Source organism: Pituophis catenifer, unplaced genomic scaffold (assembly GCF_029215685.1).
Source record: "Pituophis catenifer annectens isolate HBS135680 unplaced genomic scaffold, rPitCat1.0.hap2 SCAF_7, whole genome shotgun sequence".
NCBI classification, from domain to species: Eukaryota; Metazoa; Chordata; class Lepidosauria; order Squamata; family Colubridae; genus Pituophis; species Pituophis catenifer.
Window position 1 is genome coordinate 67,979,372 of NW_027256887.1, and position 243,174 is coordinate 68,222,545.

The window sequence follows — 243,174 nt, forward strand, 5'->3', positions numbered from 1 at the left end:
GAGAAAAAAGACAGGGCCATCAGATTTTATTCATGACACCAACTATCAGAATATATACTGTGTTTCCCCGAAAATAAGACCCTGTCTTATATTTTTTTGAACCCCGAAATAAGCGCTTTGCCTTATTTTCGAGGAGGTCTTATTTTGGGGCATGTGGAGCAAGACGGAGCTCCTCTTGCCATCTTACCTGATTTCCAGCTCTGTCTCCCTAACCCTAACCAGAGGAAATGGCGGGGACTGGCTGCGCATACATTTAAATACTTTTGGGAAGGGTTTATTTTCGGGGATGTGTGTTATTTTAGCGCATGCGCTCAAAAGCCCGAATGGGCTTATTTGGGGAGGTCTTGTTTTAGGGAAAACAGGATAGTCTAAGAGAATTTTAAGAGGAGCCTCAATTGCTCTCTCTTGGATCATTTATTTTGAATGTACTGTTGCATTTTTATCAGTAAAAAACACTTATGTCTTAACTGTATCACAAATAGCAGTGGTGTGACTGTTCAATTTTCCAGGTTGCACACGTTTCTTCCCTATTAATGGGGCAACCAGTTAACAAAATAAAACAAGAGCTGGTAGTGAAATAAGCTTACATACTTCTACAAAATCAGATGGTAAACAGATGATTGAAGTGGATGGTGCTTGATTTCCTATTTCATTTTATGATTCTGAGTTCATTTTTAAAAAGAATTTATTGTCACAAGCTGTACAAAGTTCCTATTTCAATAATAATCTCTTATTTTAAAGATATGTAATTCTTCATCTCTGAATTGCATTTGATTTCCATCTAAGAAACTGCTAGACTTTCATTTCCTGGGAGAAAGAAATAATCTGATCAGTCTTTTCCTTGTTATTTTTTTTATGCTACAAAGTGAAACTTTTTTTTAAAGAAAAATCACCTGTGATATCAGTTGCACATGCCGGTTTATTGCATTCACTGTAATAATGTTTATATTCCAGAGTGATAATGCACATTGACTTCAAAATAGCCAAGCTGTTATGCAGCTCCATTTGACTGAAGACAAATGTTGCAATAACTCAGGCATGTCGGGAACATTTATAAATGGCCATTTCAGTCATGAAGATAAATATGATCAGAGAGCTGCTATCATTCTGCTTTTCAGAAGGTCTCATCCTTTGACTCCAATAAAAAATATGGATGGGAAAAATGCGTGGTTCACTAAGGCAATTTAAATGTCAACCTAAGAATGTGTTATGTTGCTTTTTCTGTCTTTTACACACACACACACACACACACACACACACACACACACACACACACACAGAGTATATCAGAGTCTTACGTACTTTTTAATAGAAGTAAATTCATTTTTTTAATGCTGGTTTATTCTTTAAGGTCATAGCAATAAAAGGCATACACATGTAACATACATAAATAAATCTACATGTAGTGAATTAATAATAGGCCAGTGGCTGCATTTAAATATATCAGTTTACTGTACTAGGAATAAGCCAGGGGTGGGCTGCTGGGGGTTCGCAGGGGTTCAGGAGAACCTCTAGCTAAGATTCTAAGAGAACCCCCAAATCCCACTCCTAGCTGGCCCCGCCCACCATGCCCCTCCCAGGAGTCCCCACATGGCCTGTTTTGGATGCAGGTAAGTGCAGGGCGTGCGTGGAGGCTCGGGGAGGGCAAAAACACCCTCGCCGTAGTGCAGGAGGCTGACTAGGCCATGCCCACCATGGCCACGGCCACCCAGCAACCAGGCAGAGAACCCCTTGCTAAATTTTTTGAAGCCCACCTGTGGAATAAGCCAAGGGCATTTTACATTCTCTCCTCTACTGCAGGCGTTGAGGAATTAGGAGTTTTAAGGAATTGTAGTTGTTCAAACCAAGAGCCTGTAGCTTCTGTGAAACAAGCCTTATTCAAACTACCTTGGTGGGCAACCACACACGTGGAATGTGGCTGTGATAGAATCCGTATTTTGACCTGGAAAGAGGAGATATTTAAGGAAGGAAACGCCATTGCAGAAGAATTCCAGTGAGGGGAAGATGTGAAAAAGTCTTACTCTATCTTAAATACATTAGAAATACATTCTAGGGAGAATTTGGTAGGCTTTCAAAATTAAGTTAGCCAATCAAATATTTTCCACAAATGCGCAGAAGCATTTTGATGATGTCGGGGTTGGTGGGCGGAGCCTCCCGCCGGTTTTACTACCAGTTCTATAGAACCGGTGCGAACCGGGGGCAACCCACCACTGCTTCAGACAGCTTGAGAATTTGCTTACTTCCTAAAATAAGGGTCACATCAATGATGCCCTTGACGTGATGTCCCACTGCCTGGAGGCCGTGCGGATCTGGATGGGGAGGAACAGACTCAGACTCAACCCCTCCAAGACTGAGTGGCTGTGGCTTCCAACGGCCCGATATGGTCAGCTAACACTATAGCTGGCTATTGGGGATGAGATCTTACCCCCTTCAGAGAGGGCTCGCAACTTGGGCGTCCTCCTGTACTCACGGCTGTCTTTGGATGATCATATGACGGCCGTGGCCAGGGGGGCCTTTTATCAGGTTCGCCTGATCTCCCAGTTGCGTCCATTTCTGGATCGGGATGCCATGCGCACAGTCACTCATGCCCTCGTCACTTCCCATCTGGACTATTGTAATGCTCTCTACAAGGGGCTCCCCTTGAGGAGCACCCGGAGGCTCCAGCTGGTTCAGAATGCAGCCACATGAGTAATAATGGGGGCGACTCGTTCCCATGTAACACCCCTCTTGCGTGAGCTGCACTGGCTCCCGGTGGTCTTCCGGGTGCGTTTCAAGGTGTTGATTACCACCTTTAAAGCACTCCATGGCTTAGGACCTGGTTATCTATAGGATCACATTCTGCCACCGATTGCCTCCCACCGACCAGTACGCTCCCACAGAGAGAGCCTCCTCAGGGTGCCGTCGGCCAAACAATGTAGGCTGGCGACTCCCAGGGGGAGAGCCTTCTCCTATGGAATGAATTGCACCCAGACATACGAAGGATCCCCGACCTCCGCGCCTTCCGTCGTGTTCTGAAGACCCTATTATTCCAGCAAGCCAGTCTGACGGGATAAAGGATTTTAATTGGGTCTGATAGGGGTTTTAAATAACGATTTTAGCTGGGTGTTTTAAATTTGGCCAGTGATTGAATTATTTTAATAAGTTTTTTAATTTTTTGTCTTGTATACTGTTTTTACCATGGCTGTTTACTACCCTGAGTCCTTCGGGAGAAGGGCGGTATATAAATATAATAAAAGTAAAATAAAGTAAAGTAAATTTGGCTATGGCTCTTACAAAGTGTGTAAAGGCCTTAAGTTTAGTACTTTACTGCAGAGGAGAATGAATGTAAAAAGACAGGTTGGATGCAGGAGTGAAATCTTACCTTCCTTACCGATTCAGAAGTGCACGCATGCACTTCCATTCTCTGCATGCGCAGAGGGTAAAAAACATTACTTCCTGGTTAAAACCAGGAAGTAACGACAACCGGGTGGGTGGGCCGAGCCTCACGCTGCCATCGCTACTGGTTCTCTGAACCACCTGCCACAATCCTACCAGATCGCCCGATCCGGTCCGAACCAGGAGCATTTCAACCCTGGTTGGATCCTTTTCTCATTCTTAGAAACATTTATAGTGAAAGTTAATAACTGGTGTGCAAGCTTTATTGTACATAAAAGAATCATTGTACAAAATGAGGCATCAAAGCTTTGGAATAAATTCCAAGATTTGAGAAACTACACAAAAGACGTTAACAACAACAACAAAAAGATGCTTCTTTTTGTAGACATCTTTTAATGATGCCATGGTATAAATAATTGTGATACTTAGCACTGCGGATCATTCTTTATTATTTGATGCAAATGCCAGATACCAAGCATTTTTATTTGTAGCCTTCATTGCACCCATGTTTGCAATGAAGACCACAAATAAAAATTCTTGGTATCTGGCATTTGCATCAAATAATAAAGAATGATCCGCAGCGCTGAATATCATGGCAAAAGTTTTCCAAAGGGATGGTAATGGTCCTGTATGGCTAGCTATGAGATATCTAAGGTGGTTGCTGAAATTGTCATAATCCTTCCATTTTGATGATATCAACTCAGAAGGAGAACTCACCACTCAGAGTCTCTCTTGTATAGATAGGGGCCCTGTGGCCCTACAATTCCACAATGGGCAGTCATCATATACTAAAGAAGTATATCCTAAACTCTAGAATACAGCATAATACAGTAGAGCAGCAGTGATTGATCTCCCACTAACATTCCTGATTATCTCAAGCTTTCTTCTTTTCATCATATACAGCACTCTAGAGTGGAGAGTCATTTTGCAGTCCCTATGGCTAAAAGGTTTAAAGTCATTTATTTAATGATAATTTATTAAACAAACACAATTGGCTGGGTCCATAAAACATATTAACCCAAAGCCAAAGAAACCACACTATGATACTATGACTGTCAACTTGCAAAGCTTTCAAGTTGCCATGAGCAGGAGGGAGGGAGAACTGAAGTGAATTCCACACATTCTTTCTGACCGCAATCAGAAGGAGGGCGTTAGGTTTCACAGCCAGCCAAAGTGGTTAATTGGAGAATGTGATTTATGACATGGCCAGAGAGGAGGGGAGAGACAGGGTCATAGGGGAACGTAAATCTACGTAGGATCAGTCCTAACTGCATCCGAGTATTGCTGGAATGGTGCTCCTAATAAATGAATATATTTCCTTTGAAGTTTGGATCATGGCTCATGAATTAATTAGGGCATCTTTCGGAAACTTGACAATGACATTGTGGTTAACGTGTAAGTCAGCAGTCCTTGCCAAAAAAAAAAAAAAAACCCTACAAGTTGCCCAAAGATTGGAGTATTGAAGGAGAATGGGAGTCGAAGAAGGTTTGGAGGTTTATTGGCTGAGCAAAACACATTTTCTTTCACTTCTTTGTTTTAATTGAAATTTCTTAGAAAAATAATCAGAATGGCTTTCTGATGCATTTGCACAGGAACAATTCATAAGTGATTTATATTTGTGTTGGCGACTCATTACTTAGCTTCCTTTTATTAATACTATATATAGATATGTTGTTTGCCTCCTACTACAAGCTTTCTACTGCATTCAAACAGGAAAACATCAAAATCTTCAAATGCTAAATTATATTTAAATTTTTGTTAGGTATGGTAGTTCTGATATGTAGGAAAACATTCTCCATAACAAGAGATACAGGGATAAATATTAATGACCCCTGCTCCACATTTCTGCTTGGAAATGGTGCAGGTTTCAGAAGCCCAACTTGATTTCAGATGCTTTTTATCTGGTGTATCAATAACACACCTACTGCAGTGGGCAGATTAACATTTGGTTACACCACCTGAAAATAGTTGAAAGAAACACTGACGTTTAAATGCATTTATCAATATGCAAAAGGCAATTGAGTAGTTGCAGAGAAGATCAAATCAGGGCAAGATTGCCGTGATGCGAAGGGAACACCAAATAACATTGTCTGCGATGCCACCACCCCCACTTGTCCTAGTGCTCTTAACATCTGTGGAGTTGTTAAACATCATAAATAGAATGACTATGTCTAGAAAGCAAAATAGAGTAAGTGGGAATGACGTAAGGCTTAAGGAAGCAGTAGTTGGATATATTGTCTGTTTTGATAGTTAGGAGGAAAATCAGCTGAAGATGTTTTATAGATGGCATGCTGTATATCATTGACAAGACTTGCAAAGATACACCCAAACAATAGCGCAACATGTTGGAAATGTAAGAAATCCCAAGGAACATATTACCATCTATGGTGGACATGCCCAGCAGCAAAAAACACATGTATTTTTAATGCACCCATAATGCATGTAAGAGAGAACTTCAACAATTGCATGATTGTGGCTGCCTTCTTGATTATTTTGGCTATTTTTTGCAGATATCCCTGCAACAGGGTGCTAATTAGCAGGTTCTTACAGGTTCTGGAGAACCGGTAGCAGAAATTTTAAGTAGTTCAGAGAACCGGCAAATACCACCTCTGGCTGGCCCCAGAATGGGATGGGAATGGAAGTTTTGCAATTCCCCCAAGAGTGGGGAGGGAATGGGGATTTTGCAGTATCCTCCCCCTGCCACACCCACCAAGCCACACCCACAGAACCGGTAGTAAAATAATTTGAATTCCACCTCTGCCCTGCAACTATCCTTGGCAGCAGGATTTTAATCTCTTTTGCATCAGCATTGTTTCATTTTACACCAAGCAACTACTCGGAATCACTCAGGGTTTCTCATTTATTACATACTCAGTTCAGCACACCCAAGAGATACCTTCAACAGTAGGATAGCCTCATTCCACCGTGTTTTCATTAGCCTCCAACTGATACTCTGCAGGAGAGGATGATGATGTGCTTTTATAAAAAGCTATTGTTTCTTAACTGCTGAAAATAAAGGAAGTCATACCATGAAAAATTGTGTGGGTTTTCCCTTGAAACAGGTGGTTACATTTATGACATCCCTCAATGGGCAACAAAGAGATCTTTGCAATTAAAAAATAAGGGTTTTCCCCATTTCATGTCAGTGCTCACAGTGAATTGTACAGATGTGTTTGACGAGATTGGATACTCAAATGCCTGCTTTGTAAACTGGGTTGCAAACTCTCAACCCTCAGCCAGTTTTCATCACATCAATTCTGTACCAGTTGCACCCCAGAGAGGGGAGTAAAGTCCTTCTTATTGGAATACAATTATCAGCTGCACAGAAACATAACTAATAATGTCATATAGCCACCTTGAGAATATTATACAGTTATGTACATTATTTTGAAGTGAGGAAGTTAAGTTTGGAATAGTATTAAGTACTAAAGCAAAATGATAATAATCTCGTGACTGATCACCTATTATAGGCAGCAAACCTAGATGCACCATTGAAGAAAATAGCAAGTATATGTTGTTAAGTTTTATCACATTAAATTGGGATGTCCAGCCCAAAGTTTGTGAATAAAGAGCAAAATGAAAACTAAACAAATGTTATTTCAAGAGAAGCACAAATACATATACTCAGATATCAAGATATAACAAATGTTTTCAAATAAAACATGCATAATTGACTAAGTATCTGATTTAACTGATTTAGATTAAGCAGACACAATATTGTCTGTCTCTTTACTTCTGGAGAGCAAAAGCATGAATGGGTAGGCTATGAGTGAATTATAGTCCCATTGATAAGGACAAATAGGAAGTATAGTGTTCATTGTAGAGTCTGTTTCAATTAAAATATAACTGCTTAAAATAAAATAATAAAATAAAATATAAACTAAATGTAACTTTCAATTGCCCATTGGTCATTTATGGAGTAGGAGTGATAGTCAAATACTATTTTTTCCTCCACAATTTAGATGCTTTTAATAAATAGGGACCATCTTTGGTGGGAAGGTAACAACATTAAGTGCGCCTTTGATGTTTAGTCATGCCGACCACATGACCGTGGAGACGTCTCCGGACAGCGCTGGCTCTTCAGCTTTGAAACGGAGATGAGTACCGCCCCCTAGAGTTGGGAACAATTAGCATATATGTGTGAGGGGAATCTTTACCGTTACCTTAATAAATGTCATGTAATAATACAAAGTAATTATATTTAAACAGGAAGCTCCCCAACCTGCTGGCTAAGAATTCTAGGGTTTGCAGCCCAACACATTAGGAGTAACCAGGTTGTTATGTTTAGTCAATTGCTGTTTGCAAATAGAGCATCTGTTAAACAACTACACAAATATATGGGAAATATATTGTTAAGATGCTGGCTTGTAGATTGGAAGGTTGATCCAAGTACTAACAGGATGATTCTTGCCCCAGCTCCTGCCAACCTAGCAATTTGAAAGCATGAAAATGCAAATAGATAAATAAGTACCACTTTGGTGGGAAGGTAACAGAGTTCCTATCCACAGTGTGCATAGCCATGCCGGCTACATGATCACAGAAGCATGTTCTGAAAATGGTGGCATCTTTGGCTGGGAAATGGAGATGAGCACTATCCCTCAAGTCAAACATGACTGGACAGGAGAAACCTTTACCTTTTACTTATATTTTTGCTATCTAACATATAAATACTCATGTTCTTTCTTAGGGAGAGAGAGTAACCCACCAAACAACCTCTGTTTTTTATGCAGAAGGTTCTTAACACCATTAATGCCAGGTGATGAGGGCCATCTCCTGGGACTCTTAGTCAGATCAACCTGCATTAGATTAAATAGCTACTGAAGAGCATTGAAATCATGTTCAGCTGATTCAGTATTTAAAGCAGGGGTCTCCAACCTTGGCAACTTTAAGCCTGATGGACTTCAACAATTTGTTCAGCCAAATTATTTAATTCGTTTTTATTCTATTTTAAATTTTTGTATTTATGTGTTTTATCCTGTGGCTGTTCACCGCCTTGAGTCCTTTGGGAATAGGGCAGTATAGAAATTTAAATAAATAAATGAATGAATGAATAAAAACTCCCAGAATTCCTCAGCCAGCAAAGCAAAACTGGCTGGGGAATTCTGGGAGTTGAAGTCCTCCAGGCTTAAAGTTGCCAAAGTTGGAGACCCCTGCTTTAAAGGATATACGGTATTGTTTAGTACAATGTAAACTTGGTTTTGTTCATTCATTTTGCGGATTCATCTACCTGTATTCTTTACAGAAGATCCAATTAGTCAATGAGATTTATTTCAAAGTAGAAATAAATCTATGCAGTCCAGGTTTGCATAGGACTGCAATATTAATCCTCAATTCTCCAGTCACTTGCCCCTTCACCAAACATCACAGGATTCCTTTTATAGCTTCAGGTTTGATATAGAATACATTTTTGCAATGTATTATGCATTTTGCTCTTTTGATAAAATACTGATCAATCAAAACAACTGATGAGTGTTATAAGACTTATTTTTTTGTTCACGCAGGGACCAATTTCAGGTATAGAAATCGGTACAGAACCAATTTCAGCAAGGTGCAATATATATGAAAACTACTTGGAGTAGACCAATGTCAGCCTTGTTTTTGGTAATGGAAAATGTTCTTCTCAAAGAGCCTGGCAGTATGAATTTTTGATTCACTACATGGGCCATGACAGGATAGTATCAACTTGGTGGATAGTAATTACCTCACTGTTATAAGAGAGTGTGAATGTGAGTGTACCTGTTGTTGCTCTTGCATGTCTACATATATGTGTATCAGTCTTTTTCAAACTGGTATTGTTCAGATATGTTGGATAATTATTCACAAAATTTAACTCAATTTGGAAATTGCAGTCTGGATAAATTTGGAAAGGCTAATATACACACACTCACAAACATGGCTGGGAATTTATAAGGTGCCCTAAGCCTTTGGAGTGTAGATTTGTTTCAGACAACTTTTTATAAACAAGATTGTCCATCCCCTTCCATCCCCCAATAATTTAGCTGTGTCAAAGAAAATTCAGACATTTACTCATACCATCTAGTTTTCCCCATTCTCAGGATAATCCTGAGCATTATTCTGACAAACACTTGATCAAGGCCCACTTAATCAGAGCAGGAATTCTACTCCCTTTTCAGTCACCGTAAATAAGACAGACGAGAACTGTAAAGAAAAGAATTCAATTTATTCTCCCCATAGTATATTTGTCTCCTGTCCGGTGGAACAGCTTTGTGGATAAAAATCACTCTGTTGCATCATAAATAGTCCTCTAGTTGCTTACCTAGTTGTGCATCTCATAATTAAAAAATAAAAACGAAATTGCAAACTACCATAACTCAACATTTTGCAGTGCCATTTATCAAACAGATTTTTTTTTCACTTTCATTGTAATCAGTCATGCGTATTGGCTTAAAACAATTTCTAGTCCATAATTTACTCATTTTGTCACAATCTGCGAACTCAGGAGAGAGGGAGAGGGAGGGCGGGAGGGAGGGAGAGAGAGAGAGAGAGAGAGAGAGAGAGAGAGAGAGAGAGAGAGAGAGAGAGAGAGAGAGAGAGAGAGAGAATAGCTACCATCAGAGATTTATCATTTGGGGGGGAATCACATCTTTTATCACACTTCAGTAGAATATTAATGTGATAATAAAAACTAAACATTACAAACAAACGTATGAATAAGCAAGGTATTAAATAGAAAGGCATTGGCTTATGAACATCTTATGAAATTCTGCAGGATAGATAAAAGGAATCTTTTGTTACATAATTCATTGAATTCATTTCTTCAGGCCATTCATAATTATGTCTTCTAGGTTAGGCATGCTTCACCTATAATTCAGAAGAACTGCTTTGGACTTCACAGAAACACAGCAGCTGTCATTCGTTCAAGAATTACATTCATTAAAGAGATCCCTTCCAGCCCTATGATTCTATCAGTGGTGGGATTCAAGTAATTTAACAACCGGTTCTCTGCCCTAATGATTTCTTCCAACAACCAGTTTGCCAAACTGCTCAGAAAGTTAACAACCGGTTCTCCCGAAGTGGTGCGAACTGGCTGAATCCCACCACTGGATTCTATGCTTCTAAAGCAGCCACATCTCATGTAAGCAACCTGAGAACCTAGGAAATCTACTGTGTAATGAATCAAAGATTTTGTAATTGTGCTTGCACATGATTCAAAGCCATTCTTCTGAAACATTTTTGAAACATATATAGAGTACTATCTTCAGGAGAAGAAGCAGTGTGCCTCTGCATTATTAGTTGCGTGGTATAAACATGGGAGAATGCTATTACTCCCATGTCCTGCTGGGAGCATGACAGAAATGTTGCATATGTTGCCTCTTCTTCTTTATAAGATTGTCCTAAATGAGATGGTGGAATTCCACCATCTCTGCAATTCCAAAGAACTATGGGAGACATGCTAGCAGATTTCATATTTCCCCGAAGGATGCTAAGTTTATTTTGAGCAACACACCTACAATTTACACGATCAGGTATGCGTGAAAGTCATGGACATCATCTGCTGATTGCTCCTCCTTGTTATCACAACCTCTTCGCCTGCTTACTTTTGAGAAGGTGATATGAGAAGGGGATGACAAACACTTCCTACAAGCACATGAAAGAATGAACTGCTGCAGGCATGCTGCCCGGGCCACTTCACCTCTGTCTTCAGTTTCAAACTGTCACCAGATCCCTCTCCCTCTGCTCCTGTATTACATTCAGCTTTTGAAACATCTTCCTTTCTCAAAAATGCTGTGCTTTTTTGACCTGCTGGTCGGCTGCTGAAACAAACATCTCAAATCCTCATGAGCGTGCAAAGCTACTTGTGTGGCTTTTCGAGTCCCGGTTCCTTTTACAACAGAATTAAAATTGAACATTTGTCTGAGCTGATAAGTTAGTACAATCTTAGGTTGCTCTGCCAACTATTGGGTGGTGGCTGCAATTTTAGGACGATAAAACCGTTAATCATTAAAGCCGTTGGACCTTTTTCAGACTTTTGCTTGAGCTATGCCTGGAAGTCTGAAAAATGTCAGGGTAGTTTAATGAATAGCAAAAATGCTGTACTTTCATGAAGCACATCTTCCCAATCATTTTTCAAAGCCTTATCAGCGATATTGAATAATTTATACTACATTTCAGTGAGCCATATGGATGAAGGATTACAGTCCAAAATTTAAGTCAGGATTATGTAGATTAATATATAGGAGTAACTTCCCTGCTTTCTTACAGTTTCTTAAAGTTTCTCCAGTCAGATTGTCATTAAAATCATGTCATATCAGACTGGTTTTGATCTAGTGTGACCATATGAATGGACAGGCCAAAGCCTTTGAGATATTGCAGAGATTTATGGGCCATCTTGTTTCAAGTTGGAAAAAGTCTTGGGCAAGACAAGTAGCTGTCTTGCAGTTGAGTAAAGTTACCTGTGAAATAAGAGCGAGTTTCCAATCTGGACTGGAATGATGTCATTGGAAAAGGAATCTGTCTCTCTATTTAATATTTTTGCCACAGAAATATCTGGATTCTTCTCTCCAAAAAATAACAAAGGCAATCACAGCTTTATAGATTTGCCATAGGTTTTAAGTTTGCTACAAAACACAATAGAATCTGGAAAGAGTTGTTTGTTGTATTTCTGAAATCCACTAAGTTTTATGTATCTCTCAGTCTCATCTTCCACATAAATACTACAAATGGAAAACATTCATCTTTAGATCAGGAAGTTAAGCTGGATTTTCAAAATCATTACTGTGTTCATTTGGATATGTTGAGCTACATGTTAACAATAGTAATATTAGAGTTATCGTCCAATTAAATCAATCTCAATTGATTAACCGCATGCTTTTAATTGGTTGATTAAATTTTATTTATTTGCATATAAATCAATAGTTCTGAAGCAAAATACTTCTTCAAATGTTTTGGATGATGCATGTAGGCACTGCTTAAAAGCACGAGAAGGTAATTTTTCCTAAGATGCTGGCCATCTATTGTTTAGAGAGGAACCTTTATTTAAAATTATCAAGTTTAAAATTTTGCTATCCAATTAATTGGGAACACCTTTCAATGAATGGGTTAAAATTGTTTGACCAGTCTAACTGTGATGACTCCCCTGGACACTTCCCCAGATACCTCTCCAGATGTCAGCTTGGAGGAAGATGAACCAGTTGCAGGAGGCACGTCTGGAGGGGAGTTGGTTAATGGCTCCAAGCAGCCACCTGAGAGGGATTTGGCTGAAGCACAGCTGCAGCAGGACAGCCCTGAGGCTTCAGGTGGAGAAAGCATGCAGCTGCAGCCAATCAGTGATGAAGAGGAACTGCCTTCTGCACCTGATCCAAGAACTTGTAGGGCAGGAAAAGAAAAGATCACCCAGACTACTCACGAAGGGAAAGCCTCATCCTTCTTGATGGGTTGCACCAGATGCTGGCTATCTAGTACAGCAGACAGATGGAAGTGATGCTGGGAACAACATGTTCATTTGTTGTTGTGATTCTTGCCTTGCTTGGATTGACAATGTGCCTTGACTTGCATCGTGCTTTATGAACTCTAGACTTTGATTGCTTCATGAACCCTCTTGTATTGTGGATTTAATTTTGCCTTGTGAGTTTATTTTGACTGGGAGACTTTCAAGTGCCTTGTGGCCTCATTGGCCATTGCTTGTAGACTAGCATTGGTTTGCTTATGGTTGGACTTAATTGGGGCAGTTCTGGGTTTTTGGTGAACGGAATTGCAGGGGAATATTAATAAACCTACTAAATCACAGTTACGTGTATGTGTGTGTATGAGCAGGAGAACACATTAACCAACTACTTAAGAGAACTGGGATTCTAAATAATATTACTACAGCTATTTATATAAAAAAAGTCATCATTATTACACATCTTGAAATCAAAGAAGTAGGATTGCAGAAATAATTTTAACATGACCAGCAAAGTAGAATTTTGAATATACTTCTCTCTATACAATATACATTTCATTCAGTCACAGACTTTCAATATTTGTGTGTGTGTGTGTGTGTACGTGTACATACTTATATGTAAAAATCAGTGTTTCTTCTTCTTCTTCCCAATGATAAAAAATAACATCATAATATCACTTTCTTTAAAAATAATTATTGTTGAGGTTTGGAACTGAGATAAAGTTGCATTACTGCAGGATTTTTTTTTTCTCCTGTTATTCTAGAATATAGGTAACCACCTAAAAGAAGATTAGGTATTATTTAATATCGCAGTCTATGCAATGAGCCTTTTAAAATTTTGCTATAATTCAGAACATGATAGACTTTTACAGGAAAAGCACCCCTAAATTGCAGATTATTCTTTGCTATGGTATGAAGTTTAGGATTGGGGTGTCATTTAAATCTGTGGGGCGTAAGGGGCCCATTCTTCCCCTTTCCCCTTTCGTGGAATGATCTTTTCCAAAGACTCAAACTGAGGAATGATGGATACAAACAGCAGTGCATAGATCTGAGAAATCCTGTATAGGTACTGTGTCATTCTATTGCTCAGATATGTTATGAAGCAAAGGAAGTGATGAAGTTTAATTGAATAGGAAAAACGCCAAAGATTTTTTTGTGCTCTGACCAGTCTCAGATCCTCTGGGGGAAAAAAATCTTAAGTCTCATTCATAGGAAAAAATGCTACTGTAATTTTGTTACATCGAAACGATCAGTTGGATCCCTAAGAATATTCTGTCTCTGAAAGGTTTGTGTCTAACCATCCGATGATGCCCCCTCGCATGTGATCATTTCATCAGAATGAATTGCCTATCGGACTAGGATTTCCTCTAAGGATAACTGGGAGTCACAAATAACTTTAAATAGTCTCTGGCTTCATTGTCCCCTTTAGGAGACAAGAGAGTGAGTCATACCATCACTTTCCAGGACATTTCTTTCCTTCTCCTATTGATATTTGGGGTGCACAAGTGTGACATTTTAATGGTCTAAATCAGTGGTGGGCTTCTACCTGTTCGTCCCGGTTCGGGCGAACCCATAGTGGCAGGGGCGGGAAGCTCCACCCACCCACTCGGACGTCATCACGGATGCTCTGCGCATGCGCAGAAGCACCCGCGCCCATGAGCGCCTGCTCACAGTTCCGAACCAGCAGCAAAGGTAAGTGGAACCCACTACTGGTCTAAATGTTCTGAGACCCAAATGCATGTATCTTTATACGCCTTGCAAAGCAGAGAATCAGAAATCCATAAATCTATGGTAGCCCCCGAGCCCTACTGCCCATTGCAACATTTCCAATTTTATGAGCACATTTATCCCCCCCCCCCCAAATAATAAAATAATATTATGGCAGAGGAAAACTCCGGCAATAAGAACACAAGAAACTTTTTTTCTTTTTTTTTTCTTTTTTTGCCTAAACAGCATTGCATTTCAGCTTTTAATGAGGAATCTATTTTGTAAGCATAAATAATCTAAAGGCTCGGATTTATTAAGAATGCAAAAAAAAGAGAAAAAAGAATTAAAAAAATAAATCAGGGCAAAAGGAACATTTCCACCCCAAAACAGTGTAGCACTTACTTGTCACATCTAGAGCTATTGTCACTGCAATTTTCTTACCCTGCAAACAAGGCTGTCCTTTCTTACCAACCATTTAAATAATAAATTTCCAACTATGCTGCTCGCAGCATTACTAAAAAAAAGAGAGAGAAAAATATTAACTTACAAAATAACCAATTCTTCATACATAATTATGACAAATAAAAAAAATCTTAAATTAAACAGCTTTCTTTCTTTCTCTGGGTATCCACATTTCATTCCGGTTTCAGGTAGCTTGGCACTGAGTAATTGAACATTAAAAAATCAAGTTTGTAGACTTCATAGAGCTGTGTCTGGTGCTCTGAACTGATGTTCTGGAAGAACTCTGCAGTCATTTCATCAGTAGTTCTTGTAGACTTTGCATAAGTGGGGAACTTGAGATAGTTTCCTACTCCTGCTAGTTGAAGGATGTAATTGGAATCCTCCTCAAGAGTCTCGTACTTCCCTATGAGGTCGTAATGGATGTGACAAGGATGGCACAGAGAAAAGACAGTTTGCCAGTGTTCATTGAATGGCTCTTCTCTTTGAGTTTGCGGGTCTATGAGATAAGCCACAAACTCTTCAAATTTTACATCATCACCTTTCTGCAGAGCCTCCTGTGTCGCATTTTTCCTTTGGCGCTTCACGATTTTGGTACCATATCTCTTGTGAAAGGAGGTGTTATATTTTTGGGTGAATTTGTTTCTGTAGGCCGACACCAATCTCTCAAAAGGCTCACGGACAAACAAGAATTTCATGTAGTTTTTCAAGCGATGGTTGATCTCTGGGATGCTGTACTGGTTGAGTGTTTTCAAGTTGGATGAGACATGGGCTTCATTTGCTGGTATCTCCATTGGATCGGTGTATTTTCCTCTCCCAGTCAACACCATCATGACTCTTTTCCAGTTGGTACAGGCCACTTTGGGGACATAGCAATAAATCAGTTCATGATCTTCATCAACCACTAAATGTTTGAGATCATTAGGTGTCAGCACACGGCGTTTCTTATTGGACATGCTGTTGGCTCGGCATGTATCTGTCACTTGATCCCTCCGGATTTGATGAAGGATTGCCGTGCTGGATAATTCCAACTGTATAAATAAAACATAAATAAAGACAACTTAGCACTGTTTGGAAATATTTCTTTCATCTCGTTATTGATACCTTCTGCTTATCCTTGTTGCTAAAACCCACCAAAGTGGTACACTACAGATCTCAAAGATATCCTAAGCAGAAATTGCTTCTAATTCTGTGTTAGAGCTGCTTCTAATTCTCTTCTTTACACATTCTTCTGCTGTTTTATTGATACACAAAACTTCCTTTACCACTTTGAAATAAAACAGTTATTAAAAACGTACTTTCCTGGAAAACTAGTGGCTTGTTCATTAATGTAATAAAATCACCCACCTCCCACCCCAGTGACAGCAGATCACACGAGCCATTTAAAGGGCTCCATCCCACTCCGGGTTCCCCAGGCCTGCTGGCAGAATCAGGTCTTCAGCGCCTTCCGGAAAAGAATTAGAGTGGGGGCCATTCTAATCTCTGGGGGAAGGATGTTCCAGAGAGAGGGAGCCACCACAGAGAAGGCCCTTCTTCTGGGTCCCACCAACTGTATCTCCCTTGGGGATGGGACCCGCAGCATTCCTTGCCTCCCCGCTCTGATGGGTTTCCTTCCCCTGCCGCGCCCACCAAGCCATGCCCACAGAACCGGTAGTAAAAAAATTTTTGACTTCACCACTGACCTAAAGCCATAATTACAGGTGAAGCTGCAGATGGAAGCAAACACATTTTATTGGCTCCTAAGGACAATGCAGTCATAACCTGGTCCTGAAAGTATTTCAATCTACCGTTATGAAACAAGGCAATATAAATCTTTCTCTTATTCTAAAAAGACTACTTCCTGCAACTCTAGTCAAACTCATTTTGAAAGGAGATCAAAACTTGGTGTGACCTTTGCTGCTGAGAACAGAAGGAGGACTCGGGTTTCCAAACACTTTTGAAAATGAACACAGTATGTGCTCCTGCTGTTGATAGGTATCTCAGCCTAAGATTAATTGTTTTGTCTTCCTCGTTGGCAGTGACCTTGGCATGTGAAATAAACTTTGTGGAAATGCACCAAAGGAATTTTAAAATATGCTTCCCAGAAGTAGTTTTTTTTATTTAGTTTTGCTATGTATCAGTGCTGGCTTCTGAGACTCACAGCATCAAATAGGGCAAGCATCAGTTGGCTTTTAACATACTTTTTGCTTATCACTTTCTTTGTTTCTAGATGGATATATTTATTAAGGATGTTTGTAGTTCCAAATTGAATAAATTTTCTTTTTTAGAATAGGTTAAATTATAGGATAGGAATACATTATTTTTCCTATTTTAGCCCTCTAATCCTTGACACTGCAAGTTTTCTGGGTAGATTATTTAGTTACTTAAGATATTGCAGCAAAAAAAGAACAATCCTGCAATACAATGGGACATAGCGCATGGATGTTCCAATCTATTAAAAAAAGCCATTATAACAATATGATGTCAAAGGCAGTGGTGAAATTCAATTTTTTTTATTACTGGTTCTGTGGGCATGGCTTGGTGGGTATGGTGTGGCTTGGTGGCTGTGGCTTGGTGGGCATGGCAGGGGAAGATACTACAAAATCTCCATTCCCACCCCACTCCAGGGGAAGGATATTGCAAAATCTCCATTCCCACCCCACTCCAGGGGAAGGATATTGCAAAATCTCCATTCCCACCCCACTCCAGGGGAAGGATACTGCAAAATTCCCATTCCCTCCCCCCTCCTGGGGGAAGGATATTGCAAAAACTCCATTCCCATGCCACTCTGGGGCCAGCCAGAGGTGGTATTTGCTGGTTCTCCGAACTACTCAAAATTTCCGCTACCGGTTCTCCAGAACCCGTCAGAACCTGCTGGATTTCACCTCTGGTCAAAGGATGTCAAAAATCATTGAGCAAAAGTCCTACAGTTTAAGCATTAATATCCCAAATTTTTTTTCAATGTAGCCAGGAATATTTATTGTAAAAATTATGCTAACCCAATTAAGTTCCATTATATTGACCAACAGAGTGTTAAGCCATGAATTACTGAACAATGGGATTGGTTCCCACAACTAACTATTCTTAACTTACAAAAACAATAATTTAATTGCAAATTACACTATTTGTGCAAAATCATGACAGATAGGACATCACGTACCATCCCTTGATGCCACTTGTGGACATCCATGCAGGGATTATAATTGTTAAGTGTTGCATTCATCTAACATGCTGAGTTTACTATAATGTCGTAACTCAGACATTACTGAGAAGTGACCCATTAAATATACTTGACTTTCCTTTTAGGAGACATATTGATATTATCAATATCCCCCCGAGACTAGAATGGCACTGAAGACCTGGTTCTGCCAGTGGGCCTGGGGAACCCAGAGAGGGATGGAGCCCATTAAATGGCTCGTGTGATCTGCTGTTGCCGGGACAGGGGTTGGGAGGTGGAGGGCAGTGGTGGGTTGCCCCTGGTTCGGACCGGTTCTATAGAACCGGTAGTAAAACCGGCAGGAAGCTTCGCCCACTGACCGGGATGTCATCAGAAGCTTCTACGCATGCGCAGAAGAGCGCGTGCAGGCACGATGTGAACCGGTAGTAAAGGTAAGTAGAACCCACCCTGGGGGGTGATTTTGTTATATTGTACTACTGTATATTAATTTATTTGATTCTTTTTGTTAGTTTTTATTGTTTTAAATGTGGTTTTATATTCTGTAAGCCGCCTTGAGTCGCCATGGGCGAATAGGCGGTAATATAAATTAATTAATTAATTAAATAAATAAATTCTAATATCCAGAATGCATTCTCATAAGAAACAATTTTTTTTACATTTGCATTAGAATTGGCTGCATCCATTAAAATAGGTATTACTCCCACCCCACCCCATTATTTAAAAGCACGGAGCTCAAATACCCCAAGAGCCACAGTGGCACAGTAGTTAGAGCGCAGTAGTGCAGGCTACTTCTGCTGACTGCCGGCTGACTGCAATTTGGCAGTTCAAATCTCACCAGGCTCAAGATTGACTCAGCTTTCCATCCTTCCAAGGTGGGTAAAAGGAGGACACAGATTGTTGGGGGCAATATGCTGACTATGTAAACTGCTTAGAGAGGGCTGTAAAGCACTGTGAAGCGGTATATAAGTCTAAGTGCTATTGCTATTTTCTGATCTGGACTACGTAAAGGGCTGATTATAACCTATCTTCCTTTTCCCCCTTCATCCCTTCATTTCAAAAGTTCTTCTTATTTGCCATGAATGAATGAACACACAAACATTCCATAAACATTCCAAGACCATTAATAGGCTTCATAATTTACACAATCAAAATCTAATTGCAGCAGGAATGTCGCTATTAAATCTTAACAATAGCAATCAATGTCTTTCCTATTTTTCCTTAATTAATACTCACATCGCATTATGCTATTTTATTCCTTTGCTCTGAAAATTAAACTTTCATTTAAAATAAAGCGCCATGTAAATTCCATCAAGGTCCTGGGATCATATTTTCATGATTTGTAGACCCCACCCCCACCCTCCAGTGTTTACATTTTGTTCCTGCTGAGGTGTCTGTGTAACCTTGAGCTTGTTGTTGCCATATGTGACTGCCATTCCTAATGTGCATAAGAGACAACTGACCTAATATGCCCTTTATCCAAAGTCTTAATGACAACAAATTAAGAGTCACTTTGAAGCATATCTGCTTTTTTGGCTGCTGTCATACCTAGAGACCCTCACACAATTAAAAAAACAAACAAACCCAGACTTAATTGCAAATTAACCTTCTAGCTAGCAGATCTTTTGATTGAAACTGCACTGCAACAATGGTAATTTTTGAAGATACGAATTTGCATCAATATGCTTAAGGGTTTTTTGGCAAGCATTTTGAAACTAATGTTTAATAATCATTGTTTTGTATATACCCACTGTTTTTTAATCTTCTTGTATGCCACTCAGAGTCATCTTTTTGCAAGATAGATGGCCATATAGATTTGATAAATCCATAAATAGATCAGTATTCTCAATATCTTCAATAGCTAGAAACAGATGTTTCTTCTCAGCACTTTTATGACATAATCCACATAATCCCATTTCACCACTACGAAATGCTCCCGGTTCGGATTGGATCGCCTGATCTGGTAGCGATGGCGGCGGGTGGTTCGGAGAACCGGTAGCAAAAATCCCTCCCCACCCCCATGCCCAGCTGAGCCGCGCAATCATCAGAGGCTTTTTATTTTATTTTTAAAAGCATTTTTTCTACAACTTCTTCAGCCGAAAAAATGCTTTTAAAAGTAAAAACAAAGCCTCTGCCGATCAGGCAAGTCAGCTGGGATCGTCAGAGGCTTTTAAAAGCATTTTTTTACAACCTCTTTAGCTGAAGAGGTGTAGAAAAAATGGTTTTAAAAATATTTTTTTAAAAAAAGTTGGCCACGCCCACTTAGTCACATTACCCACCCCACCACCAAGCCACGCCCACAGAACCGGTAGTAACAAATTTTACATTTCACCACTGATCCACTATCAGTAGCAAGAAGGCAGGTGTGATACATGTACAGGTAGTCCTTGACTTACAACCACAATTAAGGCCAAAATTTCTGTAACTAAACGAGAAATTTGCCCCATTTTACAACCTTTCTTGCCACAGCTGTTAAGTGAATCACTGCAGTTGTTAAGTTAGTAACATTGTTGTTAAGTGAATCTGGCTTCCCCAGTGACTTGGCTTGTCAGAAGCTCACAAAAGGTGACTTACATAACACCCAGAACACTGCAAACATCATAAATATGAATCAGTTGCTAAGCCTCTGAATTTTGATAATGTGACTGTGTGGATGCTGCAATGGTTGTAAGTATGAGAAATGGTCATAAATCACTTTTTTCAGTGCCGTTGTAACTAAATGAACGGCTATAAACAAGGACTATCTGTACGGAATCTTACTGTGTGGCTTTATTAAAACAATATGATAGTTATTTAGCAGTTTCCAAAAACTTCAGCACTGAAGTGACATGCCAGCTCTTACCTAAAAAAGTCTGAGATCCCATGAAAATATGCAAATCAGAAGAGATAATCCTTGATTTCCCCCACATTTTAAGATACAGAAATAGTTCTTTTATTCCAAAGTTTGGATGATCCAAACCAGAGGTCCCCAACCTTTCGGACCTCAGGGACCACTAAATTCATAATTTTAAATCCTGTGGACACTAATATGATCCGCCTAATGACCGGCTGGATGGGCGTGGCTAGGTGGTCATGTGACTGAGAGGGCGTGGCCAACTTGGTGTCACTCACATCGAGGGGCACCTCGCCAGCCTCTACTCGCCCCTCCCCTCTCCTCCCAGTCACTCCTTGCTTCCCCACCCAGGCTCCTTAGGGCCCCAACATGAAGCAGTTGTTGGAGCTAAGCAGCCACTACGAGAAAGTGCTGGCAAAACAGCTCAGTTCAAATTGGATCTGACTGAGAAGGAGGCTCAGCAGAAGCACCTCACTGAGGACTAGGAGCATAGGCTTTCCAAGCAGAGGGAAGACCTGTGGGAGTGCAAGGCCAGGAACCAGCACCTGGAGGTTCAGCGGGCTGAGATGGTCAGCCAGTTCCAGGCCATGATGCAGTCCCACTGGAACAAGGCCCTCCGGCTCTTCGCCACCAGCGGTGCTTCCCTCCAGCCTTCACCCAAAGCCCTGTACCAGGAGGCTGAAGCAGACCCCAAGTCGGAATTTCTGGCCCCCTCCAACCCACACAAAAAGACCCCAAAGGGGGAGACTCTCTGCAGCAACACAAATTGCACGTGTCTGTCCCAGGGGCTGTAGTTTGAGGACCCCTGTGCAATATAAGTGCAATATAAAAAATGCAAATAATTTTTCTTTGGACCACCAAAATTTTCTCGCGGACCACCAGTGGTCCATGGACCACCAGTTGGTGACAGCTGATCCAAGCTGGCTTGAAAGCTTCATTTATATCTGAGCAGATTGCATAGGTAGGGCTTTTTCAAAACTTTGGAGACCCAAACTGATCAGGAACATTTTCTTCCTATACCACAACTTCCTTTCACTGTATCTGTGAATTTATTTTTTGTTCAGAGATGTCAATAGCCCAATTATTGGGATCGTTTATGTAATCAGCATGGAAAGAAGTAAAAAAAAAAATTAAGGTGGTAGCTAACCACTGTTCAAAGCCTTGTCCCCTTTGATGTGTATGACATTAATAAACAAAAGGATGAAGCTTTGATTGTGTGGTCATAGCCACCAAGTTAACTTTTTTGGTGCTTCTCCCATGTCTGAAATAAGCTTTTCTATTACCTTTTAACTGATCGTTTTTGCTACCTTGAATGCATTGCTCCATCTGATAAATCTCAAATATTAAACAATTGTGCTGAAATTAGGAATAGGAAACAAAGCACAGTGGCCCCAATTTTTATGAACATCATAGATTGGAAAGGCTAGAAGTAAGTGTTGCAGGTCCCAATTCAAAATACAGCCCGAGGTACTAACTAAAAAAAGAAAAATAGAAGTTGTAGGCAATTCATTTCATGTCACATTTAACTAAGACATATCTGAAGGAGTGGGGAAACATTATTTGTTTAAAACTCCTGTAAATCATAGCTTGCTATTTTTTTCTGAATAAAAGGAAAATCCTTTCATTTTTACCTTCAGTGGGTTCTTGCTATATTTCTTGCAAGTACTATACATATTTTCTTTACTTTCTTCTTAGTTTTCCTCCCTTTCATTATTTGCTCCTACAGTAATTTTACTTCATTTGCTGACAGACATTGTCTGCCTTGCATTATAATCCTTTCATCAGTTTTGAACATCTGCCAAGTCCTCGCTGTTTCATTCTGTTGATGTATTTGAAGATGCTAATTTCACTTTGGATGGCTTTGCATCCTATCCCAACTCATTGCATAAAACCCTCCAGCAAGTCCAGAAATCAAGGCATCTTTGCTAGGGTTGTACATGCAAGATCCTCCTCTTTGTCTCCCTGCCTTCAAGGGACAATCAGATAAGGTGGTCCTGATACCCCCAGTGGTCTATGACCTCCAAATGTGATCCCATTGTGCCTTCTCAAGCATCACTTATAGAATATAATTTTTTTATTGGCCAAGTGTGATTGGACACACAAGGAATTTGTCTTGGTGCATACGCTCTCGGTGTACATAAAAGAAAAGATACGTTCATCAAGGATCATAAGGTACAACACTTAATGATAATCATAGGATACATTAAGCAGTCAAGAAACAATATCAATATACATTGTAAGGATACAAGCAACAAAGTTACAGTCATACAGTCATAAGTGGAAGGAGATGGGTGGTGGAAATGATGAGAAAATTATGTGTTCACTTACCCTCTGGGTAAGTTCTTTCATGGAAAGCAATACATTGGTTTTCAACTGTATGTCAGTCAAATTATAATGAGTATAATTTCCTTGGGAGGAGAGAGAAATAATGTAGGTGCAACACACTTTGTGCATGATTCAACAGTTCAAATGATCAAATGGATTTGTATTTTTCATTTCAGGTAAAAAAACCCCACCTAATAGTTAAATATAATCCCAAATGTTATATATATATAACATTTTAACATTTAACATTTTAACTAACTTATTTTAACATGACGTGGGAAAACACCCAAGATTTTAATTTTTTGCAGAAGGAAAGGTTCTCCTGGGCTTCTTAAAATATATCACCAATGAAGATGGTGAAGATGGGAGCAGCAGGCTGGTTCAGTGACATTCCAAAAACAAAATATTTTGTTGCTGCATCCTGGGAAGGATTGTCTTAGGTATTGGAGAGAAGTAATTTACCTTGTTAAATTGAATGAAATCTGGTGAAGAAAAATAGAGGAGAATGTTTTGGCCTGGTAGAAAGCAATGCTCACATCTTTTGCCAGCATTTAGTTTGACTGGAAACGAATCTGTCAGTTCACTATTAAGTCAGAGTCATTCATAAAGGAAGAATATGCAATGAATTTTAGGATAAATATTGAGGAGTCTAAACCAAGCATGGAAAATCCACACATAGCTTTCCAAAATCTTTGGTGTAGCTCCAAGAACTCCCCCCCGCTATTAAATTAATTTAGTATAATAAAATGGTGAAATTAATTGATGTATATAATCGTATTAACTGTCAGTAACAATTTAAGATGAATTAAATTTTAATCACATCAAATTCTATTGTCTTCCACCATCCACTTTTTTGTAGTGTCCCTCCCCCCCACAAGCACATGTGTGGCTAATTGGAAGCCAAACACCCCATCCTGAGCTTCACAAAAGTATTCTATTCTTCAGAGTATCTACTCATCATTTCTACTTTGGTAAGGGTTAACCTCCTAGTGAACCCATATTCAAGGGATGGATATGCTAATTTAGAGTTGTTGTATTTTCTCCAACTTGCCATACCAAATTTTATTTGCTTCGCCTTGAAAAAAAGATAATAGTCATCAGCTGGAATGGAGAAGTGCAATAGATCTCTTAAAATACTGAAATAATGTCTCATAGATGAAGATCAAGGCTTCACTTCTACTCTTTAAGCCTGTAGGACAGGGGTGTCAAAATCAAGGTCCATGGGCCACATCCAGCCTGCAGGGTGCCTAGATCTGGCCCCCGACACGAGTGATGTTTAGCTGGCCATGCCCACCCTGGCCACAGCCATCCGGCCCCCTAAGGTCAAACACAACCCTGCTGCGGCCCTCAATGAAATCAAGTTTGACACCCTGCTGTAGGACATAAGCTAATGGATTGACTAAAGGTTTTAAGTTATGGGAAGACAACTTCCAAATAGATATTGGGGTGGGAAGGACTATTAATAAGAGTAATTCAAGAAGCAAATGGCCCACAGAAGTGGTGAACGCTATTTGTAGATGTATTCAGGATAAAGGTGAACATTCATTTGTTGAGGTAGCTTTGAACTGGATCAGTGGTGGGTTCCACTTACCAGTTTGCAATCATGATTGCGCGCATGCAGCACTTCTGCGCATGCACAGAACCTTCTGTGTGTGCGCAGACTGTCCGTGATGACGTCTGGGCCAGAGGTGGGTTTCAACAGGTTCTGACCAGTTCTGGATTGAGTAGTTGGGAGAACTGGTAAATACCACCTCTGACTGGTCCCACCTCCATCTATTCTCTGCCTCCCAAGTCCCAGCTGATTGGGAGGAAATGGGGATTTTGTAGTTAGCTTCCCCTGGAGTGGGTGGGAATGGAGATTTTACAGTATCCTTCCCCTGGAGTGGGGTGAGAATGGAGATTTTACAGTATCCTTCCCCTGCCACATCCACCAAGCCACACCCACAGAACCAGTAGTAAAAATTTTTAAAATCCACCATTGGTCTGGGCAGGTGGGCGGAGCCTCCTGCCACCATCGCTACCGGCTCGCGCGAACCAGGGCAAACTGGTAGAAACCCACCACTGATCTGGATGCCTGGAAGACGGAGATGGTAAAATGCTCTTCCATGTTTCCCCCATTTGTCTGACTATAAAATAGCAGCCTTGGCAGCTTTCCTTTCTGTGCAGGTGATATTAACATTTTGAGGTCAAACCTCCCTTCTGTTGCTTTTCAGTGATTATGACCTTTGAAAGATACTGCTTAGATTCTTTGGCATGCTGTCATTACAGCCATCTGGAAGAGGTTTTCTGTCCTGTGTTTTTATTTTTACCCCTTTGTCTTTGTTTTCTTTTGTGTCTTGAGAGGAGCTCATTTTCCTCTGTTCAACCAGCAACAACAATAACACGAAACCGAAAAGCTAAATGAAAGCTACATGTGTGTAACAGATGATAGATGAGCTTTCCACTACCAGGAAGTCATCTTTCAAATGCATGAAAGGGGAAAAAGAATAGTCAGATATATCCTCACAAGATAGAATTGTTTACAATCATGCACAAGGCTTTCCCATTAAAAAAAAAAATTAACCTCCACCCAACCCCAAACAATCAGCCCTCTTGTTTGTGATGTGTCCAATAATTATAATGGCACTTTTTTAATATTTACGTTTGTTTACAGTGACATACATCGAAAAGGCATGTTAACATTTTGAACCATCTTTTGGAATTAGAAGCTATTTTCAGATCTACTTTAAAAGCTTGATATTTAAAATTATGGAGCTCATTAGAAGTACTTTTCAACAAAATGTCAGCTGGATGTGACAGCTTCTTTATGTGGCTTTTTAAAGCTGTTCTGGAAACTTTTGAGAGCACCTGAATAAAACCAGTAAAATGGTGGCTGTGGTTTATGAAGACATCCAATAGATCATTGACTGCAACATTCCTACATCCTCTAACAATCAATTGGCCAGGCCAGGCTAAACAGCCTCCACCCTCCACCTCCCATTTCCCTGTATTAGCTGATTTGCACAAATGGATCAGAACCTAAAAATGGATGCATTTGTGCATGGCAGTGATAGCACAAGTAGTTTGTGTGTGAGAGGAAATAAACAGGACTTGAATGCAGTTACTGCATTGTAAACTATAGATACTGTGCTAAGTGGAACTGGGATTCCACACAATCAACATGTAAGAAAAATGCAAAATGAAAATAGGTGGATATGGAAAGAGATACTATTTTTAATATTGATATAAGTATTTTTATTTATTTTATTTTATTTTATTTATTTGATTTGTATACCGCCCTACTCCCGAAGGACTCAGGGCGGTGAACAGCCAACAATAAAATACATAAATACACAAAATTTAAAAACCCGATAAAATCAAATTAAACTTTTTGGCCCAGACAAATTAAAATACCCCAATAATTTAAAAACAGATTAAAATTTACATATTTAAAAAGGGAAGAGATCAGGCCAAGCCCGCTTGATGGAATAAAAAGGTCTTCACAGCACGGCGGAAGGAGCGCAGATCCGGGATCCTCCGTATCTCCGGGGGGAGCTCATTCCAGATGGTAGGTGCCCCCACAGAGAAGGCTCTCCCCCCCTTAATATCGATATAAGTATTAGAAAGATAGATAAGTTGACATACTAGAATATGATGGTCAGAAATTATTATACAACACCAGCACTGTTCAAAATAGTATATATGTTACTCTGTTTTTGACTTTTGTTTTATGGTAAGTGGAATGCCAGGACAATTACATTGTATTCAATATATTTATATGTAAACAATAAAAATATATCTTAAAAAAATATGGTTATTAAGATATATAAAACAAGGATTTCATTGGCTTGGAAATCCACTAATCCCTAGCCCACAGTACTCAGAAATTTCTATTGAACATTCCTAATGACAGTTGTTACGATGGTATGTTAAAATTATAAGAACAGTAGTAATATCAAAATTTTAGAAGATAATCTTTTTTATGTTCTTATCTGAGATTCTGCAAAAATTTCCTTTCTTCCTTCCATCCACATTGCATAAAATTCAAGTAATGGTCCCTCTGATTAGCTGATCGTAATGTCAAACCATAAACTCTTCTACAATACGTAGACCCAAATCATCACATTATGGTTTACACTCTGATGTGAAATTCCAATCATTTTGTCTGTACCAACAGCCACAAACTCTACAGCTTCCTTCTATAAATACTGTCAAGAAAGTCCCCCAAATGAGAAACAGCATAGAAATCTGATTATTTTTTTTTTGTTTGGTTTTGGCGTTTTCTTTCTTTCTTTCTTTTTTTCTTTATTCATATACAAACTTCTCAGTTGTCCTTTAAGGGAAGCATAAACTGAGAATGCTTATTCCATTTGAGCTTTTAACCTGACAAAAGAGAGCAAAGCAAATATTTACACACAGTACTAAGGCCAAGACACTAATAACTGAAACTTGCCTCAAGAGTCTACAGATTAAAATAACACAGCTCCCACTGTCCTACTTTAAACCTGATGCAAAACATCTGCTCCTGCTTAGGTTTCTGTCATTTCTGTTTTCTTACCTAAACCTGTAAAGAGAAGGCGGGGCCAGATATGACTGGATATAAATTAATATAGAATGGAATGGAATGGAATGGAATGGAATAGAATAGAATAGAATAGAATAGAATAGAATAGAATAGAATAGAATAGAATAGAATAGAATAGAATAGAATAGAATAGAATAGAATAGAACAGAATTCTTTATTGGCCAATTCCACACAAGGAATTTGTCTTGGTGCATATGCTCTCGAAGTACATAAAAGAAAAGATACGTTCATCAAGAATCATAAGGTACAACACTTAATAAACATAGGGTACAAATAAGCAATCAGGAAAGAATATAAATATAAATCGTAAGGATACAAGCAACAAAGTTACAGTCATACAGTCATAAATGGAAGGAGATGGGTGGTGGGAACAATGAAAAGATTAATAGTAGTGCAGACTTAGTAACTAGTTTGACAGTGTTGAGGGAATTATTTGTTTAGTAGAGTGATGGCGTTCGGGAAAAAACTGTCCTTATGTCTAGTTGTTCTGGTGTGCAGTGCTCTATAGCGTTGTTTTGAGGGTAGGAGTTGAAACAGTTTATGCCCAGGATGTGAGGGGTCTGTAAATATTTTCACAGCCCTCTTTTTGACTCGTGCAGTATACAGGTCCTCAATGGAAGGCAGGTTGGTAGAATTGTTGCTAGATTCTTAAAATTCTTGCTAGAAGTAGACAATCGAGAAGGTGGCAGCATTGAAGCTTCCGGCCTAATAGGCTTCCAAAGCTGACACAATCCTTATTGTGCCCAACTGAATATTCAGAAAGAAACCCAACAGACTGAAAGTTCAGGCAAATAAGAAGAGCCGTTCTTTGAAATTCTCTCTTAGCCTGTCTTTTTTATTGCCCTTGTGCCTTAAGAAATGTAAATTATTGATTGTACTAGAAAGCCCAAAGGGAAAAATGGGGAGGGGGGAGAAGAGATTGAAAGAGACAGAGAAAACAGGCATTCTAGGAAAGAGAACAGTGTATAAATCAAGATATATTTTTTTTGTCTTTGAGCTTCAAATCCTGTCTAAGCTAAAAAAAACTTCAGAATCATTTGATTGTCCCAGTGAAGGAAAGACACCATCAGATGTCCACCTGTTCCATACAAAGAAACTGAGCCAGCTGGCAGCTTAGGTTGATGAGTCTGAAATCCTCAGCCCTATTCTGAGGTTACAAGCTACTTCCAAGTGGGGAGGGAAGCAAGTGCAAGGTACTGGAAAATAGTAGAGGCCTGCAGATATTTCTTTGCATCATCTTCTGTCTGCCCAGAAGAGTCAGTGCTGCCAGACTTGTATTATGGTTTGTTGACGTGGATTGTCCTAAGCAAGTTGTTTTTACAGAAATTTAAACAAACTTATTTTGAGACATATGTAAAATGCATCTGTTTGTAATAATTCTTAAGAGTTTTAATTTATAAACAGAAGTATATGGGAACCTGCAGGTTGTTCGGTAAATCTAACTTTCTCTACGCTGAGAATCACAGCGTAGAGAAAATCTAAAGAATCTGTAAAGAATAAATCTATTCTTTACAGATAGATTTAATATTCTTCTATCTGCACTTCTTCAAGGAGGTATAATAAAATCCTTGTAGCTGAGGACATTTACCCTTGTAAAGTTAGCCTTCAAGAAGGTTGAACTCATCTCTCATGTACTAATGCATTTTATAAAGACATTAGGTCAATCTTCATTGTACCACTAATAGATAAGTTTTCTGGAAAGCCAAATACATTTTACGTGAATCATCTCCTTTGGGATTTAAAACCATTCATTATGTATAAATAGCTAATTTTTGGGTTGCTGTGAATAAAGTAAGATATAATGGATTAAATACTTAATTACTTGGTTTTAAATATTGTGGTTTGATGCACCTTAACTATCAATGTTTTAGATTTATTATCTAGATAACAACTATATTAACATAGTAATAGATGAGTGAATATTGTATATGTGATTTATTTTGCTAGACCTTAGTATATTATTGAATTTATTTGCTTCACTCTGTTTTTGTTCTTTTAAATTTTGCTGGTCATTGACTGAATAAATATTGATTGAATTATAATTTATGGTGAATAATAATGCAACATTGAATGGCATACATAAAAGGTATATATGATTATATTATCTCCCCTGCCACAAATTATGTGTACTTCCCACACGGACAATAGGTTAGGAATTATAGCATTATGTTATTGGCATAATTATTAAATAATTATGGCATTATCTTTCATTGACTAGATCAGGGGTTTGCAACCTTAAACATTCAGAGAGCCACTTGGACTCATTTCCCACAGAAAAGAAAGCATCGGGAGCCACAAAACCTTTCCCATGCCTGACTATTTCTTGAGTGGTCACAAAACTAGCATATGTAATTGAAATTAAACGTTCTGTTTTCTTCTGAAACATTTCTTTTCTTGGATTTATCCATGGCTGGCCTACCAGTGGTTGAAAAGCTCAATAAATCGCATGCCGGCCGGTATCGCACATTGATGATTGTGACACATATTTTGAGTGACAGGGAGCCACAGCAGAGGGGTGAAAGAGCCACATGTGGCTCCAGAGCCGCAGGTTGCTGATCCCTGGGACTAGATTATACTTCATGAGTCATACAGAAGGTAATTGGTAGGCAAAGGAGAAGAATCTAAATAGTGGGATCAAACAACAGCAAAAACAAAATACATGTGTGACTTATAGCAATAATTAATACCAGTCATAGGTACTAACACAATGGAGTTAATCCCAGTTTTACTGGTGTACTTCCTCTCTTGAGGTTTTTAAGAGATTGGACAGCCCCTTCTCAAGGATGTTCTAATTGGTTTTCCTACACATTGAAAAGGGTTGGACTAGATGATCTCTAAGGTACCTTCCAAACCCATAATTCTATGATTCTGAAACCAGTTGCATTGTGAATCCCAGCACTTTAATTATATTGCCTAGAATAAATAGGTGTGGGAGTAGGTGAGTGGCACTGCACTTGTAGACAATTCAATAATTAATTGAATTAGTTGAGATAGATAGCCACACCAACCACACAAGTTGAGATAGGTAGCCACTCAAACCAAAAAAGATTTGTGTGGCTATCTATATTAAGAGCACAACTCTGTGTGGCTCACAACAACAATAAAACTACAAAACCCCAGTGTATTCGTTTTGCTCAAACACCAAATATGTTTGCACATACTTGCCCTATATGTCAATGTTTTTGTGAAACGAACATTTACTCTTCACATTTGAAGCCTCTTCTCATACCTCTGTTTATGGCTGGCTATGCAACAAGTAATTTTTGTCACACAAAAAAATTCAGTGGGCTTCTGTACGCTGCATGCCAGAAATACAAAATCCTTCGGAAACAAATTAAAAACAAGTGTCGTGTGTACTATCCCCTGAAGTGAAGACTGTAAAATTAAACAGGGTTCTGTTGGCGGGATACCATCCTGGGCACTGAACGGGGAGATAACACAAGACTCTTGTGTTGTTTCTCTTGGAAAAATACCACAGGAAGGAAGACAAGGAGAGCTTAGTTTCTGCAGCTGAGCTATAATGTACCCAAAGGAGCAAGATTAGAGGCCTAGAGTTAATTATGAAAAACAGTGTTTTCATAGGAATGCACTTTCAGACACCCAAATTACCATGTATATTTAACCAAGGCAAATACCTGTGTTGGGAGAGGGAATGAAGAACATAAGGGCTGTTGTATAGAATCAAGCCAACAATCCTTTGGAGCAGGCAACCCAGTGAAAATAGCAGGAACATGGGAAGAATCTGGGAGAGGCAGGCAGGGATGGGTCTCATGCTGTTTGCTGGGAACGTTGAAGCAACTGTGGATGGGGGCAATCATTCTCACTGAAGACATTTTTGGGGGGACATCTATTTTTTCTTCTTCTCTTTCTGACACCATCCTTTCTTTTCTGCTCCCATCAAACAGAGCAGAGCAGAGCTCACAGAGAAATGCTAGATTCCTTTGTCCGGTGGTCTGAATTGCAAAACTTGCAAAATTCAGCAAAATCTTTAGGTCAAAAGTTGGCGGCTCTCCCTGTTTTGAAGTATAATTTGAAACAGGGGCCACAGGTATTTGTCCCCCAGCCCTGCAACTCTGGAAACTATTTATTTATTTATTTATTTATTTATTTATTTATTTATTTATTTATTTATTTATTTATTTATTTATTTATTTAATTAATTAAATTTCTATACCGCCCTTCTCCCGAAGGACTCAGGGCGGTGAACAGCCACAAGATAAAACACATAAATACAAAAATTTAAAATAGATTAAAAACGAATTAAATAATTTGGCTGAATTTAAAATACCCCATAATTTAAAACAAATTAAAATTTATATTTAAAATTTATATTTAAAAGGGGAGAAGATTTAGGCCAGGCCAGCTTGATGAAATAAAAAAGTCTTAAGCGCGTGACGGAAGGTATGCAGATCCGGGATCCTCCTATCTCCGGGGGGAGCTTGTTCCAGATCGTAGGTGCCCCCACAGAGAAGGCTCTCCCCCTAGGGGCCGCCAGTCGACATTGTTTGGCCGACGGCACCCGGAGGAGCCCCTCTCTATGGGAGCGTACTGTCCAGTGGGAGGCTATTGGTGGTAGCAGGCGGTCCCGTAGATAACCAGGTCCTAAGCCATGGAGCACTTTAAAGGTGATAACCAGAACCTTGAAGCGCACTCGGAAGACCACCAGGAGCCAGTGCAGCTCGCGCAGGAGAGGTGTTACATGGGAACTACCAAAAAATAGGTGTTGATAGAAAGATATCACAAAGCTGGCTAGAAGAATTTCTTTTCTTTCATTTTTATATGATTGGATTTTTATTTATTGTCACATAGCTGAACATTTAAAAGCATTCTGGGTATCACATGCTACAGAGAGACAAGCTAAGTGCTACGTAACACATCAGTTCTTCTTTTGCAGTTTTAAGATTCAATTACATTAGTAAAAATGTCCAGAATAATCAATGCTGAAACATTAAGTTATGTTAACACCAGTGGTGGGTTGCTCCCAGTTCTGTCCGGTTCTATAGAACCAGTAGTAAAACCGGTGGGAGGCTCCACCCACCTGCCAAGAGGTCACCATGGGTGATCTGTGCATGTGCAGAAGCGTGCGTGCTCCCGCTGCGAACCGGTAGTAAAGGTAAGTAGAACCCACCCCTGGTTAACACCACTTCTTAAGTGGAACTCTGGTTACACAATTATGTTTGAATTCCTTCTGGACATAAGGCCAGAAATGTATAGACGGTTCCTCATCATTAATTCCCATTGCCTGTATTCCTTTACATTATGGTTTTCCACCCTAAAATGCAATGATACGAACTCTACATGTCTGTCTGATGTAGTAGACATATTACTATCCATTTATCATATGCTCCGTATTTTCCCCAGTTAAGAATTTGACACTTCTGGCACAAATCTATTATGAGCTAGCAGGAGCAATTCTTTTCAGTTAATGTGAATTTGCTCTGCACGTAAAATGCATGCATACAATTTATTTTAACCTGTTAGAAATCCATAGGGCACATTACAAACCCTATCTTATATTTCCTAGACACTTTTGACAAAAAGAACACCCTCCTTTTCCATAGCAAAAATATTCTCCCACCCTGCTGCCTGCCTGCCTCTCAAATTTATATGGCCACCCATGCAGAGGTGGAATTCAATTTTTTTTACTACCAGTTCTATGGGCGTGACTTGGTGGGCATGGCGTGGCTTGGTGGGCATGGCAGGGGAAGGATATTGCAAAATCTCCATTCCTACCCACTCTGGGGCCAGCCAGAGGTGGTATTTGCCAACTCAAAATTTCCGCTACCGGTTCTCCAGAACCTGTCAGGACCTGCTGAATAGCATCCCTGCACCCATGTTATACATGTTCCCAGATTTGGCTTATGGTCACTCATTCACACACTCACAGTCCTTGTCAACAGCTGGAAAATAGTTAGGATGCTCATCGATACCTACCTCCATCTCAACTAGGCTGGCACTTGGGACTAGCCAGAGGGATGGAAGTGGAAGCAGCCAAGTCTGGATCCAAAGACAACTCAAAGAGGAAGAATGTTCCATAAGGCAGAGAAGGCCCACCTCCTAGGATCTGCCAAGTGTAAATCCCTAGCAGATGGGACCCGCAGCAGGCCTTCTCTGCCAGATCGAATGGACTGGACTTGAGCAGTCATGATTACTAACAAATTTAGTAAAGGTGATGGAATTGGCGGAGATGGTAAAGCTGACTGTTTTAATTAAAGAAAATTTATCTAATTTTGTTTCTCCTTGGAAACTGCTTCTGGATGTTTTGGTCGAAACTGAAGGAAATAAAACTTAGATTTTGGATTTTGATGATTAGAATGATTTTCTTGTAAGAGAAGCAGCTTGAAATGTTGAGAAATGTAAAGTAAAAGGTTGATGTTGTAATTCATACATACACACACACATCCTCTTGCTGAAAAAAGTTGGAAGTCATCAAGTCTCTTTTTCTTTATTTCCTAACTCTTGTTTCTTTTTGCATTTTTATCATGATAAACTTTAATAACTTTCTTTAAAAAACAATTGCTAACCAATTTGATGAAATTTAAAAGGAAAAAAATGATTTCGGAGCCATTAAATTTAAAATCCTGAGGGGATAAATTGGTTCTCTATATTGGCTTTGAAACCATTTCAAGAACAAAAATTCAAAGACTATGTATTTTTATTTCACGAATGAAGGCAAATATTGTTATTCATTGAAGTATTATTAAATCTAGCAAATTAAATTATTAGGTAAGCATTAATACGAGTCAGTGTAGGCTTCAGGATTATTTATTGTTTTGGCCAAAAACACACAGAATTACAGCATCCGATTTTTCTTAGTAGGATAGCAGCTTTAGCTGAGCCACATTAACTGGTGTTGAAATATGTGTTTATCCTCAAGAGAGTTTCAGCCAATAACTGAAAAATGCTGTGCAGATGATCTCGTTCTCTTTTCACATCCAAAGTAGACAGATGAAAAGTTGTTATCCTTCAGTTAGCCAAAAATATTGCTTCCAGAGAGTGACTTAACTGCACATTATAGCATATTGTCTACACTCTTCTGACACTTGAACATGTGTTCATTTTTATTAAAAAAAAACCCACTCTAATCCGCTGATGCATGGAAGAAGTTTCAAATACTTGGCTTAGCTAATAATGAAGCCCCAGGAGCCACCTCTCAGGCAGCAAGTGAACAAAGAACGTTCAAAGGAAATCTGGGATATCTGGGAGAGGCCAATTTACATGCAGAAGGAGAGGCCAATTTTGCAAGCATCTTTTCTAATAACACTGACCAGGAAGTCCACAGAGTGTATTTCTAAAATGGTGGGTGGAAGCTTGCCACAAACAAAATGAGTAGACCTTCAGTCTGTTATCTTATTTTTCTACTATTCTTCTACCATTGTTTTTGAGTTTTACTCTCTACCAGTTCTCTCTATGTAAAAGCAAAAGGCTGTATGTTACTGTCTTATTCTACTGTGCTAAAAAGTGTTGGATGTCAACGTTTTTCTTCCTTTTATCCCTTTTCCCTTTTCCTCCCTTACTTTCCCATTCTTTTAATTTTTCTTTGTATTTTATATTTTGATAAACTAATACAAAAAAGTTAGATTTAGAATATTTTTGAGATGTGATGCAACGCCCAGAAAAATACGGCATACTTCACTTAATCCTCCAAGGAAAGATTGAAGGCAAACGAGGTCCAGGAAGAAGAACATCGTGGCTTCAAAATCTAAGGGACTGGTTTGGACAAAACTCAACAGCACTTTTTCGTGGGGCTGTTGATAAAAATAGGATAGCCAACATGATTGCCAATGTCCAATGACAGATGTGGCACAAGAAGAATTTTAAAAAAATTCAGAATGGTAAAGTGATACTCCAGATGTTTTGGGATTGCACCCAAGGTGCCTATTACTATTAGTGCTATCTTGTTTTGATATTTGACACAAAATAGTAAGGATTCCTGCCCTCCAAGCATCTTGGATATCTACTTGATGCTGCCTAGAATTCTAACAGAGTGCCCGGCTGTGGAAGACTGATTTGGCTGTCATGATATAAAGAAGATGCTGAGACTCTAGAAAGAGTGCAGAGAAGAGCAAGAAAGATGATTAGGGGAACTGAAGGCTAAAACATCTGAAGAGCAGTTGCAGGAATTGGGTATGTCTAGTTTGATAAAAAGAAGGACTAGGGGTGACATGATAGCAGGGTTCCAATATTTAAGGAGCTGCCATAAAGAAGAGGGAGTCGAGCTATTCTCCAAAGGTAGGACAACAAGCAATGGGTGGAAACTAATCAAGGAGAAACTTGAACTAAGGAGAAATCTCCTGACAGAACAATTAATCAGTGGAACAATTTGCCTCCAGAAGTTGTGAATGCTCCAACACTGGAGGCTTTTAAGGAGAAACTGGACAACCATTTGACTGAAATGGTATAAGGTTTCCTGCTTGAGCAGAGGGTTGGACTAGAAGACCTCTAAGGTCCCTTACAACTCTGTTATTCTGTTCTGTTTCTCAAACAATTGAGAAATCTATTGCATATTAGCAGGGGTCTTGGTCTAGTTTCTGCTAGCATCTTCTCTAAAGTTTATGGCACGGAGGACCTCCCAGATAAAGTCTTCGTGTGAAATAACAAATCTGAACTATGAAGTATAAATGTCACTTGTAAGTAAATGTTGTTACTGCAGGCAATTTCTGAAATATCTGCCTTTAGTATACAGTGAAAAATCAAATTTCTGAACCTCAATTGAATTGACTTCATGTGCAATTTACCATGTTGTATTGCAATTTTTTACATTTGCATCATCACAAAAACAACATGATTCAAATGGGGAGATTTTGCACCAACATAATGCCATCTCTTTGATTTATCAGACTTTCAAGAAAATAGTTGTTATTCTTCTCCCTAGCTAGTCCGTTAAAAAGAGACTTCACTATTCTATTTTTATTTCATTCTATGATTGTTATGCAGTAGATAATGGGATAATTGTCTTACAAATATAAAATAAGAGTACTGTACAGAAACAGCATGACCTAATTGAGGACCCAGTTTGTGGGGGCAATAAGTTGACTTTGTATAAATATATACAAAAGTATGAAGGCTATTGCTTAACGCACTGTAAGCCACCCTGAGTCTCCGGAGAAGGGCGGCATATAAATCAAATTTAAAAAACAAAAAACAAAAACTGAATTGTGTTTCTTCAGTAACTATCACTATGTGTGTATTAATCACTAGATGGCAGCATGAAACACAAAACTTTGATGGCTTATGCAATTTCCTATTATCCAAAGCAGTAAATGAAAGACAAAACTATATTAAGAGGTCCAGAAAAAAATTAACAAAGCAAAATTTGCTCTTTTGTCATCTATCAAAGTGATAATTGCACTTTTGCAGCAAAAGTATCAATATCACATTTCTAGTGATGCTTATTTATGGAAGAGGTAATAAAAAATAAAGCACATACCATATATTGAAATTTTCCCCTATTATTTACCCCAATGACCAGCAAAAAAAAAGTGGGGGGTTTGCCACTAATGTTGATTCTATTGCCACTGAACTAAAGTATTATTGTGAATAAGAACTAGGCTGGTACGATATCTGTTCTGTGATGATCCTGTTGCCATAACAATGAACACTAGATGCAGAGATTCCTGGATTTCATTTACAGTGAGGTACTTGGTATGGAAAGCATTTCTCTGTATTTTTGCAGCTGTTATTGTTCATTTGCACTTTGACTTATTTTGCTTTTCAACTATCTCTCTGCAGTCAAGGCTTCAGTCCATCCAATTGATATTCAGCACAACTACTAAATAAACAGCAGTATATGATGGGCTCCCAGGAAAAAAACAAACTCAGAGACTAGGTGATATTACACAGGATATTCAGCCTTAACTACAACTCTTAATATTACATAGAAGTAATTTACCTGAAGTGAAAAGGAAAAAAAAATAATGACAGTATAAACTCTAAGACGTAATGTCAAGTTCTTAATCTCTAGCCTTTTTACTGTGAAGTCACAGATCAATAAAGCAAAGACAATTATTTATTCATTGTTTCACATTGTTTGGGTTCAGTTTTTTTCAAATCTAGAAAACAGTTGAATAATGCATTGTTAGTTATAGCCCTTATCAAAGTTCACAATGGAGTTAAAGGAAAGTCTGATCTTTAGCTGGATGCCCCTGATGGATTTGCTGGTGCCATTAACAAGTAATTTTAGCTTTTTGCACTAAAAATCACTGCTAGGTATTAGGAATGCCTATGAAATTCTTTGAAAAAGTGTGGCCTATGTAGTTAGTTCTCCATTAGTAAACAAGGTACAATTCTAGTAGCTCCATCCACTTGAACAGTATTTCTCAACCATGGTAACTTTAAAATACATGAACTTCAATTATGCTGCAAGCATAATTATTATACAATGTACCCCCCCCCAAAAAAAACAATTAGAATCACAAACGGCAAAAAAATCAACAAAGGCAATAAACAGATCTGATTAACCAGATCTGATTAAGTGATTGTTGTGTGTTGAGAAATATAATTGATACTGAACAGATTGCAATGCTGATATAGCAACTGCACCTGAAAGCAGACAGCATTCTAGGACCGGAAGCCCTTACAGAAAAGGCTTTATGGTCACATATTGTAAGAATATATGTGGGACTGGAAGTTCAACTTTTTCCATTCACTTTGTGGTCTCTAGGAAAGTCCCCCTTCCATTGCTACAGTTGTTAGCTCAGACACAGAAGGTTCCATTTATGCTACCAAGAACTTCCTTTCTAGGACTACTAGCAACCATAAAAGCAGACTGAAATTGCATTAGAATGAGTGTGGTATTAAACCAAACCATAATCATTAGAGTTAGTATTTTATTGTTGTGCTCTCTGGTCTAAAGACCTCAATAAAAAAAACTTTTGGTTTTTTTTTAAAAAAAACTATTGGTTTTGTGGGCGTGGCTTGGTAGGTGTGGTGTGGCTTGCTGGGCATGGCAGGGGAAAATCTTCATTCCCACCCCACTCCAGAGGAAGGATACTGCAAAATCTCCATTCCCACCCCACTCCTGGGGGAAGGATATTGCAAAATCTTCATTCCTACTCACTCTGGGGCCAGCCAGAGGTGGTATTTGCCGGTTCTCCGAATGACTCAAAATTTCTGCTACCGGTACTCCAGAAGCTGTCAGAACCTGCTGAATAGCACCCCTGTAGTAATGGCTCTTAGTGCTACATACATGAATTTCCTACAGAGTTGGCCTGGATCCAGGCATTAGGATTTACTGTTTTATCCAAAATGGATAACCACAGAGGGTCTTGCCAATCTAGTTCCTCACCATGAAAATCAAACACAGTACATGGTAATTCAGGCTGCTTGTATTAGTTTTGACGTGTGCAGAAATGGACAGGCTGACACTAGAACTCAAAAACAAGAATGAGACAGAATACTATAAAATCTGGAATAAAGTGTATTATTGGTTGGAAAGGAGAAAAGGAGTTGGAACAAAAAAGATTTAGGGATTGTAGAATTAATACTTGATAGTATTAATAAATGTAAATAGTAAACAGATAGTAAATAGATAGTAAATGAAGACAAGGGATATGTATACAAGAACAAAGTAGCAATGTGTGTTAAATAGTAATTATATTTGTTGTTATGTAAAGAATATGTAGAGATATGTTAAGACCAGGATGGTCACACTGTGTCCAATGTTATTAATGTTTTTTAAATAAAAAACTTTTTAAAAAAACAGTACATGGTAATTCAGGTAATTAGTTCTATCACAGATTTGCATGGTTATGACACTTACTGTCATAAGCTTGTAACTCAGATAGACAACCAGTCCTTGCAGGCAAGCAGGGGTAACAATAGAGCTGGATAACTATCAGCATTGCCTGAGGCTCTATACGATGTAAAGGCCTCTTTTTCTTAGTGCGGTGCCCTTACTTCTTGTCCTCATTTAAAAAGCTGTCACAGACTTTTCACAAAGAACTCTTGTCATTCCGTGTCAGTGACTGCAACTGTCTTTACTTGGAAGAATAGCAGCAGTTAAGATGAATATTTTGCCAAGACTTCTGTTTTTGTTTCAAATGATTCCGGTGCTTAAAAGTGATAAACAATTGAAAGTTTGGCAGTCTGGTGTGAATAAGTTTGTCTGGAACGAGAAGAAGCCGAGAGTGAAACTGAAAATTATGCAAGATGTTCCAGAAAGAGGAGGCCTTAAACTCCCAAACCTACAGTTATATTATGATGCTGCAGCTTTAACTTTAACAAGTGATTGGTTTGGAAGTAAAAAGACTGGAATACTAAACGCAGAAAGTTTTGATCTCGAATTTGGATGGCATGCTTATTTATTTTATGATGACAAAGTAGATAAAGTATTTAAAAGCCATATACTTAGAGACTCCTTGATGAGAGTTTGGAAGAAGCACCGACTCAAATGGGATTACAAAATACCGCTATGGTTGGATCTTGGTCATACTTTGTGGAATACAAATATAATGTCACTCGGGGGGTTTTTATATAAAGAGGTTCTTTTTACAGATGCGGGCAGATGGCAGCTGAAGACATTACAGACACTGTTGGATGAAGGACTTAATCTAACTTGGTTACAATATAATCAATTACAATTGAGATGGAAAGAGGACCAAAAAACTGGTATTATGTTGCATGAGGAAGAATTGGTTAGACACATAAAAGAGAAAGGTCCAATGCATATTAAAAGGCTTTATAATGTTTTGCTAGAAAGGGACTCAGAAACCGAATTAGTTAAAGATTGTATGATTAAGTGGGCACAAAATTTTGAAGAACCAGTGATGTTGGAAACATGGGAAAAAATTTGGGTTCAGAACGTTAAATTTACACAGTCGCAGAATTTGAGGGAAAATTTCTATAAAATGTTTTATAGATGGCATTTAGATCCCAAAAAGTTGTCATGTATGTACCCTAATGTTCAGCCAAAATGTTGGAGATGCGAATGTTTGGATGCTACGTATTATCATGTTTGGTGGACCTGTAGGAAAGTTAAGGCTTTTTGGATAAAAATTTGGTGGGTCATGCAGAATGTTTTGAAGAAAAAAATTCAGTTTTCTCCACAACTGTTTTTATTGGGTATAGTTAAGGGTTTTACATTGGGTGAAACAAAATTGATATTGTATATGATAACAGCAGCAAGACTGTTGATAGGTAAATACTGGAAGAATGAAGCTTTGCCCACTATCGAGGAATGGACTGTGAAGATGGCCAGTTTTGCAGAGATGGCGAAGATCTCAGCGTATTTAAAAGATTGTTCACAAGAGACTTATGAATGGGAATGGAAAAGGTGGATAGAATATGTTCAGAACAAATATCAAACTAGAAAGTATCAAATAGCTTTTATTTGAAAATAATGTATTAGAAATATTTTAATGCAAAGGGATAAAGAGGAAAAATTTTATAGGGGGAGGGACGGGTTCAGGCTTATATATTAGTGTCATTAGTTATGAGTAAGTAATAGGGAAGTCTGGGGGGGGGAGGGTTAGGGAGGGTTAGGGAGGATGGGAAGTTTGGGGCGGGAGGTGGGGGGTGAAAAAGGGGGTGAAAATGTAATTGTAAAACTTTTGCAATAAAAAAAAAAAAAAAAAAAAAAAAGACCAGGATGGTCACACTGTGTCCAATGTTATTAATGTTTTTTAAATAAAAAACTTTTTAAAAAAACAGTACATGGTAATTCAGGTAATTAGTTCTATCACAGATTTGCATGGTTATGACACTTACTGTCATAAGCTTGTAACTCAGATAGACAACCAGTCCTTGCAGGCAAGCAGGGGTAACAATAGAGCTGGATAACTATCAGCATTGCCTGAGGCTCTATACGATGTAAAGGCCTCTTTTTCTTAGTGCGGTGCCCTTACTTCTTGTCCTCATTTAAAAAGCTGTCACAGACTTTTCACAAAGAACTCTTGTCATTCCGTGTCAGTGACATAATACTTGGTAACGAAGTGCGCTCTTTTTAAAAATATTCCCCTGAGCTTCATTTCTGTCATAATCTCAATGGCCTCATTTTTATCCTCTTATCATCAGAAGGAGGCAACATCTGATGCCAAGCTATTCTTTCAGCGGAGATAGTATTTGCTGGTTTACATGTACAAATGACCAGCCAAGTCTATTTTTTTGTCCCATCAGTTTTGCATCAATTAATTCATAAGATTGTTTCAGCATGAAATTGCGGTTTTGGAAAATAGCATTAATAAAACATTTTAAAACGAGTACAAGTTTTTGCAAACAACCCCTTTGGCATACATTTAACCCTAAAATATGACTTTTTATATTTATTTTAGCCTGAAACTCCCATTTGGAGGATGCTTTTGGTACTATAAAATTTGAAGAAGCATAAATATAGATAATTGGATCCCAGTTTGTCCAGAAAAGTTTAACAAAATATATCAAGTCTCTTTGGAGTTTTGACTTACAATGATTCAAAGTTTTCATAGTAGCAAAAGGAAACTTGTTTCATTTTGAGAACCTTTTTTCAACTTCCCAGTTTGGTTTCAGATTTTCTGATGGATTTGCAACCAAATACTAACCAGATCCAACTATGCTCGTCTTTACCAGATCAGTAAATTGGCTTGATGCTATCACTTTAAACAAGCAGAGCAAACAACATTTGCAGGGATTCTTACCATCAGCTTTATCAATTTACTGGGGGGCGGGGGGCGGGGGGAAACCTGGTTACCTTCATACCAACTGGATAACTAATAGTGAGCTAATCTTCAGATGTCCCTGTATACCTCTAATACAGGCAAATGGGCTTGCTAAGTTTTCCATTCACATCATAACATAACGTGATTCTCCATAAGTGATCATCTTTATGCTCTGAAATGTTTTACTTAATTTCTATAAATCAACAATGTAATAAATCAGATGTATATAAGAGCAGGCCCATCTTCATTTTTCTTCCTAACTGACCCCCAAAAGTAAGACTGATACAAACCTACTTTGCAAGATTTTTTAAAAGTTTTTACTTGATAAATGCAGTAGTGAAAGGGGAAATCCCATTTTAAAATGTTAGAAAGACTAATAGTCAAACCTCAACCAGTAGGTCCAGGAGTGGGCAATCTACATCCAGAAAAATCAAGCAGTCAATCAGGAACAAGAATAGTCTCCCTTTGGATGGGCATTTAAAAAGAGCAAGGGACAGCTGCCAATGTATAGAAATTGGATTGGGGAGCAGTTATTAATCCTGAAAGTTTAGGAGTGAAAATGAGATGAGGAATAGGATTTATTCTTTACTTTAAGGATTGTGATCATCAATTTCAACAATTTCATCAGGCCTTGTTCTTTCTGTGTACAGTGTATGTGCCTTCAAGTCAGTGTTGATTCCTGGCAGCTGCCTGGGCAGGTCTCTGAAGTTTTCTTGGCAAGATGTTGAAAGAGGTTTGCCCTTGCATCCTTCCCAGGACTGAGACAAAGTGACTGGCTCAAATCACCCAGTTGGCTTTGTGCCCAAGGCAGGACTAGAACTCATGGTCTCCTGGTTTCTCACCCACTGCCTTAATTGCTACCCCCATATAATCTTTCTTCTTTTGTTTCTTCAATTGCTTCTTGTTCTTTAGTTGTACATAATAAAAGACTTGAACTTTTACATAATCAGTGAACGAGAGAAAGAAAACTATTTACTAGCACATGCTTGTCTCTACTTGATTAAACGGGACTTTACTTCCTCCTCAGTACCCTCTGGAGAGGATCTTTTGGGATAAAAATCTATAGGCTTTCCAGGGTGTCTCATTTTGGACTAGGATACAGTAAGAGTTTAGGAGGAAAAGTTAGAGACCCCTCTAAGGTTATGCATGTATAACCATTGCAAATGCACGTTTCAAGTACTTTGAATGTTCTCATGCTATGTAAAGATACAGTTTTCTTTCCATATTTAATACGTTCTATTGAAAACACATACTTATTCTGTTCTACTCCTGCACAACACTTTCAAGTGAGTTTTTGTTGACAGGTAGTTCTTTTTTTAAAAAAAGTTTTTTAAAGACAGATAGTTCTTGACTTATGAGTTTAGTGAACATTTGAAGTTATGACAGCCTCCGCCCCCCCCCCAAGCTGTTTATAACATATTTCCAGCGGTCTAATACCGTCATAACCCCTAGGTTTACATGAATGCATTTCAGGTGTATAGCAAGTGGCTCACCAGTTGCAGTGCTCCAATCACATGACTGCAATTTATGACTTTTTTTTTTGTTCTTTTTGGCCTTTTTGATTAGTTCCCAGTAGAAAATACCTGTAGGAATACATGGATTTGCTTAACAATGATGGCACCTGCTTAACGATCACTTCAGTAAACGTCATAAATTGAGTCTGGTCACATTGTTGCCATGACTTATGACAAAAATTCTTGGCTCCATTATGATTGTAAGTTGAGACCTACCCGTATTTTGCACAGAATATTACAAGGGAATATTACATATCTGGGAAGGCTGCAAGTGTACAAAACATGAGGGTGTAACCATGTCATCTGGCAAATATAGCACAATGATATCTAAATGGAACTTATTAAATATGAAACTGAATAGCCGAGGAACTATTCTGAAAGAAACACACAATTATATATGCTTACAGGAGGGAGGGAAATATATATTATTGACTTTATTGTTGTATAACAGTGAGATAAGGATGGTTTTATTTTAAGAATAACTGCCAGTTGTCAGGATAGCTGCAGCTTTAAAATATAGTCAACTGCCTTAAAATGCAATATTATCAACTCTACATTTTGTTTGACAAATAGAATAGCAATAGGGATTTTTCAGCATAACCAAGGAAGTTGAATGAGATGTTACCATTTTTAAATAAAATTACAGTGAAGGCTTTTTAGAAAGCACTTGCATCCTACACAGACTTCCTGTGGTTTGGTATGTACCTTAGAAACAACTTTGTCAAACATAAACAATCATTTCCCACTACTTTTTAGTACTATACAATAGCATTTTGAAAAAATAGGCACAAACTTTTCCCAGCATACAAAGATGCTTTTTAGAGGAACTGTAGAAGAAACAAAGGTGGCTCTGAAATATTATTTTAAAAGTGTTAAACCATTATGACTACTTTTAATGCTCTTCTCTATAAGAGAAGTTGCTAGCCTCGAGTTTTTGCTAAATTTTACTAAAACGTCAACAGTTCAACAAGCCTTCTTTTGTATTCCATATCCAGGGGCTCAAGCTAGGTAAAATGGGTCACAAGCTGAACCAAAATATGCTGGCTGAGCTACTGCATGACTGTAACTTCAAACTGTTACTTCAAACAGAAGAGTTAGGTTGCAGACAAAGTTCTTTAATAAAGTATTGAGATAAACATAATAGGAAACATTAAGGGGAACTGAGAATTTGGCTTGAGTTTTAAGGGTGAATCTCAGCCCAATATCTAAAGCTGTACTTATAATAAATAGAAAGCAACCTTATATTCTGTCAGACCTTTGTATTCATTTACCCATTAAAAGTAGAGTGTAATGGTATACCGGGAACAGAAAGTCCTAGGTTCAGAGGGAACCCACTTGAAAATTTTGAGGTGATCATTAATTCATATTCCAGTAACTTCATATGTTTGCTTGTTATGAAGATGTGACAAAGGGGAACACTCCCATTTGCTGCTTTAAGCTTTTAAAGGAAAGGGGATATGAATGTAGTAATAAATAAGTGAGAAATATTATCTACTGAATGGTGATCAAGATTTCCTGCTCTCGGGCTTTCATGTTGTCTGCTACCTTAGTTAGCCAAAATATGGTACAGCGAGTTAATTATATTGCTTCAAATAACCCAGCCGTTAGTAGCGAACAAGGAGCTAACTTTTTTCCTTTCCTTAAAATCATTTATTTATTATCTTCTGGTTCCACTTGGATTTTCCCTTCAGCATTTCTTTATCGGCTGCAAACATGAAAAGCTGTAAAGCAGTTTAGTTCTTTTCTTAAAATACAGTTAACAACTTATTAAAAGAAACAGTTTATGTGTAAAACACATAAACAACAAACATACTTAGGAACAGAAAAACAATATTAAAATTAAATGTTGAAAAAGAATTTTAAATGCTTCTACAAATCATACCTTCTTGTACTCTCCACAAATTTGCTAGATATGGTCTCACACACTTCTTTACAGTGATTGGAATATAGTGCCCACAGGGCACATTTTAAATCTGTATAATCTCCCCAGACCTTTTAGTGGGACTTGCATATTTTGCAATCACAGCTTTTCTATCCTGAGAGAGGAAGATTTGTGATACGATGAGGTGTAGTATCGTCTCCGCATAAAAATGCCAACAAATGTTTTCCCTGTTTTGCCTGCTCTTTTATAGTTGTTCTAAGTAATATCTTGTTATTGGTATTGTGTTCCACAATTGAAGCAATAGGAAGCTGTTTCATGCAAACAGGGGCATCATTTAGAAATATTGGGAGAAACTGTCGGAAACAAGGGCACTGAAGAGGATGTTCTCCAAGTTAAATTTGAGACTATCTTGAAGGCCTCTTGTAAAATGTTTTAACCTCCAATAGCCTCGATTTATGAGCATTCCAGATATATGGGCATATTTTTGCAGTTATCCCAAGAGGCTGCCTATGTTATTAGGCAGGCTCATTTGGACAGAAGGACAAAGGTGGAAATCTTCCATCTCGTTTTAGATCTGTTTGAAAAGCTAAAGCAAATTACAGCAGACAGTTCTAATATATTTTCATTTTTCCTTGACAATAGTGAGGATAAGAAATTCCCTCCCATCCAAAAATTAGTACATTTAAATTCTGTTGATTTTAAAGAAAAGGAAACTTCACATAAATCAAAGTTTTTTTAAAAAAATATGCTTGAATGATGGCTTTCCTAAATATAAATTGGGATTCTCAGGAAACCAGATCTAACATTCCACAGAGTATAAGCACATAGTGGCCAAGCATATTCCATGCAACCAGGATGAGTAACCCATGTCCATAGGAAAACAACTGGCCTTTGATTTTAATTTCACGGAGCTCTAAGTCTAAATTCAAAACTCTTTTATACATGAACAGTTTGAAAAGAACACTGCATCACTTCCATCCACAGCATGTTTCATGAAGAGAAGGAAAAGAGGGAAACGGGGGGAGCGGGAGGGGGAGAGTGAGTCATCAGTTTTGATCCTACCAATGGCTTCTTTTTTTGCCAAAGATTTGCATTCCCAAGAACATTATTCTTGAGTCCTTCGACAAAAAGGAAAAAAAGTCTCCCTAGTTCTTCAGTGTAGTAACACTTTATTAGAATTTTCATTTGAGGAAGAAGTAGAGTCAGAAATCTGCAAAGGAGGAATGGAACATTCTGGAGTTTTCCAGAGCTTTCCATCTTGAGAACAGAATGTTTGATACATTTCCACTCTGCTTTCCTGTATATAGGATTGGGCTTTGGTGGATTTCGGTGGAAAGAGAGATGAAAGCATACTTAAAAATAGGGTGCAATGATTATACAACCATTTGTTCTAGGACCAAACTGTTTACTGCGATTTCAGCTTTGCCTGAGCATTTTAAAGATAATTGAGCATCTTTATTCCCATCCCCATACTAAGAAGTACCCTAGGTATTCGATATAGAGAAATGTAACCAGTAACACTGGAATAAAAGGGGCTAAAATCTTGCCTCCATATCATAAACAAGTCTCCGGAACCCAGTCTGTAAAACAGGAGTTTCAGGTATTTTTGGAGTGTAGTCGTTTTAGTGACTTCCCTAAGAAATTGGTCCCTTTCTGCACCAGGCACCTGCACCCCCATTTGAGGTAGCAAATATGTTTGGAAATATTTACTTGTCTAAGAAATAAAAAAAAGGCAAAAGCCTGGCCCTTTTAAAGCCTTCCACCTTTCATGGAATGACAGAGCACAGCAAAAGCGAGCTCTTCTTGCAGGAATAAAACGTTACAGTCCCTTCACATAGTTTTGCAGGAAGACTTTGCTTATTTGGAGCTTTCCACGGTGCTGAAACTGTTAGGCTGTCTTATCTCATATTGCCCCTTCATATTATCAAGACAGAACAGGACCATGATACATCATTATGAGTATTGCCTGTCATCCTTCTTATTGCCTACTACATAAGTATCTCTGTGGTTTGAAGTATTCATCTTCAGGTAACACAGAAAACATTGAAAATTGAATATACTGGAGGGACACCAAATTGGGAAAAGCTGTCATAGAGTTTCACATTCTGAGGCAGATGAGCAATGGTAGGAATTTGTCTCTGTTAGATGATTTACATATCGAGGACAGTACTGTTTATTTTCCATGGTGATGACTCTTTCAGGCATTAGTTTTTCTTATTAACGGATACCTGACATTTTTCATAAGAGATGTTGGGGACTGAACCTGAGACCTTTGCAGGAAAAGCTGTAATCAATAGAATAGAATAGAATAGAATAGAATAGAATAGAATAGAATAGAATAGAATAGAATAGAATAGAATAGAATAGAATAGAATAGAATAGAATAGAATAGAATAGAATAGAATAGAATTCTTTATTGGCCAAGTATGATTGGACACACAAGGAATTTGTCTTGGTGCATAGGCTCTCAGTGTACATAAAAGAAAAGATACATTCATCAAGAATCATAAGATACAACACTTAATGATAGTCATAGGGAAACAGTCAATATAAATCGTAAAGATGCCAGCAACAAGATTACAGTCATACAGACATAAGTGGGAGGAGATGGGTGATAGGAACGATGAGAAGATTAATAGTAATGCAGACTTAGTAACTAGTTTGACAGTGTTGAGGGAATTATTTGTTTAGCAGAGTAATGGCGTTCGGGAAAAAACTGTTCTTGTGTCTAGGTGTTCTGGTGTGCAGTGCTCTATAGCATTGTTTTGAGGGTAGGAGTTGAAACAGCTTATGTCCAGGATGCGAGAGGTCTGTAAATATTTCCACATCCCTCTTTTTGACTCGTGCAGTATACAGGTCCTCAATGGAAGGCAGGTTGGTCGCAATTGTTTTTTCTGCAGTTCTAATTATCCTCTAAAGTCTGTGTCTGTCTTGTTGGGTTGCAGAACCAAGCCAGACAGTTATAGAGGTGCAGATGACAGACTCAATAATTCCTCTGTAGAACTGTATCAGCAGCTCCTTGGGCAGTTTGAACTTTCTGAATTGATGCAGAAAGAACATTCTGTTGTGTATTAGGTATAATATTAGTAAAATCTGTATGCTCATTTTATAAAACAACAACAACAACAACAGACAAACAAAATGTATGTAAGAGATGAAGGCTGAAGCTTTTCTGGACTTTCCTCCATCTAAATCCCCATCCACAGTAACTACTAAACCTCATTTTGGCGTGGGTAAAACGTAAAAGTAATTATGCATAATCATTATCCTCACAAGCAGCAGGACCAATAGCCACTTTATGGAAATGCTAAGTAAAATCTCCCTCAAGCTGGGCTTAGCTTCTAGTGACTATTTCAGGTCCATTTTGTTTTCATGTCAGTAATACGGAAGATGTTTGATGTTTTCTCTTTTATTTCTCAGTTTAGTCTACTGCCTTTGGGGGTTTTGTGGTCTCTCTTTTAGGTATTAAACCCAATTTTGCTTAAATAACTCAAGTGTTACATTTAGGAAAATAGGCACAATTTATATGAAGAAAAAAGTGCAGGTAGTCCTCAACTTACAACCACAATTGAACCCAATTGAACCCCATTGGTAAGCAAGGCACATTTAAGCACATTTTGCCCCATTTTATGAGGGCAAACAACTTTTTTTTTGTCACAGTTGTTAAGAGAATCACTGCAATTGTTAAATGACTCACATGGTCATTAACTGAATCCAGCTTTCCCAATGGACTTTGCTTATCAGAAGCCAGCTGGAAAGGTTACAAATGATGATCACATGACCACAGGATACTGCAACTGTCATAAATACATGCCAGTTGCCAAGCATTTGAATTTTGTTCATAGGACTATGGGGATGCTGCAACAGTTGTAAGGGTGAAAAATGATCATAAGTCACTTGTGGTTGTTTTTAAACTGAAACAGAGAAGTCCAATGTTATGAATTTCCAAGTCATAACCAAACTGACTCTCAGAGACAAAGCATATACTTAATTTCAACACTGCAATTAATAGAATAATAATTCTGGATGTTATTTTACCTATCACAATGGACCTCTAACTTCAGTCTTCTGTTTGTATCCTACCAATTGAGAATACAGTAAGAATTCAGTTTACAATCCTATACATCACTGTCTTCAATGACTCTTATAATCCACTGCTGTCTTGAGATGGCTACATGTCAGAGTCCATCATCTCTTGAAGCATGAGAGCCAGATGCTGAAAACACAAAATGTTCTTAGAAAGGGTAAATACATATAGAGGTTGACTTGTTGCATACAAAATGGCTTTCAGCCAAAGCCAATATGGAATGAGTGAAATGCAAGAACGCCATATACTGTATAAATTGACCTTAAGTTTAAGGATAGGGCTTCTCTCCCTTTGCCTTCTTAACAGCTTGCTCAAGAGCTAACTGACAGCCTTTGACTTCTTGAAACAAGATTGCATTGTATAATTCACTGCCCTTAATCACTCAAACTTCCCTAGTTTATATAAAATACCCCAGAAACTTGTCATGCTTTAGAGATACAAATATGATAGTGCTTCAATACGAGATTCATCATCATCATTTAATGACCCCCATAATCCCTTGCGGAGTGGAGTCTGGGCAACTGAATAGAGCTAGCAAAGCGTTTTAATGCCCGGATGCCCTTCCTGTCACCAATGCGGAGCTTTGTTCAACAGATATATTCTCATTGTGCCCAGAGAGAGAAATATCTGTCTCTACCTAGGATCCTCCATGAAACCTCTTTGTCATGTTAAGAGGTCAACCATGTTTTAGATTCAAGCTCAGAAGAGTTCAATGCAGGGGTGAAATCCAGCAGGTTCTAACAGGTTCTGGAGAACCAGTAGCGGAAATTTTGAGTAATTCAGAGAACCAGCAAATGCCACCTCTGGCTGGCCCCAGAGTGGAGTGGGAATGGAGATTTTGCAATATCCTTCCCCCAGGAGTGGGGAGAGAATGGGGATTTTGCAGTATCCTTCCCTTGCCATGCCCACCAAGCCACACCACGCCCACAAGCCACGCCCACAGAACCGGTAGTAAAAAAAAATTGAATTTCACCAGTGGTTCAATATATTTGAAGAGTTCAATAGAATCCCTTGAACTTAGGCAAATAAGTATAGGAATCTAACACCAGTATAAATTGATATTGTATGCTTAATAAAAATATTGAATTCTCTCTTTAATAAATAAACCAATGGGGATGTGCAAAATTAACTCCAGGATATTCTGTGTGCTTCCAGACCACTCCAAATGTCTTCTGGAACCCATTATGAAGCCTGGTGTTCAGAGGTTTCCAGGAGTATATCCTCTGAACCAAAATAGGTTCAAGGTGCTTGGAACATAACATTCCCAAACAGGCATGGTTTTAAGATAAGATCATCCCAGGGACATCTCAAATTACTTCTTGTTTAGAAGACATACTTCCAAAAATGCCCAGATTGTCCTTCCTGAGAATAGCCAGCCACAAGGGAAATGAAATATTTCAGAGGTTTTTTTGGAACAGACTCTTCCCAGATTGACTAATTTTGCTCATTCATATGAACAAATATTCAAAAGCACTTTTATACACCTATAAAAAGGAAAGTAGTAAACAATTTAAAAAATCCGTTTTTTGTCAAATAAATAAAAAACGATCGTTCAATTGTCATTAAAGGTAAGCAAAGCTACAATTGACATGGTCCTCTTTCACATTTAAAGTTGCAAATTCCTCAGAAGACTCAAATTGTTCAGTAGGAAGTCCAAGACACCGTAGGTAAACATTGTGGAAATGATATATTTGTATACTGATCCCTCCAATGTGAGACACACATCTAGATTCCCTTTAAGACATGCCTGTTACTGTCTTGGGAACGGGAATGTGCTTATTGGACCCACTCTCTCATTCATCTGATTGTATTGAGGTTTCTGAAATCTGCAGTAATCATATTGGCACCATGCAGAATTTTAAATCTGTAATGAGAAACCTAAAGAAATAATAGAGGCATTCCTGAAGGATTGTGAGGATTGAAGAAATGCTTTCTGCATTAAAGTATTTCCAAACTAATAAGAAAACAGAACATATATGTATGTATATATGTAAACTTGCAAGATTCCTTTTTCTCACCATGTACATGTAAACATCTGAACTAGACTGTGTTGTTTCTCTATCATATAATATATGTGGGTATGTGGATATACAGTATGTATAATATTTGTTTGTTTGTCTGTTTGTTTGTCATGTTTATGTAGTATATATTGGAGCTGGTGACCCTTTGAGAGCTGTATGGAATGAAATTTCATTTTAATGTATGCTGATTAGGGTACATTTAATGTGACAATAAAGTTATTCTAAGTCTAAGTCCGTGTATATCAAGGTTTTTCACTTCCCAAAGTAAAGATATAAAATATAGATATAAAACATACAAAGAGTTGAAATTTAGTAAGTAGAAATATGCATAATGAATCCCATTATTAGAATATGATGAGAGTGGCATCTGGTCTTAAATACTGGGAATAACCTAGGTTCTGGGCTCACAAGAGATTCTAATGCATCGTATTTAATTTATCTATGAAATTTGCTACTACCTCACTAATTGCTTATAAAAAGATACATCTGGAGATTAGATGTATATATAACATCTGTCGAGGTAAATAAATGGAAACCCCATATATATAGACATGGAATTCCTGAAATAAATATAAGATAACAATGATGGCGATGATATGATGATGGCAATAATAGCTGTGATTCAAGACAAATAAGAACTAATGTTATCTCTAATAGATCTTGTTCTATGTTCTTTATCCTTTCAAATATCCCAGATGTACTGATATAATATGACCTTGGATTATACTAACTGGCATCTGGAAGCTGTTGCTACAAGTCCTGGGAATTTATACCTGAAGTGATGCCAGAAGACTTAGGAACGAACTGTATCATAGTATAACTTCCTTTCTCTCAAGTTAAATAGCAAGTGACTGGTCTGTTGCCAAAGGCACTAAATTTTGATGCTGATATAAAGACTAAACTATGCTCTAATGGCATCTGTGATAGATGACTAAAGGCCAATTCACAAGGCCATTTTGCTGCTTTTTTGCGATCAGTATGCCTAAGAAGATAGTGTGAATTTTCTGTAAGTGGCAAGAGAATTGATGGGCAAGTTATATTTGGCCTTCAAACATCATTCCTTGAAATGCAAGCCGACTGGAGATATAACACAGTGTTCTACAGCTGTCAAAACTGAGCTTCAACATAATCTCATGAAATAAAAAAGGAGATAAAGCCCCTTCAGTCTTTCCTGGAGTTCAAGGTTGATGGCATCTGCCTTAAAGGCAAAATAATAACAGGCTAAGATGAATTAATTGGATTCATTTTTTATTTTTTAATTTTATTTTTATATGCCGCCCTTCTCTGGAGACTCAGGGCGGCTTACAATGCATTAAGCAATAGCCTTCATACTTTTGTATATTTTATACAAAGTCAGCTTATTGCCCCCACAAACCGGGTCCTCATTTTACCCACCTTAGAAAGGATGGAAGGCAAAAGAAAAGATCTGAGTTGGAAATGGAAATAAAGAATAAAGAACAGTTACTTATTAAAAACCCATCAGATGAAAGAATACGAAGTGCTATAAAACTTTTGAAAGATCAATTTCAAATGCTTATGGCGGAACAAGTTGCAACAAGCCTACAATACGCGAAGCATAACACATTTTGCAACGCTAATAAACCGGGCAGATGGTTGGCTTACACATTGAGGAAAAAACAAAGTGCACGGATTATCGATCGTATTGATATTGGAGGGAAAGAAATCTTTCAACAAAAATTAATTAAAGAAGCTTTTGTGGACTATTATACTAAATTATATGCCAAAGAAGAGGTGCAGAATGGACTTATAGAAAAATATTTAAATGATAAGAGAGTTACAAAAATTACCGATCAACAAAAGGAAAGAATGAATTATCCTATAACAGAGGAGGAGATAACAGCAGCAATTAAACAGCTAAAAACAGCTAAAGCTCCTGGCACGGATGGTTTGACTGCAGTGTATTATAAAACTTTACAAGCTGAAATGGTGGGACAACTTAGAGATTTATTTTGCAATATTCAACAAGGGGGTAAAATACCCCCATCTTGGACAACTGCTTATATATCTTTGATACCAAAAGAACAAGTTGGTCCTAAAAAACCAGAGAATTATAGACCAATATCTCTTTTGAATACAGACTATAAAATTTATGCGAAGGTATTAGCCAACAGGTTGATGCCAGTAATCCAAAAGGTGATTCATGAGGACCAAGCGGGATTTATTGAGGGTAGATATATGAAGGACAATGTAAGGCAAGTAATAGACTTATTGGAATATCTTGATAAGAATAAACAGATTCCTGCAGTGCTGGTTTTTTTGGATGCAGAGAAGGCCTTTGATAGAGTGGATTGGAATTTTCTACTAAAGACTTTAAAAAAGATGGGCTTTGGGGACCAATTTATACAGGCGATCTCAGCAATTTATCAAGAGCAAAAAGCACAGATTATTATTAATGGAAGTTTGACGACAGAGTTTAAAATTGAAAAAGGAACAAGACAGGGATGTCCGTTGTCCCCACTTTTATTTATTTTAACATTGGAAGTCTTGCTAAATACAATACGGGACTCTAAAATTTTGAAAGGCATAATGATAAGGCAAGAGGATTATAGAATAAAGGCATTTGCAGATGATCTGGTTGTTACCCTATCACAACCAATGGAATCAACAATCCTGATGAACGACATTATACAAGACTATGGTAGAGTTTCAGGTTTTAGACTGAATTCAAAAAAGACTAAAATGATAGTTAAAAATATGACACAAGATCGTAAACATGAGCTTGAAAGGAGGGCAGGTTTTGAAATTGTACCTAAGGTAAAATATCTTGGAGTTCAGGTTGCAGAATCAAACATGAAATTGTTTCAAAATAATTATGAGGTGTTGTGGCGAGAGGTTCAGAAGGATATGGAGACTTGGAAAAAGCTGCAACTGTCTCTACTTGGAAGAATAGCAGCAGTTAAGATGAACATTTTGCCAAGATTTCTGTTTTTGTTTCAAATGATTCCGGTGCTTAAAAGTGATAAACAACTGAAAGTTTGGCAGTCTGGTGTGAATAAGTTTGTCTGGAACGAGAAGAAGCCGAGAGTGAAATTGAAAATTATGCAAGATGTTCCAGAAAGAGGAGGTCTTAAACTCCCAAACCTACAGTTATATTATGATGCAGCAGCTTTAACTTTAACAAGTGATTGGTTTGGAAGTAAAAAGACTGGAATATTGAAAGCAGAAAGTTTTGACCTTGAACTTGGATGGCATGCCTACTTATTCTACGATGACAAAGTTGATAAAGTATTTAAAAGTCATATACTTAGAGACTCTTTGATGAGAGTTTGGAAGAAGCACCGACTCAAATGGGATTACAAAATACCGCTATGGCTGGATCTTGGTCATATTTTGTGGAATACAAATATAATGTCACTCGGGGGGTTTTTATACAAAGAGGTTCTTTTTACAGATGCGGGCAGATGGCAGCTGAAGACATTACAGACACTGTTGGATGAAGGGCTTAATCTAACTTGGTTACAATATAATCAATTACAATTGAGATGGAAAGAGGACCAAAAAACTGGTATTATGTTGCATGAGGAAGAATTGGTTAGACATATAAGAGAGAAAGGTCCAATGCATATCAAAAGGCTTTATAATGTTTTGCTAGAAAGAGATTCAGAAACTGAATTAGTTAAAGACTGTATGATTAAGTGGGCACAGAATTTTGAAGAACCAGTGATGCTGGAAACATGGGAAAAAATTTGGGTTCAGAATGTTAAATTTACACAGTCGCAAAACCTGAGAGAAAATTTTTATAAAATGTTTTATAGATGGCATTTAGATCCCAAAAAGTTGTCATGTATGTACCCTAATGTTCAGCCAAAATGTTGGAGATGTGAATGTTTAGATGCCACGTATTATCATGTTTGGTGGACCTGTAGGAAAGTTAAGGCTTTTTGGATAAAAATTTGGTGGGTCATGCAGAATGTTTTGAGGAAAAAAATTCAATTTTCTCCACAGTTGTTTTTATTGGGTATAGTTAAGGGTTTTACACGGGGCGAGATAAAACTGATATTGTATATGATAACAGCAGCAAGATTGTTGATAGGTAAATATTGGAAGAATGAAGCTTTACCCACTATCGAGGAATGGATTTTGAAGATGGCTAGTTTTGCTGAGATGGCGAAGATTTCAGCATATTTAAAAGACTGTTCACAAGAGACTTATGAATGGGAATGGAAAAGGTGGATAGAATATGTTCAGAACAAATACCAAACTAGAAAGTATCAAATAGCTTTTATTTGAAAATAATGTATTAGAAATATTTTAATGTATTAGAAATATTTTAATGTAAAGAGATAAAGAGGAAAAATTATACAGGGGGAGGGATGGGTTTAAGCTTGTTTACTAGTGTTACTAGTTATGAGTATATAATAGGGAAGTCTGGGGGGGGAGGGTTAGGGAGGGTTAGGGAGGGTTTGGGGAGGGAGGTGGGGGGGTGAAAAAAGGGGTGAAAATCTAATTGTAAAACTTTTGCAATAAAAAAAAAAAGAAAAAAAAGAAAGGATGGAAGGCTGAGTCGACCTTGAGCCTGGTGAGAATTGAACTCGCAGTAATTGCAGGCAGCTGGATGTTAAATGCTGCCTTAGTAGGAGGCATTAGCCTCCTACGCCACTCAGGCTCATAGCCTCCATATGATTATTTTTAATAGGATAATTTAACAACCTTCCAATTGTTGCTAGTTGAAAGACTCGCTTAGCAATATATGGACCAATTCCCATTCTGGGAATGGCAGGGGAAGGATACTGCAAAATCTCCATTCCCACCCCACTCCAGGGGAAGGATACTGCAAAAAACCCATTCCCTCCCACTCCTGGAAGAAGGATATTGCAAAATCCCCATTCCCTTCCCGCAATACAAGGGCTGCATGAAAGGGGAATATGACAAAAAATGTATTATGGGGAATTGTACAGGATCACATAGATAGTGGTTTGTGCACGGATGCGTTTGTGTTTGACTTATTTTGCACTGGACTATTAGATTTATTATATTCTATTGTAGAATTGTGGAATGTCAAGGAAAAAACCTTGTGGAATTGGTCCAGTAGTAAAAAAATTTGGATTTCACCACTGGAATAGCATCTATCTTTTCCAATCTTTATTAATAGCATAGCTAAAAGCCATAATTTCTCCCTAGATTACTCTTCTTGGAATGGCTGCTCCCCCCCCCACTCCCGCCTCCAAATGCCTCTCCTTCTCCCAGTCCTGTTAAAGAATAGATAGCAATTCCACCATTTCAGATATCTGTAAAATATATTGACAATATATTTTATAGCTAGGCAAATAGGTTGACCTGAAATAGAACCTTCCCCTAATTTCAATGTCCCACTCATTTCTATCACTTTTTAAAAAATAATAAGATAAAGGCAGGCAGCAAAATTTTTGAAACTGAAAACCCCCTAAAGCAATAACAATTCTATTGAATTCAGTTAAATGTGTACCATATAAATGCCCTGTGAATCCAAATTTCAGAATTCTCCAGGAAGCAGATTAAAGATCATGCAGAATTCTGAGATGCTAGAGCAGGGGTGTCAAACTCAATTTCATTGAGGGCCGCATCAGGGCTGTGGTTGACCTTGGGGCGCCGGGTGGGCGTGGCTGACTGGGTGGGCGTGGCCAGCTTGACGCCACTCCCAAAACTGCTGGCATGTTTCCTCTTTGCACTGGGTAGACCGGGCCGAAGCCCCACTGGCCCAATGTTTCCTCTTCGCATTGAATAGACTGGGCCAAAGTCGCATTGGGTAGACCGAGCCGAAGCGATGTGGGCCGGCCCCTTACATTTTCCAGGACAGCCCCATGGGCCGGATTAGACCACATCGCGAGCCACATCCAGCCCGTGGACCTTGAGTTTGACACCTCTGTGCTAGAGGATATCAAATCGGAAAACTGCATTTGCCTAGTATGTTCTACATGAAAGCAATTTATCTGAAGGAAGTATCAATAATAATCTTAAGAGATCTCTTATATTTGTTTGTGTCTGTCCAAAGATTGGCAATCTTCAACTAAAACCACCCTGATTTAATGGTCTCCACGATTATTATGATGATCTTTCTTTTCTCCCTTAAGGTTTTGTTTTACACTCCTTTACATTCTACAAGTTAATTATTTTATAATTTAGTCATCAAGGCTGAAGAAGACCAGTTTGATTGGGGATGATGTGATAAAATATCTGGAAGGTTCTAAGTCTGGGATGCAATTTATATGGATTTCTACTCAATTGAAGGGATAAATGTCACAGCGCAAAATTTTCCTCTTATAACATGTGAATTTGATTAACTTCAACACACAAATGCATTGACATTAAAATTATAAAACATATGAAACATTAATACAAATGAATATACGCATCTTGCTTTTTAGCCAAAAGATTTTATTTTTCTTATCTTTAGATTGCCAGATTCATCATTCTAGACTTTACCTAATATTTTACCATTCAGAAAATTTAGAAATTACAAAGGAGCCTACTCTATTATAATGCTGAACTCTTCTAGGCTTGTCCAGGCCTGTAAACTGGTGTGAATACACAGAAACTCTTCTGTTAAAGTCAAGATGAGAACTGCTTTGTTTCTCCCTGGCAGAGCAAGCAAAAGCAGGCATTTGCTGAACATTATATCAATGCAAAGATCTATGCTTTTTTTTTTAAAAAAAATTGATTTTAAAAAAATATTCGGAATATCAGAAGCAGGCACATGAACAGTGGTGCCATAATTACATTCCTGTAACCTGTAATCCTGTGTAGGTGAACACAGGGATACTAATAATACCTCCATTCCCAGTTTTATAAAAGAAATTGATATTCAAGCTCCCTCTTACTCAAAAACCTTGCCAGAGACTCCAGAGAATTGGAGAATTACGTCTATGCAGGCCCTCTGGAGAAGAGTCATAGCTCAGCAATGGAATACACTCAGTCAAGCAAAAATGCCAGAGTCAGACTCCTGCTGACTGTTTGACCCTGGACAACTGACATCTTATCAACTGACTAGTTGATAAGATGTCAGTTAGAAGTAGGCAGTCTACGATCCACTTGTAACTTCCAAGGATCTCTCCTCATATGTGATTCAAAAGCACCATTTCTTTTCTGAGATAATTTTTTTCTGCGAGAATTTTTTTTTTTTGGCAAGTAGGATGTGAAAATTGAAAATATATTATTACCTATATTTTCTTGGATTTCCCCCCTTATTTTATTCATTTTCCCCAACCCAGCCCACTGTTTTTGAATATGACATTGACACAATTATCACAGTTCCAAACCAAGCCATCAAAAGAAGAGGCCACGCTGTGAGTAGAATGGGTCTCTTTCCTGGAGTCTCAGCTTGGCACGTGATGAACAATAGAGTCAAAGCGTTTTTAGCCAACATTAGCTAAAAACATTAGCGTTTTTAGCCAAACAATGTCGACTGACGGCCCCCAGGGGGAGAGCCTTTTCTGTGGGGGCACCTACCATCTGGAACGGGCTTCCCCCGGAGTTACGAAACATCCAAGACTTACGCATTTTCCGCCGAGCCCTGAAAACATTTCTATTCCAACAAACTGGTCTGGCCTAACTCTCCCTTTTTAATTGGCTTTTAAACTGTCTTTTAAATTGGGTTTTAAACCTCTTTAGATACATTTGGATGTTTTTTAATCTTTGAGCCTAAATTACTTAATCTGTTTCTTAATAGTTTTTAACTTCTATATGTATTTGTATTTATTATGGCTGTTCACCGCCCTGAGTCCTTCGGGAGTAGGGCGGTATACAAATATGAAAAATAAAATAAAATAAATAAATTACTGGCTTCTGCTAGCCAGCTGGCTACATGGACTCAGAACGCTCCACCCTCCTGTTCCTGGTTGCTCCCAGCTGACTCCAGCAAGTACTCTTGCTGCAGCCCGGTTGCTCCCTGGCCAGCTCCAGCAAGTACTTTTTTGGCCCGGCTCCAGCAAGCACTCCAGTGGTGGGTTGCTACCGGTTCACCCTGGATTGGGTAGATCCATAGCGATGGCGGCGGAAGGCTCCCCCCACCTGCCCGGACACTTCTGTGCGTGCACAGAAGCATCGAGCATGCACATGAGCGAACCGGTAGCAAACTAAATTGAAACCCACTACTAAAGCACTCTTCTAGCCAGGTTGCTCTCTGGCTGGCTCCAGCAAGTACTCTTCAGGCCTGGATGGCTTCTGAACTGACTGCAGCTGGCTTGCCTTCCTGGCTCCTCTCCAGCATGAGTCCCATCACTCGACACCCATCTGTGGCCCCATGCGTCCCCCTCCCCCTACTCTTGTTGGCAACTCCAAAACAGTGCATTGTGGCCACTTTGAATGGTGCGCTGTTTCGGACGTTGACAACACTCAATGGCAGATGAAGTTCTCACACTCCTACCCTCTATGTTTGCCCCTACCCTTGCTATAGGTCTGACTCAATCAATATAAGCAATTTCTAGAAATGTTTCCATCTACCCCATGCCAGGTCATAATTCCAAAAGGCTTTTAAACAGGAATTCTTAAAGAGGCAAAAATGAAAGTAGGAGATTTATTAGAGACAGTTGGAATATATACTATTCCTCTCTCATTCTGCTGCCAGTGTCTTACAATGACTTATGTAAGGGACCTGACTAAAGGAATATTTGGAGACAAATCAACATAATAGATTAAATATTCTGAGTACTGAAATAAATCCAAGGCAGAAAGGAACTACTCCAATACTTATTCCCCCCCCCCCACACACTTTGCTGTCTTATACTTTTGTGCCATATTTTTCTTTGGAGAGAGCAAAACTGCAAACTGAGGAAGGTCTCACTTTATGTTCTATGCAGCCAACTGCTTGAAAGGACCACACATATTCTGGCATTCCTGAGCCTTTAAATGATAATGTCCCTCCAGCAACAGAGAGATTTACTATAAAAACTTAACAGTGCTGTGACAAGGTTAAGCTCTTCCTACCTGATCAAGGAGCATTCAGTCTACCAGGGAGGGTTTGCTGGGGATAGTGCTTTATATATATATGAAGGAATAATCTCTCACTCAAGTTACTACTGAATCATGATTGTCCACAGCTACCGCTTGCTTTCAGACTCCAGTCATGTCCCTTGTTTCATTTAAGCTGCCTTTCTTAATTCTCCTGTGAGTCTCAAAACTATGCATTAAGTTTACATTTCTAGCAAAAAAAAAAAAAAAAACCAAAACAAAACCCTGAATCTTAGGGAGTTTGAAATGGAGGTCTCCATTGGTAGCTTTGGCCTTTCTGTTCTCCAACTGAAAATACTTCCTCATCTAAAACTCTTCCAAGAAAAGAACCATCTACTCACCAGAAAGGAGGATTTTTACTACAATTCATGCCATGTGAATATGGTCTCTCTTTCTTTGGCCCTTAACAGAAGCCATACCTTACCATTCTCCAACACACATTGGATCTGTTTTTCTGAGATCTAACTAACATGGTCTGGACTGCTTGACCTTATTACTTTACAGAACAGTATTTGCTGTTCTGTAAAGTTTTCTGTCGCGTTGCAACATCTTTTTTCTTTTAGGTTGCTCCTGCTGTTTGTTGCATGGTATTTTTCTCTCTCATGATATCAATTTGTTTGTTATTACTGTTATTAATTTTATCGGTTCTATTCTTGTTCCTAGAGTTTTCTCTGTTCTTCTGATTCTGTCCCATTACCGTCCACCCACCCTCAACCTTTTTAAAAATGCCGGTTTGGTGTTGCCTAACAATTGAACTGAGTTTTCCACCTAAAGTTGGGAGGAGTTTGTACTATGAGCTTTTAGCATTTATGCCAGGGAAATTCAGATTCTAAACTTTTAATGTCTGATATCTTAATGTTTAATTCTGTTATAGTATTGTAAGCCATCCAGAGTGATTTGGTAGAGGGATGGGTGTCATACAAGTTTAATAAATAAAATAAATATATAGCCCCCTTTTCCATATAGTCTACCGTATTTTCCAGCGTATAAGATGACTTTTTAACACATGAAAATCTTCTCAAAAGTCGGGGTCATCTTATATGCCGGGTGTCGTTCTCCTGTAACCAGGCAGACCAGCCCGAAAGGCTCTGACGAGCCTTAAATGGCTCTGACGATCCAAGCTCTGACAATCTGCTAATCAGGCAACTCAGTTGGGATCGCCAGAGCCATGGAGAAGGGAAAAAGTTTTCCCCCTCCAGCTTGCTTACCTTAGCTGCTTGCCTTGCTTCGCTTGCCTGAATCCATTCCTTCAGCAAGCAACTGCCTGCCTGCAATCAAGCAGGCAGGGAGTTGTGGACTTCAACTCCCAGAATTCCTCAGCCAGCAAAACAAAGCTGGCTGAGGAATTCTGGGAGTTGAAGTCTACAAGTCTTAAAGTTCCCAAGGTTGGAGACCCCTGTTCTATTGGGTAAGTTTTTTTCCCCTTTGGGAGCTTTAAAAAAATAGTTAATTGGGGTTTTTTTTAATTGTTCTTTTTTAGACCTAGCCATTTAAAGTTTAGGAAGTTTTAAATTTAGCTTTCATATAAAAATAAAAATAAAATAAAATAAAATAATATTTGTGCAGCTTTCTGAGATCTAGTATGTTTTTGTAGTGTTTTACTCTAACTACACAAACACCAAAAATCTCACAAAGCTGTATGTGGAATTTTGTGTGTGTAAAGTGTGAAAGTTGGGTTTTTGGGCTTTTTGTGGCTGTGTGAGGTTCCTGCTTGTTTCAGGGGCCATTTTGGGTCTAGCACAGCTGCTTTTACATTGTGGGTGAGCCAGTTGTGTTGTGTTGTGTTGTGTGGTGTGTGTGTAAAGTGTGAAAGTTGTTTTTTGGGGGCTTTTTGTGGCTGTGTGAGGTTCCTGCTTGTTGCACGGGCCATTTTGGGTATAGCACAGCTGCTTTTACATTGTGGGTGAGCCAGTTGTGTTGTGTTGTGTTGTGTGTGTGTAAAGTGTGAAAGTTGTTTTTTTGGGCTTTTTGTGGCTGTGTGAGGTTCCTGCTTGTTGCAGGGGCCATTTGGGTCTAGCACAGCTGCTTTTACATTGTGGGTGAGCCAGTTGATGTTTTTTAATTTTTATTTGGTGTGCGTTGGAAGAGGGGTAGTCTTATACGGCGAGTATAGCCCAAACCCTATATTTTAACAGGAAAATTCGGGGGTCGTCTTATACGCCCAGTCGTCTTATATGCTGGAAAATACGGTATGTATATTCCCCTTATCCCTTTCTTAACAATTAAACATTGCAAAAGAAAAAGAAATTAAAAACTATTAAAGACTAAAAACAATCGCCCCTTTTTAGATATCAAAAACTAATCAGTTATCCCATTAAAAAAAGGTAAAGGCTCCCCTCGCACATATGTGCTAGTCATTCCTGACTCTAGGGGGCGGTGCTCATCTCCGTTTCAAAACCGAAGAGCCAGCGCTGTCCGAAGACATCTCCGTGGTCATGTGGCCGGCATGACTAAACACCAAAGGTGCACGGAACGCTGTTACCTTCCCACCAAAGGTGGTCCCTATTTTCTACTTGCATTTTTTATGTGGTTTGAACTGCTAGGTTGGCAGAAGCTGGGACAAGTAACGGGAGCTCACCCCGTTATGCGGCACTAGGGATTCAAACCGCTGAACTGCCGACCTTTCGATCGACAAGCTCAGCATCTTAGCCACTGAGCCACCATGTCCCTTTTATTTACCCCATTAGACATTTCCAAAAGAAACACTATCCAATCCAGATAACCATTCAACATTGCTAGAAATAAGAACTCATTATTTACTCATAACGAAATAAACCCATTTTATATTTTTCTTTCTTCCTCCAAACTATCCTTAAGTGCCATGAATAAAATTCTGACCCCTGTTTTCTTCTTGTATCTTTTACTCTCCTCTCAAAATTTTTATCATCTTTCAAGTCCTCTTGTAGTTTCCATGAAATAACTCAATACATTTCTTATATTTCACATTGAAAGGGTAATGTCTTTTCCAATTTTTAAGTAATCTCCAATTGCTTTGGAAATCCAGTAAATTCATCTCTGATGCGCCCAGAGGGATTTGTTCAGCTTTGGTCTTTCTGGTTCCAGTAAAGGGTTAAAAAGTTCAAGCTTCACAGGCCCATAAATCAAATGTTTCCTTTAAAGTAGCCATCTTGTGCTCTGGTGACTGACCTTCAAGGTTTTGTTTTACAACTGATATGTAAACAATACAGCTTTCCCAGAGAAGAGGGTCTTCCTTTTCAGTCTTTCAAAAATAAAAGTTATTTCTTTTTGTTTAAATATTTTAATCTTTTTAGTTGTCATCTATTTGTGAGGAAAGCGAAAGCCAGTAAATTTCTCTGAGGTTTCTAAATATTTTAATCCCAGAAATAAGGAAAATCACCAACAAAAATCATTATGTGAAGAAAGTCTCTCTTAAACTGAAGAACAAATTATAATCTCAAAAGTGCATTAAAAATGAGGAAGATCAGTTCTAGTTTCTATAAATTTAGGATGCATTGCAGCTGTGAACTTAACAAAAGACCCTGTCTCTCAATTCACTGGCCAATTGGGGAAATCTGTGTTTCTACAACTTGCTCCTGAAGAAGGAGAGACTGGAGCAGGGGTCTCCAACCTTGGCAACTTTAAGCCTGGCAGACTTCAACTCCTAGAATTCTGGGACTTGAAGTCCTCAAGGCTTAAAGTTGCCAAGGTTGGAGACTCCTGGTCTGGAGGACAAATGTGTTGATTTCAGGTTTCCTCCTTAAATCTGGAAGAAGAAGAAGAAGAAGAAAGAAGGAAGAAGGAGAAGGAGAAGGAGAAGGAGAAGGAGAAGGAGACTCTCCTCCAATCCCTGAGGCCAAACAAGCCGTGATGCCGTCCTTTCAGAGACAAATTGACATTCAACAATGTTCAATGTGCTGCTGCACTACTGAGATGCCATCAAAAGTCCTCTGATCGACTTTGATAGCATGAAACTTCTGTTGAAGGAATACAGCAATGCATTAATTGGGGGCAAATTTAAATTTATCAGGTCCATTGCCTCCATTTCTCTAATATATCAAGAGAAGTGGCTGCATTTCTGAGATACATGAAGTTGATTCCGTCGATAAATGTGCTTTTTTCTTAAATGAAAATGTGTAAGGTTCTGTAAAATTTCTCCTGTAATGGAACACATTACCACAATTGATAGGGAAAAATAGTTTCTACTAGCTCTTTCTTCAAGTTAATGGGAATGGAGCAAAGTGTTTCAAATTCGAAGCTTTATACCAGAAGTAAGCAGCAGAAGTGTAGTAGACCAGAATTCGTAAACCTTTAACTAATCTTTATCCAGAAGATACATATTTAGTATATTACTTTTGTCCTGCAAGATTAAGAAATACTGAATTTGTTGAAATTTCCCTCCCTTTGCTCCACACTAAGATATTAATGTGTTCAATAAATTATAAATACCATAGTCAGGAAATATGTCAGGAAATTTCTCCTTAGTTCTAGGTTGCTTCTCTCCTTCTCCTACCTTCAGGTGCTATGGCGAATACGTTTTTGTGACAGCCCCTTAGATATTGGAACACTGCTATCATGTCACCCCTAGTCCTTCTTTTCATAAAACTAGACATACCCAATTCCTGCAACTGTTATTCATATGTTTTAGCCTTCAGTCCCCTAATCATCTTTCTGGTTCTCTGTACTCTTTCTAGAGTCTCAACATCTTTTTTACATTGTGACGACCAAAACTGGATGCAATATTCCGAGTGTGGTCTTATCAAGGGACATTTATACAATGGGAACATTTAAACATGATTAAGTTAGTCACAAAAACAAAGATATGAAGAACCTTCATAAATTCACAGAAACTTTGAAAGCATTCTTTTTAGACAACATTCTTGAACTTCAGCTATTTTATTTTGTATCATCATGCAAAGGCATTCTAAAGTGATAAATGAGGCTTTTTCATAAGAGCAAATTTTACAAAATTTTCAGGTTTAGAAGTCCAACTGAATGAAATGACAGAAAGCATACAATTTCCATGGGCTTTCATTGCTGGTCTAAAGGGCAGTAAAAAAATAATCCTGTTAAGGATCCAAAACTAAACAAAACGTGATTAAAAAGGCATTTCTCAGGAAAAAGTTGCTGACTGCTGAAAGGCAGAGGAGCTAAAGACAAATCCCCAAATATTACTGCCAGATCTTCTAATCCACCTAATTGACCAGTAGCCAATTATGGAAAAAATTGAGCATTGAAAGAAATCACTGTGAATACAACCTGCTATTTTCTTCGAAGACATCCTATCCCAAAACTTTGCATTTGAAAAACTGCTTTCTTCATGAAATGGTGACCTTGTTCCTTGAAAAGAAAACCTCTACTTATTTCCAAAGTACTATGATTCACTTCAGGCCACCAATGTATGCCAGTAACATTGAGAGGGATCTTGGAATCCTAATCACTTAATCACTTAATGAGCCAACAGTGTGTGGCAGCAGCCAAAAAAGCCAATGCAATCCTGGGCTGAATTAATAGAGGGATAGAATCAAGATCACATGAAATTCTAGTACCGCTTTACAAAGCCTTAATAAGACCACACTTGGAATACTGCAACCAGTTCTTGTTACCACAATATAAAAATGATGTTGAGACTTTGGAAAGAAAGCAGAGAAAAGCAACAAGAATGATCAGGGTGCTGGAAGCTGAAACATACAAAGAACAGTTACAGGAATTGAGTTTGTCTAGTCTAATGAAAAGAAGGACCAGAGGAGACATGATGGCAATGTTCCAATATTTGAGGGGCTCCCACAAATATGAGGGGGTCAAACTATTTTCCAAAGTACCAAAAGGCAAGACAAGAAACAACAGATGGAAACTAACCAAGGAGAGAAGCAACCTAGAACATTGTGATAACAGTGACAGCAATCAACCAAAGGAATAGCTTGCCTTCAGAAGTTGTAGGGGCTTCTTCACTGGAGGCTTTCAAACAACCATTTATATTATATGGTAATCTGAGCTTTTGCATTCTGGCAGGACATAACCATAATATTCCGGAACATTGGAAAGCTATTTTTGTGTGCTTCTTTTTTCTCTTCATGTAAGACTCAAGGCCAATTCTGGCCAGTTCTGCAGGGTGCTTAGATCTGGCCTGCGGGACAGGCCACTGAAGGACAGTGACTCTGCCAGCAAAAATGGAGCTCGGGAGGGCCACGCGTACGTCTCCTGGGATCCGTTTTCAGCCGTTACGGCCTCCTGCAGCCCTCTGCCAGTGAAACGGAGCTTGGGTGGGCCGCACACCCTCCCGAGCACCATTTTCACTGGCAGAGGGCTGCAGGCGGCCATTGTGGTTGAAAAGGAGCTTCAATGAGTGATGTCAAGCTGGCCGTACCCACCCTGGCCATGCCCCCTGGTTCCCCCCAAGGTCGAACACAACCCTGAGGCGGCCCTCAATGAAACTGAGTTTGACACCCCTGCCTTATCAGTATCACTCAATGTATTTGAAAGTCAGTAGTTCGGTAACTCTAAAATTCTTAGAGAAATGAAATCTGTCCACATTTACTCCCTCAGAAACATATTTATGCATCCTCTGCATTTTCTACACCTCACTCGGTCATTTTTTTCTACCGCTAGAGAAGTTCCCCTCCTATTTTTCAAAGACTTATCTCAGTTGCTACACATCCTCAGAGCCCCAAAGAATCTCTGTATCTCGGATGTCGTGTCAACAAATCCATCTGTTTCATTTGCTACTCTTCGCATGGCAAATGCTTCCATATGGGCTTTCCCCACTACTCTAACAACATTTGCTCAGTCACTCATTCCAAAAAATGCAAAGAATATTCCCACTTTGTTATCCACTGCTTTCTCACTTTCCCCCCACCTTGGTAAGTTTCTTAAAAGATTTCATTATCTACTTATGCCAACGCTGAAGGAGGCAAACACAACTAAAATTGAAGTAAAACTTGAAAGTTCTGACAGCTATACTTTGTGTGATACAAAACCATCAAAAAGAAAAGGGCCATCTGAGAGAATCTTCTCCCTGAAAAGGTAGCAATAGCAATAGCACTTAGATTTACAGCATCCTCCAAGCCGTTTACAAATGTCAGCATATTGCCTCCAACAATCTGGATCCCCATTTCTGATCCCCTTGGACGGATGGAAGGCTGAGTCTACCTTGAGCCAGTCAGGATCAAACTCTGGGCTCTGGGCAGAGTTAGCCTGGAACACTTCTAACCACTGAGCTATCAAGAGCTCCTTAACTCAGGAGATAACCTTAAAAGACTCAGAGAACCACAAAGGTCCTAACCGGAAGCCCCCATTCAATTCTGGAGCCAACCGGAAGTCCGGTTCCCACAACATAGTCTCCTTTAACGCGGCGCCCTTTCTCCTCTGCTGACCAGAAGTCCAGTTCCCCCACCATAGAGTCTCCTCCTAGCATGGATTCCTTATTCCTCTACCTGTCCTAACCAAAAGCCCTATAAATTGTGGAGTCGACCAACAACAGGGATCTGCACCAGAGGGATGAAAGAGCCACATGCGGCTCCAGAGCCGCAGGTTGCTGACTCTTGTCCTAGGAGTAGGAAGGAGTATCTTCAGATAGCAGTGCAATAGTTTTTCTTAATTTATTGCAAAATCATTCTTCTGTGTTCCATACATATACTGATTTTTTTTACTTTAGGCATTGGAACAGTAGCTATCTGAGAGCTGAATTTAAAAAAGACAAAGAAATACCATGGTTTGACCAAAGTAATCTAATCCAACACCATTTGGCACAAATGTAGCAATAAATTATTACAGCAATAGAATAACATTTGCCTTACTGTCATCTGGTGTCACTCCATGACTTCTTCCTCAAACTTGATGACTTTGTTATTTAATATCTCAATAAGCTATCAAAAAAAAAAATCCAGGCATTTTGCCCACTTCTTGGCAGTATTGTGAGTTGATTGTGTTATGCACACGTTCTACATGCTTTGAAGCTTTTTGTTATTCTATGCCATTTCTCTCCATTAAAAAACTATAATCATCACAAAACTTGAATTTATACCACAAGCAGAAAAATGCTTCGAAAAAAAAATCAACAACTTAAAACTGGAAGTTGGCTGGAAATTAAGAAATGTTCCAAGAACAAGAGTAAGTTGCCATGGAAATGACTGGTCTTCTCTGTATGTAATTTGTAAACAATAGTCAAAATTGATTTAATGTTCTAATCTTAATGACACTAAATAATTAACATTTTTTTAATGGAATTTAGCCTTCTGGTTAAATTACTGTGCAAACTAATAAGGAAAATGTGTACCTGATTATGTGTAGCGTCCTTTCTTTTTGACACCCCAAGTTCTCAAAGGAATTAAACAGAAATATATTTGTGATGGAGATTATTATTCAAATTACAGAATCTTTCAACTGATGCTCTTTTGACAAACCTGTTCAAACATGTACTTAGTAGATATAGCTTATGATACTTCAAAACTGCCAAAGCTCTTGGCTTCCTCGATCTGTTTCTTGCTTGATGCAAGAATTTGTTTAAGAGTGAGGGGGGGAAAACACCAACAGATTCTACAGTCTTTTACAATATTATTAGGAAGTATAAGAAACTCAAGAGTAATTCTGCCTTCAAAGAAGGTATAAATTGAGCTGCCAAATGAATTGACAGGCTTTTGACATTCTATTGCAATACTCAACTATCAATAAAGATCCTTCCCAAAAGTCTTATCCCCTGAGTTTGCTTGTCTCAAAGTACTTGACAAGTGGCAGCTAAAAAAATGAGTATTTGCAATAAATTGCAGGTGATGTGTTACATAGATATTTATAAAAAGCTTTACCTGGAACTGGCAGTCTGTTAAAACAAATAGCATTTATGGGTTGGCTTACGTTTTTTTTTTTTTTTTTTTTTGCTTGTTTTATAAAATCTCTCCCTCTGTGTGTGTAATGTAGCTTTCATCATGAACAATAAAGTGTAACACCTTGGCTAGGTTTTATGGGATCTTGAGTTTATCAGATTTGGAGAGGTTGAGGTTGAGCCAACTCATTCCTTTTTACACTTAAACACTGCATAGGTAGCTCTTGCTTAACAAACATTTCTTTCAACAACTGTTAAAAGTTATGACAGTACTGGACGAATGATACTTGTGCCCAGGGGTAGAAGTTGTAGCCACTGCAGTACTGCCATGGTTGGGTGATCAAAATTTGGGTGCTTGCCAGCCAACCTGTATTTATGACCAGAGAATACACTTCAACTTCCCTCCACCCACCTACCTTCTCTTGTGTCTACCTTTTTGGCCACTTGGTACTCCACCACCCCTGCTGCCCTGCATTTGGCCACCCTTACCACCTGGTGCTCTACCATGTCTGCTGCCCCAGCTACTCTGTGCTCTGCCACTCTGCTGACTATGTCTGCCACCCCTGCCACCTTGAGAAAGGGCACGATGGGTGCCAGTGGTGGGTTGCTCCCGGTTCAGTCCAGTTCTATAGAACCGGTAGTAGAACCAGCGGGAGGCTCTGCCCACCCGCCACGAAATCATCATGGGTGATCTGCGCATGCGCTCCCATTGTGAACCGGTAGTAAAGGTAAGTAGAACCCACCCCTGCTGGGTGCATGTGCTCTGCAGCAGGAAGAAGAGGATGGCAAAAGTCAGTTGAGGACAGACACAGAGGTGGTGGAAGCACAGGGTGGCTTGTAAGTCCTCCTGCTCCTGCAGAAGCCACCCCCGAGCCTAACTGTGCTCATATCAGGCCACAGCAGTCACTTACCTACCTGTCCGTCTGCTTGTAATCCTCCCAAGATTCCCAATTTCCTGTTGGCTTCTCCATTGATTTTGCTATTGGAAGCTGGTGGGAGGTCACGAGGAAATCCTTTCATAATAACCTGCAATCCTTGGCAACTGGGAGGGCCAGGATTGTTGCTAACCTATTTGGTCATGTGACATCACACTTTAAAACTTCATCACTTAGTAACACAAATTCCAGTCCTTCTTACTGTTATTAACTGAGGACTATCTAACGTATATACCATTCACTTCTAACAATGAATTTGGGCAGTCTCTTTAAATGACAAGGGAGTAAGCATTCATCTTTGAAATCTTCTAATTTTCTAAGATTTAACAATTGAGCTAAGTCAATTTCTCTTTGTTTCTTACTAATTTATTCTCTCTAAATTCTTTCATGGACCTCCTTTCTGTGGCTATGTATATAACCTAATATAACCTAATCAATATAACCTCCAGGACCCAGTGAGTAGTCTTTTGATCTTAAATAGTACTGGCTTTTATTTGGTTGTTTGCCTTTACAGCTTCTTTGAGTTCATTGCCGTCTGTTCCAGTGTAAAGGAATGGGATGCCTTCAGACAGAAAGGATAGAAATGATGAAACTGGGAATAAACTCCATAGGAAAGGAAGCCGTTACTTCCAAATAGGTAAAACACAAAACTGAGTTGCATGAATGTTAAGGGGGGCAGGGGAAGGCGTCAAGAAAGAATTTGCTACAGTTCATTTTAAGATTAAAATTGCTTTGGTACCTATTCCTATTCCATGTCCTAGTTGGCTCCCAATATCAATTCCTAAGATAACCAACTTAGAATTTATTCTAATAATATTATGTTTTCTGGGAGGCAGCTTGTCTAAGGAGACTTGTCTAAATCTTTATTTCAAAACAACTTTGGGTTAAGACTTCTCTGTGTCTACCCCAATTACTTTGGAATGAACTTTATGCTGAAATGAAGCATGAGGGGCCCAATCTCTTTCTCACTCTCCCCTCCCCGCTTGGCCTTTAAAATACCCTGAAGTACATCTTTGAAAATAAGCTTTCAGTTATTGTCTTTAACATCATTGTTTGAATTTGAATTTTATAATTCATTGTAAACTGCTCTAAGATGTTGATAGTCAACACTGAAGGAAGGAAGGAAGGAAGGAAGGAAGGAAGGAAGGAAGGAAGGAAGGAAGGGTCTCCTGCTTGGTTGGAGCGTTGGACTAGATGACCTACAAGGTCCCGTCCAACTCTGCTAATCTATCTAAGGAATCCCTTGCAATGGGTCAATACAAACTTAAGCATCATTGAATATTATTTTTGGAGTACACCTGAACTTCTATATGAACATAGCAACAATTGTTCTGTATAGTTGTGTGCCTCACATTGTTAAATATTGTATTATTTTCACAACTTTCCAGGTACATTTAATGGAAAAATTAAGTGGGTCTTTACTTATATTAAGAGAGAAGGCCACAGTGCTCTTAATAAAAATTTTAACTGCTCTCGTTCCAAATTTCATCCCCCTCAGATGAATTAAACTTCCATTCAGAGTTATATGAAAAAGATGCACAATCCATATTTGAATTAAATACAATTCAACCTTCAGTTTCTGAAGATGAGGCAGTTGCATTCTGCAACCCACCTCCTTTTGAATAGAAACCTGATAGCTATAGTATAAATCTTAAGCATTTTAAAAAAAATCTAACCAAAAAGGAAAACCTATTCTAGGAGTTGAATCATTCATTATAGCCAAGCCAAGCCAAGCCAAGCAAAACCCCACAAAGGTTTTAAAAATTCTGTGCATGGAAGACTTGACATCTATGGGTTCTTTGCTCATGACCAGAGTGGTTGCATAATGAGCATCATGTTGAATTTCCAATATTATTCACTCTACATAGTCAGTCTGGCACCATTTGTGTTCTGTACAAAGATTCCTAGTTTTCTGTTTATTATTTATCAATCATTCCCCAGTGCCAATAAATCACTGCCCTGTGGAGCTTTAAATATAAAAATAAAAAGCTGGTTAAAAAAAAAAAGTACAGCAATTAAAGTGGAAAGGGGCCATAAACCTGACTCACGGTATGCATGGAGAAGGCTCTCCCAAAATTAAATAAACATCCAGGAACAAAATGTGAAAAGGGCTTTCAGAATTGCCAGGAGCCTTTACTCTGCATTAAAATTCATTATGGCCATTTATTTTCTTTAACAGCTTGGTATAAGGAATAATACAAAGGCAACAGATAGATATTTAAATTTAGATTTGTTTTTATTCCAGTAGATCAAAATATTATTAAAATATTGGCAAATATTTGCTATTTTAAAAAGTGCAAAGATTAAGTGTTTAACTTTTGAACAAACCGAGCCCAGGCTTAATACTCTGTGCATAAAAATCTGCTATTTGTCTCCAAGCAGCCAAGCTGAGGCACAAGAAAACCACATCAAAATCCAGATCTGGATTTCAGAATTGTTCAAGTAAGGATCACCAAGGAATCTCACAGTGCTATGGATGGAACTGGAATCTGCAGTGGAATGGGTAGAAGACTGAGGAAGATTGCTCTGTCAGTCTCCCAGAGCCTATTATTGTCTTTTTCCTGTATTTTCCCCTGCTCCAGAGATCAAAGTTGGAGTTTTTGAGTGACTATCTCTCCTCAAATGTTTTGGTTGATTGGTGATCAATATAATAGGGAACACAATCTTCAGTTGCACAAACCTACATGCCCTTATTTCATTAGAAGGGTGCCTCAGAGACTCTATTACCATTTCACTCTGTGGTCATTGCAAAGCTGGAATTCACTATAACTGATCCATCTGGATTGAATAACAGCATCATATATGATTATTGTATTTTATGATTATGATGACTTATCACTTGTTGCTTGTATGTACACTGAGAGCTTATGTACCGGAGACAAATTCCTTGTGTGTCCAATCACACTTGGCCAATAAAGAATTCTATTCTATTCTATTCTATTCTATTCTATTCTATTCTATTCTATTCTATTCTATTCTATTCTATTCTATTCTATTCTATTCTCTAGTCTAGTCTAGTCTAGTCTAGTCTAGTCTAGTCTAGTCTAGTCTAGTCTAAGGTACAATTTCTTAACATTTTGTTGTTGTTGTTAGTTGCAAAGTCGTGTCTGACCCCATGGACAACATTCCTCCAGGCCTTCCTGTCCTCTACCATCCCCGGAATCCATTTAAGCTCACGCCTACTGCTTCAGGGACTCCATCCAGCCACCTCATTCTCTGCCGTCCCTTTCTTCTTTTGCCCTCAATCTTTCCCAGCATTACGCTCTTCTCCAGTGAGTCCTTCCTTCTCATTAGGTGGCCAAAGTATTTGAGTTTCATTTTCAGGATCTGGCCTTCTAAAGAGCAGCCTATCATTTTAGCATCTGAGTAAACCTGGAAAGTGCTGAATACAACAGCTTACACAGCACCAGTGCATTTAAAAATTCTATTAATGAAGGTATTGTTAATTGAACACCTACTGTATAAAAACCATATTTTGTAGATAGGAGGCATCTCCTCTAGAACATTTTATTTCATTCACTTGCTTCATCAACTGCCCATTTTCTCTATTTCTAAAAAGTTTTTTCCCCTTATATCTGATGAATTCTTAGGCATATAAAACTAAAATAAATATGAAGAGAAAATTCCCCATGCGAGAGTTACCCTACCCAGAGAGGTATCTCTACAGACCATAAAACAATCCTATGCCTCCCATCTTTTTGGATCTACAGATACATGATTCTGCACAAAATTGGGAATAGTTGATGATAGAAGTGAGATGAGATGGAAGCAGTGGTGGGTAGTGGTGGTGGCAGGAGGCTCCGCCCACCTACCTGGACGTCTCTGTGCATGCGCAAAAGCATTGTGCATGCGCACAGGCGCACACACATCCATGAGCAAACCGGTAGCAACGGGATTTGAAACCCACTACAGGATGGAAGGTGTACAAACTAATTGTCCAGGAGAGCCCAGGAGACAAAGGAGAAACAGAAACATCAAAGTAAAGAATTCAGAGCTCAGAATTTAGTTTTAGCTTAAAATATCAGAACTAAATAGCAAACATGCTTTATACATGTGGTTCCATCCTGGCTAGTAGCTACCTTATTTATTTATTTTCATGTCTTCATTTTATTTTTGGGATAGAAGAGCGCTATTTCCTTCTATTAACAGAGCCATTAAGAAACAGAAATATTTGCCAATCAGAATAACCAATAAATCGTCCAATAAATCCAGAGATATATTTGTACCCCTCAATGGAATCCCTTTGGAAAGAGAAACTTTTATAAATATGCAACTGTGGGGATTATTTCTTCACTGTTTTTACTGTTAAAATTGCATATTATTTTCACAATCACAGTTCATTTTCTAAAACTGGTCAGTGGATCCAATGGAAAATTCTTTCATAGTACTGACATAGTCAGGCATAGTATTTCACTGACAATCCTTTCCCCTTTTTACCTATAAAGTGTTCTTTTAGACTCCAAGACTATGCCTAAAATAGACAAATATGTGTTTCCTAATAGAAAGTTATGCTCTCTCTCCCCCTCTCTCTCATATCAGGAGGCTCAATAAAGTTTTCATCAGAGCCAGACATAAAACAATATGAATTTTGCTAAAGAGCAGAGTCACCAAACTAGCATGCTATGTATTATGGAAGCAGAAGACACAAGGACCATGTGTCCCTACTACGGTACTTTATTATGACTTAATACTTGTAATTATTGCAGAAACTACAAGCAATTACTTCTGTATATCTCCCCATACCATATGGATTTCTGTTACCAACTTCAACAGTGTCAAGATGTTATCCATTGAAGTGGTATATTAAAACTTAAAGTGTTAGGCAGACACACTGACCCAATAACTGTCATGGCAAGAATTCATAATCTCAGTCTGATGTATTGCATTTCACACAAAGAAATACCAAGCTGGCATTTGAGTGGTGATTGGATGTAAGCTAGCTCAATTTTTTTTTTACTATCATGTCAGTTTCATTAGAATTGGGCATGCTTCTTCTAGATTACACTTTCCAAGTTGAATATGGAAGCTACAATGGGTTGGTGAAGTTCAGTTCAATGACATATTTATAAATCTAATATTAGAGGAAGGATGGTAACTTATTTGACATAAAGAAGACCCTGAAATGTTCTCTATTCTAAAATCGTGAAAAGGGTGTGGGTGTGGAATTGATCATTTCCTTTGGTCACTATTTCAAGATCTAAGAGATCTTTAATAGCAACCTAGGCAAAAACATAACAGATTCTGAATAAAAGCGTCATAAGCAAACTAATGCAAAAAAGAAAGAAATATGTTAATTTGTGTTTCCCCTTTGGTCAGGAAAATACGTTTTTGTGAAAGATTAGATGACAGGACAACACATTTTTCAGTTATTAAACCCCACCATATGATTTTTTGAGTATGAAACAAAAATAATGAAATTGCAAAATGCAAAAGGAAAATGATCTAGATTTCATGAAATCTTATGGTATTGGAAAACCACTTTGGGCATATTATGGGCTCCTGCATTCTGTCCTGCAGAATCATACTGCTGAACTCACAATTAAATCTTTGGTGCTGTTTATATATGTTCCTGGTTTTTGGACCAAAAAATCCTTTACAACATGTTTAAAACTGTCTTCTAAAATGTTTGGGTTTTACCATCTTCCTTTTGTGCTGAAGTATTCCATTTCTGAGAGTCAAAGGAATGTATGAAACAGTACTCATGATTAAGATATTAACACTGCACCATTTGTCCCATGACAGCTGGCAACAATCTGAATTTCCAGAACAAAAGGCAAAAGGAACCTGATTTTTTTCTACAGATTTCTACAATATAGTTTTACTTAGAATCCACTGAAAAAAAATGTTTGCAATTTTTATTTTATATAGTTGACTCAATTATATAGTTGACTCAAATCTTTTGAATTAATGTACAAACTGATAGCCACATCCATAAAGTTTTGCTCTTTTTCCAATGTTGTTGAACTTTTTGAGTTCAAAAAAGATATAGGAACAAATACACATGCACATTCTCAGCATAAAATATAATTAGATATATAAATCCTCTGTAAAAAAAAGTCTGGCTCCCCAACAAGTTGTGAATATTTTTTAAAAAATGGGGATTAAGATAGAATTAAAATAAATGTGTTGATGGATACATAGAAAACAGATACTTGCAAAAGGTAGACTATGAGCTATGACCCCTTGTTAAAAATTTATATTTTATAACTTATAGAGAGAAGAGGGTTTGGAGGAGGAAAATAATTAGGACCACAAACTTCTGAACAAGACTTTGCAAGTTAGGAAAGAGAAGCTGCACAATGTTGCACATTGATGTAGATCAATGTTTCATATCACCTGAAAGCTGATGAGACTTGCAAAATATCTTTTGACATGGCCAAAGTAAAGAAAGAAAAACATAGATGAAGGATCTGTCAATCAAAAGCCAAGTCATTGCTAAGAAGGCAAAAAAGGAGGCAAGTAGGGCTTGGCATTCTCTTTGCTTATTTTTCTTCATACATATACTTATTTATTTTTTGAAAGAGTGCCTAAAACTCTCCTTTGCAATTACCAGTATTTCAGCAACTGTGGAAAAGTACCTAAAAGAGGCAAGTCCAGTGTCAAAGAACACTGCTGACTTTGTTTCTCTCGCCAACCCAATACCTTCCAGCTCAGATGCTGGGAAGAATGAATGGTTTTTTTATTCTGTTCTCAAGCTTGCTTAGAAACTAAAATTTCCCCCCTCATCATCTTAAGCTAAAGAAGTCACAGGTAACTCACTGAACAAGCTTCTATTGCCTACTTCTTCTGCATTGCAGCAGAATCTACACGCACAATTACAAAATGAATATTTTTTAAAACCATGGGGAAAAGAAAAAAGTAAAAACAGCTGGTGGAATATGATAGACCTGTTTGATTATATAGTGCTGCAGTGAACTCCAGGCATTTAAATTTTTATTTAGTCTTCTCCTTTAATAACCCCTGAACTTAGAAGACAAGTAATTTAACAAGTAACAAAATTTAATACCTCTTGGATCACCTGTGCTAACACTATCGCACCCTAGGAGAGATGCCAGAAAAGGGCTAAAGGTCTTCATATTCAGAGTTTGCATCTTCTAACTTGGCACTAGCTGTGTCAAAGAATGAAAGAGTTCACCTTTCACCTTGTTCCTTCTTAGGATTGGGGGTGGTAGGGAATTGCTGGAGGAGAACAGGCCACTCTACAAACAGCCCCCATTTTGCTTCCCTCAGTTAAAAGCTTTTTAACTGTCTCCCAATTGATTTTACCAGACACGCAGGGAGAATTAGCTAAAAGGCTCTTTAACAATTCATCCTTTTGAATTAAGCCGAAAGGCTCTCAAGGACTTCTGTTCCTCCCTCTTCTTTTCTTTCCTGAAACAATTTCTCAATACAAGTAAATTATTAAAACAAACCTGAAATGTAAACCAGGTGAAATAAAAGAAACATTGTAGGTAACTACCAAGCATCTCAGCTTTTAGCCCAAGGAAAGAAAAAAACATTGGATGAGGGACAGTAAAGTATATCACACTCCAGAAGATATTTATTATTCAGATGTACTCCAGGAGTCTTGGGAGGTGGCAATGATGGAAGAGTGGGAAATATTGAAGCTTCCTTGCACCATCTGTGCTCTATATTAGCAAGTAAATTAGTAATATTTATTGTGGGTATTTCAGTGAAGATTTAAACATACATGCCTTCACACTTAACTTTTGTATTAAAATAAACCATTTTTCTGGATTAAAAGCCAAGGCATCCCAACTGTATCCTTCATACGTTAAAGTTCTGCATCAACGGTTGATAGGTTGGCACAGACAACGGCAGAGAATTAGGCTATCCGGAAGAAGCTGCAAGCAGGGGCTCAATGACCTCAAACTGATGGGCATGACTGGGCAAGCCCCACCCCTTTTTAGATGCATGGCAGACATATAAAAAGGGCAGGGCCTTATTCTCTCAGTCACATCTACAATTTGACATCACTGACTCCTCCCTTTGTGTGCCCTTGTCTCAGCGGTGAAATCCACTTACTTTCGCTATCAGTTCGGGAATGGGAGCACGTGGGAGTGCACACACATTACACACACACATCTTCTGCGCATGTGCAGATGGTAAAAAACCGGGATGTAATGACGTCCCAGAGGGTGGGCGGAGCCTCCTGCTGTTGGTGCTACCGGTTTGGTGAGCCAGATAGAACCAGCGGGATTTCACTGCCACCTTGTCTGTAGATAGGTGATACCAACACCGCATGAGAAGTCCATACAATGAGAACAACGCAAAAGGAAATTATTTATATTTCTTTATATATCATATTTTAAAAATGCCCATCTCCCTCACAGAGCGAATTTACCAATTCACCCTTCCTAATTAACAAGGAGAAACCTAATAGTGGATCAAGAATGTTTTGTTATCTGCCCAACAGCAGTACCAATTGTTCAAAGTGTTGGTGGCCCATCAGCACTGCAATATTAGAGACATGAAAACTAGTGAAGAGAGATTCTTGGTATCTTCCTCTTGCAAAACATTAGACTCATCGTTCTTTGGGATCAATAACTCACTGCTTAGTAACATTTTTAACATTTTCAAAGGCCAGAACATTGGAGTTCATAGATTCAAGACTGCAAGAAAAAATAACTTCAATCCTGCAAGGCTGGATTACAGAAATTAAGACCAAATCACCTCCTGTGCCCTAATTCCTCTGGACATGTCTTACCCCAAAGATCCTTGTAGCTGCTAAGATATAACATCCAACTATCCTTAAAAAGCAAAGCAAAGGGGATCACATGTCTCTGAACAGCCTCAGCCAAGCATTTGGCATGTGTCTTCTATGCCAGTGTCAAAATATTTATAAAGTTTGTGCTGTATAATTAATTTCCCATCCAGTTGCCTCCTATGTTTTTTTGCAAAACAATGGAGCTGTTGTTTCTTGATAGTTGAAAGTTGGTTGAAAAGTCTGTCGGAGACACATAGATTAAATGAATATTTTGTTCTCCATTCAGTCTAGGCCAGGGGTGTCAAACTCGCGTCATCATGGCAGCGTCACATGACGTATTGTGACTTCCTCCCCCTTCGCTAAACCGGGCGTGGGCGTGGCCAGCGCATGATGCATTCAGCCCACAGGCCATGAGTTTTGCACCCTTGGTCTAGGTCATACATCTTGTGCATGTGCAAAGGCTCAGCTAAAGCTCCAGAATGACAGTGGGACCATTTGTGAGCTAGATCTGTGCTTCAAACTAATAAGTGTAATTGACTCAGTGTGTCTCTCAGAATGTTGGTTTGTCATCTTCCTGCCAAATCTAGTTCCAGGAAGGCTGAAGTATTCAGCAGCAACAAACATTTCCCGCAGTCCCACATGAGGTTAAAAATACCAGGAGTCTGGAGCTGTTGTTTTTACAGCAAATGTATGGTAGGGAGAAAGAGATAAATTATTGACAGGAGAGCTCAGCTATGTATTTGTTGGTTTTATTTCCTTTCTGGCGGGTTTCTGCAAGCGAGGCTGAAAAAAGATTGAACAAAAACATTTTCCATGACAGTTTTTTTAAAAATACTAATTTTATTAAACATTATAATTAAGAAGGTAAAAAACTCTTTTTTTTAATGCAAACTAAAGAAAAAAAAAGTGCAGAAAATAAAAAATAGGAAGCAAACTACAAAAGAAACATTGCAAATGTAAAAAAAAGAAAATAAATTTATAAATGACTTCACCCTTTATTGCAACTAGTATAAACAATTTTAGCAACGTAGCACCTTCTCTTAAAACACAACAGATGATATCTTTTTCCCTTATCTCATGTGAACAAATCTTTAAAATCTTGTCATTCAGTTATGATCAGCAAAAATCCATAACGGGTTACCAGAGTTAACAATGTATCTATTTTAACCTTGATCCAAAAATTAAAAAATCCCAATGTTATGTTCCTTTTATTTTTAAAGGTCTTGATCTTTTATCCCTTCAAATAATGCCGTAGAACTTGATTTCTTTTCATTTTTTCTTTGACCCACTTCATAAAATTCTTTAAATCTTTAACATTTCTCTTTTGTAAATTCAATATGGGAAAATTATCCAGGTCATTCTTTTAATTGATTATTAACGCATTAGCAGGTTTCATTTCTATATCCAATGTAGCATTTTTCGTCATATAATTCTTGTAGCTTATCATTCTTAAATAAGTCTCAGTCTAATCCAGTAAAGCACGTTTTTCTTCCGTACCATCTTTCCAACACAGGCATTAAAATTAATGTCTGGGTCCATTGTCCACAAATATATTTCAATATATTCAATGTTTGTTCTATTCTGTATTATTAATTCAAAGTTGAGTGTTCCTCTCCTTGAATTGTGATCTTCCATCTGTTTTCTTCTATTGTCCAATGTTCAAATTGCCATCTTGTCATGATTTTTTAAAAAGAATTTGAAAATCTTGTTTCCAATCTGTCTGAATTCTTAATCTGTAATTTCCCAAATCAATGTTCTAATCACCCTTTTGTTATTTATACCAAAAAAAGATTTTTTTAAGTCTTTAAAACTCGTATTTAAAACCCAGTGCTGTGAAATTTATCATACCAACACTTCTTAAAAGCTGAAAATAGTTTAATAAGCAATCCTCCAAAGTGATTAGAAAAGGAAGCACACGAACCTTGTATCCATAAAGGAGTTAACCATAGTTTGGGGAAAGATGCCATTCCTTTGTTTCCTAGAGCTCTAAACCAACCTCAGACTGCTATCTTGTGGTCTCTTCACAAGGAGCAGCTGTCTGGAACACTTGTGGCAATATAAAATCCTTTTCTTGTCCATAAAGTAATCCTGAAGAGCTAATCCACTCAATCACCACAGTTGTCAGTTCTGCTATTTCTTCCCCAGAAGTCAAACATTTTCTGCAACAGTTGAGAAGTAAAATTACTTTTAACACTAAAATCTCTGGCTTGAGACTTCTCACGATGTGCCACTGATAGATAAACTATTGCAATTCCCATAATTTTCAACTGGGATTAATTATTGATACTGTAATCAAATAGATAGAGGGAGTGTCAAACAGTGAAAAGCTGCCCTAATATTTTCAGATAACGAAGAAGCTATAATCTCTTCCCTATATTACCATGGGGAAAATACCTTCTCGTCTCTAGTCTTGAGATATATTCCTCCTTGAAAAAAGATTCCTCCTGTGAACTTGTATAAAATCTTCCACAGCATACCTAGGTCAGGCAATATGGTTGGTTCACAAATCAATATGTATCCGTCTGCAGATGTTGTGGTATGTAGTCTGGAGTCACAGGCTTCTTCTCAGAGGGCAAAGAGATAACAGAGCTTGGAATGTCTAGTAAGCAGGAAGAGGGCAAAGACAGACATTCCCTAGCAGAGTATATCTATAGCTATGCAGATAATTGATTTAGTCTGGCAAGATGCTGTCTGTAGGTGAACAACAATAAAGCAACTAACTCCCACATGTTGTTTTTGGTTCTTTGGGCTGACATCAGCCTATGAGTAAAGCAAGGAATTTAACTATTTCAATTGGGCCATCCAAAGAAGTAGGGGAGGCCAGAGGCATCAGTTGTGGAGGCGTAAAGGGCAGAAATGACCAAAGCAATATTGGGATGTAAGTTCTGCCTCTTTTGTCACGACATCACCCTAACACAGGGATGAAATTCAGCAGGTTCTGACAGATTCTGGAGAACTGGTAGCGGAAATTTTGAGTAGTTCAGAGAACCGGCAAATACCACCTCTGGTTGGCCCCAGAGTGGGGTGGGAATGGAGATTTTGCAATATCATTCTCCCAGGAGTGGGGAGGGAATGCGGATTTTGCAGTATCCTTCCCCTGAAGTCAGGTGGGAATGGATTTTTTGCAGTATCCTTCCCCTGCCATGCCCAACAAGCCACACCCACAGAACTAGTAGTAAAAAAATTTGAATTTCATCATTGCCTAACAGGTACAAAAAAGGCAGAGTTTATGGCACAACACTAGTTTCATCATTTTGACTAACTTGTCATACTCTGTGGATGCTTCTGGGTGGGGGCAGGAGAACAAGGCCTAAATTGTATTCAAGTTAATGTTAAATTAAAATGGAACACATGCAATATGTGGCCCTGGTGCAAAGGCTGTTTGCCACTGGATTAATGCAACCCTGGATATTTTTCTTGGCTCTGCAATCACAGATTCTTGCAATTCTTTATTGCAGTACATCAGCCAATGCAATACAGTTGTGGCATGGATAGCGAGATGAACTACAATTCCTATATTCTCTTAGCTGTGGTGGCACAGTGGTTAGAATGCAGTACTGCAGGCTACTTCTGCTGCCTGCCCGCTGCCTGCAATTTGGCATTTCGAATCTCACCAGCCTCAAGGTTGGCTCAGCCTTACATCTTTCTGAGGTGAGTAAAATGAGGACCCGAATTGTTGGGGGCAATATGCTGACTCTGTAAACCACTTAGGGAGGACTGTAAAAGCACTGAGAAGTGGTATATAAGTCTAAGTGCTACTGCTATTGCTATTATCAATGGCATCACTGATAGTAATTCAGGAGAAAATTCACTGATAGTAATTTTAAAGAAAATCTCAGATATTTGGAGAAAGCTGACTGCCTCTCATTAATGTTAAGATAGAACAGGGGAAATACAGTTACAGGAAGACTGTGATTTTTCTAGACCACAGGAAGTCTTGTGACATGAGACTATAGACTTTCTTTTTTTCTTTTTTTCTTTTTTTTGGTACATTGATCTGTTTTCAATTAATTCTTTATTTACCAAGGAAAGAGTCTGCGTACCATATCCCAGCTCCCTTCTGGTGCTGAAATGGTGATTTATAAAGATAAAATATAAAGATAGATTTTAATAAATAGAAATGGTAAAGTAATAAAATATTTTAATGTAATTATAAAGTAGATAAGTAATGTGATAACAAAATTTACAAAATATTACTCTGCAGTCACTTCTTTAAAGAGAATGATTGGCAACCTGTTAAAATACATTCAAATAAAAATCTATGCTGAAATAGGTCTTGCAATTTCTCAAATGTATTTGAATCTTGGCCCCTGTAAAAGAAGCTTCTGGTTTTCTACTTTATTCAATTTATTTCTGCACTGCTCTTGATGTTATTCTTCATCTTTAATGTGTTTTATTAGTGTGGTATATCAGTGATTGCTTGACCTCTGTAGATGCCATGTGATAGATAGATACTGTAGATAGATAGATAGATAGATAGATAGATAGATAGATAGATAGATAGATAGATAACTATGGGAAACAGCCCAGGATTCTATTACTATTACTCATTTTGCCAGCAGCCCAAAACCTCCTTGATTACCCCACACTTGGCATTCCTTGCTGATGTTTTTCCCAGGGATTTAATAGAAGAGTGGGAAGTCAGGAAGACTGAAGATTGTTGGAAAAATGATTGGAGAAAGACAGGACAGGGCCCCCTTGGACCATCTCATGCTTAAATAGCCTGTGCCAAATGACCGCACACTTGGAATAAAATAACTTCTTTTTAAGAGCTTAATAGCTTAAAAATAACTTCTCGGAATGAAGCACCTTCATTCAAATAATGCCAGACTAAGTAGAAAGAACTGCAGGAGAATTTCTCTGCATGGCATGAATTCATAGCCTGGCAGAATGAAAAGGTGTCTTGCTGCCTACTTGAAACACAAAAGAGTTCATTAAATGAGCAGGGGCCTCTAAGAAAACCTACTGCTGTTTCTTGACCTTCACTGATAGCAGAATGCATGGACAAAAGCAACTAATGGGCATGTTTACATGAGAAGGGAGCCCCCTCCCCAATAGACCTTTGAAAATATACCTCCAATGGCACCCAGAGAATCAGGATTGGATGTAGCTTTCTACTGAACAATTAGAAGCCCCAAGCTTGAAGTTTAATTAGGTTTTCAGATATTTTTGAATAATATCTCATCCCATAAGCCCATCCCAGCTTATGTTCAAGGCATGAACATATCCAATACTCCTTCCTCCTTCTATTTTCCCCACAACAACTTCTGAGGTGGTTGGGCTAAGACAGAGCGATTGGCCCAAAGTCACCCAGCTGGCTTTCATGGCTAAGATAGGAGTAGAACTCAAAGTCTCCCACTAGCCTTATGCCTTCATTTTTTTTTTTTTAATTTGATTTATATGCCGCCCTTCTCCGGAGACTCAGGGCGGCTTACAATGTGCTCAGCAATAGCCTTCATCCTTTTGTATATTTATACCAAGTCAGCTTATTGCCCCCACAAACTGGGTCCTCAATTTACCTACCTTAGAAAGGATGGAAGGCTGAGTCAACCTTGAGCCTGGTGAGATTCGAACCTGCAGTAATTGCAGACAGCTGGTGTTAATCACAGTTAATCACATTTCATTTCAATTTCATTTCAAATCTTTAGAGATTTGAATTCTTTAAATCTTTATTGTCAGTGCACAACAATGAGATTGGTTGAGCTCCCTCAATGCACTCCTCTCCAACACAATATAACTCACAGTGAAGACAGAAAATCCCTAACCCAATAAATCATATTAACAAAACATCCAGTCCTATTGCAGCAGTGTGAACATGTTACATGTTGCGCTGGCCCTTCAAGTCCATTGTACTACATAGTTATGAAGTTATTTCGCATTCAGGAGTCTGACAGCCCACGGATAAAAACTGTTCTTCAACCTATTTGTGCGGCTGGCTATGCTTCTATATCTCCTTCTCGATGGCAGGAGGGTAAAGAAGTGGTGACCAGGGTGAGAGTCGTCCCTGAGAATTTTCCTCACTCTTCTAAGGCAGCGAGCCCTAGCAATCTCATCTAGGGTGGTATCAGGGGACAGCCCATGATGTTTTGTGCTGTGCTCACCACCCTCTGTAGTGTTTTTCTATCCGCCGCTGTCAAACTGGCATGCCATACCATGATGCAACAAGTGAGGATGCTTTCTATTCTATTCTGTATTCTATAAATATAAACACAAGCAGCAAATAATAAGGTTTTTAAGCAATATGTGTAAGAACAAAAATAGCTTAAAATCTACTGTCTGAAATTACTTTAGCCCATTATGCTGGGTTCAGACTATAAAGGCCTATATCCGAGTTAGGACAAATATATTTCAGCTTCTAAATGTTCTGTATGATCAGCCTTTAAATTCTGTGTGGATATCTACCCCTAGCACCCATATGACATAGCTCTATCTACGAGTAAGCAAAGAGATTTTCCTTTATCAAGGAAGGATATGAGTGAAGGATATGTACAAGGTACATTATGAAGATGTTCTCTTCAGGAGGGAAGGTGGAACATGGAAACACCTAAGGACTGTTGGTGAAAATATGAAGAGCATCCTTTATTGAACAACTGTTTCTCTGTTGGCTCTTCCATGCACTTTAAAGACCAATGCTGACAGGGGCATATGATGCAATACTGTCAATTCCAATTCCATTCCAATGTCCTCTTCTCGGAGATCAGTTAAGGCTTCAGCATAATTACCAGCTTGTGAGACAGGAAGATCCCTTTCAATATATCAGTTTACCAGGTTCCTCCTACTGCATATGGATTGCCCATAGGCCTAAACCTGACCATATAGCAGTATGCCCATCTTAACAAGCATATCTTACATTTCATTTTCCGACACAGTCTCCCTATCTCATTTAACCAAATCTTTGTAATGCACACCAAGTTGGCATGCCCATTCTCAATTTTAGATTTTTTTTTGTTTAATAGACCTGGCACTCAGAAATACGTTTATCTCACCCCAGGTATCATGCAAACCATTGGAATATTAAAAGATGGCTAAATTAAAACAGACTACCTTCTCTAACCCTCTCCCAAAGCCATATTTCCTTTTGGTTTATTTGAATAAAAATTATGGCAGAGTCTATCATCTTTTCACCAAGATACTTTAATACTTCCTTCACTCACAGGTTCTCCCATCAATTTTTCTACTTCCCTTCTGATCTTGTTCTGACCTACAGTACCTTCTGATCTTGTTCTGACCTAGCACTTTTATAATACTATTAAGGAAAAAACAAAAACAACAAAATGCCCACATCTTCAGAAATTCTTCAAGGGACTTCTAAAAAGGCTAACTCTTACCATTATTAACTAATGTTTTAATACCCCGTTTCCCTGAAAATAAGGCCTATCCAGAAAATAAGGCCTAGCATGCTTATTTAGGTTGATAGCTCCCAAATTCAACATGAAAAGATAGCTATTTGCTTACACGAAGGGCATACAGTGCCAGAGTCTATTTCTAGTACCATGATTAACTGTAGGGAGTCTTTCTACCAAAAATGTATTTCATACATAAAGATCTTTTCTTTCCCATCTTCACTGATCCAATCGTATATTAAAGCCAAGCTACTATAATGCTATTACAAAAGAAATATATCAAGATGCAACTCTGGATTCCTTCTACTGTATTTCTAAGTTTTAAAACATCTAAAAAAAATTTTCTTGAAGATGGGAAAACTGGAATTTGAAATCAATTGAGAGAAAATCTACTTTTTTTTTAAGAACAAAGGTATATTTGTAAGATCTATAGGTGGATAATGAGTGATCTATTCCATTAAAGCAACAGAAATAGCAAGATGAAAAAGCTCAGATGAAACAATACTAGATACATATATGTCCGTGTGTATAGACATTTGGAGCACAGCAAGTAAAAAAGGTACTTCCAGGACAAGTCATTCTATTCGATGCTATAATATTTATGACACGATTTGTATCAAGAAAGTCTAACACCCTACATATTGCAGGTGATTTGTGTTCCTCCAGATGTGGCTGAGCTACAACTCGGGCTCTATTCCTGTTGGCCATGCCATCCAGGGCAGCTGGAAAATATAGTTCAAGAACCACAGATTCTACCAGCAATCTTACTTTGGTGCCTGAAAGCCTGCCAAATCTATTATTGTCTTTCAGTTACTGCTTAACTACAAGAGGGAAGATTTATGAACACTGCAACAAAGCAGATAAATTATATCTCTCAGAAATGAAAAGGGAAAGGCAGCCATTGAAGCGCAAGTTTTTCTTCCGAGGTAAACCCATTCCAAATTTTCAGATTTCATTTTATGATTATCTGTTAGTGGATAAGAATTGAAGCTACCACAAAGGGATAAAGCAAAAGTATTTTAAAGGCTGCAGGATGAAGTCAGATTTTCTCCCGAGAACATACATAAGACCAAAAAAGTATATTCTGTCACAAAGTTTTTAACTTAATTTCACTGATACTTAGTGTAAAATGTAATCATGAAGATTGCTTTACCTAATATTGTGGGTGAAATTAGTTAAGGGAGTAGGCTACATTTGCTTAAAGAGCTATCCCAGTTTTATAAGCTCCTTCCCACTGGATGAAACTGGGTTTTCCACAAATATTGTCGTTCATTCATGCATGCATTCATTTACTGCATTTACATTCCACCATAATCTGAACTTTCAGTGAATTCTTTGAGACACAATATGGGTGCTGTGAAAGTACCTCCCCTCCCAACTCCTCACATCCTACAGTTTCAAATGCTAAATCATATTTCAATCTAATTGTGTCATGGTTGAAGGCCATGAAGTCAAAGATTTGGGAAATGTTTTTGTGTCCTTTCCAAAGAAAGGCATAACTGTGTTCCTAATTCTCTTCCAAGAAAAGAGGGAGCCTCTGATTTAAGATTGTAATATACAAGAATCTGGAAAATCCCCAAAAAGAAGAAAAAGAAGGAAATATTTCTTGATATTTTTAAAAGGAACAAGTAGTAAGTTTAGCAAATGATAGTGATTACTTTTCTATTTTGAATATATGCTGTTATTTAAGCTCTTGTCTCCACACACCATTGTTTATGTTGTTATCCCAAAGGTGCTTTTTTCAGAAGGCAACTGGACTTTCTTGGGTTTCTTTTTCTTTTGAAGATGTTTCACTTCTCATCCAAGAAGCTTCTTCAGCTCTGACAGGATAGTGGGGAATGGAAGGGTTTATGTTCCTTCCAGACAATGTCCATTCCATTCTCCGCTATCCTGTCGGCTTCTTGGATGAGAAGCGAAACGTCTTCAAAAGAAGGAAAACAAACCAAGAAAGTCCACTTGCCTTCTGAAAAAAATACCTTTGGGATAACAATAAAGGACTTAATCAGCATCATCTGGTGGTTTTCTGAGCCATATCCTTTCCTGTAACTTTTCCTATTAGAGCAGGGGTGTCAAACTCGTGGCCCACAGGCCTGATGCATCACGTGCTGGCCATACCCATCCCTGGTTTAGTGAAGGGGGAAAAAGTTGCAATACGTCCAGTAGTGGGTTTCACTTACCTTCACTACTGGTTCGGAACTGTGAGTATGTGCATGCGCATGCTCACTTTGCGCATGCAAAGAGCGTCCGTGATGATGTCTGGGTGGGTGGGCGGAGCCTCCCACCACCGTCGCTACCATTTCACCCAAACCGGGGCGAACTGGTAGAAACCCACCACTGAATACGCCATGTGATGACAACGCGTCGTTGTGAATTTGACACCCCTGTATTAGAGGTTCTTTTAAGATGCTGTCTGTTAAGCAGTGTTCTATTTGCTACTATTTGTTTTATCTGTAAATACTTAAAAGTTGGTAAAAGAATGTTAAATTACCCCTCTTTCTTTTTAAAATAACTTTTTTTTTTTTTGCTTTAATTTATATGCCGCCCTTCTCCGGAGACTCAGGGCGGCTTACAATGTGTTAAGCAATAGCCTTCATACTTTTGTATATTTATACAAAGTCAGCTTATTGCCCCCACAATCTGGGTCCTCATTTCACCTACCTTTGAAAGGATGGAAGGCTGAGTCAACCTTGAGCCTGGTGAGATTTGAACTTGCAGTAATTGCAAGCAGCAAATGTTAATAACAGTGTGCTTTAGGCAACTGTACTACAGGCTCTTTCACTGTACTACAGGCTCTTTCTTTATTTTCCTTACCTCCTGTGAGACTGGACCATCACATCACAAAGCACTGAAAATTACTTTTCAGTAATAAAATAAGATACTCATGGTAAGTATTATTTCTCTCACCTGTTGAGTTTGGGAGGGGGGAGCAACAGGTAAAGATATCTCCCTGGAAGATAGGTAGTTGCAGCAATAAGCACTAAGCTGCTACATCAAGGTTTCTTGGGGAAGGATTTTTGCAACCTCCAACCTTGCACCTTTTGAGCACAGCCATGTTGCTACAGTAAGGAAGGAGCTGCTCCACTTAAATTTTCTATTTGTTTCGTTTGTTTCTTTGTTTGTTTACCACTTTTCCAGTTTCATAGCCATGGTAGCACAGTGGTTAGAATGCAGAATTGCAGGCTAACTCTGCCCACAGCCAGGAGTTCAATCCTCACTGGCTCAAGGTTGACTCAGCCTTCCATCCTTCCAAGGTTGGTAAAATGAGGACCCCAATTGTTGGGGGCAATATGCTGACTGTAAACCACTAACAGAGGGCTGTAAAGCACTGTGGAACAGTATATAAGTCTAAACGCCAGTTCTATTGCTTATTTTTTAATCAGCTGTGTTTTCATGTTTGTTTTCCATTAGCTCTATGGCTGTAACATTATCCTGAGGGGACTTCTAAGAAAAAGTGCTAATGTTTTTATTTTTGAAAGTCTTCTGACAAAGTTGTTATATGATGACATGTTTTTTTCCATTACCCAAACTGTATTTCCCAGTAATTCTTCACAGCCTGAAGAATTAAAGCTTGTTTTTAACAAAAGAATTCTTATTTTTGATATTTTAAATACACTGCTCAATAAGTAGGGGATTCCTCCCTTGCCCATGTGGGTAAACTAATTACCTCTAAGCTTTCAATGGTTTGGGCAAAAATATATGCCTTAGATGGGATAATTTATCATAGTAGGTGAACTTGTCTATATAGCATGGCACCACAGTTTATCACATTCAGGTACTGTGTGAAGTCAAGTGAAAAGTAGCAGCTCAGCTGATGAATTTATGACTGCTATGCTGAAAAACCAAGATTCAGTACTCCACTGGAAAGATCCATACTACACCACTTATCCTTGAAGTATGGATGACTTTAAAGTTTGATTCTATCTAGATTTTCACCTTGTATTCAATCATCGTCTGCTTCAATTATGGTTTATTGAATAAGACACAAAAAATTGGATTCCTATTTTGTAGTAGGACACAAACTTTACAAGCCAAAATGCTGATTTGTGGGCACATCCTGCCCTCAGGTGCCAATCTTCACACCATGCTTAAGATTCTGTTAATTGAAAAATAAAGTAGTGGGATGCATGCAGACTGTGATATAAAGGATTGCCTTCAACTGTAACTGGCATTTCTAGTACAGCCTCTGAACTCTACATTTATTCCAAACAAGTTCTTTAAAAATAGAATGGCGGATGGCTAGAATCCTGTGCATTGCTTGCATTCCTTGTTGATGAACCATCCAGAGTTATATAGTTGAGATGGCAGCTGTATAAATGGGAATAATAAATAAATAAATAATGTTTACTCTGGAGAAACAGCTCATAATATGTTCTTAGCATTGCAAATGAGCCATTATTCTCCAAAGCTTGAAGCATCCTTTCCAGAGGTGGTATTCAGCCGGTTCGGACAGGTTCATCCGAACCGGCAGCGGAAATTGCGGGTGGGCCTGCCCACCCTCCCCGGCTCTATGCCACCTTATTTAGGCACATTTTTTAGGCCGGGCACATGCATGGAAGGTGCGTGCGCCAGCAAAGCATATGCACGGAAGGCCGGGCGCATGCATGCTCACATTTGCAAACTGATAGGGAAAGTAAGTGAATACCACCCCTGACCCTTTCTAAACCAAAAACTGAACAAGTTGCATAGTTCAGCACAAGGCATGAATTGCCTTTCTATATAATGCCACTTCAGAGCTGCCATGTTAAAAACTAGTGGAGAATTGCATCTGAATCTTCAGGAGAGAATGATGAGGATATAAAGGAATTTCTAAAGGGAATGGAAATGCTCTTTCCCTGCTTCCACCAATCCCAACCGGAATAATATTGCATTATCACATGACAGAGCAGGATATAATTTCATTAATGAAAACACCAGTGGTAAATATGTCCCTTCCCATTTTTTCCTCATGCAAAATGAGACAATGTTGTGGAAAAGGTATCCACCAAGCTAATGAAAGAAATGTACACTGGAATCTATCTATCCTCCAACAGTGTGAAAAGAAACAGTTAATTCTATTAGCACCAGACATTATAAATGATTACATTTTATTGCAGTGACATTAACTACTATTTTATTTCCCTTCCAGTGGGAATATTCACACATCTCATCTCCTTGTAATATTAGCAGAAACTTTAGAAGATTAAATACTTAAAATAGACCTGTAACCTACTAATTAGGTTAGTTAATTAGCGTCACAAAAATCTTAGTAACCTGTGTTTCTTTATTAAATGCCAAAAATCAAAGCATCACTTATCTAGGGAGGTGGCTATCCACTTAGGGTAAAGGCAGACCTGCTTCAGTTAACCTGTTAATTATCATTTACTCATGGTGATAAATTCCATCCATTGACTGGTCTAGCTACAGCATAAGTAGTAATCCTAAATGCTCAAGAACTGGAAACAGTGGGTTCGTTTTTGCAAAATTAACCCCCATTTACCAAAGCTACTTATCCAGCTCCTTTCAACAACTCTCTTTATTAGACTATCCAGACAATTTTCTAGGTTTCATATTCAACTAGGCAATGTTTCTCTCAGGAACTTTAAGATGTGTGGACTTCGGTTCCCAGAATTCCCTAGACAAAAGGGAATTCTGGGAGTTGAAGCTTACTTATCTTAATATTGCTAAAGTTGAGATACACTGAACTAGATAAACTGAAAAGAACAAGAGAAATTTTCTCACTGTCAGATGTAAATGCCTTATTCTCTAATGTGTAAATAGTATATGAATGGGGTATCAGGGGTTAACTTATTCTTCACTTCTTAATGTATTCATAATTCACCACTCCCACTTATAGCTCCACCCATTGTATATATAAGGAGCCACCTACACCCTTTTCCTTGCTTCTATCTGTGAATATTCAGTGAATATAGAATGCCTATTGTAAATAAAAGGAAGGATATTTAAACCTTTAACTCTCACTAATTTTATTGAGTCTGATCCTGAAAATATTGCAACAAGCTGGTAGCAGAGGATGGTTAATTGACTCAATAAAAAACTTAAAAAATGTCTAAGAAAGATAGGCCCAACACCAGGGCCTACAGCAAAGAAATGGAAACAGAACAAGAAATAATCAACGAATACACAAACGCAATTTCGAGAGAATCCGAAGAATACACCACTGAAGACGAAGAAATAATAGACGAAAATGATGACCAGGAGGAAATCGAAATAGAGAATAACGAACTCAGGTCAGAGATATTAAAACTATTAAAAAGCCAGAAGAATGATGAAAGCCTCATCGCGAACCTCCAAGAAATGCTGAAGAACAGCGGAGCAGCGAGAGAGAAAAACATCACTAATGAGAAGTCTAAAGACCCAAAAATAGTGAGTGATATGACTGCAGAGAAAGTCATTACGAAGAAGAAAAACAGTGATCCCGCGCGAAATTTTGAATGGCAGCCATCTTGGTTTCAACAGGCCTCCAAGGTGAGCGAAGCAGAGCCAATCAAAATGCTCAATTCAAAATTTCTGGCGCGAAAAACGTTATCAGACAACGAAAATGAAAAAGAAGATTCGAACTCCTCAGAAGAATCAGAATCAGAAAGTGAAGATGACTCAACAAAATCCCAAATAAAATCAGCAATGAAAACACTTTTTGCTGCATTTGGGCCAAAACTAAAAATTACCAAAGAGCCACCGAAGAAGCGAGCGAGCAAGCCGATACCTCAAGACCTGCCCGCTCCCATCCTGACTTCGAAAGCGACGACGCCCGAATCCAGAGAGCCTTGTCGATTCCGCCCTACACCACAGACCGAAGCAAGTGCCAACGCCCCCAAAAGAAAAAGAAGAGCAGCCGCCGTCGTCAGAACTCCCAAGGTCGAACCAGAGACCGACTCGTCTGAAGCAGAGCAGAGCGAGCGAGCCGCAATGGAGAGAACCTTCCACGACGACTCCAAAGAAGAAATGGACAACGCGCATGCGCGAAACTACGCAGACGGTCCGGGAAGACATGAACTGGCGAGAGAACCACGCAGACTCGTTGCGAGCATCCCCATGCCGTTTTGCAATTTTCTACACTTGCGAGACCACGGACTACCTCAGGTCGTAAGTAATGGACAAAATAATGTCGGAAATTTACCCAGTGACTTCCCAAAACTAAGGGTTGATGGCATTAATTTGCAAGAATGGTATCAACAGCTCCAGGTTGTCTTTATGAAGGAAAATTTACTATTTTTTATCACTAGTCCCCCAAAAAGACCTTGGACTTTAAAAATAGATTGTTTACACCATAGAGCATTTTTCTTAATAATATCTAGTGTGTCTCCTGCAATGTATCATAGCATCAAACCTAATCTGACTGTTTCAGAAATTATTCAATGCATGTTTAATTTGTTTCACAGCGATAGTGTGGCTACCACCACAAGAATGTCTAAGGATTTCTTTTCATCTAGAGTGAAACCAGGGGTTTCCATAAGTGAGCATTTAATATCTTTAAACAAAATAAGAGCTGAGCTGCATTTGAGGGGGGAGGTGATTTCAGACCAAACAATGAAAAGTGTTATTATCAACTCACTTGATTCATCATGGGACAGTTTTATGTCACATTTAGACACTATCAATCTAGGATATTTATCCATAGAAAGTCTATCCAATAAATTGATAGCAGAAGACAATTCAAGAAGAAATCGTTCTAGCAATCACACAGAACACAAACCTTATAGGAAAGTAGCTTTCCAAGAAAAATATAATGAAACATTCAAATGTCACAATTGTGGATCCAGGGAACACAATAGAAGAGATTGTCCCAAAATTTCAAAGGAAAGACATAGGTCAGAATATAGGAACAAATACAATTATAGACAGTCTTCCATAGATAGACATAGATATAGAAGCCCACCAAATTACAGAGAGAATAGAGGGGGCAGAGATAATTCAAAGGATAGAAAATCTGGTTCACTGAATGGATTAAATAAACAAGACAACACTAAAATACAGCAAAATGAGAACAATAATTGGCTTATTGATTCTGGAGCAACTAATCACACCACTAATAACAAAAATATATTGTCTTCATTTACAGAAGATAAATTTGTAATAAAGGTAGCTAACCAAGAAAAGGTTCAAGTATTAGGCAGAGGAAATGTAACCTTGCCTGGTCTAGGAAAAATAGAGGGGGTATTGTTAATACCTGAAATACCTCATAACATACTAAGTGCCATAAAACTAAGTAGAGATTCTGACATTAATATAGTTTTCTCAAAGGGAAAAGCGACTTTGGAGAAGAATAAAATAAATATAGGCACTGTGATGATTAAAGGAGGCCTACCTTATCTGATAACGAAGGAAAAATGGTTGCATAACATTGATTCAAATATGGAAGATTGTATTGAAGCAGATGATGAAAATATTAGTAACAGTGACAATGATGAATGTAAAATATCTCATGATCACGCAGATGCACACAATGAAAAAAAACCAAAAATAGGTAAACCAATTCATGATGAGTGTGCTCACATCTTACATAGGAAGTTAGGACATGCCAGTTTTCCTGTAGTACAAAAAATGACTGAACACGCAGAAGGTGTCAAAATAAAAAATTGTGAAAACTATTTGGAATGCTCAGTATGTAAATCTACAAAACTAAAAACTAGTCCCAGGCCAAGAAAATCTACTAGATCAACTAACAAAATTTTTGACTTAGTACACATGGACTTAGTTGGCCCATTAACTCCATCAATCACCTATAGAAAACGTTACTTCCTGACAATAGTAGACGATTATAGCCGTTATGGGTTTGTTTATACATTAAAACACAAAGATGAAACCTTTCAAAAATTTAAGGAATTTTACAAACGCATAGAAACACAACACAATATCAGAATAAAACAAATTATGACAGATAGGGGATGTGAATTCATGTCTAAAGAATTCTCCCAATGGTTAAAGGATAGAGGAATGCTACATTACACGTCTAGTCCATTTTCTGCATTTCAGAACGGGATTGCAGAGAGAAAGAATTCCACATTACAAACCATGATTAGATGCACATTGGAGGATGCTGGCTTAAGCAAACAATTTTGGTCAGAAGCCTTACATTATTCAAATTACACACAAAATAGAACCTGGTCCAGTATTGTAAATAAGACACCATATGAAGTAATGTATAATAGGAAACCAAAATTAGCACACATGCACATATTTGGAGTCACTGCAGACGTACACATACCTAAACAGTTGAGAAGAAAGGGAGAAAACGTATCCAGAAGACTCAGATTTATGGGATATGAAACTGGCACCAAAGGGTACAGATTCATTGATAATAATAACAAATTTATAGTTTCCAGAACAGCTGTGTTCCATGAACAGGCCAACTGGTCTAAATTACATCTTAATGAAATATTTCCAAATAAATGTAAAGATACAAAATCTCATGAGAAAGGGACCATAGAAAAACAGGATATCAACAAATATAAAAGCAAAACCAAAACTTGGACAAATAGCCAACACAAAATAAAAACAGACACACTAACAAAAAAAGAAGCAAGATATTTGCATGATAACAATAGCAAACCTGAAAGAGTCATTAGAAACAACAGAAATCAAATGCCAAATAAATACAGAGATTACATAATGCATATGGATGGTGAGCCAATAACACCTAATACTTATGAGGAAGTGTTAAAACTCCCTCGTGAAGAAAAAGAAAAATGGGAATTAGCTATGAAAAAAGAGATGGAAAGTTTACAAGGATTAAATGTATTTACACCTGCAATTGCACCTAAAGATAAAACAATTATTGGTACCAGGTGGATATATAAAATTAAGAACTTAGAAGGAGGCAATACTCTATATAAAGCTAGATTAGTTGCACAAGGTTATGCACAGAAATATCCGGAGGACTATACTGACACGTATTCCCCCACTGTAAGAACAGAGAGTGTCAAAACAGCTCTAGTGGTAGCATCAGCACTCAATCTTGATGTATTTCAATATGACATACAGACTGCGTATCTACACGCAAAACTAGATAAGGAAATATACGTAAGAGCACCTCACAGTCAATACACCAACAAAAATGAAATTTGGCTGTTGAACAAGAGTTTATACGGATTAAAACAATCTGGTAAAAGATGGTATGATTGTTTAGTAAAAGTACTTAAGACCATGGATTTCAACGCTACCACTGCTGATAACTGTTTCTTTGTCAAAAAGGGTGATGATCACATTGAATTTGTGTTGATTTATGTAGATGACATTTTATATATAGGAAAACACAAAGAGAGAAGAGAAACTTTTGTAAATAAGTTAAATGAACATTTCTCGTTGAAATCTCTAGGTAAAGTGAACAAATATCTTGGTGTTCAAATTAATAAGACTAGAAGGGGATTCAAACTTACTCAGAGAGATAAGATTATAGAACTTTTAAATAAATGCAATTTAAACAATGCCAAACCCTGTGATACTCCTATGCAAACTGATTTTCTTAGAAATACTGATGAATCTTCCCCTGAATTCAAGGATAACACGTTTTATAGATCAATCATAGGTTCACTTCTTTATATATCTAATTGGACTAGACCAGATATCGCCTTACCACTCAATTTATTATCCAGACACGTCAGCAAACCAACAATGTATCACTGGGAAGCTGTTAAAAGAATTTTAAGATATCTGAAAAGTACACTAGATTTTTGCTTAGTATTAGAACCTAGTGATAATAAAGAACCAAAGCTTGCATGTTATGCAGATGCGGACTGGGCTGGAGACACATCATGCAGAAAAAGTACATCTGGTTATATTTTTCTCTTAAATGACTGTCCAGTTTACTGGTATACTGGTAAACAAGAACTAGTAGCCACTTCAACGACAGAAGCGGAATATGTTTGTTTATCCAAAGCTGCAAATAACCTTGTATGGTTTAATGATTTAATTTCAGATGTTTGGAAAAAACCTGCTTTGCCTTTTGTTATGCATGAAGACAATAAAGCGGCCATTGAAATATCTAGATCTGATGCCATTGGACAAAGGTCCAGGCATATAGATATAAAATTTAAACATGTGAGGCAATTATCTCAGGATGGATTTATTAAAGCAGTGCATTGTGATACTTCAGAACAATTAGCTGACATATTGACAAAGCCTTTACCTTCTAAGCAACACAAATATTTAACATCTAAATTGTATGTCTTGTATTGTCCTGAATCAGAATGTAATTGATGTTGTATAACGAATCGGCATTTAGAGGGGGATTTGTCAGATGTAAATGCCTTATTCTCTAATGTGTAAATAGTATATGAATGGGGTATCAGGGGTTAACTTATTCTTCACTTCTTAATGTATTCATAATTCACCACTCCCACTTATAGCTCCACCCATTGTATATATAAGGAGCCACCTACACCCTTTTCCTTGCTTCTATCTGTGAATATTCAGTGAATATAGAATGCCTATTGTAAATAAAAGGAAGAATATTTAAACCTTTAACTCTCACTAATTTTATTGAGTCTGATCCTGAAAATATTGCAACACTCACATTCTCTGTATCTCCCTTTAAACATACCTGGATAATGTCCACTCACTAAAAAATAAATAAACAAAGTAAACTATACATCTGGGTTTAGGAATTATACTGAAAGCCAAATTTTTAAATTCTTCTAAACCATAGGGCAATAGCTCCCAGAATTAATAACTGGCATAGTGTTTGCTTGTCATCAGAAAACTCTGAAAAAACATCAGAAACTACATCTAGATGCTGATTGAGGAAGATGAGAGTAAGATTAAATAGGTAAGAGCCCACATTCAAGCTATACTATGGCATCTATATTTATCTATATTTCTCCATTCTTATTGGGACAGAATATGATCTAATTCCTTTGTCCTAAGTGGCTTACTGACTGGATGAAAATGGCAGGAGGATCTGTAGCATGCTGTAATGACATATATCCTAAAATTTTCACCACTAAAATTGCTCAGATTAGTATTCCCATTGACAAATTCCAATGAGCTGACTAATATAATGTTTTGCCCAGTCACCTGGGACTTTTCTGAACTTGTGATGGGATTCTCTGTAACATGAGTTCTGCCATTTGCTACATCTAGCTCTTCCACATAGCCAGGGTGTGGTTGTGTAATTGGATTCAGGTGGTGTGAAATCACAACATGTCTCTTACAAGAAAGGGGAAATTTTGCATCTTCAACTGGCATTTCCTATACAACATGTGGGTGGGAAATCAATTATTTGTTTAAAAGGTCAGTGTTCTATTAGAAAGAATCCTTCTTAGTTATCATGCTTCTAAAACAAAATTATAGAGATTCTGGGAGCTTCCGGGTGACTGAAGTCATCTTCGCAAATACCAAAGATGGTATTGTGCAGTCCAGTTTGTTAAAAACAGATCATTCCAAACCAATCTTATTTAATTTTTTGGCAAAGTGACTAAATTAATAGACCAGTGAAAAGCTGTGGACATAGTATACTTAGACTTCAGCAAGGCATTCAACAAAGTAGACCACAACCTACTTCTTGGTAAGCTAGAAAAATGTGGAATAGATAGCATAACCATCAGATGGATTTGTAACTGGCTGACAAACCATACTCAATGAGTAGTCCTTAATGGTACTGCATCTACATGGAGGGAAGTAAGCAGTAGGGAACCACAAGGTTCCGTCTTAGGCTCAGTACTCTTCAATCTCTTAATAAATGATTTAGGTGAGGGAATAGAAAGGGAAATCATCAAATTTGTAGATGACTCTAAGCTGGCAGGAATAGCCAACACCCCAGAAGACAAGCTCAGAATCCAAAAAGATCTTGACAGACTTGAACAATGGAACCTATCCAACAAAATGAAATTTAATGTGGAGAAAAGCAGGGCTTCATACTTAGGCAGGAAAAACCAAAGGTACAAGTACAGATTAGGCGAAACCTGGCTCAAAAATAGTAAATGTAAGAGGGGTTTAGGAGTCCTAGTGGATGATCACTTAAATGTGAGCCAGCCGTGTGCAGCAACAGCCAAAAAGCTAATACAATCCTTGATTGCATAAATAGAAGCATAGAATCAAAATTATGTGAAGTATTAGTATTGCTTTATAAATCCTTAGGAAGGCCACACTTGGAATACTGCATCCAGTTTTAGTCACCACATTACAAAAAAAATGTTGAGACTTTGGAAAAAGTGCAAAGAGCAACTAAGATGTTTAAAGGCCTGGAGACTAAAACATATGAAGAACGGTTGCAGGACTTGGATTTGGCTTGTCGGACCATCTGCAACCAGCAACAGCTCCCCATCGCCCGGTCAATTCTCACAGGGAGGGCCTACTCAGGGTGCCGTCGGCTAGACAGTGTCAACTGGCGACCCCTAGATGCAGAGCTTTCTCTGTGAGTACTCCCACCCTCTGGAACCAACTTCCTCTGGGACTCCGTTTGGCCCCTGACCTCCGCACCTTCCGCCGCGACTTAAAGACATGGTTGTTCAGCCTGGACTGGGGGGGTTAACATATATTTTAACACATTTTTATTCGGATATTTTATTGTTGTGAGCCGCCCTGAGTCCTGCGGAGATAGGGCAGCATATAAATCAAATCATATAAAAATAAATAAAATAAAATAGTCTAGAGAAAAGAAGAATTAGGGGCGGCATGATGGCAGTATTCCAATATTTGAGGGGGTAAAGAAGAGGGGGTCAAATTATTCTCCAAAGCACCAGAGGGCAAGACAAGAAACAATGGATGGAAACCAATCAAGGAGAAAAGCAACCTGGAATTAAGGAGACACTTCCTAATAGTGAGGACAATTAAGCACTAGAACAGCTTGTCATCAGAAGTTGTGGGTTCTTCATCACTGAAGGTTTTTAAGGAGAGACTGGACAGTCACTTGTCTGAAATAGTATAGGGTCTCCTGCTTGAGCAGAGGGTTGGACTAGAAGACTTCCGAGACCTTCCAGATCTATTCTGATTGATTGAAGAATGAGGAATTATCAAGTAGGCTGAACCTTCAAAACCTCTCTGGAGAAGGAGAGGCCAAGATATTGCCCAAAAGCAGTCTAAATAAATAACTCCTCACAAGCGGATCGTAGAACAGCAGTCACCCTGTGGAATTGAATGCCAGGAGTTGAGGGAGATGATACAGGCACAGCATAGCCTTTACAAAGAACCCAACCCAGTTGAACTCACTTTCTATTCACTTTTGGAAATAATAGAATTACAGAGTTGGAAGGAAACTTGGAGGTCTTCTAGTCCAACCCCTTGCTCAAATAGGATTAGATTAGATTAGATTAGATTAGATTAGATTAGATTAGATTAGATTAGATTAGATTAGATTAGATTAATCTATTTAATTATCTCATGGATATTTGAGATCTTTACAATGCTGAGTTTAATTTGACACCAGGTGAGTTTTGTTTTCTTCCTTTGATACTCAATTTTAAATAGATACTTAACAGTTTAAAAGCAATATATAATTGGCAAAAAGAAAAAAGATTTTGATATAAGAAAGTTATAAACGGACTAGGAGACTAGAGGAATTTGGAACTTTTGTGCTTTTGCTCTAAGATTTGAAAAACAAGTACCGGTATATAAGTAAATATCTCTGTGGGGAATGGCTGAAATGGAATTAAATCCATATTAGGAATTGAGACATATTAGCCACCCTGAGTTTTCGGAGAGGGGCGGCATATAAATTGAATTAAATTGAAATTGAAATTGAAATTTTGTTGCAGATGGACACTAGAGGGGACCAAAGGACCAGACTGAAAGAAAAAAAAAATGAAATGCATCTATCAATGTTTACTGGACAACCCTGGTATAACTTTTGAGTTAATTAAAAGAATTCTTTGAAAAATGGAATGTTATATTAATAATGAAAGCATTATTCCAATGGTTCCAGGTTCCAATGGTTAAACTTTTAGAAAACGTTAAGGGAGATGTTTAAGAAAGCATCTTATACCTCACACAGATATAACTTGTAAGCACAAAATATAATAAAACTAAAAAGATTACTAAAATCCAGAAATGCAAAAGAGAAATCAAGAAAAGGACATGGACAAGGAGCAGCTGTGACAAAAAAAAAAATCCATCCTCTTCACTGGATTTACAAAGTAGCTTGGGAAAGGATTTGAAAACTGATGAAAGATAAAATCTGTTGCGTAATTTTAAGGATCAGACTCAATAAATGATTTAAGAATAAAGTATTCAAACATAACACTATTTATTTACAGTAGGCATTTTATATTCTCTGAGTAATTGTAGATAGAAGCAAGGAGGAGGTGCATACAACTCCTTTTATATTCACAAGGCGGAGTAAAGGATGGGAGTGGTTACATATGAATATATTAAGAGAAGAAGAATAAATTAACCCCTAATACCCCGAGTATATACAGTTTCCCTATTGAAGAATAAGGCATTTACTTGTGACAAAATCTTGCAACACTACTGGCATAAATTGAAGGCCAAAATTGTTAAGTACAAAAGGAAGAAGTATAAAGTTGGATTATTTGATCAGAGATAGATTATATATTTGATATTTATGGTAGCTTCTAAATGACTTTTTGCTAACCCATGACTGAAAAGATGAAAAATAATTCTGGATTGAATATATATGTTAGAAAAGGGGTGTCAAACTCAAGGCCCGGGGGCCAGATCCAGGCCGCTCTGGAAACAGCAAAGGACCGGCCCGCGGTGCCTCTGCCAGCAAAAATGGAGGTAGGAAGGGCCGTGGGTGGCCCTCCCGAACTCCGTTTTTGCTGGCAGAGGGTTGCAGGAAGCTGTCACAGCCGAAAATGGAGCTCGGGAGCCCATTTTCGTTGGCAGAGCGCTCAGGCTACCATGAATGACATTGCGCTGGCCATGCCCACTCTGCCTCCACCCCCGAGGTCAAACACAATCCTGATGCAGCCCTCAATGAAATCAAGTTTGACACCCCTGTGTTAGAGTATGGAAGGAAGAGACTTTTTGTTTGTAATTTTTAAATTAAGTTGAAAACAATTAAGATGAAAAGTTTTAGCTTCAGCTTAGCATGATTAAAATTGGTAGCCACCTCTGTCCATTTTTATTGGGTTTTTTTAATGTAATATTTTTTAATTTTAGATAGATAGAAAGATAGAAATCTAACTGATGCCCCTTTATTGTTATTTGAATATTTCTTTCATTTGAGGAAATGAAATGATCCTTTATAATTAATACTTGGTCATCTTGATAACCTATGTTGATTATTTTTTATTGTCCTGTTATTAACAGTATTAATTTTCAATTTTACTTATGGTTTTTAATTTAGTTCTCCAATGTTTATTTTGCACAGAGGTCTCATGCATATATATGAATTATATTTCTGGATATAATTGCCACTTGCCTTGTTCAGATTTCTTAAGTTATTTTTAGAAAAAATATATCCACCTTGCAATGACCAGTTTCAAAAATGCAGCTCTTTGTTGTTGCTCCCATAATTTCAGTGAATAGAAATAAATCTGAGCTTATTGTTTATAATGAATATACCCAGAAGTATATTACTTGTGTATATTGGGTATATTATTTTTTCACCAAGGATAAAGGGCAAACATTTTAATACTTTTGCTAAATTTATCAGAGGTGTATGTAGAAGAAATACTTACTAAAGTTTCCTTGAGAATGGTTACTGTTATCTTCTGAAACTATTTCTAAAATGGAAGATCTCCAGATGTGTTAGAGTTTAATTTAAATAACAAATAACATAAATAATATAAAGGGGTTCATGAAGTTAAATACATTTGAGGGTCCCAGAGTAGAAAAGGTTGCTGTGCCTGGATGCGCAAAATATGTGGCTGTCCAGATGTTGCTAAAGCATAATGCTCATCAACCTTATCCATCAGTAGGTCACAAATATCTGGAGGACCACAAACTGTACAGGATGAAACCACAGGCAGTATATCAGGATCCAGCCTACAAAGAACATGTTATATCAGGGATACCATCAATTTCTGGAACTTGTCTTAAAGGGCATGATGTGAACCGGTAGTAAAGGTAAGTAGAACCTACCCCTGGTTTTAACTTACATTTTCAAGCAAGTTGTTTTTGTACAGTGTGTTGCAATTATTAAAATAATTTCCAAAGCAACTGATAAATCCTCATCTGTTGTTAAATTTCCACTCATAACATCCTGAGGCTGCAGGTCAATAATGAGAGATGCTGGAATATCTTCAGTTCAGCAGTATCTGGAGAACCATAGATCAACCACCCTTGTTTCTAAAACCTGTAAGTTTGAAAACCAGGCTTGGTGATTTTCCTAGGATGAAAGATAGAAGAATCAGGAAGATATTTAGAATAGAATAGAGCTGGAAGGGACCTTGGAGGTCTTCTAGTCCAGCCCCACTGCTCAAGCAGGAGAACCTAAACCATTTCAGATAAGTGAGTAATCTCTTTTTGAAAACCTCCAGTGATGGAGTGCTCATGATTTCTGAAGGCAAGCTGTTCCACTGGTTAATTGTCCTCACTGTTAGGAAGTTTCTCCTTAATTCCAGGTTGCAATATGGTTGGTTGCCACCTTGTTTTTCTATCAATAGAAAGCTCTTGGTATTTACTTTCCCCCCATTACAATCCTGGATAAAAATTTTGCCCACTACTGCCATCACCACAATCTCTTTATCAACAAACTTTTCTTTGATCTGGAAGTCCCAAAGATGCATTTTTTTCAAAAGGCAACTAGACTTTGCTTTTCCTTGAAATGTTTCACTTCTCATCCAAGAAGCTTCTTGGGTGAGAAGCAAAACATCTTCAAGGAAAAACAAAGTCCAGTTCCCTTTTGAAAAAGCACCTTTGGGACAACCATGACTTGGATGACTGAGAATATCCATAGACCTTCGCTTTGGAAGGAACTGCCTACTGATAACAGCTGACAGAACAAATAGCATCTTTAGTCTAAAGGGGGATTTTCACTGGGCAAAATAAGAAATACTTTTTTAAAAAAAAATCCACCTCAGGTACCATGAATTTGATTCTTGTAGCAATACACAGCAATACATGCATTATCAGAGTAATATGTAAACAAATGACAAGTGAGAGATTAAAGGAATTGATTTATTATATTTGGTTTTTATTCTCCTTCTGTACACTTTATGCCTTGCCCAACCTGATTGCCTTCTTTGGCTCAACTAGCCAGAGAAACTCTTAATCAGCACAAAAAATGCCATCAAAGTCGTAGACAATTGGATTTAATAAGTGATTATCCATTGAGAATAAATGCATATGACTACTGCTTTGTCCTCATGTGAATGGATATGCAAAATGAAGGAAGTACATTTATGCTTGAGGTTCATAATAACAGTTGTCTATCTTCCCAGTCTGTGTTACTGATTCCTCGACTCTGTTTATTAGTCAGACCCCTTGATTACCAGACTGTTCCTTCCTTCTTCACGGCCCTCAGACAGTAGCCAACTATTTTTATCCTCTTTTAGTTCCTCTTTGGGGGGGCAAAACACCCCCAAAAAACCCTGTCAAAACATGGCGTGTTTGCAATAGATAGAGGCTGTTTCAACTCTGTCCTTATTACAACTTTTTTTCCATTCTTCTTTTTTGTATTCCTTTTCTTTCTTTCCAATTTTATTCTTTGATTTCAAACAAATTAAAAACAAGCTTAAATTTCAAACTGCCTGCTATTAAGCTTGTGTGTTTTCAAGCAAGGCCGAGCACATAGCTGGAATGTTTCCCGTACACATCCCTCCATCCAGAACACCAGAAAAACATTTGCTTCAAGTGGGTGATTGCAAAAGCACCTGCTTGATCTCCTGCTCACGTGATTAGAATTTTAAGCATTGCATCTGCCACAATCACCAATTCTTTCAAATTACTTATTCACACTTCTAGTGGCCGTCTTTTAAAAAATCATCATTTCTTAGACCATATACACTAGGGGTGTCAAACTCAAGGCCCACGGGTGGAGCCGGCCCACAGCGTATTTAGATCTGGCCCATGGGGCCACCCTAGAAATAGCAAAGGACTGGCCTGTGGTGCTTCTGCCATCAAAAAGGGGCTCCTGAGCTCCGTTTTCGGCTACCACGGCCTCCTGCAACCCTCTGCCAGTGAAAACAGAGCTCGGGAGGGCTGCGTGTGAGTTCCATTTTCACTGGAAGAGGGTTGCAGGAGGGCGTGGCAGCCAAAAACGGAGCTCGGGAGCCCGTTTTTGCTGGCAGAGCTCTTGGACCACCAAAGGCGCCCCCGACATGAGTGATGTTGAACTGGCCATGCCCACCCTGGCCATACCCCCCATGCCCCCCTGAAGTCAAACACAACCCTGATGCGGCCCTCAATGAAATCGAGTTTGACACTCCTGATATAGACATTTATAACAAATCAATAAAATAAAAAGGCCCACCCAAACAACAAACACCACTGACCCTTTTAGAAAAACGGTAATTCAGAAGATCGAGGGGCTGTCTTTTTCATTCATGACCCTTGAAGCATACAGAATCTGAAATGGCATGGGAGGAGGACAGAGAAAAAATCTTCCTCTGTGAAAATCATATACTGTATATCTACATCTAGAGATAATTCTAAAGATACAACATTTTCTAGTAATGAGATATAAACATTTTCGAATGGAGGTGTTCTGTTCAATTATAATTTCTTCTAAGATAAACTGTCAGGGATCTGTAATTCGTATTGACCTGCAAAAGTTCAACCTAGAATTAACACATAAACCCTAGTAAATGTCTTTATCCACAACTGCATAAACCCATAAAACAAACATCATTCTCTTCCCCATTTGTCTTTGTGTGTGTTTTTCTAACTTCAAAAGGAGACTTCAAGCACCCTTCTAAAAACAACTCAGAATTGCTATAGTATGATGTTACAGAAGAAGAACTGTGCGTGCAGACAATTTACTTTTTATAGTTGCAAATGGTGGTGTCTTCATCTGGAACTGTTATTGTTAGGAGTTCATTTGTATGTTCTTTCCTTTATATAGAAAAGAATGACTGGTGCTGTTTAATATTATCCATCCATCCTTGCTGGGTTTGCTTTCAGAAGTGTTGTCAAGCATATTGAAACTGGCTATTGTATTTCCAATTGCTACTTCCTTTCAACAGAGGATTGGTTAAATATACACAGCATACTTGCTGGGACAGTTCCTTTCCACTACTTAATTATAGCCAGTAATAATATCAGATTTCACATTATTGGTGTCGGGATGCTTTTACGGATGTACAATGTTGACATCAATCTATCTCAAGGTTTCTCAAATTTGGCAACTTTAAGATGTCTGGAGGTCAACTCAGAACTGGGAGTTGAAGTCCAAACATCTTAAAGTTGCCATGAAACTTTACGTTTTGAGAAACATTGGTCTATATGCAGTGTGCTTCAGTATGGTATTCATTTACTAGTTTTTTTTTATCCTGCCTGTATTATTTTTATAAATAACGCAAAGTAGCATAATACATAATATTCCTTCCTCCTCCTATTGTCCCCATAAAATCAACCCTTTGTGGTGGGTTGGGTAGACTGCCCCAAAGTCATCCAGTTGGCCTTTGTGCCTAAATAGTGGAACGAGAACTCAGTCTCCTGGTTTATAGGCCAGCATCTTAAACACAATTATTTTAATAGAAAACAGTGTTTTACTTGCAATTCATTCTAATATACATATTATGCACAATTCATCCTTTGAATACAACTCACTTTAACATTAATCTGCCATTCATTTATTATCTACACTTGTGTTTGCAATTCACCAGATATGTATTTACTTATTTATTTTATTAAATTTTTATACCGCCCTTCTCCTGCTGGACTCAGGGCGGTGAACAGCCAAGAATAAAAACATCACATACAAAATTTAAAATTTTTAAAAGAATTAAACAAATTTTGGCCCAATAAATTTAAAACACCCCAACTAAAATCAATTTATAGTTAAAAATATCTAAAAATATCTAAGGGGGGAATTACGCCAGCCCAGCTTGATGAAATAAAAAAGTTTTAAGGGCACGGCGAAAAGCACGGAGATCTGGTATCCTACGTATCTCCGGGGGCAGGTCGTTCCAGAGGGCAGGTGCTGCCACAGAGAAGGCCCTCCCCCTGGGGGTCGCCAGCCGACATTGTCTGGCCGACGCTGTGGGAGCGTACTGGCCGGTAGGAGGCTAACGGTGGTAGAAGGCAGTCCCGTAAGTAAGATACACATAAGATATGTGTATCTTAGTATAGGTTTTGAACCAAGTTTTGAAAAATTTGGAAATATAAGGAATCCAATAATATATCAATATATGTAATTGTGAAGCATAACACTACCAGTTCATTTAAAGTACAAACTACTATTCTAAGTTCTCCACTGTGCTTTGGCACAGTGTTGCATTTCATCCCTGATGTGTGTGTGTGTGTGTGTGTGTGTGTGTGTGTGTGTGTGTGTGTGTGTTTATATATATATATAAACTGTATTATGTATTTTATATGCAACCCAAGAAAACTCCTCTTCACTCAATGTAACCCAGACAAGACAAAGGTTGGACACATCTTGTCTAACATCACAGAAACATCACCAGAAGAAAGGCCAAGGCACAGGGGGTTGTCAGTCTCCTTGGAAAAATAACCTTGAGAATAGTGGTCCAACTAACACGAACAGAGTTTCTTCAGTCCAAATCATCTGGCTCTCCCAGCCTTTTACTAAAACTTGTAACTCTTCGCTGCTGTATCTTTTTAACTTGAACTCTGGACTGGACCTTGGCCACACTATTTTCAGCTGCTACCCCCATCTGCAGGTTTTGATCTGAGGGTTTGACAGGACAACTATCCCTCTGGGCAGTGGTGAAATCCAATTTTTTTTACTACTGGTTCTGTGGGCGTGGCTTGGTGGGCGTGGTGTGGCTTGGTGAGCATGGTAGGGGAAGGATACTGCAAAATCTCCATTCCCACCCCACTCTAGGGAAAGAATACTGCAAAATCTTATATAAACTGGCTCTGAAGGTAGACAGCAAGTGAACATGCACTGAGGACTGAAGGATTGTTTCTTATTTATTATAAAGATCTGTACTGGTGAACAAAGTTCCTTGGTAACATTTTTTTTTCATAAAACAAGAATGTTAAATCATAAATAGCAAACGTACCTAATGAGTAGCTCAAATAATTTTAGTTACATAAAGCTCAGATTCAGACGAAAGGGTGCTGCAGATTATTGTGTGGGACTCAGCTTCAGGGGATAAAAATCATTAGGGAAATAGTCAGAAATAATATTTATAACTATAATTTGCCAGACCAATTCTTGTACACAGCTCATCTGTCTGGAACCCACACTGTATATCAGACATTAATACGATTGAGCGGGTCCAGAGGTATTTCACGAGAAGAGCACTCCACTCCTCTTCTTACAATAGAATTCCCTATGCCACCAGGCTTAAAATTTTGGGCTTGGACAACCTGGAACTGCACCGCCTGCGAACTGATTTAAGCATAGTTCACAAAATTGTCTGCTACAACATCTTGCCTGTCAACGACTTCTTCAGTTTCAACTACAATAGTACACAGGCAAACAATCGATACCAACTCAAGGTAAATCGCTTCAAACTCAATTGCAGGAAATACGATTTCAGCAACAGAGTGGTCAACGTCTGGAATGCTGTACCCGATTCCGTTGTTACAGCCTCAAACCGTCACAGTTTCAACCTCAAACTGTTTACCGTGGACCTCACTCTATTCTTAAGAGGTCTGTAAAGGGGGCGTGCAGAAGTGCACCAGCATGCCTACCGTCCTTGTCTTACTGTCCCCATTTATTTGTATTCATTTCCTTCATTTATGTTTACGTTCATACTTATACTTGTTATCTTGTACATGTTCAACAAATAAATAAATAAATAAATAAATATACTTTGTCAGTTCATGTTTGAACACTTCAAGCCATGCAGTCTCTCTCTAGTGTTTGCCTAATCAGATGGCCCCTTCAAACCTGGCAAATGATTACTGTTGTGACTGTCAAAATCCTTGCTCTTTGTGTGAGATTAACAGTTGCTTGACTGTGCCTTCTGACTCCCTTGGACAGAATATATGGCAAACTCAGACAGCTTTGCTTTTATGCCTAACTAAGTGGCTGTCTCGTTAAATAATGAACCAATAAGAACTTGGCTGACACCAGCCAGAGCATAGGAAAAACTTTAAGAAGTAATTCAAGATTGGAAAATTTGGAGACAACTGACCCATAAAATCGCCAAGAGTCAGCTGAATGGGTACCATAATCATCATCATCATCATCATCATCATCATCATCATCATCATCATCATCTTAATACTAACAAAACCTAACATCCTTGTAATGCAACATAAACTCATTAGCATGTTTCAATATATGGCTCCAAATTTTTCACATATAGTACATATGTTTTTCAGTGTTTGCAACTTTAAGATATGTGGACTTGAACTCCCAGTACTATACAGTAGTGGCCAAAATTGTGGAAACCTTTTGGGAAGGTGTATTTTGTAAAAGTAGCTAATAGAATTAGAATTAGAATTTTTTTTTTATTGGCCAAGTGAAAAGATAATTTAATCAAGAATGTAATGCAATAACTTTTATGAAGGATTTGCTATTAGAATAGCAGTTACAGTATAAAGAAGAAAAGTGAAACATATAGAAAAAACGAGATATACAAAAATTATCACATCAGTTAATACTTAGTTGGGTAACCTTTCACATGAATTATGGCCTTACAACGTCTTCCCATGGAGTGAACCAAGTCTTTTGGTTCTACAGCTGTTATAATGTGAAACCAAGATTGAATGATTGCTTCTATTAACTGAATTTTATTGCTGAGTTGCTTCTGACTAACAAGTTTCTTTAATCGGCTCCATAGATTTTCAATTGGGTTAATGTCTGGGCTATTCCCAGGCCATTCCAGCAGTGGAATATGATTATCTTAAAATTCCAAAAAAAAAAAGTTATGTTATTAACCATCAAACTTCAAAAATACACTTTTCCCAAAAGGTTTCCACAATTTTGGCCACTACTGTATAGCCAACATGTTGGGAAAGTTGGTCTTCTTATAACATGGGTGATATTTTTCATTCTTATAAAGCGAGTGTTATCGTTGTATACATACTATAATTGTTGAATGTGAAGCAGAGTTAAAAGCAAGGGCATGTTATAATCCTTTGTTTCTTTATGTACAAACGTAGATGTGATATTGATGGTGTATTGGTTAGGGATGTAAATATAAATGATCTCATCTTTTGGACTTAGGCATCACTGTTGCCAGCTGACACAAATATTTTGCAACAAATGATAAACTAAACAATGCAACAAGGAGTATAAATCTGAAAACTATGATATCAAAGATCAAGACAGAAATTTTTGGGAATGGAAATTCAAATTATAGATAAATGGTAGCCCATAGAAGCCCATTCACAGATAAACCAACCTTATTTTTTTAAAACTAAAACACCATGAAAAAAATGTGCCACTCATGGATGAGCCAATCTTCAAAATTTTTGCACAATTTAATTTTCACATCTATCTGTGGGTAATCTATGGTTTATCCATTTTTCGGTTAAAACTTTGAGGTTCGGTTTATATGCAGATGGGCTTATCTGTGAGCGTACATGGGATACATGGATAATTTTATAAAGTATTATTGAATATACACATCCGCAGATAAGATGAATCAGTTTTGGGGGTATATTTTGGCACCTAAATTTTATGTATTTATTAACCTTTTATGCTGCCCATCTCTCCAGAGGCAACTCTAGGTGGCTTATGGATGTTCAATAAAAATATACTATAAAACAATAATTAAGGATCATATATTTAAATAAAAAATTGAATTTATTCAAGAGTATGTATGGTATTTGGTAGAATTTGTCTAAAGATACAGAAATGAATTTTACCACAGATAGCAGGTTGAAAGATAGCAGGATAATCTGCTGCAAGGAATGGATATTTGTTAAAAGAAGCAAACATGGCTGAGTATAAAACAGTGCTTCGAGCTCCATTGTTATCTTGAAGTGAGAATTCGGTGCATCAGTAGAAACAAATTCCTCATCTGAATGCAGTGGAAAAGCTTATTTAAGCAGTGTATGCAACAAAACAAGAAGAGACAATGTCAAGAATGAACAAGTGATGAATGAAAGTGAACTGCATGAAAGTCAGTGACCAGCATAAAGGAAATACACCAAGGTGACTTCACCATGTGGAAAGAATCAATGAAGATCAAAATGCAAGATAAATATTTTAGGAAGAACGATTGAGGAATTCTGAATGGATGGAGCTCATCAGATCTTAAAAAGAGAGAGGGAGGGATACGAATGCAGTAAATATGGACATGATGAAAGGAAGAATGGCTTGCAAAGTTAAAAAGTGTGGAGAACTACAGTTAAAAGTGTCAGCAAATTAAGCTGAGTTACATTTTCTTTTATTTTTATAATTTAACCCTGGTAATTTGTGCCTCAAATATGAACTCTAGATTGATCTTTGAATAAGTGGAAAATCTGTACTTTTATCTCATTTTTGTCTAGCTGTGTTATCTGTCTGGTTCATCTAGGAAGGTTGACCATAATCAATTTCTTTGATTTCTTGACTATCCATGGCATTCTCAAGAATCCTCTTCAACATCAATGTTCAAAAGTGTTTTTATTCTTTCCATCCCTCTTCTTCAAAGTCCAAAGACATAATAGCTTGATGAGTCCTTGGTGTTCTCTGAGCTTGGCTGTTTTCTTGCATTTCCCAAACTAGGTAGCATCAACCATGCTGATATTGCTTAGTATTGCCCAGTGCATAGATCTTCAAACTTGGCAGCTTTAAGACTTGTGGACTTCAACTCCCAGAATTCTTCAGCCAGCATAGCATAGCTGGCTGGAGAATTCTGGGAGTTGAAGTCCACAAGTCTTAAAGCTGCCAAGTTTGAAGACCTCTGGCCTAGTGAGTTCACAGCAGAAGGGAGATTTGAATGTGGAACTTTTTAGTTCAAAGCCTAATTGTTTCCTGTGCTGTTTTGGATGTATTTTCTCAAATAAAGTCCCATTAATTTCACTGAAGTTTCATTTTAGGTAAGTAGGAACAGAACGGCTCTCCTAGTCAGTGTGCTATAATTATTCTAATACATTAAAGAAGTCTGCAGGCAATGAGATGAAAAAAAAAAAAACAATAACAGACAATAAAAACCCACCGCTAGGGAGATGATAGATATGTAGAAATGAAGATTCCTGGTATTTATACTATAAATATTCTGTTGTTCTTTTCCAAGGACAAATGTGACTCAAGTAGTCACTCTATACTGAATGAATCACTTTGCAAATTGATTGTTGTCAGTATCTAAGACGGCAGCACTGTATTTAAGATATCACATAGGAAAGGTCTATAATTTTATTTAAGTGAACAATAATTTTGCCTCACCGTAGCATGGAATGTAATGTAATGTGCAGTGCCAAAAGTGCAGGTACGTGAATGGTGTTGGTACATGAAAATGTCAAGAAAAAAAATGCAAATTAAGTCTCCCTCCCAAATCCAGTTGAAGAGTTTATCAATCTCCTTGCCACAGCACAATGGAACAGTCCTCCTTACAAAAATCAGTGCATAAAATGATATTGGAAATACTTGACATTTCACTTTGAATCCTAACAAAGTGAAGGTGATATTCCATAAGGACTGCAATAATTTAAATTATTATAATATATTATAGTATAATGTAGCCTCCCAGGGTAATTTCTAAAAAATAATCTTACCGCACCATAAAATTAAAAGGGAACCAAAAAAATTGACTTCATTTCCCTAATTCTGAATATATATCAATAAGATAGCACACTATCAAGTTTCAGCACTGACCCATTGATATAACGAGGATGAAGGCCAGTCTGTTGGTTGTGTGGTTTTTGTCTTATGGGACATCTGTCTTATAGGTCCCAAAATGTTTATCTGGTACAAAAATTCATGAATACATGGAAGTATTAAGAACCTGACATTTTAATAAAAAAATATTTTGAAAGAGGATTTCCTGCAAAGAAATAATGCTATCATCCTAAATGCAATTTGCCCCCATCCTGGGTTCAAAAGATTTTTTTAATGATTAATCTCTCAAGACACTTCATCACCCAAAATGCCTGTCGAGAGATGAAAGAAGTATGTACAAATGCAGCTGGAGAAAGAACCAGTGAAAATCAGCTCCTTCCTAATCCTGATATACTGAAGTATGTTCCAGCCTCATTTGAAGGACTACTGGACTCAAGTCAATGACCGACCAACTAAGCTAGTTAACCTTAACTCTTATATTAATTTTGATTTCAGATGCTGGCTCCCTCGGCTAAGAAATGAATATGAACACTGCCCCTTAAGAAAAGGAAGCTGTGTTGGATATGTTTGTTGAAGGCAGTGAACATATCCAACGTATCTTCCTTTTCCTATTTTCTCCACCAACAAAAATTCTGTGAGGTGAGTTTGACGAAAAGAGAGTGATTGACCCAAGTCACCCAGCTGGGTCATGGATAAAATGGGACTTGAACTCATGGTCTCCCACTTTTTAGCCTTAACCACTAGACCAGTGATGGCAAACCTTTTTGGCACCAAGTGCCAAAAAGGTCGCACGAACACATTGTGTGTACATGTGCGCTCGTTGGGGCCGTGCTTCGGAAAAGCTGAACTTCCAGGTTCTAGCATGGATGCACGCCTGCTGATCAGCTGGCCGACACACATGTGCAGGCTGGTTTTTGGCACTGCCATGCGCGTGAAGGGATCACGCTCTGGAAACACCGAACTTCCAGGTTCTGGCACACATGCATATCCCACAATCAGCTGGCTGACGAGCATGCACCCACCGGTTTTCGGCACTGCCATACACGCGAAGGATAGCTGATTGTCACGCGTGCATGCGTGCCAAAAACCAGGAAGACAAACAGGGAAGGTCACGTGTGCCGGACGACATGACTTCGTGTGCCACTTTGGCCTGATGACATAGTGAGCTCTTGAAGGACCTCTGGAAAATTAACAGGGATGGAGCTAACCTCACTTTAGAGTAGGAGAGGATGTTCCATAAAATGGCACCACGGCAGAGAGGACCCACCAAATGTAAGTCTCTAGCAGATGATATCCACAGCATGCCTTCTCTGCCAGATCTGACAAGCAACCCTACAATCAGGGAGAGGAAGTCCTTCAGATAACCAAGCTGTGTGCCATGAAGGGCTTTAAAGGTTAAATCACATCCCTGAACTTGACCCGGAAGCCAACTGGCAACCAATGCACCTTACAAATCAGAGGTGTAACTTGTGCTGTTCTAAGGCACACATAATTACCTCTGCCACTGTACTAACTGAAGCTTCCAGACACTCTTCAAGGGCAGCCCCAAGTAGAGCATTGTAATCTTGCATCTAATAGAACTCAATAATGGCAGGATGAGCAAACCTACCATGAGTTTCAAAATGAATGAGAATATTGGACATGTTTTGGAGAGAGAAAAGGGCAAATCAATCCTCATCTCCAAGACTGCTCTGCAATTTAGTAATCCTTTTATCTCAGCATCTCATATGGCTTATAAAAAGCTCTGGAGCTCCCTCAAATGAGTCTCATGTTGTTACATTTATTTTAAAGAAAAAGAAAAAAAAAGCTCTCTCAAAATAGCAGCCACAATGATGGAAGCATAGGCCATGTTCTGGGGATTAAATGACTTCCTAGGGTTAATGGTTTTGAGCAATTTGTTCCTCTCAGGCAGTCATTAATCACCTGGAAATGCCACATGCCTTCATTGCTTTTGCTCATAGATTGGCATAAATACAAAACTGTCTTACCCTGGATCCTGCAGAGACTAAAATGTACAAATTTGAAGCAACCAAGCCTATTAGAAATAGATCTGCAGCCCCCCAACCCACTTTTCAGAGCAAAATAAACTTTTAACTTCTCAGGCATAGATGATGTCCAGCAGTACATTATTAATTGTACAATTTCAGTATTTTGTTAAAAATACTACCCTGTTTCCCCTAAAATAAGACATCCCCTGATAATAAGCCCAATTGGGCTTTTGAGCGCATGTGCTAAAATAAGCCCCTCCCCAAATAAGCCCTCCCTGAAAATATTTAAACGCATGCGTGGCCGGTCCCCGCCATTTGCTCTGGTTAGGGTTAGGGAGACAGAGCTGGAAATCAGGTAAGACGGCAAGAGGAGCCCCATCTTGCTCCACTCGTCCCAAAATAATCAGACATCCCCGAAAATAAGGCCAAGCACTTATTTCGGAGTTCAAAAAAATATAAGACAGGGTCTTATTTTCGGGGAAACACGGTAGAATTTAAAGAACAATATTTGGCTGGAAAGAACAATATTTGGCTGGAATACCAAACAATATTTGATATTTTGAAAAGAGACAACTTGGCACCCAGCTAACATAGATAAGGCAAGGAAGAACAACAATAAATAATGTATTGAAACCCATTCTTTCATCTCATGTATTTCATTTCAAGATCATTTACACATTGCAAAGTCTGCCTTTAAAAAAGCAACATCCTATTGAAGTAAGCCAAAAAGCAACATCTATTGAAGTAAGCTATAGGAGAGCTAAATAAGCCATGTGAGTTAAGAGCAATCCTAAATCATTAGGAGGGGGCTGACACAAAGAAGAGGGAGTCAAGCTATTCTCCAAAGCACCAGAGGGGCAGGGCAAGAAGCAATGGATGGAAACTAATCAAGGAGAGAATCCACCTAGAATTAAGGAGAAATTTCCTGATTGGATTAAGGATTTAGGGTTGAGTCTTTTCAATCTGAGAGATGTTTTGTTGACTGCAGACAAGTGGAGTTGATTTTTATTAATTTCACCTACTATTTCATTCCTCTCCCCGATCTTCTGAAGATGCATTAGGTATTGGTGATTTCACATTAGGCATTAGGTGATTTTTCCCCCCTCTTGCTTTCCATTAGCCGAAACTCTAATATCACACAATGACCAATTAAGTGTGCTTGGGAAACTCACAAGAATGGAGAGTAGGTAACAGGTTTCTTTGGTTATTTTCTTCCAACAACTTAGGCCATCCTGACTTTGTTAACCTAATCCAAGAATTTATCTAATCTTTTAATGACATTCATACTTATGGCAATCACTGTCTCTGACAACAGCAATGTCATAGTTTAATTTTTTTTCTGTATTCAAAGGAACAGCTAGATTCCCTTGGAAAAGGACCTGGAGGTCAAACTGTACTCGTCAATGCAGTCAAGGCTTCTTCAAAGACAAAACAATACAGATTTCACATAGCATGACTGGGAAAGAGTTCTGTCTGGAACCCTGGAGAATATCAGCCTAGCAGAGAAAACAGTATCCATCAAGGGAAAATAATTGTTCAATTTAACTTTCTGTCTTCAGCTCTGACAGAGCTCAGCATTTGGGTTTGAACAAAAATTAAAAGAAACAACTTTGTCTGTACAAACCATGTTTATATCATTTATTCAACCATTTACAAAAGGTCATTCTACCCTAAAAGATCTACACACTTTTGGAACAATGTCAAAATGGTTAGAAAGCCTTGAAAATCTGGCTGTTTTCCCAGGCCCTAGAGTAGATTGGATGGACATTTCACCTCCTTTCAGAATGTTTTCTGGATTGCCATCTGTAACTATTTTATTTTATTTTATTTTATTTTATATTTTATTATTATTTTATTTTATTTTATTTTATTATTATTTTATTTTATTTTATTATTTTATTTTATTATTTTATTTTATTATTTATTTTATTTTATTTTATTTTATTTATTTCATCAAGCATGTATTTTATGAGAGATACAGGTGTAAACATAATTATAAATACATGAAAAGGATACGAATAAAATAAAACATTAGGACAGGGACGGTAGGCACGCTGGTGCGCTTATGCACGTCTCTTACAGACCTCTTAGGAACAGGGTGAGGTCTACAGAAGACAGTCTAAGGTTAAAGTTTTGGGGATTTGGGAAAGAAACCACAGAGTCAGGTAGTGCATTCCAGGCGTTGGCCACTTTGTTACTGAAGTCGTATTTTCTGCAGTCTAGTTTGAATCGGTTTAGCATGAGTTTGTATCTATTGTGTGCTCTTGTATTGTTTTGGTTGAAGCTGAAGTATTCATTGGCTGGTAATATTCATTGGCTGGTATCTCCTCATTCTTCTTGGATTAATTTTATTGCATTGGTATTAACTATTTTTAATGGTTCCTTATTTTGTGAACCAGCCAGAGTTGATTGAAGTTGTGTGGCAATAACATTAAGTGAATGAATGAATGTTTAATATGTTTGGGGGATATTTCAACGAAGTAAAACAAACTTCCCTAAACTAATGCCACCCAGATATATTGGACTACAATAATATGTCTACAAAAGCAAATAAAGGAAATCATGATGCCCCAACCAACATTTTGCATATATTCACACACTTACACAGATGCCACAGCATCATCCACAAGATGGATAAGGATGGTAAGAACTGTAATCTAATAAATTTGGAAGGAACTTAATTGGGGAAGGTTGCCACAGAATTTGTGTCTTTCTTTTGAGTCCATTCAATCTGTAGAAAATAAATATCTTGCAAATATTCCCATTGTCAACTATGAATGTTTCCATAGTAGGTCTTTCTTCTATCACAGTAATAAAAGATTCAGATTTAGAAAGTAAAATAATCTCGAGAACTCTGAATATTTATAACTGCAGTCATTGAAAACAGCCTTCTCCAACTTAGCATTCTTAGGATATTTTTGAGTATAATTCTAATAGGCATAATTTTAAATCTTTAGCCATCCTACCTTGGAATTTGGAGGTGATGAAAAACGACCTCCATGGAGGTTATCAACTGCTTCAAATGCTATATCTCTATCCCTGGTCAATAAAGCTGATTTGGTAGGTTTGTAATGCTTATAGAAGGTCATTAAAAAGCTTTTCTCTTTGAATATATTCAGCTTCAATATTTCTTGAGCTGAAACTTTTTAAAGAGTTGTGTTTTGCGGAACCAGTGAACCAGTGGCTTAGATGAACAACCTCTTAATTGCTACTTTTTAACAAGTTGCCACGTGAACAAGACTGTCTGTAGACAAGCCCAGTATATACTGCCATTGTAGAGATCTAAAATACACATCATCTTCATGCAGGGACCTTCACTGAATTTCCACTGAAATTAGAGGTGACATTTTGGAGCACCTCCAAAGATCTTAACTATCAATGTTACCCCCTGAAAAAATTATCTTTCTTTTGTTGTAGCTGAATGTGATTATTTAATTCATTCAAAGGAACTGAAAAATCAGCCATGATGTAACTAATTCTGACCATCTAGCCCAGTGATGGCGAACCTTTTAGGCACAGAGTGTCCAAACTGGAAGGCGTGCACCATTTTGTGCGCATGCGCGCCCCAGACCGTCGAAAATCTGATGACCAGCTGACTGGCATGCATGCATGCCTCAGAAACCCAACAACCAACTGGCTGAGCTGGGGCGACGGTGCGCGTGCCCCCAGAGAGGGCTCTGTGTGCCACCTCTGGCATGCGTGCCATAGGTTCGCCATCACAGATCTAGCCTATTTTCAACATACTACATAACACTAAATTTTTTATTACTTAAAGAGAAGCTTTTTCAACAAGGCCTGTCATTTCCCAACTTTATTTTGTTCTTCGTTCTCTGTTTAGTTGAATCATTATGTCCTCTGTAGCAATCCCTCCCTGACCTTCCACAAAAGCATATCACATTCTTAGAAAAAATGCAAAGTGCAAGTGGATCTGTGATAAAATGTTGCAGTGTTTGCTCCTTGAGAGTTCAGCTACTGCATCCCACCACCCATCCCCTTCCACCTTCGCTGCATCCTGAGGAGGCTAAATAACTATTTTAGTCTTTATTTGCTTTGGCATGGATGAAAATATTCTAGCCTTTGCTTCTCTCAGCATATTGGAAGCCATTAAAATTAAGGGAACTGGCCATATAAGTAGAGTTCTCCTCGACGTACGACCACAACTGAGTCCAAAATTTATGTTGCTAAGTGAATTTTGCTCCATTTTACAACCTTCCTGGCCTCAGTTGTTAAGTGAATCACTGCATTTAAGTTAGTAACACGGTTGTTCAGTGAATCTAGCTTCCCCATTGACTTTGCTCATCAGAAGGTTGCAAAAGGTGATCATGTGATCCTGGGACACTGCAAGCATATAAATGCATACCAGTTGCCAAGCATCCAAATTTTGATCATGTCACTGCAATGGTCGTAAGTGTGAAGACATAAATCAGTTTTTTTTCCCCCAGTGCTGTTATAATTTTAAATGTTCCCTAACTGAACTGTTGTTATCAGCTTGAGAAAGGATAATGCTGCCTGCCATTTTTACGAATAAACAGTTCATTCATAAGTACGAATTCTGACTCACGTACAAATCTAGGTTGAAGACAGGCTTAGGAACAGAAGTCATTTTTAACCTGGGACTTGCCTGCATAACAAAATACTTTATCTTCCACCATCTCCACCAATAAAATAAATTTGAAGCCATCCACAAGTGAAATTTTTAATAAATTCTAAAGAATCCTCAGGTAGAAAAAACAGGAGTCTCTTTGTAGGGGAAGAAAACATTTGAGAAATTGCAGATATCAGCATTGCTTCATGTGCAAACTCTTATTAGCAAGTTACAATTATTTTAACTTGGAAACAACTCACCCTTATTCTGGTGTTTTTGAAATAAAAAGATCTGACCGGTTTGCCTTGGCTTTTGACATATAATGCTAGGATGTGATATATGACCCGGAGCTGAAGCAAAGCCTGATGTCTAAAATATCCCATTTCATGTATACATAATGATAGTGCTGCTGTGAGATTAAGGTAATATGTCACCATTGGCCATTTGCATGCATTACAAAAAGTAATATTATATTAAAATATTTCCTGAGGAATCATTCCTTTAATATGACAAGAAAAAATTCCTTTAATATGACAAGAAAAAATATTTTACAAGTATTGTATCAGCGGTTGTTGCAATTCAATTGGCACAATCTTTTCAGTTTATTATGGAAAAAGGGAGAGCTGATTTATTCTAGGAGGGAAAAGCTGGGCTGGGCACAGGAGAATGATGGTTTGCTGGTTTGTTGTGGTTCCATCATCCTCAACACTATTTTATTGTATAATGTCCTTCCTCCAAGGAACTCAGACTTATATCCCCCTTTAAAAATGCTGTCCCCACAAAGAATGTATCTACTGAAATTTTAGAGCTGAGAGTGGAATAGGAATTTAAAACCCAAGTATCTAGCAGCAGTTGGTGCCCTCAAACTAATTCAAAGCTATGTAGGATCGGGCCTGGCAGGAATTTTTATGGGTGATCACCAGGAAATCCCAAGATTAGCAAGTAGCAAATGGCACAATGGCATATTTTGCACTATGCTTTAGATCCAAGTGCTGGTTCAAATTTTTAATGATGTTCTCTCTGCTAACCCCACTAGGCTCCAAATGCAACTGAAGGAATGCATATGTATCAGTTTCTCTAATGGCTTGTGAAAAAGACTTTGGGAGATGGATGGGGCAAAGAGATGTTACTAGGAAACGGTCAGATGAGAAGGCAACCAGTTGATTTGAAGCTGGTTTATTAAGATACTTTTATACAACTTGTTTATTGTTGGGTTTAATATTCTGGCTAGGCAGTGATGAGAAGTATAATCTCATCTTCAGGAACAGGCACTGCTGTTTCCCAGTTACATCCCAATTTCATAGAACCAAAAGTGTTTTTTTAGTTCGTATCATCTATTTCTCAAGCTGCAGTTCTTGTTCAGCTTTTTCCCCCTAAAATAGATTTATAAACTGGGATAAGTTGTTTTACTATCAGAAACATGGTAAATCCACTTTCTAAGCCTTTTCCCAACTCACCATCTCCTTATGAATTCCACCCCAAAATGACACAGACAGAAACAGACCTGGATATTGGTGTGAATGCATAACAGTACATAGTTAAATGTAAGTATTTACCCAAATATTACCTGAGGATAGCAACAATCTTTGCAAAGTCTCCTAACAAAACAGAGACATCTAAGAGTTGACATCAATTTAATGGCAAATCAATCAATCAATCAGACAGAGATAGTCAAGTGACAATCCTACAGTATATATCAGCAACAGGTACTGATAGTTGTAACCGCTGAGGCTTAGCTTCAGCAACCTGGATCAAATTTATAGTATATGATGTTCCACTGTGCATATACATCAAACCGTCCATCATAAAATAGTTTACTGTGCAATTAAAGAGCTGAGCAGAAATTTATGGAGCAATAGATATATTAGTCACAGAGATCTCTGTCTGTCAGAAATTTTAGTCACTTCTGGACAGACAACAGAGATTTAAAGCTGCCAAGCAAGAAATGTTCGCATCCCAGATGTCCAATATCTTTTTTCAAAACCATGTAGCCAAATATGATTAATTTTTACAGGGTATCAAGAGATCTCTGAACATCATTCCTGAAGTAAGCAAGTGTTCTGCCCCAGCTACGGACCCCAAAGAACGCAGCACACACAAAGTCCGTTCAAACCTTAGTTTACTAAATAAACCAGTTTTTTACAACAACGGCTGTTAATTAACTGCATTAACAGCCGCCAAGAATTCAAAGAATAATACTGAAAGCTTACTGTGGTTGGCAGAATGCCCAGAAGCAATTTGCAGGAAGCTGATAAGATAAGCAAGACAAGACAGGAAGGTATGTGAACAGAGTTGTTCCCTGCAAATTGCTTCAGTTGGCGTTCCTTCTTAAATAGGCTAAGGGAGTGGCCAATTAGCCCCAAGCTTTACTCTCGAGGAGACCTCCTCCTGAGGAGCCACTCCTGCCTTTTGGCAGCTCTGCGCGCCCGTGCATCGAGAAGCCCATGCATCGTCCTCTTCACTTAAGGGAGATTCTGGAGGTTCTGAAGGCTCTGGCTGAATCCCCGCCCCTGGCACCACATCTTCTCCAGCCTCCTCTTTGTTCGACTCGAGTGCCAGCTGCACAGGCTGCTGGTGCAGCACCACATCAGCCTCCTCGCTGTCGGAATCAGCTACTAGCTGCACCGGCCACTGACGGGCCACAACAGCAAGCATTAGAAATATGACTTAGAACACCGGGTCTAATCAATTCAACTTGATTCAGAACTCTATGTTTTTAATGAATCAAGTAAATTTGGCACACAACAAAGATGTATACTTAGGAAATAAAGATGCAACAGCCTGGAAATTTAATCATTATTAGAATGAGAATTGGCACATTTAGAAATCATTTCTAACCTTCAGACTCCAATTGACACAAGCATGGGCAGTGATGAGAAATGATACTTTGGTACTTTAAGGTTAAGGAAGAAATATAGAATCCCCATCTCTTTCTAAATACAGGTTTTCCTCCTTTTATGCCAAGCTTAAATTCCCCTAAAACCTCACAGAAAGTGAATTTACATAAAGTAAGACACTGAACCATTGTAAAAAAGAAGGTTGTGCTAGATGGTCTAATATAGATGTATTGACAAATGTGCTTGTAAATTTATAGAGCTTTATTCAAGTATTATGTTGGTCAAACATTATCTTGTCTCATGCTCTACATTAGAGTGAAAGCATTTTTCCGTATTTTCTACAACTAGATTTCTAATGCATGTGGCTATCAGCAAAGAGGCTAGAATGCATTGTAGCCATGTTGAATTTTATTCACATTCTTTGTTATATTGCACACAGTAGATTCACCCAAGTTAACAGTTCAACCTAGGTCTCAGAATTCTCATACTGTATCCAACGTTGTTTCTAATGCTAAAGAGGACTTTTCCCTTTTAATTTGGGGTAAGAGATTAGGCAAGATACTGGCGATGGCCATTTTGATCCCATAGTGACAATAGTAGTTTAGAGTGAAAATAAGCGAGGGAGAGGATCACAAGTAAAAAAATTGCACAATAGGGTAAACTTATGAGTGAAGACGGAAAGTTGTTTTGGCAGGAGTTTTGGCATGTTTCCAGATATGGGGAAAATTGGTAATTGTTTGCACAAGATGATGCTTGCCCATAAACCAAATTATTGGATAAAAAATCACATAAAGGCAAATTGCAACGGGTTGTGAGAACAACCTTGGGAGACAGGAGGAAAAGGCACAGCCTAGACTACAATCGAAATCTGAGTCCAGAGAGGAATGGGGATGGAAAAGCCATTTTAGATGGGACTTTTCCTAGTTCTCTAGAATGTAAAGGTAGGGGAGGGAGAAAGATTTTCAGATTTGCAAGAGTCTGTTAATGGAAGTTTATCTTATGTTAAAGGTAGTATTAGTACCCATGGTTTTGTTTTCCTGTCTGGACTATCTCAAAAAGCAGACACAAAATAACTGAAATGCAAATTCATATAAAGTGAAAGGAAGCTACACAGTATATGACAGTCGTGGGCATTATTTTGATAATTTATATCAATAAAAGGGATAAACATTCTCCAATTGCTTGATTAGTTAAGCCAAACATAAGAGAATTCTAGAGTTATTTTTGAAAAATCACCTTTTTAAAATAGATTTTTAAAAAATTGGCATACCAAAGAAGAATTCCTAGTATTTGATGAGAAGTTTTTCTTACATAGAAGAATGGCATCAAGACCCCATCTAAAGAAAAAGGATAGTAATTTTCTCTCCCATCATCCTCTTCAATCTGGTCTCTAAATTACTTATGATTTGTTTGTCTGTTCAGCTGCAGTGAAAAGATCAGTGACACCCACAGATGTACTCAAACCTCAAATATGTTGGCATTTTTGAACCTTAGTTGACTTAAGCTCTGCAGACTGGTGGGTAATTAACTTATTTTTAGACCACCACAATCCTACAAGTCCACACAAATTACAAGATGCTTCAGTGTGTTGCTTTTCTAAGAATATACTTTGCAAATACACACACACACACACATATATATATTTAAAAAATGAGACCTGGAAATACAAGCAATAAGACCTGAGAAATTTGATTCTTTTTCTAGTCAGTTAATTCTAGCTTCTCCCTAACTCTGTTATACATGACATTCACCTAACCTGATCTCCTGCCATTCTGCCATCACTGGGCAGGGATGGGATTCAAGAATCACGTGGAATCATGCATTATGCTTTTCTCCCCTATACCACATTTCCTCAACTCAATACCATCCAGATAGGTGGACTAAAATTTTCCAGAATAACCAGGTAGCATGGCTATCTGGGGCAAGTGATGATCTATCACAGTGTTTCTTAACCTGGATAACTTTAAGGTGTATGGACTTCAACTCCCAGAAATCTTCAACCAGCCAAGATTGAGAAACACTGCTCTAGCATGAAATGAAAAGAAGGACTGGGGTAACATGATAGCAATGTTCCAATATCTCAGAGGTTGCCACAAAGAAGAGGGAGTCAAGCTATTCTCCAAAGCACCTGAGAGCAGAACAAGAAGCAATGGATGGAAACTAATCAAGGAGAGAAGCAACCTAGAACTAAGGAGAAATTTCCTGAGAGTTAGAACAATTAATCAGTGGAATAATTTGCCTCCAGAAGCTGTAGATGCTCCAACATTGGAAGTTTTTAAGGAGAGATTGGACAACCATTTGTCTGAAATGGTATAGGGTTCCCACCTGAGCAGGGGGTTGGACTAGAAGACCTCCAAGGTCTCTTCCACCTCTGTTATTCTATATTCTATGATGTCTATATGAAGCCATGAAAAAACGTTTTTATAGGCAGTCCATGGGCACAGGCAGAACAGATCCTCCACATTCCAAATGCCTTGTGACCTGATTAGAATATGGACGGGAGAATCCCAGGTCTATAGGCTAGACTGGGAAGTTGAAATAACATCCCAAAATATATCAATGGTGAACAACTGCCATAATGCTCCCAAGAAAAACCCACACATGTATCCATGAACTCATCAGGAACTGAATTCAATTTGGAGAAGACTTTATCTTGTAGAAATAACTTATATTAGCAAAGAAATAGGCTTAAAGGCTATTATAGTAGCCCTCTCAGTGTAGTAATTAAAAATACTGGAGTAAAAGTTGGAAAATTAAAAGCCAGCTGGTTGACTTTCTTTCAGCTCTAGGAAAAAGGTACTGACAAGCAACTTCTAAAAATGTTGCCAAAAAACCAACATGGACTTGTTCCTGAAGTCACTAAGAGTCAGGACTGATTAGAAAGACCCTAACAAGAACAGGAGAATATATTCTGGGGTAATTAGAAAAGAAGCAGCATATGCAAATTACTCATATTCTGATCTGCCTCAAAGAGGAAGCTCTTTTCCTCTCTCTGCTCAGAAAGAAAAAGCTGCAAAAGAAGAGAGGCAGGTATATGGGAATGACCTTGGGAGACAGAATCAGAGGTGGGCTGCATTTACGTTCACAACAGGTTCGCTGGTTGTAAGTGTGCACATGCCCCTTTGGGACTGAAACAGAGCTTCAAACATACCGCTAATCAACTCAGGCAGCTCCGGTAAATACAGCAGGGGCAGCGCGGAACTCAGCTGGGCAGCGTGGGTGGGGAAAACGAGCCAGAAAGTTAGTTATATATGGAAAGCATAGCACAAGGGCGGGTGGGTGGGCCCAGCCAGTGATCACAACTAAGGGTTTGCCCGAACCCATGTGACCATGCGGCAGCCCTCTACTGGACAGAATGAAGAATCACAGACTAGACTGGAGTCCCCAACTCTCAGGCCACGGCCCATTACTGGGTCTCAGCCCATTTTGAACTGGGCCATGGCAAGTGGCAGGCAAGCATGCATGTGTGAGCAACTCCTCTTGGTTTAGGGTATCCTGTTTGAGTAGGGGGTTGGCCCAGAAGACTCCAAGGTCCCTTCCAACTCTGTTATTTTAATGGCTGGAATGCTGGGATTTGCTCAATATCTATAAAGTTTGTCAGGAGGAGTCTGTGAAGAGCTTTTCTGTCTAACCTTTCCAGCTTGGTGGCCCAACTGGGAGGAGGGGCTGGCTTTGTGTGAGTGGCAGGCTTGTGTGGATGTGCAAAGCTCCATTTGTGCGAGTGGCTAGTATGGGCACCCGCCCTTTGCACAAATGGAGTTGTATATGTGCCTGCCATTCACAAAGTCATTTTCTCCCCCGCCCTCAGCCAAGCTTGTGGACCACTGGATTAGACAATGGTCAGATAAGTGGTAGCTGTGTCTGCAGAAGGAATGGGAGCATTGCAAGCACCTCAGAAGGGACCCTCCCTAGTTTCTTAGACTTGTAAAGGCAAGAGGGGAAAGACCCACTTTCAGACTTGAAGGATTCTGTTACTATAACCTTAAACCTTAACCTTACTATACTAGTTAAAGCTAGTATTTCTGGGTCTGCTTCTTGTGTGGACTACCTTGCAAGGCTGACAAGTTGAGATAAAGAATTCTGACAGAAGGGAATATATGTAGCCCAGAGTCAAACTGTACAGTCCTTGGTGCTCCCTCAGCTTGGTTGTTTACCTATAGACATTTTATTACCGAGACAGGTAATGAAACAACTGCACACCAACAACTAAGCTTAGAGAGCACCAATGACTACAGAGATAAGAATTGTTTGGATTACTGGCTGCCAAATGTCTTGCAAGAGCAGTAACATGTGGGCTGCCCAAATGGGTCTTATCCAGTGGTGAAATCCAATTTTTTTATTACCGGTTCTGTGGGTGTGGCTTGGTAGGCGTGGTGTGGCTTGATGGGCATGGCTTGGTGGACATGGCAGGGGAAGGATACTGCAAAATTCTCCATTCCCACTCCATTCCAGGGGAAGGATACTGCAAAATCCCCATTCCCTTCCCACTCCTGGGGGAAGGATACTGCAAAATCCCCATTCCCACTGGGACCAGCCAGAGGTGGTATTTGCCAGTTCTCCAAACTACTCAAAATTTCTGCTGCTGGTTCTCCAGGACCTGTCAGAACCTGCTGGATTTCACCCCTGGTCTTATCAGGTAAGAAAATCTAGAAAAAAGTTCCTAAGGTATCCTTTCATCAGAAGCATATTTCTTAATGAGAAAATTGCCTTCTCGAGTTTTCCTGCCCTGCTCTGTGTAATGCTAAAATACCCACTCCAAGCTGTGTAACCGATGAGAGAGAGACATTCAAGATGGCTATTACTGATGCTCACCTCACTTCACCTCTCCCGCCCGGTGTTCTCTTGCTATTTTCTCTCCTCTGAAAGAAACCGTGAATGTCAACAGTGCACTGTTGGAATATTGCTACGCCATGTGCCCTCTCTCTATTTATATATACAAAGGCTGTCCAAAAAGGTAGCTGAATGCTCTCTAGAGTCTTTCCATTTCTTGCCCTTCCTCTCTCTCTCCCCACCTCTTCCCCTTCCTTCAATCCAACATGAACAGAAATGCCAGTGTACGGATGGCAATTCTCTATGTGTGAAAAAGTCTCATTCAATTCACGTCGATGAGAAATTCTGGCCTTATTTAAACATTGACTCTACTTGCCAACCCCAGTTGGAGGACACTGAAGGAATTCTAATGGTGAATATTTGGAGAAAACATAATTAGAAAGGAATGAAAGAGAATAGTATTCTCGTACTGGACTCACTGCTTACCCACAAAAGGGCAGGATACAGTTACATTCATTGGTTCTAATGAAATTCAGGTCTATTGAATGATCTCTTATCCTATTTTATAACTTCCAGCAATGGGAACTGAAAAATAGCAAGTACCTAATGTAGGTTTCTCAATACACCCAGAAATGGTAAATCATAGAGGTTAGAGTGTATTTCCCTCACTACCTATTCACTAAAAACATGTAAAGGTTTACTCTCATCAGGAAAGTTCTGGGAGAAGTTACTTATCTGTTCAGATAGAGGTATCATTAATGTGCTGGCAATATTCAGTTATATATCTCTAGCCCAGGTCCATGGAGAAATGCAATAGAAGGCATGGTCTGGTATCTGGAAGCTATCCGGGGCTAAAAACAGGCTGGGTTTGGAGACTCAACCCAAACAAGATGAAATGGCTATTGATTCACAGACTGACTGATTCCAGGAATGCTGCATCTTTGTTTATTAGTGGGATTGCAGTTCAGAAAGAAATGAAGCACAATTTGGAGGTCTTCCCAAAATCACACCTCCTGCTTGAAAAGCAGCTGGAAACTGGCAGGAGGGCTTCTGCACAGCTGACATTACTGTGCCAGTTGTGACTTTATCTGGAACAGGATGCATGAAGATGGCCACTCTTGCCCTTGTCATCTCTAGTTTGGATTACTATAACTCATGGAGCTGTCCATGAAGATCAGCTGGTCCCGAAAAGTGGGGTATATGCATACACAATACTCAGTCAGAATATTGCTATATTATAGTGGTGTTGCAGGAACTGCCTAGTTACTAGTAGTTTTCCAAGTGCAATTCAGAGTGCTAGTTTTTGCTTATATAGATATAAGTAATATATAGCTTAGAAACTGGTTGTCTTAGAAACTACCCTTCCCTACCCAAACAACTAGGGATTGGTTACTTAAAGCTTCCTCCTCCCAAGAGGAATGGTAGGAGAGTACCCTACAGTGAGTATACTGGTTCACAAGAACCGGTAGTAAAACCGGCGGGAGGCCCTGCCCACCGCCCCATTTTATACCAAATCCAAGTTCGAATCCTAGTAAGGGTATGGCTAGCTGATGAGAGCTAAATAGTTTGAAATAGATCTATACTAGTCTCCCTTTATTTCTTTATCAGCAAATATAAATTATATATATATATATATATATATATATATATATATATATATATATATATATATATATATATATATATAATTTTAAAAAACTTATCTTGTATTGTATTTTATATTGTAAATTCAGTAAGCTAGAGACCATCTGATTTTAGTAAGTAGATAAATCATACATAAATATAGATTTTACTATTTCCTCTTAAGCAGATTTACTCTCTTTCTGTTGATAGTTTTAGTTTTATTTACCTCTTCCAGTTAGCAATACATAGGGCTTGCCCTAATTTATACAATCTCAAGTAAAACTGTGACTCATTTAATGACATTAAATTAATACGCTTGACAGTTTCAACACTCCCACATTATGACAATTATGCATCTCTCAACTTCTAGCACTTTGTTAAAAATGAAAGAGAGCCCAATTTATAGCCAAGTTAAGATTTCAATCATTCAGTGACTTATTAAATCTAGCAAGATTTATTATGAGACACTTCCCTTAATATCTGACCAATTTTCACAAAATGTCATTCATTGTTAATAAATATACTGTACAATCAGCAAGTCTTGATGCAAATAAATATGGTTACAGTGCCTACTATCCATTGCTAATATTAAACCATACTGTAACAGTCTGTGAGAATGAGGAAGAAGAAGAAGAATCACAGACTAAGCAATGGTGAGATAAGAGGCATCAGAGTCCTCAGAAAGGATGTGGGAGTGGCAAATACAGGTAGTCTTTGATTTACAACAGTTCATTTAGTGACCCTTTTTCACACTTATGACTGTTGCAGCATCCCCATGGTCCCCATGGACAACTGGTTCATATTTATGATGATTGCAGTGTCCCAAGAACATACAGAAATTGTTTAATTACAATACAGTACATGTTTTAACCAGCTGATTGGTATAGAATATCTGCCAAATCTACCTCTTTTGTTTATACAGTTACAATAAATTTCACTACTCTTTCTTTTTACAATTCCCTCCTTCTCTATCCCACAAATAAAAGTGGGAAATACAATATACACTATGTTTACAATACGCCTTTCTCAAGATGCTAATCCTAACATCTAATGAAGTGAATTGTGATCCACAAAAGCTTTAAAATGAAACATAATGTGTTAGCCGTTAAAGTGCACTGTCAGGGTTCCGACCAATGCCCTAATAAAATTAAGAGTCTCAAGCCATTTAGCAAGAAAAATCCAGTTGTTTATTAGAAGCGCCATGTCAGCACTACCTAGGTGAAGCCAGCTCTGGCTTCACCCAATGAAGCCAGCTCTGGCTTCACCCATTGACCCTATTCCCCCCCCCCCCCACCGAGTGTGTCACCAGTCACATTCCCAACAAAGCAATTTCGCGGGTTGTATAAGTCACTCCCTCCAGCCGTTGCGGGTCTCCATGGAGATGGCCTTGACTTCAGCCAGCTAGGCTGTGTCTTGTTTTGACTGAGGTATGAATTCCTTGGCACAGCTGTGAGATGCAATTCCCATCCCCCTGCCTATGGCAACTTGGGAGCAGGTCAGAAAGCTTCACAAGTTGACATGTACAAACATTGTTCCTTTACATACAAGAGGTTTCATTTTCCCCCTCTGGAACAGATTTCAGTTAGCACTATGATGAGCTTTTTTACTCTCTCCCTCTATATCTTCATTTTCACATCAGCAATTAAGAAAACAAAGGTACTGTAAGTCTGCAAGTGTTGTCACTACAAGGACTCATATACACTCTCAGATAAACAAAGGTTTTGGCATCTTAATGCACTTTACTATATGGCAATAGCAGTTAGACTTATATGCCGCTTTACAGCACTTTACAACCCTCTCTAAGCGGTTTACAAAGTCAGCATATTGCCCCCAACAATTTGGGTCCTCATTTTACACACCTCAGAAGGATGGAAGGCTGAGTCAACCTTGAGCCTGGTGAGATTTGAACTGCCAAATTACAGGCAGCCGACAGTCAGCAGAAGTAGCCTGCAGTACTGCACTCTAACCACTGCGCCACCATGGCTCAGTAGTAGTAGAAGTATAGTACAATAGAAGATTCTTTGTATAAGAACAGTGTCTCCAGAATGACTGGAGGGAACTCACCTGGGTTGGGTTGTAGAGTTCTTGTAATGGGCTTCTTGATCCTTTTCGGCAGCAGATGTCCATCCCAAAGCTATTCCTACGTATTACTGATAGAAAATAAACTGAAATTAGTGGACAAAATGCTAACATAGATTCAAAGCATACATCGAAGAATTGCACCTCTGGTGGTGCTTTTAGTCACCAGCAAGCTTACATCCCCAAGGCCAGTCTGTCTTTAAGAATAGTGTACTAAGCAGTGATGGGATTCAACCAGTGTAACAACCAGTTCACTGAGTGCGCGCTTCACATGCACATACCTGCTTTGCTCACGTGTGCGCTGATCGCGCACTGTGCATGCATCCACACTCTATTACAAAACACCATTAAAAGCAGTGTTAAAAGCACTAAAACAGCTGAGGTATGACAATCCGCTCTACCACACCTATCAGCTGGGTTTCAAACGAATGAAATAAAGGTAGGTATAACGCAGGGGCAGGTGGGCGGGCCCAGCTGACAGTCAGAGCAAACCGGTTTGCTCTCAGCTGATTGTTGGCTGGTCCGAACTGGACTGAATAGGCTGAATCCCACCTCTGGTAGTAAGGTTTCATATTGTGGCAGAAAACAAAGCGGAAGTCAGTATGTATGTGCCCCTGTGCACCATAAAGTGACTTCCTGTTAGTTCTGTAATTTATTTATTCATTCATTCATTCATTCATTCATTCATTCATTCATTCATTTATTTGATTTGTATACCGCCCTTCTCCAGCAGGACTCAGGGCGGTGAACAGCCGAGATAAAACAGCATACAAAATTTAAAAAACAGTTTAGAAGGTAATTAAATAATTTCGGCCCACAATTTAAAACAACCCAATTAAAACCAATTTCAAATTAAGACCGAAACGGATGGGATCAAGCCAGCCCAATGCCTGAAAACAGAATCTAAGGAAATATCTTAAATAAATTGAGGCAATTTATCAAATTAAAATCTGTATAAAAAACTGGAGTGACTCTGCAGAAGAGAGATAGAATATCCACATCTGGGTTTCAAACATTTAAATAATAAATCTTAATGTCAATGGCAATATTTTTAAAAAGGTATTTTTCTGTAACAACATATGACTTTTCCTTCTTCGCAGAGAAGTGCACCACAGTTTGGTAGGCTCTTGACTGGCTTCAATAAACAAGTAATTATACATGCTTATTTAATTATCAAATGTGTACCTGCATGCTCTCAATAAAATCCAAACATTTAATCAATCCTATATGTTTTCATTTTCCTTCACAGTTCAAATGAATGGATATTACCATGTGCTATAATTTTAATTAACTGTTTAATCAAATAGCTAATTGGAGCAATTACTTAAAATTAGAACACATGAAAGGTAATAATCACTAATCTTTAGCTGGCACAAATACGGCAACTTGGAATAAAAATGTTCCTCTAGACGGAACAACTTGAAGCTTCTAGCTTCAGTCAGTATAAAGTGCCACCTTTCCAAGTAAGGATCCAAGTTTTAAAGCAGAAAATGGGACCCTCCAACCACTCTGCAACCCTTGATGGCATGTTTCATGCATCTCTTTTCCTCCAAAGCTGTTTCTGCAAAACGCATGCCATCCCAAGCCCTTTGCAAGCCAAAAGCAGCCCTAACGAAAACAACACAGGACCTGACTACAATTGGGTGCTCTTCTTTTGCCATTGAACAGGGTCTTGGTGTGTGTTTTTTTAAAAAAAATTGATTTATATGCCGCCCTTCTCCGGAGACTCAATGCATTAAGTGTTCTTGGAAGTAAAAAAAAAAAAAAAACCTTAAGAATTGAAGTATACCGCCAGGATGCAGGAAGCCAGCCATGCCGAGAAAGAGACGAAAATGAAAATAAAGAGCAATGGAGGTGGAGAAGGAAAGGGCAAGAAGGAAAGAAATAGGAAAGCCCTGGAAACATTTCATGTCAGTTAGGGCTGAGTAAAACTACTTCCCTCAGATTCCTGCCTGCTGCAAAATTTGTCCTGGAATGGACACTTTGATGATATCAAACTATGGGTTTTTCTACTGTTAGTAAGGACAGTTACTACAACGATATTTACACATCACGGGAAGATGGAAACTTGGATACTGAGAAATGTGTCTCTTAGCAACAGCAATGTAGGACTCTGGATGATTTATAATTGTTATATGGCATAATATCAGTAAAACTTAGCTTATTTTTTTTAACAGTGGACCTCTAATAATGGTTTGCTTCCACTTCCTAAAAACCTTCTCCTCCTTTTTGCCTACTTTAGAAATGATTTACCTAAACACTGCTACCAATAATTGGCAGGCTTCTACTGGAAAATGTTCCTCATACAGTATCTTGTAACTACTGTTGCAATGTTTTCAGGGAAATAATCCTCCATTTTAATCGCTGTACTACATATTCCATGTAGACCGGTAGACTGGCAATGATTTTGATGCTCATCACTTCACCTCCAGATGTTGCTGTTCCATGATGATAAGAGTGAAACTGAACTTTTTTAAAAAAGATAGGCAATTCTGCCTACTCCAGAACTTTGAAACTGCAGGCATGAACGAATTTGTGAATTAAATTATATATAAAAATCTCACTATTTAAAGAATAATAATTGGATTCCTGTGAGGAATTCAGAGCTGTAGAGTGGAGATGTACATGGCCATGAAGAAAATATGTGGAAAACTTGAACTTAGCCTGGGAAAACAAGAAAGTATGAAAAAGAAATTCAAAAGTGCCTCACACTGAATCTCCATGAGGGAGGGTGTGAGTCTCCTATAAGAGACTGGGAAGGAGAAATCCTATCAGCCTACATCAATAAAATAAGCTATATTATTTCTCTTGGTCTTTGTTTCCTGACTTGGTCTCCCTTGAAGAGCTATCATATAGTTACATTTCAGCTCTAGCACTCTGAGAAGTTCAATACTGGCACCAACAAGAACAATCATTGCTCAGACTCAATAATCCTACTTGCCTTAAGCAAGAAATCCATCCGCAGCCTTCATATTCCACCTGCTCTGTTTGTTCCCAACTTTCTCTCTCACCAGCACACCCTATCTTTTATCAAAGCCATGGTGGCACTGTGGTTAGAATGCAGTATTGCAGGTTAATTCTGCCCACTGCCAGGAGTTCGATCATGACTTCCCAAGGTCGGTAAAATGAGGACTCAGATTGTTGATTCTGTAAACCTCTTAGAGAGGGCTGTAAAGCACTATGAAGCTGTATATAAGTCCAAGTGCTATTGCTATTGCTAAGCACCTGCAAAGATCAAAACTCTTTCCAAATTCTCAAAATCGAAGAGACATCTGTGGCCTTGCATGACATGGTGTCCTCCTGCAGGCGTTTTGTACTGAAACTCTCATATTAACCAGCAAATACTGCTGAAAAATATAGCATAAGGTCAACCCAAATTTCCACCTTGTGAAGTCAAGTGAGCAAATAGGAACATTTATGCAGGGAGTTTGTCAAAAAGTCTTTGGCAGATCAGACAAAAGCAGAATAGCATGAAAATATCTGTTAGTTAAAGGGCAGAACAGAATTTTCTACCAAAGCTAGAAATAATAGACTGACCTTTAAAATGTATCATACTTGCATTATTTTTGTGTTTTCACTGAAAGACAAATGCTTCTATTTTTGAGAATTCAGTGTAAATAGCGAGGCCATTACTATGGGCTTTTTTCTCTTTTTCTAGTAATGTTACTGTATTTACATTGCTGATATTGTCATAATTTCAATTTACATCATTAAAATATACAGATATTGAGAAATTGCTTCTGTGAGCTGTATCTCATTTTACTTTTCTAAGATATTTCAAAAAATGTTAACTTTTCACTATACTGCTATAAATATCATTTATGTCAATCGAAGTAATCCTTGCATTGACCTCATAATGCAAATTTCTGTAAATTGCCTCAATTCTGGCTTGTTTCAGGCTGATGAACAAATAAAATGACATAAATATATAGAAGGAACATAAATAGGTACAAATGGATTATGTAAAAATACCATGATTAATTCATGCATACAGTTTTGGATGGAATCAATTTGTTCAGCACTGGGGGAGATATATTTGGATATAAATTTGATTCACTTCATCTACTGTGAAGGGTGTCTTATTAAATCAAGGTTTCTGCAGTTTTGTGAGTGATTGCAGTGAAGGTCACTTTTCCAGGTAGTGATGGTCCAAAAGGCTGGTCAAGATGGTGGTTAGTCTTTTTTAAAAAATGGAGACACTTTGAATGACTTTACTTTCCATTGTGTTTCCTTGTGAAAAGTTTTTTCCCCAATATTTTTTAATCAGTTTCTGAAACAATATCTCTCAGGCATGGGTGATAGTTTTCATATTAAGCATAAGCCTCCCTTGTTTCGGTCGCCACGATGTAAAAAAGATGTTGAGACTCTAGAAAGAGTGCAGAGAAGAGCAACAAAGATGATTAGGGGACTGGAGGCTAAAACATATGGAGAACGGTTGCTGGAATTGGGTATGTCTAGTTTAATTAAAGGAAGGACTAGGGGTGACATGATAGCAGTGTTCCGATATGTCAGGGGTTTCCACAAAGAAGAGTTAAGCTATTCTGCAGAGCACCTGAGGGCAAGACAATGTTCTGCCCCAGCTACGGACCCCAAAGGACGCAGCACACACAAGGTCCGTACAAACCTTAGTTTACTAAATTAAATCAGTCTTTTTCAAATAAAGGCTGTTAATTAACTTTCTTAACAGCCTACAAGAATCCAAAGAATAAATAATCGTAATCTTACTATGATTGGCAGAAAGCCTAGAAGCAATTTGCAGGACACTGATAAGAGAACTAAGATCAGGACACAAAGGGGAGTGAACGAAGTTGTTCCCTGCAAATTGCCTCAGTCGTCATCCTTCCTTAAATAGGTTAAGGGAGTGGCCAATTAGCCCCAAGCCTTACTCTCAAGGAGACCTCCTCCTGAGGAATCACTCCTGCCTTTTGGCAGCTCTGCACGCCCGTGCATCAAGAAGAGGCTCCTCCTCTTCTTCCTCTTCACTTATAGGAGGTTCTGGAGGTTCTGAAGGCCCCAGCTGAATCCCCGCCTCTGGCACCACGTCTTCTCCAGCCTCCTCATTGTCTGACTCGAGTGCCAGCTGCACAGGCTACTGGCGCAGCACCACACCAGCCTCCTTGCTGTTGGAATCAGCTACTAGCTGCACAGGCCACTGGCGGGCCACAACAGACAAGAAGCAATGTGTGGAAACTAATCAAGGAGAGAAGCAACCTAGAACTAAGAAGAAATTTCCTGACAGTTAGAACAATTAACCAGTGGAACAACTTACCTCCAGAAGTTGTGAATTCTCCAACACTGGAAGTTTTTAAGAAGAGATTGGGTTGTCAGCTAAAATTATAGAAGCAGATGAAGACGGCAGGTTCATAGCAATTGAACTGCACACAGTAAATGGCCAAATTCTAGTGATTGGAATTTACGCTCCTAATCAACAACAGGATCACTTCTATAAAACTTTGCACAACAAAATACTGCAATGGGATTATAGATCTATTTTAATCATGGGAGATTGGAATGGAGTAATTGATTCCAAAGTAGATAAAAAGAGTTTGGCGAAATCAAGGATCAGACTACCACAGACTTTTTTTGACATGAAAGAAGATCTGGAATTAAAAGATATTTGGAGGATACATAACCCAAAAGAATTGGACTTTACTTTTTTCTCTGATAGACATAGATCTTTTTCCAGGATTGACTTTATTTTATTATCAGATGATTTACTTGTTAAGACAAAAAGAACAAAGATTTTTCCAAGAACTCTAACTGACCATAGCCCAGTATGGATAAAAATAGAGATTGGAAAGATTGAGAGAAGATCATGGAGATTAAATGAAAATTTGTTTAGATATGAAAAAAATATAACAGAACTTAAAAAGCAGTTGAAATAATTTTTTGAAATGAATTTGAATAAGGGTACCCCAATTGAAATAGTGTGAGATGCGAGTAAAGCGTGTATGAGAGGGGTACTCATTCATATGAATTCTAAACACAAACTGAATCGACAAAAGAAAAGATCTGAAATGGAAGCAGAAATAAAGAATAAAGAACAGTTACTTATTAAAAATCCAATAGATGAAAGAATACGTGGTGCTATAAAACTTCTGAAAGATCAATTTCAAATGCTTATGGCTGAACAAACTGCAACAAATTTACAATATGCGAAGCATAATACATTTTGTAACGCTAATAAACCGGGCAGATGGTTGGCTTACACTTTAAGGAAGAAGCAGAGTATACTGACTATTGATAGCATCGATATTGGAGGGAAAGAAATTTTTCAACAAAAATTAATTAAAGAAGTCTTCGTAGATTATTACACTAAACTATATGCTAAAGATGATATGCAGAATGGACTTATAGAAAAATATTTAGAAAATAAAAGAGTCATAAAAATTACCAACCAACAAAAGGAAAGAATGAATTATCCTATAACAGTTGAGGAGATTATTGCAGCAATTAAACAACTGAAAACAGCTAAAGCTCCTGGAACAGATGGCTTAACTGCGGTGTATTATAAAATTTTGCAAGCAGAAATGGTTGAGCATCTTAGAGACTTATTTTGTAATATACAACAAGGGGGTAAAATACCCCCGTCATGGAAAACAGCTTACATTTCTTTGATACTAAAAGAGCAAGCAGGTCCTAAAAATTCTGAGAATTATAGACCAATATCTCTTCTGAATAATGATTATAAAATATATGCAAAAGTATTAGCCAACAGGTTGATGCCAGTTATTCAAGAGGTGATTCATGATGATCAAGTGGGATTTATAGAGGGCAGATACATGAAGGACAATGTAAGGCAAATTATAGATTTATTGGAATATCTTGAGAAAAATAAACAGATCCCTGCAGTGCTGGTTTTCTTGGATGCGGAGAAGGCCTTTGATAGAGTGGACTGGAATTTTCTATTAAAGACTTTTAAAAAGATGGACTTTGGGGATCAATTTATACAGGCGGTTTCAGCAATTTATCAAGAGCAAAAGGCACAGATTATTATTAATGGAAGTTTGACAACAGACTTTAATATTGAAAAAGGAACAAGACAAGGTTGTCCGTTATCCCCTTTGTTATTTATTTTAACACTAGAAGTCTTGTTGAATACAATACGGGACTCGAATATCTTGAAAGGTATAGTGATAAGGCAAGAGGATTACAGAATAAGGGCATTTGCAGATGATATGGTTGTTACCCTAACACAGCCGATGGAATCAATAATCCAGATGAAAGACATTATAAAAGACTATGGTACAGTATCAGGATTTAGACTGAACCAGAAAAAAACTAAGATGATAGCTAAAAATATGACACAAGATCGAAAACACGAACTTGAAAGGAGGGCAGGTTTTGAGATTGTACCAAAGGTAAAATATCTAGGAGTTCAGGTTGCAGAATCAAATATGAAATTGTTTCAAAATAATTATGAGGTGTTGTGGCGAAATATACAGAAAGATATGGAGACTTGGAAAAAAATGCAGCTGTCTTTACTTGGAAGAATAGCAGCAGTTAAGATGAACATTTTGCCAAGATTTCTTTTTTTGTTTCAAATGATTCCGGTGCTTAGAAGTGATAAACACTTGAAAGAATGGCAAACTGGATTGAATAAATTTGTCTGGAATGAGAAAAAGCCGAGAGTTAAGCTGAAAATTATGCAAGATGTTCCAGAAAGGGGAGGTCTTAAACTTCCAAACCTACAATTATATTATGAAGCAGCAGCTCTGACTCAAGCAAGTGATTGGTTTGGAAGGAAAAAGACTGGAATATTGAATATAGAAAGTTTTGATCTTGAATTTGGTTGACATGCTTACTTATTTTATGAAAACAAAGTGGATAAAGTATTTAAAAGCCATATACTTAGAGACTCCTTGATGAGAGTTTGGAAGAAGCACCGATTCAAATGGGATTACAAAATACCGCTATGGCTGGATCTTGGTCATATCATGTGGAATACAAATATAATGTCACTCGGGGGGTTTTTATATAAAGAAGTTCTTTTTACAGATGCGGGCAGATGGCAACTAAAGACATTAGAGACACTGTTGGACGAAGGGATTAATCTAACTTGGTTACAGTATAACCAACTTCAACTGAGATGGAAAGAGGATCAAAAAATTGGTATTATGTTGCATGAGGAAGAATTGGTTAGACATATAAAAGAGAAAGGTCCAATGCATATTAAAAGGCTTTATAATGTTTTGTTAGAAAGGGATTCGGAAACTGAGCTGGTTAAAGATTGCATGATTAAGTGGGCACAAAATTTTGCAGAACCAGTGATGTTGGAAACATGGGAAAAAATTTGGGTTCAGAATGTTAAATTTACACAGTCGCAGAATTTGAGGGAAAATTTTTATAAAATGTTTTATAGATGACATTTAGACCCTAAGAAATTGTCATGCATGTACCCTAATGTTCAACCAAAGTGTTGGAGATGTGATTGCTTAGATGCTACATATTATCATATCTGGTGGACTTGTAAGAAAGTGAAGGCTTTTTGGATAAAAATTTGGTGGGTTATGCAGAATGTTTTAAAGAAAAAAAATCAGTTTTCTCCACAATTGTTTTTATTGGGTATAGTTAAGGGTTTTACATTGGGTGAAGTAAAGCTGATATTGTATATGATTACAGCAGCAAGACTACTGACAGGTCATTATTGGAAAAATGAAGCTGTTCCCACCATTGAGGAATGGACTTTGAAGATGGCCAGTTTTGCAGAGATGGCGAAGATTTCAGCATATCTAAAAGATCACTCACAAGAGACTTATGAATGGGAGTGGAAAAGGTGGATAGACTATGTGCAGAATAAATATCAAACTAGGAAGTATCAGATAGCTTTTAACTGAAAATGTTATATAAAGATAGAAAGATTTGATTTTTGTGAAGATGAAAAATTATATCGGGGATGGAGGGGTTCAAGTTTTATAAAAAGAGGATTTTGATTGGATTATATTCTGTGGAAGTCCGGGGGTGGGGGGAGAGGTGGGTTAGGGGGGGTTGGGGAGGGTTAGGGTGGTTAGGGAGGGTTGGGGGGGGAAATGGGGAGAAAATGTAATTGTAAAACTTTTGCAATAAAAAAAAAGAAGAAGAAGAGATTGGGTAACCATTTGTCTGAAATGCTATTGGGTTTCTTGCCTAAGCAGGGGGTTAGGCAAGGTCCCTTCCAACTCTGTTCTGTTCTATTCTATTCTATTCTATTCTATTCTATTCTATTCTATTCTATTCTATTCTATTCTATTCTATTCTATTCTATTCTATTCTATTCTATTCTATTCTATTCTAGTCAGGGGTGAAATGCTCCCAGTTCGGACCGGATTACCTGATCCAGTAGCGATGGAGGCGGGTGGTTCGGAGAACCAGTAGCAAAAATCCCTGGCCCCCCCCCATGCCCAGCTGAGCCATGCGATCATCAGAGGCTTTTTTTCTTTTAAATGGCTCTGACGATCGCAGCTGAGTTGCCTGATCGTCAGAGGGTTTTTAAAAAACCCTCTGCCGATCAGGCAACTCGGCTTGGATCATCAGAGCCATTTAAAAGAAAAAAAGTTTTCATCAGAGCCATTTAAAAGAAAAAAAAGTTTTCACTGAAGAGGTTGTAGAAAAAATGGTTTTAAAAGTAAAAAAAAATGGCCATGCCCACCCAGTCACATTACCCTAGGGATATTAAAGGTAATATCCCTAGTTTGGGGGAAGGCTGAAGGACTTTATGTCAAGCAGTGGGAGTCTTTTACAGTTCTTATTGCCATGGCCACCAATTTCTTAGAAGCAGACACCTGAATCTCCAAAACTTGATTACTGCAATTTCCCCTGATCTACTTCCCTACACATATCCATTCACTCCAGTCAATATGTGGGTTAGTGCCTTAGAGTGGATCAATGTTTTTAAGTGGGTCACCATTTTGGAGTACAAGCAATTTGTCTTTGATTTAACATGAGCCGTGAACCCACCCATTACGGTTTAGTGGTGTGTAGTTTTAAAATTGAGTTAAAGGTATGTGAATGCAAGCAATGTATGTATATCTAATTTTGCAGTAACATGGGAACTGTAAGATAGAATTCATATTGTACCAAGGATTCTACACTAGAATCCAAATGGCTTATTATCTCTGCAGTACTATAACATCACAATGACAGATGGCTGGGGAATGCTATTGTAGCTATAATTTTGACTAGGATTAGGGGGACACAGGTGACCAATATTGTTTCACCTGCTGAGTCTCATTTGAATGATTTATCCTTCAAACACAAATTTAATTTCTTGAACTGCCCCCTCCCTTAACTTCCTACTTCCCTCATAACTACCTTCTCATGCATCATTTTCCCATATGATTCATTTAGCCCTACAATTCTGTGGCTAGGAAAACTTGGAGATCTGTTAACTTAAGTCCTAGACTTCAGTCTCTGTTTATTCTCTGTCTGGAGTATTCATGTTAGGAATGTATTACAAACTATCTGTCTAATGGGTTGCATTTTTAAGAATTAAATCAGTCTTCCTGTTGATTTTGAAAGATCAAAATCTTATTTATATAAAATTAAAATATAAAATGTACTTCACTTAATGAAAATGTTCACCAAAATCATTTTAGTTGCCTTGAAGAATATACAGGTGTATTTGTCTGGTTTGGTTCTGCAACCCAACAAGACAGACACAGACTTCAGAGGATAATTAGAACTGCAGAAAAAACAATTGCTACCAACCTGCCTTCCATTGAGGACCTGTTTACTGCACGAGTCAAAAAGAAGGCTGTGAAAATATTTACAGACCCCTCACATCCTGGACATAAACTGCTTCAACTCCTACCCTCAAAACGACGCTATAGAGCACTGCACACCAGAACAACTAGACACAAGAACAGTTTTTTCCCGAACGCCATCACTCTGCTAAACAAATAATTCTCTCAACACTGTCAAACTAGTTAGTAAGTCTGCATTACTATTAATCTTCTCATCGTTCCCATCACCCATCTCCTCCCACCTATGACTGTATGAGTGTAACCTTGTTGCTGGCATCCTTATGATTTATATTGATATTGTTTCCTGATTGCTTATTTGTAACCTATGACTATCATTAAGTGTTGTACCTTATGATTCTTGACAAATGTATTTTTTCTTTTATGTACACTGAGCGAGTATGCACCAAGACAAACTCCTTGTGTGTCCAATCACACTTGGCCAATAAAAATTCTATTCTATTCTATTCTATTCTATTCTATTCTATTCTATTCTATTCTATTCTATTCTATTCTATTCTATTCTATTCTATTCTATTCAAACAGTGTGCATCTTGTTCTGAATGGACAGATGAAAACAGGAATTCTGTTGCTATACCTGGCAAATACCTGAGTGAGCTGACAGAGATGGTTACACAGGTGCTCTTCCAAACTCTTTTAAGATTTTGATCATGAATGCTTTCTGGATGAGATTGAATTCCCTTTGTGGAGCAACTCTACCATCTGGGTATCTTTCTAGTGCTGAGGCTGGACAGTCACATAATATTAGTGGAAAAAAGAGGGTTTTTTTGGTCAACCTTGATTGACAGAGCAAGTCCATACTTACTTGCAGAAGCAAGACCTGTTTTCAGTGACTCATCTGTTGGCAATCTCATGGTTGACTATTGCAATGTGTTCTTCATTGTGCAACCTGCCAATACTCTCTAGAAATTACAGCTCAGCTAGAATATGATATCATGAGTGCTTCAAAAGGCTTCCTTAGGTTCCATGCTATTTTAATCCTGAAACTATTTTCCTGGTTGTTGGCTGACTTTGCAGCCCAGTTCAAGGTACTCATAGAAGAATATAAAGCTCTACAAGTCTAAGGTCCAAGGCAGTTACGGAATTGCATGCTTCCCATATCTGATATTGGGACATCCGTGGGGTATGTTTTGTGGTCCTCTTATGGGTATACAGTATTTTATATTAATGAATTCAGTTTTCTCCTTGGCAAGATTCACTTCACAGATTAAACTGTCATTGCAATTGAAGCATAAAAAGCATCTCAATATTTGTTTACGTTCCCAAGGCTTTAAAATGCCAGCATTTGAGCATTTGTATGTTTTGATCATTACATTTTTAAATGGACATTAATTATGTTTTTTATAGTATCTTACATGCCACATAGCACCATTAAGGGAGCCGATGACATATAAATTCTTTAAATAAATTAATAACTTATGTACCCATGTAACTCAGAATGAAATTGTGCTGAAAAAAGGGATAGGATTAATTGGATCATTAAACAACCAGACAAAGCTAAAATCATCAACCAAACACATCCAAAAGACAGATCATGTGCCAAGATTCTGGGAGATGTTTACAGTAGCATAGGACATAGTCTTTTTTTTCTTTTTTTTTCTTTTCTTTTTTTTTTTTTTTGCTGTGAATCAGTTTGAAGCTTCTGTGCCCTTATTCTCTTGTCACATGAGGACAATGACTTCTGAATGGCTGGACTGAGTCATTATAAGAAATGCAGGCTCTTTGACAGCACAGTTGTAAACCATTGAGGTCAATAAGGTGAATGATAAATGGAAAGGTGGGTTGGATTTTCTGAACGATGTGCTGGTTTCAGAAACAGCACACACTGTGCTATTGCTGCCCAATGATTTTTGAGCCTCCACCCCAGTGGTGGGTTCCTCCCGGTTCGGCCCGGTTCAGCTGAGCCGGTAGCGGTGATGATATGACATCACCGAACCAGTTCTCTTTGTTCGGAAGCTGGGCCCTCCTGCCCCCCCTCCCCCCACATTATTCTTACCTTTTATTTGGCCCAGCCCCCAATCTATTCACTGCCTCCCGAGTCCCAGCTGATTGGCTAGAAGGAAAAAAACTGTTTAAACTCTTGCCGCGGGGCTTCAAAGGGCCGCCCTATAGCTGATCAGTGTTAAAAGGCAGTGTGGTGGTAGACCGGTGCCTCCAAAAACAAATGGGTAGACCGGAACACTGCAAGAACAAATAGGTAGACCGGTACAGCTCTGCAAGCAGTTAAAAGCCTGGTAGATCAGTACCTCTGCTAAATTCTAAAGAATTGTCACATGACCATCAAACCATGCCCACAAAATAAGCCACGCCCACAGAACCGGTAGTAAAAAAAATTAGAACCCACCCCTGCTCCACCCTCCAGACTAATCATTGTTTCCAATATTATAGCATAATTAGAAGAGAATATTTGCAGTCAGAGTTGAACTGGTGGGTCTTTGATGCTCTCTGATCTTGGATGTTTCCAAGCAGAGGTTTCATTATCAAACTAAATAGCACCAGCAGTGCTAATAGGAAATGGGGTTTGGCCTCATTTTATATATATATTTGTATAAACTGAGAACAAAACCAACTCCCTGTTAGTACAGCTGATGTTACCTAGTAACATCATGTATATAAAATGTATACAAAATGAGAGCAAGCCCCCTCTGCCTATAACTACTGTTGTTACCTAATTCAGTAAAGAATTGAATGTCAGTAAACATCTGCATGAAAACAACCAACCTCAAAAAATGACCCCATAGTACAATTAAATATTCAGCTGCACACTGATTGATTTGATTGTTATTGCTGTCCATCTCAAAGACACAACATGGGGCAGCTAACAATATTAAATACAAGTAGTCCTCGACTTACAACAGTTCATTTAGTGACCATTCAAAGTTAGAAAAGCACTGAAAAAAGTGACTTATGACCATTTCTCACAGTTACAACCTTTGTAGCATCCCCAGGATCATGTGATCAAAATTCAAATGCTTGGCATCTGGTTCATACTTATGACTGTGCCCCCATGTGATCACCTTTTGCAACCTTTTGATGAGCAAAGTCAATGGGCAAGCCTGATTCACTTAACAACCATGTTATTTACAACTATAGTGATTCACTTAACAACTGTGGCAAAAAAAAGGTTGTAAAATGGAGCAAAATTCATTTAACAAATGTCTCACTTAGCAACAAACTTCTGGGCTCAATTGTGGTCATAAGTTAAAGACTACTTATAGGAAATCAAAACAAATACATATACGATGAATTAAAACATCCAGCAGCCAGGAAAAATAGACAGCCATTCACACAACCAGGAAACAAGCTTTGTTACAAATCCAGAGCTCTAGGTTCAGGCACTGAAACAGATCATTAAAGCTGTACTAAAGGCCAGCAGATTTGTATCAGATTTTAAAAGTAAAAGAAATAAAATATTACATCTGTGATAATCAATTCTAGTGTAGTTTATCATCTCAGAGGTCTAATAAAGGGGAAGAAACAGCAGTATATGAAACCGAAATCTGTTTTCACATAAAGAAGAAGTTAAGTTCTGATATTCTATAATATGAAACAGATTGTAACAAGCTTAAGACTGCACAGCCATGGAGGAGACACAGCATTTGTTATTTTTTGTCTCTTCTGATACTGTATCCCACATCCTGAAGAACTAATGGATGCTTAAAGGTAAAGGTAAAGGTTCCCCTGCACATATGTGCTAGCCATTCCCGACTCTAGGAGGCGATGCTCATCTCCGTTTCAAAGCCAAAGAGCCAGCGCTGTCCGAAGACGTCTCCGTGGTCATGTGGCCGGCATGACTAAACGCCAAAGGCGCATGGAATGCTGTTACCTTCCCACCAAAGGTGGTTCCTATTTTTCTACTTGCATTTTTTACATGCTTTCGAACTGCTAGGTTGGCAGAAGCTGGGACAAGTAACGGGAGCTCACCCCGTTACGCGGCACTAGGGATTCGAACCGCTGAACTGCCGACCTTTCAATCAACAAGCTCAGTGTCCTAGTCACTGCGTCTCTTATTATTATTATATTATTATAATATTTTTATTATATATATATATATATATATATATATATATATATATATATATATATGTAGGTCTTTGGTTATTCGGGTCTTCTCCCACGTAAAATTGGAAGTGTCTTGGCGACGTTTCGACGAAGTCTCATTCGTCATCTTCAGGCTGGTGTTCTCGGCTTCGTGCTTCCAGGAGCAATGTGAGATCGCAGCTGTCTCTTCCTTTTAACTGCTAGTGGAGGTGTGAGCTGATTGGGTGGGAACTTGGCTGTGTTCTGATTGGGTGGAGGTGTGTTCTGATTGGTTAGGGGCTTGGCTGTGCTCTGATTGGCTGGGGTTGTGTTCTGTTTGGGTGGGGGCTTGGTTGTGCTCAGCTTAGTCTGAGTTGCAGGGGGATTTGAGCTGGTGAGCTGCGTTGTTGTTGTTTGGCTTCGTGTTTGTGGCCGTGCGAGCTCTTCATGGTGGGTGTCAGTCTGCTTCGTGTATGGGTTGGAGGGGTTTAAAGTGGCTAATGATGCAGCTGCGGTCTGGCTTCTGGTCCTTGGTCGTGGCTCATTATCAGTGTGGGTTTGAGTCTGCTTTCTGCGTGGATGTGTGGTGGTGACATCAGGTGTGGCACTCGTGAGTGTGGGTCTGGTGTCATTCGTCGTGTTAGGGACTCGTTTGTCAATAAGGGCGGGTTTCTAAATGGCTGGTAGGCGGGAGGTATCGTCTCGTTTGTTCATGCTGTGTGGGCGTTTTTCTATCTCAATGGCTTCTCTGATTATTCTGTTGTTAAAGTGTTCAGTTTTGGCGATAGTTCTGGTCTTTTTAAAGTCAATATCATGTCCTGTGGCTTTAAGGTGTTGGACCAGGGAAGAAGTTGGTTCCTCTTTTCTGACTGAGTTCTTGTGTTCTTCTATGCGTGCACTTATTCGTCTGTTGGTTTGTCCGATGTATGTGGTGGGGCAGGCGGTGCATGGGATTTCATATACTCCTTGATTTTCTAACTCAATTTTGTCTTTGGGGTTCCTTAGGATGGTGGATATTTTTCGGTTTGTGCAGAATGCTGTCTTGATGTTATGTTTGTGGAGGATTTTGCTTATTCTGTCTGTGGTGCCTTTTATGTATGGGAGGAGGGCCTTTGGCTAGGTTTTGTAGAGGTGAGCCTATGGAGCTGACTATGGGTCTAAGTGGGGTTCCTTCTTTGTGTATCTTGGGGAGACCATAAAGCTTAGGGCATCTGGATGATTTCTCTCTGGGTATGATTCTTTGCTGAATCTCTTCGCTGATGGGGGAGGCTTTTATTTTGGATTTGGTGGTTTTTTCCAGGTAGGTGGTGGGGTCTGTGTTTAGGGGTTTGTATATGGAGTCTTGGAGTAGGTTGGTTACAAACCCCTAAACACAGACCCCACCACCTACCTGGAAAAAACCACCAAATCCAAAATAAAAGCCTCCCCCATCAGCGAAGAGATTCAGCAAAGAATCATACCCAGAGAGAAATCATCCAGATGCCCTAAGCTTTATGGTCTCCCCAAGATACACAAAGAAGGAACCCCACTTAGACCCATAGTCAGCTCCATAGGCTCACCTCTACAAAACCTAGCCAAATTTCTCGCCAAACAACTACAGCCCTATGCAGAATCCATCACCTCATACGTAAAAAACTCATTCCAGTTCATAGACATCATAAAGCAACAAAACTTACAGCCCAGTGACCTACTCGTGAGCTTTGATGTCATATCCCTCTTCACCCAAGTACCAATCAAAGAAGCCTTGACAGTTATCCAAAACAAATATAACCCCCCCAAGCACATCTTAGATCTGACCAACCACTGCCTATCCAACACATACTTCATCTATAATGGACAGAAATACAAACAAACAGAAGGAGCACCCATGGGATCACCCCTCTCACCTGTCATTGCCAACCTCTATATGGAATACTTTGAAACCCAAGCTCTAGAAAAATCCGATCACAAACCCAAACTCTGGCTCAGATATGTGGACGACACCTTCATAATCTGGCCACATGGGAAAGAAAAACTGGACAACTTCCTCACACACCTCAACAGCCTACACCCCAAAATACAGTTCACCATGGAAACAGAAGTGAACAACCAACTTCCCTTCCTGGATGTCTTAGTCTACAGAAAATCCAATGGCTCCCTAGGACACACTATATACCAGAAGAAAACACACACAAACCGCTATCTGCACGCACTCTCACACCACCACCCTGCCCAGATCAACTCTGTAGCCAAGACACTCATTTCCAGAACAAAACGCTTAGCTGACGAACAACACCTAAAAACCGAACTACACACCCTCACTAACGTACTCACATCCAATGGATTCCAAAGAAATAAGATCACCAACCTAATCCAAAAAGAAACCCCCACTAAAATCCAAGACAGAGAACAAGAAAACGGCAAGGCCCTCCTCCCATACATAAAAGGCACCACAGACAGAATAAGCAAAATCCTCCACAAACATAACATCAAGACAGCATTCTGCACAAACCGAAAAATATCCACCATCCTAAGGAACCCCAAAGACAAAATTGAGTTAGAAAATCAAGGAGTATATGAAATCCCATGCACCGCCTGCCCCACCACATACATCGGACAAACCAACAGACGAATAAGTGCACGCATAGAAGAACACAAGAACTCAGTCAGAAAAGAGGAACCAACTTCTTCCCTGGTCCAACACCTTAAAGCCACAGGACATGATATTGACTTTAAAAAGACCAGAACTATCGCCAAAACTGAACACTTTAACAACAGAATAATCAGAGAAGCCATTGAGATAGAAAAACGCCCACACAGCATGAACAAACGAGACGATACCTCCCGCCTACCAGCCATTTAGAAACCCGCCCTTATTGACAAACGAGTCCCTAACACGACGAATGACACCAGACCCACACTCACGAGTGCCACACCTGATGTCACCACCACACATCCACGCAGAAAGCAGACTCAAACCCACACTGATAATGAGCCACGACCAAGGACCAGAAGCCAGACCGCAGCTGCATCATTAGCCACTTTAAACCCCTCCAACCCATACACGAAGCAGACTGACACCCACCATGAAGAGCTCGCACGGCCACAAACACGAAGCCAAACAACAACAACGCAGCTCACCAGCTCAAATCCCCCTGCAACTCAGACTAAGCTGAGCACAACCAAGCCCCCACCCAAACAGAACACAACCCCAGCCAATCAGAGCACAGCCAAGCCCCTAACCAATCAGAACACACCTCCACCCAATCAGAACACAGCCAAGTTCCCACCCAATCAGCTCACACCTCCACTAGCAGTTAAAAGGAAGAGACAGCTGCGATCTCACATTGCTCCTGGAAGCACGAAGCCGAGAACACCAGCCTGAAGATGACGAATGAGACTTCGTCGAAACGTCGCCAAGACACTTCCAATTTTACGTGGGAGAAGACCCGAATAACCAAAGACCTACATACAAACACCCGCGAAAACCTGAGAAAACATATATATATATATATATATATATATATATATATATATATATATATATATATATATATTATTGTTATTATATTATTACATTATTATTGTATTATATTAATGGATGCTTAAATATCAGCTAATTATTAGATCAGTTTTGAATGACATGCTAAGACATATTGTTTAAGAAGACTAATCAACTATCAAGTGTGGTTAATAGCTTCTCATTTAAGCTTGAAGCAATCATGTTTCCAAGTTCAGACAGCGAAGTCACAACCCTGCATATCATGTAACTATAGTGACAGTATCTGGGCTCACACATAATACTAAGCCATAAAGTGGCTTAATTGGTTTATGTGCAACATTAAGTGAGAGCCACCATAGTATGGCTTATTCAACACACCATTTTTTTAAAAAAAAATTAAGTGTTCCATGTGATAAACATAAATTACACACAATTTGTCCTCCACATATGCTTTTCTCTTTTAACTATGAATTCATAGTTAATGTTAAGCATTTAACTATGAATTTTATTTGCAATTTGTATTGCTTGATGTTTTGTTTTGCTTTGCTTTGCTTTGCTTTGCTTTGCTTTGCTTTGCTTTGCTTTGCTTTGCTTTGCTTCGCTTCGCTTCGCTTCGCTTCGCTTCGCTTCGCTTCGCTTCGTTTATTTGCTTTTAACATAGCTTTTTAGCAACAGTTTTATCTTTTGGGTGGTTTTTTTTTTTTTTTTTTTTTTTTTTTTGTAAGAGAAAGAACCACTTCCTCCTTGATTTTGCCAATTTCCATAGCATTCCTCACCACTGGTCCAGGTGACTAGACTGCTGTGCATTGCAATTCAGCAATATTTAGAGGCCACAAAATGCCCTGCCACTGAATGAGAAGAATGTAATTAGCAAGTAGAATATAATAGTGATAGGAAAATATTGGAATAAAGCAGCGTGAAAGACGATTGAAATAGCACAATAAAACGAGATGAGATTAAGAGTCAGAAGTAGGCTAAATGTTCTGAGATGCTTCCAATTACTCTTATTTTCTGTCTCCCTTGGCTACATAGAAACACCTGTAAAACCCTAACCTCATCAACAAAGAGATAGCTTGAAATGGGTTGTGTTTATAAAAGCTATTTAAACAAATTGCATGCCCTTTTCTTGTTGCTTTTATAGACTCCCAATTCCTTTAAGGAATTCGGGATAACTTTCAAATCTCTGTTTAGACATGAAAGCTCTCTGTATGGGGGCATCTCCTTTCATTCCTGTAGGAAGTTAACACCCACCTTCTCCTAGGAAAATGAAATATTCTAGGAAATATTAAAAAGGTAGAATATTATATTTTCCTGGATGAGAAATGGAGAAACATATTTTTAGGCAGGAAACAGACTCACTCTTAAAGCCCCCACTATCCTCAATAGCCCACGGCAGATGTCCACACTTAAGAGATAAAGAGATAGCTAGCTCTATTCATAGGCAAATGCCCTCACCCAAGATCCAACAAAGGTAGGATTAGCCCAGAGGTGAAATCTATTTACCTTCCTTACCGGTTCGGAAGCGCACGTGCCACGCACAGACCTTCTGCACGTGCGCAAAACCTTCTGTGCATGTGCAGAAGATAAAAAACACACTACTTCCTGGTTAAAACTAGGAAGTAATGACACCTGGGCGGGTGGGTGGAGCTTCGCTCCACCATCGCTACTGTATCACCGGACCATCGGCCAAGATCGCTACCGGACCAGGCGATCTGACCCGATCCGGGAGCATTTCACCTCTGGATTAGCCCTCTACCCATCTAGCAACAGAAGTCATCACATGGCACTTGGGGAGATTACATCACCCAGCAAGGCTCAACCAAGCTTAGGACTCAAGACAGCCTACAGAGTTGCCCCTGCATGGCCCCATGGGAGTCTGACAACCAATCAGAATAGAAGCTCAAATTCAAAAGCCCAGAGAGGGCATAAAACTCAGGCACTCTCAACATCTCTCCCCTTTTTTTCTTCACCCAACATCATCAAGGCATGTGATCCTGTCCACCATTAAAACCATATTTCCAAACAGTCTCCATGTGTCCAGTGTCTTTTTCCCCACTTGGAACTGAACCCAGGAGGATATTTCTTCCAACATTCCTTAAAAGGGCAGGGATTTTAATGGGGGAGGCTGCAGGGGTAGAATACTATACTTTCATAATATACAATTTGAATTGTATTCTCTGGTTGATTAGAGTTAATTTTAATCTCACTTACAATGGATAAATTCAGAAGAGAGTTCCCAGTGTGAAAGAACAAATTGATTAACCCTTTTCTCATGTCAAAATGGAGATAGGTATCTCACTTCAGAAGTCTGTAGGTTTCAAGAAGAAAGAGGAACAAGTAACTCATTATCCACATTTAATTTATAATTCAATATTTACTTCTCCCGGGTAAGGGATTTTTACTTGAGTTTTTAGGTGAGATTTAATGTTGCTCTGAATATTATGTTTTTAGATTCATTCTGTGTTTAGCCAGTCTAGAGATGAGGGCTGCCCTTCTGTGTTGAATCCTATTTATTAAACTCTGTTAAAATAAGTACCTTTTGCCAGATCATTGGTTTATTTAAATTAGTTTATATCTGGGATGGCTATAAACAGCATCTCCAAAGCTTCTCCAAACTTTACCTGGGAATACCAGGGATTGATCCTGGGCCTTTCGCATACAAATGTCTCCCACTCAGCTTCTGTTAACTCTTCAATGTAAAATAATCTCCTTTTGAAATCAGATCCAATCAAAATAAGGTTCAGGCATCATTTAATAAATATCCTTACTAATTAATCAACTCAGTCTATTTCTTCAGATTAAAACAGCAGGCCAGTTCAGTACACAGATGCACTAGGGTGATCTTTAAACAACTTTATAATAAAAGGTTTATTATATCTGAAGTGTGAGTTTGTTTTATTTTGAATGAGGACAAAAATAATGCATTCAATTCAACTGTCTCCTAGAATGTAAAGGAGACTGATGTTAGCCTGTACAATTATAATCAAGGCAGCAGGCAGTACCAACAAAGAACCAGAAGCAATGAACAGAATAGTAAAGAGTTTAGTTCTAAGATCTTCAGCATGAAACAAAGGCTGCTCATTATCCTTGTTGGATTCATTAAGTCTTATTGAATAAATTAATGTAGAAAACACTCAGAATAACAGCAGATGATCATAGTACATTACCACCTACTGCTCACATATATAGATCAAGTTCACACATCATATTAAATCACCGTTTGTTTCCATCACAGTTGGAACAACCAGATTGGGGAGCGTCACCCAATTTATTAAGTCAAAATTGAATAAATCATAATATGCCTTATTACAATGTTTGAAGCCAGCTACATACATGTACATCATTTCCATGAATCTTATGATTATTATCTAAGAAATATCACTTATTTTATTCAACAGCTTTTTCCCTGTGTGTTTCTCTGATTTCAATAACGCTGAACTTCAATATTTTTCTGTACAATAAGATAGTCTAGGGTAAATTGGCAAAATCATCTGCACAAAATAAATGCATGCACCTGTTCTTGAAAAATTTGCTTGGTCAGTAAGAACAGCTAGTGTGACTTCTTTATTACCTTCCATTCCTTGCAAAGTCAGATTCACAGAAGGCTATTCCATCTGGAAGTGGGCTTTTTCAGTTCCTGTTTTGGAGAATTCCTCACTGCATAACATCTAATTCCAATCCTTGATTTTACCCTCTCAGTTTTCCTTTATTTCTCAATCTTATTATTGATTTATTGAAGGCTTAAGTGCATCGACAGCATTTTTAAAGTCATAGTTTTAAAGACAGAATATATTTTTAAATTGTGATTGCGCAAAATGATCTTTCTTTGAATATTGAATGCATTTATGGAAAAATGTTTAAGGAATGTTTGTGGTAACACCAGATGTACATTGGCTGAGTACATGACTTTACTTTTGCATGTAGACCAATAGACCATCATGCAACATTATTGAGTAGGAAACCGAACAATATGCAGCAAATGTTAGATTGTTTGCCCGATGCAACAAACAGTACAGATCTGAAAATAAATGTATCAAAGACCAAAGTGCTTGTCTTTAAGAGAAAAATTAAGTGAGCATTGCAAGATATATAAATGGTGAAAATCTGGAACAATCAGATAAACAAATGTTCATCAGTAACACTATTACAAAAGATGGGGAAACTAATGGATTTGTTTGACCATGCAAATGATGGTTAAAAAAATAGTTGCATGGTAGTCTTTTGTGAGGAATGAATGCTTATTAAAAACAAAAATACCAGTGTCTGAAAGTGTGCTTCCACCCACTTGTATGTCAGAGGAAACATAAAAGTGAGATGAAAGAAGTAGGAATTGATAACATGACATAAGGAGGCACAATAAGATGAGAATAGATTCAAGAACAAATCAGTGATGAATCAATGTAGACTGAATATAAAAGTGGGTGACCAATATAAAAGAAATATGTTGAAATGGTTTGGTTATACAGGGATTAAATCAGAGAAGACACCTGGCCAGAAACTGGAAGGCAATGAGTTATAGTTGTACGTCAGGCATGCGACTATATGGGCCAGTCACTCCCTCTCAGCCCAACTCACCTCACAGACTTATTGTTGTAAGGAAAAATAGGAGGAGGAAGTATTAGTTATTTTCGCCAGCTTGAGTTATTTATGGGTAGTTCTCATTTTACGGTCACAACTGAGCCCAACATTTCCATTCCAGTAATTTACTTTCCAAAACACCAGAAGGCAGGACAAGAAACAATGGATGGTAACTAATCAAGGAGAAAAGCAACCTGGAATTAAGGAGAAACTTCCTAACAATGAGAACAATTAACCAGTGGAACAGCTTGCCTTCAAAAATTGTGAGTGCTTCATCACTGGAGGTATTTAAGAAGGGACTAGACAGCCACTTGTCTGAAATGGTATAAGGTCTTCTGCTTGAGCAGAAGGGGGCTGGACTAGAAGACCTCCAAGGTCCCTTCTAGCTCTATTCTGATTCTGATTTAAAAAAACAAAAGGGAATGTATAAACTGGATATGGTGGAAGCCAGTTTGGTTTGTAAGGAGAGCCACTTACCAAAAGGAACAGTGCACGGTGTTCGGGTAAACTAGATTGAGTTGCATTTCATACCTCTTATTTCATGTTCCATTTTTTTGACTACTATTTTTAGCTTCTTTTCAGGTCTTTACATCACTTATACATGAAAGATATTGTGCAGTCATATAAGTATGTAAATTTACATTTGTATGTGCTTTTAAAATTTCTTCTTAAATTATTTAATTATTCTGTTTATAACCTCTTTTTTCCTCCAGAAACTCAAGGTAGCATACACAGATGCTTCTCTGAGCATTTTTTAAAATAGAAAAATGGGACAAAATATTTTAAACAAATAAGGAATATTTATTGCCATCAACGTTAAGCTGATCTGTCTGTCAGCTCCTTTCCCTCTTCCCCACCTTTTTTTGAAAATAGAGACATTTCCTTTTCCCCAGTCCTCCTCAAAAATCACACAAAGTGGCTCTGAAATGACAACACCAAGCTCAATCAAAGGCCCTCACACATAATTGGCGATCCTGGAGATTTAAACGCATTCATGGCAACCAAATGCTCTCTTAACCAACTTTAATTACCTGGGTTGCCACTCCGCTCTTTTGTCAACCATTCAAGCTTACAACACATTTTTCCTCTGGGGAGGAGACAGAAAGTAGAGTTGTGGCTGCAATTGGATGCTGTTAGCTTTATGTTAAATCCACCTTAAGCCTCTCTAAATCATGGATTGGAGATGAAATGAAGGTAATGAGGACATGGGGCAAAAATGATGTTGCAAAGCATGTTTATATTGTGATAGGTGCAAGTGAGGAAGATTCTTATAGTATCTTATACTTCAAACACGGTCTTCCAGTACAACTGATTAGCATTCTGAAATGGTTGATCGCCATCCTTTTCTCCACTGTATAATAGATGAAACAAAATCTCATTAGCAAAACTTCAATGGGTTTACAAACACCATTAACAGTTCTGTCTTCTCATCTAACACCTTTCTTTAAGGATTTCAAGGAGCTTTGATGATAAGTAATTACTTTACCACAGAGCACCCATTAAAGGGGGAGCTCTGGTTTTACCTGTTTATATTGCCACTGTGATTAAGGGAAGGGGGAAATCATCATGCCATATGTTACAGCCTGCTTTCCATTTACCAGTCTCTCACCGACAGATTGGTGCTAGGATACATGTCGACAATATTTTATTCATAGTAATAAAAGTTTTGTTTCTGTTATCTCCTAAAAAGCTCTTAAGTCAGCTCTTGCTCTTAGGCCACTCTATGTGGTTGCTATATACAGGCGCCATCTTGAATGCCTTAGTTCTGAATGAAAAGCTTCATTCCTCTGGGCACAATATAGTTGCAATTCTAACTGAATGCAGTGAGACATTTCCTGAGTATTCTCTTGGAAGTCTAAGCTAGGATATATTCCCACAGTTCAAGTTAAGTGCTTGAAGAGGAGAATAAAACGCAGATTCCAGTAGGAGAACATTTTTGGCAATCCATTTCTACTTCTAATTTAGATTTTACATTTATTAGACTCTGTAAAGAATTTAGTTGGTGTTATAAATGGGCAACCTTCTTGCGACTTATCGCTCTAAACATCTGTTCTATCCAAAACCAGCATGGCCACCAAGCCGGCACCCTCCAGATCTGAAAGAACAACAAATGCCAGAATTTGTCAGCCAGAATTGCTAGCCATACTGACTGGGAATTCTGGGAACTGTAATGCCAAAGTTTCAGATTGGATACACTTGAGCTTTCTCATTGTACAAATTGAGTTAGAAGAGATGGAGAATTTAAATGTATTCATTGGCAGATAGGACTGCATGAGTGGTGGGTTGCTCCCGGTTCGGTCCGGTTCTTGCGAACCGGTAGTAATGGCGGTGGGAGGCTCCTCCCACCCACCCAGACATCGTCATGGACGTTCTGCGCATGCGCAGAAGCGCACGCTCCCATTGCAAACCGGTAGTAAAGGTAAGTGGAACCCACCCCTGGACTGGATGTAATGTCTGTATGACCTGAACAAAGTGTACACACACACCACACACGTAAACACAGTAACTGTGATGATATGCAACACATTTTCATTCAAAACAGAATTTTAGATTGCTTATGTATAAACCTACTATATTAGGGCTGACTTTAGTGGGAGGGAAGCAGATAGAATAAAGTCATTTCAGAGAAGTAGAAAAATGCAGGGGGATACAATTGCTTAAAAAGCTGTTTGTTCTGATATTTGACAAGCAAATATTTCCCTGTCTACTTCCCCTCCCCCATCTCCACAAGCCTTGAAAAAGGTTCATATTGTGATTTTTGTCAGGAAAGTCTTACTTGTCCCGAAAGACTTACTTTCACTGTATAACTTTCCATCAGAAAAAAACAGCTTATCTGTGAAGGGAAGCTGATGACAATGCGTAATTTTATCTCTGGCTTGTGCTTCAACAGCTTTCAGATTAGAAAAAAAAAAGGCAATATGAAGGTGAAGGGAAAGGGAAAGCCTCGTGAAGAAGACAGTGGCACATCAGTTCGAAACTGCGCCAAAAAAGCTACATTGATAGACCCCTGAAGTGAGCAGGGGACAAACTTAGCTCAGAAGCTTAACTTTAATCAATCACCTCCCATTGTGTCCCCTTTCCCTCCAGGACCTCAGAAATGGATTATTTCCTTATCCAGTGGCTAGGAGCAGAGAGAGTGCTAGGACAGCATAGCTCTCTTTATTTTTATTTTTTTTAAAAAAAAAACACATCTCTAACACATGCAACAAGAAGCACAAATTATAAATTTGTTTTTCCAGATGTTTTGTTTATATATTATAAAACAATGGGGAGAGTGAATCAGGGCTTGCCTTTTTACAGAAGTTGCTACAACATCGCAACTACAATCTGTTGATGTGGCTTAATTCGGTTTAAAAGCCCACAGTCCTCCTATTTTCGTGTTTGAGAATAAACCTCACCAAATTCAGCTGGACACATATATGCTCTATATGCACAACAGGCTTGCGATGCTCAAACGGTAATTTATCCAAATATTTCTATTTTATTTTTTAGTCGGTTTATTTGAGCAGTCAAGGCATCACACAAAGACAAAATTGAACTTAAGAAAACAAAAGCAATTAAAATAAATAATTAAAATAATTAAAATTTAACAGCTTGACAAAATAGGTTTTTTTTTTAACTATCTTCTTAAATGGACTGCAAGGGGAGCAGTCCAAAGCACTTCCTTGGAAAAGGTATTTCCAGAGCGTGGCTCTGGAAAATCATTTCCTGTATATCCAAAACCTAAGTTTTTGGCCAGGAAAAATAAACGGGGGTGGGGGAGAGGAATCTTCAGACCGGTTCTTAGCTGGAGAGACAGCCTCATGCATAATCAAGCCTTAAGTCACTTAAAATTGTGCCTGGAAAGCAATTGGTAGCTAATGGAGATCTTTTAAAATAAACATCCTCTGATCCTCTGGATCATCCAATGGAAAATAGCTTGGCTAACATAGACACTTTTCAAGGGTAGCTCATGTTAAGTACATTGTGGTCCTAACAAAGATGTAAATTTCATTAGGCCTGACTGGCTCAGTTGGTGCCATAACTGTGCAAATGTGCTTCTCACAACCACTGCCACAGAGGTGGTATTCAGCAGGTTCTGACCAGTTCTGGAGAACCAGTAGTGAAAATTTTGAGTAGTTCGGAGAACCGGTAAATACCACCTCTGACTGGTCCTGCCCCCATCTATTCTCTGCCTCCAGAATCCCAGCTGATCGGGAAGAAATGGGGATTTTGTAGTAACCACCCCCTGGAGTGGGGTGGGAATGGAGATTTTACACTATCCTTCCCCTGCCACACCCACCAAGCCACGCCCACAGAACCGGTAGTAAAAAAATTTGAATCCCACCACTACACTGCACCGCCACCTGAAAGTCCAGTAGATGCTGGAAATCAAGAAGCCTAAGCTGCAGACTTGCTCTTGCTGGGGAGTGTTTTTATGGCTGGGGGCGGTTTTTATTGTTTAAAGAGGCAAAAATCTTAGATATCAGGCACCATACATCATACAGAACAGCACTTTTTGTCAATCCATGCCTTTGGTTACTTCTGAATAGGCATACAGGAAAGGGTGGCATGCAGGCAATGCCTTTGATTATTTTGAAAGGATCTCCAATATAGCCCTTCTGGGAAGCTCAAGGTTTGTTGTATCTTTGGTCTTTCAGAATCACAATTTAGCCCTTGAAACCTTTCAGAATTGAATTGAAAAAGACTTTCTGTCCCTTGTTGTCTGATGTAGTGTTTTACCTCTCCTTGACTGTACAGTAACCTTGATACTTCTCCATTTACTGCTCTGAAACTCTCCTTTGACATGATCTGGAATACATACATGTCACTGATCTTTCCTGCAAGTCACTTACCAGTTAAGTGAAACCAGTTAAACTTACAAAGCCCTGTGCTGAGTCTTTTTATACAGGGAGCCTTCTAATTCCCTCCTGAAAGTCTCTCCTCAAATACTGAGGTAAACTAATCCGATGTCATAATTTGTTTTTCAAAGAGAAAGAGCTCCTTCCTCTGGCCTAAATAGCTGAATTCCTGGTACTTGGAGAACCGTCTTCTCCTACCTATAAAATCATCCCAAGAAAGACTATTAGTTGTTCCTCATTTCCGTGATGTGAGGGGGGCTGAGGTTAGGAAATACTACCATGGTTATGGTTGTATAGAATAGTTTTCCCTTGATGGCTCCTTCTCCAATCAATGTCTTTGCAAAATATGACAAAAATCAGGTTGTTCCAGAAAGTATTTGGTGACTAATTCTCCTATCTTTATTATTTTTATCATCATGTTTGTTGGTTTTAATAGTTTATCACTTAATACATAGTAATTAGACTTTATTAATTCTGCCAATTAGTTATTGATTGTCAAGCATGTATTACTAATGTTTAGTGGCTAATTATAATTTTCCGTGAGTCTTAGGCAGATTTGATGATATAGAAACATAATTAGCTATTTAATGAATTAAGACAACATATAAAAGACAGTGCATTTGAATAGTCTATTCAGTGTCTCTCAAATACAGCTCATCCCTTTTTCCTGTTCCTTCACTAGGTAAAGATAAAGGTTCCGCTCGCACGTATGTGCTAGTCGTTCCCGACTCTAGGGGGCGGTGCTCATCTCCGTTTCAAAGCTGAAGAGCCAGTGCTGTCTGAAGACATCTCTGTGGTCATGTGGCCGGCGTGACTAAATACCAAAGGCGCACGGAATGCTGTTACCTTCCCACCAAAGGTGGTCCCTATTTTTCTACTTGCATTTTTTACATGCTTTCAAACTGCTAGGTTGGCAGAAGCTGGGACAAGTAACGGGATATCATCTCACCCCATTACGTGGCATCAGAGATTCGAACAGCTGAACTGCTGACCTTTCGATTGACAAGCTCAGCATCTTAGCCACTGAACCACCGCGTCCCTTGGTTCCTTCACTAGTCCACCCCTTAACTATTCCTCCTTATTTGCTGTGCAGGTGTCTTAATGAGGTAGAAGAATAGACAGTTGATGTTAGGCCCAAAGAACCAAGAATGACATGTGGAGTTACTTCTGAGTGGTGCTTTAATTGTTATTGTCCTACAAACAAAATCTTACCAGATTAAAGCAAATATCCGCAACTATTATAGATTATATTCTGTGAATTGCTAGGGAGGATTTTATCTTGCTCTCTTCCTGCCCACCAGACTTTCCAAGTTTTGCTCTCTCTTTGGGATAGAGCAGTGGTGGGTTTCAAATTTTTTTACTACCGGTTCTGTGGGTGTGGCTTGGTGGGTGTGACAGGGGAAGGATACTGTAAAATCTCCATTCCCACCCCACTACAGAGGAGGGATACTGTAAAATCCCCATTTCCTCCCGATCAGCTGGGACTTGGGAGGCAGAGAATAGATGGGGGTGGGGCCAGTCAGAATTTTTACTACCAGTTCTCCGAACTACTCAAAATTTCCACTATCGGTTCTCCAGAACCTGCTGAAACCCACTTCTGGGATAGAGCCTATCCCCTCCTGCAACTCCAGACTACATTCCACCACAATTAATGAGGAAGGAGAAGGAACGGCAGAAGTCATAATTGCTGTAGATACTTTGATTTCTTAAAAGGACAAGTTATCTTCAGACAAAATAGGCAACTGTATTATAAATGGTTTGTCTTCAAAAAAAAATCTCTGGCAAACGAACCCATTTTCGATTGAAAGAAAGCTGTACTAGATGTGCTTTCCTTCTTTCAAAAGTGCAGAAGGAGGTTTCCATAAGTAAAGCAATGTTGTAATCCAGTCTGCCTTTCCTTCACACATAACCAAGAACCATTTATGGTTCTGACCTCATTCCAACTCTCCTTTTCCATCTTACATGGCGTGGATTTAAATTCCTGACATGCATAGACCGTTACTTGACTTTAGTGTAAGGATCAAGCAACAAAGAACCGGAAATCAGAACTAAGCTGCCTGTAACATTTTTTCTTTTGGTAAATAATGATGATTCACAAGAAAAAGAGGATCAGCTGCTTTATTACTTGCATTTTTTACATGCTTTCGAACTGCTAGGTTGGCAGAAGCTGGGACAAGTAACGGGAGCTCACCCTGTTACACAGCACTAGGGATTCGAACTGCTGAACTGCCAACCTTTCAATCAACAAGCTCAGCGTCTTAACCACTGAGCCACCGCGTCCCTGGACAAAGGCTAAAATCAGGCAAATCATCCTTGGATTCTAGGCAAAACAGCCAATGATTTGGCCATCAATACCCTAATCAATAGCTAGGGGGTCACACAGAATCAGGCACCATATACCGGTAAATACTATGCATGAAATAACCCAAAGCACACATTCCGGGAGAGAGAAGCTCCATGAAGATAGGCTCCAGCACAAGTCCAAAAACTTGGAAGACTAAACCTCTGGTCCCAGTGACCCACTCAGACTGGATCTAGGCAAAAGTCTCTGTTGAATGGCCATCATGCTATAGATCACCTGATGTCTACAGAATAGGTATCCACTTGTTTAAAGGTGATTCTGGAGAACAGAGGTTAGGTATGAATCAAATCTTACAGTGATCACTGGCTTCTATATTTTAAGAATTGTCTTCCTTATACAGAGATATGTCTGTCTGGGCAGCAATTTCTCCCGGTGAAGTAATTATTTGTTGACTGGAAGGTTGCCAACCTCCATTGCAGACTTTCCCAAAAGATGTATACTCTTTCCATTCATACTGATTCACTTCTATTCTGCATAAATGGCATTAGTCATTGTTGCCACACATCCCTGCACAACAGATGCTGCTGCCACACATCCTTACCCAGAAAGAAAAATGAAAATGCAAAGAACATTTTGTCATCCTATCTGTACAATTTCAGTGTATAAATCAAAGCAATTATAGGTTTTACCAGTTACACCTGATCCCATTCTTCTATTCTGCATGTTTTTGGATTAAAAAAAAGAGCGCAAGGAAAAGCAGTTCATAGTTTACAATATGTTTCTAATGAAAAGATTTGATTTGGTAAGTATTAAACTAGATCAGAAGTCAGCAACTTTTGAGGGGAATTACCAAGTCAAATGTTGTGTCAGAAAAATGGCTGCCATGGTGGACGTTACAAAATACACCTTTAGCAGCAGGTAAACTGGTAAAGAAACTCTCAGCCAGTTTTCTCCCTTCCCAAAATGTTCCCCACCATCCTTGCAACTTCCCCCCACTATGTTATGAGTAAGAGAAAAAGTAAGCAAAAAGGTTGGTGAAGTGCTTTGCATCCTGCCAGCTTCTCCATTATTATTTACTTATTTATCTAAGTTATATGGGTTGAAAAAAGTGATGTAAACTAAATTTAAAAATTACAGAGGCTAAGCTAGAACATCATATGTTAACAAAAATATGGCATTACCTCAAGATCTCACTGGTTTCCTGGGACCTCCAAGCCAGAAGGCATAAACAGGATTTGAGGGAGTTCCAGAAAACCAATAGGAGTGGAGCCAACCTGACTTCAGGGGAGGGAGGATGTTCCATATAGCAGATGCCTCAGCAGAGAAGGCCCACATCCTAGGATCCACCAAGTGTGGCACCCTAAAATGCTCCCTAAGTTTTAATTACAGTATCTTTTAACTTGAGTTGGATGTGAAGTGAGGACAGAATTAAAGAATTTGAACACAATATGTTGAGGATGCCATCTATAGTAAAGATTCAGAAGAAGGGCTTCTCGGTTCCCTAGCTGCTTTTATCGCTATCAGTCAAGGTTCTGTATATATATTTTCAGAGCTGTAGGGAGTAGCAACAGTAAGAACTGAGCTGCAGGAAAAGATAGCACGATGAGGTTTTGATCTTTCCCTATTATTTCCAAATTCTTCACTAATTAAACAGTAATTTTTCAGGTAATTTTTAGCCTACTATGGTGACCAAGGTTCTCAGATCTGTCCTAAAACATCGAGTTCAACCTTGGAGAACAGTCCACTTTTTTCATTATCAATCTGTAGCAACTTCAAAGGACAAGCCAGTTCCAGGATTGCTTTTATTGGTTAGTTGGGACCTCTGATTCTTATATTCAGTTGACATTAACTTACCATTGAAATTGAGAGACGAAGGAAAAGTAGCATTTAGGAAATCCTGAAATGGAGTTTTATGATTCTACTTGACATTTTGAGGCAAAGGGAAGGAATACTTTGGCTGTTTAATGTCACGGTTAAATCAGAAGACCTTCCTCCCTAATGATTGGAAACCAGTCATTTACAGTCTGGTTTGGAATGTATAAATGTATCATGAATGGGAAAGGTAAATATAATGGCTAAGGATTATATTATTACTTTATGAAATCTTGGCCAACGGTAGATTTTTTTGAAACTGATCCTTTTTACAGTAACTATCACAGTAACTATCTTGATAGTACCCAACCATTTTCTGTATCCAGAAAAGCATATGCTTATGAAATACAAGGATAACTGGTTTAGTAGCAAAAAGGTTTGGCTTTATATTCTTTGTCATCTGTACTCTATCATTTAAGTTTAGGTGGGGACTTTCTAAGTATATTGGAAACATTTGAAAAACTTTTGGAAGGGAATTCGACAATTGGGTGTAGCCACTGAGAAGATCTAACTCACCCCTTCCATAGTTACCTTTGAGTGGAAATTGCCTTAAATTCAAAATGATTCCTCCATTGTATAATTTTGTTGGGTGAACTGGAAGAAACATCCACATATAGTATCAGAAGAAGACAAGCAGTCATCTATATGTTCAGAATTCCTTGCCCTGAATTCCAAAAGTTATATATGATATGTCATCCTTTCCAAATCTTGAAACCCTCTAGATCAGGGCTATCAAACTCCCGGCCCACGGGCTGGATGCGTCACGCACAGGCCATGCCCACACCCGGTTTAGCGAAGGGGGAAAAAATCCCGATACATCATGTGACGCCGCCATGACGATATGAGTTTGACACCCCTGCTCTAGATGCATATGGATTACATTTCCCAGAATGTTGGCCAGACCAGACCAGAAATTCTGGAAATATAGTTTCAAAACAAATAAACAGCAGCCGGCTGTGGAAAGCTGTGTGCGTCATTCTTAGTTGTTACATATAAGGCACTTTCTAATGTACAGAAAGTGTTCTTGCTTAACAACCACTTGTTCAGTGACTGTTCAAAGTTATGGAGGCTCTGAACATATGGTAGTTACACCTGATCCCCTAAGTTTCAGTCATTGTAGCACACACACACACACACACACACACACACACACACACACACACACAATCACACAATCAAAATTTGTGGACTTGGTAGCCCATCTGCACTTACAATTGCAGGGGCACTTCAATTCCACCTACCCCCCTATCTCCTCATTTCTGCTCTTTTGGCCATCCTGTACTCAACTACCTTTGCCAATTTTGGACTCTACAGGCTCGGCTGGTCCTCCTGCCCCCATCCTCCTCGGGTGACCTGTGCTGAGGTGTACCTAGGCTGGCCCTTCATGAGGGAATTGATGACTCTTGCAGGCCTTCTTCCTGGGGCTGTGTCCAAATTGTGTGTAGATTTCTATGGAGCCCGGGATGGCAAGGTCACTGGAGTGCAGGGTTGGCAGAGGCAATGCAGGGCATCCTAAAAAGCAGATAGGGGGAGGTAGGTGGATAAGGGGCATTGAAGAGGAAGCAAGGCTCAGGGCTGGGAGGAACCAAGCTGGGAAAGGCTTGGATCAGAGTGGGTCCTTACCTTACAATGGATGGGATTTGGTTAACAATGGCAACAAGGAGTGCTAGGATTACCAGTGGTAGAATCTGAACTGGTTTGCTACCAGTCTGCTGGCCGTGCATGTGCGCTATGCACCAAATGTACGCTGCACCCCAAATGCGTGCTGTGCACCAAATGCACAGTGCGTGCGCATGTGCAGTGCACACCAAAAGGAGGCTTGGGAAGGTAAGTAGAACAACAAGGGGGGGAATCAGCTGTGCCACACGATTTAGCTTCGCTAGAAAGCATTATTTCCTGCTTTCTAGCAAAGCTAAACCGCGTGACACAGCTGATCTTCAGAAATACCGGTTCGGAGGACCAATAGCTTTTTTTAACTACTGGTTCACCTGAACTGGGGCGAACCAGTAGCATTTCACCCCTGAGGGTTACATATGATGTGGTCATATGACATTGCATTTTATGAATCACTTTGCTTACAATGAAAATTCAAGTCCCTATTGATATTGTTAATCAAAGACTACCTATATGCTACTTCACCATTTTTATAAAATCTATCAAGAAGTCCTGCATTTTTCTGTTTTTTATTGGATCTAAGCATCATCTATGACCCAGGCTAAAAGTCAGGAGACTGAGTTCTAGTCCCATTTTAGGCATAAAAGCCAGCCAGGTGACTTTGTGCCAGTCACTCTCGGCCCAACTCACCTCACAAGTTGTTGTTGTTGTAGGGAAAATGGGAGGAAGAAGGAGTATTTGGTATGTTTCCTGCCTTGAGTTGTTTATAAAAATAAAGGTGGTAAATAAGTAAATAAGTAAATAAGTAAATAAGTAAATAAAATCCAGAGCTTTCCTTTCTTTCCTTTCATCCCATATCATGCAAATCAGAAGACAATATACCATTACCACAGTCTTTTAGCCAGGCAAAGTCTTGGTTCATTTTAGCTTGCAGTTCGTCTTCTGGAACAGTCTTAGTCATAATACTAAAAACTACTTTCCCTATTAACAAGCTGGTGTTTTGGGCATAGTCTCAGAAACAGGCAGATAAGTACCAAGTAAGAGAATTGAAAGGAACAGAAATTACCAACGATTATAGTTCTGCAACCATCACCTCAGGCCACCCATGTTGAGCTTTAATCACACAGCTTGCAAATGTGTGTAAGTTTTTATAGACAATTTGTGACAGCTATCATTTTCTAGTGGTTCTGATCATGCTAATAGGCACTCTGTCCAAATCTTTGCACATGAGGATAAAATCAACTCATACTAACTCCTATTAAAGCAGCTACGTGAATGACAGCTTGTAAAGTATTGTGACCTTGTACCGAACAAGTAAATAAAAAGCTATATATTTCCATACATAGGAAAACAGGAGAAGCTCTTTGCACTATTCCACCCATGGTCATCACATGTTATAATGTTAACATATCCCGAGATTCCTAATCTGGTAAACACAAGTGAAAAGCATCTTGTGAGTGTGCTCACAAAATGTCTGTTGGTATGCCTTCTCATTTTAAAAAATGGCTATTATAGGACAAGGATGCCTTCAGACCAGGGGTGAAATCCAGCAAGTTCTGACAGGTTCTGGAGAACCGGTAGCGGAAATTTTGAGTAGTTCGGAGAACCGGCAAATACCACCTCTGGCTGGCCCCAGAGTGGGGTGGGAATGGAGATTTTGCAATATCCTTCCCCCAGGGGGAAGTGGGGAGGGAATGGGGATTTTACACTATCCTTGCCCTAGTGGGGTGGAAATGGAGATTTTGCAGTATCCTTCCCCCACCCACCAAGCCACGCCCACAGAACTGGTAGTAAAAAAAATTGAATTTCACCACTGCTTCAGACTAAGGCTGAATAGGCCCTGGCCTAGAGAGCCAAAGCTTATAGGGTGCCAGTGCCAGCACCTTCTTCTGAATCAGTCTAAAAATGCAAATCTTTGCATCAGTGGGAGGTAGCACCATCAGTCAACATGTCCTATGGACACCATATGTCCTTGAGCCAGAACTGCCATGGTGATAAAACCAGTTACAACAGAAATCAGAGTGCTATTTATCACCCTTTCTAATTTGCTCTCCCCACACTCCAAGCAAAATCCTTGCCAGCTGTACCAGGTAGACCAGACAGGAAACACGAGCAGATAAACTGGTTCAACTTTATAATAAAGCTCCATTAACAAAATTGTACAAGTCTGAAAGGACAAAACTCCCCCAGTTTTGCTACAATCTAAGAAACTAAGGGGGGGGGCTTCTGAGCCCCAGTTCTCTTACCTTACCTAAGCAGCATCTCTTTACTCAGTGGTGAAATCCAAATATTTTTACTACCGGTTCTGTGGGCGTGGCTTGCTGGGTGTGGTGTGGCTTGGTGGGCGTGGCTTGGTAGGTGTGGCAGGGGAAGGATACTGCAAAATCTCCATTCCCACCCCACTCTGTGGCCAGCGAGGGATGGTATTTGCCGGTTCTTCCTCTACCAGTTCTCTGAACTGCTCAAAATTTCCGCTACCGGTTCTCCAGAACCTGTCAGAACCTGCTGGATTTCACCCCTGTCTTTACTCCATCTGTCAAGGATTTTACACATATCATTAAGTACCAGATTGCAGCCACCCCTGTTTTATTTTCAAAGAAAGCACTGTGGTTGACCTGAGCCACAGAAAAATTTTTGGAAACTAAGATCTTGCCAGGCCGTCTCTTCTCTTTGAAGCATATCAACCTTTCTGCATGAGATGTTCCCAATTGCATCTGATTAACAAACACTACGAAAGCCTCTTAATGCCCCATTGCAAGATCGCAATATGGAATGTCTGGATTGGATAGGGAGTCTGAGGGGAATTTTATCTGCTGGTCTCCCTCCTGCCCAAAGCATACCTGGACAGCCATCAGTTACCAAATCTCTCCCATTGTATCCGAGCACACACTTAAATTTGGAAATCCAAGCTTACAGTGTCTCCTCTTCAAACAGGAAAGGGAAGGAGCACCCTCCCCATGTAATCAGTCCTGCTGTTTATCCTAAGGAGACTGGTCTCCCCTCCTGTTTCCAGAATACAGCATTCTGGAGTTTCCTTTTTAGTGCCCTGGAACTCATTCACTCCATTTAAAGCCCACGTCCACCCTGCAAGCAGCTGCTAAATTACACCGCTAAGCAAACAACCAACTAGCTATTGCCATAGATAGCACTGATTAAAGGCTACTGCTTGTGCTCCACATTCCATTATATGCAATAGAATGAGCAAGCAGAAACCACCCAGTCAGAAGGGACTATAACTGTACTGTTTCTGTGCTGCAGATGGAACTGTGTAATAGGCATTTCCTGAGCATGCCACTTGGAAGTCGAAATCTCTAAAGATTACCTTCCAGACACACCATTTTTCAAAGGCTAGCTGATCATGATTCCTTCTCCTCCCAGCTGCCAACCCAAGAAATAAATTACTACTATCCTTAAATTTGGGGGTGGGGGTGGGGGAAGAGTTGGGGCAGCCTGCTCTAAGAACCAAGGCTGTGCTCTACTTTCCATGGGTGGAAACTAATCAAGGAGAGAAGCAACCTGGGATTAAGGAGAAACTTCCTAACAGTAAGAACAATTAACCAGTGGAACAACTTGCCTTCAGAAGTTGTAGGTGCTTCATCACTGGAGATTTTTAAGAAGAGATTGGACAGTCATTTGTCTGAAATTGTATAGGACCGCGATGGTGAACCTATGGCACACGTGCCAGAGGTGGCACGCAGCGCCCTCTCTGTGGGCACATGAGCCGTTGCCCCAGTTCAGCTTCACCGCACCGGTGTGCGCACCTCCCACTGGCCAGCTGGTCTTCGGATCTTTGCCGCGCATACAGGGAGGCGGGGTGCATGCGGGGGAGCCACACATGCATGCGTGGGGAGTGGGGCACATGTGGGGGCCATGTGCATATTCAGGGGAGGCTCATGGGGGGGCACATGCATGCGCAGAGGACACATGCAGGGGCATGCGTGCATGCACAGGGGCAGGGCGCATGCACGGAGCTCGTGTGCACATTGCATTTTGGGGGTTGGGGTGCATGTGCATGTTCACACATGCACATTCGCACACACTCACACACGCTTTGGATACTCGGTCTGGGAAAGGTTAGCTATCACTAGTATATGATCTCCTACTTAAGCAGGGGATTGGACTAGAAGATCTCCAAGGTCACTTCCAGTTCTATTCTGATTGATTGATTGATTGATTGATTGATTGATTGATTGATTGATACCAAACTTCCATAGTCATGGTAGTTGGCAACCCCCTGCTGCCTTTGTCTTTGGATACTTTACACCCAATTAATTCTGGAAGAGAGGTATGTACATGAAGTCTTGGAAACTAAGAACTATTAAGTTCTTGTTAATCGTGCTAATAACCTCCAGGTTGCAAATGTCAGATGTCTTTTTTTGGCAAATAAATTGTTGTCATGTGTGTTGTGTTCATACCCAGAATTTATTGTTCTCTTAAGCAATAAGTGGGGGGACCTTGTTCTGTTCCCCAGGCATCTGGCTCCAGTGGGAACAGGCAGATAAACACTAGCAAACAGGTTTTCATGCAGATTATATTTATTTGGGAATCCTTGAACACATAAGACTTACAATCATAGTGAGTCCAGGTGAGGTGCATCCATATTTCATAATCTGTCCCATTTCCTAGTGTAAAAGGATGGTAGTTCTGACTCCCTGTTCAGAAAGCATGTTCTCTCTTCTGAGGTAATTCAACATATGGCCAGGTCTTTGTTCTAAAATCCCGGCAGAGAGCCTCAGTGGCCAATCAGACACACAGATAAGGTCACATGTCATTGACTACATTTCCCATAATGCAATCTCTCACTACATCTCCCACAATGCAATCTCTTAAGGAGACAGCTCTTAATTCTTAAGGTAACTAACTCACCGCAACTCACTATCTGTAACAGCACAGACCTTATCTGGCTCCACAGCCTTCAGAAGATGGTTGATGTCATAGATAAGGGCTTTTGAAGGACAGAATGATCATGAATGAAAACATTATCACCGATAATGCTATTACATAGACATAGCTAATACTGTGTAATAATTACTGTGTAATTTCATTACACAGTATGAAATGTGTAAGCTTATTTGATAGTATACATTTCTTTGGTTAGGCAACTCTTTTTTTTTCTTTTTCAATATGCTCTGAAAAATGACAATATGGCAATACCAGTTAATTAACTGATCGCTTTGCAAAGATGAAAGTAAAGCAGAAGAAACCTTGCATGAATTAAATCCACGCCTCCACTGTTGACAAGTAACAGAAAACAACGCAGTAAAAGTAAAATATGCAATAAGGATTAAGGATTCTCAGATATACATTCTTCTAGTAAATACATGAATATTAGTGACCCTTTGCTACTCATGATATATCATCCCATAAAAAGCCCCATCTCGACTCCGCCGGTCCTCTCCCTCCAGTGAGTATGGCGAGCAGAGCAGAATGCGGGCTCAACACCCCACTGTTTTTGACTCAGATTTTGAATTTTGTAATCCTGTTGTAGGAGAATAGACTTATAGCAGATTGCACAAGACTGGAATTTAGCTTCCGCTGGCTTTCTGACAGCAGCTATTTAAGAGTTTATTAATGTTCACGTTTTCTCTCCTCTCACAAGAGTTTCTGTGTTTAAAGCAGTTCTGGCATTAGCAAAAATGTACTATAGAAAGCAACTATCTTAAACTCTGTCGAAGACACAAAAGCTACTTTATTTCTTAATGCTCTTCAACTGCAAATCACAAGTGAAATGGCACAGTAAGATATCAAAGGTCTAGAAAAGGAGGCAGTAAAAGATTTAAGAGACAAATCACATCACATCAGGGGTGAAGTCCAGCAGGTTCTGGAGAACTGGTAGCGGAAATTTTGAGTAGTTCGGAGAACCAGCAAATACCACCTCTGGCTGGCCCCAGAGTGGGGTGGGAATGGAGATTTTGCAATATCCTTCCCCCAGGAGTGGGGAGGGAATGGGGATTTTGCAGTATCCTTCCCTTGGAGTGGGGTGGAATGGAGATTTTGCAGTATCCTTCTTCTGCCACACCCACCAAGCCATGCCCACCAAGCCACATCATGCCCACCAAGCAGAACCGGTAGTAAAAAAATTTAGATTTCACCACTGCATCACACTCATCCTGGGCTACAATGCTAAAAAGGTTGTTTCTCCTGGATAAAAGACTGTGCGGAGGGGAGAGGTATGATTAACTGTGGTTAATAGTGCCTGGAAGAAGACACTTCTTCTCTATTTTCCCCCAAGAGCAGGACTTTGGGTAATGGTTACAAAAAGGACAGCTCCAATTGAACCTTTTTTTTCTTAATGGAGTGTCTATAGAGATTCTCAGTCATCCAGGTCATGGTTGTCCCAAAGTGCTTTTTCAAGAGGCAACTGGACTTTCTCACTTTTCTTTGAGGACGAAAACCAGAAAGTCCCAGTTTTCAAAGAAAAATCAGAAAGTCCAGTTGCCTCTTCTTCATGCAGTGTTTTCCAAATCTGGATAAATTAACCCAAATTAGGTAAAAGTGGGTTTTCTTTGGGTAATAACACACAAATCCATTACCTAGTCACAACAGATACATTTATATTGACTTGTTTTAGTTCTATCTATGTTCTATCTATTGGATAAAAAAAGGACTTTCTGATAAGCAGTTCTGGGTAATAGCAATAGCACTTAGACTTATATTCCGCTTCACAGTGCTTTACAGCCTTCTCTAAGCGGTTTACAGAGTCAGCATATTGCCCCCAACAATTTGGGTGGTCATTTTACCAACCTCGGAAGGATGGAAAACTAAGTCAACCTTGAGCCGGTGAGAGTTGAGCTGTCAAACTGCAGGCAGCCAACAGGCAGCAGAATTAGCCTGCAGTACTGCATTCTAACCACTGCGCCACCACAGAAGAAAAATTTGGGAAGCACTGGGTTGATGGTACCATTCCTAACGATAATAAAAATTTGACATTGGAATAAAGCCCCCCTCATTTGTGATCTTATTCAGGAGGGGGGAGCGGACCTGGCAGGTATCACGGAGACCTGGTTGGGCCATGAGGGGGGAGTTCCCCTTGTGGAGATGTGCCCATCAGGCTTCTGTGCATTTCATCAGCTGAGAGCTCAGGGCAGGGGCGGGGGGGTGGCGGTCATTCTAAAAGAAGGTCTTGATCCGAGGGAGACCACTGTACCTCAGATAGCCGGATGTGAGTCCCTTTTTGTGAAGTGGGGTCGTGGGGTGCAGATGGGTCTGTTGATCACGTACCTGGCTCCCTGCCACGTGGCAACGACCCTGCCCGAACTCCTCAATGTTATAGCCGAGGTGGCGGCTGATACCCCCAGACTTGTGGTCATGGGGGATTTCAACCTGCCATCCATCGGTGAAACATCTGAGGTAGCTCGGGAGTTCATGGCTTCCATGATGGCCATGGACCTGACCCAAGTAATTCACGGCCCTACTCACATGGGGGGACACACTCTGGACTTAGTTTTTGTCTCTGGTCAGTGGTTGAGTGGCCTTGATATAGGGGATGTAGATATTGAACTCTTGTCATGGTCTGACCATTCGCTCCTTCGACTTGACTTTCTGACCGCCGTACCCCGTCGCAGGGAGGCAGAACCGACCAGGTGGTTCCGCCCCAGGCGCCTGATGGACCCTGATAGGTTCCAGATGGAGCTTGGGCCATTTCCTGAGACTCTAGCTCATGACTTGGCTGATGACCTGGTGGCCACACACACACACACACACACACACACACACAAACACACAAAGAAATATTTGATAACATTCTCATTAAGGAACGACTCATGTATTTCTCTTATTCCCAAATTGTGGGAATGAATGTACTAGCTTTTGCTGGACAATTATTTCTCCAGCAATCTACTGCTTTCCTGGCCTCTCAATCTGTATTAAGAGTTGATGAAATCAATTTCTCCTGTGGAGCTTTTTTAGATCAAAAATATGGGCAATCCATAGGGCTCCGACAGCTGCATAACCTGAAGAATGTTTTCAACCTCTTTGCACCAATGAAACAAATTCGAAAGTGCCACTAAAATACATTGCAAAGACATTTGAGAGCTCAAGAATAAGGTAGAAAAAGGGAACCCTTCTTTGCAAAAAACAAAGAATTCAGGAAATTGGAAGAAACAATGTCTGCCCAGTATTAGTGAAAACTGACCTAAAAAAATCATGTGTGAGCTCTAGTCAGCAGAGATTAAAAGCAAAGTCCAGAGGCTTTTTGATTGCCGGAATTATAAAGAAGCAAACACAATAATTTGCCGTGACAGCAGGAAAAAAGGTGATTTTCATTATTTGAGAATTTCCCAAAGGCAACAGTAAAGCATTCTGAAAGCAATAAGAATTCAGAGTATGGCTACAAATAACCAGTGGCAAACAAGTGTACAAAAGCCTGAATGCTTCAGAAGGCCAGAGAAACAGCCATCAGGTATGAAGAGAGACAAGGCATAACTGGCAAGAGGTGGTTTTTATGAATCCCAAAGCAATAGGGCCCTCCTAAGAGCAGCTTCTGAAGGAGAAAATCAGATACTTTACAGCCTCTTCCACCTTAGCTGATATATGAGGATTGAGGATTTTTTAAAAAAAAACTGCACATCTGAAAAAAATGGATGCTATAACTTGCTTCCTCAGTCTAAGTCATCCGCAGAATACTCAGAAATCATCTATTTGGGAAAGAGATCAGAGAGAGGGATTTAATTTCTCCAAGTGATTCTCTTCCAGCTTGATGCTTCCTTCTGCAAATCAGTTCAAACCATCTGGCCCACACAGATTTCACTTCATTTGCATTTACTGTCACACACACACACACACACACACACACACAAAACAAATCCAGAGACTCTTGGATATCTAGCACCAGATACATACATATTTACACAGTCAACAGTTATCTAGAAATATTTCATTCAGTGAATGGGCTTATAACAAGAGAATTTTTTTCTCCTCCCTAAATGCCTACATGATAATTGATGACTATTGATGATCGGCTGATGGAAACAAGAACCGATGATTATAAGGAGACTTCAACTTACTTTCATATGAATACAGGTAAGAACTCATTTCAAATTTTGTAGCTTAATTTTTAAAATAAGCAGCAGTATATAGTTTCTTAATAACTACATATTATCTTTCCCACAACTGCAATTAAGATAAACGGCTTACTTAGATCACAGCACTCATAGTAGAGACAACGTTTGAACAGCATACTTCCTCGTTTTTACCAGGTGTATCAGTATAACTGCAATTGTACAGCAATGGTGGCTTATAGCTTAGTGCTGTGTGTGAATCAGGACACTATGACTTGTTCAATAAACATAGTAAATCAATGCTTCCTTTCCCATGTCACCATCCAATTAATTTGATGACGCTATCATTAGGACACTAAGACTCAACATAGATAAGTAACTGGGTGGCCTTCATTAATTAAGTGCTAGCCAAGGACAGAACATGGGTGTAACACGTAATGTATGACCCTTGTATTTGCACTGGACAAAAATATAGTAGTTAGCATTCTCTCACATGTGTGACATTTAATCACTGTAGATGGATTCCACCTTTATTCCAAATATTCCAGACAAAGAAACAAGAGTGTGATCTTACTTGTTTTCTCTCAGAAGTAGATCGTACTGAGTTCAGCGAAGCTTATTTCCACATATAGATAGCAGCCAAAATCACGTGTTGGCCACAGCAGTGTTTGACTCAAACTAAATAAAAATGAAGAGTGAAATATCCCGTAACAAATTTAATGGCATAATCACTTTGAGCTAACTAGAAAGGGTTAAATAAAAGCCAAGCAAAATTCAAGTGTCCCTTCTATGCCATTTTTTTAAAATTTAAGTCTCTTTTTAATATCAGTATCTTAAGACCAAGAATTTAGGGACCAATCTCCACTAGATTTTTCTTCCAGGCTTGATTCAAAAGATATACAACATACATTCTAATTAAGTCTTCTACATTCCATTTTACCCCCGTTTTCTTCTAAGTTTCAGCAATTGCACTTTTCAAGCTATATCAAGCTACATGCATTCTAATTTAGCAGTACTGTATAATTGTTTCTGATGTAGAACTAGGATGGATAGCCCTCATCCGTTTTGAGTCTCAAGGTTACTGCCAAAATTTGATGCTATAATGTCTTCTTTTTTCCCCCTCACCATTTCAGCTAATTAATGCTTTTAATTAGTCTGCCTACTTTTTAAAATCTGAAATACTGCATTAAGACAAAGGTCATATTTATGGCAACATGACAGTTCTTTTCACTTCTATATTCCAGCATAGCTGCAGAGATAAGCATGGAGTTATTAGCCTAAAAAAAGAGAAAAAAGAAGGAAGAAACTTAAAATCTCCCACTGCTCCCACATATTATAAGTGCTACGGACAATTTGTGTCATGTACTTATGCAAATGATAAAATGTATTTGATCTTGAATGCTCAAGCTTCTTTTCCAGAAATATAAGAAGATACATGGCATTCAAATACTACATAAATGTGGCAGTTTCTATGTTGGATTCATGTGCCCCATGAATAAAAATAATCCCGCAGAAGTCCAGAAACAAACGGTGCAGTTGTGTAGAATCACAAGCAAAAAGTATTACACCACTAGGTTGAACTATTCCTGCCATTTTCATTTTGCAGTATTTACTCATTTATTTATTTATTCATTAACTTTGTTAGAGTCCCCACATCAACTCCAACAGATGCTGGGCAGTTTACAAAACCAATTTTCCTGAAGAAGTAATTTTTTTCCAGGTTGGAAAGCTTTAAAACCCACTAAGAGATCGTTTTAGCAACTATGCGTATGATAGGTGAGGATAATCTACTATTATTTCAGTGATAACAATGGTTTAGAAAAGAAAGATGTCAAAATATAATACCTTGTTAAACATTCTGGAAAAAAACATTTTTTGTAAGAGTTTACAATATTCTCAACATTTTGTATCAAAAGCCTGTCAGTATATATTATATGCAAAAACCCAAAGGATCAGATAATTTAAACTGTAGGTTCATATAGCTACTAAGAGTTAACACTAACTTGACAGCACGTAGTCAATCAATCCATCCATCGTCCATCAGTCACATATTTTGAGATATCTCTATTCCTAAAATACCAGAGTCCAGAGTTGTTTTATCTACTCTTAATTAAGAGCCATGGTGGCGCAGTGGTTAGAATGCAGTTCTGCTACCTGCCGGCTGCCTGCAATTTAGCAGATTGAATCTCACCAGGCTCAAGACTGACTCAGCCTTCCCATCCTTCCAAACTGCTTAGAGAGGGCTTTAAAGCACTATGAAGCGGTATATAAGTCTAAGTGCTACTAATTAAGCATTGGTTTTAATATTCTGATGATCAAAATCACATAACATACCAAGCAAACTCAAGATAAAAGCCTTCTAATCATTTCAGGGAGAATTTATCAAAGCAAATATTTAGCCACATATGTGCACGGTGTTTAATAAGTTCATATACTATGCAGGAGGGAGGTGTGATGGCTCAGAGGTTAAAGACACTGAATTTGTCAGATGGAAAGCTGACAGCCTGGGTTCAAGACCCAAGTGCTGAGCCATGGGGTGAGTTCCTGTTACTTGCCCCAGCTCCTGCCAACCTAGCAATTCAAAAGCATGCAAATGTGAGTAGATAAATAGGTACCACTTTGGTGAGAAGATAACAGTGTCTCAGCCAGAGGTGGGTTTCAACAGATTCTGACCAGTTTTGGAGAACCGGTTGCAGAAATTTTGAGTAGTTTGGAGAACCGGTAGTAATTCTGACTAGCCCCGCCCCCATCTATTCTCTGCCTCCCAAGTCCCAGTTGATTGGGAGGAAATGGGGATTTTGCAGTAACCTTCCCCTGGATTGGGGATGGAATGGAGATTTTACAGTATCCTTCCCCTGGAGTGGGGTGGGAATGGAGATTTTACAGTATCCTTCCCCTGCCACGCCCACTAAGCCACGCCCACCAAGCCATGCCATGCCCACCAAGCCACACACCACAGAACTGGTAGTAAAAAAATTTGAAACCCACCACTGGTTTCGGCATATAGTCATGCTAGCCACATGACCACAGAAGTATCTTTGGACAACATTGGCTCACTCATCTAAAAACAGAGATGAGCACCACCCTCTAGAGTCAGACATGACTGCAAATTACCATTACAAATAATTACCATTAGTATTATACTAGGCAGGAAACCATTCATACAAGATATTTGAAATGTCCTTAGTAGGTACTTTATTTTCCATCATCTCAATTTCACATAGTTCGCTATGAATAAGAAGCTTTCATTGGCAATCTGGAGTGAATAAGTTTGTCTGGAACGAGAAGAAGCCGAGAGTGAAATTGAAAATTATGCAAGATGTTCCAGAAAGAGGAGGTCTTAAACTTCCAAACCTACAGCTATATTATGATGCAGCAGCTTTAACTTTAACAAGTGATTGGTTTGGAAGGAAAAAGACTGGAATATTGAATGCAGAAAGTTTTGATCTTGAATTTGGATGGCATGCTTACTTATTTTACGACGACAAAGTAGATAAAGTATTCAAAAGTCATATACTTAGAGATTCTTTGATGAGAGTTTGGAAGAAGCACCGATTCAAATGGGATTATAAAATACCGTTATGGCTGGATCTTGGTCATACTTTGTGGAATACAAATATAATGTCACTCGGGGGGTTTTTATATAAAGAGGTTCTTTTTACAGATGCGGGCAGATGGCAGCTGAAGACATTGCAGACACTGTTGGATGAAGGGATTAATTTAACTTGGTTACAATATAATCAATTACAATTGAGATGGAAAGAGGACCAAAAAACTGGTATTATGTTGCATGAGGAAGAATTGGTTAGACATATAAGAGAGAAAGGTCCAATGCATATCAAAAGGCTTTATAATGTTTTGTTAGAAAGAGATTCAGAAACTGAATTAGTTAAAGACTGTATGATTAAGTGGGCACAGAATTTTGAAGAACCAGTGATGCTGGAAACATGGGAAAAAATTTGGGTTCAGAATGTTAAATTTACACAGTCGCAGAACCTGAGGGAAAATTTCTACAAAATGTTTTATAGATGGCATTTCGATCCCAAAAAGTTGTCATGTATGTACCCTAATGTTCAGCCAAAATGTTGGAGATGTGAATGTTTGGATGCTACGTATTATCATGTTTGGTGGACCTGTAGGAAAGTTAAGTCTTTTTGGATAAAAATTTGGTGGGTCATGCAGAATGTTTTGAAGAAAAAAATTCAATTTTCTCCACAACTGTTTTTATTGGGTATAGTTCAGGGTTTTACATCGGGTGAAACAAAATTGATATTGTATATGATAACAGCAGCAAGATTGTTGATAGGTAAATATTGGAAGAATGAAGCTTTGCCCACAATTGAGGAATGGACTTTGAAGATGGCCAGTTTTGCAGAGATGGCGAAGATTTCAGCATATTTAAAAGACTGTTCACAAGAGACTTATGAGTGGGAATGGAAAAGGTGGATAGAATATGTTCAGAACAAATATCAAACTAGAAAGTATCAAATAGCATTTATTTGAAAATAATGTATTAGAAATTTTTTAATGTAATGAGATAAAGAGAAAAATTATACAGGGGAGGGAGGGGTTCAAGTTTATATATAAGTGTTATATTAGGGTTCTTTATGAGTATGAGTATTATAGGGAAGTCTGGGGGGAGGGGAGGGTTAGGGAGGGTTAGGGAGGTTGGGAAGTTTGGGGGGGAGGTGGGGGGGAAAAAGGGGTGAAAATGTAATTGTAAAACTTTTGCAATAAAAAAAAAAAGAAGCTTTCATTGGCTACTGGTTCTGTTGAGACTACAATTTCCACTAGTGATAGTGGCTAAAAAGTCTACAGGTTTTAGGCCCAACAAATCTGAAGATCACCAAGGTCAGGATGTTTGCTCTAAGGCACTTGTCTCTTTTTAGCAACAAACTACTCTAGCACTTACACAAGTCTAGTCTGAATAACTAACTAGAAGCTTTTTTCTGATTATTGTTAACATTTATCACATGTACAAACATTCCACACAACTTTTGCTTGCCTCCAAAATTAAAACACTATGAATATTTTGTTTTATAGTCCTAAAATAAGAGCTGGACATTCTGTAAACTGCAGGATTTTTCAATGCGAGTCTTAAAGTTCATCCAATTATAGCTAAATGCAAATTCATAACTTTATTGAGTTGCAAAACAAGATGAACCTGGGTTAATCATCATCCCAGGATTTCATTTTTATTATTAAAACTGGACCTTGCACAAAACTCCTGTAGAAAACAACCATTTCCTATTTTATTCCCCAATTTTTCTGAATTTCAGCAGCAGTTTCCCTAAACCTTAATATTGCTGACATAAAATGAGTTAAGTCTTCATCATACCCTTCAAACTGTACAGATTTGACTCACTGGCAGATGATTCACAAGTGATGCTTTTAGCATTTATTCCCATGTCTGAGCATTTTGTGTTTTAACACGTTTGAGGTAAAGAGCATTCCCTATTAGCTAAACTGTGAGCAGAAACATTTCTATTGGTTTTTATACCACAATCAGTGACTTAACCTGCCAAGTTACACCTTTAAGAACTGGCTACTTCATGAATATGAAGTAATGCCAACACATATCAAATGTAAATTTCACTATATTTTAATTAGATGCCGATTCCTAGAAGCATGAGAGAATAGATAGATAGTTAAGAAAAACTTCTGCTACTTTATTGCAAATATCAGTCAAAAAACTCAGCTTTCCTTGAGGATATTCTTTTTTCCACCACCCTCAGTCAGATGCCACCAATTTCATACCAAATCCCATCATGGCAACTTCACTAAAGCAACTTCAATAGAGGGTCAGGCAGAAGGAAATACCTCCATCCAAAAGCGAGAGGTGATTAAAGTTCAGTCATTAGATTGATTATTATTGCATTTTTATTGTTAGAGCTATGGAGAGTATTTGTGTCAAGGGTCAGGAAAACCAGAGATCCAGATAGTTCAATTGGGTATAAAGATTTATTGTAATCCTGAGCTCTCTACCAGAATCTGAATTACTAATGACCAAGGGAAATTAGCAAGAGATAAGAGTAGAAGGAATTCAAGGTGGGCTGGACTTAGATCTCCTGTGGGTGCGAAGGGACTCATGACTGATGACACCTTTGTCCCCTCCCTCAGTCTTACCCTGGTCATCTCCCTGCTTGAGCAGGGGGCTGGACTAGAAGACCTCCAAGGTCCCTTCCAGCTCTATTCCATTTGTGGGTTTTTCTACTCATATTCCAATATAGTTCAATTGTCTTTGGTACTACAGATTTTAAGAAAGTAAGCTGGAGACAGGGATAAACACCAATGGTTGTTTCACTTCAGGCAGCAAAATATCTAAGCCCCAAATCAGTCTGTCATTTATGGTCTTTTGCCATTTGAACATATTTCACATCTGTATCGGGGTGAAATCTAAAATTTCTTACTACCGGTTCTGTGGGCGTGGCTTGGTGGTGGGGGTAATGTGACTGGGTGGGCGTGGCCAATTTTTTTTTACTTTTAAAACCATTTTTTCTACAACCTCTTCGGCTAAGAGGTTGTAAAAAAATGTTTTCAAAAAGTTCTGACAATCCCAGCTGAGTTCCCTGATCGGCAGAGGCTTTTTTAAAACTCACCTTGGATCGTCAGAGCATTTAAAAGAAAACAAGGGTTTTTTTCTTTTAAATGCCTTTGATGAGCCGTGCAATCATCAGAGGCTTTTTTTTTTTTTGCTTTTAAAAGCATTTTTTGGCCGTAGTTGTAGAAAAAATGCTTTTAAAAGTAAAAAAAAAGCCTCTGATGATTTGCGGCTCAGCTGGGCATGGTGGGGGGAGTGGGGATTTTTGCTACCGGTTCTCTGAACCACCCGCCTCCATCGCTACCGGATTGGGCGATCAGGTCCGAACCGGGAGCATTTCACCCCTGATCTGTATATATTTAATTGAGTCCAGGAAATGGCTGATATATGACCATACTTGCCCCTTCTTAAATTCAATATATTGACTTGTTTCATAATTGATGAATCATTTGCCCTTCTTCCTAAAATGTGGGTCAGCCTAAATATGAGTTGTTTGAAATAAACCAACTTTAAAACATGAATAAGAAAACCCAGGATCTCCTCCTTTACTGAAACAGCCTTGTCTCCTACATCTATTGTTTACAAGAACAGGGCTCCAAAGGAGGAAAATATTTCACAGCAAAGAAGTTAGAAAGGAGAGAGGAGGAGGGGGTAGGAAGAGGAGAGTGAGGGTGAGGAATGGAAGAAAGAAGAGGAGGAAGGGAAGGGAAGGGGACAGGAGTAGGAGTGAAGGCGAGAAGGGGGGAAAGAAGAGAGAAGTGGGGGAAAGGGAAAGGAAGTAGGATGAGGTGGGAGAGGAGGCAGGAGAAAGTAGGAGAGAAGAGGAGGGAGGGAAGGGAAAGAAAGGAGGAGAAGAAGAAGGTTTGTTGTGGAATGAGGGGAGAAAGAGAAGAAGAGCAACTCCGAATGTAATTAAAATGTCTTATTTTAATGCTTTCTTTAAGGGAAACATGTATATGTAGGATTTCTTATGTATAAGAAAATGTACAATTTCTATTATGTGGGGAAGGGGAAAGGGTGGGGGGGAGAAAATTGTTTGTATTTCTTATAAAACTTTTCAATTAATAAAAAAAAAAAAGAACAGGGCTCTTTAGCATAACCTTTCTTTTCTCGCCAGGGTGTCAAACTTGATTTCATTGAGGGCCACATCAGGGTTGTGTTTGACCTTGGGGGTGGGGGGGCAGGGGTGTGTGGCCAGCTCGACGTCTCTCATGTCAAGGCCACCTGTGATGACTCAAGTGCTCTGCCAGCGAAACGGGCTCCTGAGCTCCGTTTTCAGCTGCGATGGCCTCCTGCAACCCTCTGCCAGTGAAAATGAAGCTCAGGAGGGCCGCATCCATTTTTGCTGGCAGAGGCACTGCGGGCCAGTCCTTCGCTGTTTCCAGGGTGGCCCTGCAGGCCAGATGTAAGCATCTTGTGTTTGACACCCCTGCTGTAGCCCTCCTTTTTTACTTTTGGGTGAAAACACTGTGTTTGTATAGAAATTAATGAAACAGTGGTTTATTTGCTTTCTGTAACATTCTGTGTCTGAATGTGTGGTTTACTCCCGGCAGTTAAATATCATGAATGGGGGGGGGGAATTAAAAAATTGTGCGCTTCCAAGGATGCACTCCTATAAGGAGATAATGGCATATTTCAGTTATAGTATCTATATTCAATCAGACAGGGACAATTAATTTTTCACTTAGGAGAAAATTTATGAAGCATTATAAGTAGACATGAAACATTTTTCTTTTCCCACAGTGACAATTACCCAATTCATTACTGAAGAATACAGACTCATTATCTTCGGATGGAAGTCTTGCCCTTCTTATTTATGTGGCACCATAAAGCAACATAAAACTTTAAAAACATAAAAGCAATGTCCATACTTTGAAAACAGGCCTAATTTTATAGCATTTCCTCATGTTAAATACTGAAATAGCATTCCCCACATAATTAGGTACCAGGAAGTAAGAACTAAAGGACAAAGAAGATTGTAAATGGACAACCGAAAGCATCATTTTGCGGTCACTTTCTATATCAGAGTTACCACATAAACTTACTTTTAAGTTACCCATCTGGTTTGAACATGCAGGATTCCCAGAATGTTGACCCTAAAATTATAATTTCTAGCTTCTGAAATGCTTGGCTCTTCCTACAGTAGAAATATTACAGTACAAACTGAGTATTGACATTCCTCAATTTGAAGTATTTTGATGGATTTCAAAATAAATGGATTTCAATTTGTGGTAAATAATATATATGTTCTCTAAACCTAACATTTTCCTGGAGTTTTGAATGAAGCTGGCAAAGGCAGGGGTGAAATGCTCCCGGTTCGGACCGGCTCGGGCAAGTAGGTAGCGATGGCGGCAGGCAGTTCGGAGAACCAGTAGCAAAAATCCCTGCCCCCACCCCCATGCCCAGCTGAGCCGCGCGATCATCAGAGCCTTTTTTTTTTCTTTTAAATGGTTCTGACGAGCCAAGCTCTGACGATCCCAGCTGAGTTGCCAGCTAATCAGGCAACTCAGCTTGGATCGTCAGACCCATTTAAAAGAAAAAAAGTTTTTTCTTTTAAATGGCTCGGACAATCCAAGCTCTGATGATCTCAGATGAGTTGCCTGCTAATCGGTAGCAAAAATTCCTCCCACTCCCCCCCCTCAGCTTGCTTACCTTAGCTGCTGGTCGCAACGCCTTGCTATAATCCCTGCAATCCATTGCATCAGCAAGCAACTGAATCTCCCTGTCTACAATCAAGTAGGCAGGGAGTTGTGGACTTCAACTCCCAGAATTCCTCAGCCAGCAAAGCAAAGCTGGCTGAGGAATTCTCGGAATTGAAGTCTACAAGTCTTAAAGTTGCCAAGGTTGGAGATCCGTGTTCTATTGGGCAAGTTTTTTTCCCCTTTGGGAGCTTTAAAAAAATAGTTAATTGGGGCTTTTTTTAGTTGTTCTTTTTTTAGACCTAGCCATTTAAAGTTTAGGAAGTTTTAAATTTAGCTGCTTTTATATAAAAATAAAAATAAATTAAAATAAAATAATATTTGTGCAGGTTTCTGAGATTTAGTGTGTTTCTGTAGTGTTTCACTCTAACTACACAAACACACAAAATCTCACAAAGCTGTATGTGGAATTTTGTGTTTGTAAAGTGTGAAAGTTGTTTTTTTGGGCTTTTTGTGGCTGTGTGGGGTTCCTGCTTGTTGCAGGGGCCATTTTGGGTCTAGCACAGCTGCTTTTACATTGTGGGTGAGCCAGTTGTGTTGTGTTGTGTTGTGTGTGTGTAAAGTGTGAAAGTTGTTTTTTTGGGCTTTTTGTGGCTGTGTGAGGTTCCTGCTTGTTGCAGGGGCCATTTTGGGTCTAGCACAGCTGCTTTTATATTGTGGGTGAGCCAGTTGTGCTGTGTTGTGTTTTGTAGATTAAAAAAGGGCAAAGAAGTGACATTGACTTGGCCACACCCACCTGACCAATAAGCCACGCCCTCAAAGTCACCTTACCACCAAGCCCCTCCCACTAATTAAGCCACGTCCACAGAACCGGTAGCAAAAAATTTTAGATTTCACGCCTGGGCAAAGGCTAGTCATTGTTCACTAGTATTGTACGTTTACAAGATCTAATATTGAAGATGAAGAATATGATTAACATCCTAACATGAATTATATTGATCTGGTTTAGATCCTTAAACTGGGATTTTGAACCATGGCTTCCTGAACAAGATATAATTAATTAACAGAGAATAGTAATCATTTGTGTCAGTACATTTTGTACAGTGGTGAGTTTCAAAAAATTTTACTACCGTTTCTGTGGGTGTGGCTTGGTGGGTGTGGCATGGCTTGGTGGGAGTGGCTTGGTGGGTATGGCAGGGGAAGGAAACTGTAAAATATCCATTCCCACCCCACTCCAGGGGAAGGTTACTGCAAAATCCCCATTTCCTCCCGATCAGCTGGGGCTCGGGAGGCAGAGAATAGAAGGGGCGGGGCCAGTCAGAGGTTATATTTACCGGTTCTCCGAACTACTCAAAATTTCTGCTACCGGTTCTCCAGAACTGGTCAGAACCTGCTGAATACCATCTCTGATTTGTATAATTTTATACAACTGGTTTAATTACACCAAATATCTGCACGCTAAGCAATCCTAGAATTGTGAGTATTAGAATTATTCAGGTCTTGGAAAAACCATGGTTGATGAAGTCATTGCTAAGCAAAATGACCTCCCTTTCCTTTGCCCTCTGCTCAAATTGCTTTGGCTTCCACACTTAAAATCTGGCTTCCATAAAGCAAACATTCTCAATTGTGTCTGAACTGGTGCACACTGATGTAAATGTTGGCTAAGGAACGAAGTTTAGGCTTGGAGAGCATCTTGTGATAACAGCTGTCTACCAATCTCACATGGCAGATTTGGGGCTTTGGTATTTTGATGGTGTGTTTAATCCATGCTTCTGTTTCTCTGCTTAATCTGTATACAGCATCTGCTAATAAATGCATCTCTTCATGACAAGAATTCAAAGTAGTTAAGTATTATATCTCTGGAATTTCTTACTTACTGCTTATAGAAATGGGAAGAAAGCAATACTAATAGTTCACAGAAATAATTGCGCTCTCAACACTCAACACAAAAATCTGAGCAGTGTTGTAAAGACAATTACTAGGAAAAATCCCAGAAGAAATTCAGAGAAATATGACTGGAGAAAGAAGAGCCCATCTTGAAAGAGCGCAATTTTTTTTTTATGAATGAAACGTCAAGGCTGGAAGAATGAAGGAACATGAGAAAAGAATTCTTGGGATGTTGAAGAAGCAATTTGACTGATACTTTCTTTCCACACAACACATAAAAAACAACAGGTAACAAACAGAAGCAGCCTGGATAAAACTGAGTTTCTTGCAAAAGACAGCACGTCTAAATAAATAAATAAATAAATAAATAAATAAATAAATAAATAAATAAATAAATAAATAAATAAATAAATAAATAAATTTCTATACCGCCCTTGGCACAGCGAAATACACGGAGGTTGGAGATCTTGCGCATTTCCGGGGGCAGTTCATTCCACAGAGCAGGGGCTCCCACAGAGAAGGCCCTCCCCTGGGTGTCGCCAGCCGACATAACTTGGCAGATGGCACCCTGAGGAGACCCTCTCTGTGGGAGCGAACTGGCCGGTGGGAGGCTGTTTGTGGCAGAAGTCGGTCTCGAAGATACCCGGGTCCTATGCCATGGAGCGCTTTAAAGGTGGTAACCAACACCTTGAATCGCACCCGGAAGACCACTGGGAGCCAGTGCAGCTCGCGCAGGAGGGGTGTCACGTGGGCACAACGGGATGTGCCCATAACCACCCGCGCGGCCGCATTCTGGACCAGCTGGAGCCTCCGAGTGCTCTTCAAGGGGAGCCCCATGTAGAGAGCATTACAATAGTCCAGCCGGGACCATTCTTTACCAATTCACATCACCTCAGACAATACGAAATTCCTTAATCTGACAAAGACAGCAGAAAATATAATAATGCACAGATTTTATCTTCTTTCTCATTTTAAGAATAGGACGGAGTTATCCTCAAGGTAGGACAACTGTATTAATCTAACAGTAAAAGGTGAAAGATTTATACAATCTGAAGAAAAACAACAGTATTGGCAGACCAAGGTTGGTCAAAGTGATAAAGCTATTGGATTTGATTAATCTAATATTTTTAAGAAAGGCACTCATGGAAGTTTGTGGGAAATGAAAAGTCATTGCAAATCTTAATAGAAGACTGAGAAAATCTAACTTGAGTTCCTGAATTAACTCAGTTTGTATAATAGTTTGATAAATGTTATTAACAGTTATTATTAACTGTTATTAACTCAGATTCTGGTTACTTACTATTTACCTCGCTTGAACTGAGACATCTCTTTTATCCAATGAGCAAAATAAATCAGATGTGAGGGGTGTAGTGCCTATATAAATTATGTTTTTTCTGAATTATTACGTACCATGAGGCATGGCACCTAAGCTTTTGGGAATGTCTTAACTTGGAGTTAAACAGAAACATTAATAATTGGATTCGTTTCAGCTAGAACTTGGACTAAAACCCCTTCCCTGAGTCTTCAGAAATAATGCTTTCCTTTTCAGTCTGATTTGAGTTTTCTTAAGGTCCAACATCAACTCTTGAATTATAACCACAGGCTGAGGAGGCCCTCTCTATGGGAGCGTGTCAGTCGGTGGGAGGAAAAGGTGGCAGAATGTGGTCCTGTAAGTAACCAGGTCCCAATGTTCATTCATTCACTGTTAGGTCATTCATGCACAGCAGTTACATAATATCCCAATCTCTTCATTTTGACAACAAATGAGATTACAACTTCCAGAAATCCTTCACAGGCCAGGCATCCTTGGTGTTGTAATCCCACAACATCTGGAGCGTACCAGAATAAGGGAAAATGGTTTAAAGATCTGTACTAAACTAAAAGAAAAATCAAATAAATCGAATTTCATTTAGGTTTCCCAGCTACAGAAAGAACGCTGTAGTGATCTCCTTTCCATAAAATCTCACTGATTAGCAACCAACATTCTTGGAGCATATGAACCTCAAGAAGAAAAATCCCAGTTTTAATTGCACCTGTTCAACTATGACATTGTTTTATACCACTTTGATCTCACCTATGCCTACAGCCATTCCTCATTTAATGCTCACCTTGGTTAGCAATCATTAGCAAAGATAACAGTAATAAAAGAGTAATAAAAGAGTAATTTTCTGGCCAACATGCACGTTTATGACTACATTTTGCATGCACAATGACAATCTAAGATTGGCTCTCAATCTTTTTCAAAAGCCCCTCAAGATATGGTTCTGCCTACAGGCTTGGGGACTCTGGTTGACCTGCAGCCAATCAAGCAGTTGTGTTATTGTGCCTGTTGCCACTACGGGGTAGGGTGGGGTGGATGTAAGTTTTTATACTATGGAATTTTAATGTTGTAAGCCACCTGGAGTCACTGTGTGTGAATTGAGCGGCCATATAAATGAGTTTAATTAATTAATGGAGTCACAGTAATAGCTGTATCAGGAAAACAAACAAGACAAGAGCAATCAGTGTTGTTCGCAGTTTCCCTCTCTCTTTGCCAGAGGTTCACTTACTGACCATTTTGCTTAATGACCAAGTTGTTGGAACAAAATGCAGTTGCTGAACAAGGCCTGAGTGTAGTGTACATCTCATCTTTTGATTATGCTTTGTAAACAACGCTTCCTAAGAGGATCAGTTAGGACAAACCCTAGAAAAAGCTAAATCCATTGTTATCCTGCGGCATACACTGCTTGATAGTTTGGTTTTTCACTGCAAGAGAGAAGCCACAATACGAAAGGTTGAGCAACAAAAATGCCATATTCTACCACTTTTGCTCAGCACAAATGGGGTTTGAAAATTCTCGACCTAATCATTAGGTGATTTCTCTGATGTTCTCCAGGAAAAAGAAATTCAGTAATTTCTCAAGGATAGGATTCCTCTCGATGCTGATAAGTGCACCTGGCAAAGCCCCATGGGAGAATTGCTTCATGCTATCTCCCCTCTCCTAAAGATTCAATGGAAGTCCCAAGGGTGCTTTTTTCAGGAGGCAACTGGACTTTCTTGTTTTTTTCTTTTGAAGACATTTCGCTTCTCAACCAAGAAGCTTCTTCAGCTCTCACAGGACAGTGGGGAATGGAAGGATTTATATTCCTTGAAGACAGCTGGTAATCTGCATCCTTTTAGAGCAGGGATCAACAACCTGTGGCTTTGGAGCCACATATGGCTCTTTCACCCCTCTCTTGCGGCTCCGTCACTCAAAATATGCATCACAACCGCCAATATGCGACACCCGCTGGCATGTGTTTTATTGAGCTTTTCAACCCCCGGTAGGCCAACCATGGATAAATCCAAGAAAAGAAAAGTTTCAGAAGAAAACAGAACATTTAATTCAACTACATATGCTAGTTTTGTGGCCGCTCAGGAAATAGTCAGGCACGGGAAGGGTTTTGTGACTCCCGGTGTTTTCTTTTCTGTGGGAAACGGGTCCAAATGGCTCTTTGAGTGTTTAAGGTTGCAGACCCCCGTTTTAGAGGGTCATTGAAGCACTTGGTGGTTTATCCATGTCTTCAGGACCACCTGAGTAGTGCTCCTGGTTCCTGTAGTTTGCGTAGATAGCTCCCTAGCCTCCTGAAAAAGCACCTTTGGAACAACCATGACCTGGATGACTGAGAATCAGCGGTGGGTTTCACATTTTGTTACTACCATTTCGCCCCGTGCGCGCATGCTTGTTTTGTGCATGTGTGCGCCCCATTTGCGCACACGCCTGCTTTTGACACATGCACCCAGCCTTCCATGCATGCGCTTTGCTCATGCATGTACCTTCTGCACATGCGCTCACCCTCAAAAATGTGCCTAAATAGGACGGCATAGAGCTGGGACGGGTGAGCAGGCCCACCCATGATTTTTGCTACTAGTTCGCCCGAATTGGTCCGAACTGGCTTAAATACCACCTCTGCTGAGAATCTCTACAGATTCAATAGAAGTGTGCGAGGTCAAGGATTTTGCAGGCTGAGAATTTATTCTAAATTCATTTCTTCTTCAAAAGACTTTCTAAAATAAATTTCCCTTCATTAGAACTGTTTAAAAAAAAAAACATTGCAGGCAAATTTCTGTGCCTGCCAATAATGGTAGCATATGCAAATTAAGCTGCTTTAAAGTTAATTACTTCCAGAATGACACGAATAAAGCACCTGAAAATGGCAACTCCAAATTAGTATCAAAACTGAAAGAACCACAAAATCTTTACAAACTGAAGAATGAAAAAGCAGCAAAGAAGTACAAGGTCATTTTGAAATGCATGAGGGGGGAAAATAAGGTGGCCTTTGCCAGTTGTGCGAACAGCTAGAGATATTTATGTCTCCAGACAGCATGAAGTTTTTTTTCCAGCTAGCAGCCGAGGCAAAAAAAAAAAAAAGTAAGATGACACATTTGGTACATTGGAGCCCAACAAATATGAAATGTTACCATTTGGTATTTAAAGGTGGTTAAAAAGTGCCCAACCCAAAATCTAAAGCCTACTTTCTTGCCAGCTTGAAACAAGCAACAATCTTGTGAACGTTTGGGACTCATGCAACCTTTCATTTCTTAAATATGATGGAACAAGACAGATTTTGCCAGTAGGACATTGCAATCAATCTTAATGTAGCTGTGCGGGATGATGTTGTAGCTTGTCAACTCTTGCCGCAAGAATTTTAAAATCTGAAATATAGCCTCTTTCAATTGTCCAGATTTATTGGGAGAGGGGAAGGTTTCAAATCAATTAAATTCTACTCCAGCCTTTAAAACTGTGCGAGAAGACAAACTGTTCATACCCCGAACCAGACTTTCTTAACTTGGTGTCCTCTAAATACAGAGGGGGTAAAATCAGGGGTGAAATCCAGCAGGTTCTGACAGGTTCTGGAGAACCGGTAGCGGAAATTTTGAGTAGTTCAGCAAACTGGCAAATACCAGCTCTGGCTGGCCCCAGAGTGGAGTGGGAATGGAGATTTTGCAGTATCCTTCCCCTGGAGTGGGGTGGAAATAGATATTTTGCAGTATCCTTCCCCTGCCACGCCCACCAAGCCACGCCCACCAAGCCACACCATGCCCACCAAGCCACGCCCACAGAACCGGTAGTAAAAAAATTTGGATTTCACCACTGGATCAAATGGCAACCATATATATCTGGAGGGCACCCAGTTGCAGAAGATTGACATAGATCCGTGATGGTGAACCTATGGCACGTGTGCCAGAAGTGGCATGCAGAGCCATCTATCCGGGCACGTGAGCTGTCGCCTGTTGCTCTTCCAGGTTCTGGCGTGCCAGCCACTTGGACTTCACATCCATGGGAGCACCAGAAACTGGAAGAGCAACCGCCCGGTGCACATGTGCCTGCCCTTCCAGTTTCTGGTACATGCATGCACTCCGCTCACCTAGACTTCTGGTTTCTGGTGTTCATGCGCACGCGAAGACCAGCTGGCCAGTGCACATGCATGTACCAGAAACCGGAAGATCATCTTCCCGGTGCACGCATGTGCTCCGGGCAGCTGCTCTTCTGGTTTCATGCACGCGCTGGAAATCAGAAGAGCAGCCACCCATTGTGCGCATGCGCACAGGGTGGCTGCTCTTCCAGCTTCCAGCATGCGCACGCACACCAGAGGTGGCTTTCAGCAGGTTCTGACCAGTTCTGGAGAACCGGTAGCGGAAATTTTGAATAGTTTGGAGAACCAGTAGTAAAAATTCTGACTGGCCCCGCCCTCATCTATTCTCCGCCTCCTGGGTCCCAGCTGATCGGGAAGAAATGGGGATTTTGCAGTAACCTTCCCCTGGAGTGGGGAGGGAATGGAGATTTTACAGTATCCTTCCCCTGCCACACCCACCAAGCCACGCCCACCAAGCCATGCCACACCCACCAAGCCACACCCACAGAAACGGTAGTAAAAAACTTTGAAACCCACCACTGACGCACATCCGTGCTTCTGTTTCGGCAGTCGGTGCCAAAAAGTTTCACCAACACTGGCATAGATAGTATAATTGCCTACGGGTCATATCAGATATTTGGCTGCATTAAGACCCATGATTTCTCTGGTTTGGGCTTTCCCAACTACTTGGTTTACAAACCATGGTTTTATGCCATATTATTATTACATGTGAATCATACCTTTATGATCCATGAAACAAATCTTAGTTAAAGCACACTATGGCACAGTATGAAACCAGCATCTGTATTATCGGACCTCAAAAGCTCAGTGCATGCCCCTCCTTTGCAGAGATGGAGTTGGGGGGAGAGTGAAGGAGCATTTTAAAGGGAAAAGCATCATTTAATTCAGAAAGAGGTAACCGTCTGTACCTTAATACTTAATTATTGCAGAGTCTTAGAACTACTTTAATTGTTCTCTCTCTCTATTGCCAGTTCCCCCTTTTGTCTTCCTTTTTGTTTCTTTTGCCATTAAGAATTGCTCCTCTCACTATTTCCAGGATTAACAAACAAATTGCCATACGTGGAAATGCTTAGCATTTATGGTTGATCTTGTCTTATTCATCTTCAATCTTCCATTCTGACTCAGAGGTTTAGGCAGCTCAAAACAATTGTCGTAATTAGGCAGCTGCAGGCCATACATTGGCAAAGAACCCCTACTTGCACCTCTTTCCTTTCTGTCTGGAAAAACATTTAATATTAATCAATTAATGATACTCTGCCCATGCACTGGATGCTGAAAACATCCAGGATCAAGGCCAGATCTGTCACATAAACGATTATAAACCTTTGCAGATACCAATAATGATTAAAGCCATGAATGTCATCCCTTCCATGGCATTAATACATACAGTATGGTAGCAGTGCATAAATATCCCTTCAACCTTTCACAAATGTTTAATTAAAATAGGTATTGACCAGCAGTGAAATGTAAAATTTGTTACTACCAGTTCTATGGGCGTGGCTTGGTGGTGGGTGGTGGGTAATGTGACGGGCTGGGCATGGCCAACTTTTTTTTTAACTTTTTTACTTTTTAAAAAAGTAAAAAACTACAACCTCTTCGGCAGAAGAGGTTGTAAAAAAAATGCTTTTAAAAGGCTCTGAAGATCCCAGCTGAGTTGCCTGATCATCAGAGGCTTTTTTTTTTTTTTTTACTTTTAAAAGCATTTTTTCGGCTGGAGAGGTTGTAGAAAAAATGCTTTTAAATTTTTTTTTTTAAAAAAAGCCTCTGATGATTGTGTGGCTCAGCTGGGCGGGGCAGGAATTTTTGCTCCCAGTTCTCCGAACCACCCGCCGCCATCGCTATGTCTGAGCCGGGAGCATTTCACCCCTGGTATCAACCCTGAAATATTAATTAGCATCCCTATGAAAAATTGTTTAATCTGTTATGGGGAATCCTAATAGCTGAACTGTTACTGATTGGCTTGCTATGTTTCTAAAATTTTCAGAACTTCCTCTAGAAAGAAAGAAAGAAAGAAAGAAAGAAAGAAAGAAAGAAAGAAAGAAAGAAAGAAAGAAAGAAAGAAAGAAAGAAAGAAAGAAAGAAAGAAAGAAAGAAAGAAAGAAAGACATAGCTATTAAAAGCCATAGAAAAGTATCCATAGAAAGCAAGACAAAGGAAGAAAAGTTAAAGGAGACCTTTAAATAAGATTTTAAGAGCCCAATATTAGTAAGAAGTAGTACAGCTTCTTTTTTCCCAGCTAAAAAGGCAGCTAGGTTGGGTTCATTAGGTTGTACAGGAGGCACTACTAAAGCTGCTCCAGATAATACCAGCAGTTCAGTAAACAGTAGTAGTAAACAACTACTAGTTTTCCTATACTCGTGGAGATGTTCTACAGGGCAGCTTTAACTAATGATCGTACTAAAGAATAAGGCAACAATGGCCTTTGTACAGTGAGACCTTGTACTTCCTGTTCTCAACAGTTTGTGGTAAGTTCAGAAATTAATTTGAAATTTTCCCAGCATCATCACTACCATGACCAATAACCAGAAAAAAAGAAGAATAACTTTTATTATTGCAAACAAACAGAGAACAGGTTGTGTGCACTTCTCGTTTCTCTCCTGTGGTATTTCAGTATTAGGGGAAGAAGGCCTTCTAATGTAATAGATAGGGAAAACAAGATGAGGATGTAAGAGAAAAAGAGTTCCACGGTTTTTAGAAACTCCACTCATTTGTGGATCTGCCCTCACCAATGTCACCCATAGACACTGACTGAATTTTTCTATGAGTTAACAAGCTTTACAGGAAAAAGGGTTCAAACTTTCAAATGTACAGCCTGTATAAGTGCCCTCTTACTAGATAGCAGCTGGTGAATTTGCCAATCTTCTATATGAAGATTGAGTATGTATCTGCTCAAACCTAATGGCTGCATCTGTTTTACACATCCTTTTAAAGTACCCACTATATTCTCCTTGGCAATCAGAGCTAATATACCCGCTCTTGAATCTGATGAACTCTACTCATGATGAGAAGATTGAAGTATTCTTATTAATCAATATCCAGTGTTTTAAAGGCAGTAGCAATTTTTTATTTATAGCCTTAAGTTAATAGAAACCATTTGGTGCCTTCAAACGAATTGTTATTTTATTGTGTTTCTTCCTCTTATATATGTATGTATCGCCACATATGTATTAATGGTATATTGTATTTTCAATTTTGTGAGTTGGTCTTGCACTGTAAATAAACAAACATATACAGAAAACTTAGTCTAGACATAGGTTAAAAGACTTAAATTGACCCACTCTACTTGTCTGGCAATAAACCATAAATCACAGGATGGGAACTATTCTTTTATTAAATATTTACTAAAATTCCACATATTGTCTCTGTCTTACTTCTTGCCCTGATCAGCAAATTTATGGTTGAACAGACCAATCACATATTTTCCAGCTTTTTTGAACATAGGCTAGCTACATTACATATGTGGAGTATTAGTTTCTCCCCAATCTAATATAGTTAGTCTATATTAGTCCATATTAATTCTTGGCTGTAGAGCAAAGTGTCCAACCGTGGCAACTCTTAAGATTTGTGGACTTCAACTTCCAGAATTCTCCAGTCAGCCAAGTCCACAAGCTTTAAAGTTGCCAAGGCTGGACACTCCTGTTATAGAGGTTTGTGGACATACATACATACATGATCATAAGAGGCTGCATAATTTCTGGATTATTCATTTCAAATCATTTCCATTCCAAAGCCAATTATTACTATGACTATAATGAGAGGTGGGATGCACTTTCTTTAACAAAGGGTTTGCTGGTTTGAGCTTGCACGCACCCCTTTGAGAGAGAAACGGAGCTTCAAACAGGCTCCTAATCAGGCAGCTCCAGTGAGAACAGCAGGGGCGGCACGGAATGCAGCTGGGCCAGCCAACAAGCCAGAAAGTAAGTTATAAATGGATAGCATAGAACAGGGGCAGGTGGGCAGGCCCAGCCAGTGATCAGAGCTAAGGGTTCGCCCGAACCCTTGCGACCATGCAGCAGCCCACCACTGACTATAATGTAAGATGTGGAGCTCACTTAGCAATTCAACATGACATTCTGGAACATAAAATTGCAGAATATCTTAAACATAAGCAAAGGTCCCAACTTTGGGGGGCTTGGTGGGCACTTGTGAAATGTTGCAGACATATGGAGGAATTACTGTTGGAACAGCTTGCTCATTTGCAACATCCATCCATCCATCCATCTATCATGCTAGCATTATCAAAGGTCTCTTACCAGTCACACACATGATTAAAAGGAAACATCCTCAGGAAATTAAATAATAGTAAAGTAACTGGAGCAACATGAAAATGGCTGCTAAATGGGACATATATAATTAGAAAGCTCTCATATATCAGAATGCTGCCTATCTCAACCTTATGCCAGACCTTTCCTGCTCCTGGCTTGATTGATTATGTGCCAACTCTTAGCAACCACATAGACAGATTTTCTCCAGGAGCTGGCCTTCAGTTTATCATCATTGTAATCGAGTCTATTCACTTTGCTGCTGGTTGTCCTCTTCTCTTTCTTTCCACCTTTCCCGTGCTCTGATGGCACGGTGGTTGGAATACAGTACTGCAGGCTAACTCTGCCCACAGTCTAGAGTTTGATCCTGATGGGTTCAAGGTTGACTAAGCCTTCCGTCCTTCCAAGGTCAGTAAAACGAGGACCCAGATTGTTGGGGAAAATATGCTGATGTTGTAAACTGCTCAGAGAGTACTCTAAAGCATTATGGAATGGTATATAAGTCTATGTGCTATTGCTATTTCTAGAGCTTTCTCAGAGAAATGGCTCTTCATATAATGAGTGTAAACTAGGTTAATTTGACTCTGGTCATTTGGGCTCAAATTTGAACTTGGTTGATTTGTTTGCTGATTTATTTGTTTGGGGGGTTTTGCTGTTCAGGGTATTTTTATGAGTCTCCTCCAACACTAAAGTACAAAAAGTATCAATATACTTTCTAGCAGACTGCTTCAAAGTTCAACTTCAATCTTTTATGGAAAGAAGATACATTTCTAAGCAAAGCCCTATGCTGTAGCTGTCCATTTTTAATTTCTCTGAAAGCCTATAGGTGCCATTCGGGGCTTAGAAGCAGTTCTTGGAAAAGATAATGTTAACATAATGCTTTGCAGTCTGCTGGCCTCTTTCTCTCTCTCTCTATTTTAATTAAAAGCATTTTAAATGTAAAAAAATGTAGATGAGGTAGGGAGGCCGGTGCTGCAAGCATCTTGGGAAACCAGATCCTGAACTTCTCATAGCATTGACATTATATAGTTATAAAACTATCCATATTTTTTTTAATGGCTTTTTTTTTTGACATCTCCTAATCTAACATTCATTTGATGCTTGTATCTTAAGTTCCAATGACATGCAGAGACTGTGCAAAGCACCTAGGACCTCAAATTCAAACTTCAAATTCTATTTATAACATTACAAAGAAGAATCCATTCAATCTGGTAATATCTTCAGAAATGCCACAAAACGTAGAAAAGAGCGTAAGAGGAAGAGGAAGCACATACACACAAAAATAACAATTTAACATCAGTAAGTCCAATGATTAAATTGATTTTTCTTTCTCAAGTTTCTTGTCATCTTTCATCTCCCGTTTTCTCTTTCAAAAATTAAAAGGTACAATATAGAGCATTGGGGAAAATAAAGGGTTTGGGAGGGGATGACTCACAGTGGCCAAGTCAGTGTGGATGAGTGGGCGCGGCGGTGTGTGTGTGTGTGTGTGTGTGTGTGTGTGTGTGTGTGTGTGTGCTTGGCTGCCAGCAGTTTAGGGAGGTGAGGAGCTGATGGGGTGCCAAGTTGTGGCTTGTTCCGCATTAACACCAACAACTGATGGAGCGCCATTGTGACTTGTTCCGGCATCAACACAGCCACGCCCACCCATCTGCACCCACCTGGTCACGCCGAATCAATGGTGCTGAGTCTGTGGCATCAAGCCAGACACACCCTCTCCTCCATGCCCACCCGGCCATGCCCACCCATTTGTGCCAACCCAGCCACACCCACCTATTCACATCACATCCATGCCAACTTGGCGGCTGTCAATTGTCCTAGTTCCAAGTGTTTATGAAGTTAGGCAGCCTCACTTTTGATTTAAATGCATAAAGAAACAAATACTGTATTTTTGGGAGTATAAAACACAGCTTAGTTTTTGGGGAGGAAAATAGGGGGGGAAATCTGCCTACCAGGTATTCATCTGGCTAGCGTCCTTAGTCTGGTCAGTTTCAGCACATTAGTTTGCTGGTTTTTATCCCCTGCTTGGGGATGAAAAACAGCTTCTAAAGCACAACCGATCTTTGGAGAGAGAAGCAATGAGAAAAGCAGGCAAACCACGGAGATCGCTTCACTTGTTAGCGCTGAAAAAAAGCTTCACAGCTGAGAGTCGGAGGGAGCAGGCAAAGCATGGAAAATCGCTTCACTGAAAAAAAGCTTAGCACGGAGATTGCTTCACTCGCTAGCGCCTCATTAGGGCTGGAAAAAATGCTGCGAAAAAGCTACATTCGGAGTATAAGACACACCCAAATTTTCAGCCTCTTTTAGGAGGGAAAAATGTGCCTCTTATACTCTGAAAAATACGTACATCTGGTAATGGGAGCAACTAGAAAAATATCCTCACAGGCAGGAATTAAATCTGTTCTATCATAATCCTACAAAAAAATCTAACTTTGATTTTAAAAGTCCTCCCTTTGATATCGCCCAACAGCTACAACTGTAGTCAACAATGAAAATTCTAGCATAGATACTTATGATATTTTAATAAAACTCAGTCAACAAAGCTGTTCAAGAACATTGAAATCAGATTTTAGCCAGTGATTTCCTGTCAAACAAAGCATATATCTCCAGTAGGCCTACTCTGTCACTTCTTTCTAACTACAGTTAGTCCTCAACTTACAACAGTTCAGCTAGTGACGGTTTGAAGTTACAATGGCACTGAAAAAAGTGATTTATGGCCATTTTTCACACTTATGACCATTGCAGCATCCCCATGGTTACATGAATTACACTCAGACGCTTGGCAACTGACTCACATTTATGAGTTGCAGGGGTCACAAGATCCCCTTCTACAACCTTCTGACAAGCAAAGTCAATGGGGAAATCAGATTCGCTTAACGCTCATGTTACTAATTTAACAACTGTAATGATTCATTTAACCAATGTGGCAAGAAAAGTCGTAAAATGGGGCAAAATTAACTTAACAATTGTCTCACTTAGCAACAGAAATTTTGGGCTCAATTGTGGTCATAAGTTGAGGACTGCCACAGTGGTAGGATTCAAAAAAAATTTCTATCAGTTCTGTGGGCGTGGCTTGGTGGGCATGGCATGGCGGGCGTGGCATGGTGGGTGTGGCAGGGGAAGGTTACTGCAAAATCCCCATTTCCTCCTGATCAGCTGGGACTCGGGAGGCAGAGAAAGGGCGTTGGTCCTACCTGATATGCTCCTTCTCGGGGTGCGGGAAAGATCATCCAGGAATGGGTGTAACTCTGCTTCTCTACTTGGAGACCGAGTCTATTTTTATTGGCCACGCCTCCCGTGCCTGGTGTTCCCTAGTTCGACTCAGTCTTCCACGAGTTGAGACTGAGAAAAAGAGACTCCTAGGGAAGGTTACTGCAAAATCCCCATTTCCTCCTGATCAGCTGGGACTCGGGAGGCAGAGAATAGATGGGGATGGGGCCAGTCAGTGGTGGTATTTACCGGTTCTCCAAACTACTCAAAATTTCCACTACCGGTTATCCAGAACTGGTCAGAACCTGCTGAAACCCACTTCTGGATTGCCGGTATACAGTTTATTAGTTCTTCTCTTGAATATGTACCTCAACCTTTAAATTTATGCAATATTCCTAATATACAACGTAATGCATATACACGCATATTTTCTGACCCTTGAGTCAACCGTATCTAATGAAAAATATACTGCAATTCAGTGCCTCGTGTCTCTCTGTAATGTTGCATTGCAAAATAATCTTCCATGCCTCCAGCACTGCAAACCAAACTGCCATACAGCAGATGTGCACTCCGGGGGGCCCCCTGGGTAAAGAAGCCATTTGAAGAGTATAAATGTGCAAAGGGCAGATTAACCACTCTATATAATTTCCATCCCTGGCATTAGTTTTTAGAGGTAGAACTCAAAAATAATTTCTGTAAGATGCTGTTACTTACTACTAACCCTTCCCTGCTCCGGGCAGAATGTATACTATATCTCAGAATATTTACCTGCTCATCATATTCAATAGCAGTTGGTTTAAAATTATGGACCTTTTCACAAACAAATAAATCAATTGTGTACAATAGATTTAATTTAATTTAATTTAATTTCGAATTTATATACCGCCCTTCTCCCTGAGGACTCAGGGCGGTGTACAGCCAAGATAAGAAACATAGAATACAAATATTAAAACATTTAAAAATATATATAAAATTTGGCCCAAAAAATTAAAAATCGCAGACTAATTAAAAGGATTTAAAAATCTTAAAAATTTCTTCTTAAGCCAACCCGGCTTGCTGAAAAAGATAGGTTTTCATGAAAAAGATAAGAATATAGAGTTAAAATCACTATTGCCTGTATTGTGTATTGCCTGGCAAAAGAAGAGAATATGTGAGGAGTCCTTAATGGGCTCTGAGCCTGATTGTTTTCTTGCAGACGTTTCATTCCTGACAAGGTAATATCATCAGTGCTACTGGGTGTTGGGTTTGCTCCCTATTTATGTATCTACAGTAGCTTGCTCTGTCAATGTTGGTAGGGATGTGATTTTCTCCTTGGTAGTTCCTTGATTAGGGCGTTGTTTTCTGCTTGAGTACTCTTTCCCCTTTGGTCTAGAAGTATGCTTACCTGATCAGAACAGAAAATAAATATCAGCAAGAAAATATGACGCACAGCCCACTCTATGCATCTGATGAAGTGGACTGCAGCTCAAGAAAGCTTATTCCTTTTAATAAAATTTGTTAATCGAAAAAGGTGCTGCCATATTCCTGTTTGTTTTTTTAAGATGGAGTTGCCACTGAAGAAGATTCAGAAGCTTTAGCTAGTCCAAAATGAGCAGTTAACTGCTGACGGAAGCTGATTCAGCAACATTAACACCCATGTATAGCTGTTGCATTGATTCCTGCTTTGTCTGTGAGTCCAATTAAAACATGCCGCTGATTTTCTTTTCAGTCCTATGTTGCTTCTCGCCCATCCTATGTAAACTTTATGCTTCCTAGTTTTTAGGAAGTGCTAAACATCATTCTTATTTCACAGAGCATATGGACAATCATGACATTGGGTAACCTTTGCAATTAGATTCTCAGTGGCCTTTAATTACTGAATTTTTTTTAAACTGCATAACAAATGTCCTTTGGGAAATGATTGGCCTATAAATAATTGCATATTAAATAAATACATCAAAGCACCAAAAATCTGGGTGACTGTGACAGATTCAGAAAACCCCAACTCTGCCATCACCTAGTGGTCCTTTTATGGTGCTGGAGAAGACTCCTGTGAGTCCCTTGGACTGCAAGGCGATCAAACCGGTCAGTCCTAGACTACTCTTTAGAAGGCCAGATCCTGAAGATGAAATTCAAATACTTTGGCCACCTAATGAGAAGGAAGGACTCACTGGAGAAGAGCCTAATGCTGGGAAAGATTGAGGGCAAAAGAAGGGGACGACAGAGAATGAGGTGGCTGGATGGAGTCACTGAAGCAGTAGGCATGAGTTTAAATGGATTCCAGAGGATGGCAGAGGACAGGAAGGCCTGGAGGAATGTTGTCCGTGGGTCGTGATGGGTCGGACACGACTTCACAACTAACAACAATGTGGTCCTTTGGATTTTGGCACTTCCAAATGTTGAAGCCGGAGTACAACAGCTGGAACTCCCAAGCACCTGGCCAGCATTATAATGAAAAGTTGGACATCTCTCAGGAAAGAAAATGTTTCTTAGTACAAGTAATGCATTTTCTTCAAGCAATCAGATAAAGGAACATTTCTGCACTACAGGAAAGTTTAATGTTGGCTATTTTTTAAAACCCTTTTTCATCACCAGCATACCAACTGATCGGAGAATTCAACAGGAAGATAGATCAGGAAGATTTCTGTAGAGATAGGGGATAACAATGTTTTGAAAGGCAAGTTGTTTACTTCATTGTAATGCAGTTAAGCCATCAAAAAGGGGAGGGGGTTATTGGCAGTGTTTTAGAGATGTTCAGGTACCAAATTAAATTGCCAAAAGTCACAAATCACCAATAGCCAAACATAAAATGTCTCCTCTTTTCTACAGTAAAACTAATGCTCTTTTTTAAAAATGTATTCTTTGAGTAGAAATCAAAATATTAAAAATGAAAGAGAATTGGGAAACATGTATTAGATCCTTCCAGACCCAAAGTGTTCAGGGAGTTATACAAGCATCCAGAAGTGGAAAACCTTAAATAAATCAGGTATTGATCATAAACGCAATTGTGTCTGAATGAACTAATCCAGAAAATTACTGCAATGTCTAAGGATTATCTATATTTTGCAGAATGTAATCATAAAGGGGAGGGCAACGGGCTTCTGAATTAATACTGAAGTTAACAGTGAGCCATTAGTACTAAAATTAACCACTGACCTTATCCAGGGAAGATACGTTTTTAGTTCAATACAGACAAAAATGTAATATTAATTTTTTTTTAAAAAAAATAACCTTAACTTCGCAAGAAAAATATTTTTCAAATTAAGTGCACTTTGTGTTATTCACACAGGGAGTGCAGCCCTGTTCCTGCCCCCCAAATTCCATTAAGCATGGATCTTGACCTGCAAAGGCTGTCCATTTTTGATATATAACACTTGAATTTCCCATTGCTAAAGCATCATATTCATAGAAGTAAGAAAACAGTAATGATTCAGAGCTTACATCTCCTAGAAATCTTCAATATAAAGATAGTCCTGACAGTTTCCAGCAAGGATTCCTGGTGAACTAGATATCTCTGAAGGAGCAGAGACAGCACTGAGGCAAGATCCATGCCAAACAAAATTTCTAATTGGCACAATCTCTCTGGATAAAGGAGAGACTGTGAGATTACCCATACGTACTCCGGACAGCTGCTTCTCATGAACAAACTGCAGGAATCAATTTTTGCAGTCAGCTCATGAGTTGAGTGGCTGGAAGTTGAGGGGTTCCAACAAAGCTCACAACCACAATGTAACCTAAGTGGACAAAGTTCTGCTAAGCCTCATTCTTTAAATCACTTTTGGAAATTGCTTTTTAATTGCTTTTCAACTATTAAAAACCTTTCAGTTGACACTTATAACATTCACCAGGTAAGTCTCTTTTAACCCTTAGTGAAAGATGCTTATGCATAAATGATGTGATATTGGATGAAGAGTTTGTTTGTGGTGTTTTAAGAGAATGTGATAAGTTGTTCAAATTGTTTATACTTATGAAAAAGAGGGAAATCTCACACACACACACACACACACACACACACACAAATATCCTCTTTGCTATCTTCTTTTTCCTTTCTTTTCTATTTTTCTTTCTCCTTATCAATTTTTTTTCCTACACTTTCTATTTCTTTGTTTCTTTTTTTGTAAGTGTTTTTTTTTACTCTGTTACAGACCATAATCAATAAAGGAAAGCTCTAGTATTACTAATGTTGTCTATTTTCTGATTGGCCTGTCTTGAAAGGTGACCTCTGTCTGGAGGAAAGAAGAAAAGAGCGCCATTGAGATCTGTGATGTAATGAGTTCTCACGATCCTATTAGTATCAGCATAATATGACAATTACTCATTGATACCAGCAATAACTTAATTTAAAAAGATACATATAAATATATTTCTTTTGATAAACTGAATATGGAAAAGGATACATTTCTTCTAGTGTCCTGCTGCAAGCAATAGGTTATTTTCCTAAAATGTTACTATGCATTCCAACAAAATCAGGACTCACCTACTAATCTACCTAAACAACCAAGAAGTTATCCCACGCCAACTTCAACTCCCGAGAACAAAAGCAATACAAATCGTATAGGAAAATCAGTAGTGCCGATGAGATTAAAACAATCCAAAAGGATCCTAATATTTCAAAGAATTGCCTTACAAAACAGATTTTTTTTTTAAATGAAGACAAAGCACTTATGCATGAACAGGTAATCCTTGACTTACAACAGTTCATTTAGTGTCCATTCAAAGTTACAACATCACTGAAAAAAGCGACATGATTGATTTTTACACTTACAACTGTTGCAACATACCTATGGTCACATGATCAAAATTTGGATGCTTGGCAACTGGTTCGTATTTATGATGGTTGCAGTGTCCCGGGATCAAGTGATCATTTTTTGTGACCTTCTGACAAGCAAAATCAATGGGGGAGCCAGATTAACTTAAACAACCATGCTTTTAATTTAACAACTGCAGTGATTCTCTTAACAACTGTGGCAACAAAGGTTGTAAAATGTGGCAAAATTCACTTCACAATTGTCTCACTTAGCAACAGAAATTTTGGGCTCAATTGTGGTTATAAATCGAGGACTACCTATACAAAAAAAGAGTTGGGTTTCCATCATGTAGCTGCAGCCACCAACCTTTTTGATCCTGCCCCGTCCCTTGACGCCCCCCGAAGGCCTTTGCCTTCAGATTATATTCTGGATTGTAAAAATCAGCAATCCTGGTTCTTTGTGAAACCTTGTGACATTCAGAGATAGGAGAATTTATTCCCTGGGAAATATCAAATCAGCCCAGGAACTAGTCTCCTACATTTTTTCCCCATATTAATACACTGACCATTCTAGATCAATACACACTGCACAGTGGTGGGATTCAAAAATTTTTACTGCCAGTTCTGCAGGCGTGACAGGGGAAGGATACTGCAAAATCTCCATTCCCTCCCTACTCCAGGGGAAGGTTATTGCAAAATCCCCATTTCCTCCCGATCAGCTGGGACTCAGGAGGCAGAGAATAGATGGGGGCGGGGCCAGTCAGAGATGGTATTTACCGGTTCTCCAAACTACTCAAAATTTCCACTACCGGTTCTCCAGAACTGGTCAGAACCTGCTGAAACCCACCTCTGATACTGTATATAATTTGCATCGTTCTGCAAATTATTTTTGGTAAGAAAGCTGACAGTGACTGAAATTACAGTACCCTTTCCTCTTCCTCCTCCTCGCGTCTATTTAAGAAATAATGGTTTTAAATGGCTCCACCATGTAAAACACATTTGTACTATATCAATTCAGCCTGTGGAATAAATCTGAACCTTTTCTACAGCATGAATGCATAAGTGGCATCTATTGGGTGCAAACATTAACAGAGACTGGTATCAACAGAACCCTTTCATTGACAAGAAATTGGATTGCTTGCAGGGCAATTTACCAGCCAACACAGACTCTTCAATGTCCTCCTTTCATAAAAGGTAATGAAATACTAGGTCCATCCAAATCCTGGCTAGCATTGTACATACACATCTTGCCAAAGTAACCTAAATAGAGGAAAATCAAAGAAGGAGACACTCACTGAGTCACAAACACACAGAAGAAAGCACCCTTTGCTACTCTAGTACATTGCATACTCGCTCACATCCAAGTATTTATGAATGTGTGTTAATAAATTGTAGAATTTGAGTCCATTTTCTAGACTGAAACCCTAATTCTATTTTGTCGAAGGAAAATCCCACAGATTTTAATAAGGCTGCTGTCAGTCCTGCTGTCACAACTGCGATGTCAATCCATTTTGTGGGGTAGGGGGGTTGTGATTTTATAATATTACATTTATTTTATATACAATTATTATATTTATTTTATAAATACTCCAGTTTGGTATTGTGGTGATTTCTAGCTGGTCTAGAAATCAGGAGTCTGTGAATTCTTATAATGGAACATTATATGAAAGAAACTTGGAGGTCTACTGGTAAAAAACCCTACTCAAGCAGGAGACCCTACATCATTTCAGACAAATGGCTGTGCAATCTCTTCTTAAAAACCTCCAGTTTTGGAGCACCCACAAGTCTTTCCACTGAATTGTTCTAACCATCCGGAAATTTCTCCTTAGTTCTAGGTTGGATCTCTCTTTGATAAGTTCCTTCATGACTTGCCCTCAAGTGCTTTGAAGAATAGGTTGTCCCCAGTTCGCACCCCTTCGGGACAACCGGTTGTTAACTTTCTGAGCAGTTTGGCAAACTGGTTGTTGGAAGAAATCATTAGGGCAGAGAACCGGTTGTTAAATTACTTGAATCCCACCACTGGTTGTCCCCCCTTTTCTTTGTGACAGCCCCTGAAATATTGGAAGACTGCTATCACGCCACCCCCAGTCCTTCTCTTCGTTATACTAAAGATGTCAGTCTATGCAACCGTTCATCTTATGTTTTACCCTCCCAGCCTGTCGTCATCTTTGTTGCTCTTCTCTGGTCTGTCTAGAACAGGGGTCTCCTTGGCAACTTTAAGACCTGTGGACTTCAACTCCCAGAATTCCTCAGTCAGCAAAGCTTAAAGGTCTTTAAGTCTTAAAGGTCTTAAAGTTGCCAAGTTTGGAGACCCCTGGTCTAGAATCTCAACATCTTTTTTGTATTATTTTAATCCTGCCTTTGATATGAAAGATAGTCGGGTATCTTTAGGCTAGTCTAGTGATGGCTAACCTTTTCCGGATGAATGCCCAAAGCACGCACTCCTGAACTCCCAACATGCAATGCATGTGTGGGCCCCATGCATGTGCATGGGCCCCGCCCCCTGTGCATATGTGTGAGCCTCCTGCATGTGTCCTGCTCCCCGCATGTGGACATGCGACTCCCACATGTGCCCCGCCCCCACTCATGTGCACATGGACCACCACATGCATCCCCCCCATGCAAGCATGCACGCCCCCTGCATGCCCCCTGCCTCCCATGCATGCACGCATGGCCCCCCACATGCAATCTCCCCGTGCCTGCACAGCAAAGACCCGAAGACTAGCTGCTCGGCGGGAGGCGCACGCACATGCACGGCAGAGCTGAGCTGGGGCTACAGCTTGTATGCTCACAGAGAGGGCATTGTGTGCCATAGGTTCGCCATCACGGGGCTAGTCACTCTCCTGTTCTGTCCCTGTCTCACACACACACACAAACAGATATCCAGGGGTTAAATAAAACTGGCAGACAACAAATTCTTGTCAAGTTCAGTCCGTATTAAATCCAAGGCAGATAACTTTGTTTCAAAGATACAATGTGACTCGCTAGTAGTTAGTTTTGTCCGTCACAGAGTCTGAATGGCCACCTCACCCCCTTTTATCCCCTGTGGGGTGTTGTCCAGTGACTCAGCTTAATCTCTGGCACGCCTCCTTTTCTGCTGCGTGCGCTTGTCTCTCCAACGCTGGCGTGGATCCAGCCAAGACTTATCTCCGTCACTGTCCGACTGCGAGGAAATACCTGGCTCCTGGCCAATCTCTTCTCCTACGGGAGACACCTGAGGCATTGCCAGAGAGGAGGGTCCTGGAGAGGGAGGCCTGGCCAACTCCTCTCCTTCATGTTCGGAGCCTTCTCCCTCTGATAAGTCGGCCTCGGGGGTCAGAGTCACAATATCTCCCAGCCCAGCCACCTCATATTGTTGGTAGTGGTGGTGGGGGAAATAGGAGGAGGAAGGAGTATTAGGTAAATTCATTACATTGAGTTACCTATGAAGTAGTAAAAACAGGATAAACATCAAATTTATAAATATATTAATACACATACCCAATTATCAGAAAGTGTTAGAGAATTCTGTAGCCATACCCATGTAAGCATGCATATTATTACATTGAAAAGCTGAAATTATATAACATACTGTACATAAAAACATGGAATAAAATGGGATGAACACCCTACGAATGGTGTGCGAGTATGAACGGATTTCCAGAAAAACTGGAGACTACAGGAACCCAGTTGAAGTTCAGTTTGAGATGTAGACAACACAGACTCATCCCCAACAGCTTGCACCTCTCTTCAACAGTAAAAGGGCACAGGGCAGAAAATATCCTGCAGCCAAGAAGGCTCCACAGCCATTTGCATTACTCGGGTGGCACTGAGGACACAGATAAACCTCCAAGTGGGCTCAACGAGTCTCTAAAACAGTGGTTCTCAACCTTCCTAATGCCGCGACCCTTTAATACAGTTCCTCATGTTGTGGTGACCCCCAACCAGGGGTGGGTTCTAAATTTCTTTTACTACCGGTTCTGTGGCCGTGGCTTATTTTGTGGGCGTGGCTTGGAGGTCATGTGACCGAGTGGGCGTGGCTAGCTGGTCATGTGACCGGGTGGCCATGGCTATGTGTATAGGGACTACTCAGAGGGCTGAAAAAAAGTCATTTCTGACAGGTCCTCGCACTTTTGACTGGTCCTCACACTTATGACCATCCTCACATTTATGCCTGTGCAGCATTCTTAACAACCATGTCACTCATTTCACAACTGCTTCTCTTCAACATGGTATAAGATAGGGCAAAAAACGTAAAATGTGAGGACAGTCGTAAATTCGAGGACTGGTCAAAAGTGCGAGGACCAGTCAAAAATAACTTTTTCAGCCCTCTGAGTAGTCCCTGTGCACAAAAGGACTACCCAGAGGGCTGAAAAATGTGATTTCTGACAGGTCCTCGCACTTTTGACCGGTCTTCGCAGTTATGACTGGTCATCATTTATGCCCATTGTAGCATTCTTAACAACCATGTCACTCATTTCACAACTGCTTCTCTTCACCATGGTGACAAGATAGGGCAAAAACGTAAAATGTGAGGACAGTCGTAAGTTCGAGGACTGGTCCAAAGTGCAAGGACCAGTCAAAAATAACTTTTTCAGCCCTCTGAGTAGTCCATATGCACAAAAGGACTACCCAGAGGGCTGAAAAAAGTGATTTCTGACAGGTCCTTGCACTTTTGACCGGTCTTCGCACTTATGACTGGTCATCATTTATGTCCATTGTAGCATTCTTAACAACCATGTCACTCATTTCACAACTGCTTCTCTTCACCATGGTGACAAGATAGGGCAAAAACGTAAAATGTGAGGACAGTTGTAAGTTCGAGGACTGGTCAAAAGTGCGAGGACCAGTCAAAAATAACTTTTTCAGCCCTCTGAGTAGTCCATATGCATAAAAGGATACAGCAATAGAGAGGGATGAAGGAAGGGAAGGGAAATTAGAATAGGAGTGAAGGTAAGAGAGGGAGGAAGAGAGGAGAAGAAGGAGAAAGAGGAAGTAGGGAGAAGAAGAAGAGGGGGGAAGAGAAAGTAAGTAAGAAAGAAAAGACAAAGGTGGTAGGTTTGAGGAGAAAGATTGCTGTACAATAAAAAAGATGAAAGGGAAGAAAGCCAACCCCAAACAAATATAAAGATATTAAGATAAAGAATGAATTGTTAAACTTTAAAGAATAAAAGAGAACAAATAGGAATAAATAGCAATAATTAGAAACACACATACAAACATACAACATATTTTCTTTGAACAGAGTATTTGGCCGGTCCACAAATTTAAACAGTTGTAGGAGGTTAGCAGCCACCCCTTTCCTAGAAGAATGAAATATTTTGGGAAATATTAAAAAGGCAGAATATTATATTTCCCTGGATGAGAAATGGAGAAGCATATTTTACAGACAAAGCAGCTCCCACCTTCCTGCCCCCCACCCTTTGTTAATGGGCCAGAGGCAGAAAGTCAATCCTTTGTCAAAGGACATTTGCAACACAATAGCAACAGAAACTAACACAATGGGCCCCATCAAGCCATGTGATCCTGTCCACTATTAAAACATCTTTCCAAACTGTCTCCATGTTTCCAGTGTCTTTTTCCCCACTTGGAGCAGAACCCAGAAGGATATTTCTTCCAACACAGTATTTAGTCATTTCAATTACATTTACAATTTCTATATTTCCTTTTTACCATATTTATTCCTCAACTATTTTTTAAAAAAACCAATATTACCCTTCATCCTCATCTCTAATCTTAATCAAATTCAATTTTTCCCTTCTATTCTATATTATACCCCTTTGCATTGTCATCTATTTTTATATCCATCCTCACATTGGTTAATTATGTAATACAGTTGTTTAATACAAATTCAACATTTTAATATAAATCAATTAGTTATATAACTATCTTTTTTGTATATTTATCAATATGAACATGAATATTCCAATTATTTCCATGCAATCCAATTTCTTACAAATCAATTAATTATATTTACCAATAATAATAAACCAAATAATTTCCCCCATATATTCCTCCAAACCACAACTTAACCATTTCTGCTTTCAACACAATATACAATTAATAGTATCTCAATTATTACAATTCCCTAGTTAAATAGAGCTTTTTTTCTTTTGTGTTTTAAAATCTTGAACCTCCTCTTGCCCTAAATTTCCCATTGTTTGCAGTTTTGTACCTATCTTTTTTGGTGAGGAAAAAGAAAAAGAAACCTCTCTGCCTCATTTTGTCACGTTGCAGCTAAGACCCTGCTTTCGCTTTCTCTTTTCAGTATAGCTAGGGGGAAAAAAACTTGCTCCAGGAATTTACCTCTTTGCAGCTAGCTCTTTGAAGCCCCACGGCAACAATTTAAAGTTTTTTTCCTCTAGCCATCAGCTGGGACTCCGGAGCAGCAATAGATTGGGAGTGGGCGGGGTAAGCGAACGGCGACCGGGCGATCCAGCAGAGGCAGAGGGTGAGTGAAGGCGGGGGGGCGAGAGAGGGCTTTGGCGACCCCTGGGAAATGGCCGTTCGACCCCCAAAGGGGTCGCAACCCCCAGGTTGAGAACCGCTGCTCTAAAAGAATGCAAATGAGCAGCTGTCTGGAAGGAATATAAATCCTTCCATTCTCCACCATCCAGTCAGAACTGAAGAAGCTTCTTGGATGAGAAGTAAAACATCTTCAAAGAAAAAACAAGAAAGTCTAGTTGCCTCCTGAAAAAGCACCTTTGGGACAACCATGACCTGGATGACTGAGAATCTCCATAGACATGGAACAAAAGCAGTCCATGCCTGTTTCATGGCTGACTTCAATTTCAAAAGGGGGATGGAAACTGCCCTGCTAACTGAAGAAGATAACTTTTTCATCTATGACCTGCACAATAGTAGAAGCAGATAGTAGCCTAAGAAGCTTCTGGACAACATAAAGCTATTGGATCTAGTCTTCATTCTGATTTCACATGATGTCTCCAATCAGCCATCGGCTGCAAGACATTACAGGAAATAAAAATGAGGTATCTATCTTGGAAGCTTTATACCTTTTGTTGCTTTGGCCTCAGGGTTGGAGGTGGGGAGACTGGGAATGGAATTTAAGAAGAAGGACAGAAGGAATGGAGAAATGAAGGGAAAGGAATGGCTATCCAAGAATACTGGTGTAAATGTTAGCCATAAATTTTTCCAGTGGAAAAGGATCACTTTGGTGCTCAAGGAGAGAAGCCAGAAAGTGATGTGCTTAAATCTTTCCGAATTGACTGCTGTTCCACTAAATCTTCCAAAACGTTAATTAGAAACCACTAGTCCTCCATGCATCTCTATAATGAAACACTGCAAGATGGGCAGGAGAAGGAAGCATCCAAAAAGATGCTTTGCAAATTGTGGCTAAAATTATGGTTTCTACAGATCCTTTTACAAACAGAGAAAGCAAACGATAAGAAAGGTTTATTCCTTTCTTTATAAACCATGTTTAATGTTTTTATAAATAACTCGGATGGCAAATATACTTAATACTACTTCCTCCTCCTATTTACCCACAATGGCAACTCTATGAAGTGAGCTGGGCTGAGGGAGAGTGAGTGGCCCAGAGTCACCCGACCAGCTTTTATGCCTAAGGCAGGACTAGAACTCCCAATCTATTGTTTTCTAGACCAGCACCTTAATCACTCAACTAAATTGGTGCTCATGTCAATATAATGCATACACTCCTACCTGATGGGATGCATGTAACTATCCCACCAGATTGGCTTGCAAGTTAATGTCTATACAGGTAGCCCTCGATTTATGATCACAATTGAGCCCAACATTTCTGTTGTTGAGCCAGTTGTTAGGTGACTTTTGCCCCACTTATGACCTTTTATGTCACAGTTGCTAAGTGAATCATTGCAATTGTTCCGTTAGTAACACGGTTATTAAATGAACTTGGCTTCCCCATTGACTTTGCTGATCAGAAAGGTTGCAAAAGGTGATCACATTGCAAATCGTCATAAATATGAACCAGTTGCCAAGGGTCTAAATTTTGATCATGTGTCCATGAGGATGCCGCAATGGTCATCAGTGTGAAAAATGTTCATAAGTCACTTTTTTCAGTGCCGTTGTAACTTTGAACGGTCACTAAATGAAAGATTGTAAGTTGAGGACTATCTGTATGACTGATGATAACTTCATAGAATAGTCTGAGTATGCTTGGGGTAAAAACTGAGCTTTGCTTGTGCTTGTGACATGCTGGCCAAAAGAAGCCAGCATTTGCCCTGAGTGTTCCCATTGTGTTCTGCCCCAGCTACGGACCCCAAAGAATGCAGCACAGACAAAGTCTGTACAAACCTTAGTTTACTAAATTAAATCAGTCTTTTTTCAAACAAAGGCTGTTAATTAACTTTCTTAACAGCCTACAAGAATTCAAAGAATAAATAATTGTAATCTTACTATGGTTAGCAGAAAGCCCAGAAGCAATTTGGAGGAAGCTGATAAGAGAACTAAGATCAAGACGCGAAGGAGAGTGAACGAAGTTGTTCCCTGCAAATTGCCTCAGTCATCGTCCTTCCTTAAATAGGCTAAGGGAGTGCCCAATTAGCCCCAAGCCTTACTCTTGAAGAGACCTCCTCCTGAGGAGCCACTCCTGCCTTTTGGCAGCTCTGCGCGCCCATGCATCGAGAAGAGGCTCCTCCTCTTCTTCCTCTTCATTTATGGGAGCTTCTGGAGGTTCTGAAGGCCCTGGCTGAATCCCCGCCTCTGGCACCACATCTTCTCCAGCCTCCTCATTGCCTGACTCGAGTGCCAGCTGCACAGGCTGCTGGCGCAGCACCACACCAGCCTCCTCGCTGATGGAATCAGCTACTAGCTGCACAGGCCGCTGACGGGCCACAACACACTGTTAACAGGGAATGCTGTGCAAGCATGGATACAACTAAAGCTAAAAATCTAAATGGCATCATTTCTACCTCCCTAAAATGTGTTATTCAGAAGCCTCGATTCATTAAAGCAGTGATGAGTGATAGAAATCAGTGGGCCCATTGGGAAGATTGTGACTTGGAATGTAAGACAAGTAATTACAAAAAGACTGAATTAACAAATGAGAAAAGAAGAGTAGACATATATATATTACTGCTTCTGTATTATTGTTTTTATGTATACACCAAGGAAAGTCGGATACGATGGCCTTAAACAACTGCCAAGAAATACATACAGTATATAAATGCATTGTTATTTAAGAGAAAAGGGAAAGATGCAGTAGTGGGATTCAGCCAGTTCGCACCACTTCGGGAGAACCGGTTGTTAACTTTCTGAGCAGTTTGGCAAACTGGTTGTTGAAAGAAATCATTAGGGCAGAGAACCGGTTGTTAAATTACTTGAATCCCACCACTGGTTGTCCCCCCTTTTCTTTGTGACAGTTGGTTTATACATGCAGGGAAGTGAAAATGTAGGCTTAATTATGAATGACAGTTGTATGTTATGCTTTGGTGAAGGGTGCCAATGAAAGAGCCAGAAATGCATTTTGCGGATGATTATACAGCATTCATAATTTGTACTTTGAATGTTGATAATGTCAGGTTGTTTGGCTGAGAACTTGAAAGATTTACATCAAATATTAGATACCTCTACCATCTAAAATACGGTATGGGATATACGGCTCTAAAGAGGAATGTCTGAAACATCACAGTGGTTTTACGTGACAGAAAAAAGAAGTAAGCAATAAATGGCAAAGAACATAAATAAACAGATTAATCTGACTACCTTGGGTGGAATTTACTAAAGACAGGAAAATGGAGAAATTTTAAGACAGGCATATGTGATTCAAAAGATAATGGGTTGCGTGTGATCTATGGCAAGAGGTGAATGTTTGTCAACAGAAACCGTTTGTAATTGCATGGTTACGTCCACTTTGATATATAGGAGTAAGAGTTAGGTGTGTCACAAGTAACATACAAATAAGCAGGGGTGAAATCCAGCAGGTTCTGACAGGTTCTGGAGAACCGGTAGTGGAAATTTTGAGCAGTTTGGAGAACTGGTAGTGGAACTTTTGAGTAGTTAGGAGAACTGGCAAATACCACCTGGCTGGCCCCAGAGTGGGGTGGGAATGGAGATTTTGCAATATCCTTCCTCCAGGAGTGGGGAGGGAATGGGGATTTTGCAGTATCTTCCCCTGGAGTGGGGTGAGAATGGAGATTTTGCAGAATCCTTCCCCTGCCACGCCCATCAAACCACGCCCACCAAGCCACACCATGCCCACAGAACCGGTAGTAAAACAATTTGGATTTCACCACTACAAATAAGTCACATGGCACTAGGAATAAGATACTTAAGAAGTGTCTACAATAAAAAGAGAAGAAATGGGCCAAGAATAAATGGATGCTGAATGAATGTGAATGGTTAAAAATATATGGAACAAGCAATGCTGGAATAAACTAGATTTAGCTATATTTGCTTTTCCTTACTTGAGCCATTAATAGCAATATCTTACTAATTCTTATTTCTTTCCATGCTTTTTTTCTTAAAGATTTTTAAAGAAAATTAAATATAACCAAAGGAATAAGAGAACAAAGAACAAATATGGGTAGTCCTTGACCTACAACAGTTCATTTAGTGTCCGTTGAATGTTACAACAGCACTGAAAAAACTGACCTATGATTATTTTCACACTTATGACCATTGCAGCACCCCCATAGTCACCTGATCAAAATTCACATCCTTGGCAACTGATTCATATTTATGATGGTTGCAGTGATCACTTTTTGTGATTTCTGACCAGCAAAATAAATGGGGAAACCAGATTCACTTAACAACCACGTCAGTGACTTAACAACTGCAGTAATTCACTTAACAACTGTGGCAAGAAAGGTTGTAAAATGGGGCCAAACTCACTTAACAACTGTGTCATTTGCAACAAAAATTTTGGGCTCAGAAATGGTCATAAATCAAGGACTACCTGTAATGAAATGCAAATGGATAAATATAGAATTTGAGATATCAAAAACATTTTCAATATATTGTTATGTAGGTATGGTATAAAATACAAGACAAAAATTCCTATTAAACTAAAGATATCTAATTAACACAATATAAATTGCTAACTCTTTTCAGTGTTTTGCATAATCTTGCTTATCCCAGAAGGAAATAGTATGATTGGCATTACATTTCAGTATAAATAAGTATAGAATGCCTTCTCTAATTAATCTTTTAAATTCTATTGAACATAAACACTGTTTTATGCTGCATCGAGTACATCTATTATATGCTTCAAGCTCTAAAGCACAAGCAATTATTTGCTGTCATGCTTAATATTTAATCTTCTAATTTCTGACACGGTTGTTGTATTACAGATTATTAGAGAATGCATACTCAGTTGACATTTGCATAGTTATGTACAGAACCAAGAATTGATACAAAAATATGTCTGTAACTCTAGGTTTTGCATGATTGAATTTACGGATTTAAATTGCTGAAATCTTTTTACATAACGATGGCAAGAGGATGAGAGAATCCAATTATGAATATTTCTGACTATATCCACACAGTTCCATTATCCACTTTATGCCTTCTTATCACTGTGCCAAAAGAGATGATTTTGTGAAGCTAATTAAAATCCAGCAATTATTTTTCATTCTTTTCATTGCACTGATAACTTCATAAAAGGGTTTTCCTTCAGTTAACCAGGATTTTTTTTCTATATTAAAGCTCCTGATAAGCTGTTTCAAGAGAGGAACCACTAAATATTTTCAATTTCTATAACTGAAAATGAAATTAGAGGAGTATTCCTCATGGGACTTAATACAGTCATACTTTATTTACCAAGGTATTCATACAGACAAAAACCTCTGATAAAATTAATTCACAATTAAGTCCCATTCAGCAAATGCCCCCTACAATTTCATTTAAAAACTTTTTCCTATCCTATTCAACAAGATGTACTGCAACTTGTTCTATATCTGTGATGGTGAACCTCTGGCACGTATGCCCAAGATGGCACATAGAGCCATCTTTCCAGGCATGCGAGCTGTCACCCAACTCACCTGCAGCTGCGCATGCGCGCAATTCAGGGGACCCAGCTGGTTTTCGGAGCTCTCCTGCGAATACGCGGGTGTTTGCGCATGCACGCGAGAGTACTTGCCTCATATTAGATATATTAGTCCTGTTAACTTTACAGAAGATTTCTGTCAATCTCACCAAATATGCTTGTAAGACATTTCATCTCAAGATATTTCCCCAATTTATAAAGTTTTTCAATATAACAATGAAATTATATCAATGTGGAATAATGACCCAGTGGTGAAATCTAAAATTTGTTACTACCGGTTCTGTGGGCGTGGCTTGGTGGGGGGGGTGTAATGTGATTGGGTGGGAGTGGCCAATTTTTTTATTTTATTTTTTTTACTTTTAAAACCATTTTTTCTACAACCTCTTTGGCGAAAAGGTTGTAAAAAAATGCTTTCAAAAGGCTCTGACGATCCCAGCTGAGTTCCCTGATCGTCAGAGGCATTTAAAAGAAAAATGCCTCTGATGATCCAAGCTGAGTTGCCTGATCGGCAGAGGCTTTTAAAAGAAAAAAAGCCTCTAATGATCACGTGGCTCAGGTGGGCATGGGGGGGGCAGGGATTTTTGCTACCGGTTCTCTGAACCACCCGCCTCCATCGCTACCGGATCAGGCAATCCGGTCCGAACTGGGAGCATTTCACCCCTGTAATGAACCCCCCACACTAAAAAAAATCAAAGGACATAAATTCATCCTTCATCATATGAATCTTGGCCATGTCTTGCTCTTGTTCAAACTACTGGAATACATCCTTTTGATTCCTCCTTTTAAAATTATTGTTTTTTGTTTCCTCACCATCAGCTGGCTTAATATACTCAGCTAATGTCCAGAAAATCATCAAACAAGGAAGTTACAAAAACTATAGGACCGTGATGGTGAACCTATGGCACATGTGCCAGAGGTGGCACACAGAGCCCTCTCTGTGGGCACGTGCACCTTCGCCAGCTGCTCCTCCGGGTCCCATCTTACACATGCGCACCAGCCAGCTGGTCTTCATGTGAAGACCAACTGGCTGGCACGCATGCGTGTGCTGGAGCCCAAAAGAGAGCAGCTGGCCGGTGCGCGCATACTGGTCATTCAAAAAGGTAGGGAAAACACATAATTCAAACCTGAGACTAGTAGATAAAACGAGCAAGGTTCCTTGATATTGTTAGATGGACAACTACTTTTACGTATGGCTGTGTAATTCTTTACCATAATCCATTTATCTAACCTTGAGTTTTCTGCAGAAAGCAGTCTAATCATCATATCTGGTACAAACTCATGACAATAGTAGACAATGCACATCAAAAGCCATGTTACAGCTACTCCAGCTTCCCTTCCCAGTAAAGCATTATTTCCTGCAAAAGAATCTGGGGGAAAAAATGAGGCCATGTTTTAAACATAAAAGCTCAAAAATCGATGTTCAGAGTTCCAAAAAGTTGCCACACCAAAGATGTGCAATCTGCAAGTCAAATGTATTTTTACACATGAACTGTCACATGTAAATGCCTTATTCTCTAATATGTAAATAGTATATGAACGGGATATCAGGGGTTAATTTATTCTTCACTTCTTAATGTATTCATACTTTACCACTCCCATACCTAGCTCCACCCATTGTATATATAAGGAGCTGCACGTACCCATTCCTTGCTTCTATCTGTGAATATTCAGTGAATATAGAATGCCTAGTGTAAATAAAGAGAGATATATTTGAACTTTCAACTCTTACTAGATTTATTGAGTCTGATCCTGAAAATATTGCAACATGAACATCCTGATTATCAGTCACTAAATGATTAATATCCAAAACTGTTTTAAAAAAGCAGTTCTATTTTATATCTCTATATAGATTTTCTTTTTGTAATTGTAAAGAAAAAAGCCTTTAAGAATCTGGTGGAGCAATTTGGTTTAATCCTACAAAACCGATGTCTATGTATTATTCTTCAAAGAAAATATTCATCTTAGCGACAACTAGAGCTGTTTACAAATCTCAATAATGATGTAGGAATCTTTGTTTTGCTGCTATGGTAGTGAGAAAGAGAAAGAGAGTGGGGGGATACTATTTGCACAGCAAGTCAGAAGGACTATATAAATGTTCATTAACGAAAGAATTGAGTCTTGGATGCATTTGTTCATTGAACTTCAACGTTCATATGCCAAGACAAATAGAAAGGCAAATATCATAATCACTTAAATAAACCCACCAAATTAAAAGAGAAAGAGATTGCAGAGTAACTATTTAGGTAATGTTAGACTCCAGAATTAATTGTTTTCTGCCTCCATCCTTTATAGAATTTCATGTATCCATTCCAAAATAGTAGAAACCATCTTTTCTTCTCAATTTGAAGCTTTCTGTTCGTTCAATTAAGTAAAACCATGGCTTTACCATTAAATCTTGTCTTGATTGAACTACTCCAGAAATCTCCAACTCAACACTTCAAAAACTTTGGTAAAGGGCTATCTGAGCAATTTTAAACAGTGTGCAGTTGTAAAAAAAAATCCATGTCCTTGACCAAGATTAGCATCTGAACAACAAATTAAGCAAGTGTACAGATCATCTCTTCTCCACCATGATACATACCAGATTTCTTCCTAAATTAAAAACAACCTTTCTACCCATAAATATGCAAAGATCAACTTGGAACATGCAGTTGATTGATAGTTGTGTCTTCTTGTCCTTGCTTTGCTGATACTCTTTTTCTTTTGATGGTATGTAAGTGGCCTAGCATCTTTTGTGATAAATCATCATGAAGCTTCTACATGCTTTGAATGAAAAATACTATCCCAAGTAACTCCAACACTTGAGAAAACACAAAGAGTAGCAATATTCCAAAATAGGTAGGTTATAAAAAATTCAATATATCCTTAAGTTCAAGGAACCACATTATCTACTCATAAATACAGAATCACCTACAAATTTCAGTATCTGACTTCATACAGCTTCTGTTTCTTCTAGCACATATCCAACAGAATTATATAATGGGTGGAGGAAACAACCCAGAAAGTTGCTTTAGATCAGGAATCTGTGCTTGGGTGTTGGGTTCAAGGACCATACCAGATGTACTCAGTATTTCAAAGACCACATTCCAAAAGTGGATGTGCAAGGATCCATTATGAGGGAATTTAAGGTTAGGCAGGGATGTATTGTTTGCCTTAAATTTCTCTATTTCCCCAACTGCATAAATACAAAAAGGAAGCCAAAATGTTTGTCCTCAACCAATCTAAGGGGATTTGGAGGCCATTAAAATGGTGCTGGCAGGCTCCATATGGCTCCACCTCACGCTTTCCACACACCTGCTTTAGAGCAGAAAGGCCTTTTCTAATCTAACTCAGTATTAGCCCTGATCAGAAATGCTCGGGGTTTTGTTTCTGATCAAGGTAAGGTAGAAGTATCCACTTGCAAGAATAGTGGGAAACGTATTTTTTTCTGTGATTGAACTTTATTTTCTATACACGTATCGTATGTAAGTATCATACCATACCACACCAGACTTTTTGTCTTATAAAATATCCATGTAAACCAGAGGTGGGGTTCAGCAGGTTCTGACCAGTTCTGGAGAACCGGTAGCGGAAATTTTGAGTAGTTCAGGGAACCGGTAGTAAAAATTCTGACTGGCCCTGCCCCCATCTATTCTTTGTCTCCCAAGTCCCAGCTGATCAGGAAGAAATGGGGATTTTACAGTATCCTTCCCCTGGAGTGGGGAGGGAATGGAGCTTTTACAGTATCCTTCCCCTGCCATGCCCACCAAGCCACGCCCACCAAGCAATGCCACGCCCACAGAACCGGTAGTAAAAAATGTTGAAACCCACTACTGATGTAAATCATCCAATTTTCTTAAATTCTTTCACATAGAAAGTATACAATATTAGAAATCTTTAAACACCCAATTTTGGTATCTGAATGAACAGCTTATTTGTCCCATATTTCAAATGTGCAAAGTTACTCTCACAATAATTTTAATTCTTGATCATTTTCTATCAAATTAACCACAACAAATTTTCAGTGCCCCGCAAATAAACTGTCTTTTTTTTTATTTCAACAACAAAGTTTAAATTCCAGTGTTTCAAATATAGTTGTGATGGGAAAATATTGGTACAGGAAGTCCAGCTAATTAAATTATTTGTTTTTTTTTTTAAAAAAAAGCTAATACAAGCCTTAAGCAAATGTCTCCAGTAAATAAGTAAATAAAAATCTCTCCCGAGTCAACTATCATTTTCAAACGCCATTTCTCCACTTAGATTAGGAATTACCTTATTGATAAACATAGATTTTGATCATATAATCCATAAATGCCTAATTATTTAATCCTAATTATGGATTAAGGCAGCCATAAATCACATGAATCCGTCTATCCCAATGGTTTGCAAAGATGATTTGAGATTGTAAAATAATGACATCTGCAGTAGCGCAAAATAAACCAACTCATGTAAAATAGAGCATTTCTGGAAAAAAATTAGAAAGCTCAAAATAATGTGCAGCACAAATTGAGTTGGGGACACAACAGATTTCTTCCATTCCTGTGAACTGTAAAGAGCACCAGACACATAAATAAACCCTCCTGTCATCCTGCTAAGCTAAATAGAGTGAAATTTGGTTAGTATTTACATGGGAAATTACCAGGGAATTCCAGGGTTGAATGTGAAACAGGGATTTAAAAAAAAAACCCTCAGAAGAAGATTGTGGAAAAGGTCTTCTATGCCACTGCCAAGAAAACTACAAGGATGTGCCATGACATCATCAGAGGTAAAGTTCAACTCAAAGAGGTTTTTTAATCCTGTTAAAAAAGTTATGTCTGCGTGTATATGTGTATGCGCGACTAAGAGGATGAGCTGCCCATGTGCGCACTGGATAATGTGCTTCTGGTTTCTGGCACACGCATGCGCACTGCCCAATTAGTCTTCTGGTTACTGCCACACATGTACATACGCTGATCAGTTGGCTGGTGCGCATACTCATGCCGGAAAATGGAAGATCAGCTCTTGCGGTTTTCGGCACTGCCACACGCACAAAGGCCAAGTGATCGTCGTGTGCACATGCGCACCAGAAACCCGGAAGAGGAACAGGCGACGCCGCACGTGCCAGGTGACATGGCTCCACATGCCACTTCAGGCACGCGTGCCATAGGTTCGCCATCACGGTACTACTGTCTTGATTTTTTTTGATAGGATGTTACATAACATTCCCTTCATCTTGCTCTTTATAAATAATCTTGTACTCAAGAGCAAGCATTCAAAATTAATGAAATATGTACTTTAAAAAAAAAAAAAAAGGTAGCACAGGTAGCCCAAGAAGTGGTCACACTGTAATTGCAATGTCAAAGTACAGTATGTTGATTTAATTACAGGTCTACCCCTAATTGTCAGAAAATTTTAAGAACACATAAAATTTGTAATCTGGTTTCACTACACACAGGCTTCCAAGATGCCAGCGAAAGATTTTTCTTTTGACAAGTCATTCTGATTCATCTGTATTCTTATATAATGAAATCCCTTCATCTTTTTGAAGTCTCACCTAAATCCTAAATCATCCCTTTGTGTTTTACTTAATGGTCCTGGATAGATATTTTCAATCTGGAACATACTGCCAGTTGATCATTCATACAGAGTGCGATTACTTAGATTCTGGCATCATTAAACTAGTGCCCATTATTTGAGAATATCCAGCCTTTCACTTTCATATGCATTAAACCTTGGAAAATGCAGGGTTTCCAGCAAAAACCCTGGAAATGATTGTCAAATAAACTACAGGAATAACCATAAAATATATTCACTGTTGGGGCTAAGTGGCTGAAGACACTCAGTACAAAATATCTAGGCAAGAATATATTGTATGCAAAAGAGTAATATATTCATCATTATTCTTCATCGTTATCATCTTATTTTTCCATGAGATAATATTTGTTGTATTACATCCAGACTTTGATTCAAACTTCAGCATTGTTATTCTATGGGCTATTTATAGATTCCAAATACAACCCCATACTCATTTGTACGCCAGGATAACATATTTCACTCTCAGAAAAGAGAAAGAAATAAAGACTACACCAATACACTTAGAGGAACTAAATTATATTGTTAATTGTCCACCGTGGATGATTTACTGACTGCTTCTTGCTGAGTAAACTGAGCCTATAAGGAGAATATAAGATATCCAGATTCCAGGAAGCAAACTTAAATATAGAATTAACATCACTTTGTTAGAAAAGTGCATTGGGGTATTCCCTAAAACAATTTCCGCCTAAGTCAAGAATTTATATTGGCTAAACAAGAGGAAAACCAGAAGAAATATGAGCCTTCCAACAAACAATTGCATAAGAAGCAAAACTGAAGATGAATGGATAGCAGTCTACAACCCTGACGTGTAACATTTTTGGAATATTTGTCCTCTTGCTGCAAAACAATTTAACATATACTTGCAACAAGCATAAGCTTGTAGTAGTACATGAAGAAAAGGTCATGATTAGGGCAGTGGGTGGCCACACTTCGAAACAGACGGTGGAGATTTTATTTAACTGAAGAAAGGAAACACCATCAAAAACAACAGAAGAGACAATGTTCCATAAAGAACATTAATTGAACAAAGGAACACAAGCCCTGTGAACAAGAGTGATAATCAAAAGCAAGAGATATAAAAATACTTTGAACTACTAGAATTGAGAAGTAGTTTTTAGTCCCTTCCAGGAAAAAAAAAGGTTTTGAAATTGTTGGTAAAGAAAAAACAAACAGCGGTACTGAAAAGACAACAGCACAATAGATTCCTGAAGGATGTAGGAATTCTGAGTAGATGCAGCTGCTCCCTGCAAGAAGACAAAGCAAATATTCTTTGTAGTTGATGATTTACTACTGCAAGGAACTAAAACTAATATATGCTACCTGGATCTATCACCTCATAAGGTAAGCTGTCTGTCAGGAATAGAGAATAAAGATATGACAGAACAACATAAAGGATTTATGAAGTAAACTTACGGTTATCTCTTTATGCTAATCCAAATAAGACAAATGATGGTGCAAAATTCTTACAACTCTATTACCGTTGACTTTGAAGATCTGGGAAGGAAGCTCAGAAACCTGGAAGCTGAGAGCTCATCCACCTATTACATGGAAGAGGACTAGATACGTAATAAAGAAGCAAATGCATGAGTTGCTATACAAATTCTAGATAATGGACTACTCATACGTCATGTTGTTGTTAGTTGCAAAGTCGTGTCGGACCCATCGCGACCCCATGGACAACATTTCTCCAGGCCTTCCTATTCTCTACCATTCTCTGGAGTCTATTTAAGCTCACGCCTACTGCTTCAGTGACTCCATCCAGCCACCTCATTCTCTGTCGTCCCCTTCTTCTTTTGCCCTCAATGTTTCCCAGCATTAGACTCTTCTCCAGTGAGTCCTTCCTTTTCATTAGGTGGCCAAAGTATTTGAACTCATATGTCATAAGAACTGGTTAAAATACTTGGGGCCAAAACGTGCCAAAACTTCAACTAGCTTAAAGGATCCTGTTAAAACATTTAATAAAAATTAGGAAGAACACTGACTGATAGTGTTCATCAACTTCGTCATTTATGCACTAAGGCTCAGAGTATATTCAAAGGTTTTTAAGAACCAACAAGATGATCTTGAACTCTTAGTACAAAAGGTAAATTTGATTTAATGCATATCATAGAGGTTTTGTGAAATGACTTCCATGATTGGAATACAGACTTTGAGGAATACAGTCTGTTCAAAAGGAACAGCATCAATAAAAAGGTGGAAGCATCTGAGCAGAAATCTAAATAAATGAACTTGGCAGTATTATGAAGTATATAAAGTAGAATGTATACTATAAAAAAGTATTTCAGAGATATTGATCAGTACCTGGCATAGACATGAATCCAAAGATAGCAACAAAGAGCCTTGGTGGTGCAGCAGACTAAGTGCTGTTATGTAGCACTTAGCTGCCAGCTGCCTGCAATTAGTGCAAGTTCAAATCTCACCAGGCTCAAGGTTGACTCAGCCTTCCATCCTTCTGAGGTAGGTAAATTGAGGACCCGGATTGTGGGGGCAATAAACTGACTTTGTAGAAACACCGCTTATGGGGGGCCAAAAGCCCTAATAAGCAGGTATATACAAAAGAATGAAGGCTATTGCTATAAGTGCATTGTAAGCCGCCCTGAGTCTTCGGAGGAAGGGGGCATATAAATTGAACTAATAAAAAGCGAAAGATTTATACGATCTGAAGAGAAACCAGAGTAGGAGTATAAAGTGCGTTAAATAAATAGCAACAAATAGTTTAAGTGACACCAGATATATTCTATGTATATATGTATAAACACTGTATATCCGATGTTAATAGAAATGAGATTTTTTGTATGTATATAAAACTCAATAAAGTATCTATTAAAAAAAAATTGAACTAATAAATAAATAAACAAATGAACAAAGCTCCTTCTTATACCAGTTCCAAAGCACTTCCTTTAAAACACTTTTAAGTATGAATGGCTCTGTTTACTGGTACAGATAGTTCTTGAGTTACAACCAGTGGTGGGTTGCTCCCGGTTCGAACCGGTTCTATAGAACCGGTAGTAAAACCGGCGGGAGGCTCCGCCCACCGACCCCAATGTCATTAAAATGCTTCTGCGCATGCGCAGAAGCTTCTGTGCTTGTGCAGAAGAGTGCATGTGTGCGCGAGCAAAGCAAGCACACGCACGTGGTCCCATTGCAAACCAGTAGTAAAGGTAAGTAGAACCCACCCCTGGTTACGACCATAAGGGAGCCTGCTCATCACAATAATAATGTGTGACAGTAGTAAAATGGGTCAATCAGGCGACTGGTCCATTTTACAACTGTCACACCCAATTTTATGGCCTGTCTGTTAAGTGAGTCACCATAGTTGTTAAGTGAACACCACAGTCGTTAAGCAAACAGGTGGATTGCTATGGGGTAGTTTCACCAAAAACCAAAAGCAAATTCCCATTTTTGGCAAAACAGTCATAAAACACAGTCATATAACCATGGGATGCTGCAAATGGCTATAAATGTGACCCAGTTGCCAAGCACCTGAAATGAAGTCACATGATTGTGCGGGAGTTGACCGTTGGAGTTTTGAATCTGGCTTGTAAGTACCCCCCCTCCAAGACAGATGAATGGAATGGAACAGAATGGAACAGAACAGAACAGAACAGGAGTTGGAAGGGACCTTGAAGGTCTTCAAATCCAGACCCCTGCTTAGGCAGGAAACCCTATACCAGTGATGACTGACCTTTTTACCATCGCGTGCCAAAAGTGGGGGTCACACAGGGAGTTGTGCGCATGCGTGCCCACACCCAAAATTCAATGCGCCCTACCCCCCGCACGTGACCCCCCCATGCTCCCCCGCTTTTGGCACGTGATGGCACGGTGGGCCCAGTAGGCCTGTTTTCGCCCTCCCCAGGCTCCAGAGGCTTTTTTGGAGCCTTGGGAGGGCAAAAACGGCCTTCCTCACCCCCAGAGGCCCTCAGGAGAACAGGCCAGAAACAGCCTGTTTCCTGACTTCTGGTGGGTCCGGAAGGCCCAAAAATCAGGTGGCCAGCGTGCGCATGCTTGCTGGAGCTGAGCTAGGGCAATGCTTGCGTGCCCACAGATATGGCTCCATGGCTCTATGGTGCCATAGGTTCGCAGTCACGGCCCTATACCATATACCATTCAGATAAATGGCTGTCCAATCTCGTCTTTAAATCTTTCAGTGTTGGAACATTCACAACTCCTGGAGGCAAGTTGTTCCACTGATTAATCGTTCTAATTGTCAGGAAATTTCTGGTCTGCTGGAACACTGAATAGTCGCTAAGCAACAAGTCATAAATTGAGAACTACTTATAGTTCCAGAAAGTACTTTTTAAAGGTAGTTTCCCAAGATAGTTCTAGAACTACCAAGAGAAAAACCACACCTCAACCAACACTGGCAGGAGAAACTACTGTATATAAACAAACAGTAAACCCACATTCACCAGCACAGATGATCTTCCCTAGTTGGGTAATGAAACATCTTCAAGTAACAATCAAGCTCAGAGAGCACCAAGACTCCACAATTCAGTCCTGAATTACATATATTCTCTTATCTTGATTTTGACTTCCTTGTCTTTGTTATATTTTGTAACCTTGTTGTGAGCCCAGCTGCATTATGTAGTATAAGATAGTTGGTCATATTAATATTTTTTTAAAAAAAACTCTGAGCACCAAAATTGCTACAGTTGGTGCATCTCCATTTTGGGGTCATTCCTGCCTTGCAGATCTGTGTCTAGAGATGGGAAGGAGTAATTAGCAATCCATTAATCTCCCTGTCTGGGCCTAGATGGCAGAGTGAAAAGGTCAGCTTTAAACCAAATTGTCTACAGATTTAAGCTCAAATGCTCTGCTATAAGCAGAATTTAATTTATTGTCCAAATTCAGATAGTGAACCTTGCTATGCATTAACACACTATATAAACCCAGAATTCAGATAAAGAAAGGATGCACAAACAAATGCTTAGCTTCAAGGGGGAAGATAATACTACACAATAAAGAAATTAAACTGTACTCCAAATACCAATCATGTTTCACTATTTACTAACAGATATTTAAGATAGTTACAGCTTTGCTCTATGCAGCATGACATAACTGCATTTATCACTGTGATAGTTTTACAGTTAATCATTTCAGTAACTGAGCTGCACAAAATATACAGCCCAATTTAGTTATCAAAGAGAATCTCCTAATCACAAAAAAAAAAAAAAAAAAAAAAAAAATCCCACACACCACTTTCTCTGAGATGCAAACTATGGCCAATTCATATCTAATCACTTCACAAATATTACTTAATGCAGTTTGGTTTTTCAATCCGAGCTGTGTCCCTTTGTACTCTTCCATTCAGATTGCAGCTAGATCAGTGTTTCTCAACCTTAGCCAGTGGTGGGTTGCTACCAGTTCGCCCCAGATCAGGCGAACTGGTAGCGGTGGTGGCGGGAGGCTCCGCCCACCCACCCAGACACTTCTGCGCATGCGAAGTGTTGTACACAAGCGCGACTGCGCGCACATGAGCGAACCGGTAGCAAACTAAATTGAAACCCACTACTGATCTTAGCCACTTGAAGATGTGTGGGCTTCAACTCCCATGGTGCCTGTGGAATTCTGGGAGTTGAAGTCGAAACATCTTCAAGAGGCCGAGGTTGAGAAACACTGAGCTAGATCAAAATAATCAGTATCCTAAATTGCTTCCCAAAAACTACCCAATACCATAAATTGAAGAAGAAATGTTCTACTAATTTCATAAATTGAAACCTAAAAAAGTTCCATTTGTCCTAATCAAGTCTTTGTATTAAGGCAAGAAATGTCAAAGGTAACCCAACCCTATTTTGGAATGATCAATGTGCAAAAAAAAAAAAAAATCTTTCTTTGTGGTTAGTTTCACAAGCCACAAATCACCCAGGACTCAGTTGAAGCCTCATGCAAATTATTTGCCTTAAGCTCCTTTAGCTATGAACTGAAGTTTTACCAAATCGTTTTGAACAGTTATAAAAAGTCAACAGAAACATATGTGAAATTAAGGGGAGGTAGTGTAGTGACACAATGGAGGTTGTTATATTAATTTGCTTCAGTCCTGAAAAACTGACCCTGAAGAGGTCTGTTTAGAAAATAGATATACAGTATTTCATCGGGATCAAGGATACACAAAAAACATATTCAATAATATCTAGCACCGTTAGACTGCAAAGCTGAATCAGTGTCACATGAAAATGATATTGCTAATTAAGTTACAAATGATCCACAAATTCAGAGAAGTTATTCTCATGAATCAAAACCAAACCCTGGTTAACGTTCACCAATGAAAACATGCCCAGTTGTGGTCACTCTGCTTAAAAGCCACTGTCTTTTTCCTTATACTACCTTTACATTCCTTTACATTCATGTAAAACAGGTCATCTGAACTGGCTGCCCAGAACAAAATCAGATGCAGTTACTTATTTCCAGTAACTGAAATATGAAAAAGAAATATGTCCAGTTACAGTACATATTTTCTTGGCTTAATGCAGCATTTCAATTAATGCAATTCTACTGAATAATCTGAAATACCTGTCAACTTTTAGCATGGGCAACATTATTCATCAGCTCTTGAGGGGGTGCAATGGCTCAGCAATTAAAGACACTGGGTTTGTCAATTGGAAAGCTGACAGCCTGGGTTCGAGACCCAAACTTCGTGTGACAGGGTCAGGGTGAGCTCCCATTCAGTGGTGGGATTCAAAAAATTTTACTACCAGTTCTGTGGGTGTGGCTTGGTGGGTGTGGCATGGCATGGCATGGCATGGCATGGCATGGCTTGGTGGGCGTGGCAGGGAAAGTTTACTGTAAAATCTCCATTCCCTCCACACTCCAGGGGAAGGTTACTGCAAAATCTCCATTTCCTCCCGATCAGCTGGGACTCGAGAATAGATGCGGGTGGGGCCAGTCAGAGGTGGTATTTACGGGTTCTCTGAACTACTCAAAATTTCTGCTACCACTTCTCCAGAACTGGTCAGAACCAGCTGAAATCCACCTCTGCTCCCATTACTTGCTAAAGCTCCCATTACTTGCTAAAGCTCGAAAGCATGCAAATGCAAGTAAATAAATAGGTACCACTTAGGAGGGAAGGTAACAGCATTCCATGCACCTTGGCAAAAAGTTATGCTGGCCATATGACTACAGAAGTGTCTTCAGACGACGCTGGTTCCTGCAGCTAAAAAACAAAGTTGAGCACCACCTCCTAAGAATCAGACATGACTGGACAGGGGAAACCTTTATTCATCGCTTTAGAGCAGATCCAGAAAACTGGTTTGACAATAAGGCATATATCAGAGAGCCAGATCCATTTATATTAATTTTTTAATATTCTGACACATTTGAAGGTAGAAGAATTAGTTATAATTTATGGTTGAAATTTGCGGTTGAAAATACAGGGCTTCAGGAATCATGCTGTCTTCATTAGAGCAGCCAATTATACAGCTTATCACTAACTCTCCTCAGGTAGAGAACAAATATACAGTAGTGGCCAAAATTGTGGAAATGTTTTGGGAAAAGTGTATTTTTGAGGTTTGATGGCTAATAACACCGCTTTTTTGGGGAGTTTCAAGATAATCATATTCCACTGCTGGAATAGCCTGGGAACAGCCCAGATCTTAACCCAATTGAAAATCTATGGAGCCGACTAAAGAAACTTGTTAGTCAGAAGCGACCCAGCAATAAAACCCAGTTAATAGAAGCAATCACTCAATCTTGGTTTCACATTATAACAGCTGCAGAACTAAAAGACTTGGTTCACTCCATGGGAAGACGTTGTAAGGCTGTAATTCATGCTAAAGGTTACCCAAATAAGTATTAACTGACATGGTGATATTTTTTGTATATCTCGTTTTTTCTATGGTGATAATTTTTGTATATCTTATTTTTTCTATGTGTTTCACTTTTCTTCTTTATGCTGTAACTGCTATTCTAATAGAAAATCCTTCATAAAAGTTATTGCCTTACTTTCTTGATTAAATTATCTTTCCATTGATATATAATTTTATGGTACTACACTGCCAAAAAAGTGGTGTTATTAGCTAGTTTTAGAAAATACACTTTCCCCAAAAGGTTTCCACAATTTTGGCCACTACTGTAGTTGAAAGAAGATGAAAAAAGAGGCAAAATAAGTACCTGCAGAAATGCAAATCCTAAACAGAAAGACAAGACCATAACAAAGAAGTGTTAGCCATCTGCCCTCCAGAGACACACTACCAATCGTAATTCAAAATCTTTATTCCTCCCAATTATTCTTTTTAAAGTCAGAGTTTAAGCCCTTCGGTTAGAAGACGTCTTTCTATTTTAAAGAAAAGCATGTCACCCCCCTCAAAATTAGATTTTCCCTAGCTATGTGTGTGCATAGATCTCTATATTTTTTTTAAAAAATTGCATTTTATAGTTTTCTTAGGGATATATTTACCAACTAATGAAATGTTTGTGGGAAGTCTATCCAGCAATGGATAAAAAAAAAACAGTTTTCTCCTCAAGGACAGAACACAGAACTTGCTCTATTTGCAGAAAAGCATTTTCCTCCTGGAACCATCCGAGGTGTACTCAGCTCATTGCAAAGGCTGTGTGATTCATTCATTAAGAGCCAGTACCCAAAATGTATAAGGCCACCACAGCCATTTAAGACAGGAGGCTCTTTTGGGGAGACGGAGGTGAACCAAGACAAGACATATGATTCTACATCCAGCCCTCCTTTTAATCTAATTTTGTGGCAAAACAGAAGGAAGTGAAAGAAACTTCACATGATTATCTTCCACAGGCTGGCTATTTTCAAACAACTGCCTGTAGCCAAGAGTCTCTTCCCATTAGATGCAATTTGCTTTAATTCAGAAACCCGACTCCAGTCATGGAGATGTATTTCCATGTTCCTTTTAATGTTGGGCAAAGGTTCAATTCACTAAGTCAGACTTGTATTATTTGATTGCAATTGATTCTCACAGCAGCTGCTTCAGCCAAAGCTCTTTGCTTTTTCTCTTTAAACTCTGGGGAAATTGGCTCACACCCTCAGGCTAAACTGCCTTCTTTTACAAGGTCAGGCTATGCTGACTGAGATAAAGGCATGCGATTCTTATTCACTTCTGTATGTTTAGCGAAGAATTATCAGAGCTGGCTAGAAAATATAATTTTATTTAATTCAGTCATTACTTGCAGACAAGAAAACAACTTGATGCCACAGTAAAACAGGATGGTTCTGTTCCCAATAAGGCAGAACCTCTGGATCTAGGCTGCAAAAATTATGGATGGCTATTAGATAATAGCAAGTGTATTGTCTGTATCACTTTGTTACCCGGTAGGAGTTTTCACATTCTTATACGCAAGACTTGTTTTGTTTACAAGTCTAAATTTTAGCTTAGCATATTGTACAAGTCCATTCTACTCTCTTCCGTGTGACATGTGCCTTTAGAAAACTTAGTTAATTGTGATCTGCAGGTCTTGTGAACATAGCCACAAGTGACGACCTAGCACATCATGTATGTACTAATACACAAATCTATAATATTTCCAAAAACTGGTTGGTTGGTTGGTTGGCTGGCTGGCTGGCTGGCTGGCTTTTGTTTTTATGAACACTGTACATTTTTTAGTTGCAGGAGTAGAAAGGAATTAAGATTACTCCAAAACATTTTCCTGCCTCAGACAAAGGACTAAATATTTCATATTCCTCAATGTTTAGATATTTGTCTGGGATTCCCCATGACTTATTTTAATGATGGTCATAGAATAATATCCTCCATCACATCTGAAAGAAGCACATCACTGCCTTCCAACTGATGGGAATGACTACAAGAGGCTTGGAATTAGTAACAGTCCTCAGCTTTTAGCATCTGAGCACATGGCTCAGATTAAACACAGTCATTGGGCTCACACAATAAACTAAGCCAAAACCAAATAAAAATTAAGCCAAAACCAAATAAACCACTTCATTTTTAGCACACTGCATAAACTGGCCAGTATAGTGATAAATTTTAATTAATGGTTTAGTGTGTTACATAAACACAGCTGAGTTTATTTAATAAACTATTATTAAACAAAACATAGCTTAGCATATTGTGTGAATCAGGTCGATGTCTGTAGAATTAGGAGTGTTAAAAAGTAAGAGTTTACTATGTTTGAAAGTGCACTCTTATACAAATAGATAACAATTGTCCAGAGACTTTACAATTTTCCCCCCCATGGTCCTCCAGTGACAATTTGTATGACTGTCAAAGTTATGTCACTTAGCGCAACTGCAGCTCCATTATCTAAATGGGATGTTGCTAAGTGAGACATTTGTTAAGTGAATTTTGTCCCATTTTATGACCTTTCTTGCCACAGTGAATCTTCTGCAGCTATTAAGCTATTAACCTGGTTGCTAAGTGAATCTGGCTTCCCCACTGACTTTGCTTGTCAGAAGGTTGCAAAAGGTGATCACAGGACCTCGGGACACTACAACTATCAGAAATATGAGTCAGTTGCCAAGCATCCAAATTTTGATCATGTGACCATCGGTATGCTTAAGCGTGAAAAACAATCAGGTCCCTTTTTTCAGTGCCTTTGTAACTTTGAATGGTCACTAAATGAACTGTTGTAAATTGAGGACTATCTGTAGTTCACAGATATGCCAGCACTGGATACCAGGGTGAGAATTAGGGAATGTAGATTGCTTTCTAATCCATTAGCTGTTAGCTGCTTCTTCCCAGAATCTTTTTTACTTAATTGCAGTGGTGGAATTCAAATTTTTTTACTACGTTCTGTGGGCGTGGCTTGGTGGGAGTGGTGTGGCTTGGTGGGCATGGCAGGGGAAGGATATTGCAAAATCTCCATTCCCACCCCACTCCAGGGGAAGGATACTGCAAAATCCCCATTCCCTCCCCACTCCTGGGGGAAGGATAATGCAAAATATCCATTCCCACCCCATTCTGGAGCCAGCCAGAGGTGGTATTTGCTGGTTCTTCAAACTACTCAAAATTTCCACTACTGGTTCTCCAGAACCTGTCAGCACCTGCTGAATTTCATCCCTGCTTAATTGGCTTTTAAGCATAAACTTTTGCTTAGAGATTTTCTATATCCGATTCACCAATATTCTCATTCAAACCAACTGTTCAAATGCTTCATCACACCTTTTTTTAGGGCTTAAGATTCCCAGGGTGGAGAAGTCACTACTGTCTTTCAGAATATAGTACCTAAAGACTGGGTATTGATCTCTTTCATGTTTATAATATGTTTTCAACTATCTAAGCCCAGAACCACAATTTGCTTTTCCTAAAGAAAAAGCTTGCATTGTTGCAATGGAAAGCCCTCCTTCTGGAGTAATTTTAATCATAAACGTTCTCATTCAGACTCCGTTGGAGAAAGAAAAGAATACATTTCCCTGCATGTTTTGATTGCAGTGATTTTTTTTGAAATGTTCATGTAAGGAAGTGGATACTGCTACTCTATATTTAACATCAGCTCTCTTTTGGCTCTCACTCTGGTCTTAATTTAAAGAAAAATCATCTAGAATTAGAGGTAGATAAATGGTCAGCAACAGCAAACTGTGCTCTGTCTGCCATGTCTCCAGGACTACCCAGCCCAACTAGGAAAAAGAAATGTGTTGGTCTTTTTTAAAATATTAGATGACTGAATTGCTTAGGCACAAGCTGCTTGAAACAAAAACTATTCCCCGAAGCTCCCAATTTATACCAAGCAGAGAGCAAAGACAGCATTCTTCCAGGTAATCCATCATTTAAACATTGTGGGACATCTACCATGACACCCAATTGCCTAATCTTTCGCTAATGAGAAAGAGATAGACTGCTGCTGAAATCTCCTCCATTTGATTAATCAACGTAATCACAGAGCTCTTACTTGGGCTTGCAATGTGACAAATGCACTGTAAGAGAGGTGGATTCAGTGAGAGAGTTGTCTCAAAATAGCAAGTCAAAAGTGGAGAAAATTTTGAGTACATAAATGGGTTATCAAATCTGAATGGAAGAAACTATGCGATGGGTAGGATCTTTGTGCGATTAGCGTCTTTTGGATACCAGCGTGGTGACTCAATACACCAGATAAGAAATACACAGTGCAGTCATTAACATAACTACTGATTACATCTGTAAGTCCTTAGTTGTTTGTTTTTCATTATACTACACCACGGGTATCAAAGTCGCCATGTCACGTTGCTGTCAAGTGACGTATCATGATTTTTTTTCCCTTTGCAGAGTTGGGGTGGGCGTGGCCTGTGTGTGACGCATCCGGTCCGTGGGCCACCAGTTTGGCACCCTGTACTACACAATCTTGAAGTGTTAAACTGATAACACTTACTGTTACCAGTAGGTGATGTAGACAAAGTAGATGAAGACCCAATGTTAGAATTATTTTAGGTACCATTCTAATTACAGGGAGAAAGTATGTCACAGCCTCATGAAGAAGTGATGACATGGCCAAACCAAAGAAGTAAGCAAGCTTGATGTCACTGTTACTAACAATCACAATATCTAAAACAAGACCACATTATAAAGCAAAAACATATGAAATGAAATGTAAGAAACTGAGTATTTAAGAAGTAAACAAACAAACTTGAGTGTTTGTTTACCCCAAGTGAAATTAACCACTACATATGAGTTAATGTGATATGCTATGCATTTTGACGACCACTGCCAGTTGCTGCAGATTTGGTGGTATACAAATGGGAGAGACCTGTTTTGATCTAAGATAGCCAAAAATCAGAAGGAGTCTGGTAGAACCTTTTGTTAAGATTTTATTAAAAGGCATACTATTTTGTGAAGAACATCTCACTTCATCAGATTCACTGAGTGGTCAATGGATATACCATAGGTTTTAAATTAGGACAAGGTGGAGAAATAAAGGGAGAGGAAGACTCATCTCAGTTTAAATTTTGCATCAATGTAGTTGCTTCAAGCAACATATACCAGACTCTAAATATGTGGGCACTTCCAATAGAGAACATCTGAATCAATTCCTAATAGTAAGTCGAGTACATGTAATTGACTCATCCAACTAATCCAAGTTTAAATTGCACAGCAGTTCATGGATTATTGAGGTCATATATATAGGTCAAGTTTAGAAAATTAAAGAAAGAGTTGATCCAGCAAGTCTTGACTTGACTTGAACCTCGAGTCAGAATCTAAGATCAATATAAGGAAGAGATTCAGAACATTCCAGTTATAATATATAAAAGAGAATATGAAAACCTATGAGAAAAAAATAAAGAGATTGTATGGAATCCACATTTTTTCTAAGCTGATATATACAGCTCAGAAAAACAGGTACTGAGAAAAGAAGCAACAAGATAGATGGTTTCAAATTAGGCACTTGGATATGGTTAGTAATACCATAGTATCAGGGACTACAAGATGAGCCAACAAACTTGGACAAATAAAGACTATTTCCTTGAGGTGATGATGAGCAAGCATAAATTCATGTATTTTGGACATCTGATTTAACCAAATGATAATCAAGAAAAATGACTGTGCTTGGCAAAATTGAGAGAAGTAGAAGAGGAAGGCAATGGATCAAGTGATGGAGAGGATCATATCCTTGGAACACTACAGATTATGACCAAAGGCAAGTTGAAATGTTAAGCATTGGATGCTCAAGAATCAATATGACATAGTTGCATCTCATGTTGTAATGCTAATAGCCATCCATCCACCCATCCACCCATCCATTTACCATACATCTAGAGTATGCATCTACAGTACATTTTAAATCTCATGCATGATTGAGAAAGCAATATCTGGTTTCAAATAGTACTAAAGAGATCTATGATAATCTATCATGTGAATTCACATGTATCTTTCCTCATATTCAGCATAGCTGCCATGTTGGCCTAGTAAATCATTAAATGAATGGTTTTTCAAAATCTACCTTTATGTTCTTCTTTTTGATTGTCACTTTGAAATAATCCTCTGCACATATCCAAAGAGTGTCATGCAATGCCCTGCATCCATATGTATCAATCAGTGTGGTGCCATGGAACATGGGATCCATTATTTTTTATTTATGCACTGATCCTAGATTTGACAGTGGCTCTTTTTTAATTTCTCTGACACAAACATGTTTAGATTTTGAAATGTGAATGCATACAAACTACCATATTTTGGAGAGTGAACTACTGTTTATTGATTTCATCTGTGACAAAGGTGTGCATAAAAATCAATGGCTTATATAAAGTTACATGTCTGAGATGTAGGTTGGTTGTGGAGTGATAGCACAATGAATGATTCATTGAACTTCCCAGTACAGTGTATGCATTTGCGTCTTTTGAAAGTATTTGGGAGAGGCATGGTTTCTATGATTCATAAGGATTTATATCTCAGATCCATGAGTTAGCTCTGATTTAATTTTAAATATAAAATTATGATAATTCTTAAGAATATGCACCTCAGAATCTTCTTCCCATAGGATCCAAAAATAATCAGATCAGCTGAAATTCAAAAAGAAATCTATTCTGCTTTGCATCCCATTGGAATAAAAATAATTAAAAGTTGTGATTTTGTTCTTTTTGTCTGTTGAGAAAGAAATGGGATTTATAGCTTCATGGTATTTCAGGCAGGTATCTTGTTAAAAATTAGAGCATCCATATTCAAGGCTTTGGGGAAAGGTGGTTGCAACATGGCAATGCCAAAAATAATCAGAACAATGATTCTAATGGATGATTCTGTGCAGAAGGATGTGGGCTATGTTTCTAGTAAACCTCATATAGAAAGCACAAGAAACCATGCTTCAGAGCCACATTTTGAAACAATATCAGATATGTATGGAGATTCACAGTCATCCAGGTAATGGTGCTTTTTCAAAAGACAACTGGAATTTCTTTGTTTTTTCTTGAAGACGTTTCACTTCTCACCCAAGAAGCTTCATCGGTTTTGACTGAATGGTGGAGAATAGAAGGATTTATATTCCTTCAGACATTTGGTCATTAGCACTTTCTGAGAGTCGTCATTGAGGCCACTTGAAGGTTTATGAAGGGACAGCCCCTTCAGCAGTTCCAAGAAGGTGTTCTGTCCCCGTCTCACACACGCACCCCCCACAGACAGGCAACAGCTAAAGAACTCAACCGACAACAGTTTTATCTGGTATCAGAATTGGCAGCAACCCAGTGGCTGGCTGCCAGGTATTCTTTACTCACGAGGGGGGAGTTTCTCCCTTCATCCGGGAACAAAGCCAATACATAATAATCAACAAAGTCCAGTAAATACAAAGAAGGTCGTCCGATATCCGTGTTTTGCTTGTCACAGAGCTGAACTGACCACCACACCCTCTTTTATACCCTGTGGGGTGTGGTCCAATGACTCAGCCTAATCCCTGGCACACCTCTTCTTCTGTTGCGCGCGCTTATCTCTGCGACGCTGCCGAGGATCCAGCCAAGACTCATCTTCCTCATTACTGTCCACCTGTGGCTGCATGGACGTGCTTGGCCCCGGGCCTATCTCTTGACCTTCGGCAGACACCGAAGGCATTGCCAGAGAGGAGGGTCCTGGAGAGGGAGGCCTTGCCAACTCCTCTCCTTCACTCTCGGAGTCCTCTCCTGCCGATAACACAGGCTCAGGTAGTGGAGCCACAACATAAGTTTCCACACCCATTTGCACTATTGTGGTGACCCTGAGGGCAGAGATAGACCTCCAAGTGGCCTCAGCGAATCTCAGAAGGATGCTAATGACCAGAGGCAAGGAATATAAATCCTTTCATTCTCCATCATTCAGTGAGAACTAAAGAAGTTTCTTGGATGAGAAGCGAAGTGTCTTCACGGAAAAACAAAGAAAACCCAGTTGCCTTTTCAAAAAAGCGCCTTTGGGACATGTCAATGTCAAAATTCATCAGAATAATTATGGCTTAATTCCCTGCAGAAAATTATATGACTTTATGTAAATGTCACCAGAAATTGTGAACTGCAGTGAGGCTCAGTGGCTCAATTCCATGTTTTTCCACCACAGTAGTGACAAAAAAATCTTAGCATATATGATTGTGATGGCAGACTGACTGCTGTATGAATCAGTAAGATCTAAGGAAATCCACATTTTGCCCTGTGCTGGTACCAAAAATAATTGGATCTCTTATGCTTAAAACTATGGTTATGGTATGGTCCCCAGGTAAAATTATAAGAATCTTTGGGGAACCACATCTCAAATCCCAAATAGTTAAGGTGCTCTCTGGACAACTGGATACGATACGTGATAAGACAATAGCTTCGTGTGGGTCTCATGTAGGAATTATGTGAATCCATAATTTAGATCCACATTTTGCACCACAGCAGAATGAGAAACTGTTTGTTCCTGATTTTGTTCCTGATTTTTTTTTTTTTTTTTTTGCTGATTCCATGCAAACAGCTGTGATCTAAGAATTGAGTGTGGTTTCCTGTGAATTCTTTATTTAAAAAATCATGCAATTCCCAAAAATCCAAGTCTGAGTTCCACATGTTTTTGTTATCACCCTGTCAATAATTACCACACCATGTGATGATACATGTGCTCGGCAATTTGAGGGTGGTTTCCTAAGGATCTCCTGTACTAGATCATGCAAATGTATTGGACTTTTTAACTGCATAAAGAACATATGATGTAATCGCAATTTGTTAGTATTTTTTGAGGGGAATCCCATGTAAGAATTACAGGCTGGATTTCATGATGCCAACTTTTCTCCGGATCTTTTTTTACTCCATCCTAAATTCGAGCCAGGAGAACTTGGTAACTACTAGGGCAGTGTTTCTCAACCTTGGAAGCTTGAAGATGGGTGGACTTCAACTCCCAGTATCCCCCAGCCAGCGCTGCTGGCTGGGGGATTATGGGAGTTGAAGTCCACCCATCTTCAAGCTACCAAGGTTGAGAAACACTGTATTAGGGCTAAATTATAAATCCGAGGAAAACAGAATCAGAAGAGCCGTACTAGAGCACTAAGAACACTAAGAAAGTCCTTTTGGGTGAGTGAGAATCACGTTAAGGTATCCCCCCCCCCCCAACCCCACCGACTAGTTGGGAAGTTACTGTCAACTGCGATGGCGATCGGGCTTTATTATTCCAATGTCCCGCTCGCGATTCACTTCTCACTGGAGGAGACGGTTTGCTCCCACCCACCCAGCCCAAACAAACAAGAAGGTGCGATCCTGCCGGGAGTTCGCTCCCCGTTGTCAGCCGCAACCCCAGGAAAGAAATCCAAAGCAGCCGCCTAAGAGGAGCCTCCGCGTCCGTCCTTCCCCATCCTCTCCCAGTCGCTGTCGCCTCAACTGAGAATGCCCCCCCCTCTCCGTGCACATGGCCAGCAGGGCGAAGAACCGCTGCCACGGCCGCCGAGAGGATCCCGAGATGCATCGACTTTTTCTTCTTCTGCACCAGCAGCAGCAGCCACCCCTCCCGCCGCCCTCCTTCTCCTCAGGGATTGGATCGCAACGAGAGAGGATCCTTATGAAAGACCGTCCCGATCGCAGCTTCCCCCCCCCACTCCCTCTTTCTCCCTCTCCCCCCCTCCCTCCTCTTTCTCCCTTCCTTCCGCCCTCCCCTCCCTCCCTCTCTCTCTCCTCCCTCTCCCTCTCTCTTTCTCCCTTCCTCCCTCTCCCTCTCCCTCCCTCTTTCTCCCTTCCTCCCTCTCCCTCTCTCTCTCCCGACCTCCCTCTCCATCCTCTTTCTCCCTTTCTCCCTCCCCCTCTCTCCCTCTCTCTTTCTCCCTCTCCCTCTCTTTCTCCCTCCCTCTCTCTCTCCCTCTCTCTCCCTTCCTCCCTATCCCTCTCTCTCCCCCTCCCTCCCTCTCTCCCTCCCTCTCTCTCCCTCTCCCTCCCTCTTTCTCCCTCCTTCCCTTTCCCTCTCTCTCCCTCCCTCTCTCCCTCTCCCTCCCTCCCTCTATCTCCTTCTCCCTCTCTCTTTCTCTCTCCCTCTCCCTCTCCCTCCCTCTTTCTCCCTTCCTCCCTCTCCCTCTCCCTCCCTCTTTCTCCCTTCCTCCCTCTCTCTCCCTCTCCCTCCCTCTTTCTCCCTCCTTCCCTCTCCCTCTCTCTCCCTCCCTCCCTCCCTCTCTCCCTCTCCCTCCCTCCCTCTATCTCCTTCTCCATCTCTCTTTCTCTCTCCCTCTCCCTCTCTCCCTCCCTCTTTCTCCCTTCCTCCCTCTCCCTCTCCCTCCCTCTTTCTCCCTTCCTCCCTCTCCCTCTCTCTCTCCCGACCTCCCTCTCCCTCCTCTTTCTCCCTTTCTCCCTCCCCCTCTCTCCCTCTCTCTATCTCCTTCTCCCTCTCTCTTTCTCTCTCCCTCTCCCTCTCTCCCTCCCTCTTTCTCTCTTCCTCCCTCTCCCTCGCTCTCCCGCCCTCCCTCTCTCTCCCTCCTCTTTCTCCCTTTCTCCCTCCCCCTCTCCCTCTCTTTCTCCCTCTCCCTCTCTCTCTCCCTCCCTCTCTCTCTCCCTCTCCCTCTCCCTTCCTCCATATCCCTCTCTCTCTCCCTCCCTCCCTCTCTCCCTCCCTCTCTCTCCCTCTCCCTCCCTCTTTCTCCCTCCTTCCCTCTCCCTCTCTCCCTCCCTCCCTCCCTCTCTCCCTCTCCCTCCCTCCCTCTATCTCCTTCTCCCTCTCTCTTTCTCTCTCCCTCCCTCCCTCCCTCTCCCTCCCGTTACCTCGCTGCCCCCCTTTCACGCAGCCCTCTCGATGCCCTCCACCTGCGTGGGCCGAGGACGCCGGGGCTGGCAGCCCCTCGCATCCTAGCCAACCCACTTAAGTTCCTTCTCCTCCCATCCGTCCACCCAGCTCCAGCTTAACTCCCCAGCGCGGTTTAGGAGGATGGGGACGACCCCGGCGGCACCCCGCTCCCCACCTAGTCGCCTCCACCTTCGGGTCCAACTCAAGGGTCCCCGGAGAAGCCGAGAGGACCGAGCAGCCGTCCTTACCTGGATGCAACATACTTTGGAAATAGAAGATGACGAGGGCGAAGGATCCCAAGCAAGTGACCAAAACCATCCGGCAAAGCCGATTGATCCTCATTACTTCCAGCAGCGCCTGCTTCATGGCTTTGTCCCGGCGAGAATACTGGAGGTAGGTGGCGGGGAGGAGGGAGACCCTCACCCCGCAGGCTCTTGCCCAAGAGTTGCGTGACGGAGGAGCCGGAGCAAGGGGCAAAGCGGCAGCCTGGGCAAACCGGCCGGCTTCTTCGGGGAACCGGGGCTGGCGCGATGCTGGCGGCGGCGGCGGCGGGCGGCGAGAGCTCCCTCCTCCTTCCGCTGCTGCTCTGGAGGATGCCTTGGACAGCAGCTCGCGAGCGCTGCTTCATTTGGCTGGGAGCTAGTCCTAGACTGGGGTCTACCACTCGGCTTAGATTGAGAGGGGGGAGACCACTGAGGAAGCCTGTGTAACCTGCGGAAGGGCCGCATCACCTCCGAGAAAGGTCGCTTTGGAATACCATTCGACTCACCCTACTGGAGAATATGGTCGCGTCCGGCTGTTTCCCAAGCCGTGTCGCCGCTTTCTTCGCGGTCCTAAAGCCTCCCGAGTCGCGGAGGGATGCAGTGCGCAGGCTGAGGTGGGTTCGTGGTCTCGGATGGTGAGGAGCATCTTCTCCTCCTATCCCATCCGGCCAGGTGAAAAAAGGTTTGATTGGGGAAGGTTTCCATGCTCTCCTTTCCAAGGTGCCCGGAGCTTTTGCTGTTTGAACCCGCCTGATGATGAGTTCTGGGGTTCTGGAAAATAGTCCTCATTTTTCCTAGCATTTTGGTTGGAGGTAATACAGGTACGATGACCATATTTTCTTGGAAAAATGCCTGAAGAGGGAGCAGATCTGAAGAGGTTCATAAAAAGCATAAAAATGTGTTTATAATTTTATTTTTTTTAAAAAAAAAAACCATTCACGAGCACAACCAAGAACACATTCTAATAAAAATATCTAAAATTAAACAGTATATGTATTTTAAAAAAAAAACAACCAGTTCAATTTCTATATTTTTCTCATGAATATGAACGACTGTCCATTAAGTGATACCCATAACAGTAAAAGTTAAATGACCAAAATAATGGACAAAAGTGAGTTTTTGAAGAATAAATAAATCTAAAGCACAGCTTTCTGAAATAAAAGACTCTCCTTTATAATAAAGGATGTGTGGTCATTGTCAATATAGGTATTAGGCAACTGAGGATTTTTCTCTCTGTATATTTCATGGCCCAGTAGAAATATTTGCATAAGAACTTACGTAAGAAGGAAAGGTTTCTTCAGAGAATAAAAGGCAGATGTGGAGAAAATAAATAAATAAAAGACTTACTAGAAAAGCATTTTAAGAAACTTTTGGTAGCCACAGCAGCCAAACTGTTATACACATCAGCAGGCTAAGACATTGCATTCATTGACTTAACTAATTTCAACCTGTGTTTTAATTTTTTTGTTCTAGATGCCTTGAATGCTCATATAGGTGGGATTGCTGAGTTTAAACAAACAAACAAACAAACAAACATTACCCAAGTTTTCAGTGTCCTTTGTTCAATTTTGGAAGCTAAACTTCAATTGATAAGAAATAAACTTGATATCCAAATATCCATGAGGGAAGGAGGAGCTGTTCAGCAAAGGAGGACATCTGAATTTCAACAGAGAAATTTCTAATTTTGGGATAGGAAATATGTGAGCACTATCTGGTAAGACCTAAAATAGGGTTAATGCTTTTTTTTTTTAAGAAACTCATAGCCCCCAGTTTAAATCCTCACACTAAAGAAGAATCTGGCAAATCTGGACATTACCTGCATGAGAGATGCAACTCCATCACCTTTGCATTGTCAATCCTCAACTTGTTTCTTTTCTAATACAGGAAAATTAAGAAGCTGGGAAACTGCAATTCTCCATGCAAAAAAAGAGCTCATAGTGACAGACTAGCTTGTTATCTACAGAGCCTGTCTGCAAATCTTCAGATCACTTATTAAGTCTTTCTCTGTTTCTTGATGACATGACTTTTAAAAAATCCTTTAAAAAAAGGATTTCTTTAAATAAATAAAGGGGAGGCTCATCTTCTGCCTGTCAACAATGTACTTTGAAAATTTATTCTAAAGACACAAGACACAACATGTTTATAGCCAGACAGGAACAAACACAGAATAATCATAACTTTTTGAGGATATGATAGCACAATGGATACTTGCGGAAAAAATAAATCTGGACAACTTGGCTTTTTGATGTCCTAAATCCTTAGGGAGACTTTTGATGCTACACACCCTAATCTGTGAAAGTAATCGATGCAATGTACTGAAATAGTAGAATTTATGCATCCCTCTGCACTGTGCAATACTGTATTGCTTTCAACTGTAAAACAACCTCTGCTGCAAAGATTATGAAAGACAAAGGCAAGTAGGAGAATTTCTCCTTGATGCTCATTTCAATAGCACTAATTTATTACTAGTTCTGTATGAAAAGCAAATTAAGATAACAGATCTACAGGACTCAAGAGTGTCCACATAAATCAAAACAGATATACATGCATTCATACAAGAGTCCAGAGTGATTTCTTTTCTTTTCTTCTTTTCTTCTTTTCCTTTCCTTTCCTTTTCTTTTGCCAGACTTTGACATAGCTTATTTCTCTTTTTTTATACATTTCTCTTGCCTCTTTTCCCATTGCTACGTAACATCCCCATTGCTACATAACAGACTAAGACTGTTTGGTGTTGTTAAAATAAAACAAGGTAAAATATGGTTTTCTGAAGGAGTCAAAGCAGCTCTTTTTACTAGTATTTCAACACTGCCAGCTCTAACATGCTTGCAATTAATTGAGTTTGCTGTAATAGCAGGGTACCCTATGGACTAATTCTTTCTTCGGGCCAGAAGGTTGTTCCAGTAGAAAGGTATGTTCACTGTTGTCCCCACAATTTCCTGTATTTTATTTGCTAGAAATTACCATTCTCATCCCCTGGTATGACATAAGCTTACTGAGTACGGAAGTTCTCTGTCTTGTCCTCTTTTATCTCTGTTAATATCAAATTGAGAAGTATACAACCTGAGGCTATCAGGCTTTAACTCATTTCATTCCACTGTTATTCAGTTTACGATGAAATCAAAATTAGTTTTCCCTGGTCCTGCTTGATTTTTCAAGTATGTGGGCCTTCTAAAGTCCAAATGAGTTGTCAGCCTAGAAAAAAAATGAGGTACAGACCTCTTGCCTAATGATACAAAATATGTGGCATGCTATAAATGGCAGGTTCCTGACCAGTGAAATATCTAGGATAGGCAAACGTTGTTGTTTGATGGTGTTAAAGGTACTGTCACATGATGTAAGCTGTTCCAACAAAAGCTGCCTTTTAGAAATTGACTGATGATGATTTTGTCAATGTCAATGGTGTTCAAGTAGTGCTCCAGATGTTTTGGGTTTGCATCCAAGCACCTACTACTACTACTATTGCTACTACTACTATTGATCATCACTTAGCCAGATGTTCAGACTGAGTTTGGCATTTTTATCTACCTATCAAGTTCTTACCAAGGACCCAGGATAGGCAAATCTGGATGTTTGACAGTGTTATAGATATTGTTGCAGGATGGAAGCTGCTGTTGTTGTTATTATTATTAATATTGATTTAATCTTCAGTGTAAAATTCACATTCTGGGGCTGGTAAAAACTTAACAGTTCAAGTCCTCACCAAGGACCTAAGAGCTCTTAAAATATTATTATTATTATGCCTGACTCCTAATGATTCTGAAATTCAGCAATGCCATTATTGAAAACCACTAAGTAAAATGCTTTCTAGTCATCCAACTCATGTACATTTAAAGCACCCATTCCAAGTTGTGTTTCTGATGTCATAAAAGGACAACAAATTGTGAATTATCAAATATTTATCACTGAGTTGACTGAAATTTTTACTGTCAGGGGGGAGGAGAGATGCTCTTGGAATTTTATATCTCAAGTGCCCAAAGAACTACAAGATCCGACAGAGTTGGCATGCTCCATATCCCATCAATTAAACAGTGTCGTCTTATGGGACCCAGGAAGCATGCCTGCTCTGTAGCTGCATTGCCCTGTGGAACAATTTCCAACTCATATTGAGTTGGCCCCAACCCAGCTGGCTTTTAGGAATGTCTTGAAGAAATGCTTCTTCTCCCAGACATTGAATAGGATGTTATATTGAGCTTGTTTTAATTATGTGGTATGTGTTTTAGTGTGTTTGGCATAATGTGTTTTATTGCTTTTTTCCCCTTACTGTGATGTTTTAATCCCAATGTTGGTTGGCAAGTGGGTGGCCATGAGTGGCCATATAAATTGAAGGAATGTATGAATTCCTTTGCTTTGGCTACCAGTAACACAAACCCACACAACTTTCAAATCAAAGAATCTACAACATATAATTGGCAAATAGCTCATCCAATCAGATGGACCCAAGCAGAACAATTGACAAAACGAAGTTATTCTGTCTGTGAGAATGTAGATCTG

General features: G+C 39.3%; 1 protein-coding gene across 2 annotated transcripts; it reads right to left on the reverse strand.

Moving 5' to 3' along the window:
• Nucleotides 1–15,120: 15,120 nt before the first annotated feature.
• CHST11 (carbohydrate sulfotransferase 11) lies at nucleotides 15,121–238,786 on the reverse strand. Of its 2 annotated transcripts, none has more exons than XM_070947342.1 (3): nucleotides 238,684–238,786; nucleotides 131,221–131,306; nucleotides 15,121–15,975 (listed from the first exon to the last, which is right to left on the reverse strand). In XM_070947342.1, exons 1-3 carry the CDS (start codon nucleotides 238,784–238,786, stop codon nucleotides 15,121–15,123), a joined length of 1,044 nt encoding a protein of 347 aa, XP_070803443.1. The 2 variants fall into 2 exon arrangements, with proteins under 2 accessions (XP_070803443.1, XP_070803442.1); XM_070947341.1 differs by having other exon boundaries at nucleotides 238,669–238,786.
• Nucleotides 238,787–243,174: the final 4,388 nt, after the last annotated feature.

Coding starts and splice junctions, on each gene's coding strand:
- CHST11 (XM_070947341.1), bottom strand. CDS start 238,786: ATGAAGCAGGCGCTGCTGGAAGTAATGAGGATCAATCGGCTTTGCCGG. Junction 131,307..238,668: donor CCAAAGTATGTTGCATCCAG/GTAAGGACGGCT, acceptor ATTTTCTATCAG/TAATACGTAGGAATAGCTTT. Junction 15,976..131,220: donor AACTCTACAACCCAACCCAG/GTGAGTTCCCTC, acceptor TTATTTATACAG/TTGGAATTATCCAGCACGGC.